The sequence below is a fragment of the Ptychodera flava genome, chromosome 9, assembly GCF_041260155.1.
Source record: "Ptychodera flava strain L36383 chromosome 9, AS_Pfla_20210202, whole genome shotgun sequence".
Classification (NCBI taxonomy): domain Eukaryota; kingdom Metazoa; phylum Hemichordata; class Enteropneusta; family Ptychoderidae; genus Ptychodera; species Ptychodera flava.
This window is the reverse complement of record NC_091936.1, coordinates 29,917,174-30,197,918: the sequence shown is the minus strand read 5'-3', so window position 1 is coordinate 30,197,918 and position 280,745 is coordinate 29,917,174. Positions and strand designations below refer to the sequence as shown.

At 37.5% G+C, this 280,745-nt stretch overlaps 5 protein-coding genes across 13 annotated transcripts; 4 read left to right on the top strand and 1 right to left on the bottom strand.

The window, feature by feature from the left end:
* The first annotated feature begins 40,140 nt into the window (after positions 1–40,140).
* On the top strand, positions 40,141–96,934 carry LOC139140622 (integrin alpha-5-like). Of its 2 annotated transcripts, XM_070709983.1 has the most exons (30): positions 40,141–40,460; positions 43,548–43,669; positions 47,004–47,116; positions 48,215–48,341; positions 51,154–51,215; positions 52,409–52,457; positions 53,167–53,250; positions 56,455–56,543; positions 57,558–57,673; positions 58,885–58,987; positions 61,741–61,843; positions 63,698–63,795; positions 66,097–66,187; positions 68,041–68,086; positions 73,445–73,549; positions 74,692–74,747; positions 80,360–80,508; positions 81,321–81,455; positions 82,420–82,487; positions 85,274–85,424; positions 86,092–86,187; positions 88,730–88,809; positions 89,215–89,304; positions 89,523–89,628; positions 90,014–90,175; positions 90,653–90,757; positions 91,192–91,308; positions 91,751–91,852; positions 92,207–92,332; positions 93,211–96,934. In XM_070709983.1, exons 1-30 carry the CDS (start codon positions 40,300–40,302, stop codon positions 93,343–93,345), a joined length of 3,147 nt encoding a protein of 1,048 aa, XP_070566084.1. In that variant the 5' UTR covers positions 40,141–40,299; the 3' UTR covers positions 93,346–96,934. The 2 variants fall into 2 exon arrangements, with proteins under 2 accessions (XP_070566084.1, XP_070566085.1); XM_070709984.1 differs by lacking the exons at positions 40,141–40,460; positions 43,548–43,669 and adding an exon at positions 46,079–46,208.
* Positions 96,935–101,449: 4,515 nt separating this feature from the next.
* Positions 101,450–238,940, top strand: LOC139140617 (A-kinase anchor protein 9-like). 8 transcript variants are annotated; one of them, XM_070709972.1, is made up of 48 exons: positions 101,450–101,596; positions 118,212–118,436; positions 121,621–121,662; positions 122,378–122,533; positions 125,105–125,191; positions 128,596–128,763; positions 129,636–133,139; positions 162,614–162,886; positions 173,232–173,478; positions 173,968–174,035; positions 175,055–175,181; positions 175,982–178,540; positions 180,374–180,540; positions 181,476–181,627; positions 184,561–184,781; positions 185,608–185,790; positions 186,504–186,571; positions 188,878–189,040; positions 195,709–195,921; positions 201,322–201,557; positions 201,712–201,828; positions 202,667–203,125; positions 205,772–205,945; positions 212,879–213,226; positions 214,142–214,270; positions 214,908–215,069; positions 216,059–216,091; positions 219,124–219,405; positions 219,797–220,088; positions 220,590–220,759; positions 221,426–221,641; positions 222,555–222,725; positions 223,308–223,503; positions 225,663–225,885; positions 226,573–226,593; positions 227,155–227,305; positions 227,690–227,911; positions 228,428–228,712; positions 228,996–229,205; positions 229,963–230,166; positions 230,872–231,035; positions 231,375–231,492; positions 233,700–233,882; positions 234,166–234,375; positions 235,133–235,371; positions 235,619–235,885; positions 236,337–236,476; positions 236,973–238,940. In XM_070709972.1, exons 1-48 carry the CDS (start codon positions 101,549–101,551, stop codon positions 237,017–237,019), a joined length of 14,340 nt encoding a protein of 4,779 aa, XP_070566073.1. In that variant the 5' UTR covers positions 101,450–101,548; the 3' UTR covers positions 237,020–238,940. The 8 variants fall into 8 exon arrangements, with proteins under 8 accessions (XP_070566073.1, XP_070566075.1, XP_070566072.1 ...); XM_070709974.1 differs by lacking the exon at positions 101,450–101,596 and adding an exon at positions 115,382–115,584; XM_070709971.1 differs by lacking the exon at positions 101,450–101,596 and adding an exon at positions 115,430–115,584 and having other exon boundaries at positions 212,885–213,226.
* Positions 238,941–241,532: 2,592 nt separating this feature from the next.
* Positions 241,533–264,121, bottom strand: LOC139140618 (lanosterol synthase-like). Its single transcript, XM_070709980.1, has 20 exons — positions 263,914–264,121; positions 261,537–261,699; positions 260,250–260,388; positions 259,060–259,168; positions 252,352–252,473; positions 251,843–251,939; positions 251,253–251,388; positions 250,308–250,416; positions 249,675–249,793; positions 248,855–248,952; positions 248,542–248,569; positions 248,005–248,184; positions 247,444–247,593; positions 246,889–246,985; positions 245,698–245,803; positions 245,156–245,221; positions 244,774–244,854; positions 244,043–244,213; positions 243,433–243,511; positions 241,533–242,309 (listed from the first exon to the last, which is right to left on the bottom strand). The coding sequence occupies exons 1-20, from the start codon at positions 263,928–263,930 to the stop codon at positions 242,166–242,168; spliced, it is 2,211 nt and encodes a 736-aa protein (XP_070566081.1). The 5' UTR covers positions 263,931–264,121; the 3' UTR covers positions 241,533–242,165.
* On the top strand, positions 253,971–259,243 carry LOC139140620 (microfibril-associated glycoprotein 4-like). The gene is made up of 2 exons (XM_070709982.1): positions 253,971–254,489; positions 257,851–259,243. The coding sequence occupies exons 1-2, from the start codon at positions 254,234–254,236 to the stop codon at positions 258,516–258,518; spliced, it is 924 nt and encodes a 307-aa protein (XP_070566083.1). The 5' UTR covers positions 253,971–254,233; the 3' UTR covers positions 258,519–259,243.
* Positions 264,122–264,393: 272 nt separating the features above from the next.
* Positions 264,394–278,155, top strand: LOC139140619 (lanosterol 14-alpha demethylase-like). Its single transcript, XM_070709981.1, has 13 exons — positions 264,394–264,704; positions 264,974–265,072; positions 265,715–265,891; positions 266,727–266,853; positions 268,016–268,072; positions 269,986–270,149; positions 271,996–272,069; positions 272,971–273,100; positions 273,850–273,915; positions 274,378–274,473; positions 274,625–274,737; positions 275,621–275,679; positions 275,823–278,155. The coding sequence occupies exons 1-13, from the start codon at positions 264,537–264,539 to the stop codon at positions 276,005–276,007; spliced, it is 1,515 nt and encodes a 504-aa protein (XP_070566082.1). The 5' UTR covers positions 264,394–264,536; the 3' UTR covers positions 276,008–278,155.
* Positions 278,156–280,745: the final 2,590 nt, after the last annotated feature.

Here is a 280,745-nt window from a genome sequence, read left to right as displayed (position 1 = left end):
GAAAAAAGTAATTTACAACACTTTCTGATTTTACGCAATTATCGAGTTTTGTGGCGAACGGAAGGCACCACCAGTGACGGTAACGCTATATCCACAAAATGCAAATAACGATGAATAATAACCCGCCTAAGGGTTTGTTCAATGAGTGGGTCTATCTACCGAGATGCAATTTTGATGAAAAATTGAAATACATCTTATTTTCAAATAAACTCTTGATCTCAAAACAATTGAACACGGCGTCATCGGTTATTTGAAAATCACATTTGACAATAAATTCTGTCAAATTTAGAGAGAAGTAAAATATATTATTTGACAATAAATAATATAGCAATGTAATTTGATATACTTGAATTAATCTTATACAATAGTATATGATCAGTGAAAAGCAACTTGTCAGAAAAAGTTAAATGTAAACTCAATCCTTTTAACCTAATTACTTGAAACTATAACAAAGAATGGTTGTCTGTCTGTCTTTTATTCTTTGTGTGTGTTTTCTTGTTTTGGTTTTTTGGGTTTTTTATCACTTGTAACTACTTAACTGAAATTTACGAGTAGTATTAAGAGCCTTGGTTTGGGCCATTTGCCTCTTGTTTGATGAATATCGATTGTATAATATTCTATGGCACATGGATCGAATAGTCAGATTCAGCACACTTGTGTTTGCGTGAAAAACTTGCAGAGTCTCTCGCGTGGAGAATACCTCGCGTATATCGCGTGTGATGAACGTACATCACGTGGGACGAATGAACCTCGCTTGGGATGAACGTACCTCACGTGACTAGGCCATGTGCAAAGACAAAAAACATTTATTGTAAATTGAGAAATATGGGATACTTTTGTAAAAAATTCGACGCATTGCTGTACACTGGATACGGACCTCGAGCTACGACTTAAGATCTGAAGTAGTGATCTCAAAACACTGGCACCTTCCTGCGTATACGCCTCAGTTACTGAAAGTGTTTTGATACTTCAACCCTTTGGTCCTGAAATAGCGAGCATGATATTAGTTATTATTACAACCCAAGCTTTTCACAGTGAGAAAGAGAAGTTCTACGGGAACACTACCTTTACAGCGCTGTAATTTCTTTGATAATATTGTTTATGTTTTATAAAACGAGGGCGTTTCCTTCTTGTTGTTCTGTAATGTATTGAAATGCAAAGCGACAGTCATGCAAACACGGCGCACTGTGTACAAAATGCTATGTTGTTGTTGTTGTTCATAAATGAGCTCCAGTTCGGATTACGTTTACGGTGATAAAATTAGGCATTACATGCACAAGAAAGGAGTGTTTTCACAAGTTGAAAATCAGGCATTTCAATGTCGGTTTTGGCGTGGAACAAGAAATTGTTTTTACAAACTGAATAAACACAAGCGCAAATAATGCATCAAACGTTTCAGCTGGTAAAGATTTAAGTATAAACCTACACCATAGATACCACTGCTACAGCTCTGCTACGGCCACACGAATAAGACTTACTAAATATGTTTCGACGACATTCGAAAACGAAAATGCTCATCACTAACGAGGGAACGGAACATAACTGATATTTATTTATTAATCGGCACGATATTCTTTGCGCTTTGAATGCTCTAGGCCGAAACCTAGTTAAACAATTTCGGACATCTATTCGGGGCTAACCGAAATTGGCGTTCTAGCAACTGTACAAACAGCACTAAAATCTTATTGTGTATGTATGACTGATAAAATACTAGTTGAAAACCTTTACGTAGCCGATTCTAAAACTTTTATTGGTACTCACACAAATTATGCGCTCTGCATGATGTAGATTAGTGTAAATTAAAATGAATTATAAAGGACATTTCCGGGCATTCTGAGTCACGTGACCGTTAGTTCTTATAGTTGCGAATATTACAGGTAGGCAAGCAGAATCGAAGGGTTGGTCAGGAGTGATTTAACAGGTTTTGCTTTGTACTATTCTGAAATATTCCAAAAGGACGTTTTATTTCAGTATTAGCACAACTACTACTCACAGCTACAGTTGCCTCCGAGAAAGAACCCTACATCGACATCGTCTCCCATAGTGCATGTTCTACTCCTTTGTTTTTATAAAAACACTTCCAGCAGAATTTACTGCCATGCAGAACAGACGCCACTAAAAATTCTCTTCTAGTCTCTTTGTCGTTTCTGTATTTATCGACCTAGAATTACAAATATTTTTCAACCGACTCATCCTTGACAAAGCAATTCTGACGAAGAGAGAGACACAGAATATGTGAAGCTCTAACGCGACATTGTTTATCCTTCAGGTGAGATTATTAAAGAAAAAATGTGGTCGTCTCTTGTATCCGTTTATTTCTCCTCGAATAATCAACCAACAATATTACATAGTGACTTACCATGAAGTATAGCCTTCCAGTAATGCCAGTATTGTCAAGTAGTATTTACATATTATTAACCAGGGATATCATCGAATATGTTTTAAACACATCGTTGTTCATATGGGGCGAACAAATTGTTGATGAGCATGCATCTCACATGGTGCGCTTTTGATATTATTGCGTGGTCATCATATCATAAAACTAGGTGATTTTGGATGTTTTTCGGCGTGGACAAGCGGAGGCTGTCGATGGATGTCTCGGCAACTTTAAGTTACCGTGGCTGGATTATAAGAACTTTGAAAGAAACCTAACAAATTCTTATGATTCGTTATCTTGTTAGTCTGGTAATGCCGGGAGAGGGAGAGAGAGAGAGAGAGAGAGAGAGAGAGAGAGAGAGAGAGAGAGAGAGAGAGAGAGAGAGAGAGAGAGAGAGAGAGAGAGAGAGAGAGAGAGAGAGAGAGAGAGAGAGAGAGACAGACAGACAGACAGACAGACAGACAGACAGACAGACAGACAGACAGACAGACAGACAGACAGACAGACAGACAGACAGACAGACAGACAGAGACAAAGATAGTGACAGACAGACAGCAGACAGACATACAGGAGAGAGGTGGAGAGACAGACATACAGAGAGACAAAGATGGAGATACAGAGCAAGAGACAGCTATAGACACAGACAGACATGGCAGACAGACAGACAGACAGACAGACAGACAGACAGACCTAAAAACAAACAAACATGCAGACAATCAAACAGACAGACATACAGACAGACAAAGCTCATCACACACGAAGACATACTGATTGTAGGAAAGACGTTACCGAGAAGATGTTTAAACTCTTCTTCGACGGTTCGCTTGTGATTCATTTGTCTAGACAGTGCGTTATTAACTTCCAGGGGTTTTTCGGCAAGCAATATGCGAGCATTTTATCGTACATTTTCCAATAATTCAGTCTATCATAACAGCATAATTGTACGAATAATCATTGTAATCTTGTTAGCCTAAACACGGACAGTCCGTCGTCAAGCAGCGTGTATGTCGTGTTTAATGTTCTTTCATCCAAGCCGTCTATGAAGTGTGTACCCATGAGATCGAATCTTGGAAACGTTATTAGCGTCGTTGGCGCTGACGCCAGCGCATCCATCGCCGTGGCGTTCGGTAGAGATCTCAGTCTTGATGAAACACGGGGAGGTGTGTCATTAACTAGCAAAGCGTGATGCCTGAACTACGTCAAGCAACAACTTTGCCATTCAGTGTCATGGCGAGTAGTGCGCAAATCGTTACACGCATTGAACTGCCGTTACCATAGTATTCTATTTCGTTATCGCTGGTATTACACGCACATAATTTACTTTAAAGTCTGAATACACGATCTTAATAAATAACCCTGAGGTCAAAGAATTTTCAGAAGCGTCAGCATTTGGAGAAAGGAAGAGAATGTGATAAAAAAGGGTTTTCGGAATAAGATGAAAAACTCTTCGATTTGGCATTTTCCTGAAGTTGTTCAGACCACGTAACGGGCGACATTGCAAATTTTCGCTGGCGATAAGATTTGTCTTCGCCGTGTTTGTGACACAAACGCAATCGGATATTGATGCTCGAATGTATAGCCTCGCAATATTGGGAAGCAAATTGTTTGCATACTCTATTTGTGAAGGCACCGGCTTCTATAACACGAGGAAAGATTAGACCCTAATGAGACTCTGAACCTGAATAGGAAATTGAGAGAATAGTGTCACTTTGTTTATGAGGCTGATTCCAACAGTCTTTTTCATTCTGTTCTCGTGTTTTCCCGTGAATATATTGTTTGCAAAATTAGTTTATGGTATATAATATCTCGAGAATGCAATAACTTCTCGTAAAAATCCAGCTTCATTGGTACTATTTCTTTCAAATTATGAAAAGTCGTTTCATTTGTAGCTGCGCGCGTGAGGTAGTTTTAAATCATTTAACGTTTAATATGACATAGGAAAGTAATTTACTATATGCTCTTTACGGAAAACACCACACTGAATTATCCGTCATCGGAGCCGCGATTTCAATCTCCTTTCTGGTCCAACATATGAATAATATGATAAATTCAATTTCCTGAATTTGGAACTCGTGTAACTGGATTATGTCCGTGTTATGACCCGAAGCAGGCCCGCTGAAAAGTCGATCAGTTCAGCCGGTACGAGAAGACCGACCTACCGAACGACCACAAGAAGCTTACAGAAGAAAACTCCGTGACAATTATATGAATATACGGCGAATTTTGAAGCTCGATTATATTTGTTGTCATGGTGAAGATGGTTGTATGCATTTGCCATGCATTCATTCCATTCATTTCCATTTTATTCCAAGTAAAAGGAATCATGTGACTCGGAAATCAAAGTTTTAAAACTTTTGATTTATTGTGCTCAAGAAAACTTTACACTGTTGTCTTTCATTTTATATAAAAGCAACCAGAATATCCATTTTAAATCCACAGGGGAAAGCAAATACTATAGGCGGTGAGAAATGTAACTTTCCGTACAAGTTTCAAAATGACTCCACAAGAACTACACACCGAAAAAATTTTGACCCCAAACTATGTATATCCTTCTATGTGCATTTTACCTTAATCTTAAACTGAATGAGTTTGTTCCGGCTTCCATATCTCAATTAAATTAAAAATTACCACTGCATGGCTACCGTTTAATTTAATCGAATGGGATTGCCATAAACAAATTATTGTCATTCATTATCCAAGATCTCATGGTACATGTACGTCACGCCACAACTCTTTGTCGTCAACATATATACTTTCTCAGGGGGTTGAAGGTCTTGATTGGTCGTGTATTATTTTAAAATTTGTCCTTTAACACGTGTTGAGTTTACTCAAACGATCCAGCGAAACTTGTGCACGCTGTACTGTGTTTAATTGTCTCTTTGTTTGTTTTGCATCTGAGTCTACACTTATGAACTACATGTTTACTAAGTTGGGCAGCATGGAATCCCTGCCTTTTTTTCGAAGCAGCTTCTGCAAGAGGGTAATTTGCGAGTTATTCTGTTTCGGAGCCCGCTTTACAATGAACAACACACTTCCTGCATCAACGTCGTTGTGCATCCTCGTGCGAACTGTTGAAAAATCCGGGATAGTAGCATAATAACGCTCAATTTAGGGTGCACTAGGCGGGGGTCGTCAAAGCTGAGAATCAGACGTGACAGATACAGGTTGACCCACAGTCCTTGTCAACAACGGAAACCATCGAAGGATTTCTCAGGGCCTTTACATCGCATCCTGCTTACGTCATCACTAAAATACTAATTATGTGTCTACAGAGAATTGATGAAATAGAATTTTTTTCTGCTAAATTGGTCTTCCGCGGATGTAGTCGAGTTTTTCGAATCAATATATAATGCAAAAATGAAAACAAATCATGACAAAAATAATATCTCATCTCATTATTCTCTGTATAGGCCTATAGAATCTGTTGATATGCCTGGATAATAATTGTGATATTGAAACCATTCGAGTGGGTTGTCAAAGGGAACATTGTAATGATATCAGGCGACGTCAACCGCTGTATATTATTTATCATCGTAACAGAACCCAACCACAGCAATTATTATTCCAACTTTTCATATCGCATTCCGGTATTCCATTCCAATTCTCAAAAATCCGAGGCGAATACGAGAAGTATCTTGTTCTCGTTTCCGCGAACTGGGAGAAAATTGACAAAAACTACGCTTTCTTGTAGCTTCAAAATTTGTGTTGAGAAACCGTTCGCACGCTTAATCACAGTAATTTTCCAATTTAACACTTATTGTGCCAGCATGGTAACTTGGGTCAATTAAACACTTTGTTCTGGGATACCCAATTACAATAATTAATTAGTCAATCAGGTATTTTATTCTTCCTTGATAAGCAGATTCTGCAGTAAATTAGCGAGTAATTAATTCATTAATTGATTAATGCGGTCGCATAGCGGCCAAATCCATTACGCTGGTTAGTTTTAGCTTATTAATTCATTGTCAATTACGTCGGCATGTCACATTTCGCGCGTCACAGGCTGTCTTCTCAGATGCAATTTGGTCAGTCCCAATCGATGTAATGAGATTTATCAAAATATCCTGGAGGGCAAGTTCAGCGCCACCTACATTCTTCCGTACTTCGAAGACGAAAACGGTTTGACCGTCATTGTCTAGGGGTTCACTCTTAGGGATATAAACTTGTTCCGGCGCGATGAAATATCTGATTGAGGCTGTATTCGGCACGCTTTTTTGTACAGGCACTTTCTTAACCCAATATTCGGCATGGAAGAGCTTATAAATTCGAGGCGAGCAAACCAAATGAAATCAAAGGGATGCCGAGAGGTGGCAAATACCCGGGTCAAATTGTTTCTATAAATAGATGGAACTGAATAAGGAAAAAACTCTTCTTGGAAATTGAAATTTGACTATTCTTTTGGGCGAGTCGCTTTGTGCATGCAAAGGAAGATGAGGGGATAATGTGAGTGAGTGGAGATGGTTAGATTACTCTTGTACATGGCCGAGTTTTAAATTGACAGCAGTTATAAGTTATGACACAGTCCCTCTATTGACGTTGGTTATGATGATTTTTTCACTGTTTTTCTTTTTTTAAACACTCCATTTCTTCTTCTACTCCCCTAAAGCATGTTTGGATACTCACTACTCAGCTTGTCAACTCCGCCTATATGTGTAAATTGCATTGTTATTGTTGACAAGAGAATTCTGGTCCGCACTAGAATCATAATGACAGCGTGTTTTACATTGCGTAGACCCTGTGTTGACAAGCTAAATGACAGATGTCTGCACATTCCTCGGGAGTTGGACAAGAACTTGCAAATGACATACAAAACAAAAATCGTGAAAACCTATCAAAAGTTACAGCTACTGTCCCTTTAAATTAGTACTGTATACAAAGTAACTTTTCACCTTATGTAATGACGAATTCATTTCATTGCGAGATAGATAAAGAAAGAAAGACAACGCGGGAAAATTTGACACTCACATACATTTGAATCCGTATCGAGACCATGAACAATACGTTTCGGAGTTGGCCAATTGGCCTACCAGGATACTCCATTAAAGGTATACTGTCACCTGTTTTAATTTTGCCACAGTTACCATGGAAAGAGAAAATCTAACCAATCACCGATTTTAGGCGGGTGGCCGCTTTTTAAAACAGCGCCCTCGCATGGACATTTTGAATACCAAGGAACGCCCTTTGACCATATATGGGCATATTTAGATTACAGGTGACTGTATACCTTTAAGAAGACATGTTCGAAGGTAGCAGTCGGTTACGAGATAATAATATCATACATTGCACGATAAAGATAGAATGTGCCTCGAGTTATAGGATATTCGGGCCCTTAGATTTTTACAATTCCCTTTTGGTCTACTACTCGTAGGGGCTCATTTTAAAGCTATTGGAGTAAGAAAAAGTCTCACCGCCTTAGTTTTTCGATAATCGAAAATGTTATTTCCCCATAGAGTTAACACAAGGATGACGGCTATTTTGAATTTAAAATATCTTTCAGTAAATGATAACTTACATTGCATTTGTTTCTCCACTGCAAAATTTTGCGCGGTGATCCCTGTTTTTATTTTTGATTTAGTAAGAGTGTGGTTGAAACTTTCATTGAGGAAAGTTTGAGCAAAACTTTCACTTTCAAGGCGCATACTACCTTAAGGTAATAACCAGCACTCGTCTACATTCGTGTGTGATTTCAAAAACACGTATACGACCACCTAAGTCTGTATGAGGCCACGGATATCGATGTTATAAGGCAGGTTACTGTCCTCAAATAGGCCATGTGACTTACAAGAAGGGTTACGAGTGCGGCTTGTTCGAAATTTGAAAGCTCCCTGTGTGTGTCGAGCGAATCGATTAGTTGTGTGAACAATCGATTCCAAAGTAATTATGTCAGCGATATTTTTGGTTCCTATTTATTAACTCTTTTCGTGAGAATAAATTGAAAGTTAAAGTTTAAAGCAATATGGAGAGAGAGAGCTTCACAGAATTGAATGCAGGTTTCAAATTTATAAGTAAAATGACCCTCGCTGACATTTTAAAGTACCTGGATCACACAGAAAACGTCCAACGAGAGTCTTGTTCCCGTCAACGTAAGATGTCAATATGGTTAAATATTAATTGTTGCATTAGTATTACGTAGGTACTATCATAAAAGAATTCAATGTATTTTTATTAGAGAATTTCGTCATTTGTAAATTCATTTTGTTTGTGTGACTGCTAAGGGAAACATAGTGAACAATCAAACGACGCCGAAATTTATGAAGAAATTTAATATCGCCGTGGTGACGTCACTGACTATTTCTTCTAGCCATTATGGTTTAGGATATTTATTTCCGCAATATTGGCGGCTATAGGCCCGCTTTGATACGGGCGCCGGACGAAAATTATCGTTTTATTAAAAGTTACATTTATTTATAGGCGGGTTATGAAGTTAATCTTGTCCGCTGTACGCCGGGGATAGGGGTCACTAAAGCTTACTTTTTCCTGGGAAGGAGCGTGTGGCGATGTGACTGTGAGCGAGAGAACGACATTGAATCAGCGTTCCTTCATATTCTCAGGAACCGTTCCGTCCCTCAATCAGCATCACCAGAAGGGATTTTGTGTTATCTGGAACACATTCCGACGAACAACTACCTTTAACGGAGAGGCTGGGGTCGAGACTGGGTGTTACAATTTTGACGAGGAGGTATATTAAGGTAGCATGTGCCTCGAAAGTGAAATACTTAAACTTTTGCTATAAGTTTTTGTATCCTTCAAAAATTCTTATTCAAAATCAAGAATACAAAGCAGGGGTTATAGTGCAAATTGTAGTACGAGAGCAATAAATTACCTTAAATTAACCGATATGGTGAATTCAATTTGGGGACAATCTCTGTCTTAACTTTAGGGGGAAAATAAACTTTCGAGTTTTACAAAAACGAGACGGTGAAAAATTTGTTTTTCCAGGAGCTTAAAAATTAGCCCAGGCAAGTGGTAGATCAGAAAAGTATTGTAAAAGTTTAAGAGTCCGAATGTCTGTCCCCGGGCGCTTGCGTCCTCAATGAGGATGAGTGACGTGCGATTCACACCGATAATGAACAGTTATCAATAAATTTGCAGACTTTCACATCGCTAAGTAACCCTTTGCATAAACGAACCTGGGAATGCGGTTCTTCAAGCATTGAGATGAGTCCTGTAGGTTGGAATCTCACTTTTAACTTTAATTGTTACAGACTCGTGAGATGAAGGCAGAGTAGCGCCCCTTCCTTGCGTCCGTAGACGATTTGTCAGCCAAGCAGTTTTGTTATGCGTCATTTATAACAATACGAAGTTATGAAGATCCTAATTCTTTCATTATTCTCACATTATCAAGTGATACACACGACGGGCAGAAAGAGTGGATTTATAATGGCTGTAGTGCCTAATGAAACTCAAGCGACAGTGAACGCCTATAGCCATAACTGTGCACTAACGATCTGATGAAATGCTGTGAAACGTTAAATGTTGCTAAAATGGGCGTGTACGATTAATCTGGTTAAGTCACAGGGCCGATTTTTTAAAAAAGATATGTTTACTATGGAGTCAAATCTGTCTGCATTTACTCTTCATCACACCAGATTGTCTGGCGTTAGTATTGCTCCATACACAACCAATCTGTGACTATGAGTGTTTCACCTTTTTGAAAACAGTGATGGTAGTAGCGAACGAGACGTGGTAATCACTTTTAGGGCAGAACGCGCCTCGTGGACAAATATTCGCACTCTCAATTTTTTCAATACTTCTCTGACATACAACTTGTGGGGGCTCGTTTTGAAACTCATGAAGTAAGAAAGGTTTTCACTGTCTTAGTTTTTTGAAGATCGAAAATTTTATTTTTCCCCATAAAGGGATGGCAGCCATTTTGAATTTCAAAAATCCATAAGTGTCAGGTAATTTGTTTCTCTAGTACCCAACTTTTCACGGTGGCCCGTGATTTTTATTTTTGTTGATTTTTGAAAGAGAATGGTTGAAAGGTTCATTGAGGAAAGTCTGTGTAAAAGGTTAAGTCTTTCACTTTCGAGGTGCAAACTAACTATGAAGCTAAATAACCCTTTGCATAAACAAATCCAGGAACGCGGTTCTTCGAGCATTCTTTCGTATGGTATTGCTCCATACACAATCAATCAGTGACTAGGAGTGTTTCAGCTTTTTGAAGAGAGTGATAGCAGCAAAAGGAAGCGTGGTGTTCACTTTTAAAGAGGCTGTTGATGATTGTTTGGGTGGTGGATTGATGATGATGATGATGATGATGATGATGATGATGATGATGATGATGATGATGATGATGATTACAACAGCGACGATACGGATGATTATATCGTTTGGGGTTTATCTCAAAGTGTATCCTCCATACACCATTGTCATACTTATATGCAGACTTTGTTAAATTCAATATCAAACAAGATATTTTTTCAGAAAGATACGATATTTTCCAGACATTTAAGACCTATTCCTGGCAGCCTGCGCAGCTGACATTTACACGATATCCTTTTGCGCAAGTAACCCTATTCCAAATGATCGACAGTCTCCAATAGAAAATACGCCGACTTCAAACGGATTACTCGAATTCGAACATGCAGTTTCTATTCTGTCCCGAAGCTCAACAAGTCCTATACACTTCCGTCAGCATGAATCGTAACAAGCCCTGGTAATTATTTCTATAGAAACTCGATATATCCCCGGATCGGAATTGATGGAAATGCATCGCGATTGTAAATTGGAAAATTAGACGCCCGATTTGTAAAGGTAATCTGCGACGGGCTATTATAGATGGAATTATGTACGCGATCGTCGGGGTTAAACGGACCAAAATGATCGAAAGATTGCTTTTCTTTGTCGAAAATGCGGAGGAAGATTCTTCTGGCTGTTCTCTCTGGCCCTCGGGGTTAAATGCGACTCCGAAATGCCCGTCCACTGGGACTGTATAGGGAGCCTTATAGCATTTAAAACGTTAATTAGAAGAGATATGAACGGGGGAAGTCGGGCCGTGCCCCCAGGCAGATGCTGGTTACATAATGCTAAGATGTTCCTCATCAGCAGACAGAATATCGAACGGATACGAGGCGTCTCGAAAATTTCACGAGATGGAGGCATGTATACAAGATTTATGATCTCAGAAAACGCCGAACGAGCTCTGTGAATATCGAATTTTCTGTGGAAGACAGGTCACGTTTTTTTCCTTCATCGATATAAATTTTGGAGCAGCTGTCTGAAACTTCATCCTCCACGCATTGAGTCGATATGCTGTCTTACTATAAGTCAGCCGCACCTGGATAGTATTTACCTGTATTCAATCTGTGCTTCGAAGCAGTACACGCCTCGGGGCGCGATAGATTTTCGGGCTCTCAAAATATTACTGTTCATTTCGGGTCTGCAATTTGTTTAGACTAGTCGTGAAATTTGAAGTGGAAATGAAAGTTTTACAATCCTCTCATTGTAAAATCGAAACTTTATTTTCACGTTGAATAAACTTAAAAGTAGGCCTATACTGTCACCTGTTCCAATTTTGCTACAATTACCATGGAAAGAGAAAATCTAACCAATCACAGATTTTAAGCGGGTGGCCGCTTTTTAAAAACAGTGCCCTCACATGGGTATTTTGAATACCAAGGAACACCCCTTTGACCATATATGGGCATATTTAGATTACAGGTGACTGTATACCTTTAAAGAAAGGCGGCCATTTTGAATTTCAAATACCGGTAAATTTGCGGTTATTTTTCTCAAATACAAAGATTGGCATGGTTATGTCTAATTCTTCTTATTCGTTGTGGAAGGGCATATATGTATGTGTGTGTGTATATATATATATATATATATATATATATATATATATATATATATATATATATATATATATATATATATATACATATATATACACACATACATACATACATACATACATACATACATACATACATACATACATACATACATACATACATACATACATACATACATACATACATACATATACAGCAAGGAGTGAATTCGCTTTGTGTTGGTGTGTTCCAAAAACCGCTAATTTCAGGGTGCCAGGACAAGTAACTGTTACTTGACTCACAAATAGCTATATTCCAAGAAAAAAATGTGTCATTCATTCGCTGTACTTCAAATACAATATTTTAGGTACGATTATTGCGGATTTTTTCATTCATATTTGCTTACTAGGTGATTGTCTTACCATTAATGTATTAGGAAAAAGGTACATTATATTTTTCGCTCTTTTGTTTCCAATCGGCATTATCCTGTGAAACTAAATGTTTAGGGATTAGTGAATTGAACGCGTTTTCATATTTCAATGTTAACAGACACTTTGGGATACGGCAATTGGATATGATCTGCTGCGAAAGTTATGTTTCACTTGAAATACGAAACAAAGTAGGAGTTCGCTGAAATAAATTCGGATTCACATTCGGACGGATTACTAGGCTCTGTAACAAATCCCGCGCGTGCGTACTTTATATGTTAAAGGTTGTAGTTCTGAGACGCTGCAGCGGCTCTCATTTCGCGTCAGTAATTACAGTATAAGACCTTTTCTATTTAAATTTTACCACGAATTCATAATAATACGAGTCATTGGCTGCCCTTACGATGTGTTCTGCAATTTTTTACGGCCAACGGCAGGTGTTTCCGACGGCTTTGCGGGCAACCCCGCACATTCTGGGCTTTTTTCTGTATTTGCCGACTTAGCGGGAGCGCCGAAGCGTGGTGAAATCATAAACTATATTATTCAGTTTCGCTAATGGGCATGGGTTCAAAGTTTCTGTGTTGACTGAAAATATAAAGATTATAGAAACGACGTGATTAAACATATCCGTTCAGTGTAAATACCGAACATTTCACCCATTACTTTAATTAACATAAACAACAGCCCTGCAAACTAAACGTAAAGAAAACCAGCACAATAAAACACTGTTTATCGAGTAAAGAGAACTTGATACAGACAGTGAGCTGCGAATAATCAAAGTCGTTGGAAGACAATCTATTTCATATTTAAATATCGATAAGTTTATTGTGTACCTCACCACTTACGGTTTGCACAATGCCTGAACGTGGTATAACGCTTAAAACTGCGTCTTAGACTTGTGTGTATACAGATGTGTTGAAGTTGGTGTCTATTTTATCATTTTCCACATGTAGAAAATGCCATTGCCCTGCGACCTTGAAACATCATCGTCCATATGCTTGTTATACACAACCAGTTTTCTATTATCAAAAAACTGTTTTAACGCGTAAAAATGCCTTGTCACGCTCATGCAAGATCCTTACCCTGAGACGGCGCCTTCTGAACAAAACATGGACGTGCAAGGAGACTACAGCAAGCACAATATTCCAGCTTAACAACAGACCGTTAATTCTAAATTTCGATTGTAAAACCGCTCTTTTTGTCAGGATTAAAAAGACATTCTAAACTTTGTGTATTGAAAAAAAATGTAATTATCTCATAAACGATCCATACTAAGCATAATGCTCGGATCAATTACCTTACTGTGTGGTAACTTAGAAACATATGTTATCTCTTTATTACTAAAATATCCATAGAAATGTGATTTGAAATGTAAATCCCAAATCAATGGACACGGAAAATATACTATGTCACCCAATTCAGAGGGAAGTTTAAATATTAAAATCGATCTCTAGATAAATATGTCCATTATAGATAACGCTGTTTCACGATGAATGAGACGCCAGTGATTTTAAAAGTGCTGATATTGGTACATGTAATACAGCATGATGACGTGGGGAAAACCATGGAGCAAGGTTTAGCATCGCCTGAAATTGTATCTGTCGGCTTGGCCTGAATAGAGACTGTCAACCGAGTTTGTTTTCACGTGACCCAATTTTCCTGCTCGAAATAATATATATATATATATATATATATATATATATATATATATATATATATATATATATATATATATATATTTTCAAAGAATTAATGTCTACACTTAGAAACAAAAAAAAACATATCAAAAAGTCACAAGAAGAGCGCACGATGTTCTCCATATCCAACAACCCCTCGTAATGTATACGCACATATATAATTTCCCGCAGCCTCTGTTTGCATTCGAGGAAAGATTTTTCACACGACGAACAAACACGCTGCGTGCAAGTCGATCTGACAGCACAGGAATTAACGGTTTACATTTACAGCATTGTCACTTTTGCTCGCTGTCTCTGAACTTTGTATTTTACCAGTAAAATTGAAAGACTGTTTATTTTGGAAAGACTGCATATTTTGGCTGAAACTTATGCTCATAAATTGTTTTACTTTTTTATGTTTAAAATAAAACTTATGATTTTACTGAGCTCGTGTGGTTTGTTTTCAATCAAATACATGTCGTGTATGTCATGTCAACTTTCTTCCTCTTCAAGCAGCAATAATATTCGACCGAAGGTGTGTGGGTGATTTTTGCGGTGTACATTCACTCTAAACACAAAAGCATACATGCAGCTCCTGATGGTAGGAATAGGACAAAGTGATTTTCTGCGAGAGGTGATGTGACGTATGCACGGATAATTAAGTAGTATGCGCCTCGAAAGTGAAAAACTTAAACTTTTGCTAAAACTTACCTTGATGAAACTTTCAGCCATTCTCTTACTGAATCAAGAATAAAAATCGGGGGTCACCGTGCAAAGTTTGGTACTACAGAAACAAATAAGCCAAGATTTACCGATATTTAAAATTCAAAATGGCCGCCATCCCTGTGTTAACTCTATGGAGAAAAACTAAGCCAGTAAAAAGTTTTCTTACATCAAGAGCTTTAAAATGAACCCCTACAAGTGGTATATCAGAAGAGAATTGTAAAAGTTTGAGAGTCCGAATATCTGGATACGTGGCGTGTTCTACCTTAACACCGAAGAAGAGACAAAACCTGAAATATACCGTTTCTGACGCGTGGCATTTATCTATCACTTCAGCAAAGTCCGGCCAGCTCGCCTTCAAAATGTCCACATGACCAATACATGGAAAGTGAGTCTGACACGAATCAGCTTATGGGAGAATTAGCTCCAATTCCTTTGAATGAATCTCTTCCAACCATTGTTTAAAGTCAACCATGACAACGGTTGGATGAAAAGACCGAAATCTGCAATACTACAGTCCGATTTAACCTCGATTTTGGAAAACGAATTTCGGAGAGAAAAAAAGACCATGTGTCATAAGAACTCACTTGTACTATAGGAACAACTTAGAACATCGCTCATCGATAATTTGTCATTGTTTTCGTCACGAATCCGAAAATCGGGGAATGACTATTACGCTAATGACGTAATACATCTCGATTTAATGATAAGTTGCGAGCACGGAAACGAGCGTGGTCCTCAAATAAATTTCAATACAATTTTTTTCTCGCCGATGCATTGACTTTAAGTAAACATGATGACGTGGGCACAAAAGAAGTATATCTCTCTCGCATCATTTATTCCTTTGAAAGACGGAGCTGAATGAATAAAAAGCAGAGCTAGATATTATGCCAGATTCACAAATGTTTTCCTGGTGACGTCTGCGCACAAAAGAAATCAATTTCCGCGCTATGGCTGGAACAAAGGGGTTGTGGTAACCGAGGGATGTAATCTGACGATGCAAGTAACCATGATACTAATGGCCTATCCGTTTCATAATGCCTCTTGAGTTGCAGGTTATGTCTTCAAAATCCACTGCAGACGTCAGATGATACAATGAGGATCCGACCTTGGAGGGAAAAGCAGCTGCTCCATGATCCATCCTGTTTATATACCTGCATCGCGAGGCTGGGTTTCATTTGCGTGGTGTGGCTGTTGCTAAGAAATGGTTACGTCGCACTCTTCTTTGCGCTGCAGTGGACATCGATTGGCTTTGGAGTTTGTCACGTGATAGCGGTGCTGCAAGTAAGATGCATACTGCAGGCAGCACACCTGGCTTCAGAGAGTCTTTGTAACTCATAAGTATCGCCCGTGTACGAGACTTTGTACTCATTTCAGGGTCGGCTTTGCAATGGTGACCAATGTCTCCGATAATCACAAACAATTGGATGAGAAAAGTAAACAAACAACTAGACAAACAAGTAAATAAAATTATAAATGTGTGTACGCGTCCTCTTGAGAAGGCACTATTACTTTAGCCATAACAAACTCTCTACTTTTGTGTCTGTTCTTCAGACATTGTGGTGGTTGTAAACAAATTCTCCTGGCGGCCAGAGTATATTATCAGACCGCCAAATGAGCCCTGCAGTCTGTAGAAAAAAATCCATGATTTTCGGTAACAGCCTTTGAGACCAAATTTGGCAAAATTCCACCGAATTATTCTACTGTCCCGAGGCATTTCTCGAAGTAAAAACGTCTTTGTGACATTGGCAGATATGTGGTTAGTTAGTAAATAACGATGGTAGTGATATTTCGATGACTGCAATAACAGGAAACCGCCATTTACTATCAATTTTGAAGGGCAACGCGCTAAGTGTGGGTACACTGAAGAAAGCCGCTGGTTTTGTGGCCTGCACCAAAATGCGGCATGCCGACTTGGCAGACAAGTTGAAAGAAACCAATGTACCATTAACCTGAATCCAGATCAATTTACTATTAATCTGAACAGCAGCCCACGACCATAAAGGGTGATTTAGAGCGCTATTTGTCCATTTATTCGATCCGTTTTTCTAAGTCGTTCGCCCCGCCACGGAGGGCAATTTACGCGGAATGCCAAGATTAAGACGGCGTAAATCACGCAATGCTGTCGCTCAGAGCTTGCTAATTGTCGCTCACTTGATGGAATTTTCACGCACTCGGAGTTTTTCAAATTGCGTCTCGGGTTTCGCTTTGAATCTGAGATACGCTTTACGAGAGAAGGAAACCGCGTCAGATTCAGAAACGTCCCATAATGCACCGTGCCTAGCCGGCTAGCCTTGTCACTATCGCCAGGTACGCCTAACAAGAGAAACGATACACTTCAAGAGTCACTACGGCCGCAAGGTGGCGCCCAAGGAGTTTTCAACGGTGAGAAGTCTACGCCTAGGAAGAAACTGCTGTAACATTTTAAGATTTGCTTTTTCGAAAGGTCATTTTCACGTTAAATTAGGACAGGCAAAAGAGATACAAGTACAAGCAGTCTTGCATTCAGTAAATTTTGTCGCCCTTAAATGTCAAGGGTTTACACAGCTGCATTTCGAGTTCGCTCAAATCTGACGAAATTAGGTATTTTCCGGATTAAATCCAAAACCTCCGTGAAAAGCATTATTAGGTCACTAATCCATGTACTATAACGTATCGTCTTCCTCGAAAAGTAAGTCCAGGGTTCTACAAGAAGCCGGTGGTTAAAATACAAGCCATGTAATCCGATTTTAGATTCGTTTTCACTGAAGATATCTTCACCCGTGTTTTCATCACCGGTGTGGCGACTTCTTCAAATCTCACATCTTCAGACCTTGTAGAACGGTCAGAAAGCTGGTAGCTAGGTAACCAATTTGAAAACCGCTCCGAATGGGGTATTACCTTTAACAGTGATGCGCAGAATGTTACAGGAGAAACTTGAGGCATTCTGGAATAGAAAATGCTACACTGCAATCTTATCCTGTTGTGAAATTATTTTGGAAAATGAAAGAGAAAGATGGAAGGAGAAACACATGGACGGATACTAACATTTGGTGAATCGAATAATAATTGAATTGAAAAGATGTAGCCCAGTCTCTCCGTAGTTTTGGTAAATTTTGCGGGTACCGAGACTGTGGAGAGATTCTTGGCTAACGGAGAGGGACATTCGGGAATGGGGAAGGGAGGAAGCAACGGATGGAGAAAAGAGAAGAAAGTTCGGTTCAAGAACAAAACGGAGAAACAGAGATACGCCCTGTTTCTCCGTTTTGTTCTTGAACTGAACTTGAAAAATGAATGTTAAAGATGATACGAACACAGAAAACTAGACAGGAGGTGCAGATGAACGGATCGGCAGACGTGAATGAAAGAAATCGCGGTGTGCGACTCATGGGAGACTGGGAAGACACAGATCCAGAGATATGAACATTAAAAATGTTAAAGACAGACAGACTGGCGGTCTCAGAGCATGGGGAGAAACGTGAATAACAAACGTGAAGTAACAAGTATTGTTTTCTATGATGACAGATCTTGGTCTTTGCGTGCGAAGATTTTCCATCCTGTTTAACAGGCAGACAGTTTCTGTCTCGTAAAAACCATGCGTGCATAACCGTATTTACAGAGTATCCATCCATCAGAATGCGATTTAATGGCAGCTGTATATATCGTGAAAGTACCAACACCTGAGTTATAATCGATGAAATCGCGATGTTATTACGCCGTGAATGCAATTTGCGAAAAGTTTAAAAGGTCCTCACTATAGATTTACCGAAAAAAAGCGCAAACCAGAATCTTGTTTCACTCAGCTTAACAGAACGGTTACATCCCGTGTTAGGTTCGGTTGAAACCGACACCATCCTTCACGTTGGCACGATTGTGGATGTGCTTCGATTGGAAGTCGGAGACGGAACGATGATAAATTGAAGCGCTGCTCTTCGTTGGAAGTCAGACAGAGTGAGAAAATCATGATTTGCAAAGTTATATTCAAAACACGAAGGAAGGCGATTTCTTTACGTGTAACTTGTTTATATAGTTCACGTTGGTTTATCACGTGATTGTCTGTAGACGGTTCACCTAGTTAAAGCTACAGATTTCTGTAAAAGCAAACAGTTATTGAAAATTGTAAAGATAAATCGCACATGGTAGTTTTTGGACATTAGTTAGGCGTTACGCATGTTCACTACACAGCCACGACAATACATGTGTGCACGGATTTGTGAAAGTTTGGTCTCCACAGGAAGATTCTTGTAACTTCATTCACTTTGTATCATCACAGATTGGAGATTCAATAATTCTGTTCGTTGGCTTAATTTAAATTACTGTCAAATGGCAAACAGTCCATCCGATCGGTTGTATCACAAAACCATGGGAAATACCGGTTCTTGGCATACTTTTTTTTTCTAGAAAATGAATCAATTTGTGTGTTGTGTTACGTAAATCCAGTGCAAAAGCAAGGGAGTAATTGAAAAAGATGATGATGATTATTACGATGCTGCTGCTGATAATGGATGATGATAATAATGATGAATATTTGGAACTTCAAAGCATTAAATCTCCATTTAAACATGTAACTAGGTTATGCAGAACATGTATAGAAGTCACAATTTTCCTAAAAGTTCGTAAATTATTCATATACTCCTGACAACAGTGTTTCTGTGGGTATTACCACAATAATTTGATTGCATTCGCATTTGTCAATTTTAAGTCAGAGAAAGAGGTGGTGAAGGGAAAAAGTGAACTTTTTTGGAAGATTTTATTGAAATTTCATATATTCTCAAAAAAGTAAATCCAAGTACCGCACATGTTCCCCAGCGAAACGTTCCTACCCCAGTATCTCAGTGCAAAATGTTTCGGGTTTTTTTTTCGATCCTACATCAAAGTATCGATGAAAAGTGAATTGTATTATCGACATCGTATCTTTAAGCGGTAACATTTGTATGAATTTCGTCATCGTATCCATGTATGTCTATTTGTCTGTCTGGCTAGTTGTCTGCCAATATGTGTCTGTCTGTCTTTCTGTCTTGCTAGCCATAGCTGTCTCTCCGCTTGTCGCCTCATAAAACCATGCCATAATGATTATTCATGCGAAGGGTGTTACTGTAACACTGGGTTTTGTCTGAGTACAATGGACGAGTGAACTTTAGGATTTTATAAGTCAGCGGGGACAAAGCTTACACTTATCATCAAACGAGTTCGGACCAAGATACATGAGCAGCTTCGGACCAAGATACATGAGCAGCTGCATAGGGAATACTGACACATGCACACACGTACTTCATTGTGCACGCGTATCTATAACAATCGGTTCCTTGCTGTCTCCCTCGCCCAACTTCTGCAGTCAGCTGTCCCGGGGCCATCAACTCGTGCTTATCATGTGTATCAGTCTGTTCTTCGCTTGCCACAAAAAAACACCGAAAACCGAAAAGCGGCCGAAAATAAGTATATTCATAAGTGTAATCCGCTGATAATTGGATTACATGCACACTCCATCATTCTTTTTAAAACTGACAAAAGACAAAGCGAATAAACAAAGAGGCACGAGTTTCCCAATTTGCAGTCAATTTGACCCACTATTGTGCACGCGCACGGGTCAATTGAAATCACTCTGCGGTCCATTAACATCTGGCGCGAAGAATGTGAGCAGAAATCTGTCAGTTTTTTTCCCGCCAATAAATTAAAGAGCTTACCTACGCATACTTTTCATGTAGACCTATTCTTTACGGGTGCACTGTTAACGAAAGCAGGAACTCTTTATTTTCAAATTTGACTGATCAAAAAAGCGAAACAGCAGATGCTATTTCCGATGATATACCATGCTACTCGATTCTTTACGTATGGCAAGTACTGAACCATTGTTTGTGGTTTTAAAAATACCAGCAGTTTGGGATATACAGCTGTCATCTCTCGCACCCCGATAACTCAATCATACCCTTTTTTTTGAAAGCTGGGACGGACCCGCTCTTTTCAAATTGTGCTTCTCAATCAATTCCTAATTATTCATGCATGTAAATCTATTAGCCTCACGATTGCGTGGCACCGAAAAATGACGTCGCCTGATTGATTTTTCTGCGCTTTCGCCGTGACGGAGATTTGACAAGCAACATGCTCTGCCGCTCACCCGCGAGCAATTATTTTCAAGTTGGATTTCGCACGGTGGACTGGGTTCGGATAAAGAAAATCTGAAAACACGCGGCACAAATTTCTTTTGTCTGAGTAATGGCGGAAAACAATAGAAAGAACTCAGAGGTACAGACAATGAACAATAAGTACATCTTTAAGATGATTTCAAACACTCAAGTCTTCCGTATTTTGGTGCAAAAATGTATTTATATGTGTTATGCAAATTATGATCAGTATCTTATGCGTCTGTTTCTGTGTTTTGTTCACGTTTATCTCAGACTGCCGGTTCTGTTTATACCAGTCTGTCTCCGGCAGCGCATCGTTTTAGGAAACACATCTTCAGTAATGTGACAGAGTTTTAGCTTGAAATATACATAAACAAAAAACGGATCACATACAAACATTCTCGTCCTCCGCTTATACCCCACCCTCCCCCCGCCCCCGTTCCGTAACTTGCACACTAATGTAAAAAAAAACAATCGCCATATATATAACAAATCTATATTCGTTGCCTTAAATATTGTATAGGCAAAATAAACCTATTATAACGTGTACGATGCAGTAGCATTTCCTTTCTCACTATATCACAAAAGAACTTTTGCCTCCACTGGTACACAAAGGCGCTTGATTTCGGCACGATATACGACCTATCCCAAGTTGCCTTGCTTTCCGTGCTTGCAGCTTCCATCAAATCACAGAAAAATGCAGGAACCGTCGAGAGGACCCACTCGCAACCCGATATCGGTTTCCATTAGGCGAAACAACGGAGAACAATTACCGTACAAATTTCTGCTTTTTGTGTTGAGTAATGAGAACTGAATGGGCATAACAAAAGAGAAACCGGGCCCTGACCCTGGGGCTATCGTAATATGCTTTGCTATCCAGTTCCCCATTACGGATTCATGGCTTGGATCCTCAAAAGACCCAAATTGTTTTACAACGAGTGGATCGTCGCCCGAGGCCACGCTGCAACCCCCTCCCTTCTGGCGGTCTTTTTCAGTCATCCCCGGTACCCCATCAATGAGAGAGAACGATTTGTGGTTCAAGTAGAGAAATTTACTTTCCGGTGTTTTGGTGCTCGGGTTACAGATGATAACATGATTTGACATTTTGAGAAAACGGAAGTTACACAATCTCTCAGAGAGAGAGAGAGAGAGAGAGAGAGAGAGAGAGAGAGAGAGAGAGAGAGAGAGAGAGGAGAGAGAGAGAGAGAGAGAGAGAGAGAGAGAGAGAGAGAGAGAGAGAGAGACAGACAGACAGACAGACAGACAGAGACACAGACAGAGACACAGACAGACAGACAGACAGAGAGGGAGAGAGAGGGGAGGGAAGGGAAGGGAGAGAGGGGAGGGAGGGGGAGAAGGGAGGGAGGGAGAGGGTATGTATGTATGAGTGAGACAGACAGGACAGGCATGATCGAGGTGGACGATATAAGCGATTGTACAGTCTTGAAATGCTGTTTGCAAACATCGATTAAACCAGACATCACTTTACTTTAAACAAATTGAACGAGCTCAAAATCATAACAACAAAACAACTTTTGCAGTTTCCGAGGCACGCATAGACTGAATGCATTAGTGAAATTCAGAAGTTCAAACAGGTCAACAGATCTTCTACCCTCCTTTAAAGTAGGAATGCTGGAGTATCTTCTGTCGTGCGTTCCTGGCGCCATGCGTGCGTCCTTGTGCACCATCCGGGCAAGAACGTGATGATAATATAAGTATATGCGATCAATTTTTTCCAACACAGCGAGTTGCCTTCCTGTTTCACCCTTCTTTGTCTTAACATACCAAACTCTTCATATAAGTTACCCAATTAGATTACCGTATTATAGACAACAATACCAGACTAAAGTCGCTGCCCAATTAAGTTTAACTATATGAGTAAAAATATCGCGGAACAAATGAATGCACACATTTTCAACAAATTACTCTGTTTGTATAATGAGAAACCTTTACTTGGTCTTCCTCATTTTCAACCAGTTTTAATTGCAATACTCGTTACTGTACGTCCCGATAGGATTTCTTTTGCAGTCGCACGCAAATTGGATGTGCTTAAACTTGACGCCGAGTGTATGTGACTTGAATGTCGTCTCTTGCTGTGTTTGACCCCTGGCATCACGGCGATATCCACTATGTGTCTAAAACTTCGTCTGTTTCATCGTCGCGGGAAAAAGGATTTAGGCCTAAGGTAATATGCACCTCGAAAGTGAAAGACTTAAACTTTTGCTCTAACTTTCCTCAGTGAAACTTTCAACCTTTCGCTTACCAAAGCAAGAATAAAAATAGTGACGTGACAACATCACTGTTCGCTCCCATATATTTATCAAAACAAGTCAACAATTGTATGAAACATGGACATACATATACAGACAGACTGACATACACAGACTGGCACAGAGTGATGACATTGACCCCAAGTGTGCCTTGGCCCATGGAGAGTAGCAAAGATATAACAAACAGCTGAAAGTAATGATAAAATAGTCAAGTATAGGCCTATACAGGCACTGAGAGTGAATATGTTACAGCAATTTGATTAGTTTCTTTCCCTTTTCTACTTCTGTGATAATATTTAAGACAATCAATCTGCAAGGCAGTTTATGTATTGACAAATATGTTATCTTTTACAAGCACACAGCAAACTGTTCTTGATTTTTTCATTTACAATATTTGACACAGACTGAAATACATAACATGCAACCAATATTTACACTTTGCCCATACACCAGATACATGGAGAAATTTCAACATACAATCATGAACTCAGAAACCCTACATGGAAAAGTAAACATTGTTTTCTTCCAGAACAGCTGGTGCATCCACATCTGGAACAACTTACAAACTTAACCAATTACACAAGGATGATGACACAAGAGATAAAGTTAAATTGTGGTGAACTTAACTATTCCTTTCGAATCCTTACCTAACTTGACATCTTAAACTAAAATACACTGCATGGTTAATTGCGCACAAAAATACATCAGGGGTGGACCATTTGATAAGGGACGGTGTCTGGAAGATCGATGAGGTACATTATCTTTTTTATCCAGTCCATTGTACATTCTTTTTTCCCGACTCTTCCATCTTTTCTTTTTGTCAAACCTTCTCTGGCTGAATTTTTTATTGGCATTTGTTTGGAATTTTTTCAAAATCTGCCAGGATTTTTTTACCGCATTTCAACACCAAATACAGTTTACCATATCAAATGCTTACTAAATCACCACATTATATACTCTTAGTTCCAGTAGGTATAAAATTACCAAAAATATCTTAAAAATACCAAATGAAAGATATCCCAGTAACACTGTCAGTTTCGCAAAGTTGCTCCAAAAATTCAAAATTCCGGATTTCAACTTAATTTCAATATATCTTATTAACAAAAACCCTAAGAACTGGTTTACTAAATATCAAAGCAATCAGACTGGTAAATTTTGAGAAACAAATTTTTTTACCAAAAATGAAAAAAATTGCCCCCCAAAATACAAAATTGCAGATATCGTCCTAATTCTAAATATATCTAATTAACATAAACCCTAGGAACCTGTACACTAGATATCAAAGCTACCAGATCAGAAGTTTTAGGAGAAAATTTTTTTGACCAAAAAAGGCAAAAATTGCCCCAAAAATAAAATAAAAATTGCCAGTTTCAACATACCTTCAATACATTATATTGAGATTAATCTTAGATACCTGTATACCAAATATCAAAGCTATCACATCAGTAGTTTTTGGATAAAAAAAATTTTTATCAAAAATTGGGAAAATTGCCCCAAAATTACAAATATGACAATATCAATACCAATTTGTACAAGCATGACTGAGGTCATCCTGAGCAACATGAATATTAAGTTTCATAGCAATCAGACGAGCGATTTCAGAGAACAAGATTTTTTTGACAAAAAAAGGAAAAAATACCCTAAAAATACAAACATGCAAATTTCATCCCAATTTTTGCACACACAATTTAGAATACCTAAAGAAATCTGCATACTAAGTTTCAACCAAATCTGACCAATGCTTACTGAGTTTTAGCCATTTGCAGGATTTTTCCTTTTTTCCCCTCATTTGCATATTTTTGGCACTGACATGTTCATTTGAACAAATTCACATCTCCACCCCTAGGTGCACCTGTACACCAAATACTAAGACAGTAGGTGCTACGGTTTAGGAGTTTTTGATGTGGACGGACATACATACATACATACATACATACATACATACATACATACATACATACATACATACATACATACATACATACATACATACAGACGACATTTTTCCACCTTATAAGAATACCTCCCATTTGCATATATACATATGCATATATGGGAGCTAAAAATCAGGGGTCACCGTGCAAACTTTGGTACTAGAGAGACAAATAACTTGTGATTTCTCGATATTTGAAATCCAAAATGGCCGCCATCCCTGTGTTAACTCTATGAGAAAAAATAAAATTTTTGATTTTCGAAAAACTAAGACGGTGAAAACTTTTCTTTCGCCAAGAGCTTCACAATGAGCCCCAACAAGTGGTAGGTAAGAAGAAAAGTGATAAAATTTGAAGGCCTGAATTTCTGTCCCCGAGGTGCGTTCTACCTTAAAGGGAAATAGTCGTCGGAACTGCGCCTGTACGCGCTTCAAAACGAACCCCCATAAATGGTAGGCCAAAAATGTACTGTAAAAGTTTGAGAGTCTGAATATCTGTCCCGCAATCTACTGATGGTTCCGCCTAGCAGGTGGATATGCGGATTTGTTACACCGGTATGTACGTCTGTTGGACTATGTATCTGATGCCGAATAATAAGGCGTAAGTGAGGCTGAGCTCAGTTCAAATAACCATACTGCAAATCTTTGCCCGTTTCAAAAAAAATGACCAAACAATATACTAGTACCTTAGACTTTGTTCTGAAGACGATACAGTACACCTATATCTAGGCGTCATCGTTGTGGAATACAGGCAAAACCTGCAAATAGCAGTGACAAGGGATATGGAAAACAAAGAAATTCCACGATATTAATTCTTATCTGACCCTTTTTGCAACATGCACTTTTCAACTCACCTTGTTTGTTCCAGTAATGGATGTGTCATTTTTACTCCCAAAATAAAAGCTGAAGCCAAACTATATATTTTATGTATGTATGTATGTATGTATGTATGTATGTATGTATGTATGTATGTATGTATGTATAAGCAGAGTTTGGCACAGTCGACGCTCTAATTGTATTTATAAGTGGCTGTTTAAAAGGACAATAGCTGTAATATTTTTATAATATCTTCATTATTATTCTTCTGCAAAACATTCAGTACATCTGCATACACTTCTCTCTTCTCTTCAGTACGTTGAAATTGCCTCCGAGAACGATGCATGCACTGTACACAATATGTCAACTTTAATGTTGATCGTAGAAATGAATCCAGTCTTGGCTAAAATTCACCGATCAACAATAACAGTCGATAATACGCAAATACATTGTTGACAGGTAGAATATTTGGCCTGCCAACATTAGTTGGTGGGTAGAACAAGAAACCGCATTTTACAGACGGAACACCAATACATGAATAAAAGAAATAAAAATTTTAGCCAATGGAGCTTAAAAACACATTATGCTCGCCGGGTTTTAATCATGTGTCCAGATCTACCATGGTCGCAAAAAAACCCCTGCGATACGCTCTCTGGAAGCTATTCGCCAGAATACAACCCTAACGAGCTCCGTTGACAGTGGAGTAATAACATGATGGAGCTAAATCCGATACGCCAAGTAGATCTCTAAAGACGGTACTACAGATTAACGCAAAGAAAGGTTCGCCCATGACGATATTAGATACAAGAAAATAAACGTGATCAGAAAGGAGAAAATACGGCATCGCGGCTATCCAATTACATCTTTCTATTCTTCCTTGCGATCAAGTGTGTGCTTCGTAAGACATTTTGACACTAATAGTTATTTTCTTTTCACAATCTTCTTCTCCGAGTGTAGATGCAGTAATTGACTTGCGCCTGAAAGAAAATGAACCACAAAGCAGACTCGATAATGAGGAGTCTTTTTCGAAGAAAGGGGACAGCGATCCCGATTTTCTCGCGCTCGTGTACAGTAACGTGGGAGCTCTATAATTTACCGCCAGATGGTAGATGTCACGCGGGCAACCAGGTAAACCCAGACCTCGTGTCCTCGCTGAACTCTTGGCTGAACTTGCGCTTCCTCCCGAGGATACTGGAGATAATTAAGCATCCCGCGAGATCTGCTGTGATCATGTCACCGGCGATGCAGTAACTTGGCAGGGGAGCCGTCCCAACTGACAGCTACACGTGGACATGTTGTCTGAGTGTGCGCGTTTCCGAAAAACAAATCTTAAATTTGAATGGTAAATGGCGAGGTTTTCAGGGAAAAGTCGAAAATCAGAGTATTGCGCTGAAACCAGGGGGCGTGCTCGGAGATTATACATACTGACTATGCGGCGTCACTTAGCAAGCTAATTTTGGATACCCTAGATAGAAAATTAATGGGGTGTCCCTTGCTCTCTCTCTCTCTCTCTCTCTCTCTCTCTCTCTGCGCACCCAATGTTAACACAGAGCACGCCGAAACAAAACAACGATATTCACAAATATGCCACTATAATTTGACTTTAGGGCCTTTAAGGTTATAAATAATTATACGGATCTATATCGTGATTTATGTCCCCATCGATCGTACGCTTCGGTATTGTCACAATACACACGGACAATTCGGTACTGTCGCAATATCCACGGACTTATTGTCACAATACCCACGGACAATAGAAATACGAATCGCAAGTTACAGCTGGCGAAGATTAGAGTTGAATAAAGCAATGCAAACGAAATATGCAAGGCGATGTGTGTCTCTTTCAAGGGCATATGCCCAGGTGTGCGTAAACGAGACGGAGACAGACAGTCTGAGAGACGGATAGACAGATAGAGAGCTCGACTAGACAGACAAAGAGACAGATAGAGACAGACTATTACCGAAAGTATTTGTACATTTTCTACCGCCCGGAACATCAGAAATATATCGTTTCTAACGTGACTCAGTCAATTGAAGCGCTCTTCTTACTTCGGGGCATAGTTTGAATGAAACTGTGTTGTCACAGGGATCACCGCGACTCTGATCTGTTTAAATTACCTAACTTGTTCTTTCTAGTATATGTGAAATCAAAAAAGACCCCTGGCTACGAAAGTTCATGCCCTCCGCATGCAACAGCGATAATTCAAAATAACGTAACGATTGAGCGGTCATTAGAAATTTCATCATGGATGAAGAAACCGTGCATTTTCTGAAATCGACTGACGAATGAAGATTTCGATGAAGAAAATATTATCGCTGCTTGTGGTTGTCAATACGTGAATTGCTTCGGCAGGCAAGTGACTGAGGGCGCTCTTGATATATCTTTTACATGGTCTTGCAAATCTGGTCTTTCCGTATGCGGCAATGGTACACGCACACTTATTCTTTTCGAGATTTCTGTTGTTCGGGTTAGTTTTTTTAACTGTCTTTCTAGTTTTCTTTAACAGTGATGAATTTTCTCAGGGACATCTTTAGGCTAACCTAAACTTAAATTGATTTCATAGCGAGGTGCTCGAAATTTGAAAACCATACACAAAGGCATGAAAATGTGCAGTTTTTTCAATTCAAGTCATAGACCCTCGAGAAAACGTTTTTCTCAGGGTCTATGTTCAAGTCTATTACAATTAAGGTATATTCCTTACACATACAGTGGAAAGTGTGTATTCATATCGATTGTGTCCTCAGACCTCCATCGATTCTCGACTGCTGTTAGCTGTTCCGTGATGATCCATTGGCTTCTCTTTCTGTTGTTCCTAAGCCAACGCTGTTGCCATGGAGTTGCTAGGATGACCGCTGGCAGAGTCGATGCGCTTTCAAAACAAGCGCACTCAGAATAATTGCACTGTGTCAGTTACAGTGAGTTAAATTGGATACTTAAAAGGCCATATACTTTTGTAAAATGGAAAAAAGTTGTAACATCGTCAGTAAAGTAACACTGGTTGGCTACAGCTATAAAACAACCCACTCTCCGTACCTGTATCATCTAGAATTGTTGATCGACCGCGTGGCGTTTGGAAGGAGTGTTCAAACTTTATTTAATCCTAAGTTTCAAAAGGAGACCCACAAGTTATATACCAATAAGAATTTTAAAGTTATGAGAGTCCAAATATGTATCCCCGAGGCGTGCGTGCATTCTACCTGAAAAACTGGTGTGAATTTAAAAAGGAAAGTCACGTGCACTGACAAACTAGGGAATAATATGTCGAATCTTAGAAGGTGAACACTAATATATGTTCTCACTCCGACCACCACTGCAAAGATATAGCCTAGTGATCGAGTCCATGAGGAAGTATGCGCCTCGAAAGTGAAAGACTTAAACTTTTGCTCAAACTTTCCTCAATGAAAGTTTCAACTGTTCTCTTACCAAATCACGATAAAAACTGGGGATCACCGGGCAAAGTTTGGAACTAGCGAAAGAAATTGCCCAACATTTTGCCATATTTAAAATTCAAAATGGCCGCCATCCCTGTGTTAACTTTAAGTAGGAAAAATAAAATTTTGGATTTTCGAAAAACTAAGACGGTTAAAGTTTTTCTTTCTCCAAGAGCTTTAAAATGAGCCCCCACAAGTTGTAGATCAGAAAAGAATTGTAGAATTTGAGAGTCCCCGAGGCGCGATCTACCTCAAGTCTATGCTTGGTATTAATTTTTCAAATTCAAGATTTATCTACTTTAAAGTTGTGCCGCATTGCAAATAATTTTAAAACGTGTAATAAGCAAACCACCACTATATGATCTTTTAACAACACACAAGTATCTATAAATTTATATGGCATTAGGAAAATTATTGTTTTAAGCAGGGGTTTTTCGAGATGGCTTTTAAATTTTGATTTTTTGTAGGTGCCGAAAATGCAGGGACTGAATATTTTAGGTCACTGCTAAATGAAATGTTAACACTGTAGCGGGTAATATATAGGATTATTTGGAATGAAACGGAGAGAAAACGCGTGAAACAGAGAATTTAATGTTAATGGAGAGCGCGCCTCGGGGACTCTAAAATTTTTACAGTTCTCCTAAAATTTTTACAGTTCTGTTCTGATCTACCACTTGTGGGGGCTCTTTTTAAATCTATTTCGCCGTCATAGGTTTTGGAGTCGAAAATGATATTTTTAATTCTAGAGTTAGCGTAGGGGTGGCGGCCATTTTGCATTTCAAATATCGGTAAATATTTAGTAATTTGTTTCCTTAGTACCAAACTTCGCACGATGACCCATCATTTTTATCCTTGTATAGCCTTTAGTGTGCCGTACTACTTTTATTGATTGTCAAAGAAAACCTGTACAAAGTACATTTCATTCGAGATGCCCTTTTCCGAAATAGGGTTTTATAAAACGAATAAGAGTTTTTATCATTTCGTTTGTCTGGACAACATTTATTTGCAAGCAGACTTAGAATAGGTAAATGCTGCTGTGCTACGTTTAAAATGTGGATAATTTTTGGGTTTTTTTTGTAATCACGGGATTTCGAAAACTCTGTTTTCAGCAATTACATTGGATATAACATACACAAAAGCTGTGTTAAAAAGTCAAGGGTTGAGCATTCTGAAGTAATTTTTAGGTAAAAGAAGAATCTATATTTCAAAACAAAAGCAAACATACAAGGAATTTTGCGGTTTTCCTCGTTCACGTTCTCAGGCGCACGGTGACGCTATGTATGTAAGCACCTTCTACAGAACTGGGCAATGCTTATGATCTGTTGCAAATACGGTGTTTGGAGATTGTGGCTAACATATTTCCACATTTATCCTTAAAGACGTTCAGTTGTTTGTTAAAACTTCAAAAACGTGTGCTTGACTTCAAAAGTGTTCTCGTGCTAAAACGTAGTGGACGCTTTAATAGGTGTCCTAGAGCAAAATGGGGGACACACAAATTATATCACTTTGTGACGCGTACTGACTAAACGTTAGTGACTGATGCGTTGGAAGATTGACAACGTGAAAGATATAAAGCCATGTCAATGAATTGGCTCGATGGAGGGATTCAGGACAAACGCTCTCCTGATTGATCATCAACAAATGTTGGAAAACGGCAGTCAAAATACATAATTGCTTCTCCTCAAACACTTCAGAACGAGTGTGCTAATCGAGAGATACGTTAACGAAGCAAAATGATAATATTTTACCCGAGTTTATGACAGTATGGAGCAGCCAGTATTAAAGAGGCAAGTTAAAGTAGAGATCCACGTCATGAGTCTCGAAAGTGCAAGACTTAAACATCTACTCAACTTTCCTCAATGGAGAGTACACTGCCTTAAACAGATTCTTCTTTTACCCTTTTACGTAGAAGAAGAAAATGTTCTCGGATTCATCATACTCTTACCAAATCAAGAGTCAAAATCAGGGGTCAAAGTGCAAGGTTTGCTTCTAGAGAACAAATGACTTGACATTTACCGGTATTAGAAAATCAAAATGGTCGCCATATGGAGAACAACAAAATTTTCGAATTTTGAAACACTAAGACAATGAAATTTTTTCTTACTCCAACAGCTTTCAAATGAGCCCTCATAAGTGGTATATCAGGAAAGTATTGAAAACATATTTAGAGCCCCAATATCTGTCCCCGAGGCGGATTATACCTAATTGGAATATTTACAATTAGCAGATCGACTGAATGCTCAACCGTGTGGCTGTGTTCCCCCCGGTACAATATTCTGAACAGTCAGATCTTTGGTGGACTATGCCCATGTATAGTAGAGTAACAATCATACGCTAGGATATTTTAATCTAAACGGCAGCGCTGTAATCTGCAATTACTGGTTTCATGTTCCCCGAACAGCGGATATGCACGAACAAAAATATCGCGAATGCTGTTAAGTGTGCTGATCTCCACAACGTCATCTAGGAAACGAATGACTGTGAACGTGCAGGAGAATAATTACGCAAGTTACTTCAAGCCCCGCTACCTGAAAACTCTTAGTTTATTAGCATGTATATTTGCTCTGTTTAAAGATGGTTCCTTGGTTTACCCATAGACCCGCGAGAAAAAAACGTTTTTCTCGAGGGTCTACGGTTTATCCTAAAAACCATATCAAAGCGCATAATGTTTGGCTTGTCAGCAACTTGATGTCTGTTACGTCCAGTATTATTGCTGACAACAGAATTTAGGTCCGGTCAAGAATTCATTTATCGATAACATCATTGAGTAATATACACAATGCGCCGTGTTGACAAGAATAATACTCGGTATTTGAACATACTTACGTAAAAGAAGAAAGTGTACTTGTAAACTACTTGCTTTTTTATCTTTTGAAACAAATTAAAGAAAAAAATGAACTATTTTTCCTTTAAAAGATAAATCTGACCCCAACCTTTGATACACAGTGCACGAAAAAAATTCACATATGAATGGCTCATACGGCGCGTGAGAATATTTGTTGTAAATAAAGAGACTAATGTTTTGAAGAGAAAGTCGGTCGCTCGCAAAAGGGCGGTGCTGATAAAGCAGGTCACGTGAGTAAACCAGATCGCTGTCTCCTAGGAACAGAGATGACGAATTAAACCCTGTCTTAAGAATTGCGCTCTCAAGTGGCGAACTAAGAAACTCCTGAGTCAGTTGCTTCGATAAGATGGAAGAATGTAAGAATGGGAACTATTTGCAGTGGACGATATTTCTCGGTGCACTCTCAAGAAGACGTTATGTCACACAAGTATATTATACAATTTAAAAATGCGTTGAAATGCGCGTCTGATTGAAATGAAAAGTAGGTCATGAGATTTGTCATATATTCAATCTGATGTTTAAAAGAAATGCAGTATTTTTCTTTAAAGATACTATGGTCTTTTTGTCGCACGATGAACACATAACAGTTACTTATTTCAAACTCACTGCTTTGTATATGGTCATCACACGCAGTGACGGTCGCTTTAGTCATTTTTAAAAACTAAAAAAAATAATTTCTTTTGTTTGGTGGCATATATATTGCACAATGCAATAAAAAGAAAGACAGAAAGAAAGTAAGATTAAACAGCAATCACTGACATAATTATGATAAGATTTACGCCTATAGCATACACGTATGGGGAATCTTCAACGGTTGGAATATAAGTGAAGCCTGATCTTTGAAAAACGTCCTGTCAATCATCGTCCTTCAATCATCGTCTGGCTACTTCTATTTGAACTCAACAAACTCTTGCTGTTGGATCCCATCAATTTTCCAATTCATATAATTTTCTGATAAAGAGTACTGACTGTGAAAGTTTTTTTAAAGTTTATTTTGATTTTATCTTCTTGGCAGTCTACGTGGTCCGAGCCATTTTGTGGTAATAGGTTTCTCCAGGAACAACTCCGTCACGGTAGTGAGTTTATGTCAAGTATACCAAAAACTCCACTTTTATGATGTAGACATGGATTTAAGGAGTCAAATGAATGTTTAGTCTATCTATATCTTTAAATGATTCCTTCGGTTCAATTTATGTTCACAGTTACGTTACCGGTAAGCTCCTACCTGCTATTACGTAACTTGAAAATGTTGTCAGATGTACCCCGGGGGATGTACCATGGCTGTGTTTTTTTTTTCACTTACTTTTCAGAGTCCATGTCACTTCAAATCTACCGCAATAATTATTGAATAGGCTGAGGGAAAGAATGCAACGAGGAAAACGGCCACACGTGTTTAACAATTGACAAATATACCAATGACGTAATGATAACGTGACGTAAGAGAGTAGTGGCTATGGACATGCGCTTTGTTTGCGAACTTCCGTAGGATACATAAATATAGAAGAGTGTTTACTGGAGGTACTTTGTATTCAATTGCAAGTGCTGAAAACGGGAGCGGTTACATCTAAAACTTTAGTAAACTTTAGGACAGGAAATGATACCGTATTGGATATAATATGGCTGTGGATAGTACCATGGGAGTGACAGTGTTTAATAAGACTCACCGATAAAATTTCCGGCGACTAAACACCACAGGGGTATCAAGAGATATAACTTATATGCACATGGCATTATTAACATCGCACGCCAGTGTTCCCGTGTTGTCATGCGGGACGTTGGCATCTCGCCTGAAGTGTTTGCAAATATGGTGGACTGTCACTCAGTGAGTCCTGGTCATTGAACCCCGCGAATATCCACACAAGCGCGATTTTCTGAAACATTTTCATGGTAAAAAAAACCAACAAAACAAAACAAAACAAAACAAAACAAAACAAAAAACGGTTTAAAATGATCTGTTACGTTCAATTATAATTTGCCCACAACCCCCTCCCTGCTGCTAGAGCATGTATGGTTAGAGTGGTTTGGTCGGGAACAGCAAGTTCATCCATCCTGTTTGTTTTCTTCCGGGAGATACAGACCTTCTCGGTAGAATGTAATCATTGCTGTTGGGCATTGAACGTTACTTATTTCCTGTCTCCATCTTAATCCCTACGTCATCTGACAAGATTAGAAAAAGAATCACGTACGCTAATTACTTGGTCATTGGTCTCCCATCCTCTCACCATATCTGGAACTCGTGTATGTCAACTAACTGTTTAATTTGTCGAGTTTAAAACTTTCTCCGACTATCGATAATATTGGATGCATGTTCCCAAAAGTTCAAAATACTCTTTCGCTGCTTTTTGGTGGCATCGAAAAAGTCATGCAAGTATTTTTTTTTAAATTTTCATTCAATGCCTGCTGTGAATCAGTCATAATAATTATTTTCATACAAGGACCAGGTGTTAAAAACGTAGATGTTAACGTATAACTCCCACGCTGCAGGCTCCATGCCGTGCGTATACATTTCTTATACTATATCGAACTGTGCGCAGGTGAAGAAGGCTTGTGTGGAGATTGTGAACAATATATTAAACAAAATGTTAGTCAGACGAAAGAGAAAGGGTCATCCTCATCGAAAGTATACCTCTTTTATAGAGGTTAAACTGTCGTTTTTTTGATATTTGACACCAAAGTCTAATGGGATCTAATTTGGACTGTCCGTCCCGTCCCGGATGTTCTAGCTCACACCACACGTCAAAACTCGATTTATTTATTTTTGTGATATGGTCCCAAACCCTCTCTGTAAGACCACGGTCTCTCCACAGGAGGGACCGTGGTAAGACTATGCATGATAGCATGAGTGGAAAGGCTTGTTCGTTCACCTTACGTGAAGTACATTCATGATGCTCCGGCTACACGCTGTAGATCCACTGAGATGCGACGTCATCTGTTTCAAAGGATGGTGTTGAAAGAAATTTGGAATCGGGGTCAAGGTGTCCGGAACCGTACATTCAGAGTCACAATTAAAAGGAAATGCGATCTTTAAATTGCCGGTGTTTGTAGCTGACCACTACTGGGAAGATCATGGGACCCCAATCTTTGACTCTGCAAACATCCGGCGGGTTGGAAACAGTGTTCAAACGCTCAAAAACAGTTCATGTTTGTACGTTTCGTTTCAGAAGCAATAAGGCGGCCAAAGTTGAAAGGGAAAGGGCGGCTATAAATATAAAGCTTTGTCCTGCCATGGGGGTACATGGTCCTGCTTTCAGGAAATGAAGGCGTACGCACGGTTGTAAATGACCCTATCTCACTATTAATCAATATGTCACATGTGCAACAGTGCCTATCATTATGAGTTTGTGTTCAACAAGTGGTTCCAAGTAATATTGACTTGTGTATAGTGTTACGTGATACCCTAGTGCGGAAAAGTACTGAATTGATCCAGGCAGATTTGATTTCAGTGCAAACAATAGCAATTTTTCTCCTTTATTCAGGTGCCGCCAACTGGTGAATTTCATCAATTTCGCAAAATCATCCGAAAACATGTTTTGAAGGCTGATATACCGATTTTTCTTATTTTTGACCCTGACCTAAAATTTGGAGGGGAAAGTGAGAGCTGTTCGTAACTGCCCTCCCACTGGTATACGCTGAAAATATGCCCTCCAACTGAATTTTGATGCCCACTGTCCTCCGGTATCTACAGTCTGCCCGCTCCCCACTCCCCACAACAATTTAGGCTCCCCGCTGCCCTCTCCCCACTACTGAAATTTCCTATTCGCAGCTAGATGCCCACTAGGCACCCCAGAACATTGCAAAACCGTGCGAGCAGTTAGCAGTATACTTGGAACATTGCTCCCCTCTAAGTTAGGCGCTTAATTTCTCCTCAAGTTCTATCATGCACGCCGCTTTCCCTCCCTCTACGTATTTTCCGGTGCCCACTGTCAAAATTTTTTTCCCCGCCCGCTGAAAGTATTGAAATTTCTTCCCCGCCCACAGTAAATATCGATATTTTCTCCCCGCCCGCTGATTAGTTTAGAAATTTGCCCGCCCGCTGAAAAACTTCGCACGAACACCTTTTTGCACGAACAGCTTAGTTGGCGGCACTTGTTTATTTGGTATTACTGCGCACGCAGTTTAGCTAGAATTGACGCAGTTTAGCTAGAATTGACCAATGTACACACTGTTGCAGGTGTCCCTGATGACCAACCAAGCGATTCATAGTATGTGTACTTTTCAGACCGACGGTACTAAATAGTTATCGCCCCTTTGCCCTTTTTTGGCACACTGTTCTTATGACGTCAATAGCTTCCGTCTCTAGCGTGTCGCGTCACAGAAATCTCCCACTCCCCGCTGGCGCGAATACACAATGCGCTCAGAAACGGACTGGTCATCTCATAACAGCGTGTGTCGCAACTGAAACAAAAGACTGTTTTGTTTGGTGGACCAAGTTGACCCAGAATTAAAGGAGTGGGCAGGTCTTTCATTCTTTTTTTTCTGTATTCATTGCCTGGCCACAAATATTGAACAGCGCCCGAGCGGTCCAATTTTGCCGTTTGACCTGCATTCATATAGAGAACAGTGACCCGCTACCCAGACGAGGTTTTACATTGCTGTATAAACACGTCATGACATAATCTAAAAATTAGTCCCAAGTTAAGACAAAACACGGTACCCTAATCGAAATTGTTTTGTATTGCTCCACCGAATTCTCTTTTTGCACCCGGTATTTCTTTTGCGTTAATTCCATTTGCATAACGAGATTTTACAACTCTTTTTAGTCGATACGATGATCTTGAAGTATAATATATGTGATAAGTATAACACCTGTATGGCGTGTCTCACTATAGTAACAATGACTTTACTGTAATAATTATTAATATATGTTAATTTTATTTACACATCACAGCGTACAAGGGTCGAAACGAGTCAGCTGGGTGTAGGAGCGGGTCATAAACTGAGGGTCAAGAGCCGCACGTCACCTGTCTGGTCGCTCACACGCAGTCGCGGTAGTACCGGACATTTTTTTCTCTTTTTTCTCACCTGCAATTACCAAAGGCCCGGTTGTGATTGAGGTGCTACCACAGTACATTTTACGTATGAAAACAGAGAGTGCGCAGTGCACGTTAATAGTTTGTGATGATCTTGGGCATTTTTTCACGTTGGGGGTCTCCCAAACTATAATATGACCGGAGCCTTTCAAAACCCAAATAAACCGTGAATAAGGCTTCAAATGTCATTCGACCAATAAGAAGCTCACAGTACCCCGACAGAAACTTCGCGTGACATCAGGAAATGTTTATGCCTGCCATTGATTTACCGTCAATCATAACTTGATGTTTATATATATGCGAGAGTCACGCTGGCAGTTAAACACCATGCCCCCTTCAATTAAGAGTTTCACTTTGCAGCGATGACCAGGCCAAAACAACTTTGCCCAGGGATCATGTACGATACAAAGCGTCTAGGTTGTAGTATTCACATGTAGGCCTAGATGCCCGCCTGCGCGATTTCTTGTTTGCCTCGTACCGTTTCGTTGCAACCTTTTTTTGACGAGATGACACCAACTTGCTCATTTCCTCAGGGATGAAGTTACATGATGGGGCGTGGATGCGATTTATTTTTATTAGCTGGTGATAATAAATGAAAATTGCAAGTTGTTTATTGCTTCAGTCATCCTCTTTTTATGTATCGTACTAGCACTATAATTATATAAGTATATTATTATATAAGTAGCGGGGGTTCACATTATTCCATGCTGGGTCGCCCAGAAAAACTTTGAGCGTTGGAGTTTCATTATACTTGTTCTAACACAATTTTCGTGACTTTTTAATTGCATGTTTGTAAAATACAGTTTGTCGAATGTGTTAGTGTCTGTATGTGATGTCCAATGTTGTTGTTTACAAATAACTTTTGTTACATTATTTGTCAAAAATGAAATTGCGAATCGTACACAGTGTGTTGTGGTTTCATGGCTTATACATTGTTCAGAAACATACTTTATTATACTTAGTCCGCCATTCTAAAGGCATGAGAAAAAAACACGATTTGAGCTATTTTGTGACAATTGGATAGTAAAGTAATACCTGTTTAATCTGCAAATTTAAGCTCGTCTGCTTTTCTTTTTAAGTTATACACTTGTTTTATGAGCAATTTGTAATGTTGCCAACACCCCACAACATTCAGCTAAAAGGGCACTAAACATTTTTGAGAAATTTGAAGATATGAAGATCCAAATTATCCCAAATTTGTTGCAAACTGTCAAAATTAAAAACACCGCAAGTTATAACTGTTACCAATAACATGGAAAGAGGTGCATTTGAAATTTTAAAATTACTTTTTTCGACGCGGCAGTAAGAGGAATCGGTGCAGTATGACAGCTCTTTTGAAAATTAGGCACTACTTGTCGAAGAAACTTATCACAAGATCGGTCAGTAAGATTCATCGACCCGGTGACCAGACCTGGGATATCATGCAAAGGGCCTCACAATTTTTTTAGTAAATTAACAACACAATAACACATCCTCAGGACAGGGATAACTTCCTTTGCAAAACCATATATGCACAAACGATCACAAAATATGAGACGTTCTGTTTAAGGAGAAACTAATACAAGTAATGTATAGCACACGTAATATCATCACCATGGTATGTATCGTCATGGATTTGGTGATGCGGTTTCACGGCCGTTGAAAACTATCACATTACGCTAGTCGAAAGGGCAATGGAACGAGTTGGGGGTCATTGGGCCTGAGTCAGTAGCCTTGTCACTCATGATGTTACTAGTAAACTATCTGTTGCTCGCTGTTGCGGACTGTTGAACAAGTGCAAGGGTATACTCAACATCAAACTATTCAAACGATGATGTTAATCATATTTGCATTCATGTGCGGTTAACACATACATACATACATACATACATACATACATACATACATACATACATACATACATACATACATACATAGATGACGATACAAACTATATCTATCCATCTATCTATCTTCGCCCCAGGTTAGTTTCTTCCGTACATTAGCCTGTTACCGTACCTTGAATACCGTATACCTTGAAATTTAAATTCCACACGAGTGAGGGTCAGCAAAGAAGGTTTAGTACAGGAAAGCAGTACATGACATGAAGCCTTCCTCTCTCCGTAGAACGCCGTGCCTTTCTCAGTTGAATGACGAAGTGGGGCGCTTGTGTGAAGTCAGAAGAAAAGAGGTGTTTCACTGTTTTTCTCGAGAGTCTATGGTCAAAGCCGTACTTAATCTGGTTCATACCCACGCCACAAATCTTATCATATATCTTAAAGTGGCTGAAGAAATCTACATGTACTTTGATAAATGTTTACGGGCAGTTTTTAGACTCTCAGCAATGACAAAGGGGCATGTTCGAGGGAGCCGGAAGAGGTTACTTATTATGATATCACTGAAGAAGGCCAGGTCTCTTCCGCGCAACACTCCCTGATGTGTCACGGTGATGTCGCTGCCCTTGTTTACCACTTCCACTGTTCGGCCGCTTGTGAATTTTGGTCGATGTAAAACAGCAGCGAAACGCTAACCTATGTGCATGATATTAGAAAAAGAAACTAAAATCAAAGAATAGTCGTGCATTGTAGTGTAGAAGTTTGAAGGATTTCGGAAATACCCTTTTTAGGTGGCTGATTTGGATGTCTGGTGTCCAAGCAGCGTTCCAGGAAGTCAGAGAGTTCCTTAGTCTGTGCACTTGTTTGCCCCGCCCACATCCCTGAATCAAACTCTACGTTCCATTCAGCGCACCCCCTGCGTCACAGATAACTTGGTATCGCTCAGTACAGTTGACATACACACAGCATTGCGAGCGCTCCAGTACAGTTCATACACGCGCATAAGGCGGACACAACAAGTTGGCCTCAAGTATCTATCGGAATCTTCAAGCATCTATAGGAATCTTTACCACTGGCTAACATGACGAACAGGGATTTAACTCTGTTTTGGATTATCTCACTTTTATGTGCAATCGTACGGGGATTTAATATTGACACGGAGTCGCCCGTGGTCCGGGCCGGGCCCGAAGGTAGCATGTTCGGCTTCGACGTATCTGTCCATCGGTTAGGAGACGTCGGCTGGTAAGTATAAATGGAGCATGCGTGTGATGGAATGCTTCGCCTTCCATGCTACAGACGATCACATACCTGTGGAATGTTGTTTGGGAAAACAGAAGTCTTCTATTCGATCACCCTTACACACTTTATTAACTTTACCTAGGTGTTTCCTACATTTATTTACATGCAAGTATTCCTAAGCACTTGGGGCAGAATTCCAGGCTTTCATTCCCAGCCCTGGACATTGTCACACGCCCTTGTCTCGATCGCCGAGGCAAATGTTAACGAGTTGCAGATCTTGGGCTCCCACGTCCAATGAGCACACCCCATTATAGTGGATAACAATGTGTAAATACGAAGCGAAACATGTTTTGTAATGGCCGGGTCTTCAGATAACGCAATCTGCTTGAAGAAATGTGAGACAACACAGAATATCGTCTAGGCTTTTGACCTGTGAGAGAAATGCTCGGAACAAACTATGTCTACACGTCTCGTCCAGATTTCTGTATACATCTTAGATTGAAAGTTCACACTGATTCTGTGTATGGAATTGCCGCCAAAATTCCGCAATATTCCTTGTAAATGAGGCCATTGAATTGCACCCGCTAGTCACGCCATCTGTGTCTTGGGCACGCATAGATGTTGCTATGACGATGGGGAGTTCTGAATCATGCAGCGGAAATTGCGTCCCCCCTCTCCGGTCTGTGTATTTGAGCAAATACGCCGCTGTTTCTGTTTTAAAGTAGGTTCGATTTTCATTGTTAAAAGAGTTTTAGAATGAAGATAGTGGAAATCACAACTGTATATTTGTCTGAACTCAGGGACGGATACGTTTGTTTTTTAGATGCACAGTCCTTACACAAGTGATGTGGCCCATGGGATCCGTTGTCGCTCAAACTTGCGACGATAAAATTTGTTCGTCTCTGAGTTAACGCTGCCTGCAATGACGATGACACTGTAGTACAGCTGTATATGCCATGCGTAATATGTATATGTGTAATGAACACAGCCATGTAACCACTATAGGAAGTCGACGCTCAGCTATGCCTGGAACCCCCTTCTTTTGTCATTAAAACAACTTCCTGCGGTCTGCATAAAGTTCTTTGTGATGCGTGTCCCCTTCGGATCGTTCACACTGTTGACTCACACAGTTCCTCCCTACGGAAAACAAACCGCGACTGACCGGTATTATGTAACAATTACCGTAGGACCAGGCCTTTTACACCGCAATAAAGAAGAACCCTTGGCCCTCCAGCGGATCTTTAACATCAGGGAACAAAACTAAGACCATTGAGCTAGAAACATGAGAAAGCGAGCATCATTGTGTAACCGTAGTATCCGCAATGTGTGTAACAGGTTCTATGTCCAAGGTATCCAACTATTTGCATTCATGCGATTCAAACCAGAGAAAAAATTCTATTGACATTCACAGCGGAGCCCTCTCCTGGATACTCCGCCAGGAAAATAATATTTCCATGAAAATCGGAAGTCGACAATTGTAGGTGTGCCCTTCGGAAAAGTACAGTTACAGTAACGACATGTGTATAGCAGATTGAAGCAAAGATTCATTCTATGGTGATTGGTCGAACCATGGATGTAAAAAATAGAAAATCAATTTTTTACATCCATGGTGATTGGTCGAACACGGCTCAGTTCACGTTAACAATGTATTTCCTTACCTAAAATCACACAATTGAATGCGAACAGAGTATTTAGATATCATATAAGTTTGACATGTGTACTATAGATGAGCATGAAAACCTAAGCGTATCCATCTGCACTCAGTGCACTAGACGCAATGGAAGCGGGAACTCTAGCAACATTTAGCGATGTGTCTCAAAAATGTACATGCTCTGATCATGGACGTAAAAATTGCTTTCCTCAGCCATGATCCCCGATAATATGTCTGTTACTCACAGTAAGAGCATATCAAGGTATGCGATGCAGCAAAACAACTCTTGCTGCGATCTGCATACCAACAGTTAACCCCGTCCGATGAATCAACTCGCCTCGTTCGCATGCGGCGAGTACGCTGTGCTATGTTTAGTGTATTGTACAACGTGTGGGACTTGTTGTAAGTCTCACTCTGGAATGTCCCCTCGATGAACGAGGAGAGTCGTCGAGACATCATGCCTCAACGGCATCGCATCTCAGCATCGAGTAACGGCAAGTCGAAGGTCAAGGCCAACTGTGACAAATACGATGCCCTCTTTTAGAGGTCACAGCCCTCTTAATCCCCCGGAGCCCACATTTTTTTGGCTGTGTTTACTATAGTCCCTTTTACAGCTGTTAAAATCTAAACAAATCCTTCACCTCTCAATATATTTTATATGGATGTATATTTTTGGTTGATATTCCCCCTGGACCCATTGCGACCCGATACACCATTGGGGGTCATAGCTTTTATTGGAATCATTCGAAACCGATTTAGTTTATGATAAAAAAAATACGCTAGACTTGCCAGTCACTTAGAAAGTTGACTATCAATTATTAAGCCTGCCTCACGATCTAACGATGGAACTTGTAACCGGGAGACATTTCATTTTCAACGCATCGTCCGCACAGTATACTTGTAATAATGAAATCTTCATAAATACCTCTTACCAAAACGCGAACTGTGTATCAATTATATGACACACGTGTCAAACATACACTGGGGGTTGAATGAATACACACAAAGTTCTCGATCGCGGACTCTGGCAACGTAGGACAGCTGGAACACCAATGTCGTGTTTTACATGTAGTATCACCATGCATCTAGAAAGACGCAGTCATTTTTCAAGCGAACCTTTGTCCAGACGACGTGTCGTGGTGGTGGTTATTGGAAATTAATTGGAATTTATGTTGTCATCGTCATCAGTTATTCGGCGGCTGTGTACAAATTCATTCCGTACAAAGTATACTGAGAACTTCATATTGACAGGAGCTATATCTTGAGATGCCGATTGGGAAACCCTAGCGCGTGATCAAACATGGTTTCCTCGGCAACGTGATTCACATACATGTACAACGTAAAGTGACGGTATATCAACTTGAGACAGGTACGCGCTTTCATTGGACAGGAGGTGAATTTCATGATAGGCTTATATCGTTTCGTTTTTTCTTTCACAGGATGTTGGTTGGGGCGCCGAAGGCGGAGACTGCTCAGGTGAACATCGAGCAAGGAGGGGCAGTTTTTCGGTGCAGAGTGGACGGTGATGACGATTGCATAGAGGTACAATTTGATTCCCTTGGTACGTATGACGTAATACACGTGTTGTAACTTCAACTTTCGCCAGAGAATGAAAAAACCCTAAAGTGTAATTTTTCTTGTTTGTCTTCGTGTGTATACTTGCAATAGTGTAAGATGAAACACCAAACGAAGTTTTACTTTTCACGGGTTTATATGAAACAACACTTCCATCCCGCTGTATTTCTAGTGCACGGACTGGAGTTCCTGTGAGCTAATTAATATCGTAATCATTAACATCTGCTATATTATCTACAAAACTTGGATGCAATGTACGAAAAAGCCAACGTAACATATTATGCAACCGTCCAGGCTCGCTGAGCGTTGTTGTATTTGCGATGATGATGGAAAGCGACAATTTGCAAAGAATCTGAATTAATCAGCCGAATACACCAATGCAGAGAGCAAGCAAAGCGAGTACTTTTAGAGGTAAAATATATGCTTGTAGCCAATGGACGATTGAGTGGGAATATGATTCTTAAAACGTTTTAATTTCACTCAAGGGAGATAATACGTTAATGTATGTCCCAAATAATCCTTTAGGTGATTTTAATCCCCAAATGGCCATTCCCTCAAAACGGTGCGATCAGAACTTGGCAACGTTTTAGAGTTGACCTCTTGGCCACTTGATGTTTCTTTGCATGAGATGTTGGTGGGCTACAGTCTCTCGGGTCTGAAGCCGTGGGATTCGGTTTTCTGAAAGAAACTCTATCCCTGATATAGAGCTGTTGGTATATTAAAGAGCGAGCTGTCGAAATGCGTTATTTTAAGCGTGAAATTTCAAAGTATTTACTGTACATAGCTGAGGGGGGAATTATTGCACCAGGCCGCTGACGTATTCCAACGGAGCGTGGCCAGAGTCGTGTTGATATGGCGAGAGGTGCAGAAACTTGTGACTCTGCTGCACCCGCCCACGTCACGTCTTGGTTTGCCTATACCGCAAATAGTATGCATGCCACCATTGCGGTAGCAAAATTATGCTAAATTTAGCTCACTTATAGACGCGAACAGACTTCGCTTTTGTTTACGATAAACTTCAAGATAGTTTCAAAGGGAAAATTGGAAATGTGTCAAGAAAAGTTTAGCATTGACCCCATGCGAGAAACGACAGGCCTTTCGTGTCCCCCAGCGCGGAAGTTCTGATTTATCTACTAATGTATACTCAGTACTTTTCTGGTTTTAATCAAGACGAAATACAAGATAGGTACACATAAAACGCTTAGTACACATAAACGATTGGAGTACCGCCGTCTGTCTGCAGCTGTCATCCGATCGCCGCTGGACCAAGTGGGCCAGAGGTCAGGTCCAGTATTGAGCTTCAGGAAAATGTGGAATGAATGGAAAGTGGGAATAATACCAAATATTTCGGATGAATGTGCCTTTCCGCAGGCACCAAAATTATTCGAAAGGTAGTTCATCTATACTAGACCGAAACTGCTACTAAGTGAACCCGAATCTGTCAGCCACTGGAGGCTGGAGCTAGAGCTCTCTCAGGGTCGTTTAACTTTTGAATCTTGCATAACACCACTCTCCCAAATGTCGTAGTCAGTCGCGGTGTTTGTTTTGCTTGGAATGGAAGCAACCAAGTGTGAAGAGACGTTTGTAGCCTACACGTGTTGTAATTGCAAATTTACGCATTCCGTGTCATTAGCAGGGACCACTCTACACTGCAGTATAGGCCTATACGTGTACATGTAATATGTAGGCCCAGGAAATCTTGGTCTGACGACGTTCGATTTATTGGAATCGGTGCTTTTTGATCTTCGGGTGTGATCAAGTACTTCGTTTAAATTTCAAAGAAAACTCACGAGCCTGCAATATATTTTGTGTAGAAATTTTCGTGCCATCAGCATTTCGTCACTATTATGTCAGGAAGTTTTCTGGTCAGTGTGTTTCCGCTGCGTACACGCACACGCTCTTTGCAGGTGCTATGTGTTCGGCACGGATGTGTCTTTCAGACACGTGGGCGAACCACATAAACGTTTTGACGGTCCCTTCCTGCTGCAACCACGACGATGGTTCCGCCTAGGGTGATGTAGGCGCAAGCTTAAAATTTAAATCACAGACCCTCCATCCAAGATCTACGTCCTTTCAAGCAATAAAACGATATCAGTACTTTGAGTGAAAAAAAAACTCATTTCAACAAAAATGATAAAAAAAAGGTTTGGTTGGATTTCCACTAAATTGACAAGTTAAGTACAGCTTGGATCACACCTATCATAGAAGTGATTTGGGATTTCCTTCCTCTGACGTCATATATACATGAAAACAGCAATACAAATATATGAGCATGACAAACGCAACCCCATTACGTCGTATGGCTTCTCCGCATCATACGTCATGACGCGTCATAAATCTACAACGTAAACTTTGGTCGATTGGACCATAGTGTTGTGACGTCATCCTGCCGCCATGTTTGAAGTTTGTCAAATGCTCCAGACTTACATTTATCGCGCGTGTCACATCATGTCACGCAGTATTCCACTTCCCAGAGATGAATTCAGATAACGTAACGCGTCACTACAGTATATAAATATTTAAAGGTATGCGCAACTCTTACTTCGCCGTCCCTTACAGTGTAATTAGGCATGGTCGGCCGAATGCAATTTGCAAAAACTGTGCAACGCACTGTCTAACGTGTGCCGTAAATGATAATCCATTTTCAGCTTTACATCTCATCATGTGCCATTTGTTCAACCTAATGCATGCCATGTCAGATATAAATGATGTACTGATGTGATGTCTATAGTGAATTACGTTATTGACCATGGCTCTACTAACCCTATGTTAATGCGTAGCCCCTTTAACTTATTGGCAAAGTTTTATTCGCAAGTTAGTTTATCCCTAGCCCTGCGTACGATGCATGTGTTCCGCTACAGCTAATCGCCTCGCTCACCACAGGCGATTAGCTGTAGCGGAACAAACACCATCGTACGCAGGGCTAGTTTATCCCCTGAATTCACGGTGGCCAAGAAGTTGCTTGCTTTATATTGAACATGAAAACCGACTTTTAGAAAGTCTATAGCAGTGGTGCAGAGGTTACCAGTGACATTGCGATCACAGTCATGAGCACTGCCATGATTGTCTACAAGTTGCAATACATATTGTTTACAGTGGTTATGTGCAACCAAATACTGTATACACTTAAAATACTGTGTAAAATAGCTAAAAAGTGCAACTGATACGGGAAGTACTGAAAACATGGCCAATATCAAAGGCATGCTCTCTGATGTACACCCCATTCATCTGATAGAAACCATGGGGAGTCACCAAAGAAATGAAAGGTCCTTCCTATCTTGATATTGATATTGAAATGTAATTGTGATTTCATCTTTCAGGCAATGCCCTCGCTCTGAACCCTTTTACAAACCAATATGAACCAGTGGAAGAGAAGTCACATCAGTGGTTTGGTGCCTCTGTCAAAAGTTCAGGGAGAGATGGCGATATCATAGTGAGTGTTTTTGAAGAGTATCGATAAGTCTGATTATCTTCAATGGTTGAGTCTAGTCATTCATTGATTACCAGTGTTGTAAGTTGTAATTCCGATAATAACTATATGTACAAATGAATCTGGAAAGAGCTAAGAAGGAAGGAGCGAGCGAGCAAGAGAGAGAGAGAGAGGTACAAAATTGAAAAGAGAGTACTCCATTTTGTATACATGTTTAGATTTGACGCTTGAACATGTTTCAGAAGTATGAAGTTTTATAGGCCATCAGATAACTGACAACCTCACTGCAGCATATGTTTAGACTGTCTGTCTATGGCTGCCTGCCACTATTTATAGTTACAACATAGTGAAGCTCTCAACAAAGGCTTGTAATGTGCACTTTCCCCAGGACTGATTCTGAAGATCACATTTTGAGTGCAGTACAAACAAAGATATAATACCAACTATATTAGTATCAATTGTAAAACTGAAAGTCTATACTTGAAGTTTGAAAAAAAAATCAATTCCGTCAGTGTGCGTGAACTTCATAAGGAGTAGACAACATACCTCACAGTGATTTAAGCTTCATTAGGTAATCAGTGAGCAAAATCAAAATGATGGCATTTCTAATTACCCGGAGAGTTGGGAGGGCATTTTATGCATAGCAAACAGTGCGTGTAAGGGCTCTTAGTTGCACAGGTTAATTGATCACTGTCAATGGGAAGGCAGTTGTGTTCACAAAAGGGGCAGGTGGGAGATGAGCAGTATCATCATCTGTCCATTGGATTTCTAGAAAATTACTTAATCGGATTGAATAGCCAAATTTGATCATAGGAATTATGGCCAAGTAGAAATATGAAGTGAAATTTACAAATATGTGTTCGTTTGATGCATGGTGTTTTTGTATAGTCAAACTTTTTCATTAGTGAAAACAAATTTACTGATTTACAACCTTCCATGACCAGCCCATATTTTTTGTGACCCTCTTTCTGATTTCATGAGTGAGGTCTGCTTGACCCCGTCACTATCAGGTCAAAGGTCAATGTATTAAGGTCAACTAAAGTGTCAGATCAATGTTCTCTTCCCTCTCTCATTGGTGTTCAACCTTCTTTCCTGTGACAGGCATGTGCTCCCAGATACGCATATTTTACTGAAAACTTTAATAAAATTGAACCTGTTGGAAACTGCTTCTCATCGCGAAGTGATTTCAGCCGATTTAGCAGGCATTCACCATGTAGGAGATCAGAGGGTAAGTACCTTCATCTGTCAACATGTATTTACACCCTTTGAGTGCTGTAATTTTTACCATCAAATTTATAGTGCTGTATTTTACCAATGGTGATGAATTTTTCTGAAATTTTTTGGATAATGTTGGACCAAACGGACATCATATTTCATTGGCTACAGTTTTTTATAAAAATTTTGGCAAAAACCTGAAAAAAAGCTGACAGGGTATATTTATATGGGGCATATTGACTTAATTGGCGCTCAAAGGGTTTAATCAACATTCAAGAATCATTTTGAAATTTGCTATTTTAATATCCTAACCAGTGGTAAGTGTTCTAGCCTAGATTCCTTTTCCGTCCGCTTGCCTCCGTACCTCCGTCCCCACTACCACTGGGGACGGAGGTACGGAGGCAAGCGGACGGAAAAGGAATCTAGGCTATAAGTGTTCAGGCGGAGTTGAAATTGTTAAGTGGTGACCTCAGGACAATGGCAGCACTTAATTATTCATGCCATTATTTAATAATTGATATGAGTACAATGTTTGCAGTCACAATTATTTGATATTCCGTATCACTTGGGCTTGCAAAGCAGTAATTTAGGAAAATTATATTTGTTTTATTATAAAAGGGGCAATATCTTCTCTTTTTTATAATTTGTTCATTGTTTTCCTAGTTGTAAATAGTTCCTGCAGTATCTTGAAATACAAAGTGTAAGCCTTGCAAACACACCTCAGTGTGGAAAATACACAGTGTTATTGTTGACAGATGAACCTAGTCCAGACTGAAATTCAATTGTCAATAATAGAATTTGCACAGGCTGTGGCAACAAAGTCAACACAGGGCATTTCAACATGATTTTGAAAGAAGAACCAGAGAATTTTAATTATTTTACAAAAGAGGACACAAATAACGGCAAGTTTGTCAAAAGTTACAACTAGTGGAAGTTAAAATCAGTTTCCAAAACAAGTCCTTGACCGTAACTGTGATATGCAAATCATGCCACCGTCTGCCAACGTCTCTGTGACCGGTCAACACCAGCTGGGAAGTTACTTGGGGACCCCAGTAAACCCAAATCTGGTTTTGCAAGGTCAATAACTTTGTCGAAAAGTGTGCAAGCTAAGTGACATCACTAATGCTTAGAAATGTTTCTCCTGTTACACAAGGATAGCGTATGCAAGACTTTACTCACTGATTGTCCCCTCTGTGAAAACGCTCTCTGAGACGGACGATGTCTTATCAATCTTTCATAGTAAAAGCTAGCATACATTTGCCACATTTCCCATGCCCATTTCCTCATCATTTATTCATCTGTGGTTCTCCGATTCTGCAGCGTAATTATTAACTTGCTCCTCAGCAGGAGTTTTAATTCCCTCTTTTCAGCAGAAAAACTCAGTATGGCTTTGTTCGTCTTTGATGATTTGTCCACATTGGAGATGTGCATATGCTCAAATTTGTATGAATGACACATTGTCAATGAACAGTTTATTTCCCTTAGGGATAACTTCACCATTGGAGTCAACCCTCTGAGAAACAAGTCCTTTATATGTCAAAATACTGTCAATATATTTGGGAGAAAAAAGTAGTGACAGCTGTTTTTGTTACAAATCATCTGGTATCCACTTTTGCACTCATCCGTAACCAGATGAATATTTTAGAAATATGAGCTGCAAATATATTTTGTATTGGATTTGTAAATGTTTAAAAAATTGACATTTCCTTGATGTACAGTTTTTTGGAATGGCTATATGCTTTTTATTGCAAAGATAATATTTGAAAACCTGCAGTTGTTGTATTAATAATGTATAGATCCCTTATATAATTATATGTTATTCATATATATATATGAAATGTGTATATGGCATAGTTAATATTCAATTTTCCTCTGAATGCCATCATCAATGGCTTAGAAGGGGAATTTATTGAAAATGAACCACGTTTTTAGTTAATGTTAATGAAACAGGTCGACAGAGCACTTTAGCTGACCTTAAGTAACACCAAGAAAAATACATACCCACGCTGACGTGTGTTTTAATAACAGGACCTTTCACTGCACAACAAAGTGCTGAACTTGGAGTGGTTCCGCATAAATATTTTGACATCAGAACTTCAAAATATGTTGAGTGGAAATACAAGACTCTTCCATTTTCTGTAGTGTGCGGTGCCACATCCTCTGTTTCTAAAAGGTTATTCTGTCTTATCATGATCCCTCCAAAATACCGGAAATTATTTGACTCTTGAAAAAAAATGTTTGTGACATTCAAATTTGTTTTTCCTCTTATACCTATTAAAACTTTGTCGTCCTGTTGAGATTTGTAGCATCACAGGAAAAAGTTACATAGTGTAAAATGTGTTTCCCGCAATAGTATCACCATAAATAAGTTGATGCGTGACAAAAAACCACATACCAAACTGATAAGAAATTTGGACCCTTAGCTTACTGGTTTTTATGCTCTCCCACATCATCCTAGGCATCTTGTTACCAGGCAGAAAGGAAGAACATTCCCATTTACATGTTAATGACTTGTTGCCTATGGAGTACAGAGATACCTCAGGGTCATAACTTAGCTGCTGTAAATCTCTCATTTCATACTGTGAACAGTCTTCATCTAAATTTACCGACAGAATGTGTGCCACAGTAATGGGCATTGAATCATTTTATCAGAATATGTAATATGTAGTTTGCTTAGATCACAGTAATTGCTGATGTATCATACTGATTTATCTGAACTTTACTTTTTAAAAACTTTGTTGTTATAATCTGTGTGTGTTTATAAGGGCGTATTGTCGCGTGAGAAATAACAAATGAAAATGTTTTATTTGAAAATTATTCTGCAGAGGATGTCAAATGGAATAAACTGGGTCGTTGTCAAGCTGGATACAGTGTGGAGATTACAAAAGTGAGTAGGTGATTTCACATTGCAATGAGAGGAAACTGTGTGTTTTGGAATAATAGCTGTTGAATTGTTTTTCTTTTGTGATATGTATGTCTTTAGAGTTCAAATGGGTATATATATCATCAGAGTGTTTATATCTGTTGTTTTATAATATGAAAGTGTCTGCACAATCATAGAATAACAAAGTAATGAATGAAATCAAAGGAGAACTTAATTTATACATTATGAATTTATAAACTTGTCTTTCACGATAGATCCCAGCTTTTCACTCCAGGCTTTTACCATAGATTATAAGATTGAAGACAGGCATGTGAGCAGCCATCCTGAATATAGGAAGTTGTGCTTGCAGGGGGCACCCTTCTGAAAAAACTTTAGAAAAAATCTCTGATATTTCGTTGCCAAATGAGTTAATTCGTGAGCCATATGTCTGGATAGGTTATGGCAGAGTTGTATAGCTATAGGTCAGTGGCCATGGCAAAGCATGATGGGAACTCAACTTTCGCCAGATGTGACCTTGATCTTGCGAGGTCAGCCTGCTTTCATTGAAGAGATTTCTGTTTATTATTTTTAGTAAACCATGAACAGTTGTCAGCTTACCCACAAGGGAATGTCGAATTCTCAGGAAGTGAAATCTAAGAATGTGCAATTGAACTCTGGTGTTTATCACGATTCCACTTAATAATCAATTTCAGCTTTGTAACACATCTCCTAAAAGGTCACATAAAATCCTCTTCTGATTTCATTCCCTCGAGTTTTTCTGCATGTCTGCTTTCCGCCAACCTCAAAAAAACTGTTTTGTCTTACTGTGAGAAGTGTACTGGCTTGCCACACCCACACCAACTTCATTCTGTCTGCTTTCTGTGTATTTCAATTGACCTAGTGATTTTCCAAAGCCTATTGAAGTTTTGCTTATATGAAACTGTTTTCAAGTTTCTTAACCCTCCCTTTCCCTACCATACATTGTACACATTATTTGTTTTCAAAGGGATTGGGGAAGGGGGGGGGGGGGTTTAAAAAGTTTTTCATTTTAAAATTTCATGCTAAATCCATACAAAGTACTTTCAAAGCAAAGTTTCATGCTATTGACCAAAAAAATCATAATCTTGTCATCCTTTTGTGGCAGTTTTGTACTTAGTGGTTCATAAAATTATTGCAAAAGTGGTTTACTGTTTTTGTTTTGTTTTTCCACACTGCAGGACAAGAGATTCATCTTGATTGGTACAGTCGGCAGTTACTATTGGCAAGGTACGTCTCTCACCTATATTGCAATTTTTCACATACTGGAATTAGATTTTTCTAAAGACACATTTGCTGTACTTTTTGTATATATAGTATAATAATTATTCTAGAAAGCAAATTTTATTCTTCTGTGTTCGTCTGGAGAGGAATGTGGAACAAAACATCACTCAGTTCGACAAGCATGACTCTTTTTGTATAATGTGCAATATGGTATTGTTGACAAAGTAACTCCAGTCCAAAGTTACATTCAGTTGTCAACAATCACAGTGACTGTTGTACACATGCAGGTTGTGTTGGCAAGTTTGAGTATTTGGTATTTTGACATTTCAGGCAGTGGGATGAGGGACAGTGTTATACAGACAGGAAAAAAAACCCACTCAAAAATGCACCAAGCGCTTTAGCTACCGGTAATCAAGCTCTGAACAAAATCGTAACGTTGCCTTTCAGTGGCAGTGTAACAGCAGGATACTCTTGTTTCAAGTGATCGTCATTTTCCGACCAATGCTCAGTCTACAATCGTAGACTACATTAACTCAAACACAAATGATAGACATTTTTTTGCTGTTTGTTGACAAGATACATCATTAAAACATCAATTTCACAGTCTGAGGAATGGTAATTTTCCAGATATCAGTAAACTCAGTTGTTAAGTGGGAATTGACAAAACTTAATTTCACTGTGTTTTTTTCTCTCTCCCACTTTCTCATCATTCCAGGTCAGCTGCATGCTGAGGATCTTGTCTATGATGTCATGTCTTTCACTCCAGAACAGGGCGAAGAATATGATAACCGCTACTTAGGTGAGTACACGCCAGAAAAAATGTCGATGACCTAAACGAGATAACTTACATTCTTTAAGAATTCTCTTGCAGTGTCTGGCCTAAGTCTGCAATAAAGGAAATACTTGTGCAGCCGTTGTAGAGGACCTTGCAAACTTTCAGCATATCTGTACAGTTGAAAAATTGTTTGAAAATTTTTATCTGCTAAGTGAGGTTTGTTCTCTGAGGCTATGAGTGTATATAAGATACTGTTGCTTATTTTATCTGGCATATTTTCACCAACAATTGGAGTTATTGTACTATGAGACTACCATGCCAGTGGTGAAGTGTTTTCCGTCTGCATATTTCTCCTTCAATAATGAATTATTGTTATTTGATTTGCATAGTCAAACAATTCTCTTTGTATGAGTGAGTACATTAACGTAGACAATAAAACATTTAGGTACATGCATAACTGTCGTAACGTGCTGCAAACTCTTGACCCCTTGGCATTCACCACAAATTTTGACACGACCCTGTTGTTGTCTACAGCAAAGTAGGAGATCTGCAAATTGAAAGAGGGGTTTTGGGAAGGGTTTGTTATCTGGTGTAATCCTGGTATGAGAAGACAGAGTGGCTCCTCACCGCCTTTCTGATTCTTTACACATGTGGGCACTTGCAACATTCCAGTTCAGTAGCTCACAGTTTGTAGTAACCCTGAATAGCTTGGTATCCTGCATTCAACATAGACGTAGTCATCCTGGAGTCACCAAGTGTGGAGGTCGCTCCCAACCGATGACATTTTCTGTCACCCGCATTATACAGACGAGCTTAGAAAAGCTTGATTTCAGAAATACTTTATCGCCCAGGGGATTTCACAGAGTTTCCTGTCATAGTTACTGCACAGGCATGGTTTGCATTCACTTTGTAGTATCTCTGTGTTGATGAGGTTGGCATGCCCCCTTGCTGAACCCTACATCTGAGCCCAAAATGTTCTGTAAATTCTTCAACATAAGATAACTGGCAGGTCTGCTATAACCATTGCAAATCAAATATTTGATCACTGCCTTCACATATAGGACCACTTACTTTCCAAAACTCTAAATCTAATTTCAAAAAATTAATAGTCTAAGACTTATTTATTTTTATGTATGATGTAACGTTCTCATGGTTACTGTAATTTCAGTTCAAATTCACTGAATGGTTTGAAACTTAAAGATGGCCAAAAAAAATTCTAATGGTAATTGAAGAGAGTATGAATGGTATATTTATTTTGATGGTAACAAAATAACAAGATCACGGAAGATAGTGCTAAATTTGTAATTTTTTTTTGGAAATAATTTGTAGTCTGACAAATTGAAGGTTTTGGGCCTGTAAACTCAAAGCAGTGCAGTACGCACCATGCTATCAATAGAAAACCAATTTCTCAGAGAAAAGAAATTGCAGAAACTAACAAATCTTGTAGGAAAGCCTTCTGTTGCCTTGTATTTTGAAATTTGTGGAGTTTAGAAGTGGGATATATAGACTACAGTGATTGCATTTGAAGGCTAGTTGCTTTTGATATTTTCAAAAACTTCTTTGATAGCTTCATTGGCTTGACCTTGTCGCAGACAGCTGCTCAGCAATGCGGAGCAATGATGGCATAACTATTTTTATCTTGCGTGGCCACATTGCATAAGTTGCATCACAGGCCGCTGCTTCTATCACAGTTGAAAGGTTAAGCATGCGGGTCAGGGGTCACGGCCTGGCTATTATGTTTATCCCTGGGTTCTGGCTGGTACATGATGACCTAATCATGGCTGATGGAATGATCTTAAAACTCTGGTCATAAGATATGTTGATAGGACATCTGTCCACATTCAGGAGGAAAAAGCTTTTGATGATGTTAAGAGTTTGCCTGTGCAGTGGCGCATAGCCGGGCTTTAATGAGGCTTTACATCTATGCTTAGGAATCAATGGTATTTGTTTTCAGATGTGAAAGTTGAGCCATTTACAGGAAAATGGGGGAGTGGAGGGAGATGGGGGTGTTAATAAAAGTTTTGCCATAAAGCAAGTTCAAGACAGGGCACTCTTAAAAAATGATATTGTGTGTGTGTTCAGAAAAGTATAATAAGAAAGGGGTGAAATGGATATACTCTTTCCAGAATATGAAAATTATCTGTTATCTGATTCTCCCATTGTCATTCAATTTGTAGAACCAGTTTTAGAGCAATGTTCTCTTTCGGCACAGTTGGGTATAAAAGTAGCCAATACATTATGTGTATCACCATTTCAAGGTGGTACACACCTCAAAACTGAAAGACAAAATCTTTTTTGAAACTTTCCCTTAAGGAAACCTTCAACCATATTCTTACAAAATCAATAAAATTCAGCAGTGACTTTGCAATTTTTGTCACAAGAGAAATACATTTACTAAGTAAGCATTTACTGATATTTGAAATTCAAAATGGCCGCCGACCCTTGGTTAACTCTATGGGGAAAAGTTAAATTTTCATTTTTCACAAAAGCAAGTGGTTCAAACTTTACTCACTCCAAGAGCTTCAAAATGAGCCCCCACAAGGGCAGATTAAAAAAAGTATTGTAAAAACATTGAGAGTACGAATATCTGTCCCCGAGGCAAATTCTACCTTTAAAGAAAAGAGTCTAGAGTAATCTATTTCTCATTCCTGTACGACATCTACAATTAGTGCACCAGTCAATGCCCCATGTTGACTCCCTTCTGCACTTTGGAATCAAAATCATTCCTCAGCCAAGAATGTTCATTCTCTTTTGCTATAAAAGATGAAAACGCTGATAAAACTTCAATCCATCCATTTCTGTCCTCAAAGTAGAAATACCGTCATATGATTGATGTAACAGATGAGCCAAGGAAGTGCAATTATTCTATGAATTGTCTTTCTCAGTGAAATTGCAGGTTTTAGCTGTCCTTATTTTTGTCTCTGACATTTAAAGAAAGAAACAGATAAGAATGGAATGACGTTTGATGCAAGATTCAGCATCAGATTATCCGATATATAAAAGTAATCCATTAAAAAAAGATCAAATGTACTTGCGTTATCTGAATGACAAGAATAATTGATTTTCATTTAAAAAGAAAGAAAATTGCAAATTTTGAAGCTTTTGCATGAAATTGCTAAATTGACTTTCGTACATATAAAAATGCATTTTCAAATTGGATTATGTATTTTGCTGTGAAAACATGAGCCATGAAACAGTAATATAACATTTTTTTTGTTCAATTTCCAGGTTACTCCATGGCTGTTGGCCAATTCACCCATGATTATTTTGAAGATTATGTCGTTGGTGCACCAAAAGGCAACGATCTTAAGGGCTTGGTAAGAAATAAATTGTAGATACCGGCTACACATTTTGACTCAAGTTGATGTTTCTATAACTGATTTTCAAGCTTTATATGAAAGTTAAGCCTGTAATTGTGTCAGTCATGTCATAATATCACGTCAGTGGTTGTTATATGACAAATATGCACTGGACAGTTCTGAGTGATTAATTTGTAAGTGTGTTTGTCATTACTTTGCCATGCGCCAAATTACATTTCTTACTTTATTGATTTGGTGGATCGTTTTAAAGGTGCTATGTACCTCAAAAGCTAAAGACTTAAACTTTTGCTCAAACTTTCATCATTGAAACTTTCAACCATTTTCTACCAAATCAACAATGAAAATCAAGTAACCCCACAAAGTTTGGAATTAGGGAAGCAAATTACATTACATTTACTGATATTTGAAATTCAAAATGGCTGCCACCTCTGTGTTAACTCTATGGGGAAAAATAGAATTTTCAATTTTAGAGAAACTAAGATGGTGAAAATGTTTTTACTCCTAATTTCAAAATAAGCCCCACACAGTGATAGATCAGAAGAGAATTGTAAGTTTGAAAGTTTGAATAGAAAGAGTCCTACCATAATTTTTAGCCTCAAGTCAAACTGTAGAAGAAATGCTCACAGAAGTGCTGGAGTCTTCTGTGATGTACATGTGCATGGTGGAAAATGCAGCTAAGTGCTTCCTGTAGATGTATACACAAATTAGCAACATTTCAGTGCGGTATTACTTCCTGTAGGATGATAGCATGAATAAATATTTCAGAGAAAATTATAGACTTCCTGCAGGATTGAATTGCATTGTATATGAGTATTCCATGACAAGACATTTTACAATTTTAGAATGAGATTTTTGAATTATGCAAAGTTTTGAAGTTTGTGTGTCAGTTTGAATAACTCTATCCCAAAGTCAAGTAGTACAGTACATTATTTGACCAGTGTGGACCAGTCCACAAGCTTGTTGACTTCTCAGCCATGTAATTATTCTGGTCTTTTTTCATCCATTTTTCAGGTGCACGTTTATGACGGCCGTAGCACTCTCAACAGGCCTTTTCGACAGATTTCCGGTGAACAACTGGGATCATACTTTGGTAGCACAGTGGCTGCAACAGACGTCAATGGTGATGGGTAAGTAGAAATCACAGAAATGTGTGCCTGGCAAATAAGCCAAAGCTCTTAATGCCTTTGATTTGTGCCATTTGAATGTAATTTATTTCACTGAGTATCGTTGCTATGTGACTGTTTATTTTCCATTTTCATGACATCCTACATGTGTAAGTGACAGTACATCCCGGTATTTGATATTCCTGTTTGATTGATCACTCCATAAAAGCCAACCACATGCAATGAATTCTATCCTGAATTGCCAGACATCTTATTTTCAAACAAAAATTTGCCATTTTTTTACGGTAAAAGTGTTGAACTTTGGATTCTTATTACATGTTTCATCAAAACAAAAATGAAAAATTTGTTCACATCATAGCTGCTAGAGTTTACCTGTACTTTAACCCTGTGAGTGCTGTAATTTTTCCCACCAAAATTTCAGTGTAACATTTTACCAATTTTTATTAATTTGCTGTATTTTATTGTGGTATTTTTGGACCAAATGGCCATAAAATTTCAGTTGCTTCAATCTTTGACCAAAATTTTGGGAAAAATCTGAAAAATTCCACATCTGAAAAGTGTTGTTGGCAATAGATTCCATAAAGGCAACAAAAGTTGACTTTGGCACTCAAAATGTTAACTAAAAGATACGATAATCAACATCTTTCCTTGTCTTGAAGATCATATCTGATTCAATGCATGTTCACAAATATATTTTTGAGTAGTCTGTAGAATTTTGCATTTTACTGATGAATATCCACAAGCAATTGTAATTGGTATTTACATGTATTGTATATATTTTATATGTTTTGCAATTCATTTACCCGAGTATCTCTGAATTTTTTCTTGTATTCAAAAATACATACTTCACTGATAATACTTGTTAACACAACCTAAATATGTGTAACTCTAAATGTCCAATGTTGTTATAAATATCTGAATTTGGTCTAGACTAGATTTTATGAATGACACAAGGCATATTGAATGGTATTTTGTTTGGAATGGCTAAACATTTATTTCATCATGCTTCAGGGAAAAGGAGAATAAAATACTAATGATGCTATTAAATTTTATAGCCATTGTTCTTTTCACCCGTTTGTCACCATGGTTTGATCCAAACCACTGAATGTGAACTAGTTCACAGGGAATTTAGGGTGGACAGGGTTAAGGCAGGAATGCCTTGCCGGTGATAAGTGTGGCGCTTGAATTTACCTTTCGTCTCTTCATTTCAACAGACTCGATGACATCATCGTCGGTGCGCCTTACTACTCTGACAGGGAGAGTGCAAATGAGAAGTGGGAAGCCGGCCGGGTCTACGTCTTTTACCAGGATCCAAATGTGAGTCAGATTCATGATAGGGGTGGAAGAGTTAGGGGTGTGGTGAGGGTAGTGGTGGTGGTGGTGGTGGTGGTGGAGGAGGGTAGCTGAAATGGATAAATCTATTACAGTGACACACTGTGTCTGAAAGACGTATCACTATTACAATGGGTGTAGTTATGAAGAAATGTATGTCAGAAACTGGACAATATTGAAGTCTGGCTGTACAGATGGAAAGACAATTTAAACGCAGATGCGTTTAAGTAGTATCCTAGAAAAGCTAATGGCTGAATAATACTTACATCAGTGACTGTCAATATTAAACTCTGACGTCTTAAAAATGTGCAGGTGAACAAGAATCTAAAAACAGATAACTAAAGAGCAAGTTGTAATCCATCATAGGAAAGCTAATAGCTGCATTACTTCAAACCCATCAGAGAAACAGACCTTATTCTCATTTGGAACTGATGTTCAAACGATAACCCTTTTCCCAAAAAACTCAAATGGCTGTGGTGAGTGCTTTTTTCTTTGATGAAATTACTCGCGCTGTTTGCTTTGTCTGTGTATTTGGTGGAGATACAGCATCTAGAGATGCTATCTCCATGTGCAAAGAGCATTCAGTAATTTCTTGGCCATCTCGTGCCAGATTGAGACTCATCTCGTGCCAGATCCGAGTCGTTCATTGATGGAGACTTGATGGAGGTTGGCACTCGTGTCTGTGGCCCGTGTGTCCGTCTCCTTTCATACATTTCACTATAAAGAATGACTTTGACAAATTGGCTGCCGGAGTTTGATGTATTGGTTCACATTGCTGTGGTAGTTTTGTCAAACAAGTGTTGCCGACATGGTTGATGAGTAACAGCACAAAGTACCGAACACAGTAGTGGTTGCCTTTATGTGCAGAAGTTATAGCTTTTTCTGTTCTGGTACTATAAAAAAATCTTACAATTACACGCAAGTAACAATGACTTGGCTTACTGAGGACATGTAATTGTATTTTCTGATGAATGGAACAGCTAAGCCGTACCAAGGCCGCCTACATTTTGTGTAAAGACTGAGAAAAATGTTCCGGTGTGAAGTTCCTTTCTTTCCACCCCTTGTATTGTAGAACTTTACTCAAAAAGTGTTCATAGCCTGACAATGGCATTGATGACCTCTGACCACACACAAAAATAACATTGAATCTGAATGTGAAATGGTTCTGTATAAGAGACGATGACATCCGTTTGATTCATTTATCCTACATTTTTTTTAATCAAAACATCGAAAAAAAGGAAGTTACGAGTTCAAGATTGCATAGCAAACAACCGAAAACAATACTTTTGCCAAGATGTAGGTCTACCGCTTGTATAATGCAACTCTTGACTTTCAAGTTGTCTCTCAGCCAGCATGCTGAGTTGTAATGTGTCACCCGTATTGTTTTCAAGGCCAGTGAGCACTTCGACCCACTTCAGTCCTCCAATGGCAGGCCAGGCCAACAAATCCTGCACGAATGGCTCTGTCTGGTAGAATTGGCTGATTGATATGTCAGCTTACTGAAACTGGCAGGATATAATCCCTGAACTGTTTCCCCCTTATGGCAACATTAGCCGCTATTTAGTTTATGCCGCCCACAGACTGTGTACCAGTTTTAACTTTCAAAAGTGAGGAACTCGCATGCTGTCATGGGTCTTTGCCTTGACTGCAATACAATATTTCAATGCTACAAGCAATCTCCCTTGAACATTCAACAACTGTTTTGGCAGATTAAGTTATACGTGACATTGAACATCAATTCAACAGAGCACCGTGTAAGCTCCTCGATTTAAAAAATCATAGTCAGTACATGGACATGTTATAACACTTATAATGAGATCTGTAATCTTCCAACGAAAGGAGATTGAATTTTCACGCAAATCGAATGATGTCTGTATTTATAGTTGTAATGAGATCACAATTGCCTGCTCTGAGTGACCCGGTTCAGATTACACTGTCTGTGAACTTTCACATTCAGCTAAATTTGGCTGCAAACTTAAAAGTATGCCGGTTTGAAATAACTTTCTTTAAGGTCAGGAGAGTCTAATCGGATTATTGTACTAACTCTGAAATGTGACCATTGAAAAATATTAGAATGTTTCCAGAGCTGAAAGTAAGATTACATCACTTTATAAAAGCCAGTCTTATTGTGTTGCAACTTGGTTTTTTTGTGTAATATATAGAGATAGAAAAGATATGGAACAGAGAAATGCTTTTTGAGGATAGACTCAGGCATTAAATATCTCAGCTTAATAGAACAGTGGTTAATCTTGTGAAAGTTTTCATAGTCTGAGGATGATATAGAGGAGATACGGTACATATACTTCGTTCATTTGTTTTCTAGTCCATTGCAATGTAGTATACCACAAATAACCAACTGTGTATTCATTATTCAGAAACCCAAGTAACAGTAATACTTCGCTAATTTTTAAACTCTTTTTTTAAAAAAATATATTTAGTGTCTGATCTATATGAATAATATATTGTTCAAGCCAAAATGAAATGTAGGATAGATAATGTATCAGTGATTTGTACTGACGGTATCATCTTCTTTCATATGTATTCCTGTCACAGTTGTCATTCAGATATCGTTCCCATAATTAAATTTCAGTCATACAAAGAAGCAGAAAAATGTCAAAAAACATGTGAATTGGAAACGTATTGCTTTGTTTTTGGTCGCCATGGATATAATGATCAAGTCACACCTTCCTCTGTTATTTTAATATGCATATATTTACATAATTTTTTTTGTTCTGCAGTATGATTATGGTGAGCCAACCAGGCTGACCGGCCAGTACAGCAGTGGTAGATTTGGATCAGATGTGGCCGCCATTGGCGACGTGAATCAGGATGGATACAATGGTAAGTGCCCATGCTTGATCAATCCCATGATGCATTTCATCATGCAATGTTTAAGGTCACCAATTTTAGCTTTCTTTGATGTGAACAACAGTAACCTGTGTTGACAAAGTCCAGGGGTTAGGCTTGTACTTATAAGATTAAAATTCAGTTCAATTCAGTATCAAACAGGTTTTCTGCTCATAATCAATAACATAGGATGTGGAGTTGAGAATATAATACAAGTATCACTTACCCAAAAAAACTATGCTTTTCTAATTTCTCTTGAAATCATTCGATTTTTAAGAGGTTCTCTAAGATCTGAGTCATAGAGATGTTGTTTTTGTGAGAATCAATGCCTAATCGTAAAAAAGACAATTTTGATAATATTTCTCAATGGGTGGAAGCATCCAAATGACCATCAAGATTATGAAAAAATCATTTTCTTGTTTCTGCAACTTATAATTACCATATATTATACCATTGTATATAATGTACTTCAGAAATGCTTTTGAAGCAATATGCATGTACCACAATTCTGTAATTGTGCAATTTTCATCTCAATTCCCAAAGTTCAGTTTAGTGTGCATGGCCACATACATATAGGTCCACCGGCACTTATAAAAACAACAGCCCTGTGTTATAAAGCATTGTGATGGTAAAATTAAGAAAACAAGGTAGCTTGCTCCCCATAGACAGGCTCTACCCAAAGGCAATAAAACATAGAAGATGGAATTGATAATTTTCAGTCACTGTGTAATCCTAGATTATCTTTTTTCCTACCACTTGAGATGTATCTGCATTGTAAAAATTCCCAATTACTAAGGAAACGAGCACCAAGCGATTTTGTGACAATAGATATAGCTTCTTCTCTCCCTTGATGGTTTGTCCTCATTTTGAGTTCACTCCTCCTTGGAGAGAACCTCTCCTTTCTGACAGGGCCCGGTAGGCTCGGAAAATCTGCGTCCTCATTGGGTAGCCAAGCAAAAGCACAAAAAGTCCCCCTCTGGCTGATTTCCTCTATGATAAGCGCCTAAGTACCTGCGTTACTGTTCCCCTGCTGTTGCCCATTTACCTGAGATACATGTGTTTATGACTTGTAATTTTGATAAGATAATTAAATTTATCATCCAGAAGCTATTACAGTCAGTGTGTATCGGTTTCTCATATGATCTTGTAAACATTGAAATATTAACATTTACTGCATCCTACATTGTTTGAGTTTTTCTCTTGCTGAACACTCAACAGAGTGCAAAGTTTGTTCACCTTTTAAATCTCAAACAGAAAATTCAGTTAAGGCTAAGTGGAATTTGGTAATTTCTAGTCTATTATCAAGTGATTGAATTTTATATGAAAATTTGAGTAGACAGAGATTTCATGCGGCTAATTTGCAAGGCTATATCACACGTCATTGTACAGGACAAAACTTTCTATTCAGGTGGCTTGATTAAAAACTGTTACATTTCCTTCCTTTGAGTGGCTGTACTGAATTTTCCCCATCAAAATTTCTGTGCATCAGTTTTCAAATTTTGTGAATTTTTCTGTAAATTTTTGGATAATTTTGGATCAAATGGACATAACTTTCCATTGGCTACTGTTTTTGATCAAAATTTTGGGGAAAATCTGAATAAAATTGACCTGGCCTGAAAAAATTGTCTGTGTTACATTTTAGAAATGTGACAAAAATTGACTTTACATGTAACACTCAAAGGGTTAAGCATTCAAGTAAACATCTAGTGCCATTTGGTGAATCAAAGTCTTCAAAACTGAGGCCATATGATATTGTTGTATAGTGACAGTCTATGTTTATATTTGTGCGTGAATGCGTTGGCGTTTTCTCAGGGACTTAAAATGATGATATATGTTTCCTACTTGCAGATATTGCGGTGGGAGGACCATATGATGGTGTCAATGGCAATGGAGCTGTCTACGTCTACCATGGATCAGCAGAGGGAATTAGAACACAGCCTGCTCAGGTAAAAAAATCTATCTTTTATCGCTTTCTTCTCCTGTGAACTCCATATTGCATATAAAGTGTACAAGCAACAACATCTGTCAGATCATTCCTAAGTTTGTCACAGGCTCAAGACGTACTAGGAATGTTATGAGAATGTTAACCTTCCGACTGTGGTACATCCCGATTTTTACTGGGCAGAAGGGGTGTACAGGTTAATGGATCACCACCATAAGGGTCAACCCTATTGTTCGCTTTGCTCTTTGCTGAACTGTGGGTGTGATATGAAGGGCAACTGGGGGAGGGGTGACCAGCCCTAGTAAGGACTAGATAACTTGTTTCCATACATGCAGTTAAGAAAAAGTGCATTGTGGGACATTTGTCTAGTCGTTTTGTCATCACCGGGTTCAGTTGTCTCGGTTTCAGAGAACAGTGTGTACAGGTACTGTTCTAAGTGTTGGCATATCTACTGGTGTGTATATGGAACAGGTCGTCACTGCAACAAAATATTTAATTGTTTATCGTCAGAAATATGTATGCTTTGTCAACAGAAATTCTGCACCTTTACAAAGTGCACAGTACACATTATCCTGAGCTCATAACATTATATAACCTCGCTTGAACTTATGGTCAAGTAATTTAATGACCATGTTGATATCAAATTTGCTCCATAAATTTCATACAATCCTTGATCTGCCTGCTTATGCTGGTATATGAGGGTACTATTCATTTCATCTTGGCTGGTTCTGTTACAAACCTGAATGTAACAATGTAAAGTCGTATACTAAAAGCAAAATCTTGTCAGGTGGAATTGCAGGTCATTTTATGCATGCAAGGAATTTTTTTGGGTGCCGTTAATTGATAACACTGAGTATATTGAAGTGAAAATCGTAAATTTTGCAAAACAAATCATTTCAACACAAGTTTGGCATTTTTCTTATGCTTTTCAATGTCTATGAGCTTGTGATGTAATTTCAAGTGTTTTCATTCTGTTTGTGAAATACTACTCCCTTTTCTACTCCCACAATTGTATTGAAATACCCAGTATTCAACTCGTCCATACAGCCTGTATCTGTGTCTTGTCCAATATTCACATCACGACAACTGAATGTCAGTCTGGACTAGAATTCATTCATCAACAATGAAATTGCATATTGCACAGGATCATGTCTGCAAGGATAATGCATTTCAACATTTTTTTTTGGAGATGGATAAGAAATTACATTTTGTAGAACATAAAGTAATGAAAGCACTAGAGAAAGTTACTTCCAAGACTTGCACAAAGATTTCTACAGAAATATAATAAATCTGAGAATAGTACACTTCTCATATCAATACTCACACTAGGTTTAATGTGCAATATTGTGACATCAACTTTCTTACAGCTTCACTCCTTTTTAGCACCAAACTTTGGTAAACATCTTTAATATTATGTAATACATTATACACATGTCACTGAACTCCCTTTTCTTTCAAGGACATGTTTGGTGACAAAGTCAAACTGTGAATACACCGTGATTTAAAATTAAGGACTGTAATCTGTAAGCGATATAAGTGTCTGTTCAGAATCAACACTGCTCCTAATTCTTCTTCCAAAATGGAAATACCCGGCGATGTACTTGTATCTTATAAGCATCAACATACATGTATGCAACACTCTACTTTTAGGTTCTTTGGCGCGGAATGTCAACTCTAGCATTGTCCAGTTTATTGCAAGACATAATGTGAAACAATTTGAGGTTTTAAAGAGTGACAATTTGTTGAAAACTGACCGTGATTCTCTTCATTGCCGTATTGCAGACAGCTGATAGGCTGTCAGATTAAAACAAGGTGTGTCTTAAAGGTAGTATGTGCCTTGAAAGTGAAAGATTTAAACTTTTGCTCAAATTTTCCTCAAGGAATCTTTCAGCCATTCACTTTCAAAATCAAGAATAAAAATCTGGTTCACCGTTCAAATTTTGGTACTAGAGAAACAAATAAACAATATTTACTGATATTTGAAATTCAAAATGGCCGCCATCCCTGTGGTAACTCTATGCAGAAAAATGAAAATTTTGATTTAAAAAAAAACCAAGACGGTGAAAGTTTTTCTTTCTCCAAGAGCTTCAAAATGAGTCCCCACAAGTGGTAGATCAGAAAAGAATTGGAAAAGTTTAAGAGTCCAAATATCTGTCCCCTGGGCACATTCCACCATAAGTTTGGATGTGATCATTCTTACTAACAGAGCTACTGGAGAACAGATTGCAGATTGTCTTCTTGAAGATCAGACAGATAGATTTAATCACTGATATCTTCTATCTTCTGTGCTTTCTTTATCTGTCAGGTGATCACGCCAGGCGATATCATGCAGAATCTCACGACCTTTGGATCTTCCTTGTCTGGGGGTCTAGACATGGACAACAACCAATATCCAGGTAACCTCAGATTTGCTGCAGAGATTCAGGGTGTCTTAGTAAAAATTATCAAAAAAAGAATACATAGCTGTGGAACATGATATGATGAGTTATTTTTCACCAGCAAAATTTATTTCATATGCCTATCAACCAGGATCATTGCTTATATTGACAGCAATCATACTGCGATTACTTTTTAACAGAAAAATCTCAAATTCAGTATTTTTGATTCCTGCCTTTATTAGTCCCCACGGACACCGTCCGGGGGGACTTATAGGTTTGGTCATGTCCGTGCGTGTGTGCGTGCGTCCGTCTGTGCGTCCGTCCGTCCGTTCACGCAGATATCTCAGAGATGCCTGGAGCGATTTCATTCAAACTTGGTACAAGGATTACTTCATATGTCATACAGATGCACGTTGATTTGTTTTGTGATACGATCCAATATGGCTGCCAGGCGGCCATTTTATTATGATTTTTTCATGTACAGAGCCATAACTCAGGCATGTTTCAACTGATTTTATTCAAAGTTGGTACAAGGACATTGACCAATGTCATAGCTATACACATCAATTTGTTTTGTGATACGATCCAATATGGCCGCTGTGCGGCCATTTTGTTACGATTTTTTCATGTACAGAGCCATAACTCAGGCATAACTCAACCAATTTTATTCAAACTTGGTACAAGGACATTGACCTATGTCATGCACATGCACATTGATTTGTTTTGTGATACGATCCAATATGGCCGCCGTGTGGCCATTTTATTACATTTTTTCATGTCCAGAACCATAACTCAGACATGTATCAAGCGAATTTATTCAAAGTTGGTACAAGGAGATTGACCAATGTCATACATATGCACATTAATTTGTTTTGTGATACGATCCAATATGGCTGCTGTGCGGCCATTTTGTTATGATTTTTTCATGTACAAACCATAACTCAGGCATATCTCAACCAATTTTAATCAAATTTGCTACAAGGACATTGACCTATGTCATACATATGCACATTTATTTGTTTTGTGATACGATCCAATATGGCCACCGTGTGGCCATTTTATTACGATTTTTTCATGTCCTGAACTACAACTCAGACATGTATCAAGCGAATTTATTCAAAAGTATTTTTATCACAGACCTAATGAAATGGACTCTATCCTCTCTGAGGACCTGTAATCAAAGTACCCATTAACAAGTGGGGACTGTGTCATCAACGATGACTTGTTTCATTTGTAATGATTGTAGGCTTTGGGGCTTCCATTTTCAATCATGACAAAAATTTTCATTTATCATTTCTGTGTTTGGTAATACTTTACCCTTTTCCTGCCAGACAGTAATATTATAACTCTATCACTTCCCCATCAGCCAAGTCAGTAAAAACCGGTATTGAGCCAAAACATGATGTATTTTCACCCACTTGGCTTGATCTGTTATAGCATCTTTTGTCCAAAAAATCAAGTTTACAGTATTTATCTTTCCTAAAGGTTTCAAATGTACAGTATTATGTTAAAATACACCGTATGGAATACATTGTGTTTCATTAATTTTAACCATCTTGACCTGGTGGTGAAATATGGACTTGGCAGGAAAAGGGTTAATTTACCGTTGCCCAGCTCTGAAGAAATGATCATTGCATCATTTCATGATATTTACATTGAGAAAAAAACTGACACAAGTGCTTTCAAAATGACATTTTAAGAGTATAGTGTCATTAAACCATCGTGGACTGTGTATGCAATGTGAATATACAATTGCACACCATATGCCTGTTGATCTGCAAAGATAATGTAGCACTTATGCTAAAAGATGGTTGGAACAGTAGATAGAATGAACAATTGAAATTTACAGATATTGTTGGTTTTTTTTCCAGATATCCTTGTAGGTGCTTATGGATCCGACCACGCTGTCCTTTTAAGGTAAGACAATGAGACTTCATTTTCCGAGTGAGAGGATAGCTGTAGCTAGGTCCAATGTACAAGGATTTTATCAAACACATGAGATACAAGTCTACATGTCATAAAGTTTATACTTTGCTGAGTGCTATTCAAGCTGTTTTCCTTGAATGTACGTGCAAATAGAAAGAGTTTGAGTGTATTAAATGTCTCAGATATTGTCCGGCTTGGATTTCTCTTCAGTTTTTGTATGTCTGACAGCTAGGTCAGCGAATCTAATGTAATGTAATATTAAATGTTTGTACAAGTGTGTCCCCTGGGTTTCAGACAGAGTCAGTATTCCTGTCCAGTACAGAAAGTATACCTTCAGTCAAAAATTCCATGAAGTTGAAATGTTGACGACAATAATTCTCAATAATTTGACCTATCGACCCCCAGCCCAGGTCGCTGTGAAAAGGTCACGCACACCGTGCCATTCCGTAGGAGCAGTTTGGTCGGCAAAACTAATTGTGTTTTTAAAGAGGTTTATATGGAGTCGAGTTGTTACAGTAAGGTGATGAGGACAATGGATGTAGACTGCACAGAATGGCTCACGCATTCCTTACGTTATGTATACAGTACGTGTACTTAAAAAGCTGTGTAAAAAAGTATGTGGATTTATCAAACAGTGGGCTGTTGTCCTCTGTTAAGTGTGGGAAAGGGGACAGGGAACTTGAGGTCAACGCATGGAGACACATATCGTGTGCATAGCTGTATACATGCAACAACTGGAAGACATTACAAGTAGATGAGAGCAATAGATAAACACTTCCACATGGATGGACCTGGTAGCAGTTCAACTTCACATCAATTATCCCCCCCAGCTACGTCTTGGAACTTTAATTTGAAAATAAGTACATACAAGTATGCACCCATTGGTTGCAGTTTAGTCATGGCAACTACCGGTATTTGTAAAAAGTGAAGCGCTGCTCACAACCTTGGTTGTTTGATTACTCACAGGAAATGAGTAGAACAGGCAAATGGATTGTAAGAATGCACTAGAATAGGATTGTAATCAATCAATTATTGAACCCATGCAGGAGAAAGAGGCCAAACAATAATGGTTTTTCGTATGTCCCGGTCAGGGGAAATTAAAATGCCCAATTAAAGTTGGACTCAGAAGCAGGCATTTTGTGAAAAAAAATAAACAAAAAACTTTTAGCAATCCTGTTGCAGTTTTTCTTGTGCATAAGCTTGGAATTTTCAGTTTCAGGTTGAAAGCTGTTTTAGATTTGGTTCTAAAAGAAACAAATTTGGTCAAACAGGCAGTCAGTAATTTTTTGACTTTTAATTAGGACACAAGTATATAAAACATAACATCATTGCTATAATGCATGTTTCATCTTCATAAGAACCACCAAGGCAAAACAGCGCCAAAGTGAGCCAAGCTGTTCTGGGTGACTTCACTGCTCGTTGAAGTAAACACTTCAGATATTTTATACTCTACTCACTAAGCTCTGCACTCTGAAAGTTTGAAGAGCTCAGCTGGTCAGTGTTTGTCGCTGTGTTTGCTGCAAACAATGAGAATATTGTACCACCTGTTAAACCAGAGAGTCACAAAACCGATTGCAATTTTACTGACTGTGGTCAGTAAGGTTTTCCGGGGTGTACACAGCCACAATACAGTAATTACAACGCAGGAATCCACAGTGTTGAACTTTAATCTTTTGGTGGGCAAATTGGCGGTGCAAAAACCGGATCTGTCTCAAAAGAGTCAAGTCTACAACTGCATCTTCTGAGGAATTTGTAACCGAATCTCAAGGAACAGGATATTCTGCAAGATGATTGTCTTTTATTTACTTTAATCCTGGCAACTTTCAAAATGGATTTTTTGTGTGATCAGAATGCTTCTCAAAATTGGAGGTTACTTACTCTAGATATATGAGGGAGATATTTGACGGACGACAGAACAGTAGTGTAGCCTGATAATATCGCAACAAACTTTGAAAATCTTGGAAGCCAATGTATACATACCACAGAAGCAAGTGCGATTGTTTCATACGCTTGACTTGTAAATTATCACGAATTTTCCTCTGTTTTGATGTGTGGAAATCCACTCAGGAAGAACTCTGCAAGTCACACACCTGGCGTTCTGTTATGGCTGGATTAGAATCAGATTAGGTTGAGCGACTCCACAGAACACTAATCAGGTACATTTACAGTGAACGGCCAGAAGTGTGTGTGCCATGGTGAATACAATGGCAGTGGTTTGACATACTCAGAATCACTTCAAAGCTTCACCCTGTTTGCCCCAATCATTGCAAATGTAACAACATCACTCAAAACCAGTATTTCAGTGTCAGGTTAAATACATTTTCAGGAGCTAATGTCACACGCAAACACCGTAATTTTCACGACATTACATTGGATGGCCTACGCTTGATGTCATTATGTATTGCAGTATACGGGGTTACCGCTGAATACAAATTCTCCCGGTAATGCATTTATTTGTAGGCAAATTGAACACAAATTGGGTTAACTGCAGCTAATATGAAAGGGCAGATAGCCAAATGCTCAAAACTTTGAATACTGGGATTTCCTTCAAAATTGTACTCTTTAATGTCGGTGTAAATGTGAAAGTCGCCTTCAAGGGATTACAAAATGATTGTCACTGTGCCTTGGTTTCACAAAAATACATCATTGGAAGTTTTTTTGTTTTCCGACATATCAAGCTTTCATGGATCTTGTTCCCAATCACACTGATGCCATAAAGTTGCTCATAAAATCAGGCAGTTTTTCAGGTTCTATCACCAGACAGATTTATGTTCACATCCCTCTGCTGGCTTTCTCATCAAATATTATGGGATGCTAGAAGCCTGTGGTGCATATCAAAAGGCGAAAAATGATACGTTATTATTCTCACTGTCAACAGTAATTTTTATATTAAGTATACGTCTCCCTGCCTAATGTTTCAGCAAGCAAAATGTACCCACTGCACAAGTATTTCTGGATTCAACTTCTATGAACATGTTGGGGATGTTTGTGAAAGTCATTTTCTTCAATCACTGAGATTAATATTTTGTTCTTCAGTGAGAGAAGGTGCTATATCTGACATAATCGCCCTGTGTTTACGAAACGCCTGTAAAATATTTCTCATGTGAAGATTGTATTGCTTGTCATTTTCGCTTGGCAATGAGCCAGATGAAGCTCCCTCTACAGTTTATTGATGGAGTAACCATAGCAACAGCTGAAAAGAATGCTATGAAACTCAGAAGTCTCTTTGGATGTTATTTTAGGGCAACTTCAACTATAAAACATGATCTTATGGCTTTGTACAGATTTTTAGAGAAGTCAAGTTTAACCTTTTGAGTGACAAAGTCAATTTTTGTCTCCTTGTAAAATATAACTCAGCAAATTTGTTTTCAGATCCAGACAATTAGTTTCCCCAAAATTTTGATAAAAAGAACTTCAGCCTATGAAAAGTTTGTGCCACTTTAGCCCAAAATTATCAAAACAATTACAACAAAATTCATAAAAGTTTATATAAAAAAATATTCATATCTCCACTTCTAACATGATAAGTTATTTGATTTCAATACCAGCACTCTGGCAAATATCAATGCTATCATCAAATGACAGGGTGTTGAAAAGATCTGAAACCTCTGGACATTATAGAACAATGACAAATCGAAAAAAAATTTATTTTAGAAAATTATATAAATATATTAAAATTTTAGGAAGATGGAATCGAGGATGAAATTTTGATAAAAAAGGACCCCAAAAATACAGAAAAATGAAAAAAATGACACAAGGCATCAGAATAGATGGACAATGAGTCAGTAGCATTTTAGGGAAGAGTAAAATTGAAATATATCGTGATGTAAGAATAACAATTCCACCCTTGAAATACAAATGAAAAATTTCAAATGACATTTGCATATTTATTGATATTGATGTGATTTCTGAGTGCCACAAATCTGGACTCTTCAAATGAATGCTGCGGCTCCAGAGAGTTCCATTGTGATTATGTTGAGAAGTTACTTTGCAACGTACTTCCTTTTACAATTATTTGCAGCTTCCTCACTCTTCAAGGCTCTTGGTCTCTTACTGTCTTGACACAGAGATACAGAGCCAAACTTTAGAAAAAGATTCTCCCACGGCTGAGTGGGATTTGAAATCCATCCAGGATGGCGTTTGCGTTTACCTTCACTGTCACTCTGATCAACTATAATTTTAGTGGACCAAGGGGACACACAGCATCAGATTACACAATGCAGCTTTAAAGAAGGGGAAAAAAAATATTGCTTTTCTGAATTATGATATCAGCAGAACAAAGTGTTGTTGAGGCTCATAAATCTTTCATTGACCGGGCATATCTGACTGGTATGAATATGAAATAATTGCCTCTTATCTTGATTTAATTTCTATTCATAAAAAGTATTCTCTGAGGAGGTTTCTAGTTAGCATAATGCATAGTATCCACTTTGATATGAAACGATTTAATCCATTCGCGTGATGTCAGCCATCTGTAGTGGAGACGTGTCATCTCTGTCACAAACGCCACGTACTTTCTCCCTTTTGTTTCAAGTGCCATCGTGAGTTGGGACTTGTGTATCGAAACTGGGGAGTGACTGACCAGACTGTATATTTTTTGAAAAGACATGAAAATTCCAGAATCGTGTGCCCTCTTCAAGGCTCAACAACTGCTATGCCTCAGTTTATAAGGATGAAACTCTTTATGACTTGAAAGGCAGCCATAAAGTAGACAAAGTGTCTGGACAGGTCTAGGTTTGACCTTATAGGGTCAGAGGACATAGTACGACTATTTTTCTTGAAGGCGTCCTTTACAGTGGCCATTTGTAGTGTGACTCAACAGTCAATTGAAACCAAAATTACAAATTTGTCACAAATTTTAATTGTTTATATTTGTAAAAGTTCACAAATACATGTACTGTGTAGATTGTTTGAGACGTCTGAACTTGAAAATGTTGATACATGTAATTTCTTTTTATGTGTTACATATGAAAGCTCATCATGTTTCCAAGGTTTGTTTTTATGACGGTGTTTTTTCATGATCATTGAAGAATCTGTACTGTAAAATTGATGTGTGATGTGGTGTCTTCAGACATTCCTAGGTCTTGACTCTTCTATGGTTTGGAACATTCTTAGGTTTTGAGTAACTCATGGAAGTGACTCAGTCTACGGTTTGTGTAAACTTTGTGACACTGGTAATCAGATACTTTTAATATCTCTGCCATGGAATTGACCTGCTGTACTATAACCATGACATCACAGGCATAAACATGATTTACAACTTGGAAAAATATATGCATATGACTATCATAAAAATTTGTTGTTTTAAATAAATAATTAATATATTTAATTATTTGATTGTATATACAGATCTCGGCCTGTGGTCAATGTGGAGCCCACAGTGACCATTAATCCTGAGTTCATCGACCTGGAGAAGAAAACATGCGCTAAGGCTGATGGCACCCCAGTGGCCTGGTGAGTGTAATAGCCGCTAGTTGTAGTTGTGCCTACGTGAAGAGTAGATCACGGAGGCCTGCTAGTGGATGGATGGTTTGCCCCCCTCCAGTGTGGGATTTAATACTATATAGTAACATTGTGATTCATTGAGGGCAGTGTACCTCAGTGGAAACCACAAAACCTCCATTGTTGAATTACATTTAAGGTACAATATGCCTCAGGACAGATATTTGAACTCTCATACTTTTCCAACTCGTTTATGATGTAGTCATGTACCACTTGTTGGGGTTCATTTTAAATCTCTTGGTGTAAGAAAACTTGTCACCGTCTTAGTCTTTAAAAATCGAAAATGTTATTTTTCTTCATAAAGTGCAGACAGGGATGACAGCCATGTGGAATTTCAATATCAGTAATTTGTTCTTTAGTACCATACCAAAATTTGCACTGTGATCGCTGATTTTCAAAAAGAAGAGTTGAAATATTCATTTAGGAAAGTTTGAGCAAAAGTTTAAGTCATTCACTTTCGAGGCACATACTACCTTAAAACAGGGATGGGGCAGTTTGTGACTTTTGAAGTGTAAAGCCCAAACTAGGCGGTGTCCTCCACTTTAGAGTATTAAGGCAAGATAATAAAACCATCATTGTATATACATGTATGTAGATGGTCATATTCCAAATGTAGATCAATATCTGAAATTGATCAACATGCATCAGTGATCAATTGAGTTTCAAAATGAGCACCGAAAATCTTTGTATACCCAAATTATTAAGTCCATATCAATTATCATGATCAATTTTCTTTGCAATGCTCCAATCTCCCTGTGAAACCAGCAAATAAATTTTATAGTTGTTTTATGATGTGCAGTCACGTCAAGATCCCTTGCCATTTTCTCTTGAAAATTGGAACAACACAAGGGAACTTTTAAGGAAAATTACCAACTCAGGTTTACAAAGATTTATACTGCTCAAGGTAATGAATGAAAGTCTCTATACATGTATTTATCTACCATCACTTGGAATATTTATCATATTTTTAATATCATAAACAAAGACTAGATAATTTCTATATTGTATGTCACAGAATAGTAATTCTTCCCCGTTCCAATGACATTTGCAGTTTCGTTCCACATTGTCATGGATTTTTTTTCATTTATTCACAGTTTTGACCTGACAACATGTTTCAAGCACACAGGTGTCAATGTCCCTGTAGCCTTAGGTGGGTATTTTTGCTACCTTATATGTTCTTCACAATTTTTTTCTTAAAATGTATAATTCTGCATTCCCTTTTCCTGTCTGCGACTCCCCCGTCTCTCCATGAGAAAATTTTACATGTGCACTGCTTGAAATTTTATCACTGTTGAAGGTTTGATCAGGCATACTGGCAGATTGTATCAAATTTTGGTTTTGTATGTATCGTATGAAATCAGTTTTTATAATGAGATATTTTCGTATGGTATTCAAGAGCAGATGGCGAAACCTTTATATGAAAACACTCTGAAGAAATGTAGAAATCAAAATCAGATGGCCATGGCAGTCCCACAATTTCAAGTTTTGACCATGATGAATGTTTGGTCATCTTTCCATTGTTTTTGTTCGATAAAACAAACACGATTTCTCATTCTTCTCCTGGGTGTGTTGAAATACTCAGTATTAGCCTTGTCAATGCCGTGGTCCCTCTATCAACAGACGATGCATTTTGTACAGTGTATAACTGTAACAGTATTGTTGACAAGTAAATTCTAGTCTTGAGTTAATAAGTTGTCGTCAACAATGCTATGGGACACCATTCACAGACAGGTTTCATGAACAGGTTGAACAACTGTGGAACGAGAAAATTGTCTTTGACAAATCGAACAAATGTACTGGCAAAAAATCAAAAGTTACATCTAATGTAGTCGTTTCTCAACCAAATAAATGAGAAAGGCAAAACAAACAGGAAAATGTTGAAAAATGGAACAATGATTTTGGTTCAAAGATGAATTGTGAATGAAGACTTCTGCACTAACAGCAGACCAGCTGCATTTTGTTGAGACTTCCTTCAACTGTTCAGAGTCTGTACAGTTCTGTGGCAGACTGTAGATTGACCTTTGAACCTTAAAGTGCACCTGATCAACCCATTTTAGAAACTCTTGATTTTGTGTACACGGCAGATCTAAAAATCTTCAGCACACACTTTTTGCAAGTTTCGCCAGCATCGTATGCCTATTCAAATATTTTACAGTATGGTAGATACAGTATCTCTCGCACAAATCAGACAGCCCACACCCAAGATTAGTGTGATTTATTCCTGATTTTCACACCCAAAATTATGCACAGAATTCAGGCACAATTTTCACCGGTGTCACCGTGTTCCAAATCACCCAATCTATTCATAAACCCTGTGCTCTCTAGATTTTATCGGGGAGTGGAATTTCAAATGGTGAGAAATTTTTACCACATTTACATACATAACTGTGATTTCCGATGATACAGTACTCCCAGTGGATTTGGACCACACCTACCCAGCCTGGTTAGTGTTGATATCAGCCCATATCAAAATTCAATGCTTTTAAACTTTGAGTAACCTATCGGAGGTGCCGGTGGTGTCAGCGTGGGTTTGGAGCCACAGTCCATTTATTCTGATATCTTGTCCCCCAGTGAAATTTGAAACTGTGAAAAGTTTTTTGTCGTATGATCGTTGGCTTGTGGTGCTTTCTATAAGAGGTGTTGTCCCGTATCTGCAGTGGTTTTCTAATTCTACCCAACCTAACCAAGGAGTGTGTGAATTCACACTGAAGTGGAAATAGCATGCTGTGAATCTATTATTCAATTCCAGCACCCACCCTCACCACAACAATCAGAAGTTTTTTATCAAACAAAAAAGCCTCAATCAATCAGTCGATCAATCAGTCAATTAATCATTTGAATCCGGCATTTTATTACTCTAGAAATCAAATTAATCAAGAAAAGTGTGCACATTAAATGAAAGAGTGAAAAAACTCAAGTGTGAAGTCTCGGCGGTCCAGGTGGTTTCTGGCGGAAAGCCCCGTACACAATGGAACACTTTATCAAAGCCGTCAACATTTGCAATGTCTTTTGTTCTCATGTGTGTGATGCACGTTGTTCATCGAAGTTAGTATGTGCTGCAAAGTTTATTGAACGTAGTCAAGTTCTAGATAACACCATAACTGTGATGCCACAGTGTTTTTGTCCATCAAGCTGAATCTGCTTCTGTCATTGGTCGTCAAATTCCAGATAGTGCAAAAAGAATTGTCAAACACAGTCTTTCATTGCTAAGAAATGTATTTCCTCAGATGTCAAATCTTAAAACTAAATTTTGATATTTTTTGCATGTATAACATGATTTAGAAATATGGAATATTTTAAATATTTTGAGTTAAGGTAGCTCAAAGGCATTTTCAACAAAAAATTGATCGGAAAGATCAAGAGAATGTGTTCACTGACCACTGCGGAGCATTGCTGTTTGTGCACTCGTTCATCTGAAGTCACATGACCTTACTACAACGGTCATTGCTACATGCCAAAATTAAACTTGACAGAGGGAAAAAAGCATCAAATTGCCAAGTTTCTATCGTTAAATGAAACACAGTATAGCTCTGTAAAAATCATACATGTTGTATATTACCCAATGTGTACTCCCCACAGAAACTCATACCCCATGTTGAGATGATGGTCAGTTGACCCTCAGGTTTCCATTTCTCATGTTTCATACTGCATCATAAAACGTCAAAATGTGCCATGACAAAACACCGGCTTCCATGGCTTTGAAAATCTCACACAATATTAAAATACCCTATTGAAATATGCCTATGGTTTGCGACTCTCAACCACGTGTACTCGTTGCCTTGACCATCACTCAATGCTGAGCTTTTGTGTCTCCGTCAATGTTCGTCCAGTTTCAATGCATACTCTTCATAATTTGTTATTTGTACATTTCGCCTATTCTTTCCTCTCAGCTTTATTCTAGAATAGGTCTTTTCTCAAAAAACCCTGCGTCATCTATCACACACAGCAATTCAAATGCCAGATCATTATCTGTATCACTATCATTCCTCATTGATCAAACATTGCGTTTCTGCTCGCTCAATTCATTGTTTTAGACGAGTGTTCTCTTCTTTAACATAAAACCACCATCAATCAAAAATGCTTCCCGTGCATTCTTGTGGCATGCTGATAAATATTCATATCTGTGGAATAAAGTCTTTCGGCAAAATTTCAATGGACTCTGCACCACAAAAACATGTGACAAAGGTCAAACTTCTCGATGCAGCAAGATATTGTGTGTGAGATGTTCTGTGTGTGTATGTGTGTGTGTGTGTGTGTGTGTGTGTGTGTGTGTGTGTGTGTGTGTGTGTGTGTGTGTGTGTTTTGGGGGAAGGGGGATTCAAAGACCTACTTGTACATTGAATGTTTGCACTTATTGTTGAAAGCAGGAACACATTGAAAATAGAAACATATGTGAAAGACAATGTACAAGGAGAATAGCAAGTTTGTTTATGCATCGAATTGCAATAATGGCATTTAATTGACATTCTTGTCACAAACAAAAGAATGTTTTTCATTTCATGAGCATTAAATTTTGCCAACAAAATTTACTAGGTTTTTCTTCCAACTAGCAGATTTTTACTTTGAAAAGAAGATCAAAGATTTGAAATGTCACTGTCATCAGTAAAAACTTGATGCAGATCGCATTCAGTTGCTCAGGATACCAGAATGTTCTCTTGTCCTTCCCCTCCAGGGGGCAAAACTTTTCTCATAGTGATATTTATTTATAAGTTAGAAGAGATAACGGAATGAAAGAACATTCAGATTAGGTGGTTACCATCCAAATTTTTTACATGCTAATGGGAAAATTATTCCAAATTCTACCCAAGAGACAGGGGCATACAAAATCGTCAATTTTTAGAGAGAGAGACAGCGTGTATAGGGAGGAAACAATAATCTGTATTCTAAACTCATCATCAATCAGGCGGATTTGAACTGTAATACTGATAATCGTGGAGGGTTTTGAAAATCCAATCAGGCCAGTCTTGTTCGGTTTAGGCCCATTTGTCATTTTGAAGTGATGGGCTTTAACCACTTAGCCGGTTCCTTTTTCGTTTTAATCTGATATTCCTAAATTGAGGTATATTGTTCCCTGTTAAAAGGCATTAGCTGTTGCACAAGGCCTTTTAGCTTTTAAACCGACTAACATTGTCGTTGCTGTATAAAAAGTTCTGTTTGTCCTGATCTAATAATCCATTGAATCAGGACGCAAAACGGTAATGTTGAAATGTTTCCATTAATCAAAGGGAATAAAGGATCGTTTTCACGTTCAGCCATAAGTCAGGTCAACTTCCTGAAACGCGAATTTATACTATGCGCGACGTGGAATTGCTATGACAACCAAGAAGCTGATTACAGTGGAACAAAAGAAAAGGATGCGTGGATTTCTCATCAGATTTTAAATTTACCTGATCATTATTACTTTCTGAATAATTTAAATGCAAGTCTTTGTGGTTTTACAATATAGGATAAAAAATGACTGCAACGAAAATAGGAGCTTACTTTGTTTTTTGAATTATATCTAGTAAATGTAAAAAGTAATAAATAGTTTCTTTACCTGATCATTATTACTTTCTGAATAATTTAAATGCAAGTCTTTGTGGTTTTACAATATAGGATAAAAAATGACTGCAACGAAAATAGGAGCTTACTTTTGTTTTTTGAATTATATCTAGTAAATGTAAAAAGTAATAAATAGTTTCCTCTTAGAACAAAGGGGGCTTTTAAAAATATATTGACAAATTAACAACAATATGTCCTCATTTTGTCCTTTCTGTATTGCAATCTGTGTACAAAAAACTCTGATATATGGAGTGGTCTGGGCTAAACGCTATCTGTCGTGTTTTTTTTATTGTTTGATTGAGCTGATAAAAACAGAGAGAGGGAGACTGTAATAAATTAAAAAAGGTGTCGGGGCATTTCAGGTTGCCGTGTGATATTCATCTGCAAAATCAGACATTTTATGGATTACTTTAAAGTCTCGGCAAATCGCCATCCCTCGTTCCTCTTGGAAATGTACACAAAAGATAAAAACCAAACCACTAATTTGTGCAGGGGAAATTCACGCGCCACCAGCTGCGTTCGTTTTCAGCCACCAACTCCCACAGCACAAATTGGTGATGCGTGCACAATGCGTGGCCACAGAAAAGCAGATGGACGTGGCAATTTGGAGAGCGTTTGGTTTTCTGTGTCACTTTTAGTTAAGGAAACAATTCAAATTAATTAAATTGTAATTGTTTAATGTAACGGAAATGTAGCCAATACATTACTTTGGGTTGGTTTCATTTCTTTGTGGGAGTAACTCTGATTGGAAAATAGAGTCCTTGTCTCGGGAGAGTGTCATTATAGATCACAAATCATGACTATGATATTTCCACAACTCACACTGACCACATTCAGTATACCAATTTGTTATCAGTTCTAATATCAATTCAGTCATATGCTACCTTTTTCGACCCATGTGCTGATATATGGCTTTAACCAGCATACTGAAAACAATAGGGATGTACCAAAGTTTTGTTTTGGTGGGGTGAGTTGTTTTCACCCTGCATCCCTGTAATAGAATTCAGAGTTTGCTGTAGAAAATAATGGGGCTGTAGCAAAGACTTATCAGGAACATACAAATGAAAAAAAAAGGTCACAAATTTTTAAAGATTTTGTTTGCATTTTTCAAGTGCAATGTTCAGGGCTTGCAGTGGATTTTTCCTTTTTTGCCTCAGTACTTCCTCTCACATTGCAAAACATCTCTAGTCAACGTTCTCATTGTTGTTTTTTTTTTTTCAGAGCTTTCATTTACCACTGTTCTGGATACTGCCAAGGAACACCAAAAGAGAGCTTATTTCCAAGCGACGACATCGACTAAACACACAGAGGTGATCAAACTGGAAGCTCCAGACCAAAAATGGTGTGCCTACACGAAGATTTTTCTCAGGGTAAGGTGGCTGTTAAATGTCTCATGGGATAGCATCAGTGGTGCATTGAAAAGTAATGTTGATAAATTGTTTTGTTCCATTAAAGTGGCATTATCGTGGAGTTTATTCATGAAACATGACAATTGTCCAGCGTTCTAGCTACTCTGATTTGAAATTATGGTCAATTTTGAATTCATTATTTCTCAGTGTATGGCGAGTAAGAAATATGCTTTGCTTTGTCAGCATTGAGATTAAGGATTTTCTTTTTTCTAGTTTGAAAATCACTCCATCAATAAGGTGTGTCTATCATGTAAGAAGTTCTACACGCTAGTTGAGATTTGTGCACAGATCGGTGCTGCTGCATGGCATGAATCTAAAAATAACCTGGATGGTACATGTATACCCTAAGGAAGAACTGGCACTGTGGCAGGAATCTGAAAATAGCTTTAGCGACATTCCCATAGCTTGCTCTACTGCTGTCATGGTGATAGCTGTGCCTGATTGTGATGAGTTCTGTTTCACTAAGTGGCTGTTAAATCTTAGACATTAAAACAAAAAAACTTTTTTTAAAAATTTATTTAGGATGGAAATATCAAATTGCATCAAATTACTTGTGACTGCAATGAAAATCAAACACTACTGTTGATGGATTCTCGTAAAAAAATATTACAAAAAATAATTTGCTGCTTTTTTCCAATTCAGTACATTATAGATAGTTTGTACATAGTTGTAAATGATAAATAGTTTTATTGGTATGCTATGAAAAGCTTTTGTTTTTAGCATTTTATATTTTACTGTTTTGTATTCAGCAATGTTGTCATTTTATTTCACAGGATGTGTTCACTGACCAGTATACACCCATTGCTATGGAGATGACCTATGAACTCGTGGAGAATGGTGCAACCATAGGACCCAATGGGCTGACTCCAGTGCTCAACCAGTACGACCCACTGAAAGTCAAAACACAGGTACAGTACTTCATTAACAAGTATTTCTTCGAATACTGTGACAGTTGTTCATGTTGGGCACATGAAGTGTGGAAATTAAAAACTAAAGCAAAGGAGACTAGATTGTCTTTTCTGTCAACCAAACAATCAAAAGTTCTTAACATATTTTTTTATGAAATTCATCAACACATATCAATGACAGACACTGTGTCTGCTTAGCTTTGGAAAGATAGTTAAATGACGTTGGAAACCCTGTACCATTTCTGTTGTCTTCTGATATAATTGTTAGGGATATTTTAAGGAGAATTAGAGTACAATTTACTTGACAAAGCTCGCTACAAATTTTGCAGTTTCTCTTCGAAAGTTCTAGTCAGTATAGGAAAGGTTATGAATTTATCCTCTATAACCGCTCTGCAGTGATTTTGACACACTTTTATGGCTTTGCTAGTCAACGTCTGTGTGAGTTCCACTGAACTCATTACCAATCTGTAGGGTACTCAACTCTACACCTATCCAACAATCAATTTTGAACATTTTTTATTTGAAAACGTAAATGAAATTGGCAGTCGGGGGGGGGGGGGGGGGGGGGGGGGGGGGGGGACTTTAATCAGTGATATTTTTGCCATTAATAGCATCAAATTGCAAAAATTTTTGACATTGCCGTCTGCACCAGGCAAGGGGCAAGAGATAGTAGAAACTCATTAAAAAAGTGATTTTATATCTCGAAAAATCAGTACTGCATATTCTTAATAAGTAGCAGCCCTGGGAAAACGAAGCAGTACATCAAATGTTCTCTTTTTCTATAAAATATTATATTTGTTCTGGGAAATATTAGAGTTAGTAGATTTAAAAGGCAAAATGGAGACCTCAGTTATAATCATCCAATTTACATGATAATGAAAAAACTATTTCTGTTATAATATTTCCGCAAATGAAAAATCCTGTTCTAAATATCTTCCTATTTTGTGTAATTTTTTTTATCCAGGCATATATTCAGAATAATTGTGGAGATGACCGAATTTGTATTCCAGATCTAAAGCTTGACGCTAAAATGTAAGTCTACATATCTTGTTTTTATCATAGCAACCTCCAGATGTCTTACATCATTGACAGTGCAGTGCTTGTAAATCAAAGTGTTTGTGTGACAACCATTTCCTGGCACAGAAAGGTGGATTTTCATACTAAAGTTTGTCTTCTGTCAAATATAATCCGTAAATGAAGATTTTGCATGTGAATTGTATATGTGCATGTATGTATGTATGCATGTATGTATGTATGTTTGTATGTATATATGTATGTATGAAAGTATGTACATACTATATGTACTTGTGTATGTACGCATGTATATGTGTATGTAGGTACGTATGTATGTACATATGTGTACATGTATGTGTGTATTTAGTAAACGTTACTGCATGTGTGTATGTGTTTGTGTACACGTGATAGTCACACATGAATCTGTACATGTATTATGTGTTTGTAGTTCACACAATCATAGCAGTCACCATTTCTGCTTGGGCTACTGTTTACCAATTATCAGTCCATTGGCTTATCAAGCATTTCATTTAGCTTGCAGCCAACAATGGAATGCTATGCAGAATGCATTTACTAAACAGACAAAACCAAACAGACCTCGTGGGGCTCATCAATTTCCCTCCAATCGTGATAAAAATATTGAATTATCCACCTGAGCTCACCAAAAATAAAGTAAATTGTTGCATCGATTAATGAGTAGGTAGATTTTACTACCTCGGGGTAAACGTTCATGTCCCATTTTAACTGCAAAATATGAATCTCAGAAAATATCCTCCAGTACTATGGCTGCTTCTTGTGATGGTGTAAACACAATGATCTGGCTCTGCGTAACGTCACACTTTTTACTCAATAATGCAATGGAGGACATCAGAGTAGCAGTGATTGTGCATGTCAGCTTGTGTGTTTTGTTTTGTGTGCCTTTTACATACATATACAGATATATCAGTGTTCGCGGTGAATTTTTTCTCCTGGCGTACGGCATACGCATTAGTCTGCTAAAATTGCGTAATGGCTGGATTTGAGTGCGTAATTTCACTTTCGCACTCGATTGATGAAAAAACTGACAGTAAAATACAATGTGCCGTTGAATAAACCTACACTACATATTCGGATTGTACGATGTAACATTATTTTAATGAAAACAGTTTAACGAACAACTTGAACAATGTTGAAACATAACAGCGAATTGTATACATGTAACCGTCACAACACTTCGGGCAACCCAAAAGTTAGAGTTATGGCAGCTTATCCAGACGGTTTCTGGACGTTTCGGCACCAAGTCGTATCGGCCCAAGACGTTTCGGCCTTCCAATTTCAGACCCCAAGTCCGAGTCGTTTCGGCACCGCAACCCAAGACGTTTCGACACCGCTGAAGGCTACCTGTGGGAACTAGCGCTGGAGCGTAATGTTACAAATCAAAGTACTAAAAAGTATAGTGTCAACTAACATTCACATACATGCTTAATCTTTGTGAGAACATGGGAAGAGACCGTAAGAAAAAACTTCATATCATTTTCAAATCTGTGACACAAGTTTATCGATATCAATAGCCGCCGACACTGAAAAAGTTTGAAAGCGGTGAGGAAACAGCACGGCAAAATTTACACAAAATGCACATAAAGTAATGGTCAGAACGCAAAGGTCACGCTTACGAATATGACGGATCAGTCAATTACTAAATAGTTTGAAAAAAAATCGAAACACAGATGCCGAAACGTCTTGGGTAGCGGTGCCGAAGTGACTTGGGGCCGGAAATTGAGAGGCCGAAACGACTTGGGCCGAAATGACTTGATGCCTGAACGACCAGTTACCATCCAGACACTTCTGCAGTGTTCAAAATTTATCGGGATTCCGACGAGCTCTACCAATGAATCATTTTTTTCACGGACTCGTAGAGCAAAGTTGAAAGAAATTAAAACAGATTTGTCTGCTTCGACGCCATGCTGCATGTGTGCTTGATCAAAATTTGGGAACAGCGAGACGCGATGATCGTGCACGGTTGGCATTTATATAATTTGTCGCAACATTTCTGTCAATCACTCACTTTCAGAAACTATCACTCGCCTGAAAATTAGCAACATAATTCATAGGCACAGCTTACATGATAACGTGCCTAACGTGATAATGTATGGACTACGATGCCGCTTTTTCAGACAACGCCCAGAGAATCCGAAACTTTCTACACAAAATGAGTGATTGACAGAAATGTGTTGCAACAAATTTCGTCTGGTTGTCGCCTAAGCTCAGTCGTGGGGAGTGCTTTCGGTGTTATCCTTTGCGTATAGAAAACGCATAACGATGAGAAACATGCGTAGAGAGTCAATTTCAATGCGTAAATACGCACGATTTTTGCGTAAACGCAAACTCTGTATATACATACCTACATGCGTAATTAGATACATACGTAGATACATAGATACAAAGATACATACATACATACATACATATATACATACATACACATAAGTACATACATAAACACACACATGCATACATACATACATACATATATACATACATACATACATACATACATACATACATACATACATATACATACATACATACATATATACATACATACACTTAAGCACATACATACATAGATACATACATACATAGATACATACATACATACATACATACAATATTAAATTTAAATATTTCTGCCGTTTGCTTTTTTCTGGTGATCTTTGCGATATGTCTTTGTCACCTACATCACACAAGTGAAACAAGCCACAGATCAATCCAATGCCTATCTGCAGTCCAATAATCATTGTTTCCTTCCAATCTGTTCTCACCAGAGATGCTGATGAAATATACTTAGGCAGTACTGAGCCTGTCAAACTTATCGTCGACCTCACAAACAACGGTGAAGACGCCTTTGAGTGGGAAGTGGTTGTGCAACTGCCTCCCGGCTTTGACTATGATGGAAAAGAAAAGCTGGACAACACGGTATGATATATGAACCATTACCACTGCACTTTATCTCTGTAAACTTGGATGAAAATGTGTAATTTAATGCTTCTCTGATTTTCTCAAGATGGCTAATTCATTATCTATCCTTAGTTGCAAACTCAAAAGATATGTGTCAAAGTTGAATTTTGAAAATGAGGGCTAGATACTAGGCATCAAGATGGCCTTGCATTTCTGTCGTTTTCGTTCAGCCAAGACAGGAAGTGCCTTTCTTTCTTTCTTTCTTCATCAACTTAAAATGTTGTGTTTCCTGTTTCGTTTGTGTCATTTCATTGAATTACTTTCCTCCAATTCCATATCATCAATTCTTCCTACATGTATGTCAGTGAAGCTCGGTGTCAGATATCTATTTTCTACTGACTCTTTCAACCACATTGTACAGTCCTGTCATAGCAAAGAAAAAGCAAACTGTGGCACAGAAAGGGTACTTATTGACACAGTCCTTCCTTTATCAACTGTAGTCATCCTGTCCTACATAGTCAAATCGAAATCTATTATCTGTCGTCAAGTGCGCTCCCTAGGTCCTCCTTTCCCATTCTTCTGTAAAAAATCAAACCAGTGCACTGCCAGCTGTATCATTTATTTTCAAAAAATTATTTAATGTATACAAAAAGCTCAGTACCGCTGTTGTTATTTTTGTCTGCAGGAGTACATTATATCATGTGTGCACGTTCGTGAAGAAACCGGCATGACATTATATTGCAACACTGAGTCTGGTAATCCGCTGCAGACAAATCACAGGGTAAGTCTCCATCTACTGTCACTGGCTAGATTTCTTCACCTGTATTCTGTGTTAGTTTGAATTAAGGTAGAATGCGCCTTAAGGAAGAGATATTTAGACTCAAACTTTTCCAATTATCTCTGATCACCCACTTGTGGGGGCTCATTTTGAAGCCCAAGGAGAAAGAAAAACTTATCATAGTTTTTCGAAAATCGAAAATTTTATTTTTTTCCATAGAGTTAAAACAGGGATGGCGGCCATTTTGAATTTCAAATCTTGGTAAATCTTGTGTAATTTATCTCTCCAGTACCAAAACTTGTACTGTGACCCCCAATTTTTATTATTCTTGATTTTGAAAGATAAAATAGTTGAAACATTCCTTGGGGAAAGTTTGAGCAAAGGTTTCAGTCTTTCACTTTCAAGGCGGATACTACTTTAATAAAATTCAAAAGGAAGCATCTCCTTTTGCTCTTGGGACTTTGGCCAAGTTTGTTGTCTGCTGAAGTTTACAGTCTCAAGACATGAAAAATAGATTGCCGTCTGGTTTCCAGGGTGTCAGCATCACGTCCAGAAAGCAAATTGATTTGTATGGCCGTCAGTAGACTTGTTAACAGTTTACATGCCAATCCAACCTAGGTTACAAACAAAATGTGATCTTCAAAACTTATTCTTGGGGTGTGAAATTACATCTCTCATAAAAATAGTCGTTGTGAAAGTGTCAGCAATGATTCACTGAAGTGAAACTTCTTTTGTCTTTTCTGATGAAATATCGTACCAACAATAGTAGGACAAAATTGAATCAATGGATTACTATAAGGCTATAACGACATTTTGAATTTCAACATTTCATGCCTACGATATGAAGCAGCAGGTCTGTTTTTCGTTCTGCAGTCTTAGGTGATGCACAGAAAGGGAAAAAAATAGATCTTTCAGAATGAATGCGTATCCCTATAAGATGAAGAAAAGAAAATCAGAAATGAGTGCCAATTCTCATTGAATAATTGATTTTTTTAGGGGTGATTTGTGCATGGTAGCTTGTCGACTGAGAAAAAAAAATAATAGCAAATGAGCGTTTTTGAATTATTGATGTGAGAGTGGCCCGATAACGACGCTAACAAGCAGCTTTCAGTGGCAGTTGATACACTCTAATAGGAAAGAGAACTTATGGACTCCTAATGATGCTGTCAAAAGGGATCTGAACTGCGCAATCATCAAAGCATGAAACTGTCTGCGAGTTCACCGGCCAAGGGAGTCCACTGTTCTTTTCACTTACGTCTTCCTTTCCATCTTGACATCCTTTGTAAATAGGCAGAGTGCACCTTAGGGACAGATTTTAAACACTCTTAAAATCTAACAATTTTTTTCCGGTCTACAGCTTTTGTGGACTCAATGCAAAACCTGCTGAGAAAAATAAGTCTTTACAATCCAGGTCTTCATATTAGTATTTTGGTGGAAACTGAAGATTTGATTTTTTCCTCATGGAGTTGTTGTAGGAAATATGGCGGCCATTTTGAATTTCAAATCTTGGTAAATTTGAGGCATAATTGATTTTCAGTGATGAAAATTTTCAAATTGAGCTCTAATTCTCATTCTTTGTGGTAGAAGAGAGAACTTTTAACTTTTCTGTGGCACAATTTTGAAACTTTGAAGTGTTTGTTTAAAAGATTCATACCTTAATCTCCATTACATGTAAAAAACCTCATAAGGAAGTGAACTGCTTTGATGACTCTTGACTGTTTGAAATTTGACCTCGTCAACACTATAAAGTAAATTATCTATTTTCTGTCAGGAAGCTGTTATTCAACGCTATCATACCCCAAATATTTGCAAGCATAGTAATTGCGATGACTGGTAAGCAAGACAAGAGCTGTGAACTGTCTTGTCAGCATAGTGTTCATCTGATATGTCTTTGATATCGCAAGTTTTACTGATTTGCTGTACATAGTAAGAGTGCAGTGTGAATTCAATACATGTATCCTTGTCTGAACACAAATCTTCCTGGAATCCAGGATGTTACTTCACCGTAGTATTTCAATACTGCTGCTTTATGTTCCAGACGAATGCCAGGTTTAATCAGCCCCCCCACCCCCCATTTAGGTGTAGCCAGACTTGATCTAATATGTTTGCTGCGGAAAAAACTGTGCTGTTAAATTTTAAAAACACAGAAACGTGAATTACTCTGAATATTCAGCATCCTGTGTTTTCAGAAGTGTCAACAGGAAGGGAAGGATACGATAAGCACCCACTGTATAATGACATAGAAATACGGTGACGAAACAATTTTGAGCAGTGATCTGAATCAATACAAGATATGCAGACATCAGTTTCATATCGCTTTTTAAATGGCAGAACTTAACATGTTTATAGAAAAATTTTAATTGGGAGTTTTGTGTCTCCATCACATCCTCTGGGGGATGTTTAGTTTTCCTGTGAGAGGAAAAACTGGGTCAGTGATGTAAGGTTAATTCCCTTTAATGTCATGCCTACCATCTGATGTGTTACACAAGTTAGTTCTTTTGCAAAGTTTTTAATAATTTTTTTTCAAAATTTCTCTCAATTTCAGGTGCTTTTTGCCCTCACCTTGTCAACTGCACGTATGAAGGAAGCCGACAAAGTGATTGATGTCGTCATCACCACAAACAGGTACAAAATCTCTCCCGACTTCACTTAACTTTGAGCGTCAGCATTTTCATAAAGATGGTGTGTGGTTTCATTACATGATACTGAAAATGGAAGCAGAAAGTAGGAATATATGAATTTGAGAAAAACAAAATGGGTGAAAGCAGCAAATGGTAGATAACAGATAGTATTTATTCAGTTGAAAGAGGTCCCATGATTTGATACGACCTATCTCTTCAGAGCAGACTGTTTTAACTTTGTAGGGGGGGGGGACATCTTAATTTTACAAATATATGGACACACATGTCTCTTTCACGACACCCATAAGTATTTCTTTATGTAAAGTACATCTTTACTGATCTCTCACTGTGAGGAAAAACTACATCTCGAAAATGTTGCAAATAATTTTTTCCTTTTCCATGTACATAGTACAAACCCAGAGGAACCTAACACGATGCAAGATAATGTTGTGTATCAGTCTTTGCCAGTCAAGGTGGCAGCTGACGTCTCATTCACAGGGTGAGTATTGTGATTCAAACAAAAAAACAAAAGAATTAGCGTGCAATTTGTACGGTGGCGCTGTTGTCAATGCTCTGTGAATCTTTATGACACTCTGAGCTCAGCAACTGGAATGCCAGTGTCGCTTTTCATTTTATCATTAAACTCTGGTATCTTTGAATTTTAGATTTCACCTTATCGTTACTTGATTTATAATATCCTGTCTTCTTTTGATCCAGTTATTCAGTTCCAGAAAGAATTACCTACAAGCCACGTCCCCTGTCTCCAGACTTCCTTATTGAGCACGAGGATGACATCGGACCAGAAGTCAACCATGTTTATGAGGTGAGAATGAGTTCACATAGTAAGAACATGCCTTTAATTCTATTTCAAAGGATTTTCTTGTTTGTTTGTGCATGCAAGCTATGTTTTGTTGTAATCAAAATACCGTGCACGAGTACTGTACATGAACTTGAACGATTACCAGACTGAGCACATTACTTCCCTGTATCAATCTCATATCTCTGTATGACCACCCAGATAACATTGTAATAATGTTCTTCAATGCTCTTCAAAAATAATCATTTATGAAGTGTTTAGCTTTTGCAGAGGATACGGGGGAAACTTCTTGAGGGAGGGTATTGGGGGAACTCTCAAGGAAAAAACTTTGTAACGTATACAATAACTTTTGCCAATTTTAACTTTAATCTGCAAATTCATCTCTGCCCAGGTTCGTAACTTAGGTCCCAGTGCTATTGACGGTGCTAGGATTGAAATCCACTGGCCAGCCTACACGCCAAATGGTGAGCATCTGCTGTATCTGCTTGATGTCCAGCTGTTAGGTGGATCTGCTTGTGATACACATGGTATCCTAAACCCAGAAAACGTCAAGGTAGGAATTCATGACACAAATAAGTTGTTGAAGTTATTTTCTTTTTTGACAATTACACGAACTTGCAATCGATTTATCGAATGTTTTCATGTCAGTGGACTCTACGTACTGCTAAAACTTTATTAACAATTTCTTTGGCCTCAAAGGAGTTTTTGCTCGTCTACTTTCTAGTTTGTAAATGTTTTCTAGCCAAAACACAATACTAGTATGTTTCATCAATATCCTTATATGAAGTAATTGTTCTGAGGAACAAGATTGAGAATGGAATTGGTCGAATCTCTTTTATTTTTAACATCGTGCTTATCCTATAAAAAAGATTACAAAGCATTTGCTTTATTTAATAACTCCTCTTAATTATAATGCTGTATTTTATGATCACACAATGGGAAAATGGCTACTCTAGTCTTATCATAGAATGATATACTTTCATTCATGGCCTTTTCCTCACATTTTCTTTTGATGAATGCACATTTTCAGACCAACGGTGTAGTTGTGACAACAAACATGACAAAGAGAGCCACAATAATTAGAGCGGAGAGACACAGAAGAGCCGAGAATTTAGAGAAAGCCAAATTTTCAGTGGTGAGTTAGATTTTTCTTACGTACATTTTTGATCAGGAAAACTAAAAGTCACTTTTGTGTTGAAGTTTGTTCAATGTAGGAACAATGGCTGCCTTTGGTCCAGCACAGACATTGTCATGGATGCAACGTTTCAGGGCTGATGTGCAGTGTCTCGGAAGCTGTTATCCAGTTGGGTGGCTGAATCTTACCGTTATAATTGAATAATACAAATAGACTCCCTAAGTTGCTGTGAATAGAGACAATCGCCCAATCAGATATAACCTTCCAAGCACGCTGCACATCACCCACTATCTTGCAAACTCTTTGTATCAATTTTGCAATGTCTGGAAATTTTTTTTGGCAGCAGCCCCATACTATACTAGTACTTACATTACATGGAAATGTTCCTGCCTCCTGCCTCATGAACTAGTTTTGTTGGGTTTTTTTTTTAACAGGATTGTAAATCAGCAAAGTGTGTACCCATTGTATGCAACGTTGACTTCGCTCTCAAGACCGATGAAGTTGCCAACGTTCAAATCAGAGCAAGGCTGTGGAAGGATACGCTGATCAAGGTATGTGATATGTCCAACTGTGACACAGTTTGACCCCATACAGTCCTACAAAGCCTCATTCTGTAGCAGAGACGGCAAAAGCAAGAATTAGTAACAAACAAAACAATTTCTGAGAAACCACGTTCTTTGTTAGATATCGTAAACATCATTGGTCAAGGACTTTTCTTATTTGTGACTGCAGCAGCATCTCCGCAAAAGCCAGAGTTTTTGTCTTTGTTGTCTTCAATAGCGTTCATATCTGAGTGTAAATCTCTGTAATTCATTGATATTTTGTCAGTGGTAGTTGTCAAATTACATGAAATTGTGAATAACACTCAATGGTTTTCATAAAATATGAAAGGTATTAAACATAATTGTATTAACTGATTAGCAACAGATAGGAAGTTTTTTGACACTGAATAATAAAATTTCTCTCTCTCTCTCTCTCTCTGACTTCTTTCAGGCTGGCCATGATGAGACGGACATTAGATCAGTAGCCAACGTTGAAGTTAACAGCATGCCATACAACATTGTACCTGATTATTTTCCATCCGGTGAGGCAGAGGTGAGTTTGAACTTTGAAACTTTGAAGTGGTTCTAAAATACTCCACTCATGACTTGAAACCCTGAGTGCTGCAAACAATTTTGCATCTTGCCCTTTTTCACCCCAAAAGCAAGTTGCAAGATGGTGTGACCAAAGTTTAAATGCAGTCTTTGATGACATTTGGAAAATCAGTGATTGCAGCCATGCCCCCTTTTTTTCACCCCTCCCATTGATAATATAAGAGTCAGGTATATTAATGAAGAACCACAAGAACACAGAAAGTTAAAGTGTGAATAAAAATATCAGAGTTTACATTTTAATCGGCAAATATTATCATTCTGAAACCATTGTCAATCTTTTATTTGTACTTTCCAGATTCTCAGTATAGCTCTGCCAGTCAAACCAAAGCCCCGCACACTACCTGTTCCTATCTGGGTCATCATTGTAGCCATCATCTGTGGACTTCTCATACTGGCCCTCATTATCTTCGTCATGTGGAAGGTAAGTCTGCTGCAATCAGATTTATGTTATTTACATATGATTTGAATACAAGATTGTGTGTAGTGTATTAAATACTGGTAATCATATATGGTTCATAGACCGAAAGATCCGATGCTTGAGGACACACAGAGAGCGCCCTCGAGTGACGGATCTTCCAGTCTCATGTGGTTCATAGGTAGCATACAAAGATGCTTGTGATTATGCAGACTTGTATGTATGACGAATATCTGACAAATGCCTGTTTGAAAGTTGAAATGTTGAGATAGAGGGAAGAGTAGCTTTGAAGCAGTCGCTGCTCTGGTTAAACGCAAATCACATCGGGATTGCAGTCCTTATCGGTAAAGGCTTTGGCGGATGCAATACAGAAAAGATTGTCCAAGGACATCACCTCCTGTATTCAGACAGACAGACCGCCAACCAACAAACATACAATCAGACAGACAAAATACATTGCTGTTTAATGTGTTCTCTGCAATTCCTCTTAAACTGCTCACCCCCAGTTCCCTGTAAACAGGTCCACATTTGCCATTTATGATGATGGATATGGGCTAAGCCATGGTTGTTAGAGGGTTGAACAGTGATAAAAAAGCTTAATTCTATACAGAGTCCAAGCACAGTATTATATCACTTTTGCTGAAATTCTGTAACAGATACTGTAATATGTAAAACTTTAGTTACACCTGGAACACACTGGACCACATCCTGTGCATGGTAGAAATTAGTGCATGTCTGTGGATGCCTGTAATGGTGAAGAAATACAGACATCCCCCTAAGAGAGTGTTAAATTGTACCGAAGCTTCTTTGGGCCTAGTTCTTCAGTCTTACCAAACTTTAATTAAACAGGAACCTGATTTATGTCTTTCTGTATTGTTTCACAGACTGGCTTCTTCAAGAGGAAGCGTGTGCAAGACAACTACAAAGAAGACGCTCAGAACAAGACCAATGATGGTGTAGCAACCAAGACAGAGATTGTCGGCAAAACAGAAAAGAGCCCACCCCCTGTAGCCCTATGAAGAGACCCAGATGTCTGTAGTTTATGACTCTGGTGTTTTTCCACTGTATGTAAAGTTAGGGATGTGAAGACCATGAAAAAAACAAATGTGCAATGTAGAGATCTGCTTTATCTTTTCTGTTTGCGGTCGAGGATCAGCTGTAGTCACATTGAAGGAAAAGTGGCCACTTTTGAGGTACTTTTCTGCTGTGGGATCTCCTGCGAGTTTGGATTGAGAATGCAAAGCGCCCTCAGTGTCAGTAAAATGATCACTTTTGTTTAAGCAAAAAAAAGATTTGGACTCCACCTAACTTTGTGACTGAAAAATACAGTGAAATAAAACTTTGTGCTGCCAAAGATCCAGATACCAAATTTTCTTTCACAGAAACATTGTTTGTAGTATGTTTCATTCACTATTTACAATTTCACACTTGCAATAGTCATTTATATTTAATAACTCGTTTTTGAATCACCATATTTCTAGTTTCAACTCAACGGTGAAATTTTCTTTCATCGATCATTTTCCAAATTTTACTGCCATGTTTTGTTAGAAGTCTTACAAATCACGAAATAATCAAAATTTTTGAAAAAATGGGCCAGTTGTTTGACATTTCTAATTTGCACTATTTTCTGCATGTATGGTTCAGTAGATTCTTTTCACTCCGTAAAGGTCAAGGACAAAATTACCAGTGAAAAATTCAGAGAGAGCAGAGATTGAGGATACATATTTTCTCATGTAAAGAAAAAATAATCTTCTTTGGTGTGCTCTGTGGACAAAAATATTGCTGGCTTTGCCGTGAGACAAATATGAAGCCAGGGCCTCTGCTTTGAATATGAGTCACTTACCTTCAGAGTAGAGATGTTGAGTTTTGTAAAAAATGTCTACAATATTTTTTGTAGACATGTTATCTTTTATCTCTAGTCTTAGCTACATGGGCTTTATAATCACCGAGTAATCAGACACAGCTGTTGAAAATGTTTGTGATTAAACCAATATCGGATAAATCAATTCAAAAATTTCAAATCCGTAAATTTTAAATTTTGTTCATCGAGTCAGAGAGATTTATATATTCAGAGTAACTCTCTTGCCATTACATTGTGTTGAGGCTGAGTTTTTTCTGCTTTCTTGCCTGCCGGTATAATCAGTGTATTTACATTTATGTCAAATGCATTCCTGTTTGTCATGATGGACATATTCGGTGTTCTATGTTTTGAATGAAAGCTTGACTGTATGTGCATCCACATTTCAGCATCTATAAGACCAACTTTACCATTTGCAATGGTAAAGACTGGACCATTTTTTTGTGATGAGAGGGTGAAATGCCCCTCAACTGTTGACTGGGTGTCATGTGGTAATAAGTACTGCATCGTCTTTAGTACTCTCAACCCTTTGAGTGCCAAAGTCAAGTTTTGTCACCTTTATAAAATACAACACAGACAATTTTTTTTCAGATCATGACAATTTCTTTTCAAATTTTTCCCAAACTTTTGATAGAAAACTGTAGCCAATGGAAATTTATTTCCATTTGGTTCAAAATTATCAAAATTGTAGCAGAAATATTCATAAAAATTTGTAAAATGTGATAAAACTTGGGTGGGAAAGATTGCAGCACTCAAAGGGTTACTTAATTTCAATAGGGTCATTTTGTTGGGACAGTTTAATCATTGTTGCTCCCTGTAATGACAGTCCCATGGCGACAACTCCGTACAATACAGTCGTATCACTGATTCAACATTTTGTAACATTTTCCATCAAGCGGTAGCTGTCACGGTTTGCGACATTAGCATCACAACATGGTAGAGTATTTCACTCAGTTTTGTTGAGTGTTGTAATCAATTGAGTTCCTGTGTAGCATTAGTCTAGTCCAATCAAATTCCTGCATTTTATCTTGTCCAATCAGGATCACTCAGGATATATCTGTATACTCCTGTGGAACAACATGAAAGATACAGGATTTCATTTTACATAGGATAATTATGTATACCGGCTTATTGGCAACATCATGATATTTTTTGTACTTTTCGTGTCATTCAATGAAGTTCTATGTGTTTTATTCAGGAATTTCCTACCAAAAAAGGAAGTCACATTTCATGTGAAGAAAAGTATTGACTTTGACCTCTCAAATATGTATTTCTGGTATTGTAAATAAATATCATGTTGACAGGGCCGCTTTTTAAAAAGAACGAAACAGACAATCATGTGTAAAAATAAACTTTTGAAACTTAGCATAATCAAGTAAGTTTGTTTACAAATGCCATGAACTTGTCTTTTAATGAGGTAATCAAAAGTCTATGCCATCTGTAGAGTGAAAGAAAATCTTTTTACTTAAAAGATCAGTGTAATGTAAATGATTTTAATTGTCACTGCACTGACAAAACAGGGAAATCTATCTTTTTATGATCGTCGGATCTTATTAAATTTTCTCTGTTTCATATTTCATATGCAAAATTAAGGCAATAATGAATCTCAACAAGTTTTAGTCATTTTTAAATATTAACTTGACCCTTCCACCTCCCGTATTTCGAATAGGCCTGTCCAACCCACAACACTGGAAATATCAGTGCGGGTGATACCATAGCTATAGTAGGTGGTGAAAGTGTTAAGTGCCATGCAGTCAATGATGATAAAATTTTACAGTTCATGGCAATAATGATTTTTTTTGCAGAAATGTATGTTGTTAAGAAATGCATTAAGAGCAGACGATATAGAGGCAGTTTATTTTTGCTATTCCGGTTCTCACACCTTGAAATACTGCCCGGTGCAAGGGACTGTACATTTAACACAAGTCCAGTGTTTTGTCTCGTTAAATCCACAATCTCAACTGATGGACAAACTTGCATCACTTTTGTAATATAAACTTTACGTCTTCACTGTAAATAAGTGTTCCCTATGCATTTCAATAGGATTTTAAAATATTGTTAGTATTGTACAGTTTTTTTAATTTAATAGCATTTTAACTTTAGATATCTAACTTTTGTAGATCGTAATTTTCTTTATTCAATTTTCTAGGATTTTTTCCCACCTTTTTCACAAACCACAGCTGTTCAGACTTTAAAATTATGCCGTATCTGTACTACAGAAATTTCTCTTTTAACTTTGGGGCATTCAATATCGAAATATGCAACCCTATGTCCAAATGTATTTACCCAGCTTACTGATTTGACCTATCCTTCACTAATGGAAAATTCTGATCGTGGACTGATCCATTAGTGGAGGGGGGTGTACACAGGATAGGCAAAATGCCTTATTTCATTCAGGTTAAAAGCTTTCTTTTCCTTTCTTTAAACAGTTGTGCCATTTTATTGATGCAGGTTAGCTGGAGACAGCCTGTTCTTTCTTCCTGTGTACCATTCACAATTTCACCACATTTGTCCCTTTTATCTCATGGATATTAATTCTCTTATTAATTACACGTTTAATTATAATATCGTCACATTTTATTAAGCCAGGATTTTCTAGATTTACAAGTGCATCTGTAACTTTGATATTAATGTTATGGTTTCATGAAATGATACTTTTGTTGCTTCATTTTCAAGTAAAACAGAAAAGTACTAACAGCTTTTTTTGATAAGGAAGTATTTTTGGAAATAAAACACTTCAAGAATGTAAAGATTGTGTCTCTGTGTAATTACCTTTCACCGTCGGAACTCTATGTTGCAGTTTTGATGAACTGTAAAAAAATGCAAAAAATTCAGTTGTGTAACACTCCTACTAACAACTGCAGAGTTCTCTGCCTTACAAAATTTTGTGTTGTTGGACTGAAAGTTTGGTAAGAGATGAACAATATTACCAAAAAAATTAATGAATGATTGTCCGGCATAAGGCACAAGCAAAAATGATTTTCTCTACAAATCTTTCCAGATTTTCCAAAACTCCTTGTCTGCAGCGTATGGAAACTTTTGTCTGGATGTCATTTATAGTAAAATTCTCTAACTTATCAAGTATCATCCAAATATTCCCAAAATATAGCAAAATAAAAACAATATATTAGATGTATACTGCATACAATTGAGATATACATTAATCTACACAAAGTACCCATAATGATACATGACTGACAAAGGATACATTAATTGACACAAAGTACCCATAATGATACATGACTGACAAAGGATACATTAATTTACACAAAGTACCCATAATGATACATGACTGACAAAGGACGTTCCTATGCTGCGTATGTGTTTTTCACTTGTCAACTTTAACTGAGATAAATATCCTTCTAACTGCATTGGTTCATTCATAATTGATTACCAAACACACTTCCCTGTGGAAAGGTACTTGAAGTGTCCTTCAGTCAGGTGGCTAATTTGCGAAACTAGTACAAATGACTTTTTCATTTTTCTTTGATTTTTCTTTGACAGCTGATACGTCCACAATCAAGATGAAGCGTTGTGTCTACATATCTATAAATAAGTACAGCAAACGACAAAGGACTGGTCTGAAATTAAAAGACAAGAGTGGTGCCATAAAAGAGAAAAGTAATGTAGATTTATATGGAATTTAACTATAAGCATACCCTCGTCTCGTCAGATTTTTTTCATCTCGAGAGGAGAGAGGAAATGAGCGCCCTCTTGCGATGGATCTGCCACTCTAGCTTGTATACTTTTCCTGATATGAGTTTCAAACGGCAAAAAATGATCACTCATGCTCAAAGGACAATATCTTTACATTTTCAAAACGTCTGTTTTTACTTCGTATAAAAAGGATTAGTGCGCGCTTTTCTTTTTTCGAAACAAAGCATCAAAAGTTGGCAACAAAATCATTTAGTTAAAACATAGCAATGAAAAATGGTAGAGAATATAAAAGTTTGCTCGACAAGAGTTCCCGGCTTCAAGAAAATCCTCTTTTATTTTGATACAAACCACATTTTGACGTTGCACAGACTGCTTTATACTTGGAGGTGCACTTTGCGATGTCGTGCCGTGTCAAGATTTAGCTATTATCAACAAAGCACGACCTCACCTTGAAGAAGGCAGTCTTTGTGCAACAGGAACTTTCTAATTGGTTCAATAGGATACAGACTTTATTCAAAACTCGAACTGTTGTTGAGCAAAATTATCCTATACAATGCGTTTTGTCTTGTTTTTGTGAGTTCCATCTTTCACTGCAGGCTTTGATAGTTGTAGCTTGACTTACTCTCCTCTTGACCACGCAATTATAGCATCAATATATAAAAGTTATGGATATGCACTTTTACATCTATAAATCCTGGCTATAATATTAAAATGTGTTGATATAGTAATTAAACGTATAATAATGATAAGGTATAATGATGCGATAAAAGGGACAAATGTGGTGAAATTGTGAATTATGGAGTAAAAGTGGGAGGTCTGCAGGTAATCTATACCAATGCACAACATCACATATGATCATTCATATTATCACTATATTGCCAAATACATCAGAAACACATAGCCCTTGTAGAGAATAATTGTGATGAAACAGATATCTCAGTGATAAGGTCACTTTCACTTAAGGTAGAATGCGCCTCGGGGACAGATATTCGGACTCTCAAACTTTTACAATTCTTTTCTGATCTACCACTTGTGGGGGTTCATTTTAAAGGTCTTGGTGTAAGAAAACTTTTCACCGGCTTAGTTTTCGAAATTCGAAAATTTTATTATTCTCCGTAGAGATCACACAGGGATGGCAGCCATTTTTAATTTCAAATATCTGTAAATCTAGGGTTATTTTTTTATTTATTATATCCTTTATTAATCCAATATAAAAAATGGAAATGTGTTGTGGTGTACACAGTCTAAAAAGAAATATTCCACAATAGATAAAATACAAAGAGATCACACAGATTAAAAAGCACAGTTCCAAATAACAGACAAAGCACTTGTCGATCAACAACAGTACAATTTAAAATAATTCTAACAGTAGCCATTAATGAGTTTGTTTTTTTTTCACCTGTTAGAAAATTGGTTTAGAATTCTCACTGCTGAGGGTACAAAAGTATTTCTAAACCTGTTTGTGCGGCACCTTACTGAATAGTATCTGGTACCAGACCTCATTTTAGTGAAATTACTATTCAGTGGATGCGTTTTGTCAGACAATATAGTTGTAGATTTGTTTTTCACTGATTTCATATACAAGTCGTCAAAACAATACATTTGTACGCCTAGAATATTCTTAGCAGCTTTGATGACACAATTTATCTGAACTTTAGAGGAAATACTACCGCCCCAGCAAGAAATGCAATAACAGATGATTGACTCAATCATTGATCTGTAAAACATATGCAAAATGTTCCCGGATACACCAAATCTATGCAACTTACGCAGAAAATACAATCTTTGCTGACATTTACGGTTTAACATATTCACATGGTCATCCCAAGAAACCATGTTTGTAAGAAGGATCCCAAGATATCTATAACTATTTCCCTTCCAACCTCCTCACCTTTGATTTTTAACGGAGGTGGACTGATTCTGTTTTTCCTGAAATCAATTATCATTTCTTTTGTTTTCTTTACATTCAAAAACAAGTTATTATCATCACACCATGTAACCAATCTGTCCACTTCTTGCTTATAGATTGTGTCCTGATCTGCTGTAATGAGGCCAATTAAAGCCTTGTCGTCAGCAAATTTGTAAAGCTTATCATTACTGTCCGCATGTATGGGGTACAATCAGATGTAAATATGGTAAATAATGACGGTGATATAACCGAGCCTTGAGGCGAGCCGGTATTTGTCAATCGCACATGCGATCGTATTGAATTTACCTTGACAAACTGTGGTCTCCTAACCAAAAAATCTGCAACCCAATAAATTAACTGCCTGTTTACTGACATATTTTTCAATTTTCTGATTAATAAGTTTGGTGAAATAGTATTAAATGCACTTGAGAAGTCCACAAATAAAATTCGAACAGATGCAAGGTGTTGTGTGAGGGTATGTAGAAGACAGAGAACTGCGTCTTCCGTACTCCTGTGTTGGCGGTAAGCAAATTGCAGTGGGTCTTGGTACGGTAATGTTTGAGAAACCAAATATTTTAGGAGGATTCTTTCAAGACATTTCATTGGGATTGACGTGAGTGCGACAGGTCGAAAGTCATTATGTTTATCTGGCCTTGATACTTTTGGAACGGGAATGATACAGCTTGTTTTCCAGTAGCGAGGGACCGTATGGGTGTCAAGAGACAGTTGGAAGAGTTTGGTAAAAATTGGCGCCAACTGGATACAACATTCTTTAAGAAGTTTCCCTGTGATATTGTCGGGACCGGCGGCTTTACGAACTTTAACATTTCTGAACTGTCTACACACCTCCTCTAAACTTATCACAATATTTGCATTGTTATCCACACCTTGGTCACCCAAGGTAATGAGTTCATCAGTTAACTTGTGTTCATTGTCATCCTTATCAAATCGCGCATAAAATTCATTAAGTTCGTCCGCGAAATCTCTTTCCTTTGAAACTCTCAACTTATTCGTCAATGGTTTATATCCTGTTATTGTTTGTACTCCACGCCAGGTGTCATGCGCATTATTTGTGTCGAAGTAATTTTCTATTCTGCATTTATATTCATATTTTTTCTTTCTTATTTCTTTTTTCAGCAATTTTTGAACTTCTCTTTGACGTTGTTTATCTCCGTTCCTGAATGCCTCCTGTTTAAGCTGTATTATATGTTTTAGACTACTTGTAAACCATGGTTTATTGTTTGAATAACAACCAACCAACGATTTCTATTTTCAGAATCCATTGCTGGTATTTGTATCTCTAGTACTAAAATTTGCATGGTGACCCCTATTTTTATTCTTGAATTTGAAATAGAATTTGAAATAGAATGGTTGAAAGATTTCTTGAGGAAAGTTTGAGCAAAAGTTTAAGTCTTTCACTTTGGAGGCGCGAACTACCTTAAACTACCAGAGGTAGTCTTTAGGACGTGAAAGTCACCAAAAACAGATAACCTTAATTTCGTTTCAAACCTTTTTCAAACAGAAGTCTGTCTTCAAATGTATATATCCTTTTTAAACGATCGGAGACAGTAAAAACGTCGTGCAAAATATTACATTAAAAAGACAAAGGCATCACGAACATTTGTTGCGAGGGCGCTCAACACAGCTAAAAATATTGCACTGCCAAGGTGGCAATAGAAATTTGATCCTCGTCCAGTGGATGTATTGAAAACGAGGCACAATTTGTAAGGATGCGGTGACCGCCATATTACACGTAATCCCCACAATTTTTTAGAAAAAATATCATTAATTGAAAACCATGAACGAAGAAGAGAGGCAGAGGAAGTTGCAAGCCGGCAGGGAACGGGTAAGATGCATTTTCGTGAACGTTTAGCGTATGTCAACGTCTTATTCGTGATATGATTGCGCGTGCCTACGATGTCAATCTTCGATACCCCTTCGGAAAAGTGACCCTGTCCCGGCGGAGGAAACGCCAGGAAACAAAGTTATATCGTGGCGAATTTATCGGAATTGTCGTCCAAAGAAACAGTCCTAACACATGGAGTTAGGAAGTATGCAGAATTTGGTAGACGAGTGCGAAGTAGTCGTTCAGTGTCAGTTTTGACACGTGTCTATGTTTGTTTGACGCACAGTACTGTATTTAAAACCGGAAGACAATACCTGACCAGCTGATCGCAATCGTGTCAATGAGCCGTTTGAAATATTATGAGAATTGCAATATTTCTTGTAATGCAGAATTGTTACGTTTTGATACCTCAGTATATAGTCTCCGTCTCGTCATTGTACGCTTTTCGTGAAATGAACTTCCAGATGTCGGCCAGTTTAAAAGGATGGGTGTGTGTGCAGTCTGACCTACAGATAAGGCCGTGTGTTTACAATTTTGTGTCTCAAAATCTACCAAAGTTTATCTGATTTTTGTGTGCAGTCAGCGAAGACCGCTGTATAAGCACACCAGCATATCACAATTGAATGATTTCTGTGTTAAGTTCGATGAATTTTGATTTGAAATATTCCAGAGATCTCCAAATTTGACACAACCTCTCAGTGTCGAACACAGATGGCAGAACAGTCCTGTCAGTTGACATGCTAGCTCTTTAATAGCTTGAATGAAAAATTTGCAGCTTGCCTCAGGCCAGTGACCATAAATAGAGGACTTTGACAGTTGTTTATAATATGTCACCTCTTGACATATAATTATCAAATGTGTGAAGAAAGAATGAGAAAAACATAACCATGCTGAATTTTAAGTGGCAGCAGTACGATACAACATCCATTGCAACAGTTGCAAAAATGTCTGGCTATATAGGGCTGATCGCAAATGACGTAGTTTTTTCTCTCATTAATATGCATAAATAAATATTTGTCTCATTTTCTAAATAAAGACGAAAATAAAACCAGCTTGTGTTGCAAGGGCTACTAAAAGTCATACTAATTCATATGAATTTATGGCTCGGACTACAAACTGCAACAACAACCCCACATACAACAACAAAATTTGAATTGTAAATAGGCAGCATTGTCCAAAGTTGCATGCGTGCAGCTACCTTTAGTAACAAACCTGATATCGCAATCAATGATATTGCATTCACTCCCAAGACATTTCCTATTCAGATGATACTGAATGAATTAATATTTTCATATGAAGCTAGCAACATTCCAATTTCGCTCTGTCGCATATGAAAAATTTCTAGTCATTGTATCATGTTTTGCTTCTTGTGTCCAAATAATATAAAAAACAGCTTTGATGTACTCTTTTTAGACTTGCTCCAAGTCTGTTTGCATGTAATCAGCAAAATATAGTAAATTGAAAGTAAACTCAAAAGCATTATGTTCTGGCGGGCTGTTGCATAGATCAAGGGGTGAACGCAGTACCAGTAACTGCTGACGAGAAAAGCTGAGCAACTGGGGCCAGTCCATTCTCTATTGAATCCTTGGAGTAGTCACTAGCTTTCAACATTAATCCTTTTGCTTCCAGGTCTTCCACCTGCCAACTGCCAAGGCAGTAAAAAGGGACATTGAACTAAACCTAGTAACTACATGTACATATATATTTTCACCTGCTTTATATGTCTCAGCGTGTCAAGATAGTGAAAATCACATTTGTAGTATCTACCCACGTTTTCAGGGGCCTTTGACTGTTCAAGCCTTTGTTTAATGATACATATGGGAAATGCTTTGCCTCACCTATTCTAACCAACTTGACATAATAGTGATGGATGAATTTGGTTGGAAAAGGGTTAATAATTATTAATATCACTGATTTTGGTGAAGTGCATGTCAAACTCTTCCATAAAAACCTGCCAGGCAAAATTTTTCTGAAACCACACAAAGGTACAAAACACATACGGTATATACCCTCATGATGTACAAAGTTTTACGAAATCAATATCAGCTACCAAGATGGTTCTGTTGTCAACGTTAGCGTAAGCGTGAAGTAACCTAATATTTTGTAAACCAATTTACATGTAAAGGATCTCATAACCAGTGATAAGAACATATACACTTGTTTACATGTAATGTTCCTGATATTATTCTTCATCTTAATCCAAACATATTTCTAAAAAAAGATAAATTAAAATTATTCTAGTAAACATGATGATGATGTGCAAATTTCAACCCCCTCGGTTATGAGCAAACACACTGTGAGAGACGGCAAATTGATAATTTAAAATAAGAAAACCGGATATTGCCTATTAGATCTATTTAGAGAATTCCAATTTTATTTACTATTCCTAATATAGATTGTTTCATGATCTATACTGTCTTCAGTACCGTATGTGAACAGTTTGATTATTGCAGAATTTTATTCCGTAGGAAGTTATTTCAGTTTGAAAACTTGTATATCCTTTGTTACAATCAGGAAGAATATGCATAAAGTATATTACACACCTACATGTATATGTACATCAGTGTAACATTACAGTTTGTTTTAATATCTCATAATTTTTCAAATGTAGTATATTTTTCATTTTGTGAAGTTGGTACTGCAGTGTCTAGTTAATTGTGGATTTCATTTCAAAAATTTGTATGTGTACTTTTCAGTCTAAGCAATAGTCAGATTTCCGTAAATGGTCATATGAATGCAAGTAGAGCCTTTAACATATCCTGTAAAATGTGTACTTTTGATTTTCAAACTACCAGCTGCATCTTCTCAAATTCTTGCATCCGGAAAGCAAATTTGTCTCAGGCAAGGGAGAGATTGAAAAATACGGTGAGGTCACTGTGGAAATTTTTCAGTGGGAGTTTCCAGGGTTAATAGCTTTATTCTCAAGAATTCACAGGTTTGGTCAGGCTGTGTTGATATCTGTTTTGTTGTACTTCTCTTCTTCCCTTCCATTATTTGTGTAAAAATATATATTGGATATTAGTAACAGCAGTAGTGAACAAGATACTTTCCTGATACTTGTATTCTTAAAATATGAAGGGGAAGGGGTGTAGACTGGCCATCAGGTTAAAATGCAGTTTACACAAGTGAGCATGCCAAGACATGTACAAAAACTTATACTCTTGAATTTCTGTATCTCACACCGGACATGAAGGAGTTGAACACTTCAAGTACCTTTCCATAGGGGAGTGTGTTTGATGATCAATTATGAATGAACCAAAGCATTTACGAGGAAATAAATCTTGATATTGGTGACAAGGAAGAACTTCAGAGACTGTTTTCCACTAACCTGTGGCAAATGACATGTCTATGTGTGTTGAAATTTATAATTACCATTATGTTGCTTTTACTGTTGTTCACAGTATGTATCTCAACATAGCAATCCAAAATATTCTGTTTGCTGTATGTTAATTGTAAGTGTACATGTAGTTTGAGAATTTTCTTGAAGTTTAAATGCTGATTGATAAATCAGTGAAAGAATTTTGAACAGAGCTACATCTAAGCAATGGTTTCCATATCTTGCAGACGAGTTTTGTTCAGTGTATGCAGCATTTGCCTGGCTAGCGTTTATTGTATTTATAATACTGCTAATGTCATGACAAGTTTTCACTTTCAATGTTGTAAAATTTTGTGAGACAGAGGTCTCTGTTTACGAGTGCGTGAACAATGTTGATATCGTTTTATGAATCGGCCATGAATGAAAATTTGCATAGAATCCTGTAGGTTTTTTTTGAAAAGCAAAGTTGAATTTATTCGCAAACAGTCCTTTGATAGCTCACATGTCTGCCATCAACATGAAGGGTTATGTCTACATAAATGTAAATATGTGAAGAAAATGAAAAATGTACAAAGCAACGCTCTGGAAAACAGTGTGAAATTAACATAATGTCAATAGTGCAATCTGACCTAAATGACTTCAATTCACATGCTTTGCGGTCAAGTCTTACCAGACCTGAAAATTTACCCTTAAAATCAACTTTGTTAATCATCTAACAATAAATATATAAAATTTTAACCTGTGAAGACAAGTTTCATTTCAGTTGAATCATGGTTTTTAATCGCCTGTACTCTCAGAATCTTGCTGTCAATAGGCTAATCAAATGAAGGGCGCCCTCTAACATCCAGCTTTTCATGTATTAAATACGGATAGTTTTCAATCGGATTCGAACCCACAACATACGGCATCAGTCGCCTAGCTGAGAGGCCTGAGACAGAACCAGTCGGCTAAATCTCCACTCCCAAAAAAGAGTGGTTCAATAGCCGGCCTAGTTGTTACATTTTTCTGACTGAGACCTTTCAACACGTTGTAGAGTTCGTGAAGCACTCACGCACGCATGCTCACTATCATACATCGCACATACACACTTTATCGAAGCGAAGAAACGAATTTCATCGCTTTAACTGGGCGAACGATAACCTCGGGGACAATTCTGTCCACCAGCAGTGTTACCGACCCAGGATAGAAAATACGGATAGTTTTCAATCGGATTCGAACCCACAACATACGGCATCAGTCGCCTAGCTGAGAGGCCTGATTTATGAACAGGCAAGGAATAGACCAGTGTTAGTGTGTATACCTGTACTTGTGAACTACACAGTCTGTTGAAATAAACTAACCACTCAACACTGTTTACTGTGCTGTTCATAATTGCCACGTCTTATCATGGAACATAGATGTAGATAAGAAAGGTCATCTTGAAAATTGACCTTTAGTCATTATTAAATGCTAACTTAGTATAGTGTGTGTTCACTCGTTGACATTTTTTTAGAATAGCTGTTTGATTTTTCAAATGAAATGTAATTTTAAATATACTCCTCTACATCAGTGCCAAAGTTTGACAATTAAAGTATTGGGTTCAGATTTTTGTCTTTCTTTTGTAAGATGTAAAATTTGACTGTTTCTTTATTACGCCTGTACTCTCATACATTTTGATCAAAATTTCTGCACCAGTCAGTTTGGTAGTTTTTACCATATGCATTCAGTGTGTAAGCATTTCCCGTACAGATCAGACAAATTCAGTCAGAAAATCAGCAAATTTTGATGTGACAGCAATTATGCTATCCCAGACATAACTTCAGTATAAAAGCACATGATGTGAAAAGGACAATCTATGATAGCACTCATGAAGAAAATTATTTTTCCATATTATGGTGAACACTCTTACATTACATAATTTTTTGCAGTTGTGTGTTTCCACATGGCAACTTTTGATGAAAATTATGTCTACGAGTACAAGATTATGTCCTGCTGTGTAGATTTCATATCATATTTGTCATTTGGATGTGTTTGTGAATAAATGTTCCATATCAAATAGGCCTACCATTTTTGGAGAATTCCCAATTCTGTGTTTGTACCCGGGTTAAATTTGCACTGATGTCTATAGAGTTGAACAGTTCAGTGGCCTTGATATGCCAATGTTGAAAGACATGTATTTTAGATTTATTGTACAATTCCTATTTGTCTGTATAGACAGTTTGTTCCCACATCCATTCACTTGAATTCCAGGTTATTACTAACATTTTTTCAAACAAAATATCATGCAGCTTGTAATAAATAGCTCAATCAGCACTTGTGTGGATCACAGTCCCTGCACCAAAAGAGAATGTACATGGATATGCATTGTGTGTACACGTACGTATGAGGGCAACAGTTCTGTAGCTGTCAGAACATCTTCAATGAGTTGTATCAACCCAATGATTGTAATTTTTCAAGAGAAATTCTATACCATTGACTACAACTTTTTTGTCTCTTTATTTAAATGATATAAACTATCTAGTGTTTCAATAATTATGGGGTCTGTAGGAAGAACTACACAAATGATAATATTTTTGGTATATACATGTAGGATATTGAGAAAAAATGGCAATTATTATTTTTCCCTCCAGAGTTTCATCATATTGAAGGCCCAGAGTGTAGACAGTTTTCTCTTTGTAATACCAGTAGTCCAACTTCATCGTGAAATGAGAGCGATTAGAAATAAACTATGACAAGTCAAATATCAACATAAATCATGAATACACATAACAAGATACGTGTAGATGTAATTTTACACTGTAGAAAGTGCAATGAGAATGGTGTTTGTGTCTGAAACTGGTAATACTACCATCCTTCGTTTAATAACCATTGGATTTATTTTATAAGTTTGAATGAAGATGATGTTTGTGTGACTTTTTGATTTTGCACCAATACATGTAGAGACATGAATTGTTCTTAATTTTATTGACCCTAACACTTTTTGGAAATGTTGCCCTCTATGGTCAGATTTGGCATGACCCAGTGATTGCCATGTACACTCAAGCACACCATATTGATACTACATGCACAGCCAGTCGTTCACAGCAGGAAGGGGTCTAGTTACGGCATAGCATTCACATGTACGAAACCAATATTCTAGCGCACATCAATAATGCTACAAAAGTTCATGAGTCAGTGATCACAAAATTTGAAATATATGTATGTTCTTTTTTATTTATTGCACTACAATCAACCAAACCCTTTGTTGCTGTCCAAAATATGTACATGTAACTGTAAGGTGGGAAACTGAAAAGGGTTTTGACCCTGTTATTAGGTATTTCCATGTAACTGCCTCAACATTTTTTCTTGAATAATTCACATACCAAACAGATAGTAATCTATACTATTGCATTTTATAATAGTAACACCTCACAAGTTTGCACTAAACATGTTACAAAAATATTACGATAAGGTATGTTGATTATTCTGAATATCAATCTGTACAAATGTGTCGCTCGCAGGCAGGCAGGGCAGGACAGGAGCAGTGCCATGTAGCCGATACAGCAATGTTATATAAATATTATTACACCTCACTCATTCAGCGTGCACTGCCATTGGTTAAACATGACTCACGTGACATGTAAAAGAACGTGATGATGCCCTCTGCAAACGTGATAATGCCCTCTGCGAACTTGATGATGCCCTCTGCATTTGATATTTCATGGATGACGTCATTTTACCTACTGCGCGTCCTTTCTGCGCATAACAAATTGTCGTTCGCTTGTAAGCAGTCAGCAACTATGGCTGCGAAACGTCATGCACAGCTGTCACCGGCACAGTTAGACGATATTTTGATGCGAGTAAACAGCAAACGAACGAAAATGGCAACAAGGAATGAAATTTCTGTGTTCAGCGACTATGCAAGCAACAAATGTGGATACGCCACCGAGGAGATCGGCAAACTTTCAGCGGCAACCCTAGCACTGACAACGTTTTACGCTGAGGTCGGGACTCAGAAAGGCGAACTGTACTCGACGAAGTCTTTGCATGTTTGCTTGTTCGGTGTAATAAAATTAATAACACACGCCAGCACGGGCAAGATCACGATTTGTTGCCTGCCCTCGGGCTGGTGCTCATGACGGTAATATTGATGATACCCTCGCCTTCGGCTCGGGCATCATCAATATTACCGTCATGAGCACCATCCCTTGGGCGGGCAACAAATCGTGATCTTGCCCTTGCTGGCGTGTGTTATTAAATAAACGTACTACACACCAAAATTGATGTACCGCTATGATTTAAATGTATGAAAATGAGAAAACCTGTTATTTGAAAGTGAAGGCAATAAGTTAAATTTTTTCAGAAGGCTTTGTCTGTTAAGGAAAATTTAAATACTTTCTCAAAGAGACCTGAATTTCTTGAGTAGTACCCTTATTGTTCTATATGTGTGTACTCACAGAGAATCTAATTAGTACTTTAAAAATCGTCATTTCTATGAAATTTAATATATTTTTAGGCCATTTGCTTTCTGTTGAGTCTCAGCGGAAATATAGCTTTTTAATCAACCATGAACTTGAACATCGCTAGATGTGAACATAGTGAAATATAACTTGATTGTACTAAGCCACTCTGCATTCTGATGTTTTGAGTGTAAGTGCCAGAGCAGCTGTCAATTCATTAACATATGCCATATGTCTGGTTGCCACATCTTTTTCTGTTTTTCTGTTTTATCAGTGTAAAGCATGGTTTTAGATGTGTTTTGTGGAGCTCTCTACTTTGTAATTGTATTCAAATATGCCAAACAATATAGGTGACCTCTCAAATACTGCAATGTCTACAGGAAAAGAATACCAAGATGGCAACTTTCATCTCATTACACATACTATGCACTTTTACTCGATTTAATGTGATGAATAATTAGCAAATAATTCCGTTATCAGACACATGTTATTAATAAGCCGTCATAACCGTAATTTCACATTCATGAAATGTACCCAAATATGTATCAGAGCCTGAGGCCTTATTACCACTCTCAAAAAAAACCCAACTAATATTCAGGCAAATACAGTGTGCTGTCATTAAAAAGTTGATAGTCCATCAGAAAATGCAGTTGAGTCTGACACGTATGTCAGATATATGTAACCTGGTGATAAGATTTTTAATGCCTTCTTTACAACAATCCATACTTTAAGCAGGGTGTATATATTTTGGTGCTTATAGGAGCTATGATATCATATAAATTTTTAGTTCTGCAAGTATATTTATAGATTATATCACGTTGGAAGGCAGGTTATTCGTTCAGTGCATTTCATGCATACAGTATGTTGCAATGTGTTGCTTTTGACGCTTTGTAAACTGTCTGAGGATGAGGAAATTCATTGCCCTACAAAGGGTGAATATAAACGGGATAGGGACTGCCATGGTTCAGTAATGGTATGTAATTTAGAAAAAAAATTATGGAAAATGAAAGGCAAAAATGTTGGATGATATGTCTTTCAACAGAGCAGTAAATTTTTACTTTTATTAAATCATTTATGTATACTGATTATACTCAAAATTTTATTACCTAATATTATCAGTCCCAGGCAAACATATGCTAGCAATTCTGAAGAGGGGAGATATCAGCCAGACATTGATGAATATAATAGCGCCCTCTATAGACAGGTTTGTTGCAGAGTTATGTGAACTTCCTCCTCCCAGTACTGTATGTGCGAAACATGCTTTAGTTGCTGTAAACAATTTGGGAAGTTGCAAAATTTGGCAGGTTGATGTTAATGTTCTTTCTGGTCTGTGACTAACATTACAGATCCATAAATGTTCAAAATTATAGCTTTAACATAAATAAAAGTGAACATAGATATCAGGGTTCGAAATTAATTTTTTTGTTTGGTGGTCAAGTTTGACCACCAGATTCAAATTTTGGTGGTCAATTGCAAAATATGGTGGTCCAAAAAATTAGTAATATCAGAGTGTAATTCTTGTGGAGGTTGGGGTCCATGGGGGTGAATAGTGGGCTGTACATGCTGTTTTGGAACCATTTCACCATGCTGCTACACATGTTAAGTTGGTTTACATGTATACATGTGGATGCCCAGTAAATCCACTGGAAATTTTTCAGTCATTTACAGATCAACTTGACTACTACATGAGTGACTGACTGACTGGTTATATGCAAAGGACTTGAGTTATAGATTTTAAGTTTTGACAGAATTACTGTGTAATAAAGAAATGACAATTACTGCTTGTATAACATGACAATGATTGCATTTTTTTGGACTATTATGAAGTTTTGTATGTGTCATTTTAATGACTATAGACGAAATTTGCTAGGAGATGTTATTCAACGTTTGCAGATTTTATCACAATAATCATAGCAGTAAACAGTAAAACAAAGAGAGACATTATCTATTTAAAGGAACACTCAGTTGAGTAGTGGAGTGGGGTTGAAGGACTGACATTGAACCACAGTGGAGGGACTGTGATTGAACAGACAAGACGTGTACTAGTTAACTGCTAAAATATCTATCTCTGAGGACAATATATTGTTTCTGGATACTCCTAGCAATAAACTGTGAGAGGCATGTAAGATTTACAGCTCTGCAGTGCACTATTGTGACCTCCAACAGTGTTTCATCTAGGATGCTACACCGGGGGGGGGGGGGGGGGGGGGGGGACTGGTCCCCCTCTGCAGGAATTTTGAGGGGGATTTTAATTTTTTTTTTTTTTTTTGGGGGGGGGATTTAACTAAAACATATAACCACGGCTTTACAGGTAACTTTTAATGTTGCAATGATGTCACTTGTGATACACATACTACAAACCATAAATCACTTGCTTACACAATCCAAGCTGCTGGCTGCAAACACCATCCTATATAAGATGTTTTCAAAAGTCAACAAATTGAGTATCTCTGTTGTGAATGTATGTAGAGCTAAGAAGAGTGGCGGATGGCTCATTAATATTCGTAAGCATTAATATTCCTGGAAAACGTAGCGTAATTTGTATGCTACAATATTCTGTATGTTTGTTAACAGCTAGCCATTTCCACTGTACATGAACCTTCAAGGGATTTTTTTCATTTTTAACTGAACTGTGTGTACTTACACAAAGCAAGAAAAATCTTTAGTAGTTATAAAGGAATGCTTTCCTATCTTCTGAAAAAATAATATATATTTGTTTGTCACGTTTTTACTGTGCTTATATCATCCCTAACCACAGCAGAGTTTGGATCAAGATTGCCCTATACAAACCTGTTAGCTGTATTTTTCTAGTGACCTAGCTGGTCTTGTAGTCTTGTGCGCAGACTCAGTAAAGTTAAAACGAACAACTTAGGAGGTCTCTGTCTACCGTGTTTTGAATGTGGAGTTTCTCGATGTCAGATTCGCTCCAGTTGCTTTTTGTCAGTCATTTTACAGTGGGAAAATAACAAACAGAAATGTTGGTTGTCATCAACAGTTAACTTTAGGGTTTATTTGCCCGAAAAATAAGTCAATGTTTGTTCACTGAATTCAAAAACCGGGCCCATTGACACTACAGCTTGCTTGTGACTCTCATGAGTCATTGCATGCAATCCCGTCACGTCACAGTGCCAATGCCATTCACTGAACTGAAAACGTTTCTGTAACAGTAGAGTCAAATTTCCGAGTCAATTTTTGCTACCAGAATTATTTTCATAGTGTTACGGACATTCATACTATGCACAAAAACTTCAGTTTGTCTCCTGTTCTCGATCGTACAGAGATAATGAGACAAGGGCAATGAACTTTTGTGAACGTAACTCTCAATGGGCTGACATGCTTTCATATGCAAAATCAGCTACGGAAAGTACAAAAAGTATCAAAATCGAACTAAAATTAGTTCCTTTCATGTAAATGTTCTTGCTACACTATACAATGCCTGTTGCCAAAGTATTAACAGGTGCCGATAATGGGTCAAAAGCATCGAAGTGTGACACCCATGATACTGCTGAAATCACTGATGTGTTCAAAAACGTCAAAACAAAGGCCCAGCCGCCAGCGCGTCTTACCGCAAGATATTCCCAGCTGTCACTCAACTTGTCAAGTGAAAACATCGACCCGCCAAACTCAAAAGATCGTGGCGCGAAATAGAAAAGTTCTACCCGCCAGAGCAAATCTGTTAAACCACGCCTCCAATTTTGACCTCAAATTTCACGATCAACATCTTTCTCAGACGTTGTTCAGACATCGTGGTCCTGTCGACTGGCGCGGCCGGCGGACATTCTGTCGTTCATCTTTGGAAAATTGAAAAAATTGTGAGATGATGAACAGGATTTACCCGAACAGAACATCGACACGCCGCGGAGAGAAAAACAACTAGAAGCATGGCTCGTAACCATGGACTATAGGACTTTGTGAAATATGCAAGAACTTGAAATCAAAGAACTGGATTTTGTTTGAGTGTTGTTCAGAAAAAAATTCACATATTCATCACAGTTAGCAATATTCTCATCGGTGAATTTCTCATAGGCTACTGGCGTCAGTTTTTAAAAGTCCATTCCCAAACTGACCATCGGCTTCTCACACATCGTGCGACGGCACTGGTTGAGACATCTTCTGCACTATTGCCATATTCGTCATTTTCTTTTGCTTTGTTTTTCTTTGAGAGATATCTAACACTTGACACGATACAAAGCGTTGCCATTAATTTCGTAACCCACGATCGCTGAAACGGAACTTTTCACCACCTCTCTGCATGACGAGAAAATCGCCAGTAACTTTATCCCCACCACGCAGTAAGATTTCCATTACAATCCTGCAACTTGGGCAAGATTGCCTTTCCTCTCCTATATATCCGTTTGAGCCATTAGGGTGTCATAGGACGAAGGTAAATTAACCGGCAGAGAATTGGTTCAATTCGGTGAATTTTCGAAAAATAAAATGATCTGTAAAAGTTCATCGTGTAAAATTTGGCAGCCCAGGTCAGGTTTACGTAGCGGTCAAACGCGTTTTTATTTAGTCTGTGCAGCTACAGTGAGTGCCGGGTGAAACTTCCCTGTATCGCGTTCACCCACTCAATGCGTTCATAATCATATCCTACTCACACGTTTCACTTGAAAACAGAACACAAATCATTGCATTCCAAGCGATCACCCAACTCACACGATCACAAATCATGAACTTGAACCAAGTCTAGTAAACCAGTAAGCAAATCAAGAGAAAAGCTGTGCACAAACACGCTTCAAACACAGCGTAAGTGTGCGGTGGTCGGCGTTTGGAAGGTGGGCGTGGTTTTATGTTTTTGGTCTGGGCAGTCAAACTTTTCTGTTTCGCGCGTCGATGTTTTGAATGTGGCGGGTTCATGTTTTCGGTTGACATGTCTCTCTGACAGCCGGAAAAAGTTGCGGTCAGACGTGCTGGCGGCAGTGTCTTTGTTTTACGTTTTGAACACATTAGTGATTTCAGCAGTATTTGGATATGCCATTCCAGCCAGCTCAGTGCAGTGCGCGATGGGTCGCCCCTCTACGTACACTTGGCGGCGCGCAGCACACCAAAGAGGGGGAATCGCGCAATCGCGTAGCCTAGATGAGACACTGCTCTAAAAACTTGGTGGTCAAGATTGACCACCAAAAATAGAATCTGGTGGTCCAAATTAGATAATTGGTGGTCTTTTGACGCATGACCACCGGGTATTTCGAACCCTAGATATACTGTATCTGTCTGACAACAGAGTTGGTATGTCACTTAAGGCAGGCAGTCTCCAGGCTATAGTATGAGTTTATAAATGTCTTTTCATATCAGATTGTGGTTTGGTTGACAACACACTGATAACAATTTTTATCAGCAGGTTTTCCATGAGTGAGACCAGTCATCAATTCTAAAAAAAATTGCAATGTGAAGACTGTTACATTACCCTTGTTGTAATAATTTTGTTCTTTATATTTCTGGTCATATCATGCACTGTATACTGAATAATTATAACAGCGAATCTTCAGAAATTGCCCAAAATTATATGCATTGTATGCAGTTTAGTCATTTTCTTGTGTTGGGTATTTTTTTTGATAAATGATAAATATCTGAAATGTGTAATATATGTGTATAATAATTTCAATATTTTTTATGTTAGCATTGCTGATGAATCATCTGTATGATTCTGAACACAGAAAAAATTCCAAAACAAAATCTGCGTCATTATTATTATCTTGAAAAATGTATGGCAGGAAGTTTGATGAATTTGAATACAAGCAGGTAATATTACTAGATGAAGGAAAATTATTTCAGTACAGGAAACTCAGAACAAAGCGACAAAACATAATTGTTGTAATTACTGTCTAAAATGTCAAAAAGCTTGTGTGTGCACAACTTTAATACCCCAAAGCCAGACAGATCACTGCATTGTTTGATTTCTAAATGACCCTTGACCTATGGCTGTCACTGCTCTAACGTCATGTCAGCCTGTTGCACAAAGTTTGCCACAGCTGTTGGAACCAAAATAAGCAAATTTTTTTTTATTCTTCTCATTTTACATATAATCTGCTTAATACTTGAATATGCTTTTTCCCAAATGTCCACGTAAGCTGCCTGTGTTGGCGGCATATACTCAGTGACGTTTTTTCTATCAATCAAAGCGGTTGTGGTGTTTTGTGGTTATTTTTAAGATATTTGGAACGGTATTTTTTTTTGTCCGACTTGTTATGGAATCCTGGACCATCATGTCTCTCCTCGGAATATTTGGATCTGCTTCAGCGGTTGGAGGGGTAGGTAGAGAAAAAAAAAATTACATGGCGCATCTCGAGGTCAGCTCTTGAACTACATGTACCTGCTTTTGGCATTGTTTTCTAACCTTCCATTTGGGAGCGTTTTTCTCCCACTGTGTGATAGGCATAGGGAATCTTTTGACTCAATCTGATTTGCTAATGGTGCAAAGAAAATATTCATATTTCCATTTCAAAAACTGTTGAGATTTTGTATTTTTGAACTCTTTCTATTCTTAGATCATAAAAATGATCAACCATGTGATGTTTAGCCCTTGGTAACAGATGGATAAATAGTACAAATAGAAATTTCCCTTCACATGAGACTGAATTTAAGATGTGAAAATTTTCCAAATTCAAGGAAATGTGCACATAATTTACTCATCTTGTTGCATAGTAGTGCACAAAAATTGTTTTTATGGAATGAGTTGATATGTTGTACTATTTGTAGATAATGTAGTCTTAATTGGAGTCTTTTTAACCTTGATTTGAACCGTTTGCCATGTGATCATGCCAACTGTACTCTGTGTGTGTGTGTGTGTGTGTGTGTGTGTGTGTGTGTGTGTGTGTGTGTGTGTGTATTGTACTGAAACACATTCCTCAAAAAACCTATTCAACCTAGAGAAATGTAACTTGCTTGCACGTCTTCAAAGTTGTCAAATATTTGTCAATGTTTGGTCACATGTACATGAAATTGAAAGTGGCTGCCCCTGTATAGTAACCTGCACTGTCTCTTGTACTAATATAGCTACAATGGTGCATACATCTGGTATGGACTGTGAAATTTGACTCAAAATATAGGTGGAAAATTTGCAAGTTGTACTGTCAGCCCCTGAAGTCAATTGAGCATTTACACCACTTACAATGAATATGCATGTGTACTTGACCCTGACAACTGCAGACTGAGATAATCGTTGTCCTGATTTGAACATGGATACTCAACAGTGGATAGTTTCCCTGCCAGTACATCCATTGTCCGTGAACTCTACCTGTCAGATTGTCATGAAGCATACAAATACATCATTGTCCCTTGCTTGTCTTTTCATGTGCACAGTCAAGACTGGCTGTAGGCTGATTGATTGTGATACACGCCGACTTTTTATTTGTGTAAATTGACATGAATCTATTTTCCAACTGAAAAATGTCAAATTGCTGATCACATGTAAAAATTTATGAAAGACTTGGAAAACTTTAACAAAGAAAGGTAATTGAAAAATTTAATTGTAATTACATGTATACAGATTCTGACTGCCGGCAAATTTAAAATTGTTGAGATATGTTTGTAAAATGCAAGAAAATTCCCCTGTAACTTTGAGGCAATGGCTGAACAAAATCAGGATCCAAAAACACTCACAGGGTTTCATCCCAGGAAAAAAATTCTACCTTTGTTATTGCCACACATCATAACCATCTTGCTATTCAATAGAAACGTTTTAAGAAGGTTTACTTTAGCTGTTTCAGTTTTATAGGAACTGTGGATCAAGGAAGTATGTGTAGTTTGGCACTTTTTAACGCACACCCAGTCTGGTTTGTAAAGGCAGTTGTAAGATTGTTAGGAACCCATTGCCAACAAGTCATTAGAGCCCACAGTAGACACAGATCAATAAAAGTTATCGATCTCTCTAAGGAGTGAATTGATTAATCTTGTTTAGGATTACTTTGTGTGAATGTGTTAGAAATGCATTCCATTCTACTCCTACGAAAGCCGTGGACCAATTGAGTCGTCGGAGCAACTGAGAAGTACGCAAGTACCTGTACCTGGTTTAATTATTACAGTCTCTGTCTGTTCTGTGCTATAACTTTAGGCTCTCAAGTGGTCAGTTACTTTTCAAGGATTTTAATACTGTTATTGAAATTTCAAAATTGGATATATGCAGTCACAGGATGAGAGTTGTTTTCCAAAGCCTTCATGTGTACTCAAACAAAATTAGCAAAACGGATATTGAATCTTGTAGTAAGCCCCTCAAGTCATTGATCTAATCTGTAGACATGTCAATAAGAAGAACACGTAATATCTACTTTTGATGGGCTTAAATTGAAATTAGAAATACCTGGTATATCCAGACTGCTATTTCCATGGTATATGTGTTGCGTTCGCGAGGGTTTTAAAAGTCTTTTAAAAGTTTTGGATTACCTGCGAAGCCTCCAAAACCTGTTGTTGACATCAAGGTCGGCAGAATTACGTCCAATATGTTCTCAGTGGCTGCCGCTATGGTAATACTGCCAAAACATTGATATGTGATATCTGTGTGTGTTTTGCAGGATTTATTTGATGAGTGGATGGTTTCTTACAGGTATGGGTCATTCTGAAACCATGATTAGGTAATCTTGTGGCCGCCTGACAATCAGAATCTTGAGGTTACCTGATCTCTGAGATGATCAAATAGTAGAGGCTTTCTTTGAAATTTTATGAAGATGTGTAAGCTTTTATGCGGTAAGAATTGTCCAACTTGTAATGGGTAGCAACATTGTAACAGGCTGTAACTGATGCCCACGGATTCTGAATTCGAGGGGGGTGTGTGTAGCACACCTTGAAATCCCTGGGATAATACCTGTAGCAACCAGCGTCCTTTGATCACCCGTTTGTTTGATCTAATGTCTTTCTCCACCTCACACGCTACTTTTCACAGTTGGCCAAGTTCCAAAAGCAGAGGTCCGCCACCGCTGCTGGAACGAGTCCAGACAAGAAGAAAAGGAAAAAGAAGTCGTCACGCAAGAGCAGTGAGAACGGCCGGGAGAGGTGTATAGAGAGGCCTGCCTCTAGCCTCAGCCAGGATTCAGAGCTCTATGAAGGCAGCACCGCCAGTGAATTTTCAGGAACCCACTCCAATTTAACTTCACCAATAACTATAGATGTAAGTACTCTTGAAATGATAATGGCTTCGTGTGTGGATATATATGCGTATGTCTGTGTGTGTATATGTGTGTTTAGTATGCCTTTATGCTAGTACTAGCTGTAGTAGTACATGTGTGTAACAGCATACACAGTTAGTGCCCTCACTATTCTACTGACACTACTAAGACGCGAGTCCTTCTATATTGTTGTATGGTCAAAAAGTAGAGCACTTTTGTACACTTTCTAGAATGCCGAGTCTTGGATCTTCTGTCTACTGCTGCAGGCTTCGCCTTTTGTTTGCATGCCTGGGTGATTCTGGCTTGGTGTTTGTAGTAGCTTGTTGGGACCAGTGGTCAAGTGTGTTTGCATAGAATATTTGAAGTACTGCTTGATCTCAGAGAGCAAGTCACAACTGAAATTTTAAATCTTTAAGAAAAGCTACGGCACTGATTTTCCTATCATTACTGCATTCACTTGTGATCAATTTTGAAAAAACAAAGTTAAACTTTCTTGAGCATAAACTTTCTTGAGCATAGTGTTTGTAACTATTGCATATAATCTGTCAATCTAAATAACAACCTACAAGATTTGAATCTGTTCACATTCACAGACGTAGCGAGTTTCCAGATTGTATTGTTTTGGCAAGCATTATGGAGATAATTGAGTTTAACCAGCAAGAATAGCCACGCCCTGGGGACAAGCTAATGTTTTCACCCAATTTACCGCGTCCCTGACTGTCACTGATCCTCCGAGTTAGTCATTTTGAGAGATTCAAACATTCTCACAGGTGTCTATAATTATATTATGAAACTCCTCTTCTATGAAATCAAGTGCCCTTTAAAGGTAAATTATTGAAGAATTCTTTTCAGTGCAAACCCATAAAAGATTGGATTTCTCCACGGTGTACCATTACCCACTTTAAACACGACCATCTTGTCTACATTACATTTCCCAAGTCAGGTGAAATAGTAACTCTGGTATTTTGAAATGGTTTCAATGCGACGCATGGCCCATTTGATGGCCTGTACAAACATGCTAGCCTGTACACATGAATGGTGTTTAGGTGATCAATAAATCTTATTGTGTCGGCCATTCATAGTCAATTTCCTAGCAATACCCTAGGAGGTCAAGATGTCAGTCTGTGATTTCTTTGCATAGCGCCCTCTGTAGCTCAGTTCTGTTCTGTAGAACAGGTTAAAAAACTTTTTTTCATGGCAATGCAAAATTGCTCCATTAAATCTCAATTTCAGTTCAAGTGTTCTCATCCACAGGGACCATGTTTTGGTTGGTGCAAATTGAACCATTTGATGTTGCCGATGAACAGAATATTTTAAAAGAAAATTTTGTGCTTTGAAATATTTGTTCCTCCCATAGTAATTGCCAGCACAATTTATTGATGTCTTTAATGTTGTGCTGTTTTAGCAGAAAAATGAATTCTCAATAAACTTATCTATATGTGAGTTTTACATATTTTACAAATTTAATTTGTCAACTTCAGTGAGTGTTTTATGGAAATTTCTAAATTTCTACATGCATCACCAGGTGATACAGCTTTAACTTGTTCACCCCCAATTCCCTGTGAACAGGTCCACAAATGCCATCGATAGCAATAGGTTTGGGCCAAACCATGGTTGTGAAAGGGTTAAACCAACAATTCTACTCTATTGATCCAAGTTTGCCTGAGTATATGAAAACAAAAAATCAGATTCAATGAAAAATTCCAAAACAAGTGTACTACTTCAAGGAACATTTTATTTGATCAGAGAGCTTCTTTGACAAAATATCTTGTTTGAGACATGTCCACTTAATATAAAATGAAACCCTAGTCAAAAAATATTAAATATTATTAGGACCATTTCGTACATGATGTAAAAAGAAGTTAACCCTCAAAAATAAAAGAAAAACTTATAAAGTAAAATTTCAAATATTGTGTGTAATTTAAACAGAAATACTCACATGACAAAGAGGGGAATGATATGAAATAGATAGTCTTCACATGCGCATTTTGATATAGTATTATTTCACATACCTAGGGTGAAATGTTTTCAACTGCAAAAATTCATTTCCGAGCTGAGATCCTGTCTTCTCAATTTCCGCTCTGTCCACAGCTGACTCCAGATACTTTCTTCCCAATTTCCGCCCTATCCACCGCAACCCCTTGGCTTTACGTACCTGAGCTCACAGAATAAAGTTAAACATTTCAAATTTTCATTTACATCCGCCCATTACTTCAGTAAGAGGCTTTGTTTTACTTGAAAACTAAGTTTCTTCTCATCAAGATTGGCAAACCCTGTGGAGACATACTGCATCTACAATGTATGTTGTTTTGTCTGGAAAAAAATTGTAAATGATATTGTTAAAGTTAATCCCAAAGAATAAATTGCCTTGTAAGTTGCGTCCAGGAATATAAGACTTGTCATCTATATGCCTTCACAAATCATTTAGTTTTGAATAGACAAATCATTGTAAATAGTAAAAATAACTGAAGATACACAGGTACCCCTGAAGCACATAGCTTGCATTAGGAATTTTTGCGATTCCCTTCAATTTCACATCTCCTCATTGATTAATTATCAACAGTAAGAAAGTAATTTAACATGTAACATGAGTTTGTCGCCAATACTGCCCCCTCTAGGCAGCTCTCAAGCTATGTAATGAGATACAGGGTACCATTGGCATGCATTTTCAATATAAAGTACACCAAATTTAAAAACAATTTAAAATTGTGCGAGTAGCTTTATCCATTCCTGTTTTCTTGATGAAGGAAAATTGTAGAAAGGATTAAAATAATAACTTGGTATTTGTTTGAATGAGTTGTACCATGATGAGAAGTCATACTTGGATGTAGCTAAACCCCATTCTAGCCTACAAGCCTGAAGTGTCAGGCAATCGTTATGTGCATATTTGTGTTGGTGTACATATCGGGAGATTTCTGCGGCAACACACGGCATCAAACATTGTATTAGCTCACCTGTAAACAAAAAAGGGGCAATTATTTACAGCGTAGTCACACTTTGCTGCAGAGTCATTCCTACGGGGACAGCAACACCACGGCATTTCAGTACGTCGTTTCAACTTCGACGTTGCACCCTTTGAGTCTCAATGTTACCAGTCAAAGTTCTTATCAATATTTATAGCCAAACTCACCCCCTCCCCAATCTATATGACGTCTTTACAATTATTTTTTTGCCTTTCTTCCTCAGAGTGATCAAAGGTCTACCAGTGCAGATGAATACTCAGCTGAGGTAAGCATGTAGTTATAAGAATCTTTCACATCTATTCTGTACGGGCGATATTTGCTAAAATGTTGACCCTGCTCATGCATGTACTTTTTCTCTGTGTGCCCCACCATTCCAACTCACAAGTTATAACCTGTTGGAACAATATCATTTGATCGTCCATATATTAATTTGGCTGTCGGTTTATCAGTGAGTGATTTAATAGTTCAATGCGTGTGACCTTAAATTGTTTGAACAAGCAGATATACAGGCATTGGTGAACTGCCTTGTTCAATATTCTGCACAAAAACAGATGTAAACAATCGTGATTTTAACTTCTTGGAGGTGAGGGGTTACATGTGAATAATTAATCAAGCGCTCCTTGGTTCATTTTTCCATCATTCTCAGGTTACATACAACTTTTGAGATGTCTGAGATTGTAGTGTTTTGAATTTGGAATGAGCTAGTAATTTTGAGTACCTTCTGATCAGATAAAATGAATTCCGAAAGTGGAACATCAGAAATATCTTAAACAGCTTCCTGCATTTTACTAAATGACCTCGCACTCAGGAAATACTCCACTTAACTGAGAAATTGAAACCAGATCCCTATCTTAGTCCCAGACAGGTGTTTTGTTTGTGCGGCCACAGAGGAAAAAGACTCAAAGATTGACTCTAAGAAACGTTTCAACAGTGTTTGTTGTCTTTTCCTTACGCTTTTATTCGGTGATTGTATTCCACAGGAAACCAATAGTCTCTCGGCAGAACTACAAAGGATTAATTTAAGGGATTCGAAAGCCCGCATCACTCAGCTAGAGGAGACGCTGTACGGAAAACAAGTTGCTTTGCAGCAGATGCAAGAAGAGTATGACAAACTGCGACAACTTCTAGCAAATCAGGTGAGATACAGAAAGCTGTCTGGTGACATTTAATCATTATTTTTTGTATTGAAGTCAGAGTCGTGATGTTAATTATTCATATCTCGTTGTTTGGAACTCTGACCCACAGGTCATCAGCTTTTATTAGTAGATACAAACACTTACGTCAGTTGTCCCAGTGGTGTGTATGATCTGAAGATAGATACTCTCAATGCCTTGGTTAGCCCACAGTCCCTCCATGGAGGCACTATGGTTAGCCCAATATATACCATCTTAAACCCTTTGAGTGCCACAGTCAATTTGTGTCACCTTTAGAAAATATACTCCAGTCAATTTTTTTCAGATTTTTGTCAAAATTTTGATAACAAACTATAGCCAATGAAATGTGATGTCCGTTTGGTCCAAAATTGTCAAAAAATTTCAGAAAAATTCATAAAAATTGCAAAATGTGGCAGTAAAATTTTGGTGGGAAAAATAACAGCACGTAAAGGGTTACATATGCAATTAGTTGATGCTTTTGGAGGAGAACTCCTGCTAGATCATACCCTGTGTGCCCTGTCTCCAGAACAGCACTTAGGTATTTTATTCAAATACTGCAAACACCGTGTGTTTAACAAGGCTCACCCAGGGTAAGAAATTGGGTCATGTGAAAAGTTTATCTTGTCCTTGAATCTTGTAAGAAGGTGTCCTTTACCTTTATTCTGTGTAAATTATGTTTGAAGTCAGAACAGTGGACAAGAGGGGAACAGCTTGATCTGCCAGAAATTATAAATTCACCAAATTTCTCAAGGATTTTGAATTTGTTTGTTTTGATCGTAGATCTGACCTTTGCACTTTGTATTTCAATAGTTGAATCCCATTGCCAAGGAAATTGAAATGACCAAAAGCCCAATGATTGATGGAGGCTAAATGTAGTTGAAAACTAGAAACTTAGCTGTAACTTCCTTTGTGACTATAGAAAGAAATATTGGGCTGTGCACCAAGACTATAATGAAATAAACCAGACTTTAAATTTGTAAATGGATTTGGGATTGTAATTGATGACCTCGTTAATGTCAATACTGTTTGTGAACATGACAGAAATTTATTGACTAGTTGTATTGGCAAGAATAGCAAGAAGTAAAAAAGTATTGATGGAGTGATTTTAAATTCAGATGAACAGGGGTTTTTTTTTACGGCCTAATTAAAGCAATCCACACAACTTCAAGTGCAGACATGTTTTGGTATGTTCCTTCCATTGTCAGAGTCAGAAAGTTCACGACCCGTTGTATTGCAGCACTGGGATTGAGGATTGAAGCAATGAAAACAAGTCAACAAAAGGGGTTAAGAAGGGTAAACTTTAATCATGTGCTTAAACATTACAAGTGACTGCCGTCAGCGGTCAGACATTCTGAATAACTGCAGTGTTTTCTCAAGACAGGAGTTGAGGCCCTCTCAAACTAATGTTCCGTTTTCGGTGCATCTGAATATTTGTCCAAAACAATTGTAAATGAATGTCAGTCGGTGGGTTTGCACAAGTGTCTCCACAATAGTCCCTGATTTAGATTTAGAATTATATATATATATATATACTAGTATATATATATATATATATATATATATATATATATATATATATATATATATATATATATATATATATATATATATATATATATATAATGGAGAAAAGCTGAAATCAGCAACATGCAATATATACCATGTACCAGTACCAGTATATGTACATGTACATGTACCAGTATATGTCTGTTGCTTTGTGAGCTTTTCTCCGCATTGATTCGACAACCTCCAAATAATTGAATACACCCGTTTGTGTTTGAAAACTGTACAGATTACAGAATAAAGTATATAATTAGGTCTCACCTAGTTTCACATATAGCTCATGCAATGACAATCCCAACATCAGTTGACAAAAATCATATTCATTGTGATTTGACAGTTTCTGTAAATTTCCAAGACCATGTATCTAGTCGTTAAGTGTAACAGCAGATATTTTCCTGACAGGAGAGACAATTAAAGTAATTTCAAATTATGATTACTCACCAAAGAAATTGAGTGAAACACCTGTGCAGGTGTATGCACTTTATTGTAAAATATGTCAGTTTTGCAAATTTTGCGTGATGGATATCAAACATATCACTTGATATGAAATAACAAAGATATGATTAGTAATATTAAAGCAGTACTGATCTAGCTATCTAGATATACAGTATCTGCAAAAGAAAAATACCAAAGACTTACTACTAGGTGATTTTGAACCTGTAGACTTTGTCACAGCTCATTCTTCATAAAATTATTTGTAGAAAAAAGTATGTTTTACATGCTATGGATCAGTGAGGCTTACAGCTGTAAAGTGGATGCAAAAAATGTTTATACACAGTATGGAAGGCCTGGAAGTGGGAAGTCTTAATATGAAAATCTCTGTTTATCTAGTAAACTTTGCCAGTGTGGCTTGCCCCTCCATTGATAAATTGAGATTTTCTCTCCTCTGACCCATTCACCTACTGCACACCTCCCCCCCATACACTGTACTAAGGGATTCCTGTCCATATCATGTTTTAACCATATCTCTTGTTTTTCACCTTTTTCCAGCAATCTCAGGGTATAAACAACTCAGACACCTTATCCAGCCCGCGAGAAGCTGAGTACAAGTCCGTTATCGAGCAATATAATTTAAAAGTAAGTCATATCAGGGCAGAGGGATAGCCCCAGTGGCAAACGGATGTGATTGTTGTGAGGAAGGAGATATACATGTTGTGTGGGTGTCTTCTTTTCTAACAATTCTTCTTTATTTACTGTCTCCTAAAAATGTTTTTGTCAATTATTTATTGATTTCAAACTTGATAGTGTCGCCTGTACAGTGTCTGCAAGGTAGTTTTGCGTTGTCAGTAAAATTGATGACTTCAGGTAGTTTCCTGTTTGAAATGTCAATTACACTGTTCATACCTCAGGTCACAGAAGGCCATCAAGCCAGACTATATTTAGTATTAGTTATTGCCAGAGTCTGCGGATATTTCCATGTTTTGCCTATTTGAATTTTAAGTTTGTTTGTGGTAATTCTTGCCGGGGTGAATTTGTTGAGAGAGCAATTAAATGGATCACAGTAATACTGCCTTTATGATTGGTTGTACCCCAGGGACTTATTTTTTGAAGTCTCATAAAAATGTTCTATTTTTTGCTGTATTGAAGCTGTCATTGCTGTAGAAATTAAGTAGAACAGGCTAATCATTTTGAGTTCAAGAAAATGATATATTCAGTTTTTCCTATAATAGTGGGGAATTAACACAGACAGTGGCCACCGTTTTGAATGTCAGATATTTCAGGTAATTTGGTTCTAGCCCCACTATGAGCAACAATTTTCATTTTTGATGTGAAAAATATAAGCTTACAGTGTTAGTATGCAAAACATAAAAAAAACTTTAATAACGTAAACCATTTATGTAAGTAGCAGGTAAAAGAAACAAAAAGTATCACTGTATTTTCCAGAAAAAAAGGATGACACATGATCAGATTGAAGACTTCCACATGAAAATCACCGAAACATCTACCAAATTTTACAGATGTTAGAAATGTGAAAAGCGGCATCTTATAAATTTCTCCTTCAACGTTACCAATGCAGACAGACTCAATTTAGGGTAGCTAATTACTAGTCAGGCCAGAACCAACAAATGGAATTTGTTATTTCTACAAAACAAAAGCAGATTTATTTTCTTCAGATTTGAGAATTCTTATATCTGAATAATGGATTTTATTGCGTGTTTACGCACACAGCAGATTACGCACTTGCATGTTCGAACTGGTATTAACAGGGTAAAATTAAACATATTTGACAGTTAGCATGTAAGTGTAGTCGTGTAATTGCTGGCCTTTGCTCCCCTGTTCATCTGTTTGATTGGCTGCCTTTTCAGCAATAAATCACTCAACTCACATGCAGACACAAATACCACGCTTGTCAAAGACCCTTTTTGTGTTGGATATGCTTGGCTAATTAATAAATGGGCAGGCGTCCATGTCAATTTATCACAAGGGTTGGCCTGTTTGTTGTGTCTGAAAGCTTGGATTCCATTCCTAGCTCTGCCGGTTAATGATACAGTGCTGGTTTTTTTTGTTTGCAACATGTTCCAGGGAAGCAGTATCAGATCTAACAAATCATGAAATTGAACTTGTACATTTATAAAAAAACAAGCCGTCAGAGGAACATTCAAATTTATTGCTTTCTGTAATGCTTTGTTAATTTATGTGTAAAATTGTGCAAGAACATCTTTTTGTATTCCAATAAAGAACATATCTAGACAAAATTTCAGACTTTTTATTAAATTCATATGCAACATAGCACAAATTACAGTCGAAACCTATGTTCTTATTAATCTTCAAAAGACAGTATATGTGTGTTGATAAATATCACTTATTCTATTCTGTTGACAGCATTGACAGAACTTTGGCTTATAGCTCAAAACAAACAGCATCTTTTATCTTGCACAAAATGAGTGCAGACCCTATGTAGATTTGACCATGCCCAGGAATATGATTTATTGTTGTGCTTGATATTCTTATAAATAGTCATAAACAAAGTGTCATACTTTTCAAACTCTGACAATGTCTACCATTGTTTTAGAATTTCTCTATTTAGTATCGAAATAAAAATGAAAAAAATTCTAAATCTTAATCATTACTGTCATTCCTTAAGTTCCATTCAGGCCATAATTTTTATGAAGAAATGTGTGTACATAGCTAGCATTTTGAACTGAAGCACCTGAACTTAAATATCATTACTTAAATCAAGCTGATCTTTTAACCTTTGAACCTTTGATCTGTTATTTTCCTAGAGGGCCTCCCAGAGTCCGTGATTAATCACCAGTCTAAAACTAGTTACCATGGTTGCAGTAAATAGTCCGTGAGAAATTTACAAAACAGGAAGGACTGTATTTCGCCACTGTTTCTGAAGCAAGATATCTTTTTAAAAGAAAGGCATTGAAATTAGTATCATTTTATTATGCAAATATTAATTTCCCATGAACTGTTTTTGCTCATTTGTTTGGTGTTTAGTTGTTCATTTGTGTGTGATGTTGATATACTGCAGCAGACGTATTGTTGTGTTAAATAGGGATACATGCAGTTATCAATATGATTACAGTAATCCCTCGCTCTAGCTCTAACGTCCACCAGTAGTACAAATTATCAGTTATAATCGTAGGTACAATGTGTCCCCCAGCCCAGGCTAGTCCGGATTCAAATTCCCTCATTTGAACGAACACCTCTGTTTAACAAACATTTTCTCTGTCCCCAAGCATGGTCATTAGAGCGAGGGTTTAATCAAATGAGAACCGAGTAAAAAAATTATGTCCTTGAGGAAATCTTCACCTCGTCACTTGCAGTCAAGTACGTTCTCAAGAAATCTCTTCAAAAATATAGAAGAAATTGCACATCAAGGAAACCATTGAAGATGGCATCAACACATCCTTTGATAGTGAATGAATTTTTTGCCTTGTCGTTGAATTGTCTGAGAATGAGTCTTCAGTGAGGTGGGCTTTGGCATTTTTGTGTGTGTGTGTTTTTGGTCACAGCTTAATTGGGACAAGGTTTATTAAAGTGAGAAACAATTGTCTGTTGCTGTCAGTCAGATTTTATTATTACTGAATATCAAAGCACCGACATTGTACGTTTTTACAATGCGGCATAAAACTAAATGTATTGGTATGGTGTGTTAGGTTCTTCTTACGTGAAATATAAATGTTGAACTCGCAGCTATGTGTAATGACCTCAACTGTGACAAATGAAATATTTTTGAAGGCAGGAGTTGGTCTATTTGTTCAGACATGTACCCCAGGCCGTTGTTATACTGATAAGACAACTGCCTCTAACAATACAAAGATTATGATTATTTGACAAATCAGAAACTATTGATTTCCTAACCAAGAATGCATTGCTGCATCACTTGACATGTAACTCCTAACACCTTTGAAGATGAATGCTATGTTATGTGGCATGAATGGGTCTGTTTCACCAAGTATCTGAATCAATATTTGCATGGCACAAATACCTAACCGGCTGTTTTCTCCACTAATTGTTCTTTTAAAACCCAGATCCAAGAATTTCAACAAGCGCTGTTACAAAGAGACGAAGTTATCAGGCAGCTGTCGGTTAATCTACAGAGTACGCTTCAAAGCCGAGAGTCGCTTCATGCCGAGGCAACAAGCCAGGCTCAGCAGCTGACACAACAAATACAAATTCTCCAACAGCAGCTCAGACAGGTGCTGTTAGTTTTCTGACTTTCTCAACTTATGTATCATTAATACTGCTTCAAACAGCTATAACAACCAGCTGATGATTGGTCTATTGTGATTCTAACCTAGACAAATAATGGCTTTATCACTAATCAAATTTTTCGTCTTTGTTCAAAGTTCAGTTTATATTTGCATGATGTATAGGAATGCCATCAACATTTATGTTTGCAATAAGCATATTGATCATTTAATTTTTTGGGTCAAATTGTTTTGGTCAACAAGTGAACTTTCAGAAATTTATTTAATTCTAGATATGAGTGTATGTCATGGGAAAACAGAATTAAAAATAGTCAGTTTTTGTTCATGTAACATTAAATAAGGAAAATGAGGCCAAGGGACAAATAGTATTATGTGCCTAATATTCACATATGTGGCAGACAATGTTGGAAGGCATTAGATTATCATCACTTTCTTAAGCAGGATATGTCACTACTCCAGTACGGAATATAAGACAATTCATAATATGGGGATTTTCTTTATTGTGTGACTGCAAAACATGTTGAAAAATGTCACCTTTCTAATTCCAGTACCAACTGATGTTTGTTAAAGAGTGAGATTTTTCCAAAAATTGAAAAGTTTTGTAACTACTTACCGCATTTTTTCCATGCTTTAAAAGCAGAAGATCATTGGTATGAAAAAGACAAATAATGATTTTGTAAAGTGCCATGATTATAATTGGACTTCTAGATTTTCTATGGATCACTTACTAATGTCATTGATTGATGTAAAATACTTACAGACTGTCACTTGTAGAGGTATGCGTAACAAATTTTTGTTCAAGAATTGTACTTATTGTTTAACATAAATAAAATTTATTTCCTGCTTTTTGTTTCCCGTAGGCTCAAGGAGCAGTCATGAGTCAAAGTGACGAGCACTCAGCCACTGCCCAGCTTCTTGCTGAGGCTCAAGAACAGGTTGAAGCATTGACAAAGGCAGTCGCTGAGAAGGACATTGCCCTCCTTGATCTCAACGATCAGTTTGCTTCCAAGTCCAGGGAGGTGAACGAATTGAAAAAGGAGAGGGAAGAAATGAAGAAGAAGTCGTCAGAGGAAATCAGGGGGCTGATGGGAAATGTTGAGGAATTGCAGAAACAGGTTCATCAGAAGAAGCTAAGTGGGGAGGACCACAAAACACAGCAGATGCTGGCCCAGCTCAGGGGCGAGTTGGATGAGATGTACGGACAGCAGATAAACCTCATGAAGGAACAGCTGAGAGCACAGCAACAAGAGGAACTGGATGCCTGGCAAAAGAAATACGACACTCTTCAGAGCCAGGTCAACAGCTCCTCCGAGGCTAATGATAATCGTCTCCAGGAATTACAGAGTGAAATTGAAGATCTGCTCGCTCAGATTGACGATAGAGATGCAACTATCAGCAGGTATAAAGGTGATATGGCCCTCCTCAATGAGCAGTTTGTTGAATCTGTGAATGCCTATCAAAAACAGATTGATGAACTCAAGGCATCTCAAGGAGACGAAGTGTCTGAAGACCACGAGGAGGATAAATCGAAAAAGAAGATGAAACTGCTACAGAAACAGTTGATCCAAGCCAATGATGAGATGGTGAAACTCAAGGCATCCCACAGCGAAGAAATTGCTGCCCTCCAGGCTCAGCTGAACACAACAGAAACAGATTCAAGCGAGTTTGCCAAACTCCGAAATGAATATCATGAACAAATTGAGAAAATGAAGATTGAAAACGATGAAGTTGTTGCCCAACTGATGAATAAACTTGAAAATACATCTGAAGAGAAGGAATCGATGAGGACAAAGTATGAACAGGAGCTTGCCAACCTGAGAACCAAATATGAAGATTTGCTGAATGCTGCCGAGGAAACTCCTGATGACAGAGTTGATCCCAATGAATTAAGGAAAACAATTCAAGCAGAACTCAGGCAGACAATTGAAGAAGAATTTGAGAAAAAGATGGAAGATATGCAAGACCACCTGTCGAATCTCCATGAAATTGACCTAAAACGACTGAAGAGTTCCTTGGCGGTCGATTACGAGGAAGACCTGAAAACTTACAAACAGCAGCTTGAAGAGTACTTTGAGCAGCAGGTGAAGTCTGTGAAAGCCGAAAAAGATAGAGAGTTCATCCAAGAGCTGCAGAAAGTTAGAAAGGAATTGTCTGACAAGCATGAGAAGGAGATGGAACAGTACAGGAGAGAAGTTGAAGGAAAGATGGAACAAGCTCAAGAGCCGGTAGTTGAGGGTGAAATGATAAGAGAAGAGGACTGTATGGCTTTGATTGAGCCAGAGTTGCTGCAACACAGAGCGCCTCCACTCGAGACGCAGCTGCACCAGATGAGCATAGAATCTCTGTCCACGGAACCGAGCAGTGATCCTGACCTGGTCAAGCTGAGAGGGGAGAACCAGGATCTGAGTGAGGCACGGGACGCCCTGCTCCAACAGATAGATGAGTGCCACCACCAGCAGGAGAAGATGCAGGAAGAACTGCTGACCATCCTGAACGAGAAAGACGCCCTGAAAGATGAGAAGGACTCTGCGGAGGCCACGGCCTCAACGTTGCGCAGGGAGCTGGCAAGTAGACCTGACAAGGCGGCAATGGATGAGTATGAGGCCGTGAAGACACAGAGTGAGATACTGAAGAGCCAGCTCGCTGAAGTGACCGAGAAACTGCAGCAACAGGAGGCAGACAATGCTAGTCTGCACGAATCAAACACAGAGCTTGCCCAAGGGAAGACCTCTCTGGAGGAAGAGGTCAAACAGCTGAAAATGCAGCTTGAAGAAACAGGACAGGACACAAATGAGCTGCTCCAAGAGAAATTGCTTAGTCAGGCAACCTTCTTTGAGCAGGAGAGACGAGAGTATGAGAAAGAAATCGAAGAAGTCAGTAATCAGTTGGAAACCACCACCATTGAAAAAGAAGAGATGCTGCATGAAATTTCAAGTCTGAGAGAGAGATTGGGTGATGACAACTTTGATGACGGAGGTGACAGCTCACTGATTGAGAAGCTGAACTATGCGCAGGAGGAGAGGAACAACCTGGCCTCCAAACTGATGAAACTTGAACAGGAATATGACATGTTGAAAACCAGTCTGGACATTAAGGAGAATGAGCTTGCCGCAGTCAGCGACAAGGTGACGAGAATGGAGAAACTGAAAGAGAGGGCTGAAAGAGATCTTGAAGCCAAGACAGAGATGGAAGAGGAGCTCCTGCAGGAGAATGAGAGATTGATGGACATGGTCAGCTGTCAGGCCTCAGCCACAGAGTCTGTGGACGATGTGGCCAGCACTGCATCTGACCAGAGGTTGGCCGACATGCAGAACGAGATATCCAGGCTGAAGAAAGACCTGAAAGAAACGCAGGAAATCTTCACCAAGGAAAACACGCTGTTGAAGGAGGCGTTAGACTACGAGAAGACCACAGCAGCCCAACTCATGCAGAAGATGGAGCTGTCTCCTGAAGTTCTGAAAAGCCTGAACCCGACTGAGAGAGAGGTGCTTGAGCTGAAGCAGCAGCTAACCAAGAAAGAACAGCGAGAGCATGAGATTCTGACGGAGAAGAACAAGCAGATTAGTATACTGCAGGAGAGCAACGGACAGCTAGAAGATGACAAAAGAACACTGCAGAAACTGCTGACAGACATGGAGAAACAGGTGCAGGACTTGCAGGAGAGGATGCAGACCTCTGATTCCGTCTCCGAAGAAGTACAGGAGGTCTTTGGACGACAGCTGACAGCTATCCAGGCACACCGAGATGCCCTCTTGAAACAACTGGAAGATGATGCTGGAATCCGTGGAAAGATTTCGGAAATTGTCGGAGAAAAAGCAGTCCTGGAGGAGAGCCTTCGGCAAGAGAAAGAGGTGTTGTCCCAGAAACTCTCTGAGAAGGAGGAACTTGAGAATGAGTTGATGAAGCAAAGGCTGATATTGGATAAAAATATCGGTGAGCAGAGGAAACTTGAAGAAATGCTTCTGGAAAGAGACAAACTAGAACAAGAGATGTCCAAGCAGAAGAACATGCTTGAAGGTGAACTCAAGGACATAGAGCAGAGACTCAACGAGAAAGAAACTCGCCTGTTGCACGAGAAATCCATTCTAGAGAAGGAGCTGCAAGTCAAGGACCAGAAACTTCTGATCATTGAGGACATGCATCAGAAGGACCTCCTGAATGAGGTCAACATGGTGAAGAGCCAGTCGGAGAAGGATCAACTCACCAAGCTCCAGCGGCAGAAAGCGGAGATCGAGAGAGCACACGCCGAGGCCATCGCACGGCTGAAGGTTGAGCTGCAGCAGTCGTACAGTGTGGAACAGGCCAAGATGGAAGAGCGCCACCTGTCAGACATCTCTGTGCTGAAGACAAAACATCAAAATCAGGTGCATTGGTATACCTTTTAAAGCATTCACTGGGTATTTTAAGGAGAAGTAGCAAGTGTAAAAATGCAGCCTAAATTTCAATAACATCAAAAAATGAAAGATTTATCTTATTCTGGTGGTCTGTATGATAATTTTCCATGTTCTTACAGACGACCACGATGCCACATTCAAACATTCACAATTCGTATGGATGTACAGACCATGATGTTTGAACTTGCTACTTTTTTCTTGTGTTCCATTTTGTAATGTAATGGAAAATGATGTTTGTTATCCCTCTGTTGAAAACAATGAGAGAAAACAATAGGTTCCTGAAAATTCATATCTCAGAAAAGTCCCCTTCCAAAAAAAAAAAAGAAAAAAAAGAAAAGAAAAAACAAGTCAAGTAACCAAGCTTATCCAAGACAACTACCTCACAGAAGAAGCATTGGCGGTCTGTTTCTTCTGTGAAGACAAAATGCCTTCAAAGAGCTCTGAATCCTGCAAATTATGTTCACAAAAAAAACTGCAAAAAAATTGAAGTGTTCGGAGAAGAAGTGAAAGATAAGGCTGATAGTGCCTTTTTTTTTATCTATATATGTATCTATATACTCTACTGATTAGTACTACTCATAATATGTATAATTTATGTATATACTTCTCAATATGTGCCTTATTTATTCATGTGTGTACGGGAACAGCCATAATGGTGTGATAAGGATCAATGATCAGCTTATTTTAATTTGGATTGACATGTTTAGTCGACGGTATGATCGATGTAGTACTATTATAATTTTTAAAATTTTTATTTCAATGAATTCTGAAGCAACATTCAGTATGCTCTACTTACCGCTGGCCTTCTGTATTGGCCTTGTGTAATTGAATACTTAATTTGGTGTTTCGTAATCTTTTTATCTGTTACTCCGCTTATGATTAATATGCTTTCATCGTTCAGCATGTCAGATCCAGTTCTAATCTATCATATTTTTCACAGCAGTGATAATCATTGAAACAAAATCTTGGGCTTAAAAAGTCAAGTTTCCTGTATATTATTTTGAAAGTGTGTCAAACTCCCATGAATTTGGATGGTATCGGATTTTTGACAGCAGAGAATCAAGCTTATGTTTTATGGTCTTAAAGCGTTTTTGGGCTTCCAATGATACAGAAAATGCAATATTTATTCTAAATTATGCATGAATTCTAATTTGCAGAAAAAGTTTATATTTGTAATAGCTAAGTATGCTAAATGCACATTATATTTACCTCCTGTCCAAATAGTGGCATAATTTTGGTTGGTTTAGGTGAGACAGATATTACTATGAAATGTTTGCGTATTGGACATCAGTATAGGTGAAAGAACTTCATTGGACTCCTTCATGAAAGTGTCAAGTAGAAGGATTAATATTCCTCGGATATTTGACTTCAGAAATCTGCATCTCAACCCAACGGTGCAGGTGTCTGGCTGTCCTGTTTTGTGAATTTTGAAATTGGTAACATTTTACTTGTTCAAAATTTGCCAGATGCGGAAATTATTCTGTGCGGATGACTCCCAAAGAAAGACTATTAGTCCAAAAGTAGTCGTTATATAGCTTCCCAATGTCAACATAAGCCATGTCTTTTAAAAGGGGAAAAACAGCTCTTGAAAATAAGTCAAAAATCATAGCATTAATACTTATTCCTAATAATTATTAATTATTAATACTTATTCATTACTTTTCAACCCAACATTTCCAAAATCATTCAACCTCATACAAAATCCTGAAAACTTTGTGTAAAGTTTCTTTGTTTTTGATTATTTAAATTTAATCACAATCTTGAACTTCTTATAGTTCAAAGGTTATATAATGATCTCAAAATCTCTCAAGGAGCAGTAGCTGTAACTTACAATAGCTTGCTTTCCTGGTATGTGTTCACTAAATTGTGTAATTTTATTGAAGCAACATTTTTAGTACCAGTTGTGGTTCAACATACTAGTCTATTCAAAAGCATATTTTGAAGTTACGGTGTAACTGTAAATTCATTGTTTCAAGTTGATAGAATTTAAATTGACCTGTTAACTGTGAGAGTTTCTAAAAGGCTGCGTTTGAAAACTATGAACAGTGAAGAGGAGAATCGTGTACTTGAAAACTTAATATTTAATGTGTCAGCATGCTTTAGGGAACAGTATAAGACAATGTTGGAGACACACACTTGAGAAATATTCAAAAGCTGCCAAATATTACAGCTGCTGCCCCTGTACTGTAGTTGTCCTTGACTTCTATGACCATTTAGTCCAGGGTTAGTGTTAGGGTCAAAGGTAAACACTGCAGTCCATAGCGTGGAAGGTGTTTCAAAAATCGCCGGTGGTTCAAAGCAAAATGTGCAGTTCAGATCAAATCTAGTAGTCCACAGTGATCTGGTAATACAGTGACGCAGCCCAAATCATCTGGTGGTCATTTTAAAATCTAAACCCCATGGTTCAAAGTGAAATTTGCCTTTGAAAACAAACCTAGTTGTCCTCAGAGATTTAATATCCCAAAGTTAAGTCAGTGTTTCAAGATTGTGTGATGACACAAAGGAAAACCTGTGGTTCAATGTAAACTCAACAGTCCATGTTCAAGTTCCTTGTTGAAAATTGACTTGGGGTCCAAAGATCAACATGGTTATCCCAGTATTTTACATGGCTTTCCAGAGTACAGTCAGGACTCAGAAGAGAATCATATGATGTAGCAATCACATGACAGTCCAAAATAGATTTTGTGGGTTAGATTAGTTGTACATGACTGTCAGAGTACGGAGGAGAGAAATCTGGTTGTCTGAAATGGGTGTGGTAGTCCGTCCTTAGCAGTCAAAGCTGGTTATCCAATGTGCCTAGCATGGTAGTTTGAAGTACATGTAGATCCGATTGCCCAAACTTGTCAAACTTTCTATAAACTAAAAGTTAGAAGTTTACAGTGTACCAAAGATAAAAATGTTAACCCTTTTGACCCCTTCTAACATTCAGTTTGCCACCTTTCATCCCCATGGTATGGTATAACCCTATCGTTTTCTATGGCAAGGTTTGACCTCTATTGAAGAAAGAGGTGTGAAAGGGACAAACAAGGTGGAATGAATACCTCCATAACATAACCATGACAGCATCCCTTGAAATATTGATTTTAAGTACCTCATCATAACCACAATAGCATTCTTTAAAAAACATTACAGATAAAATCTCATCTTTATATTCAGCAAATATGTCATGTGATAGTAAACGAGTGAACGCTCTGCTTCACTGGTATTTCAAGAACTGTATGTTTCGACAAAACACTTTGACAATGCAAATAAGTGCTTGCAAAATTTTATTGAAGAAAAAAAAAACATCTGTCGTAGCAGTAGATATAGTCTTTGTTGTAGAAGAGAAATGTGCAGGAGTGTTTGGAAATAGGATGTTCTATTTAAGAAACATGCATGCTGCAGTTAGAGTGTACCTGTGTTAAGTTTATGACAGTCTCTGTCAACTTGGAAAGTTGATCGTTCAGCAATATGTACAGGTGTATAGAATAAGTCAGTTCGTTCAAGGGTGACCCAACACATCATGGCTTTCATGAAATGCTATGTTGGGGACATATCTGATGCATGAGTCACTTTGGCAGAGTTGGAAACTCGTTGACCTCGTTCAGTTAGTTTTCGAAAGGAGAATAAGGAGATTTTTGCACAATACAGAAATGCCAGAGTGTAAAATGTGGGTTTGTCAACCTAGAGAAAGTGTTTACATTGATGTGTAACGTTCCTCCAGGTATCATACCAGTGTACAACTCCATAAAAGCACACATTTACCAGTGACAAATACTTCAAATGTATTATTGCCGATATCTTTTATTTAATCAATAGTTTTGTTTTTTGTTTGTTTTGCTTTGTTGTTTTCATTTTGTTTATTTTTTTTGTTTCTTTGTTTGTTGATAACAAGCATTGTAAAGGTCTGGGTCAAAACAGGGCTGCACGGAATCTTGTCTGAAAAGCTGATTCAGTAATTTAACAATTCGTTGAAATGGCATGACTTTATCTTTTTTTTCTCCATTGCTGTCTGTGCTGTAATGTAATACATGTAATTGTGTCACTGTACATCTTCACTGTTAATTTTTTTTTTCTCACCACAACCAAGTGTTTGTGGAAAATATCTTTCTGTGTTTTATCTTTTCATGGCCTTGCTACAGTCATATCATTGTCTGTAAAATGAACTAATGATTTGCCAAGCATTAACCCAGACTTATCATATCATTCATGTAATGCTATTTTATGGTGTCTCCATAATCCCATCTACTTCTCTCACATCTTCCCTGTTTAATATGCCAACAGCGTTCACTGGATGTCTCTCTTTAAACAATAGCCTCTGCTGTGACTGCCATCCAATAGAAATAACTGACACATTAACAACATGGCAGTATGCAAATTAGATTTTTTTTCTTTTTTCCAAATTGACCAATAATCATCAAGATTCAAATTTTTTTCCTGTGAAATAGCCATCATCTATTGGAGCTACTATTTTGACCCAGGCTTGTTTTCATAGATTGCTCGATGTCACATTTGTCAGCGTCATTACCGATTAATAATTGCATTCTTGTCAAACAAATTATATTTCATTGGAATATGGATATACATTACTTGTAAATAGGTGAGGAAGAAATGGTATTAAAAATTCAAATCTATTTTGAAAAATCAAATATGAATCGTGTGTCTTTTGCCAAAATATTTTACCTTTGAAATGACTTGTTTTTATTGGCCCACTGACCCAGACTTTTGCACTTCATGCACGTTTAAAGCTAATGCACACTGCTTGTTTCGCCACCGCTAACATGCATGCATGCTATCGATAGAGCACATACAGTTTTATTATTTCTCTGAAATTTTTTGTGAGAACTGTAGTTTCACCGTAGACAGTAGTTTCTCTACTGTCTATAGTTTCACTCACTGTAAGGTACGATGGGTGTGAAACTGCATTGACTTGATGTGGTATACTCTGTATGTGGTGATGGGTTGTATTTCACTTTACTTGTGAAAGCTAATGTGTTGGATCATGTGAAGGGATTCTATGGGATATCTGTTCCATATTGGTGAACTTGTCTGGAGTAAGCGGTATTGTGGGTAATCTTGTTGAACTTTTGTGATTGTAATGTGTGAAATGTTGTCACAGAGTGTTACCCTATGGGACTTTGCATGGTGGATGTGTGTTGGACATAGATAAATTTGAGAAGCTTTTGACGGGAGTCAGCTATGCAGATATGGTGTGATTATGGTTTTCCAGCCTGTAAATGGTCAAATGATTTACAAAACTTGAAAAGAGGCTAATTGTGGGTATATGCTGAAAATTGGCCATCCTGATATTCCTGCATGGTATGTTAAAAGTGGCTTGTATAAGTCCATGGTTTTCATATTGATATCTTTGACTTCAGAGTAGGCTTGGGTGAGCCACTGCATGTGTTGTGTCTTCCCTTGCGCTATTGGAACTGAACGGGAAAATTTCACTTTCATATAAAACATTGAATAGTTGAAATTCATATATTTCATATCAAATAAAAAACATCAAAACAAGTGTTTAGACATCCATATTTTGCAAGTCACTGTCCTCACTACAGGAAATCTGATCACATCAGGTGATGGGCAGACTAGAATCTTACACCATCGATACCTGGTAGGATGTGAAGATGATAATTTATGATCAGATTTGCGACATAAAAAAGACCTGTTTGTCATCAACTGTCAGATATTTCCAAGGCTGATCAGATGATCTCAAGGGAATATGTATAATTCATTGATGCAATGATATAAAGCCGTGATAATTCAACAGCATCTTTATGATTGTTAGGTTTTTATAGTAGAACAATCAAGGAAATGTACTGAAAGCTTTTTTACTGAAATTGTCAGATTTCAACTGATCACAAAAACTGCCAAATTTCACCACAGATCACAAAATTTGTATAACCAGAATGTTACTTTTTGGTGCCAATGTTGCATAAAAAAATTTGGACTTTCAACATCATATAATTATTACCTGCAAGTATTTGGCACTTCAGCACTTTTAGCAAGACAAATTTTATGTTGAAAATCCTGTCAAATGACCTTGCAGATTTGTGCTGTGATTTGAGTACTTCCTTGCGAAATAATATGGGTAGCCTGTGAATTGACAATGATTAGAGTGAGACTAGTTCAGACGTTTTTTATTACAACTTCAAAGCATCAGCATTTTGCTATTTTCTGTTTTCTCTTGCAACTATATTGCATGCTTGCATGGTGTTATAGTGCATGGAACAGTCTGGGAAATCTCTTGGAGTTGTACAGGTCTCGTGGATGATCACGAAGAAACAATTCTTGGTTGGTACCCTGGAGTCATCTCTAGCCACAGGTTGGATAGTGAACTTGCTGCTTCTACTTTCCTAATTCATATTTTACTTTCAAGGTTACAAAAGCACACAAAAATACAAACTGTCACTTTCCGAGTCAGTGTGACCTTTAAAATCTGATGATTTTTTCCTTTTATCAAATTTGTGGACAGGTGTTTTGGAGTATGATTCATTTCACTATAACAGTGTAGCCCTAGGGTGAAGCGTTTCCTGAGAAAGCTGGTTTTTATCTAACAGCTGTGTCCACAGATTCATCTTTCAGTGTACCATTGGTAAAGAGCATCACATTGGATCTGTTACTGCTAATGCTTCACAACACTGTTTAGCCAACAACATGAAATAACAGAAGTGTTTGGTAGATTGTGTAGAACAGCTCTGCAGTTTTGGTGTGATTCTCGAAACTAACATCTAGCGTCTTGCACTGCTTGTTTTTCAAAGCCATATAAACACTGCTCTTTTGACTGTGAAAGCTAGGACTCCAGCCTAGAAAAATTACTTAAGTGGCATCCCTACTTGACTCATTGAGCTGGAGCTAAATGGTATTACATAAAACCAGCGTCCAGGATACTGTGCTGTGTACAATAATTGAGCATAGCAGATAAGAATGCAGTAACTCCCATGGCATTCATAGTCAATTACTAGAGGAAAAAATTTAGTGATTAACTTCAAGGGGACTCCAGTAATGTTTATTACAGTTGATAAAAAGAGTCATGGTGTGATTGCATACAGACACTTTATTTCATTGATGATACAGGAAGCTGATTCAAGTCTCTTCTGTTTCTGATTTTAAAATTTGCCCGAAGGAATTAATTTGTCAAGACAATTTTCAGTCCTTCCTTATTGGCGCTATTATCTTCCAACATCCTGATCACATTAATCATACTTGTGTCCCATCAATTTAAACCCTTTTCACCCCCATATACCAGAATAGAGTCCCTTTTCCACCATTGAAAACAAAAGGATTAGACCAAACTATGGTGGTGAAAGGGTTGAGTGGCTTGTTCTCCCATTGCATCATGGGAGAGGAGATAACTTTGTCTCTGTGTGGCATCATTTTACTGTTATTCATTTTCACCAATGCATCCCAATATTAGCATGCCAAAGAAAAGTTGCACATCAAGTCACTGACCGCTTTGCTTCCGTAACTGTTCTATAGACATTGAATGCCTTCCATCAACTTTCCTGGGTCCAGATAGTCTTTATCACAATTTAAAAACAAAATATGTAATGACTAAAAGTGATCGGTGTTGGTGATGATTAAAGCACACCAGCAGAAAATATGAACATCAGAAGATTTCTAGGACTAGGTAAAGCAAAAAATTGACAAGAAAATCCTTTTTACAGGCAGCTTCTAGAAACTGCCTTATTCACAAATACAACAACAAATTAAACCAGAAAATCATTTTTTTCCCATCTCACCCCTGACCTGTACAGAAAAAGTCACGGTATATGCTTGTTTGCCAACAAAACTCCCACTGCTTTTGAGGTGAGAACTATTTGAGTCAACAGTTTCTGAGAAATTAGCTTCTGAGCTGGCAGACACAACAGCATGTATTGCAACATATTGATTTCTTTATAGACTGTGGATGGCTGGATTGCCATTCATTAATATCCTGAAATTGAGACTGAAAAGAGCCCAAATATTGATCATATGATGGCTGTTATATAACCCATCTGCAGGGTTAAATGAAAGTCACTTAACTCTTTGAATGCCAAAGTCAATTTTTGTCTCCTTCATGAAATAAAACCCAGGCAATTTATTTAAAGCTTCAGACAATTTTGTTTTAGATTTCCCCCATAATTTTGATTGAAAACTGTAGCGCATGAAAAGTGATGTCATTGTGGTCCAAAATTATCAAAATATGCCAGAAAAAAGTCATATAAGATGGTGAAATTTTGTACTAAAATTTTGGTGGGAAAAATTAGAGCTCTCAAAGGTAAATGACAAATCACAAGAAGTAATTCCTCAAAGAGCAAACTTCATTGTGCTAAATATTTGATTTAATTTCAGTTTCAGAAGATTTCTCTACAAGCAAAGATAATATAATGAATGAAATAAATGCAATATATTGGCAAACTTCCTTTTTGGACAACTTTACAATTCAATACATATTTAGAATGTTTCTTTTTGAAAAGACCAACTTATGTGAGGGACAAAATGATGTAAAAGAACTAGTCTACATTGATTGTCAGACAAGAGTCATATCAGTAACATTATTGCAAATCATTCCGTGGAAATTTACCAAAGTTCAACGAATGGCATCTAAGTAAAGAAAACTACAGCTACCGCTAATCACTGCATAGTCTCATATAGCACACTGGAGTAAATAAACACCAAATTGACGGCTAATTGAAAAGCCACATCTCTGGAGAGTCTTTCAGCAAGTGAGATTTGTAAAGCCCGTTGCCATGGTGATTGTTTCATTATGATATCTCAACACAACCAGATGGTAATTATACATGGCATTTGTTACATGCTTTGGTTGGACTTTGCCATAACTTGGTTCAATGAATAAGATCAGCCAGAACAGCATTTCTTCAGAAAATGTGAATCTTGAAGTTGAATATATTCTTCTTTTTTTTTCATGTTATTTCTAAGACCAGTTTCCTGGCCTCCACTTTAAGAAATGCCGGGACAATTTTTTTTCCCAACTTAGTTGTATTATTTGACAGTTTGATGTCTGACTCGTACAAATGACTGAGAACAATACTTATTGATGCTGTTTGAAATAGTGCCAAGTTTTCAGCAAAAGAATTCCGTATTTCAGTGTGCTTTAATTAACATATCGGCCTAATAAGGCAAGCTGTACGTTCCCCAGTCTGGAAGCACTGACAGGAGACCAAGTGCATGTTATCTCGCAACCAGCCATGCATGGTTTATGATACTGATCAAGAATTGCCTTCAAGATAAGTGATTGCGGTGAAAGTATGACAAGTTCGGTGCTCATGTCTTACGGAGAATAGCAAGCAAGTGATTTCTATTTCTCAAACTTTTCTCTTGATATAATCTTCTTCAAATCGCCAATCCGGTCAAATTTCATGGAGGCTTGACAATTATACTAAGTTTTGTTCATCAAAGCAAAAGATTCTATGCTTATGATTCTAGAATTTCTCATGGAAGTGTCATCGATGCAAATTTATGAAGCTCAGAGACAATCCCCATTTCCCTCCCCTTCAGCTCCATTAACGATGAAAGCACCAAACAAACAGATGTATGCTGTTGAACGCCTTGAACGTAATGCAGTATTGCACAATTGAAGACTTGAGGAATCTTTGACAAGACAAAAACCTGTCACTGACTTTGCTCCAGGCTATGCCTGTTGTTTATTATGGTCGTCTCAGAACAGTGTACCAAGCATTTAGGATGGATAAAAAAATACTCTGTGAGAGAACATGGTTTCTGTCAGCTTTGGAGCGTTGATAGTGACAACAAAAACTCTACAAAACCTAAATGTCTCATGATCTGGGTGAAGACGAATGTTTAATTGCTTCACATTGATATTGTCGGGATTTAAAATCAATACGGTCTTCAGTCCAGGAGATTATTTTTATAGCCTCTTAAAAAAAAATCTTTTTAAACGCTGTCAACATTATCCACTTGTGTAATAGATTTAGTGTATTGCTTACTTTTAAGCCCTCGGGTACTTCCTGTTTGATTATCATCAAATTGTTTTAATGAGTGCAATTCCAAATTTCTGCTGAAAAAAAAATGGCGAAGTGAGAAGATAGCATTTCCAGACTGATTGTCAATTCTGGCAGAATAAATTAATAAGACTTTGCAGACTAAAATAAACCGCAAGCTAATAATCAGAGTTATAGACCCTGGTTTTCTGGAGGGTCTATGGTTTGGTCTGAACTTACAATCAGATAGCGGGAACATTTCTGTGTATTTTTCTGTCTCAACAGTAACAAGGAATACACAATGCTGAAACCTTGATTTTTTTATTTCTGTTCAGCCTCAGGCCAACTCTGCAAAGTAAAGAAAAAAAACAACAACAAAAACTAAAGCCAATTTTTTCTGATATAGTTTTGAAATCCCAGTTGACTCATTAAAAAAACTAATCTACCACGACTGTGGATATACAGAAGCGTGCATCACTTGTGGAGGCGTTAGTGCGTAAGTTGAAATGATCATTTTTAGCTTTCTTGAAGATATTGTTTGTTCCTGTTACAAAGTTGGAGAAAATTTCCTCGGAGCGTAAATTCAGGAATTGTTCAAAATTACTCTGTAAGAATTCTTGAAGGCATATTGTCTGTTCATGTTGTAAAGGTACAGACAGTTTCCTCAGAAGCATAAAGACATTGACTTATGAAATATTACAGTAATTTTCTTTATTAAAATTGAGTGATCCATTCCGGTCAACAGTTCAAATTACACATCTTTGGGTGCTTAATGAGTATCGTTTTGTTATAATCCTATGATTCAAAAATCAGTTTCCCAACACTCCCCTCGAGAATCATAGATGCAGCGCATTTATAATATTAAGTTAAATCGGAGGATACAGTTGACAGGTCCTTACAATTCCAGCTATCTTGTATTTTGCATAGAATGAATATTTCATAAATTTTGCTTTTGATTTTGCATTGACTCAAACGTATTATGAGGATTTCTTGAATAGCTTCCTTCTCTGTATTAAAGGATCATGTCAACAATATTGCACGAAGCTAATTGAATATATATATATATATTTCATTTCCTGTTCCGTAAATTATCTTCCATCGCTACAGTCCCTATATACAGCCATAATAACTTTTATTCATGAATCCTCTTTCATAATTATGTATTGATAGACTCGAGGTGAAATTTTCATTCATCTTTTGCAGTTTATAAAATCTGGTAAGCTAATTTCTTTTCGCTTGCTTGGCTGTATAGGGAATGTGAATCTGCCATAGATGAGACAATCTGCACCTTGATTCAAATTTGTAGTAAAAATCATCAAATACTCCTAAATTTTTCATTTTTTCCAAGATTGATGTGAATTTTGTTCTCTTAGACCAAATGTCCAGCAGACCGGTTACCAATATCTCTTCCCTGTGATGTACAGTTCTCTATTCTGTAATTTGAACTTTGAACTTGAAACTTAGGGGTGACTCAGGGCCTTTCAAAGCAGCAAAAAACCCATATTAAATGATAATTTAAACAATCACATACATAATAAATGTATTAGTATGCGATCTCTTACAATGTGAGATATTGAAAATGAAACAAAATTTTTTACATTTCATTTCAATAAATTTGTAGACGCTTTTGAAATGTTTATGTAATTGTTCCAAGTAAACACGACATGTCTTTGTCTTAAGGTAGTATGCACCTCGAAAGTGAAAGACTTAAACTTTTGCTCAAACTTTCCTTCATGAAATTTTCAGCCATTCTTTTACTAAATCAAGAATACAAACTGTGGGTCACTGTGCAAAGAGAAACAAATAACCCAAGATTTACCAATATTTAAAATTCAAAATGGCTACCATCCCTGTGTTGACTCTATGGAGAAAAATTAAAATTTTCGAAGTTTTCTTACACCAAGAGCTTTAGAATGAACCCCCACAAGTGATATATAAGAAAAGAATTGTAAAAGTTTGAGAGTCCAAATAGCTGTTGTCAAGACACGTTCTACCTTTAATATGAGAGTCCAACTTCAAGATGATTTGAGAATTGGAAATGCAAGATGTGCAGACTAGGGTTTGAAGAACAGTAACTGGGAGGTTATTTCCTGACAGTGTGTGATTTAGATGTATTGACATTGATTTGGTCATCACAGATAATATCAATGAAGATTATGAAATGTTAGGGTGGTTTTATAAAGGGGAATTATGAAAGATTGAAAAGCTTGCAATAATTAATAGCCATTGAGGTTCGTTTGTACAGCTTTATTTTGTACAGCTTTATTAGATCTGAACGCTGGGTGCTTGTCATTGATAATGGCAACAAATTACATGATTGGTCAAATTACATGATTGGTATTAAAATGTGCTGAAAAAGGAGTCATATTGTAACCAATTTTTATTGTTATACATGTATAATTTGAACAAATATAAGAATTGCTTGTCATTGCCTGGGCAATGGTCAATGTATTAATTAAATCAAGGGATGATTTAATATCCTTCAACTTTTCAACTGGAATCAAATTGCTTTTTCTCTCAAAGGAAATCTTTTGTCTTTTGATATCAGTGCAGAGATGAAAGTCATATATTTTTTTGTTTTATATGACATTTATAAGTGAGGCATTATATATATGGTATATACATATGATGAAAAGTGTATACTTGCCACTGGTGGTACCATGGATTTCACGTAATTTTACTGAATCAATAATAAGTAAAATATTTGCTTTTGTTTGCCATCATCAATTCCAGAAGCAAGGGTATGTTTTAGCGAAATAGCTGAATTCTAATCCAGTTTTGTCTAAATAGGTGAAACTTTTGCTTTTATTTGCCAACCATACACTTATTGTCTCAAGTAGCTTTTTACATGTCAACATGAAAGTAATGATATCCCCTTGTAAGCTAGATGTAAATTTGAAACAATTTTTTTGAAATATCGCTTGTTTATAAACACTAGAAAACCCTTCGTGTGTTATGAGATACCAAAAGAAGATAAGTCGTGATTAAAATCACCTGTAGGGGGTCTGTTGTTGCAATGCCAAACTGACTGTATAGGCTTCTGTTATGGCTTCTTGATTCTTGGTTCTATTTCTCAGTGGGGGTTAAAAATTATTTTCCAGCACAATGCATATCCACGGTCCCTCCACAAACCGTGGCATATCCAACAGAGTCCAGGTTACTTGTGTTTTAGGTGACAACACAGTCCCCAGTGATGACAATTAAACCCAGCTGTCAGGTCAAAAAACACCTTTGTTCTCACTAATGGGGGCCATCTCTTGTTATCTATTGTAATGTTAATGAGATTGGTGTAACCCTGTGTGGCAATGGTGTTGAATGGTTCTGCCCCTCCATTTGTTTTAGGCGGGAAATTGATCACCATGCTGCTCACCCCTCCGGTCAAAATGGTGCTTTCCTATTGAGTTTCAGCTGGCTAAGTGCATAATTTTGAATGGGTGTTGATATCTAACGTCACTACTGCTGACACACGGCCTGTGTTCAATATTATGTGGAGGACAATTTTTTTTTTAGTATGAGTGCATACGTGTTTTCTCTGTGATGCTGGCCACTGTAAGCGTGGACTTACTCCTTCTGTGTTGAGCCAGGTCCAGGACCTTTTCTGGAATGTGAAGTTCAATGCCAAGTCAACTGGAAAACCCTTATTTACAATTACAGCATGCTTTTGCCTGTCTATACTTGTCTGTCTGTATAAAGCATACCAGCTTTACACTGAGACTCTACCTATGTACGCACAAGTGTGTGTGTATGGAGACTCTGCCGTGAATTCTACACTAAGCCTTGCTGTGGCTGGGCCTTCTGGAATTATAAAAACACAGACGGAAGAGAAATTTCCTGCTGAACGTAGTGCTGCTTTCCCCCCAGTCAGACACCGGTAGTGTCCTGTGTGGCCTGCATATATGTTCTTGCAGCCCATGGTCACCATCAATCAACTCTGTGTTGTTACGTTTACGAGGTAAGCATTTCCTGGCTCCAGTATCCCTTGAATATTTCATCAAAACATATCCGCTCCTTTGCAGTGAGCAAGCAAATTCGCAGTCAGCGTTCTTTCATTTCTCATTTTGAAGTGTATCTGGATATCTATTATGCTGCACTGATGGTCACAGAGAGGTGCTGTACAAGGTGGAATTGTGTGAGCTGTGCGTGCGTGTGTGTGTGAGAGAGAGAGATGTGTGGATCTGTCCTGCAGAAACTGGTTGTGTATATAGCTTTGGATGTACATATATCCTGCACCAAGTGATGACGCTGGGCATTCTTGCTTTTTTCGCTTTTCACGTTGGTTGTCCACTCGACGGCTGAGTTTCATCACGGTAACTAATCTGTCCAAATGTAGGTTATCTCGTGGATGATCTGGGGCATTGGATGATATTGCGAGTGACCCATTACTGTCTGTGAAGGTTAGATCGATGTGATGTCTTGTGTAAATTGGACATTTACTGCCGCAAGTTAAGTTTATACCTGTGTGTGTATACTATCACTACATGTCTTGGAAAGTGGATGAATTGGTGTCTTTTGTTCATGTTTTTTTTTAATTTGCATACTGTCCTTTAGTTTTGTCACTGCACACACATACTGGTGATAATTCTATTTCTATTCTTTATTTTAATGTCCTACTGGGATTCAATTACAATTGTAACTCAACGTGACATTTCTTCATTATCTTCGCACGGGAAATTTCGTCTCCCCTCCAGCCTTTTCATCTGCCCAAAGTTTAAGAGTAAATACCACAGCAACGTGGCATTTAGAACTGCCCTCTACTATTTCATTGTATTATATTATAACGCATCATAGAGTGTTGCCATGGCAACCTGTGTGCAGTTTGACCTTTGACCTTGATATGAGAAATAATTGCATTGATGATATGTCTTTCATGTTATTTCAGTTAGTGTGTAATATGTAGCCACTAGTTGGGATGGCCTCAGTTTTCCATTCAGTTTGCCATCATTGAAGATTCAATCAAGATTTTAAAATCACCATGGAAAGCATACATAATATATATATATATATATATATATATATATATATATATATATATATATATATATATATATATATATATATATATATATATATATATATATATATATATATATATATATATATATTATATAAATTGCTCATTTCTAAATAATTTCTAATAGTTCTTGATATTTTTAATTGTGTATGATTATTTTTATATCAATTGTATGTAAAGATTTTCAAATTACAGGACAAATTTATGCTTCAAATTATAAACTGATGCAACAGTCTATGAGATATTTTAAAATTATTATCCAAATATCAAAATGATATAGGCTATAATTTTTCAGTTTTTCTGCATGGTATTTGAATATGTCATGGCAAGTGGGAATAGTTCAAAGCATGGTAAAAAATATTATTGGACTGTGCATGTCAGCTTTTATTCTAAACATTTCCCAATTATGTAAAAATCACTGAGATGTTGATGGCATGACATTCAATCTAAACATTTCCCAATTATGTAAAAATCACTGAGATGTCGATGGCATGACATTCAATCTTTATCCATGTGTTCTTCCATAACTTGATACAATGTTGCAGTCGAAGCACAGGTAGTTGACCTCTATTGGTGTTCGCGGCAAGTTCGCTTGTATGTTGTGAGAAATCTGATAGCCTTGTCACATATGTACTGACAAGGGAGACCAAGTTTTCTCAGTATGGTTTGACTGCCACTGGAAGTATAATATTGCAATCTCCATTATACTCAGTTTTAGACGTTTTCAAATAGCTACTGTAGTTTAGACTTCTGAAGAATGGCTTTTATATAATAGAACATCTGTCTGTACGGATGTCGCCATAATAATTTTGTAACAGAATTTTTGTCTCACATGTATGCATTGAGGAATCATCCGCTTTTGGCACATTGAATTGGTCTGAACTTGATGTGTCAACAATAATCATCATAGTACGATGTGAAGGTTTTATTTTGAAAGGATGATATGATCTGGAATGGGCCCAGGGTTCTGTAGTTTTATCCATGTTCCAACTACGGGCTATCAATCTATCACATTTGACATGTAATAGGCGAGTAAACTTGTACACGGTTCATTAATATTGTTGTATTACTGGTATACGATATTGTACAGGTTTCCCCACTGTCATGATACTGAAATGAAAATCATAAAAATACCAAGAATCTTCCGACCATTGGATGACGTACTGTATAATTGCCTTCTTTGCTTGTAGAGTACAATCATGAAATAAAAACCATTTCCTTGGGGTGGCTTTGGAAGGACAATCAGCTACTCAGGTTAACACAATGCAGATATTATAAAACTTGTGATAATTATCCTCTGATCAGCAGTCTAACCCACAAGCTTCAGTTGTTTTATGATACAGTCCTGTCAAATGAAATTCACTGTGGAAGTTGACTGTGATAAATCACCATTTATATTCTGCCCATGATCTTTTCAAATTTTAAATTACAGCCAGTGCATCTTAATCATTATTTTTTGATGTGGATCTTCTCAAAGTTATGACTCTATTGTGAATTGTATTAATAACCATCTTCTTTCAAGTTGCTTTTTAAATTGAATTTGTTTTGAATATTCTTTGTTAGTTGTCACTGCAGGTAATTAAAGTTTTGATGTCGTGCTATGTTATAAATTGGTCTCAGGAAAATTATTCCCCGTAGAAATGGACAGATTAGAATGCATGATGTGTTTGCAATTTCATCATAGGCAGTGTGAACAGGCCACAGAGCAATCCATCTTATATGGAGTCTGATTTCTTTTGTCATAACCATTTCCTTGGATGTGGGTCCACCCACAATATTGTGTCCTATGATGAAAGGTGCTGGCAGCCTTCCCACTCTGCCAATGTTACCTGTATGATCCTGATATTGTCAGTGTTTGGCTGTGAGTGAGGGTACAACCCCTCGTCCATTTTCCTGTTTTCATTCTGTGGAAGTCCAATTTTGATTAGGAAAGGACAAGGCCCTACCAGAAGTTGGTATTTGAAGGTAATGACCCTATTATATTCAATTGTTTAATTTGACTCATATATAAATTTGAACAACAACTAACAGAAAGTGAAATGAGTCATGTGATACTGCTTACATGGCTATCATCAAGTTTTGGACTCAACTCTGTTTTCTGTGGTAAAATTGGATTCTCGGTAAAAGAAATCTAGGTGGAATAAGTTGTTCAAAATTTGATAATAGCTCTGGTCTGCTCATGATATGTTTACTGCCATAATTTCATTTCTGTACAGTTCCTCTGTCAATGGAGGCACTCCAGTCATATCACACTTGTAAAGTCCCTGTCAATACACTGTAGTTATTTGCCTTTACTGGCCATACACTGCACATATGATGTTAGGCTGCCTTCAATACAGTAAGAGTCATAAAACCATTGTGGAGGTAAATATGCCATCTCTCTCCCTGTTTGTATCAAGCTTGCGGACCTCACCAGTGCACACAGAAAAACATGAAATACTGCATTGAATTCTATTTTATCATGACAATTATTATAAACACCAAAGACGTGAAAACAGTATTTTTCCTTACCTTCATCTTTCTTGCAAGAAGTTCTTCCCATACATGCTGCTTGATATCAATATTTCATTTAACCCTAGGTCCCTTTGAGCGCCAAAGTCAATATTTGTTACCTTTATAAAATAAAACCCAGTCAATTTTTCTCTGATTTTTGCCAAAATTTTGATAAAAAACTTCACCCAATGAAAAGTGATGTTCATTTGTTCCTAAATTATCGAAAAAATTCCAAAAAAATTCATAAAACTTAGTAAAATGTTACACAAAATTTGGTGGGAGAAATTGCAGCGCTCAAGGGTTAAATAGTCGACTATCACTTTCACTAAAACAAAATGTCCATTTTTGTGCCAACAGCCAACTTTTTAAATGGAATTCACATACTCAACCGAGAACCCTGTCGCATGAAAATTGCCCTAGAGTCATTATCCCTATGATTGTCCGATGCGACAGATGTCAGAGTGGCATTATCAAGTTAATAATCCAGTCATGATCCACACTGCAAAGATACAGAGTTAGGCGAAAATTTTACAAACAAAAGTAAAAATGTGATGCAATGAAAGAGGCACCTGGATTTTTTCTTTGCAGAGCTATGTAATAACTGTCATGTCTGAGCAAAGCACAATTTTTCAGACTTTTTAACAACAACTTCAGTGGTTTTGTCCAGATTACATAGTCAATTTTACTCATCTTCAATATTGGCAAAGTGGTTTAAATAATTTCTCTCTCCTCAATACCATTCTTATTCTTCTATAGCTGGTTTCATTACTCTGTTTTTCAGGGGGGATATCATTCCTCATCAAAATGGCATTTTTTGATTTGATATTACCCAGATGAGCAAAACTTAAGATCAGTCAGCTGCGGTAGGAAAGCAGAACATAATAATAATAATAATAATAATAATAATAATAATAATAATTTATTGCTTGCTTTTAAATATAGAATTTACATCACATTTGTGGCAACAAAAGTGTAATATAAAAAAAGTTCAACCTTTTCTCCGATAAAGATAAGGCAAAACAGTATAATAATAGATGTTAATAATAAATATAACTAGGTATATTGTGTACATATGATATTTGACACAAGGTATAATCCAGTACCGTTGACTGAAGACTGGATATATCCGAAGCCCATTCATTCTCATTGATGGCCTATTGAATCTTTGACCGACCCACTGTGTGCCAGATTTGAGCTTAGTTGAAATCTGTGTGTCATACATGGGAATTAAATCACTCCGATTGTGCAGCATGTTAGTGTTGTGTGAGTGCGACAGCTGGTGTTAGGTCAAAGGTCAGAGGTGAAACATGCAACCTTTCTGCGGAGCTGGAAGTCGAGAATGCATCATGTACAACATGTGCAAGAGTGGCGTTTCACACCACCTCAAATGCCATTAGAGGAGCGTTATAACTGTGTGGGTGTGATGTGAATCGGACCGTACTGTGATTTGTGGAGTTGGTGGTTTTAGCAGGTAATGTAAATGCTTATCCAACATACTGTGTGGAAGAAACCGTCACCCGTTGAGTAGGTTTTACCACAAGTGTGAAAATCAACCAAGCTATTTGGGAGACGGAAGTTGGAAATCTCAGCCGTCATGGGAATAGCTGGAAAGACGTGTTCCATTGACTGTGAAATTGGAAAATTATTCTGGAGATAAAAGTCACCATTCAAGGCATCTTAGCTGGCAGTTTACTCTTTACACTGTGATTGTGAACGTGCATTCAAGAATGGTTTTGTGTCAAGGGTGCAAGCCAGGGCAATTCACGTCAAGCAGATATAAATTGAGCTCACACAACTGACTGAACCACTCTAAATGGAATGTTATGTTTCCTTCCAAGTCGGCTTCAAAAACTGATAATTGACCTACACGGGTAGGGAAATCCGGTAAAATGTGGTATGCTGATAAAATCAACGTTGGTATTACAATCTAATCAAATTGATTCTGTATCTCCACAGATTGCAGGGACTGTTTGAATCTGTACAAGACAGTGAGTGAATTGTTTGTATTTCCAGATGTAATGTGAAGGGAGAAGTGTCCAATATAAATGCAGATATTGAAGTTTTGTTTCTGCATATACATGTAAATAATTAATTCTATAACTGGCTTGGTGTCCCAGGTCAACTTGTAGGTCCCATAATACACACTCTTGTGAATAATGATACGCAATTTACTTGTTGGAAACAATGTGGTCAAATTTTTTTTATTATTATATTATCATTATATTGTTGGCCATCATATAAACAAATATTCTTGGCCATCATATAAACAAATGGAGAAATCATATATGTGTAACATGTAAAAATGCGTACATTTTCATTTGTAAATGTTCTAAATAATTTTTAACGTTTGGTTGAAGTCAAGGGACAGTTTGTCACATTATATTAGTGTAATAGTTAATTAAACTTGAGCAAATTGAACTGTCCGTGGGAAATAGTTTGCATATAAAATTTGCAATGATCAGTCATCTGACACTAACATCAACGTAAAATGTAAATTGAGATGGATTGTTTTGGTTGCGGAGATCCCCTCTTGTTTATGCTCAAAATTATAAATCCTCTTTGCGCCAGTAGGTTGAAATTACAAGTTGTTGGCTGACTTTGATTCAAGGTATTGAACTTGCAGTACAAACTATCGCCAACAACTTTTAGTTATATTGCCATCATCCCTCACCCAATACTGATTAGTGGTCTGAGTAAGATTACTCATTAAATATAAAAACTTACACGTAAGAGTGTTCTCCACAGCTTGGAAAAGCAGAGGGGTACCCAATTTACATAATAATGCATAATTTGCATGTTCGTTTGTCCTGAAAATGTATTCTTTTGTATAGTTGTGAACATATGAATAGATTACTTCAAAAACAGAAGCCTTCCCTGAAAGACTCCTTTTTGAGAACCCAGCTTAATTTTGTTGTCAGCTGTTTTGAACTTACACTTGTGATAATTTTAGAGATGTCATGAGGAAAATTCAAACAGCCTTTCAGTACAATTCAAAGCATTAAAAACAAATCAGGATTAAGAAAAACAGTTCAACAAGCCTTGGGAAATCCACCGGGGATGTCTGTTCTTTTATCAAGAAAAACAAAATACAGTGTCTGTACCCGCGGGTCCAAATTCTGTGTTTGTTTTCACGAGGCTTTAAGATTGGTGATGTCACAGGACTGCATCAGTAATGATAACCCTAGTTTCGGAGTTCAGACCCATTTATCAAGAATATTGATCACGGATTTGAAAGCTCAGGAGAAATGGATGCGTTCTCTGATAAGAAATGACTCTAATGATCCTAGCATGGCGATACGAGCCTGGATTCATGGCCTTAGTAGCCACTGTCAGCTTTATACTGTAGCTTAGATTGTATCTGTTGTTATAGTGATTTGCTAAGAATTTTTTCTCAGGCAAATGGAATGATGGATGGAAAAATAGATGTTAACGAGGAAAACAAAATCATACTGCAAGTAGAAAGAACATGTGTACATACACTGATACAGTATTATACATGTTCATCCTTACAGACATCCATGTATATACATAATAAGTACACTAGGTGTCTTCACACCTGTTTACATACATTTTACATATATACATACATACATACCGGTACATACATACATACTTACATACATATACATACATACATACATTTTACATATATATATACATACATACATACCGGTACATACATACATACTTACATACATACATACATGCACACATGCACATATACATAAATACATATATACTGTACATACTCTGTTAATGTGGGCAGCAGTGTTTTGATCCAAAGAGGTGCTTGTATGTTAAGGAAGTGTAGATTTTTCTAATAATGTTACGTATGTTTGGATGGTAAGGACTTTTATTAAGCAATGATGAGTAATGCCGGTTGTGGATAATGATGATGATGATGATGATGATGACGATGATGACGCCGATGATGATGATGCTGCTGACAATGGCTTCGCCATGACGATGTTACAAGCAAATTAATTTACTCTGATTTCTATTGACCGTGTGCTGCTGCCCATGTCAATTACTCAATATCAGAGAACAGCTCTTGAGAAATCCTGTATGGTTACAGTATAGATTGTTATGCCATTCAATGGCTTCCTGTCTCCCTCTGTCTCTGTCTTTGAAAGAGTTAGCATGTTAATGGACTTGGGTAATATCTCTTTTATGGCCTGAATTAAGAAATGCAGTCTGGTATTTCTGTCGCTTTCCATTGACATCCAGCAATAAGGCTGAACTCAGCAGTAATGCAGTACCATTGTAGAGATGAATGGTTGAAACACTCTGATAACACGCTTGCCTGGCTAATTTAAAAAACAAAATTATTCACAGACAATAGAATATCAGCAATATGTAGGCAGGTGGCACCAGCATGCATTAATTTTCTGTTTATGTCGTTGGAACATTCTGAATATAACAGAAAACAAGTGTTTGAATTCCTGACGAGTTGAAATTGAACTTCAACGTTATTTCTACTGAATGAAACTTTCCAAATTCATAGATTAATTTCCGTCATTTTTTTTTAATTCTAAAAAATTCCTACAAAGTTCACTTCTTTTTATACTGTTTGCATTTCTTTGTTCTTAGAAAAGGTAAATATATCCAAATATCAGACATACCATCAGCATAAATTAAAGTAGCCATTAATATTTGACCTGAGTCATTCATTGTTCATTATAAGAGAAACAAAAGATTGACAATAGACACAGTGCACACCATTATTAAACTGTCTGTTGCCATAATAAGAAAAAAACAATGTATGTATTCTTCTAAGTGATTCATGCAATTTTCAGTAAAACATAAAACGGTTATGAATTTCAGGTGTTTTAGAAATAAATTGTGTAGAAATTGCAGGTCTGTCAGACTTGATATTACTTCCCAAATATTCACATACCACACCGTTTCTTCCTAACTTAGCTTTCACTTAATTTCCTTCCATTACAAGACGTGATTTGAAATTTCCTGGCCATCCAGATTAATAGCTGTTTTACCGAGGGGCGGTTGACATTTGGGAGAAAATTAACGTCCTTGGAGGCAGTCTTCGATTGGCAGAGAGGTGCAATAATAGTCTTGGTGTTTGTCGGCTGCTGTTCAATTAGTCTGGGCAAGGTAATACGCCAGACCCTGTAGGCTACGTTATCCTCAAGGATTGGCAGAGTAAACGGTGTTAGTTTGCTAGAGGTGGGAAGACGGTTCAAAGGATGTACTTGTAAGTGGCTGTCGGAGTGCTTGCTTAGTGTCAGCGTACATGCATGTTGGAGTTTGAATAATGGATCACTACATGTATTTACGAAAAAGCTGAAGCTCCCTGCTTCTGACTTAACTGACCAAATAGCTAATGGCTGTGATGTCATTCTGAATTCATCTCGGACTTCGTCTTTTATCCTCCTCGGAAACTCGTCTCGGCGGATGTTGTTGTAGATGTTCAAAAGTAAAGTGTTGCAGCTAGTGGGTCTGGAGAGTGTGAGTGAGGGTTTGATTGTCAGTTGGCTGCCGGATGGACTCAAAGTGGAACTGGCTACTGCAAAGGTTTGTGATGATACTGTACAGTATGAACACCAATGTTGTGGATTGCATGTACCCGAATTCTCTACCGAGTCGGTTTAGATTCCTTTGCAAATCAGATTCTGTGTGAATGGTACAGTTAGACCCACAAACCTTTTAAGTTGATTTTTTGTACTTTCTATATTTTTCACCGTTTCCATGAATCCTGTTTGTTTCGTGTGTATCAGTACATTTATTTTTCGCATGTAGAACAGATTATTTACTTGAATGAACCGACACGTTACATTTTGCTTTGCTGCACGGAGTCAGAATGCTTTCAAGCATCATGACAGCATGGTGTTTGTAAGTTTGAGTGCCCATCTAGCCGTCAAATGGGCTTCTAAATCACAGTATATTAATTCTACACAATGTCTCAGTCCCTGGAGGGACTGTGACAATGCTCAACAATGCCACTATGATCAACCCGCGTGTGTCTTTCGTTGGATCCGATTCAAACGGGGCATCTTCACAAGTTGTTCCTTTGCTCATTTGCTGCATAGAACACCTGATGAACTCAATTGTAATTCTGTTTCTTCACTTCTTTTATTCCCTATGGATTTTTTTTGTGTTGGTTCAAAAATAATCAGACAGAGTAGGTTGCCAGGGCAGTGTGAAAAGAGAAAACTATATGGCTGCAAACTCCACACCCAAGGGATTTCCTTTTCTGTTTATTGCTTTATGAATAGAATATGGCAAATATCCCTGATTACATAGACCTGAGAAAATCTGAAATGTTCGGTTTGTTCATATGTTTTGCACATGTTATCACATGTTACTTGTAAATGCCAACTGAAAGATAGGCATTCCCTTCAAGTTTAATCCATTCACTTCCATGGTTTGGCCCAAACCCATTGTTATCAATGGTGAGTGTGGGCCAGTTTACAGAAAATTGGGGGGGTGGGGGTAGGTTGAACAGTTTGAAAATAACAGTTTTGCCAATACCTTTAAAATTTTCTTCAACTGTGTACGCATCAAGTACCTCTATCTGTATCTTTGCTTCAGATTCAAAAACACTTTGACACATAAACCTTAAAACTCCAATACCCATGTCCAAAGTGACATCATAATTTCATTGCAATATCAGTTCAGGTAGAAACCCCTTGTCTATGAAGAATGGGTGCTACCTGTCCAGGTAACAATATGCAGTAGTATTTATTGCATTATAGGCCTCCGGCCCATATGCAAAGGAGTTACAAGTCAAAATTTACATATCAAACAGAAGTTAATAATTTAAAGTGAATTAATTAGATACAATTTGAAATTTCTCACACAGGATTGTTGATATTTAAATTACAAAGAAAATCTTTTCGAATTTGGCAAGCCTTTAAAAGAAAGATGCCCAATTTACGTATAGTTCTCTCATCACGAGAGCGTAATAACTGCTGAAACTTACAAAGGTTTGGATGAATGAAAATATCTTCAGGTATATAAATTGACCTAAACTCATGATACGCAGGGCATTCCAGCAGAAAATGAAATTCGTCTTCAACTTACCAGAATTGCACACTTCGCAAAACCTTTCAGTTGAGATAATCCATCATGTCTGCCCTTTTCTATATTTAAAGGAAGGCAAGAACATCGGAAACAAGCGATTGTTTGGCGAATTTTAAAATTCAAATTTGAAATTAAATATTTTTCTGGTTCAATAGCACTTTTAAACCCTATATACGTACGCATTTTCGGTCTTTTGATAATATTTCCACTCCATTGTTGTTTACAAACGTCTTTTACTCTGAGTTCGAATTCGCTCAAAAATCTTTCCTTGTTTCCAACTTCCTGCGCCAACCAAACAAAACCAAAACCATACGAGTACAAAATATGTTTTAAAGAAGAAACCCAGTTATGTCTACCTAATAAATCAAGTCGATAAAGCATTACATACGCTTGATGTGGTAATCTTGAACGTGGTAACTCAATTAATCTTAACCAAAATTTTACACATCTTTTCAAAGAAGACACAAAAATTGGTAATCTACCACATTCACCAACTATTGCTTCGCTCGTTGTATTTGGTGGTAAACCCAAAAATAACCTGCACCATTTTCTTTGTATTTGTTCGAGCTTATCAAATTTCTGAAACCCCCAAATTTCTGAAGCGTATAACATGACTGGCAGGATCGTTGAATCAAATAACATAAAATGTGTATGAAAGAAAACCCCCCAACTTTTTTACTGGCGGCAGATAAAACAGACAATGCTTTGTTAGCTTGCTCTGCAAGCGTGCAGACCGCTTTGCCCCATCTATTCTTGATGACAATATAAGCCCTAAATATTTATAATAAGTTACAACTTCTAAATATCGACCATTTAAAACCCACTTTTCTGAACGTGCTCTATGACCCCCATTCCGGAATACAATAACTTTTGTCTTATTTATATTTACACTCATCTCCCATTTTCTGCAAAATTCCCCTAAAATATTGATCAACCTCTGTAAATTTACAACAGAGTCGGCAAATATTGTGACATCGTCAGCATACAGCAATGCAAATAAATTATAAATATCCTGTGTTAACTGAATTCCAATTTCGCCAGAATTAATCAACATGACGTTCAACTCTTCAATGAAGAAAGTAAATAATACAGGACTTAACATACAACCCTGTCTCACCCCAACTGGACAATCAAAATAATTTGAAAGCTTGGAACCAGACTTAACACATGACTTTACATTGGAGTACATAGAACTTAAGATGTTAAACATTTTACTAGAAATACCAAGATGAAAGAGTTTGTACAAAAGCAGAGAATGATTCACACGGTCAAATGCTTTTGAAAAATCCACAAAGAGACAATAGAATTTACCTCCCCTCACACTCAAATATTTTTGTATTATGGCATGCAAAACAAAAATGTGATCAACCGTGCTGTGGTCTTTACGGAACCCTGCTTGACAATCAGATCTTAATTCGTTGTGCTCAGCCCATGCAGTCAAACGCTCATTTAGAATTGAAGTGAAAATCTTACCGAAAACATTTAAAAGGGAAATGCCCCTATAGTTGCTTACGTCATTTGTGCTGCCGTTTTTAAATAGAGGGATGATAACTCCGATAGCCCATTCTTCCGGAAAATTACCGGATTCAAAAATAGAATTAAATAAAGTATGTAGAAAGGGGATAATAGTATCTGCAGAAAATTTAAAAAATTCACCAGGAATACCATCGATCCCTGGTGATTTACATGACTTTAACCTTTTCAGACTTAGTGAGATTTCTTCTCTCGAAATACTCTTATTCAAAATATCATCTTCTTGTAAACTAACAGAAGAAGTATCAACACTCTGTAAAAACTCTTCTACGGTTTGTGTAAAATTGTTTTCACCAGCCCTGTTATCAGCACACTGCTCATATAAAGATTTGAAATAATCATACCATTCTTGTAAACTTATATTATTCGTATTGTGGCGTCTACGGTTCATACATGATTTTAAAGTAGACCAAATATCTGATGACCCGTCCCTCAATTCCCTAGAGAGATTTTCTTTAACAGCATTTTGATATTCACGTTTTTTGTTGCGACACGTTTCCTTGAAAATTTTCTTTGCTGAAATGTACTCTCTCAAATCCAAATTTGAATGTGTCTTCCTGAATTCTTTTAACTTATTATACAAACGCCGTTCTGTAAAACGCAAGTATTGTCAAACCAACAAGGTTGATGGCGCTGTCTATCTTTAAATTCTGACGTCACACACTTCATGTCTTTGCCTGCTAATTTCAACGCTTCTATCAAATTATCAATAGATGTATCTATATCAGCAAGACTATCAAAAGAATCTGGTAGGAGATTTCTTACTTGAAATGAAGAAAGATTGTTTAAAAATACATCTCTGAAATTTTCTTTCCATTTAAAACGTACAGTATTTGTTGAATTCTCTTCAGCTGCAGTCTCAACTTGGCTAACATTTGCTGACTCAGCACCCAAAATTTTACATGACAATGGCATGTGGTCTGATTCAATGCGAGAGAGTACTCTGAAATCAGCCAATGCGTCAAATAGGTCAGTGGAAAAAATGACGTAATCAATCACACTTGCACCGGCATATGAAATACTAGTATAATCGCCATCCTTATCCCCACCTGTTCTACCATTCACAATGTGAATACCAGCTCTTTTACACAAATCTATTAACACTTTACCTGCTGGTGTTACAGCTGAGTCCCTAGAATGACGTAACATACAGAATGTGTCTGAAACATAATCTAAATTTTCTAACATAGGAACATGTGTAGTTGAGTCATCAACAATAAAATCGTCAAGATGGCCAACTCTTGCATTAAAATCACCTGTTAGAATAACGGATTTGTCTGCGTTTACAGAGCACACGTTTCCTAAAAATTCATCAAGTTTTTCAATCTCTTCACTAGGATTATCAGGACGAAAATAACAGCAACCCAAAAGAACATTATTAACTGAAGAAAAAGGCCCTTTACGGAATTCGAGAAACACGCAATTTTCCACATCACAATGAACTCTAGTAATATTTTCAATGCATTTTTTGACATAAATAGTCACACCACCACTTGGTCTACCTCTTTGTGAAATTCTTACAGCAGGGAATGAAAAAGAATTGTAGTCAGATAAAAAATTGACATTGTCATCCTTCAAACAAAAAGTTTCAATAAGACAAATTATGTCATAACTTTGACAAAGTGAGATAAACTCTAAATTACAAATATTTCTTTTTAGCCCTCGAATATTCCACACTAACAGTGAAATAGGACTAGAACTTTTGCATGTTTGGCCTTGGCCATCCCCCTATCTAGGAGATAGAGATGTGTTGTACCTTACTGTGCGTTCAGAAATTTGCCCGGTGACTTCGTTCAAAGTGAATACGCGCTTGTCGTCCTTGTCCTTGACAATAAGTTTGTCGTACTGCAAATGGGCTTTCAGTTCGCTATTTTTAGCCAGAAGAGAGCGACGATAATCCCATAATTTCGACCGGATACCTCGAACTCTTCTTGAAAAATCTTCGCTAATAGAGATATTACTGTTCTTTAACTTGAACGCATTGCGGAGAACTTGCTGCCTGTCTTTATAACTTGCGAACTTTGCAACGATAGGTTTGAAACCACGAACAGAAGGCGCGTTTGTGATGCGATGGACACGTTCAAAGTTAATTTTGTCGCTTTGCTGGAGTGATTTTCAAGTACACTGTTTATTTTTTCCTCCGACTCTTCCCAGCTTTCGTTGACACGGTCTTGTGGAACGCCAAAAAACACTAAATTATTCCGTCTGTTCCTATTTTCGAGGTCGTCCTTTTCCTTTTTTATTTCGTTGATAGCCTTTCTCATGTCATCCATTGCCAATTTCAACGAAATATCGTCATTTGTTCCTGGTCCATCTGCATAACCAGTACATTCATGAGTTGCAGATTTGCGTTTTTCTAGTTCTGTTATTCTTTCTGATTCTTCCTGAAGATGCGCCTTTAAATCGGTTATGTCTTCTTCAATATTATCAACTCTAGTTTGCAGGACTCCGAAGTTGTTTTTCATGACTTTTGTGTCCTCTAAAATTGCGTCCAATTTAACGTGCAGCTCAGAAATGTCCTCTTTTGAAATTGTATCCGTGCTTCTGAGTTTAGGTGGACCAGGGTTTCGTTCGACATTTCCCGCTACAACTAAGAGTCCAACTAGACATACCTTGATAGCTAGTGACATGTGGCAGTTGATGAATGGAATGCGGAGGGTGGCCATCTTTGGCAATTTCTGCTGACGCGACGGATCCCCGCCGGAAAAACATCCAATTTTTCGTCTATACGTCACCAAATCCGTTCCCATTTTGCACAGTTCACCTCTCTATATCTTTACCAGTATGTATGAAAACTTTCAAAGCTGTAACGCAACTTTGACAGAGAAAATATCACCTAAATTGCGGAGCGGTAAAAACTTCCACTTCACAGCGTGACTGCTTACGTAACTCCTCTGGTAACAATATGCAGCTAGGAAGTGAAAGTGTGAAAGAAACTCTTTGCACAAGTGAACTTCGTACCATTCTGTATGGAAGAAAGGGACGACAGAACAAATTGTACAAAATATAAATTGAATGATGATGTTTTGACACTACATGAGCGATTGGATTGTGTTGGATTATAGTTGTTGACATTAAACATGTTGTGGATAAGTCCCCCCTCTTTGCGCAAGTGTAGTCAATCAAAAACAATGGTATTGCATAAAAAATATTAAGGCTAAATCACTGAAAGTATAGTCACATATGTGAAAGTACCTTCATCAAGGTTAGAATATTCATGTGCATGATTGTTTGTTTCTGTTCTCATGACTGGCAAGTTATTTTTACATGTCGACCATGAATCCAAGGAATGAATATAAAATCAAAAACAATGTAATATTTCTGACAGATTGTTGGGTTATTACCTTTATAGGACAATTTATGCATTCATTGTTGATGAGGTTGTCTGTCTTCGTGATTACTCACATCTCACCTGCCCTTTTTTTTCCTGCCAATAAAAGCTTGACTCTCTGAGGGACGAGTACGAAGCCAGGATGCAGCGACTCCAGGAACAGCTGGATGAGGAGCGCCAGCACCAGCTGGGCACCGTCAAGTCGGTCAACGAGCGAGAGCGACACAGGGAGCTGCAGGAATTGACAGAGCAGCACTGGAAGGAGATGGAAGAGCTGAAGCAAGCCATGACGGATGAGAGTCAGGCCGTGTTTGATCAGATGAAAGCCAAAATTGAGGAGAATCATCAGGAGGAGATCAGACAGTTACAGAGTGAAGCAGAGGTAAGTGGACTTCAGTCGTTTACACCTGGTGCAGACTTTTTTAACCAATCAGAGTGGCCCACTCCTAAGCGGAGCATTTCAAGTGTCTGTAACGAACATTTGGCAAACCAGAGGAACACAAGACTACATTCTCCCTGTGGTAAAAACCAGTACTAGCCTGAAGGCACTTTTACTAGTAAAGTCAATACTAACATACCCCCTAAGATAATGTAAAATTGTACGACAACTTAGCATGGGTTGAGTATTCTTCAGGTATGCTGAACATTTAGGTATCAGGGGACGATTGCAGATTAGTGGATACACCTTTGGTTGCCAACTAAAAGAAATTTTCTTAATTCAATTCAATTCAATAGAACTTTATTTATCCCAAACACGGGCAATTAAAAAGCGTGGCTCAAATACAACATCAAAAAATATAATACAAATTTACAAAATGGAGGAGACGCAGGACTATACAAAAAACAGTTTAGGAATCATTTAAAAGCCGCACAGCGGTTGGAATGAATGACAACTTGCGCCGGTTTGACCTGCAAGCCGGGTATCTAAAACGCCGACCAGAGGGAAGTGTGTCGAACTCTGCTGATAAAATATGATCACTAGACAAAAGAATTGAGCGGGCTTTCCTGAGTACTTGCTGATTATAAAACGTAGAAAGACTTCTCTGGGGTATACCAATTAGTTTTGAGCTAAGTGAAACAATTCTATCAAGTGAAGTTTTGTTTTTAACAGACAGATCTTGATACCAACAAATGAATGAAAATGAGATAACGCTTTCAATGTAAGATTTATAAAAAAGAGATAAAATTTGTCTATCAACCATGAATGAACGCAGTTTCCTTAAAAAGTACAATCTTTGCTGCCCCTTCTTCAGTATAGCATCGGTGTTATGATCCCATTTCAATTTGTTGTCAAATATTGAACCAAGGTATGTATACTTCGAAACAATCTCGACTTCTTGATCGTGAACAATGGACGTAGGAGGGTTGCGTTCTTGCCTCCTAAAATCAATTATCATTTCCTTAGTTTTCTTAACATTTAAGTTTAGATACGAATTATCACACCACTCAACAAACTCACTAAGAGCGGGACCATGATGACATTCTGATCCCTGTAGAAGTGTAAGCAGAGCACTATCGTCAGCAAACTTAACAAGATGGCTACCTTCATGTGTACTTCTACAATCGTCAGTATAAAGGATGTACAACAGAGGAGACAGAACGCAACCCTGAGGAGAACCTGTATTTGTTTGAATGATACTTGACAAAATACCATTGACAAACACCCTTTGTGATCTATTTGTATACGTTGATTGCTACAATTATTTTAAGAGTTTTCTGAGAGTTTTTCTGCAAGGATGGGGGTTGGATTGTGTTGAAAGCACTGGAGAAATCTGCGAAAAGGATTCTTGCATGAGCACCTGTTTTTTCTAAGTGTTTGTACAGTGTATTGAGAATGAAAAGCTTAGCATCTTCAACACCTTTTCCCGGTCGATATGCAAATTGTAGGGGGTCTAGTTTGTTGCCAACCTTTGTCAGAATAATGGACTTAATTATTTTCTCAAATGTTTTCATTACCAGGGAAGTAAGAGCAACAGGTCGAAAATCATTGGGTTCTTTAGGGTTAGCTTTCTTTGGGACTGGTACTACTATAGAATTTTTCCATATGGCAGGAATACTAACTGTATCAAGAGAAACTTGGAAAAGGTGTTGTAAGACTACACTAAGCTGATCAGCACAGAACTTCAGGGTGCGACCACAAATACAATCAGGACCTGGACTTTTGTACACATTTAATGATTTTAAAGTTTTAGCTACTTTCTCTGTCTCAATAGACATCCCTAACTCAGGAGATAATGACTGTTTTAGATTTGAGATTTGAGATGAAAAATCCTCTGTTTCAAAACGAGTGAAAAATGTGTTCAGGACCTTTGGCAGCGCCGCTGAGTCTAAGTTATTTAGTGTAACTTTTGACTCTGAAGGAGTAACCTTATTTACTGCTGCCATATGCTTGATACCTTGCCAAGTAGATCGAAAGTTACCAGAAAGAAACTTTGATTGAATTTTATTTTATAATCTAACTTTGCCTGCCTAATCGCTCTCTTGACCTCTTTGTTTATCAACTGCTTCTCGCCTGATGTACCCTGAAAAAAGATTCTCTTCTTCTGGTTGAGAATAGACTTTAATTTTTTGGTCACCCATGGTTTGTTATTGGGGAAAATTTTAACAGTTTTCGTAGAATAACAGAATCCGCACAAAATGAAATATAGGAAGAAATGACATCGACAAGTTGATTAAAATCGATACAAGAATGATAAAACATCTCCCAGTCAGTACATTCGAAACACGCCTGTAAGCTAGAAATACTGTCTACTGACCAGTTCTTCACAGCTTTTGTTACTCTACGAATCCGCTTAATGACTGGTTTATAGATAGGGGCAAGCATTACAACATTATGATCTGAAGATCCAAGAGAGGGCAACGCAAAAGATTTGTATGCGTCAGGAACTGTACCATAACATCTATCAAGTATTTTATCAAAACGAGTAGGACACGAAACATATTGGTGGATATTTTTTGCACTCTTGCTAAAGTCACAATGATTGAAGTTGGTGGCGCTGCTAAGGGGCTCTGATGGGGAGTGATGGTATGCTTGGACTCCCTAGTTACTAACAGTTCAAACTACATTTCTTTGTGTCCACTAATCTTCAGCCTTGCCGGTCTCAGTGAGTGAGATGTGTCAATGTTAAAGTGTTAAAGTGCAGTGCATGTTATACAAATTGTAAAAAATGAAAGTTATCATGTAGTCAATCAAGGTCATAGCTAATAAACATACTTGGAGATTCTCTCAATACAAAAACAGTAACTGTCACGACTGACATATTCCCTTGAATCAACTAAGAATAATCTAAACTGCATGGCTTAGGGAAGTTTCACTTGAACTTTGCTTGACTAAATTTCTTTTTATCAGCAGAATTGCATCCATGGCCAGAAGTCGGGATTTTTTCATTTTAGACATTTTTACATTTTAGTAGTGCATGTTTGACATGTTAGGTCGGAACTAACGTGACCAAAAAAGCCAATCGTGCAAACCTATCGTGTATCGTGCACGCCAAACATGGATGCACCTATCGTGTCTAAAGTGTCTAACGTGTATATCATGACTGTACGATTGACATACGGTACCATTCGACTTACCTGGACATACACGTTAGACATTTTAGACACGTTAGGTCCGTACACGTTGGGTCAGCACGTTACACGATAAGTTTGCACGATTGGCATGATAGATTTTGACTCATGTTGAGAACCTAAAATGACATACACGTTAGACATTTTAGACACGATGGGTCCGTACACGTTAGGTTTGCACGATACACGATAGGTTTGCATGATTGGCATGATAGATTTTGACTCATGTGGAGAACCTAACGTGTACGGACCTAACCTGTCTAAAATGTCTAACGTACATGTCATTTTAGGTTTTCATCATGAGTCAAAATCTATCATGCCAATCGTGCAAACTTATCGTGTATCGTGCAAACCTAACGTGTACGGACCTAACGTGTCTAAAATGACTAACGTGTATGTCATTTTAGGTTTTCATCATGAGTCAAAATCTATCATGCCAATCGTGCAAACCTAACGTGTACAGACCTAACGTGTCTAAAATGTCTAACGTGTATGTCATTTTAGGTTTTCATCATGAGTCAAAATCTATCATGACAATCGTGCAAACCTATCGTGTATCGTGCAAACCTAACGTGTACGGACGTAACGTGTCTAAAATGTCTAACGTGTATGTCATTTTAGGTTTTCATTATGAGTCAAAATCTATCATGCCAATCGTGCAAACCTATCTTGTATCGTGCAAACCTAACGTGTACGGACCTAATGTGTCTAAAATTTCTAAAGTGTATGTCATTTTAGGTTCTCAACATGAGTCAAAATCTATCATGCCAATCGTGCAAACCTATCGTGTATCGTGCAAACCTAACGTGTACGGACCTAACGTGTCTAAAATGTCTAACGTGCATGTCATTTTAGGTTTTCATCATGAGTCAAAATCTATCATGCCAATCGTGCAAACCTATCGTGTATGGTGCAAACCTAACGTGTACGGACCTAACGTGTCTAAAATGTCTAACGTGCATGTCATTTTAGGTTTTCATCGTGAGTCAAAATCTATCATGCCAATCGTGCAAACCTATCGTGTATTGTGCAAACCTAACGTGTACGGACCTAACGTGTCTAAAATGTCTAACGTGTATATCATGACTGTACCATTCATCTTATCTTGAGACCCTAAAATGACATACACGTTAGACATTTTAGACACGTTAGATCCGTACTCGTTAGGTATATGTACGATACACGATAAGTTTGCACGATTGGTATGATAGACTTTGACTCGTGGACAACCTAAAATGACATACACGTTAGACATATTGGACACGTAAAATGTCTAACGTGTATGTCATTTTAGGTTCTCAACATGAGTCAAAATCTATCATGCCAATCGTGCAAACCTATCGTGTATCGTGCAAACCTAACGTGTACGGACCTAACGTGTCTAAAATGTCTAACGTGTACGTCATTTTAGGTTCTCCACATGACTCCAATTTCTATCATGACAATCATGCAAACCTATCGTGTATCGTGCAAACCTAACGTGTACGGACCTAATGTGTCTAAAATGTCTAACGTGTACGTCATTTTAGGTTCTCCACATGACTCCAATTTCTATCATGCCAATCATGCAAACCTATCGTGTATCGTGCAAACCTAACGTGTACGGACCTAACGTGTCTAAAATGTCTAACGTGCAGACTTTTTACAGTGTTTAGTCATGCACGTTTGCCTTACACGTTTGGGTTCTATAATGTACAATGGCATACAACTCCCCATAGCACGATAGCTTCAACAATGTGAAACGTGCATTTTTACCAACTACTGGCCATAGCTCCAGAATTGGTAAACTGAAGTTGAAAATTTTCCTGATAAGCTCAATGGAATGTAACTCTGTGACTACCACAGTGGTTTAAAGTTGCTGTACCAAACATTCTATGAACATGTAATGGTTCTTGCCAGAATTTTCCAGTACTTAAGGGTATATTGTAATTCATTATGGCGCAGGAAATTTCAGACATTTAGGCAGTGAAGGGGTTAAAAGTGGTCAGTGTGTCGTGCAAAACAACGTAAAGCATGATGATGCTGACAAATCTACAGTTTGTACTTGGAAAGACATGTTTACATCGTATCAGGTGAATTTGGTAAAAAAGGCAGTAGACTTAAACATGTCCTATGTAACATCATCTTGAAAAAAAATTACCATTTGAAGGTTTCCAGAAGCAAAATATGAACACCATTTCCACTGACTTGTCTTTCTATTAACCCTTTTCCTGCCGAGCGCCCTTGTCCGTTATTCTCCCAAGTCAGTAGAAAACCGCCCCATAATATGTGCCTGCAAAAGATTGGCTCTCCTGCATGTTATCCTGCCAGGCATTTTGGCAGAAATCGCCCATTTTCAGGGTAGTTTTAGCCGTACTTATACGTGTTAGACTTCGATAATTTCTACACGCCCGTAGACAGGGGAAGGAGCTCAAGGGTTGCTGCAGAAAAAAATTGAGGTCACCGGCTTTGTTTGCCCCTGGGAGTGCGTCATTTTATTGCCGTTTCATGTTTATTTTTTCGGAAATAAACTCCTTCAGTATTACGCACGTCCGCTAGGCACAAACATCACCTCACTCGTCTGTTAGTCAGAGACCCTGAGGGTCGTGCTAGGGGTGCAGAAGCACCGGCAAACCTGTCCTGTTTCCCCAGGGTAGGGTCAATTGAATACGTACCTTAAACGACTTGGCAGTGTAGCACAAAAACTACGTTTTTGCCGTTGTATTAACGACATGGCTGAGCCATTGAAGCACAGCTCAACGTAGTTTAGCCAGCTCAGTTGGGAGTTGGCTTACGAGTGTTACCGTTCATTACTGACTTAATCGAGTGGTCCTCAGTCAGGTACGGGTTTGTACCGACATGGCTTGGGCTGCAGCTAACCAGTGATAACCAGTCACTACACCCAAGTCTTCAGTTCACTTTTGCGATGCACGGGTGCAACGCAATATGCTTCCATTGTTCTAGCCATCGACGTGTCCACATGCCTGGCAGCCATATTGTACTGCTAGCTGGTTTGCATAACAAAAGCAGTCCCTGCTAACTGCAGGCGGTATCCCCGTAGCATATTGACCTTATGTCACCTTTTGAATTCTCTGTACGCAAACAGCGTACGTAGTTACTAATGCGTCGGCAAGAGGATACGTTTGCCTGCAAACCAGAGCCAATACTTCGGACGATGGAATAAATAAAAAATCCAAAGCTACGTCCATTGAATGGCACGGCCAAGGTGGTGAAGGACGTTGCCTGGCTTGAACTTGCAGAGCTGAAGCCCAGCTTAGTACGTCGGACACCAGTTTGTAATGGTATTTCCGAGTCGTTCATATCCGTTCCATCGGAGGAACAAGTCGAGCCATCCGTCAAAAATACGTTCTCATTTTCAGTCACGCACAACTGAATAAGTGACTTTCGTCTCGCACCATCGGCATATTTGCCAAGTCGTTTGCAAGAGGTAGCCTTCTAGATTAGCATTGCCGAGTTGGTCAAGTTCGGCAGCAATCTCTATAGTGCCAGGCAGCCAAGTACGTCCAACTCCGCCAGAAAACGTCACCATGCTATCCTGCCAAGTCCGCTAAAAAGCGGTAAAAAAAAACCAGCCCCCTCGGGTGTGGGGGACTGGCGGACAGGTTTCTGCACCTTTCCCTGTCTATCGACTCCCTGCGAACCCATTTCGAGGGGAAAAGGCGTTCCTTGTCAGAAAACCTCTCCTCGGATGACCCCTAAAGGCACAGGGGATAGCAAAACGTAGTGCCGTCGACTTGGCAGGAAAGGGGGTACCCAAAAAGGGCCCGATTTCCACCGCGTTGGGAGAATAACGGTCACCAGTGCTTAGATTCTGGCTACACCGAATTTCAAGCGGATTTTCACCGACTTGGCAGGAAAAGGGTTAAAGACATGTATTTGGATTGTTACAGACTTCACCAGTTAGTGACAGGTATCTGTTACAGTTATGTGTAGCCCAATGATTGATCTTCTGGGTACCGTGATTTTGTCGCTGATTTTGAATTTTTTGATTTGGGTAAGGTAAAAAAAGCTAAAATATTTTTGTTGGTCTTCTGTTTTGGCTGCACCCCTTGCTGCAGAACACTCTGATATGTAATAGAATGTATACTACATTGTACATGCTCATTGATTCAGACAAAGAATTCCAGTTTCAACAAAACTAATTGGATATTTTTTACGCTCAGTAAATCCAAATTAACCTTCCATAGACACCTGCCCTTGAAAATAACACCCTGCTACATGGGGAATAATGAAAATAAATTAGCCATGGACTGAGTATAAAATTGCTCAGTTTACAGACATTTGAACTGTTGGACTATTAGAACCTTCAAAACAACGCATATTCCAAGAAGGCATGGTGTTCTTAACCCTTTGAGCGCCAAAGTCAATTTTTGTCGCCCTTATAAAAAAAACCTCAGTCAATTTTTGTCAGACTTTTGCTAAAATTTTGATAAAAAAACTTGCCAATGAAATGTCATGTTCATGTGGTCCAAAATTATCAAAAAAATTACAGAAAAGTTCATAAAAATTGGTAAAATGTTGCACTAAACTTTTGGCGGGAAAAAATACAGTACTCCAAGGGTTAAAAATCCATCAATAGCCTTTGCACTTGTAGGTTACACTTTGAAAGCAGGATATTTTCTTTGTGAACTCTATTTGACCTTCAACGCATCTTCTGAACCGCTGAACCGCGGAAACTAATAAGGAGAGATGTGTAGTGCTTTCATTTCTGAGAACTGGATTATTGGTGAAGGTGAAAAAGGTTTCCTGGAAGGAAAGATAAATATGAGTTTTTAGTGTGTGCAGTTGTAAATGTCACTTTTTATGGACAACATCAAATCGTTGTACGTGAGATCAATTTTTAGGGAAGTCAGGATGAGGTGTTGTTAGGAAAATTATCAAAAGCACCTTGAGTGTGATTGTGACATGAAATCTTGTCTGAATAACTTAAATGTATTTGATAACAAGAATGTTTGTGTGCAGTGTCACCTAAAATGTGATTTATGCAAGATTCATCTTTGCCAGCCAAGTTTAAGCTCTGCCTAAGTTTATTACCAGCCAATATAATTGACAAATCCATGGATTTTGAATCAAAAGACTGTGAGAGTTAATCTGAAAATACCACTGTGTGTATCAGCTGATTCAGTGCATTGTAAAAACCACCCTGTCAGTTACAGAACCTAGGGCTTTTGGAGTGACTATTAAAAAATGTTCTTTTCCGTTCAATTTCTTTATGAATCGCTTTACGGCAAGCAGTTGTTTATATACCACCTGCCTCGGGCTCTTTTGCAATAAGCAGCCGATTATAATGGTTCTGCCAGTCCAACAAATCAGGGGACAGTGAACAGCGAGACAACACTATCTGTACAAACAATGCAGTTGACGCCAACCACTGCAATATACCGGGCACTAGTAGTGTCTCTGTCTTTTCATGCAGAACTGATGAAACTTGCATCCAGAGAGATCAAATCTCATTCTGAGCCGAGCCTCTTCCTTTGAAAACCTTTTCATGGCAAAATGTTCCACAGGGGCAGTATAGGATACATAGTGTGACATTCATAATTTTATAAAACCCTCGGTCTAGATAGCTGGCAGAGAAAATTGAGTGTTCACATCTTCTTTTTGTGGAAATTGGAAATTTAAGTATTTTCTACACAGTTTAGTACACAGGGTTGCAGCTACATGGATATTGAATGTTAAATATACCTTTGTGGTATGGTTGAGGAAATTAGCTTATCTTGGCCGCAGCTGAAAAAAAACTGAAGAGTAACCCCTGAGATTTAACCAGTTCACCTGGATTCCCTATGAACAGGTCCACAATAGCCATGAGGAACAAGTGGTGTGGGCTAAACCATGATAGGGAAAGGATTCATGTTAATTGTTGAAAAGAAAGACTTTTAAATTTCCTTGGACAAATTATAAGGAACCGTACACGTAGAACTTTCACTGAGAAGTGCCGTCAGCCAGTCAGCTATAACGTTTGATTCACTTTCCAGTTGTTTTTTTTTTCATCTCTAAAATACGGTCTCTTCTGCCGCTTCAAAAACTATATTGAAGTACCTAGTATTCAATTTGTTGATATGGTCTGAATGTGTGAAATGTTCAATGCTACACTGAACATTAATCCTGACTTGAATTAATTTGTCTGCAACATATCGTACAAAATGTGTTTTGCTGGCAAGAATTAATACTTTGTATTTCAACATACTAGTACTCAAGGGAGAAGAAAAATATTTAATGCATGTGCTGCACACAGAAGGAAAGTAGTGAATATTTGATGAAGTCACCGCTATTGTCCCTTTTTAATGACATAGCATTTTAGAGTTTATATCCATGTCAACATTACCTCATCAATTACCTGTACTGTCACATCATCAGCCCAGACAGTCATAAAACTAACAATGAATCATCACTCCCATGGGGGATAATGGAAAACAACTTTCTTTCTGCTTCTGAGCAGGTGACTGGTCTTTTGTTGAGTGAACTTTGTTAGTTTAAACAAGTTCAATTTTCCAATGAAAATACCTGTTATAGAACTTAGGTAATACAGAACATAGAACATATAGCTGAAATGTCGCCAAGCCGATCCAATTTGGTCAAATTACAGTCTACGGATGAACCAGGCAGGAAAATTTGAATGTGAAGCTGATTGGAAAGTGGACGTTGTACAAAGCATGAGTTAGCTCAGACTCACAATGCTTCACGAAGCCTTCATGTGCACACACTCAGTATTGATAACATACATGTATATATTCTTGCCATTCCATACAACTTTGGATTGATCAAGTCCAAATTCAAATTCATATGACGTGGTATTGAGATCGACTGCCTATACATACCAAACACACACTAATGCTGACTCTATATGCGATGTCAATTTTGACTGTTTTACACAAAACTCAATCAAATTCCTTGGAAGCATACCATAGTTGTGCAATGTGCAATTTTCTGCAGAGGAAACGAAATCATGACACCATCACTGATCAGAAATAGAATCACTCTTTCCTGATACATGTAGTCTTATCTCTTATATTTTGAGTCTCTTTGGCAGGAATTTTGATGACATTTCACATATTAGGAATTTCAATCTTAAACCCCAATATATTGGTGTAGCTCTGGTAAATTACCCAAAAGTTAGGCCTGAAAGGGTTAATAACATTGATTTTCCTTTTTTTCAGCATGAACGGAAACTTCAACTTGAGGCTTTGAAAATTACCATGGAGCAAATGAACGCCGGCAGACTGGAAGTGATCAAGGCTGAATTTGAACACATGAAAGCCAAGGCAGTGGCTGATCTCCGTGAGAGTCTGACGGAATCACACAAGAATGACATGGCCCACCTGACAAACCAACTACAGGCAGAGTGGACAGAGAGGCTGGAGGCTGTGGAAGAGAATCATCAGAAAGAGTTAGAAGCCCAGAAAGGTGGGTTCTCAAACCTTCTCACCCCTGTGCACTGTGTTGTTTCAGCTGCCCATTAAAACAGAGTGGCCGTACCAATGCTGTCAGGGGTGGGGTGCATTGTGTGGAAAAGCTACTACCAATCTCTAATTCTACATGTGTAAATCTTTTTCATGTTGTCAGAATTTAAATTCACATTTGTTCAACATTTTATACTCCAAGATAGTTTTCGTCTTGCACTTTCTTTCTGTAATTAGATGTTTCGCCACAAATCTTTCAGGCTGGTCTTCCATGTTGGAATATTATAACACAAATACATGTAGAGGACTGTGTAAACCTTCATTGCCCATTTCACCAAATACCAACCATTGTACCCATATAAAAAAACAGGGCGGTCGGGTGGTGTGGTGTGATGGGTTGCCAAAGACTTTATTACTGAGAGTAACTGCAAAGCCCTGATATAGATTATTATGAATACACTTTTGAAGATTGATAATGACCTTATGTTTACAGTTGAAGTGGAACAAAAATCCCAAAAGGAAATGCAGAACATGATGGAAAAACATCATCAAGCAATAGAGGTAAGTTTATCTTCAGCTCACCTGTACTGATAATATAGAACTGAATCTTTTGGTAAAACAACCTTAACCCTTTTCCTGCCAAGTCCATATTTCACCATCAGGTCAAGATGGTTAAAATTAATGAAACACAACATATTTCATATGGTTTATTTTAACATAATACTGTACATTTGAAGGCTGTTGTAAACATAAATACTGTAAACTTGATTTTTTTAGACTAAAGATGCTATAACATACCAAGCCAAGCGGGTGAAAATGCGTCATGTTTTGGCTCAAAACCGCTTTTTACTGACTTGGCTGATGGGGAAGTAATAGTCTTAATACTGTCTGGCAGGAAAAGAGTAAAGGTGTTGATAAACACAAGGGTTCATACATGTACTGTATGGTCTAAATTCACCAATGCTGACAGCCATAAATACATTTTTTTAGTTATTTTTTAAATTTATTTCAGTAGTCAAACAGGCTATAGGCCCATTTACAGGTACTTTAAAAAGCAACAGTGTAAAAATTAAAGTCATGAGATGTACTCTCGTACCTCATACACTGTTTTCCATGTAGATAATGGAGATATCCATAGTTAGATAATTGTGGGATGAAAACATAATAGCTCGAGTTTTGGAATGTACCCTAATAATGTCCTGTCTGTCAAAAATGATGTTTATTTTTAATCCTCTGTCTCCCAAGTCATAGTTATTTCTGTGGTTTGTCTATGGTGCCTGGTAGAAAGAGGATTAAAATTCTCAGGGATACCGTATACAGCCCTAATCAATATTATTTGCTGACTAAATTCCAAGTTAGGTTTAGAGATTCAAGACTAAAGTTGAGGAATTATATGCTTCATCTCACAATAAAATTTGGATTTTTACCCTCTGCCATCAAAATCAAACACAAATCAAACACAGCAAACACAAAATAGAGAAAGCAAACAAAAAATGAATATATTAATTTTTTCAGCAAAGACTTTTTATAAAAATACTTTCACATTTTTCACTTCGCACTATTGATACCTTTGTATATAGAAACTTACGACAGAGCTGAGTGCCTTAAAATCCCAAGTAGAAGAAAAGGATAAAACTGGTGAAGAACAGAAAGCTGATGTGAATTCCCTTCTTGAAGAACGACAGAGAAGTCTGGAACAAGCTGAAGGTAAAATGATTTATCAGTCGTATTTTGATATCCCAAGAATCTTCCCTGTACATGTACAAATTGAAAGTTTCTTGTGCATGACATGTTTTATACAGACTTTGCAGGACTTAATGACAAACACATTTATAAGAATTGAAACTTGGATTCCTGGCCATGTCCAAGTGGCAGCTTTCCACATGTGATATACTAGTATTTTACTATAAAATTATTAAGAGTAACGATGTGGCCAGTTGTAAAGAAAGCAGTATTTTGGAAATCATTCGGTCTAGTGGTTACCCTGTTATTTCAATAGTCTGAGACCAACAATATTTTCATCATCATTTGTCAGACTTCAACAATTTCAATGAAATTTTTCACCAGTTTACCATACACTCAAATCATATGAAAACAATATTTCAAACATTATATCCCCGTCAGAGCTATTTCATCACAGCACATGCAATTCCCACAATCTCATTGACCTGTTCATATGTGCATATAGTGTGTAGCTATTAATGCTTACAACATGTGTTTTCTTATCACTTTTCTCGGATCGCCTCGTTTCACGATATAGCACGTGGCGTACACAGGAATGTTTTGCAGTCTGTCTGCATGCCAGATGTGTGGCTGTGCTTTCTGCCTGAATATTTATTTGTCTCTTCAATGTTTGAAAAGATTATTCATACTCACATATCTGTCCTGTCACAGTCCTTGTGCCTTTGCAAGTTTCAGACATTCTGGGAGGAAAATAGGGTTATGACGTTCTCTCTTTATAATTCCGAAACGTGCATCTTTGTAATTTGTTGTAAATTGTATCCCAGCCATGAAACAAAACTTAGAGCGCGTTCATGAAGAGCAGCTGTCAGAGTTGGAGACCCACCTGAGGTCGACCAACATCATCCTTGAAACGGAACTGATGGAAGCCAGGCAGGACCTGGAGGAGAAGGAACAAGCCTACGTGGCGGAGATCGAGAGACTGAAGAAACAAGTTGAAGAGGTGGACCGCGAGGAACATGAGGCTCTCTTGGAAGAAGTTGAGGCGCTGAGGCAGGAGATCCCCAAACTGAAGAAGAAAAGCGAGAAGGAACACACTCATGAAATGGAGAAGCTGAGGACCTACTTTGAGCAGAGATTGGAAGACTGTGAGAGGTATTGGTCTGAGGAGGTTGAGAAGTTGAAGGGTCATCACCATGGTGATGTGGAGCACGAAGGAGACAGGACCACAAGTGGCTCTGAAGTAGAGGACAGTTTTGAAATCTCTGCATACGCCAAACCGCAGCACTACACTACGCTCACTCAAATATCGCTCTCTGATGTGGAGAGTACGCCACCACCCTCACCGCCCCCTGAAAATGAGACTGGGGTCGATGAGAACGTGCGGAAGGAGATTGAGGAGAGGCTACGAAACAAGTACCGGGAAGACCTTGAGAAGATGCAGAGGGAGTTTGACAGTGAAAGGATTGCGGAGACTGAGAGGTTGCGATCCCAGATGGAACTGAGGCTGGAGTGGGAGGTGAATGCTGTCAAGGATGAGCTGAATGACAGGCACACTAAACAACTCTCTGCTCTCCAGAACTCACACCTCGATGAACTGGAAGGTGAGAAGCAGCGGCTAATGGACAATCACATGAAGGCAATCACCAGGCTTCGGATGGAGTGTGCTGCGGACGCAGCCCGGCAGATAGACACCGAAGTGGAGAACATCAAAAGCGAGATGGAGTTCTCCAAAAGGGAAGAGATCACGCAAGTCAGGGAAGAGCTGGAACATGAATGCAAGATGGAAAAAGAAGCAATGCAAGCAGATTTTGAAATACAGAGACAGATCGAAGCAAGGAGGGTGCGGGCTGAGTGTGAGAAAGAACAAGAAGTGCAAATTGAGAGTTTGAATGCAACGTTTGACGAGAGGCTTCTGGAAGAGATTTCACATGTCCGGGCTGAGCTGGCCATTGAAAACGCCCAGCAGCTGGAAGTCACCAAGATGCAATTTGAAATGGACAAAGCAAGAGAGATTGAAGCAAAGACAGCGCAGCTCTTGGCTGCAGAGCATGAAAAAAATGCTGCAGAATTAGCAGCAAAATTGCTAGAATTGAGGACAGAGTTAGAAAACAAAGCCAGAGCAGAGGAGCAGAGACTTTGTGATGATTTACAAGAAAAACATGACAAAGAGTTAAAAAATATCCAAAGACAGCTTTCTGAGGAGAGAGAGAAATACAGCGATCTGAAAGAAAGCTTGGAGTCGGGTCAATCACCCGAACTTAAGATCATGAAAGAGGATCTTGAAGAACAGTACGAGAGGAAAGTCGAATTAGTCAAGGCAACGATGACTCAGGAATTTGAAGAACTTTTCAAAACTATGCAACAGGAGAAGTGTAGAGAAGTGGAGGAACAGAAACAGGAGTTCCTTCAGCGGCACCAAGACATGATGGATAGATTCACGGAGGAACAGGAACATGAGAAATCCACCATCAAAGACCTCCATGAGGCAGAAATCGCGCAGGTGAGAGTGTCCCTCAAACAGCAGCACCAGAACGAAATAGAACTTTTGAAAGGTATGCACAGTCGCGAGCTGGAGAACCTGAAAGTTGAGCTGGTGCAGACGCTCAACAGAGAGAAAGACAAAATGGAAGAGGAAAGGAATCGCGAGATTGAAAAATTACGGGGTGTTGTTGACGCAGGTGAGCTGTACAAGCAAGAGATCGAACACCTGAAATCCCAGCATGTGAGAGAACTGGAAGCACACGAGGAGAAGGTTAAAGAGGAGTTAATCGCCGTCCATATGGAGAAATTCCGCGCTATGACAGACGAGCTTGAGGCCGCCCACCAGCAAGACCTGGAACAGGCGAGGACAATCCTTCGAGAGAGCCTGGAAGCAGAACGTGACCAACAGGTCGAGGAATTAGAACAGAGACTTGCTAAACAGGAAGAAGAGATGAAACACACTGTGAAATCCCTGCAGGAGAGGCATGAATTGCTGGTGTGCGAGCTCCGGGAGAGCTATAGTGAGCAAACCAAGAAGGAAATTGATGCTGCGAGGCGGCGGTTTGAGGACCAGCTGCACGCCATGAACATGGACACCCAGAGTGAAGTTGACAACGCCAGGTCAGAGCTTGAGGAAGTTCACAGGCAAGAGATCTTGGACTTGCAAAAGAAAATGGAAGAGGACCACTCACACGACATTGAAACGTTGGAGAGGGGCAAAACAGATGAGACTGAGACAATCAAGAAAAGGCATTCCGCTGAAATCGAGCACTTGAAAGCAGAACTTGAAGAGAAGTTGAAACACACTGTGGAGGACATTGAGGCGGAGTACGAGAAACAGAAACAGGAAGAGTTGGCTGCCCTCAGGAGGATGCTACAAGCAGAGTATGATCAGGTCAAAGGTAAGAATTTGCATGAACACGTGAATGTAGTCATCTTAGTTTGAGATTCTACGTCAGGTCTCATTTTGATCCGGTGATGGAAAGACTGACTGATTGTAGTGTGTATCTTGACAGATGACCTATCGGTAGATATCATACTTGTATTTTGAAAAATTACCGGTACAAGCCAAACGGAAATTCCCTGAAGCATTGGAACCTTAAATTGTTGGGTTTTGCCTGATTTGAATAGTGTGTATAATTTACTGCATGCTGTCTGCATGAAGGGACCTTTAAGTTAGTGATCAACATAAAAAAGACCCTCTATGTTGGTGATCAACACAAAGAGAAGATTCTTTCAAACTTTTCACTCGAACTGCCAGCAGATTATTTCATCAAAAAGATATGGCATTTTCTACTTAAACTACAATCCCATACTGGTGGATTTTAAAATCTTTCAATGACTCAGCGATCAAAACACCCAGGGGAAATTCATATGTGTTTTTGAAAACACCCATGGTTTTTTGAGGAATAAAAAACCAAACAGTTGATCATGAACATGTGCACATGTACTTTGTGTAAAACTTTCATCATAAGTATATTTGTTTAGTTTGTGTCATTGTTCCTGTAGTCTGTTATTTTATTCTGTTTTGTACTGTTGGTGTTTTTTTTATATCACCAAGTTGTTCATATTATATATTTGTCAAAACCCTTGACCAACCCGTCTGCAACTTCCCATGCTTGTGGTGGACAAGGACTGTGATGTATCTTCTGTGTGTATTTATGTAACCCTGCAATTCCCTAAACAAACTGCTTGCTTCAAAAACTCCTGCCATACTGTAGCTTTATGCAATGTCAGTAGTTTTACTAAACCCTGTAATCAGTCTGTGTTCTTTTATGTAAATGTTGACTATGCTATACTGTACTGTTTTAACCTTTCAAAACCCCTCCCTCCTGTGTATTTTGGTTCAACCCCATTGTCTTCAATGGTGTGGGTTGAATCCATGCATAGGGAAATGGGGATAGGCACCCCAAAGAGGTGTATCTTTTCTCTGTATTTCCTGTATTAGGCTTCTCTGTTATAGATCTGTAGCTGTAACATCGCATGTACTGTTGTCACTCTTTTGTTTAATTTCTAAGTATGATTTTTTTCTCATTAAAATGTGTATTATCGAACTTTTATAACTGTACTGTAATGAAGGCGTATTACAGCATATAACAAATTTATGCTGCAACTTTTACAGCTATGACTTTTGACCCTATGTGGAAGGTCAAAGGTCAAGATAAAGGTGTGCCTGCCTTTTACTAATTGCTGACAATTCTTTTGCTGCTGTGACAGTTTATGTATTCTTAATCTGTCTGCAGGCCCATTCATAATAGTTCTAGAAATGACAGATTGAGAATACCGAAATATGTATAAAATATATGTGACATCAATATAACAAATTCTTGAAAAATTGTAAAATTTGTAAAGGTTTGCTCATCTACTTGTCAAAGATGGCAAAAGTGTTAAACATGTAAAATTTAGCAGTCCATGATGTATGTCGGCCTGTTTTCAGTTTGTAACTAAAAGAAGTCAGACCATGTACCTTGTTTAAGGTAATCTTCTTTCACTTTGCCCATGTTTTTCAAACCATGTAAATGAAAAAAAAACATATCTTAATATCATCCTCATATATGCGTGTTATCATTTGTTTTCATTTTCCGCATCATCAGCCTTTGTCACATGAATTTCAACAATATCATTTCTCACTTATGTCCTCTAGTCTTTTTTGAAAAGCAAAAGAACATATCACTCAGGTCTGACATTTGGGTCGGGTTTCTTCAAAGTGAGAAAAAAAAAATTGATTTTTACAGGTGAAATAGACACTTTGAACAGCCAGAGACAACAACAGCTGATGGCCGACTCAGAAGCTGCATTTGAGAGTTTGAGTAAAGAACACGAGACAGATACGCAAAGGCTTCGACAGGAGAATGAAAATCTGAAATTGCAACTTCAGAATGATCAAGAACTTCTTGAAAAGGTGAGACTCTTATTGCCAACTCCTAGATAAAGCCTTAAGATACGCATACTGAAACTTCACTTTTTTAGCGCCAAAGTAAATTTTTGTCACTTTCATAAAAAATACCCCAGTCAATTTTCTTAAGATTTTTGCCAAAATTTTGATAAAAAAAAATGTAGTCAATCAAATGTGACATACATTTGGTCCAAAATAATCAAAATATTACAGAAAGATTCATAAAATTGATGAAATGTTGCACTGAAATTTTGGTGGGAAAAATTACGGCACTCAAAGATTTAATATATTACCTCAGATCCACTGATTGTAGTCTCAGATCCACTGATTGTACATTGTAGTCTTTCCTAAGAACAAATTGTGAACAGAATTTATCACATGCTCATCACTGATATTAAACAAACATCAAGTTCATTGCACTCACAGACCATCAAAAAAACAAGACTTTAATATACTGATGAAAATAAATCGTGCAACTCAAATCATGTCAATTGTTCAGTGGTGCTGTACAAGTTATTCTATTCTGTGTGACAAATTATTGAATTGTGATCAGAAAGTAGAATTATGTAAAAATCAATATATCATATAATATTGCTCTAATTTCTGATACAAATTTATATATACTGCACTGATTTTCCTCTGTGTAATTATAAATGTCATATTCCATGAAGGGTGTATGACGAATGCAAAAAAAAAGCAATAAATATGCAATAAAACCAAAAAATCTGAAAAAAACAAGCAAACAAATAGAATCATACAAAAGTGAAATTTCAAGAGTAAACGAAAAAAACTTCCCACAAAGTAATACAACCTTTTATACTGAAACATGAGACACAAATTAGTGAATGTGGAAAGACTTTTGTTATAGGAACACATAGGTGAGATTATAATGAAGCGTCTAAGTATTCTAAGTATTTATTGTAAAATTTTACTTTCAAAAGCTGAAGGAAGAAGTCAGACAACATGAGGAGAAATTCAAAGAGGAGAAAGAAGCGTACAGTATTGTGATGAACAGACGGGAGAGAGAGATGGAGGAAGGGGCTAACCTTGTTGCCATGTTGAGATCTGATATCGATAGACTTCATATGGACAGGTGAGATTTCATTTCAATCAGATCTGATATCGATAGACTTCATATGGACAGGTGAGATCTCATTTCAATCAGATCTGACTTCATATGGACAGGTGAGATCTCATTTCAATCAGATCTGGTATTTATAGACTACAAATGGACAGGTGAGATTTCATTTCAATCAGATTTGATATCGATAGACTTCATATGGACAGGTGAGATCTCATTTCAATCAGATCTGATATCGATAGACTTCATATGGACAGGTGAGATCTCATTTCAATCAGATCTGATATCGATAGACTTCATCTGGACAGGTGAGATCTCATTTCAATCAGATCTGATATCAATAGACTTCATATGGACAGGTGAGATCTCATTTCAATCAGATCTGGTATTTATAGACTACAAATGGACAGGTGAGATTTCATTTCAATCAGATGTGATATCGATAGACTTCATATGGACAGGTGAGATTTCATTTCAATCAGATCTGATATCGATAGACTTCATATGGACAGGTGAGATCTCATTTCAATCAGATCTGATATCGATAGACTTCATATGGACAGGTGAGATCTCATTTCAATCAGATCTGATATCAATAGACTTCATATGGACAGGTGAGATCTCATTTCAATCAGATCTGGTATTTATAGACTACAAATGGACAGGTGAGATTTCATTTCAATCAGATTTGATATCGATAGACTTCATATGGACAGGTGAGATGTCATTTCAATCAGATCTGATATCGATAGACTTCATATGGACAGGTGAGATCTCATTTCAATCAGATCTGATATCGATAGACTTCATATGGACAGGTGAGATCTCATTTCAATCAGATCTGATATCAATAGACTTCATATGGACAGGTGAGATCTCATTTCAATCAGATCTGGTATTTATAGACTACAAATGGACAGGTGAGATTTCATTTCAATCAGATTTGATATCGATAGACTTCATATGGACAGGTGAGATTTCATTTCAATCAGATCTGATATCGATAGACTTCATATGGACAGGTGAGATCTCATTTCAATCAGATCTGATATCGATAGACTTCATATGGACAGGTGGGATCTCATTTCAATCAGATCTGATATCGATAGACTTCATATGGACAGGTTAGATCTCATTTCAATCAGATCTGATATCGATAGACTTCATATGGGCAGGTGAGATCTCATTTCAATCAGATCTTATATCGATAGACTTCATATGGACAGGTGGGATCTCATTTCAATCAGATCTGATATCGATAGACTTCATATGGACAGGTGAGATCTCATTTCAATCAGATCTGATAGACTTCATATGGACAGGTGAGATCTCATTTCAATCAGATCTGATATCGATAGACTTCATATGGACAGGTGAGATCTCATTTCAATCAGATCTGATATCGATAGACTTCATATGGACAGGTGAGATCTCATTTCAATCAGATCTGATATCGATAGACTTCATATGGACAGGTGAGATTTCATTTCAATCAGATCTGATATCGATAGACTTCATATGGACAGGTGAGATCTCATTTCAATCAGATCTGATATCGATAGACTTCATATGGACAGGTGGGATCTCATTTCAATCAGATCTGATATCGATAGACTTCATATGGACAGGTTAGATCTCATTTCAATCAGATCTGATATCGATAGACTTCATATGGGCAGGTGAGATCTCATTTCAATCAGATCTTATATCGATAGACTTCATATGGACAGGTGGGATCTCATTTCAATCAGATCTGATATCGATAGACTTCATATGGACAGGTGAGATCTCATTTCAATCAGATCTGATAGACTTCATATGGACAGGTGAGATCTCATTTCAATCAGATCTGATATCGATAGACTTCATATGGACAGGTGAGATCTCATTTCAATCAGATCTGATATCGATAGACTTCATATGGACAGGTGAGATCTCATTTCAATCAGATCTGATATCGATAGACTTCATATGGACAGGTGAGATCTCATTTCAATCAGATCTGATATCGATAGACTTCATATGGACAGGTGAGATCTCATTTCAATCAGATCTGATATCGATAGACTTCATATGGACAGGTGAGATCTCATTTCAATCAGATCTGATATCGATAGACTTCATATGGACAGGTGAGATCTCATTTCAATCAGATCTGATATTGATAGACTTCATATGGACAGGTGAGATCTCATTTCAATCAGATCTGATATCGATAGACTTCATATGGACAGGTGAGATCTCATTTCAATCAGATCTGATATCGATAGACTTCATATGGACAGGTGAGATCTCATTTCAATCAGATCTGATATCAATAGACTTCATATGGACAGGTGAGATCTCATTTCAATCAGATCTGATATCGATAGACTTCATATGGACAGGTGAGATCTCATTTCAATCAGATCTGATAGACTTCATATGGACAGGTGAGATCTCATTTCAATCAGATCTGATATCGATAGACTTCATATGGACAGGTGAGATCTCATTGTCTGTTACGAAGTTAGAAAATATTTTATTGTTTTATTGAGGAGTAGGTTTGCATTTTGTCCAAAGTATTTATTATTAAGGTAATCAGTTGCAAAGATTTACACAGCTTCTTCCCTGAAGGCCAATATATTTTGCATGTAAATTGCATATTTATTTTAGGAAAGATGTTACATTATTTGTAATCTCCTATTGTATCTATATACCGAGATATATCAGATTTTCAATTGCTTTCATGACAGAAATTTTTAAGAATCAAAAATTACCTTTTCCCAAACAAAGGAATTCTCTTGTCATGTTTGAGAAGGCATCTGTTCAAAATTTGTCCACCTCTGAATCGTAGTTCAAGACAAACACCACAGTCATGTCAACACAGTAATTTGCCAAGAAGTTTAAAAGTGCCGTATGCTCTTTACATGATCTGTATTCAATGAAGTATTTCTCCTATACAGAGAGAATTCCCAACGCATTAATGACCGCCTACTCAGCATCATGACTGAAACCGTCCGAACCTGCACAGCCACAGAGGAAAAGATCAACAAGAAGCTGGCCGCCATGGTCGGTGAGGGTAGACCTGCCACAGAGGGCGCTGTTGGAGGAGAGAGAGAAAGTGGTGTGGGCTCAGACAGACCTGATGACGACACAACTGATAAAGATGATGACACTCTGAAAGGTAAAAGAAAACATTCTAGAAGTTCCTGTATCTTCTTATTAATAAATTTTCTTGTGGGTTACTGAACTCATTTTGAAAATTGATGTGTCTCATAAAATAGGCAAAATTAATGGTTCTACTCAGGAATAAAAAGGACGCGATGCGTTCTACAGACTCAGTACGCCCAAATAATCACGTGATGCCGGTACAAACAAACCCACATGTGTACGAACGCATATGGAAATACACGTAGGTCTATGCGCGTTTGAGCACATGGCTTTGTTTGTCCCGTGGTCTATTCCAATTCCGGGTTTGGACTATTACAAAAATGCTGGCTCATTTCACAGATAGATCATGCAACTTTACCCTCTGCACACAATTTTCATGTCATTGTATTTGTGTTCACAAGCGAGATAAATTTCACCGTTTAGGTCCTCCCAGAGAATCTGATTAATAAAAATGTATTTTCTCAACAAAAAAAAAAACAACTCTTCTTCAGTAATTTTGTCTCCTATTCACAAAGTTCACTGACCCATTTGTCAATATGAAAGTGGCATCACTATCGTGACACAAACTTCAACAAAGCTTTGCATCTCATTTTGACAACGCTCATTTGAGAACATTCAAGTTTTACACTAGTTCTAATAACTGGTCGCCTGTATTTTCACGTGAAACTTACTGTGTGACAAAAAGTTTGTTTTAACCATATTCAGGAAAATTTTTAAATATTCAGTTTCCATGATATGACCGTAATAATACATATGAGCATAATACTTTCTTCCATAGTTTTCTGCCTACTTGAGTATTCACTTCTGTATTGATTGTTTTTAATGTTTTGATGATATAGGTAGTGCAACTGATGGTACCAGTGGTGGTACAGACTCACATGACAAAGCAGGTTCAGACAGCGATACCATTCATGACACCAGCCTGGCTTCCATCACTGACGAAGGTTTAGAACTGTCACAGCTGACAGAGAGTATGTTCACAGGGCCAGACCTTGACCCAGAAGGGGAGGAACTGGTGCTAGGTGAGTCTTATTTTTAACCCTTTCACCACAGTGGTATAGTCCAAATCTATTGTTATCAATGGTGAGTGTTGACCTGTTTACAGGGAATTAGGGGTGAACAGGTTAACCCTTTGAGTGCCAAAGTCAATTTCTGTTGAATTTGTACCATACAATGCCGACAATTTCTCTCAGATCTAGACAATTTTTTCAGATTTTTCCCAAAATTTTGGTCAAAAAGTGCAGCCCATAAAAATTTTTGTTCATTTGGTCCAAAATCATGAAAAAAATAGAGAAAAATTGATAAAAATTGATAAATTGTTGCCCTGATATTATAGCGGAAAAATTACAGTGTTCAAAGGGTTAAGGCAGAATGCATCTCAGGAACATGTTTTAGACTCAAATTTTTACAGTACTGTGCTGGTCTGTTGTTTATATGGACTCATTTTGAAACTTTAGGTTAAAAAGTAAATAAATGGTGACCCCTTGTATTGTGAAAGTTGGATAAAATGATTATTTTTACACATAAAGTGAACATAGAAATGTCTTAGCCTTGGAAAAAATTTGCCTTGTTTGCGTAGATGGATGGCATATAAAAAGTGCTTGTAACATTTTGGTTGCAAAACTGGGTACAAGATTAAGGAAAATGTTGAGAATAGAGGCATGTTCTTTGTTCTTCCCTGCATGTCACTTTCTTCCACAAAATACACTAATCGTTAAATGTCACTCTCCTTCAGGTGCAGGAACTCGTCTGCAGACAGCTGTGGAGCAGTTATTGGATGTGGTGGCACAAACTACTCAACAGGTATGTCCATACTTTTCATGAAACTTGTTCATGGCTTTATGTTTGGCAGTCAATATGCTTAACTTTTAACCACACACCTATGAGGTATTTTGTCAGAGTTTTTAGGAACATAACATGTAGCTCTCTGCAGCATTTCAACTATGTGGTAACAATCGCCTTTGTGTGACATTCAGAAAGTACTTCGATGTGGCCATTTGTTTTTAATAAATAGCAATAAATGTGTTGAATTTATTTCTTTTTAATGCCAAGGGGGTTAATTAGGGCTATGTTGCACAATGTTTCTCTGACATTGATCATCTATACTGGTAGTATCTTTAATTTACTGTCCCATATCATTTGAAGCTCCACATTGGAAAATCAAAAAAACTAAAATGTCAATATTTGTCATTTCCCTGTCACGTTACAAAGTATTAAAATGACATGCAGTGCAAAATTAAACAAACTTGCAAATTTTCAAGAATGATAACTAACTATTTGGTGAATTTCGTCAGGACTGAAAAATAGGCAAAAATATTCACAGGGAATGTATTTCATTTGAATGCAACATGTTCAATAAATGAATACTATCTTCTCATGGTAGAATACTGGAACGGCAAGCCATCCATTTCACCTCGCGAAAAAATATGTCAGCAACCTAGACTGGTCCAGCTGTAGTATTGATATCACTGTTCAACTTTATCACAAGTTGCTGTGCATGTAACCAGTGCAAATTACCACAGACTAGCGTGTCAGACGAGAATTCTTTAAGATGTTCAGTAGTCATGAAATGCAATGACATCAGGGCTCGTCTGTCAAAAAAAACAACGTCATGACAGTATGTCATCTTTGGTTGACCACAGAGGATTCATAGGTTTACCTTTGTACTATTCTTTCAGTGCATAGTTTAATGCATTTACAGTATTCAGTATGGGTTATATAGTCCACAACAGTGGATGTCGTTTACCGAGTCATACCACCAATGTATTTTACTTTGCTTGCGTATATGTCCCTTCGGAAAAATTGGGGACATTTATGGAGCTAGACCAGGCTGTGGTGTATTGATCCCTCGTTTACTGAGTCATACCACCAGTATTTTACTTTGCTTGCGTATATGTCCCTTCAGAAAAAACAGGGATGTTTATGGAGCTAGACCAGGCTGTGGTGTATTGATCCCACGTTTACTGAGTCATACCACCAGTATTTTACTTTGCTTGCATATATGTCCCTTCGGAAAAATTGGGGACATTTATGGAGCTAGACCAGGCTGTGGTGTATTGATCCCTCGTTTACTGAGTCATACCACCAGTATTTTACTTTGCTTGCGTATATGTCCCTTCAGAAAAAACAGGGATGTTTATGGAGCTAGACTTGGCTGTGGTGAATTGATCATGGCCATAGAACCTCTGAAAACCACAGCCAGGGGCTAGGCTAGATAGATCCATGTTTGTGAATTAACAGCAGTGGGAGTAACCTTGACAGAGACAGTGAGAAACAAACACTCCTCATTTATTCCTGTTCTCATGGGGAAAGATGTTTAGATGTGCCCGATGGACATTGCTGAGTCGTGTGGGTATTTTACAAGCATCAGTAGCGAAGGTTCCCTCAATAGTGGCGGTGTATTATCAATCGGGTACAAGGCCAGCCTTATTACGGTAATCAACTGAGCAACTCTGTGGCATATTGTGGTACCGAAAGATTTTATTCTCCGACAAAGAGTATCCAGCTAGTGCTGCATGCTCATAATTTCCATGGTTATTTCCGTTCTCCATGGAAATTCACCGTGCCTGCGCGATCAAACCAGATTGTACCAAGCAGCAACATTTGAATGTCAGTAATTTCACATAATGATGCAATATACAGGGGTAAAAAATTTTTTTGTTTTGCATGTTGTGCAGAATTGCATAACATGTAATTTCATTCAATCAAAATTTTTTTTCCCATCATACAAGTTTCAAGGGTTCTGGCATAGCAACAGTTGTGCTGGTAAATTTCACCGTCAAAAGTACATGACAGGGGTAAATACACTGGCAGGTTGGCAGGCTTGGCATATATTTGATATCGAAGCCCAGCTTCTGGGAAAGCTGGCCAGTAACAGGAAATGCAGGTCGCTGTGAAAGTAGGTTGTTTCGAGGATATGCTAACAGTAGCTTGCCAGGTAAGGAAAATCAGAATCGCATCAAGAACACAGGATCTTTACTTTTTCCAAAAGTCAAGATACCACACTCCACAGAGACGGAAGCAAATTGTCATGCCCCCGTCCCCCTCCAGGGGTAATCTGCATTCCTCCCCTGATTTTTTCCCCCCATCCTTTCATTTTTGATGCACAGCTACACATAGCTCAGAGCAGTCAGCAGGAGTTACTGGCAGCCGCTTCAGAGAGTCAGGATGAACTCAGCGATCTGAGAGCTGTGCACGAGGAACTTGTCGAAAGACTCCGAGAACAAGTGCGGGATAGAGAAAGACTTGAACTAGAGGCACACCAAGCTGATGGTGAGTATTGATTAATTAATCATTTTTTTTTATTGTTTTAAACCTTTGAGTGCTATAATTTTCCCACCAAAATTTTAGTGCAACATTTTACCAATTTTTATAAATTTTTCTGTAATTACTTTGATAATTTTGGACCAAATGGACATTACATTTCATCTGCTGTAGATTTTTATCAAAATGTTGGCAAAAATCTGAAAAAAATTGACTTGGGTATGTTTTATAAAGGCAACAGGTCATTGGAAAGGTAGCCAAATTTGTTTGCAACAGGTTGCATTGTTAACAGAGGCTGAATTTATATTCGGACTTTTGTTCTATAACATTTTTTAAAAATTGTGTTTTTGACATGATTTATCCTATTTGATTTCTTTATGTTAATGTGTGTTAATGTCCTCTGAATCAATACATGGGATTGGTACTCAATATATCAAATTATTAAAAAACAGGGAAAATTGCAAAAATGCAGGAATACAGCTTAAAAATATCTATTACTGTGATAAAATCCCGATCATACAAATTTAATGTTATTGAACATTTTATGGTGTGTGAGTGAGGCTAAACCAGATGACATGCTGTGCTTTGAATAAAAAGATAAAAATTATGAATCAATAACATGTTTTAAGATACCTCATAGAAACTACTTCAAATTTGAAATCATTTATCCCAGTATAAGTTTATTAGGCTATGAGACAAAAATCAGTTATAATACTGCAATACATGATTATGTAATCCTTGCATTTTTACTCCAGACACGTTTGATAACATCATTATGTCAATATGAACAAGGCCGATCCATATCATTATATGTGATTGATGAATATTTATGCATACAACGCTTTGATTCTTGGAACAAAGATGATGACATCATCAAGTTAAAATGGTGTCAATAGACTCGTACATTGTAAACGGTTCTTGTAGTATCGGTAACTCCAGCATCTGTATATTTTCAATGCAGACAGAGATTCTTGGAACTGCACTGTTAAATGAGCTATAAGGTATCGTCACTGTATGAATGGAACAGTTGATTGCCCTATTGTGATGTCAATAGTATCAATTATTCAGCTTATTTCTGTCGAACTGGTTTCTGAAAACTACACTCTTTATTTCACTTTTTTTATTTCTTGCCTCAAAATAAACATTCTTTGAAAGAAATCTTAGATATGTAGATGATATGAGATGTCTGACGCTGTTTTTTTTTTCTGTGATTGTTTGCGAGCCATTCTGGTAAACAGTGATAAAATTTTGTGTTTCTTGATTTATTGTACCGAGAAAGATTAGACTGTGAGATGAGGTGTATCTCATGGCAGATAAAAACTGTTCAGACTTCCGCGCTCACCAGGGCAAGATGTGTTGCATGTGTTGTAACCATGGCAACACCATGTGTCTACACACTCATGTAAACGTCCCGACTTCAATGCCGTCGTGAGCATCATTTGTTCTCTGAAAAACCTCCTCCCTCATTCATCTTGAAAAATTTCTGCTCCGTCAAGAGTGATGTGAAAGAGATAATTTCAGGATGGGTTTCTATATAATCCCAAGTCTCCGTACCCTTCTTGACTGCTTACAAAGAAATGTAATTTCTCTTGCCTCCGGTGTAGTCTCCAAACTCGCCATTTCATCTTTCAAAACTGCAGTAACCCAGTGGCAGTTTTTGTTTTGAACAATGTCCATGACGAGCACATGTGTAATGCTTTTGTGGCTGAAGATGCATTATTAAAATTCAAAAATTCCAGTCTTTTTTTTCACTTTCGATGCAGAGGGAATATGTTTCATAGGAAAGCCATGGAATAATGGTGTCTCACTCAGGGAATCACCAGTTTTGACTGTGTCCCCACGCGATGATGGACAAGTCAGTGAGAGGCAGATAGCAGATTGCAATATTCCATAGGAAAAAACGTAGGCTCCAGCCGCCCCAATTTGCATATCAATAGCCACGATGATGATTAGAGATGATTGTTGCCCTCTCTTTTCAATGGACTCAACTATTTTACAGCGCGGGGGATTTACAGCTGAATTGTCATCTAATTTCAGTATAATTCTAGACTGATTGTACCCTTCTTGACGAGATATAGTTTCCAGACTTTTTTAATACACCTGTTTCAGCATTACATAGGTCCCCGGAACAGTTAGATTAATATCTATATGTTCACAGCACGCCTGATGTATCCCCATCCTGGAGGTAATACAATATGAGTCTTCACAGCCTCAGCGCTTGAAGTTCCAATCAATATAAAATGCCTACCAAATCATATATTCCCGTTTGAATTAAATTGACGCACAAATTGGATTTCACACTGGATGGAAACAATGCGGGAAATCTGCTTTTTATTTTTTCATTATTTTTGTTGGCTTTCTCGATACTCTGAGAATGAAATGGGGGAAAAAAAAAGCCTGCAAGACCCTGGGAAGAATAAAGCCAGTGCGTCTCTCAGAGCGTACCTTGATGATGTATAGACCCTGATCAACAGGGAGAACCAATTTAGGTCCGTTTTACGTCATCAGTGTTTCTTGTTGAATTGATCTAGTCTAGGATATTACTGTAGCATCCAGTGCATACTAGCTGCACTGCATCTCGCCTCGTACAAGGTTCAGCCAGCACCACCTTGTCTGTTTCAATCTCCCCGACGCTTCCCCGAGCCCAGCCCAGGTAGGTCTCCAAAAATACCTGGAACAAAAAAGATCACAAAAAAATGCTGTTATGGTCTGTCAAGATATCAGGTATATTTTAATGATATAGGAATTATTGTTCTGTGAGCATTATGGCTTTACTTGTACAATGCAGTTACGATTTTGTGCAATTTTGTGGGCAATGTATGGATTAATTTTTTTTTTGCTGGACGTGCAAATTAATTTGCAATCTGACACGACACAAGCGAAATATGTGTTTTTTTTAAATTGACATGCCAGCATGGTGTTGTACAGGTATGTTACGTTGAGTAGTTCTTTGTGTGGGTGGACAGACCATTAGCGTAGCTCTCGGCTGAATGTGTAAAACATGCAGAAACTATTAATTTTGAGTGTGGGGGTGGGAAAAACTGAATATATGCCTTTGATGGCTTGTGTAATATTAATTGTGCATATTGGATTTGGTCATTTTGCTGCATCGCTTGCTGGTGGATTTTAATTTTGGAAATGAAGGCAAATGCTGTTTTTTTGTTTTTACTATGTGTAGATGAAATTTTTTTCAATATTTTATTTGTTTGAGAGGAGTAGTGTTGAGAGTAGTGAAATCACGCTGGAAATCAGTGTATATTATGTGGTATTTTCACATTTGCCAATTTTACAAATGTTGCCTTTTACGTCACAGAGATGGAGTTCAAAGACCTAAACTTACTTGTTTATGACGTGGAGATTGGAAGAATATAGATTCCCTGTTCAAAGAATTTGAAATATCATATGTCAGCTGCAAAACACACAGATGCAAATTTGTCATCTTTTTCTCAGAAACGGCGGATCCCTCCAGCAAAGCTTTGCTTTGCTAAAAATAAGTAGAATATACTGGAGTTTTTGTCCGTTGAAGAAAAAAGATTGAAAAGGAAAATATGGATTTGTTTAGATTTTTAATAGTTATTATTAAAGTGCATTGATAAACTTGCATTGTATAAACATGGAGACAATATTGCAAGGATATACAAGCTACAGATGTATATTTGACAATATTCTATTTGAATTTATATGAATATCATATGGGCAGTTTGTTTCTTAGTCATTCTTGTATATTTGCGTGTGCAATGCCAAAATTCCCTGTGTATGCAACATTTTTTTTCCAAAATTTTAAATTGTTTGGGAAAAACAAGAATATTTAATGTCTCTTTTATGCAAATATTTCTGAGTGGGTTTTGTTATTCCCCAGAGCGATGAGAAAATCACCATGGTGGATTTGAGCTTCTGTAGAAATGTTTAATAATTCGCTGCCCGTATTTGATGCGGGTATTAAGCTGTATACGACAGGGGATCATGAGACTTGGCCATTACATGCACCAACACGTTATCACTGTCTCCAAGGTACAACATTTGTGTACAACATATATATCCGGAATTCCAGCAGGCTTATTTTCTTTTGGAGTCTCTGTCTTGTGGGTCTGTGCAGCGTGTAGAAGTTTTTTTCAACAATGTCACGTCCGTCAAAGATTCCCCTTCCTGTCAGGAAGATCCGTCCTGTCAGAGAGACCCGTACTGTCAGAGAGAGTCGTCCTGTTCGAGAGACCCGTCCTGTCAGAGAGAAGAAGAAGAGGAAGAAGTCGGGACAGATCTCTGATCGGCGTGAGTTTCTCTGCTTGACACACTAAAAAAGCAATTTTGAGACAGCAGTTTGCTTGTGTTTATGGCCTTAGTACACACGACAGTCAAAACTTGGCATTGCTTGAAAGTCTTCTTAGGTGAAATTTGCTCAAATACCACAGATAGGTAGATGACATCTGAATTTCACTAGGGTCTGCGATTTTTGTCGCTGTGCTCAGATATACCCACCCATGCCTCCAGTCAGCTCAATGCAACATGTCTTGCTACTTTCTATATATGTATGGTACACTGCAGCTTAACATATGCCAGTTTGCAAATCATGGTTGGATTTTCATACAAGTGTTCTGATGAACAGATGATAATTTTACCCCTTTCCCCACCATTTTCAAAACGAGAAATACCGCAATAATTTATTTTATGGAAACAATAGGGTTTTTACTATGACTGTAGGGTGAAGAGTTTAATGTGTGTAGTAGTTCATACTATGGAGCTTTGCCAGGATTTACCTTTTGTGTATTGTTGATATCAGTGACAGAAGAATATGGTGTTCATTGCAAATTTGATTTTCTATTCATTGATACTTAAGTATTTATATTTGGTCATATCATGGCAGAAGGGTGACTTTCTGTCTTTCATGGCTTGAAACAAGAACGTTTTGCCTTCGAAATCGGGGTACAGCAGAAGAAAAGTATGGACTTTTTGCGAAATGAATACCACAGCAGTCTCAAATAGTTGTCTAGGAATATTTTATAAACCATTGGTGGGGAGGGGGTGGGGGTTGATAGACATGTGAAGTTCAAATGGCTTCTCGCTGGATATTTGGAGAGGGCAGAGATTTATCAATATCTCACATTGTCTGGAAAGTCGATCTGTTGAGTAAACCCTTGAAATATCCCTCTGTCTCTCTTATGGACGTACGATGTAGATATTGAAACTAGCGGACCAGATGGTGTCGGCCATGGGCTGTAATCTGTCAACTATTCAACAGTAATTGGCATAGAGAACACACAATCTGTCCTAATGATTTAAATGATTTGCATTCAGATTTGTGAATACAAGTCAATCTTTTGGTTTGTGTGCGTTTTTTCGATGCAAAGATCAGAATTTTTGTCTGCCAGTGGCTTGACAACCCGGTGAGTAACGGTGATTGTATGGTGGTTGGAAATTATAAACTTTTGAAATCATACTGTGTTGTGAGATTGGTATAGCTCTAATTACCGTCATTTAAAATACCAGCAAAATTCTGACTGTAATGATATCAAGTACTGGTAATGAGAATTTATGTAACAAGGCCAGTGATTGGCTGTATCATTCATGAATGGATCTTGCTAAGCTTTTTTTCCTGTATGTGTATACATTTCGTTATTTGACACACGTAATGGTAAGTGGTCGATTTATTGCAAGTTTCAACAACTAGGGTTTGATTTCATTGTGTCAGCTGATGTATAGATTACAGGACACATCCTGTATATGATTCAGCTATGGTTTCAGATCTCTTCACATCATGTGTCTGTTGTGCCCACACTGGTATGCTTATCTGCCATTATGAAGCGTTCAGCGGTATTTACAGCAACCATCTCCTTTGCATGCTGTGTATCCTTGCTGTGTCATTTTCTGTGATGTGACTCCCAATAATATTTCAATCCGTGTGAGTCGGCTCAGGACAGGCAGGATATTAGAAAAACCCATGAGTAGGCTGGCTCCAGAATAAAATATAAAACTCCGGATACTTCAGTGTTGTGCAGAGAACAGTCACTGCAGAAGTGATGCCATAAGGGTACATTGAAATACATGTGGACAAACACATGCAAAAGGAATACATATTCTTTCATGGTTTGTTTTGTCTGTAGTATGTTCCATTTGAATTTCAGCTTTCACTCGTTGAACATCTGGAGTTTCTTACCTTGGCTGTGGTAGGGCACTGAATGTTTTATACCTATTGCTAAAGCCGCCAAAAGCCATGGTCAAGTCAAAGTTATGCAACGACATTCTAGCTTTTGATTTGAGGGAAAATGCACATTGTGACACCACTAGACTTGTATCTGATGTTGAATCCTTCTTGTATGTATGATAGGATTTTGAAAACTTTTCCGATATTGGATTATCTAATGATAAATCATGGAGAACTGAAAGCCTAACCAGTAAATATCAAATGGAAAACATCATGAAGTTAAATATACCTCTGTTACCTCCATTTTTATCTCAAAAGCAATTACAGCAAAATATATTATATCAAAAAGATCTTACTGACACAACAAATGAAAATTTAGAAATAACCATTTTTATTCTTAGGTTTCATAAAATGCAGCCCTTGGTAGAGCACAGAAAACGAAAGATTTTTTAAGACTATTATTTTTTGCTGCAGGTCTTTTATCATTATTTACATTTTCTCCGTGAATATGAATGATTTTGTGCATTTTATCCCACAGGTTTGATTCAAGGCTACACAGAGGAGAAGAAAATTTTGGAAGAACGTCTCAGGGAGAAAGAGGAAAATGAGCAGGACTTGGTTGAACAGCTCGAGGTGACCTCAACCAGACTCCACCAATTAGAGCAGGCCCAGCAACAACTCAGGGAGGAGCAGGAGCAATTGGAACAGCACAAGATGGCTCTTGCAGAAACCATTGACACCCAAGAATTGGGTAAGTAGCTAGGATTTTGTGTTCTGCAGATCTGTAATAAGTATATTGTTCCATTAAAGAGAGTTTCCTTCTGTATCTATGCATGGTCACTTTCTTTTGCGTAAAGAGAAATGCTGGGAGTAATATATGGATGGAAGAAATTTTGTGGTTTAAGGTAGCGTTGCATATTTTTTAAAGCACTATTTCTAAGCAAAGATGACATAAAAACCTCAAACTATATATATTTTCTAAAAAGAATCTTAAGTTTAGTATGTTAGCAATAGTTTTACTGAAAAAGATGAAGGGGGTTCAGATCTGGGATAAAAAACCTCAATTTTGGTATTAATGATAGAAGTTCATCAAAGTCAAAAACTTGATACTAGTTTTATATAATGAAATGCCTCATTTGAAAATAGACTACATATTGTACATGCAGAAAAAAGATTTTGTTTGCATTATCTATTCTCATTGTTAAATGGCAGGGGTATAAAGACTGACATTCAAATAAGTGATTAAAATTATGATAAGCAAAATTGAAATGACTATTATTCAAAATGTAAGAACTTTATTGCAAAACAATTGAAACAAAGAATGAAAATTGAATGAATCTGCAAAAAAGTGATTTTGAGCAAAATAGGTTGTGTTCATGTGCAACGCCACCTTAAGTTGCATTTATTGCAGAAAAAGAAACAAGTGTGCAATTATGAACGTAGTGTAAATTGTGTCTCGTCAAACTATTTCGCTGTATGTTCGAAAGTCTAACTTTAAACTGAAGTAATTGCAAATAAGTTGCCCTTTGTATTTTTGCAAAAATTCATTCTCAGTGAATTGTTCTCCCATAATGCATGCTTGTTATCATGCATGCAATGCTGCTGCTTGATGCCGGTTCCTCTCTTGTATCATGACCTATTGGTGTAACTTCATTACTGTTCATGAAAACAGGACAAGTATTTTCATTTCACATTTTCAAGCGTCAGAAGTTTTCTTTCTGGAGTGAAGATGATGGATCGTTTGTTGGGTTTCTTTTGTGAAGCCACTTGCATTTTACTTGACACCATATGGTCTCGCACATGTATGTGTCTGTTGGGCTTCCAGGATTTGGGAGAGACCATTTCACAATCAGTCTGCATTGCTCGACCTTGTAAAATTCTCTGTACTGTTATTTTAACGTCACTCCAGGCTGTCGGCCATTCTCTTTGAACCACACAACAACTCAGTAGCCGGGAATTTTTTTGTCCAATTTCCATGGTAACGACATGCCTGTTCTTTGTTTTCTGTCTCAAGGTCTTCCAGGTGATTATGTTTGGTGGATATCATCATTTTCAGATTCATATTTGTATATTTCTTCCGGCCATTTCATTTGTATGAGTGAGTCATGGGTTCATTTTCAATATTCAAATTATGGGAAACCAGTTACCAGGTACCAGTACCTATCAAAAGTTACACACCTAACATTCTCAGAGTGTACAAATCACTGCTTTCATGGTAACTTCTGATCATGCATGTGCGTATGCTTTCATGAATTCTATCATGTTTCTCAAATGGTGGTCAATTCCTGGCATCATAAAATGCTGATAAGTTACTTAGGCATAAAAAGCAAAGCACAAAACAATATATATAAATATTGCCACGAGATTTCCTTTGAATATATTCCAGCAAAGATTATAATGAAACAAAGAAAACTTTTCAGTGCATGGATTTTCAATTCAAAAATTGTAAAATAGTAAATGAATATAAAGTTTTGCTTGACACGAAGCCACATATTTAGTGTGTACCGGCATATTCACGAAGTGCCTCCATTCTAATTCAAGTTCAGTATTTTCAAGTTGATATGTGTGTTGTCCCCCTCTATCATGCTGTCCCATGGCTCGGAATCAATCTAGCTGATGACCTGGCCATGATTGTCCATATCGATGTCAAAGGTCAGTTCAGTTCAAAGTTCAAAGTTTACACCATCATCATAATATATTCATAGTGTAAATCCTTGGTGTATTCTTTGGTGGCCTGTACGCATTCCTATCAGATTTTCTATCATAACTGCACAGGGCAATCTATATGTTTTTTGTCAATAGCAGGCCATGCTGCCTTGCCATTTTAGCTTATTGTGTAAATTATTTTCATGCAAGGATGAAAATAGTATTTTACTCCTAACCCCTAAAGCATAGTATCTCCTTTCAAAGAACTTTGTGATGGCAACAATTTTCTCTCATAATATGCCTGGCATGTTCCTTTGATTCCTTGATAGTTGCTCTGCAAAAATATGCGAAAAGTTGATGAAATAGTTCAGCCCCTCTAATATCCCTACGCACATTGTTCCCTATTAGGTCTCTGTAGTACCAAGATTTTGAAAATCTATCTTAGTCATATTCTAACATTGTCAAATCAAAGCAACAGCTTTATTATCATGATCAGTGTCAGATATGCACTCATGTCTCACATATAGGAATAATTTATGCAGCCCTTTTATCTTGTACCGGTGCTCTGTGTAAACAGCCAACGATAGTTTACAGCCTATGGGGTTATATCCAAGTAAGGTATTCATATGAAGGGTCCGAGTGGAGAGACAGTGCTTAAATATTAAGTAAAGATGACTTATTCAGAAATTCCCCTTACAATATCATCATAGACTTTGCTGTACTTCATAAAAGCAACCGACCGATGTAAATACTGGGATTGATAGCCAATAAAGAATGTTGAAATTCATTTTGACAGCATATTGCAAATGTTTGGAACGTGTGATTAATAAACTTCAACAGGGATAATTCAATATTAACTTTTATGCATATCATGTAGCATTGGACAACACCAGTGAAAAAATGTCAAAACTGACATGCTCAATTCATAATTACATCATACCAATTTATTAATGGAATAATTGAAGCTGTCTAAATGGTCGAGACATGAAAATAACTGTGCTATATTTTGTGATTTAGCATGGTTTTGGGTTGAACACACACACACGTGCACAGCTAGAGAAAAACTCTTGTTTTTGACATTTCACACCAGAATGTCAATATGCTGTTATTATATACTAGTAATAGCAGTAAACGACACCAGAACTGGGTTTTGACCAGTTCACTCCATATCATTGCATTGCTATTGTTTGTGCATATACGTCATGAACTGGTCAAAATCTCATGGTATACCGTCACAGTGCACTGATTGTTGCTCATATTCTGTATTTAGTAAGGCCTACACACCTTTCCAACTCACAAACAACTCAACACCAGCCATGTATTGATCCCCACAGAAATTGATCCTTAAAAAATATAAAACCCCTGATGATGTGTCTGTACCTTAGCTATTAGGAGATGTGTATCTTACCAAATGCTCACAGCAGAATGTTTTTATCACATGTGATTTTGTTTAGGTCGTTTCTCAGATCAATTTTAGAGCAGTCTATAGCATTTTATGAGTAATGGATATCGGTTTCTGAATATCACTCAGTGCTCATCAATGATTGTCGCCTTCCTGTCATCCGTCGATTTCCATGTCTGATTTCAGTGTCTCGGCATTTGTCAATATTCCATTGCAATTAAACTGTGAATATAGCAACTTTTTTATCACAATGTAATGATGAAATTGTGGAAGCGTCATTTAAAAAAATAATCTTTGTCCAAATTATCCATCAGTATTTTGTCTTGTGTAAAAGCAGAGTAATTAAGTTGACATTGGTCTTGTGAAATGTACGGAGGAGTTGATCCCGGTGTTTGGTAATGAGTTCACATTAATACAATTAAACTATGCAATTAGTCAACAGTAATTCTCTTGATGATGAGTGTTTCAGTGCCAGGTCTAATTACAGTAAATATTTACACAGCGAGATTGAAGTGCAGTTGGTGTTATAATAGACAAAAAAATAACAAAAAGAACTTTGTTCTGATGAAATACAAAGAAATATTTTTAAAGATACTTTTATCTTTCCCATTCCATGCACAGTGTAAAAAGACATATTAATGTCAAAACAAAAGTCCTATCATCTGTGCATTAAGAAAATGAACCTATGACACAATAATTTACACAATTCAGTGAAAGTAACCTTTTTTGCTGTTTGCAATATTAAAGTTTTCAGCAAAATGAGAGTGCATATTCTTGTGTGATATACTACATATCAAGATTTGTGTTCTTTTCAATACATTCAAATGAAAATTTAAAATAATGTCATTTGTACTTCATGGCTTATTGCTAAATCAATAAAGGAATATTTTACGCAGGTTTGAAATCCTTGCGACACATCACCCTCTCAAACTCTTGCTTCTGACTGCCCCCAGCCTTACCACCTGCCTACTTAGCCGCTTTGATTGATTAAGCACAGGTATCCCTCTCAGTTTAGTCTGTTTCTGTTGCTTGGCACACTGATTCTGGCTTTCTTCCTGGTTTAATTTGATTTTTCTATGTGGATGTGAGGTTAATATTGGTGCATCTTTTTCACTGTTTTAGGGGTTCTTTGTCTTACAGTAAAGGAAATTCTTGCACTCCAATATATCTCTGTGGACTTATCCACCTATCCTACTTGAAATATCGGGAATAGACTTATTAAAGTCTTGTGGTGAAAGGGTTGAGATAGTCTCTTTCCTGACTCCCTACTTTGCCCAGCATCTTCAACCTATGAATTCTAAAGTTATGCATTAGGATGGCATGGTGTCACCTGGCAGCCTTTAAAAATTAGTTGTGTAATTTTCTTCATCACTGCAGAGTCATAATTTGCAAAACATATTTCTACTCTGGATTACTGTATAGGGTTTAGTTTATTACATATTTACTTGCCCATGTCATTTGTCTTTGAGCATCATTTATTGAGGAACTACTGGGTTTTGCCTTCAGTGGCTTTTATTGGCGTAATTTATTCAAAGATGGCTGTCTCCATGAACAGTTCTCTGCTCTTCAGTGCTTTCTGAAGAACAACCAAAAGGCTACTTGTGGTCGTTGCTATGGCTTTTCACCTATACAGTGTTTGTCTTCTGTCTGAAACACCTAGCATTATTTTGGACAAATAAAAAAAATTGGCAAGTCTGATTAAAGGAAACATGCAGGGCCTTTAAACTATTGATTCGTCATATTTTTCAGCTTTTGAGATGTATTACTGTAAAAACTTGTAATAAAGTCACCAGTATTTGTCTTTGCTGTTATAGCTAACAGATGAATTGGCCTCAACATAAATCCTCTTGAAATTGAAATTGTTTAACAGCAATAGATGCTAATGCTGAACCAGCACCTCCATGAATTTAAATCCCATAGAAGAATGTGTCATATCTGAAAATAGTGACATTCATAAAAATCAGTGAAAATTCACACTCTTACAGGATACTGATGTATGAACTCTCTAGGGTCAGGGAACTGTGACCTCTGTCCAAAATGAGAAACCATCAGAAATTGTGTGTTTTCATGCCGACGTTTTTGCTCTGACTGGTACTTTTGCAGTTGGTCTTCTCCAAGAGAATAGCCGGCTCATCCAGGAGAAGAAGGACCTGGAAAGCCAATTCCAGATGGAGAGGGAAGCCCTGGAATCGCAGCTCAAGTCACTGGATGCCGCCATGGAGGAACAGGGGAAGAGATACGATGAACTTGAGAGACAGAGGAGATATGAGATGGAGGATTATGAGAAGCAATTTGAAGTGATGGAGAAACAACTGAAATCAAACAAGCAATTCTTAGAGGTAGGGGGAATTTCCAATCACTCGTTTACAATATAAATGATCCCGAATTAACAATATTGGCATGTTTCCTTGGCAACCTAGCTAAGAAATACAAAAGTGATATCAGAAAAGGGATGTTTGGAGTCATCTCGGTTTGTTTTCCTTGTCTCCATAGCAACAAGCCAACGAGAGAGAACTGGAGAGAGACGACTTCCAGAAGGAGATCCATCGGTTACAGCAGGAGCTGAAGAATAAGGGTGGTTTGAGAGGTGATGAGAGATTGGTCAAAGAGGTGAGCTCTGATTTTCAGTCAAAGACTTTCAGAGAAAAAAGAGTTGAGATTTTTGTCAGAAACATTTGTGTCAAGTACCCTGGGCACGGTTATCAGGATTGAAAGGCGCTTTTAGTCAAATGACATGCAAACTTTTGATTAAAGCAGAATTTAAAAATGTTACAAAAATATTTCTATGAAATCTGACCTGTTCAAGACTTTGCTAGAATGTACTGCAGAAAAAGAAATACTTTCTTACCACCTGTACTTGCCATGGCAGTCTGGTGAGAATTTTATTGGCCAGTAAACAAGGCGTTGTCATGTTCTTATGTAAGAATGGTGCAAAAGGGGGATACAGTGGTAGTCTATGTGATGGAGACAAGTGACTGTGAAATGTCTGTTTGTATTACCTGTTAATACCTGGGTATTGTCACCATGTGTTATGTATATGCAGGGGGTCTTGGTTATGTAATATGACCAGACTGACAATGGTTTCATCACGATTGTGTGTCAGGGCGACTCTAACCACCAGCTATTGCCCTGGCTGTGATTCCTCTATTCTTATTCATAGTCCCTTCTAATTGCCTTGATTCTTTGCAATTGATTATAAGATATGTCTTGTACCTCTGCTGCATGTTGAATGGGTTGTGACGTGCTGGATGCCTGGAGATGATTTGTAGCATTGCTGTGACTTCTTGAAAGCAGCTGAATTTTGGATAGTTTGGGACTTGTTTCCGTATCTCTTTCCGGCTGACAAATCCTCATTTCCTTCTAGTCATTCCTAATATACCAAACTCTCTGCTTACCTGTGCTAAATAAAAGAGATAATATGTGCATTATTTGTAAATTGCTAACCAAGGTCCAAGACCTGACTCAGGAGCTCAAGGACAAGATCAACGCCCACAACGAGACGGTGGCCGAGCGGGACCAACTGGAGCGAGACCTGCAGCTGAAGGCCGAACTAGAAGCTCACCTCCGGGAGCAGGCCAAAGAGCTGGAAAACCAGCTGGAAGAGAAGATGAAGTCGGAACAGGAGCTGGAGACCAAGAAATCGGACCTGGAAAACGAACTGAAGAAACAGCAGCAGATTAATGAGGAACTGAGCCAGGAGAAGGAAGCAATACAGCAGCAGCTCTACGACAACCTGCTGCAGCTGTCGGCGCTGCAGTCCAGGATGGACACTCGCAAGCACAGTGTGGATGCAGATGCTGATCCAACGACTGCTACAGCTACTGTCAATGGGAATACTAAAGTTGTTCCGTCGCTGGCACAACAATTGGAACAAGAAAAAGACGCCATAGATCGAAAAGACAAAGAGGTAGGCTATGTGCATGTACTCATTTATGATACAGTGTTTGTCATTTTTATTTAAGTGTATGAAACTGTAACTATTGATGTATTTTTCAGTATTTTATGTTCTGCCAGCATTTGTTTTGTAAAGTTTCTTCTTCTACCAAAGTCAAAGTGAAATACCTTGTATTCAACTTATCAATACAACCTGTATATGTATAAATGTACCATCCAATGTCATGGACAACAACTGAACTTAAATCTTGACTAGAATTACGCATAATTGTTTGTCATTAAGTAGCAGGGGTTATACCTAATATTTCAATACTTATAGGGAGACAAACAAAAATGCACAATTGTGTTTCTGAGCAAAAATAGAGGAGACTATAAGAAAGTTGTCAAAAATATGTGAGTGAAATTCTCTTTGTGCTTTGTGGAATTTGGAATTTTTGATAATTCCGCTGTCAGCGACGCGGAGCTTATCAAATAGGTTGATTTTCCGTCGTCGTCCGTCGTCGTCCGTCGTCCGTCGTCCGTCGTCGTCGTCGTCGTCCGTCAACAATTGCCTTCTTCTCTGAAACTGCGAGTCCAATTGCTTTGAAATTTTATATGCAGTTCACTTGGGGTGACCACACTTAAGTTTGTTCAAATCGTGGTGAAATTTGCATATTTGTATTTTTGGGGCAATTTTTGGTGTTTTTGGTAAAAAAATCTTCTTCTCTGAAACCGCTTGTCCGATTGTTTTGAAATTTGATATGCAGTTTACTTAGGGTGACCTCAGTCAGATTTATTCAAATCGTTGTGAAATTTGCATATTTGTATTTTTAAGGCAATTTTTGTCATTTTTGGTAAAAAAATCTTTAAAAATCTTCTTCTTCAAAACTACCAGTCAGATAGCTTTGATATTTGGTACATATGTCCCTAGGGATGATCTATTTCAGATTTGTTCAAATTGTGCAGAAATATGCAAATTTGCATTTTTAAGGCAATTTTTGCAATTTTTGGTCAAAAAATGTATTTCTCAAAAAGAACTGGTCTAATAGTTTTGAAATTTGGTATACACGTTTCTATAGATAAACTGAGTAATATATATTGAATTTCTGATGAAATCTGAAATTTTGTATTTTTGGGGCAATTTTTGCCATTTTTGGTCAAAAAATGTGTATTTCCAAAACTATTTATCTGATAGCTTTGAAATTTGGTATACAGGTTCCTACAGATAAACTACATGATATTTATTGAAATTGTGATGAAATCTGCAATTTTGTATTTTTGGGGCAATTTTTGCCATTTTTGGTCAAAAAATGTGTATTTCCAAAACTACTCATCTGATAGCTTTGCAATTTGGTATACAGGTTTTTACAGATCACCTTAATGATATTTGTTGAAATTATGATGAAATCTGCAATTTTGTAATTTTGGGGCAATTTTTGCCATTTTTGGTCAAAAAATGTGTTTCTCAAAAATTACTGGTCTGATAGCTTTGAAATTTGGTATACAGGTTTCTACAGATGAGTTCAGTGATATATAATGAATTTCTGATGAAATCTGTAATTTTGTATTTTGGGGGCAATTTTTGCCATTTTCGGTCAAAACGTGTATTTCCAAAACTACTCATCCGATAGCTTTGAAATTTGGTATAGAGGTTTCTACAGATGAACTAAATGACATTTATTAAAAAATAATGATGAAATCTGCAATTTTGATTTTTTGGGGCAATTTTTCCCATTTTTGGTCAAAACATTTGTTTCTCAAAAAAGCACTGGTCTAACAGCTTTGAAATTTGGTATACAGGTTTCTATAGATGAAGTTATGAACTAAATTTGATCTCTTGAAAGTATGATGAAATCTGCAATTTCATTTTTTGGGGCAATTGTTGCCATTTTTGGTCATTCTCAAAAAACTACTCATCAGATAGCTTTGGTTGACATGTTCTTAGGTATGATCCGATGTGATATATTCAAAGTATGATGAAATCTTCAATTGTGTATTTTTGCAGCTTATTTTAGCCACTTTTTTCTGGCCTCTGCATTGAGCTTTCAAAGATTTCCACCTTCCTCATCAACATGTGTAAAAAATAGTTATTCTCTACATAAACACAGCGGAGCTATATCGGCCGCTAGGTCGCTTGTTGATAATTCTGTACTGCCCCCTGTAGCCAAAGTTTAGCTATAAAACTATGTATGAATGAGTGGATTGGACTGTCCTGAACTTTGATCTGTGTCTGACCATAGACCCTCTCCTCTAGAAAGGTCTATGGTCTGACATAATGCACGTATTTCTTTTGTCATGAATAAAAAAAGAAAAATTGTTCTTGGCATAAAGTCATATAGCTTTGTAAATCTAGCACTACGTCATTTGTCAAAGCAGTCTGAAGTGTGTGTCTAAACACTGCCTCTGCCTCAGTGTATCTGTCTGTATATCAATTGTCTTCTTATCAAAATTTTCTAATCATACCCTGTGAGAAATTCAAATCGCCAGAACAGCTGAAAAATGTGGGACTTGCTGCAGTATTTTGAAGGCCAAGAAGAAAGCATAAGTGAGGTAGCTCAACCGTTTAGCCAGTGTCTACCATTTTATGATCAACAGATTTGCCATCATGAAAATGCTAATGGAAAACTTTTAAAAACAAATTCTGAAATGTTTTTGCTTGCTTCCCTTTTTCAATCCACAGATTGAAAATTTAGTAGAGCAGTTGGAACAGTTCCGGGAGGAGGTGCTGGACAAGGAGGAGGAAATCCAGGGATTGAACATGCAGATTGAAGTGTACCACAAGGAAAAGGAAGCTCTGAAGGAACAGCTGGAGAGAGACATGCTGGAATCCACCGCGGAAAACCAAAGTCTGAAGGTACGTCACTGAATTCATACGGCAACTCTGAAGGGGTTGACTCCGTCATCCAACCTTCTCTTGTGGTTTGAAATGACTTGTATTCACAGATATTACATCTCATACTGACACAACCAACATTCTTTTGCCATGCTATGTTATAATGATTTACCCCATTTTGTTGAATGACAAATAGTTGATTGTAGTTTGATTAAAATAGAGATTGTGAGTCCTGACACAGTTTACGTGCCACAGTAGTTGGTACTACGGGTTAACCTCTTTGCAGTGCTTTCTGGGTAAAGGTCGGGAGTCAATGGGCATATGGATGTCAAGGGTCAAGGCTCAGCTACATCAGGGATAGATGTACATATCGATGCTGTGCTGTAATATACGTTTCTTATACTTGCAGCATTTTATTGATACTGTCAAAGCCATGGGTCTTTCATTAGCTCCGCTGTCAGCGACGCGGAGCTTATCAAATAGGTTGATTTTCCGTCGTCGTCCGTCGTCGTCCGTCGTCGTCGTCGTCCGTCGTCCGTCGTCCGTCGTCGTCCGTCAACAATTGCCTTCTCCTCTGAAACCGCAAGTCCAATTGCTTTGAAATTTTATATGCAGTTCACTTAAGGTGACCTCACTTCAGTTTGTTCAAATCGTGGTGAAATTTGCATATTTGTATTTTTGGGGCATTTTTTGGTGTTTTTGGTAAAAAAATCTCCTTCTCTGAAACCGCTTGTCCGATTGCTTTGAAATTTGATATGCAGTTTGCTTAGGGTGACTTCAGTCAGATTTCTTCAAATCGTGGCGAAATTTGCATATTTGTATTTTTAAGGCAATTTTTGTCATTTCTGGTAAAAAAATCTTTAAAAATCTTCTTCTTCAAAACTGCCAGTCAGATAGCTTTGATATTTGGTACATAGGTCCCTAGGGATGATCTATATCAGATTTGTTCAAATTGTGCAGAAATATGCAAATTTGCATTTTTAAGGCAATTTTTGCCATTTTTTGTCAAAAAATTTATTTCTCAAAAAGTACTGGTCTGATAGTTTTGAAATTTGGTATACAGGTTTCTATTGATGAACTAAGTAATATGTATTGAATTTCTGATGAAATCTGTAATTTTGTATTTTTGGGCAATTTTTGCCATTTTTGGTCAAAAAATGTGTATTTCCAAAACTACTCATCCGATAGCTTTGAAATTTGGTATACAGGTTCCTACAGATCAACTAAATGATAGTTATTGAAATTATGATGAAATCTACAATTTTGTAATTTTGGGCAATTTTTACCAGTTTTGGTCAAAAAATGTGTATTTCCAAAACTACTCATCCGATAGCTTTGAAATTTGGTGTACAGGTTCCTACAGATGAACTAAATGATAATTATTGAAATTATGATGAAATCTGCAATTTTGTAATTTTGGGGCAATTTTTGCCATTTTTGGTCAAAACATGTATTTCTCAAAAAGTACTGGTCTGATAGCTTTGAAATTTGGTATACAGGTTTCTACAGATGAGCTAAGTAATATATATTGAATTTCTGATGAAATCTGTAATTTTGTATTTTTGGGGCAATTTTTGCCATTTTTGGTCAAAAAATGTGTATATTCAAAACTACTCATCTGATAGCTTTGAAATTTGGTATACAGGTTTCCATAGATGAACTTAATGATATTTATTGAAATAATGATGAAATCTGCAATTTTGAATTTTTGGGGCAATTCTTCCTATTTTTGGTCAAAAAATGCGTTTCAAAAAAAGTACTAATGAACTAAATTTGATCTTTTGAAATTATGATGAAATCTGCAATTTTTACTTTTGGGGGCAATTGTTGCCATTTTTGGTCAAAAAATTTATTCTCAAAAACTACTCATCAGATAGCTTTGGTTGACATGCTCTTTGGGATGATCCTATGTGATACATTCAAAGTATGATGAAATCTTCAATTGCGTATTTTTGCAGCTTATTTTAGCCACTTTTTTCTGGCCACTGCATCGAGCTATCAAAGATTTCCACCCTTCTTCATCAACATGTGTCAAAAATAGTTATTCTCTACATAAACACAGCGGAGCTATATCGGCCGCTAGGTCGCTTGTTTTTTGAGATGAGAGATTAATTTCTTAAATCTAGTTTCATTCTCAGCTCATACAGAAATTCTTTAATAAATAAAAGAGAGGAAAATTGGGCAGTAGAAAATTGCATCTTGTTACATGTAGGATATTGAAATAATTTAATCATTATTTGATGACTAAGAGGGTTTGTTCACGGTAAACCTGAAGAATTTCATGTGATAAACTGACGCTCTGTTTTCTACGCTCAAATTTGAAATCTGTCTGAGGTGACCTGTGTTTAATAGTATCCTAATGGAATGTAGTGTATGGTAGTTAGATGTTCTCGTCATGGTAACTCTGTCAAACAAATGTTTGATATTAACAGTGGTTATGCAAAGTGCTAGGCAACACTGGTATGTGTGAACCACATAAGAACTTTAGGATGACTGCAAATTTGAAAAATGACCTCTTTTGCAGCTGCGTATTAAACCATGATAGGCATACCAGTTTCTGATGGTGTACACGTCAACACATTGAGGGTTGAATATTTTCTCAGCCAAGCAATCTCCCTTGTACTGGGTCACCACTACAGTATGAAATACAGGGCCAAATTTGAAGAAAATAAAAACCATTTTAACTTTGTCTCTCACAAATTTGTTTCAAGTCACTTGCTATCAACAGAAAGGATGGGGCTTCATACAGGAAATATAGGAAGAAAAGATGCTGGTTGGAGTCTAAATATGAAGTTATATTTCCATAATTTTCATCATATACTGTTGATCTTTCTGGGAAAGGCAATTTCATTACAACTGTTACCAATTTGTGCTACCTGAGTATCACGTCTAAGGATATACAGTGGTTATCAAAATCCTGTGAAGAGAACACAACATAAAGTCATAATTCTAGGAATATTGATCTGGTCCCCCTTTTACAGAATATTTGATTGATTTTCCCTTTCATAGGAATCCAAAATATCAAGTGAGAGTAAAGTGTTAAGTTAATTCTAAAAACAGAAATAGTCTCAACACAACATAGTATAACAACATGATGTATGTCACATTTTTGTGCATACATATTATTGTATATATATTGACACAGTGCATATATATTGACACAGTTTTCAGTTCAGTTCAAAGGCACAATTAATGATTTAACATTTTTCCATTTGATGAAAATTTTGTACAATATTTCATCAAAAGAAATAATCAGGGTAGGTGTAAATTATGTGTACCTTACCTGTTTGGGAGCAAAGTTGGTAGGCAAACAAACCTTGGTTCACACGTTCAACCTTGAAAAATTGTGATATGAAATTTTATCTGAATGACATTCTTTGTTCACAAGTAACCAGTAAAATTGATACATTCTTTCCTGAAGGCTTCGCCGAAAGCATCCTATACCACATTCTACAAATTTTTCTTCCAACAAAGCACTTTTGAATGACTCACTTCTGAAACAGTTTCAAAATGAAATGAAAAATACAAATTTGCTGTGACTCACATCTTTGTCCTTGGCTATTATTTGAGATATGCTGCTGTAATTTATTCAAATTGAAAGATCAGAAAAAATGCAATCATATTTGTGAAGTTTACAGATATATATCAGATGGCCTCTGAGAGTCCCTAGGCTGGCGAGAGTTTCTCTCCATGACCTTTGACCTCATGTTGGTTGGTATACATATATACAGTGCACTCGGTGGTAGGGTCATGTATTTATATCATAGAATTGAAGGAAGCCACAGAAATAAATATCAGTGAGCTTGATAGTGAAATTTTCAAACAGGAAGTGTGTATCTCTGTCTATGAGGTAGGTTCATCAAATGTTAGAATTTTTTAGTATTTGTGGGTTTTGGTGAAATTGAAGAGACTGTTTAGGAAAATGTTTAATATCAGATAATTTCAAAATGGTTGTACCATCCTACCTCTTAGCATATCTATAAATCCATTCAGTGTCCTCAGGCAACTTTCAAAGATCTTGAATAATTTTTTCAAGTGTGTTTGCCATCTGTTGACAGCTATAAATAGGAAAATGTATTAAATATACCAGTGCTCCCTTGAACTCGTTATTTTTCATGTTGTTTAGTTTTTAAATAATGATGAGAATGTGATTGGTCAGTGTTTTATGTCTGTTTCACTTCTCGTTGTGTGAATCATTTAGTGGAAATTCTAGTACTCTTGCTTTCAGATAGTGTGTCAGTGCTTTCTGTCAATATCATAAAACATTTATCATGCCGAACCTGGGTCGTCCATTCACAGTTATCTGTGACTGGAGATTAGTGGCACACTTAGGTTTGTAATAGGTAACCTGGATGGCTAGGGCTGTGAAACTTTAATCTGATTTCAAATGTATACAGGAACATAATTTGGCAAAATTATGTACAGTTCCAAGACGAGGAGAGCCAACTGTGTAAGTGATTGGGTAGCAAGAAATTTCATTTTGGTTTGCAATTTTGTGATATTTTCTTTATTTAGTTCCTGAGTGGAGTCACAGTGTTAATTTGTCGTGATATTGTCAGTGTCTGACAGTTTCATTTTCAAGCATGATTATGTTGAAGGAAGCGTGGTACATCTGTTGAATTGAAGCAGGGACAACATCTGTCTGTGCCAGTTGAGTTTGCAAACGCTAGATCATTTCAGAACAACATTTCGTACATATGAAAGAGTATCATTCGTCTGTGCAATAATGGCCCCTGCTGGGAACACCGTGTCCTCTATTGAATGTATAATTGGCAACTGTCAGCAATATGTTTACTGACACTGCTAGTAATCCATAAAAAGGGTCAACTTCACCTCTGAGATGAGAGGGGTGGCCACTGGATTACTGTGTTTTCATACAAAGAAATAACTCTGCCATCTGCCATTGTCAATTGACAGACACAATAGCCTTCCGATCAATGAGCTCTAATAACGGTTCTCTGTTTAGTAAAAGCACTTAGCTGAGAGGTAGCTCTTTGTGACATTGCTAATTATACTTGACAGTCTGTGGACAGCCACACACTTGTGTCTTTATTTGCAAGAGCAGAAGTCATTTGTACATTTGTCCTTATATATAACCCGTTCCTCACCATACTTTTGATCAAGTATTTTTTTCTTTACTTTGGTGGCTCATACAGTAAGGTTGCCTTCAATATTACCTACTAGTACATGTGTGCTCTGAATTCTTGAGTAGGTCAATTAAATGTGAGATTTACCCATTGTAATTTGTATAATTTTAGCAAGCTTCTAAAAGGAAAGTGGCATGAATATATGGCTGCACTGAGATATATTATGAGTTTTTTGAAACGTGCAAATTTTACATCAAAGTTGGAAAGGAAGTGCATTGACCTGTAGACTGGACTTTACTAAATCGAAGCTAAAATACCCCATCATAAATTATTCTGCTGAAAGCAAGGTTATTTTGTAACCCTTTCATACCCATTTCCCTGTAAAGCAGGCTCACCTGTCCCCAAGGAAAACAATGGGATAGAACCAAGTCTTGGAGTGTAAGGGGTAAACTGCAGAAAAATGAAAATAGTGGAAATCACTTGCTTTTACATGTACCGGTAATATTACTAGTGTCCTGGGCATTGAAGTGATACACCAAATTTTTAAAATATCAGAACATATTTACAGTGTGCCATTGCAGCTATTGAAAATAAGTATGAGGCTTCTTTGAATGTAAGCTGTGTGTTTTCAGATATTTTTGCAAAATAATTAATCCATTAATCACCCTGAGGATAATGGGTGGTTATAATTTAACAACTAGCAACTGTTCATTGAAAGAGACTCAAAATGAGTACATATAATTTATTTTCATTTTTCATTACAAGTGTGAATATTGTTATGAATTTAGTAATTTTCCTAAAATTATGCAAGTCATTTAGATGTAATTGATATTGTTGGTATAAAATATGATTTATATTTGTGATTTCTGTATGTTAAAATCCAATGTTTGCATTGACAAAGCTGACGCTGTATTGTTATACCTCACATGATCTACACTGTAACAGTTGATATATGTATGTGTGTATTGACACTTATGTACAGTAACTGTTGTACATGTATATAGACATAGTAAAATTCTGTAATTTATGGATGGAAAAGCTGACCCATGCACAATACAGTGTGTGGTGGCTGTGATGATGGAGAAGGCATAGGATTATACAGACATTATAGGGATATTGCATCCTTTTAAATGTACACCAGATTCCGTTTTGTTGTATTTTGTGAATTGAATTTTCACAGTTGGTGAGCGTCTGATAAATGGGTACATGGTGTGTACTCTTAGGATTGTAAAATGCAATGGCACATTAGGTGTGTACTCAAGCCTGCGTGGCTCCAGTTGCCATGGCTACTGCTAGATGACATGTTGTTTGAATTGTAAATTATCTGACTCATCTATGATCCTTAACCCTTGCAGGTACATATAGAAATATGTGATTGTGAACACACACATACATGTATGCATACACACATTTTATACACATGTGTACATACATACACACACTCAAATTTGTCCAGTTATGTCAGAGTTGACAGCTGAAATTTGGTATCAAGTAATTGGCACACCTTAAAACATGGGACACAGTCTTGATTGTGAAAGCTGTCGGATTTAGGGGGCCTCCCTTGAAGCTAATTGACCCCTTAGATTTATGTTAATTTGTATGATTGTCCACTGTTGGCCCAGTCTTCTCCAGTCTTGCTGAGTGTTTGTTGAACAGAAATACAAGTAGTTGTTAAAAATGTAAATTTTTACAGAAAAGTCCTCGTGTTTGCACGGGTGTCTTGACAGGCTATCCGGGACTGCAATATGCAAGTGGTAATTTACTCCCATATTTGATATGATCGAAGCAGATCACATTTATGATCTTTGAGTTTTGCTGTGAAGCGTGGTGCAACCGTATGGTAATGTTGTCATTGAATTCTCGCTAGGAGCAGCTGTCGTCACTCAGGGAGGGTCAGCTCAGCGACGAGGACACCATATCCAGATTTGCCCAGAACCTGCTGGAGGAGAAAAACCTGGAGATCGATCATCTGAACGACCAGCTGGGCAAGAGCCAGGAAGAAATCGAAAGTCTCCGAGCCCAGGTGGAAGAGGCCGAGCAGGAACTGAAGGCAAATGAGTCGCAGTACAAAGCTGCTGAGAGTAAGGATATCGAGATTGAACAGTTGAAATCACAGCTTGGTCAAGCACACAATGAAATAGATCGTCTTCACCAAGACTATGAAGATAAGGAAACTGAAGCAAGTATTGATGTACAGACATTGGCTGAGGAGTTGGTAAGTACCTACCCTAATCGTGGTCCCTCAATGGCACTTCTTGACCATTTGTGGAGGGAAATTACCCTCATGTAAAACTGTGAGAGTATTTTACCTGGTTTCTATCCCTTCAAAAGTGCCTGCAAACTTTATACAGTAGTTTTGTCTTCTACAGTTCTGTGATTAACTCGATTATAAGTTGACCTTTTACCTATCATTTTGATGATAAATCATGTTCTTACAGAGAGGACAATTAAATGTGATTGCTGTGTGATTTAATCTTTGAAGTAGCAAAACAAAAGTGAAAATTTGAAAGTAATAGTGGTTGTTAATTCTTCAAAAAGCAATCCAGTAGAAAAACTTCAGAAAAAAAGAGCCCCTTTCCAATGAGGCATATATGAATAAACAAACTACAAGTAGATGTCAAATACATTTCATTTGAATTCCATCTTAAGCCCTGAGATTACTACACTCACATTTTGATGAACAATATGTCATCAGGGTTTTACTGTGTAAGCAACAGGTTAAATAGCTATCGACTTCTGCCAAGTACATGAAGTACCAGAATACAAGTGGATCCCAATACACGTAGTATCCCTGTTCTTAGTTTTCTGAACTCCTTGTAAAAATCCTATTTACTGTAAAGTATGTGTCGTGGAAATCATCCAAATGCATGTTGGTGGGGAATCATCCAAATAATAAATCATCAGAATAAAATTGCCATGCTATAGGAGATTTGATGATCAATATGCATAATATACCTTTGAAAGCTTGATATGAAGCTCCTTTAAATTGGAGGAGAATGCTTTGACTGAACTGTTTATACAGCAAAATAACATATTGAGCCTTGCCAGTTTACTTGTATAGAAGTGTATCATCCATTCTATAAAAGTCAAACCAAAATTAGTGATCAAAGGAGTAATATTGTCTTTTCAGAACCAACTGAGGTCAGAGCATGAGGGTATGCTTGAAGACAGACAGGAAGAAGTGTCCAATCTCAAACTGCAGCTGGAAAATGAGAAAAATAAAGATCCGTTGATTCACCCAGTGGTACAGGAAATCAAGGTATGATTGTAATACAGCAATATAGAAACATAAGTCTGTATATATTAGAATGGTGGGTTTTGGTACATTTTCATCCTTGCTTCAAAAGTCTTCCTGTCACGATTTTGTTGTATTTTCAATCTTTTGTATGGTTTGTCACGTGGAACTCACCTTCTCTGTGTGCCTGTATCCTTGTCTTTACCTGACCATTTGTTAATGTTTATGTATTGCCAGATTACATTTCTGTGTGTGCATATACCTGCATTTGATGCTTTGAAAGTTTTGCAATGATGAGAAAGTATCAATGTGTTAATTTACATTTGTGTATATGTTTTTTTTATTTTTCATGGACTTTGAAACCCTGAATAGTATTTGAGAGCTCTGTTTTAAAAAAATATTGCTCTTGCAAAAGAAGCAGTAACTGTACAGAATATTTATTCTGAGTATCAATCACACTTTTCTGGTCCATTCCCCGCAACATTCACCGAGTATTTAGTTTGTCAGTTACAGCTCTTTAGTTAACTTTTCCTGATCAATATAATCTGATTTTTTAAGTAATTTGGCATATATTCCCTTGAGTGTCTTCACTTTCCGTATTGAATACCTTGTTCCTATTTCATCTTTGAGACTCTTTATCTTTGCAATGATTCTTGACCAGGAACAACTTGAAACAGAGGTTGAGTCTCTGAGACAGCTGCTGACAGAGCGTGAGAGGGAGGTGGAGCAGTTGGAAGACGAGCTGACCACACTGAGGACCAGATCTGACAGCACTGACGATGACAAGAACATCCAGATAGACCAACTTGAAGCAGCTTTACAGGTAGATGAATCTTGCTTTCAGTGTCACTGAAATAGAGATAATGACATGTTTTTGATCTTTTCACAATGATGCATAAATGAAGATCTTTGATGATCGAGGACATTTTTTCAATGGAAGTTGATTGTATTTGATGGGATAAAGTTGCTTTCTGATTATATTTGTGAATTTTTAGAAGTCGGTTGCTTGGATAAGCCAGAATCTCACAACATACTGAGAGGCCATCAACAAAACATTCCTTGATTCCTTGTTACAGAAAAAGTAGATAAAGAAAATGATGACATTTTGCGTGGTATATACCAGAAATGTGTGTTACAGTGGTTTGTGTTGAACCGTTGGCAATATGGGAAGTAGACATACTGTCTAACCTGAGGAGTTGCCAACAGTCAGGTGTAACTATTATCCAGCAGTAATATAAGTCGATCACAAATAAACCAACTCTGCAAAAGTTGAAACATTGTCTGCAAGGAGGTCAGACATAGTCAAAACCACACAACCAGATCTGCATAAACAACGATTGCAAATGATGCATTCTGAACAGTTAGCAGTATAGTATGTCTGTTGTCGTTATGACTGTGTGTGACCTCCTTCCTGACAATACTTCAACTTTCGTAGAGTCGATTTCTGTGTCATTGACACATATGACTGCCTGGAGGATAATTACACCTGACAGCATTGGTAACTCCTCAATTAAGACAGTATGTCTACTTCCAGTCTTGCCAACGGTTCAGCACAAACCACTGTAATGAGTACGGCAGTTCCAATGATACAAATCATGCACAGTTGATACTATTGTGGCGTTTTTGTTGATTTTATGAAGATGTGTTTTGCCAAAAATACTCCCCATCCACAATAAAGCAATGGCAACTTTGTCCCTCTCAATTCAGAAGGCAATTGGATAATATTGAGATTACACTGATCAACAGACCTGTTTTACTCAGGAACATAGAAGATGACATCTGTCCTTTGAATTTGATTTTTAAATGTTACAGGAGTCAAAAGAGAAAGCAGTGTCGGAGATAAAGGTATTTTTACATTGATGTCAGACTTGGGTACTGTGTACAATCTTCTAAGTGGCCACAGTTCTAGAGTCAGTGGTACAGGGATCTTGAGCCTTAAACAATTTTAACCAACATTGAAGGAAAAAACCCAGTTTCCTGACCTTATGACCTTTGGCAGAGTCATGACCTTTGATCTTATTGTCACATATCATTTTACATAATAAATATTATTGATGAGTATTGAAAGATTTTGTTTCTGCAGTTTAAGACGTTTATAAATGTCAAAGGTCATGACAGGCAGTATTAAGGAAGGAAACTGGCTTTTTTGGAACCAAAATCAAGGACATGTGAATTAAAAAATAACTTTATTAATAACTTTCATGAGCATTAACAAAATGATTATATTATGGCAACAGTATCTTTCTTGATCTCATTATGGTGACAGACCATCATGAAACACGTTGAATGTCACTGAATTTCTATAATAATACAATTTATGATCAAGAACGATATTGGATGCTTTGCTGCCATACCTCAAGGCCATCTGGTTTTATTAGCTACTATAGACTATAGTCTATAGAAGCTATTGGGATGGGTATCCATCCGGCGTCCGGCGTCAGTCTGTATGTATGTATGTATGTATGTATGTATGTATGTATGTATGTATGTATGTCCGTTTGTGAGGCGTCCGTCCACTCAAATATCTTGAGAACCGCAATACTTACTGATTTGATATTTGTTGTGTAGATGAAAAATATGATTTTGAGAAACTATTTTTTTTGATTTTTTGATATTGTTGAAAATAGGCAAATTAATGCCAAAAAAGGTGTTTTTGGTAAAAAATCTTCTTCTTCACAACCGCTGGTCAGACAGCTTTGTTATTTGGTATACAGGTCCCTAAGGATAACCCAACTTAGATTTGTTCAAATTGTGATGAAATATGCAAATGTGTATTTTTAAGGAATTTTTTTGTCATTTTTGGTTAAAGTTTGACTTACATTGTATGTAATTCTTGTACTGTATAAACCCTATCAATTCACCCAGAAAAAAATAATTAATATGATTTTAAATAATTGAATTAATTAGGAAATCATCAAAGCCAAAATAATTTTAGTGTGGAATTATCAGAAAGTTCATTTTTTTTTGACAGTTCATAGTGAATTGAGGATTAAAACATGTAAAGGCAACTTTCCTGAATCCCAACTTTGATATATTCTGAACCACCATTTATGTTATCTAAAAGAAATTGTTCATAATAGTTTGTCATGATAGGGTGGTCAAATAAATAGAGATAGAGAAAGTTCTAATTTCCATTTATGGTTGACTTGGTAAGGATAAAATAAGATTACTTTTTGAGGAAAAAATAGAGTGGTCAATTAAAAGAGTGGTCAAAGTGATAGGGTTTTTATGGTAAAGCTGGGCTGTAAGATTCCTAATGTGCTATTTATAGCAATTATGCATCTGTGTAAACAGTGCAATGAAAGTGTAACATGATTCCTTATGATGCTTTTGATGACCTTGAACTTCTTAAGTTTCAAACATTTGTCTCTTCAGTGTGCTTTCTCTGAGTACGTACAGTCTCAACTTATTCAACAGAACTTACTTACAATGTTAATTTGAAAGTTAAAATGTGCTTGGTTAATAGAATGAAAATACTGATATTAAAAGATAACCAGCTCAAGATTCTTTATAACCTGACAGATATGCTGTTTTTTTATGACGTAAATCTTGATTTAAGCAAGTCTTGTTTACTTTAATTAGAATGTAATTAACTCTCATTTATTTGCTATTATAGACTAATATACCGGTAGTCTGTTGAAATATGCAAATCTGTATTTTTACGGAATTTTTTTCCATTTTTGGTCAGGTCATCCTGAAATGAGCTATCAAAGATATCCACCTTCTTCATCAATACATGTGTCACAAAAGGTTATTCTCTACATAACACAGCAGAGCTCTGTCAACTGTTGAGTCGCTTGTTTTTTCAAAACCGCTGGTCAGACAGCTTTAATATTTGGTTTACATGTCCCTAGGATGACCTTAGTGAGATAATTTCATAGAGTCAGGAAATACTTAATTTTGTGTCCATGTCTATAGTAGCTTCAGGGACTTTGGCCCTATGTTTATTGTATTTCTAGTATTTTTTTCAACTAATTTTGACATCTTCTAACTGGTGGTATTTGTGACGGGCGAATGGTTCTACTGCAACAACGGTTATCGTCTTTTCTCTGACAACTGGTCCTTTGTTTAATTATTGATATTATATTGTGAAGCTTTATCACTAACATGTTGTTTCCATTCAGTGAAATTTAATTCTGAATTCAGTCATTAATTTTGCATCAGTTTTAAAACATTTGTATGCATTACTATGCTCAGAATCATTGTATTTCAGATTCTAATAACTGTGAAATTCTTAAAAATATTTACTTTACTCCTCAACGTTTATTTGTTACATATACTACCCTGTATTTTGTTCAACATTATAGTTACTGCGGCAGGCTTTGCTTTGCCTTTTCTCTTTCTATATACTGGAATTTATTTAGGGCGTTCAAGCCAAATACAAGTCACCATCTTTTGTCTATATCTTAGTCACTTTTGTTTCATGTGATGAATCATTTTGTAAGTCTTCCAACTACAAAATAATATGACTATCTGATCATCAATGCAATGTTGAAAATAAGTGATATCAAAAACAATTATTTTGGTCAATGTGTATAATATTAACAAGTATACATACGCAGAACAATTCCATTGAAGTAATTGTGTTGTTCTTCAACAAGCATGGTTGATTACATATTTGATGATCCAAAGACTATGTAGCATATTGTCAATCAATAGAATGAAAGAACAGACTTATTACATGAAATAAATGTGACAAAAGTAATGTGTTCAAGAATGAAATGAGCAGAGATAGATTGTTTGCATGGAAATAGTGTTGAGAATCTTTCCTTAATTATTGGTATATTTCAAACTTGCCTACTAAGTGTATCCATGGCTTATATTTCTAATGACCTTTGCCCCATGATGACCTGTCACACTTTTTTACGTCTTCTCAGGACAAAGACATGTGCATAGCCAGGCTCCAAGTTCAGGTGGACAACATGCAGGACACCATATTCAAGAAACAACAGGAGCTGAACAACGCGCAGAGGTCGACGTCAGACTTCAATGAGAACATAGAGAGGGTTAAAGTCAGCCATGCTGAGGAGATAGCCGTCCTTCAGAAAACTCAGGAAGAAGAGTTGAAGAGAGTGCGAGCTGACTTGGAGCATCAGTACTTACAGAAACTGTCATCAGTGAAATCGGTATCACCAACATCAGCCAGAGACCTGGAACAGGTAAAATGCTCTCTCTGTGCTGTTGTGTGGTCCTGTTGTCCCCGTTTCAGAGTGGTCAAGTCCAATTGCCCAATAAGAAACAACAGGACTGCACAAATTTCTGACACTGAAAGGGTAAACTGTGCAGCTACGTTTAAAGTTCAAGCTGGCCTGATAATTTCTTCATCAAAGTTACAAAGGCAAGGATCAAGATATCCAATCAGTAAATAGCATTTTTTTTCCCAGTTTATTTTATCGTCAGAAATATAATTTGATGATGCTAAAAATCCAAGATTGCCCTCAAGAAAAGCTCCAACTAGTTTCCAGAAGCATGCAAGCTCTTGTAGTCTTGGAAATCATCCATAAGATGCCAATTGATCCCTTTCTTTATTGACCTTCTGTTGCTGTATAGGCATTGTTTGAAGTGAGGGCCAAGCTGACTGAACAGCACCAGCAACACATCAGGGAGATGTCGGACAAATTGGAAAGGGACTACGAGATAGAGCTGGAGTCCCTCAAGATCAAACACGAACATGAACTGCGGGAGCAGCGTGACAGCCACAAGAGAGATCTTGAGTTGGCTCTGAGTAAGACCAGGAGAGAGTTGATACAACAACACAGAGAGGAGATACAACGATTACAAGATGACTACCACAGACAGATTGAACACATGTCAGCTGCCAGTCCAACTCCTAGTGTTAGAGGTATAAATATCAACTGTCTAAATTTCACAACCATATTATGAGATTGAGTGCATAAAAATGCTCAAGATGTTATAATTGTGTGAACAACTAGAAGGGCACTACAACATTGTTTTCATGAAAACAGGATGTTTGTGCATGGAACAGACACATAATATGTGTTGTAGATGCCATATAACCAGATATGCAAGAAACCTTGATCGCAGAACTGGAGAATAGCTGCTTTTCCATTATCCTTATTGTGAAATAGTAATTGAAACATTTAACGCGGTGTCTTTCACATGTGGATTTATGTAAAAATACAGTTAGCAGCTTGACTTGCAGTAAGCACCTGATAAAGTTGATTGCATTTCAGTGAGTCAGTAATTGGAAAAACATCACAGTACTGATGGTATAAGACAATGATAAAATTTCTAAATTGTTTTGCTCTTAGAAATTAGACATTTGAACAAACATAATGCACTTCAAACCATTCAACTTTCTTCCTTTGTTTGCGTGTTCCAGAACTCGGAAGACGGCTGCAGCAAGAATTGGAGACGACGGAGAGATTAGATTCTGAACTGCTGAGTCATCTCAGAACTAGACAGGATGGAGTCGGACAGGAAGGTTCCCCAGTTACTGGTGCAGCTGATACCACCACAGCGTCTGACAGTGATATCGCCAACAGACTTCAGGTAAAGATTTTTCACCCCACCCTCCTAACCACACACCCCCTGAGCAACACATGACTTGGTATCATCCGTTAGTGAGTAGGTCTGTGATTGGTCGTCAAATGTAACCTCAAAAGGAAATATCACCTGTTGATTTTTATATTGAATGACAACTTTTTTAGCAGGTGTGGTGTTTGTGTACTCACATGCAGCCACTGTTGTTGTGAAATAACATTAAAACAAGATAACATATTGAAATTGGTAACGTGATACTGATTGCTCAATACCAGAATACAACCTCTTCTTTGACATGCTTATCCAATAAATTGTATCATACATATTTCAAAACAGTTCAACTCAGCTAATACACACCTCAAAACAAAAAGATTGAAACTTTTGATCAATATTTTCTTACGGAAACTTATATCATTTACTTTCACATCAGAATTAAATCAGAGAAATATATTTCTAAAACTTTCAAAATGGCTACTATACCTGTAGAGTTACCATGGGAAAATAGAAATTTAAATTTTCACAAAAAAGTGACAGTCAAAATTTCATTTGCTTTAAATGCTTCACATTAGCAGCAGACCCAAAAACTAAAGCAAAATGTTAAAGCCCCCAAAACTGTCCCCAAGGTGCAAAAGGTGGATTTCTGACAGTGGATTTGTTTCGAATTGGTCGTAACAGGTACTGATGAACCGTGTGTACAATGAAGGTCTCCAGGTACTCTCACTGTCAGACCTAGTCTACCTGAGACGGCACAGCTCACCCAGACCTAAGGCACCAGACAGTACTGATGTGGATACACTACAGCAAGCGTGGGAGAGTGAAAAACACACACTACTAGCTGCAATCCAAGCACTCAAAGACCTCATCACACAGACCACAGCTTCTGGAGTTTGGGTCAGTATTCCAGAGCTTTCCACTGAGATTTGTATGCATCTCACTTGTGTGCATGTATCTCAGTGTTTTGAAATAAATACAGTTCACCAGCTACACATAACAAAATCAAATTTTCTGACACATGATTTGTCAGTGTTATCTTTTACATCACAATAGTAAAAATTTCAGAAGGCTTCAAGATAGGATGTACACTTTCTCATACCAGTCAGTGAGTTACTTTTATACGAAGTTGTCATTGTACCCTAGTGTTTGTACCTCAGAAGTTTTATGTGTGCCCTCATTTAACTGTTTGTGATTGGCTGTGTCAGGGAAACTGAGCATCAACATGTGTCACATTGGCTGTCGCCATAGCAACCAAGGACCTTATAACAGTTTCATGGTACCGCTTACTTTCCTCACAGTCTGATTGGCTGTTGTCAAGGAAAGTCTGAATTTACATATATGACATTGGCTATTGTCATAGCAATCAAAGACTGTGAAGAGTTTCATGTTAGCCCATACTTGTATCGATACCTGATTGACTGTTGTCATTGAAATTATAAAAAAACATTGTAATTCCATGCTATCCAGAAAAATGCCTTCCTAAAAGCACAGCATTCATTTTGCTGTGTAGCATGCTAGCAGGGCACACTTCCCATACCGGACACCTGGTAATACCACTAAATAGTATTTCCAGATGATCCTTTTGATATTGCCATTTTCTATTTGTTCATTTTATAGACCTGGTAAATTATTTATATACATTGAATGATACTGATTATTTGACCTGTTTTGATTTTGAAGTCTCATGCACACACGAGAACATTTTCATATTTTTGTAACAAATAATATCTTTCAAATGAATTGAGATGTCTGTGCTCTCAAAACGGAGATGTCAAACTGATGTATGTTCCTCACATACCTGACTTCACAGGTAGCGGAGGGCAGAGACAATGACTGGAGGGCAGAGCTGCTGAAAGCCATCAAGTACGTCTTTGACAGGGAGAGGGAAACTCTACTGGCCGAGTTACGTACCCATGTGGTGGCCCACGGTGAACAGAATCTCACAGAATTACAGGTTCTTGAGAGGAGGATAAAAGAACAGGCAAGTTATCAGCTTGTAGTTTCGAACTGTCCTGGACAAGGCAGTCAATATTCACCTTTGAATGATCAAGGTACCCACAAGATTGCCTGTCAGACTCCCTATCACATGGAGTGAGTCACATTCATGGTGTTTGTGTAAGTCTTAGTAAAACAGTATACGGTAAAAGTACTCTTTTCTGTACAAATTAGGAGGCTATCAAGATCTCAGGTCTGCCAGATACATTATAAGGGACATGTCTAGTTTGTCAAAATATGTTGTATTGGGCAAGTAAGGTTTTACTGGTTTTAACCAACTTGCCCTCATACTCATAGCGACTGATGGATCTGGCAGAAACAGGGTTAAACTGAAAAAAGAGTTTCCATGAATCAACTGCCCCTATGTCATATACCATCCTTACTATTTCTTATTATTTTATACATGCTTTGTGCAAAGTAGTTCTGTCAAAATACAAAAGTTGGCATGTTACCATGTTCTTTTGAAGTTTGTCAAATATTGCTTTCAAGCCTGGATGAAAGTTACTTAGATATACTTGCTGTAACCAGCAACACTAAATTGTGGTGAACGCTGTTTTCTATTCCACAGGAGGCACACCAAAAATCGGCCCTGGAACAAGTCCTGGCAGCCGACAGGGCCTCCATGCTGGCGGAGATCCGCGATCTACGGGCGCATCTCAGCGTGGCGAGGGGAGAGAAACAGGAACAGACAGAGAAGCTGGGCAAGCAGCTGAGGACTCTAGAAGACCAGGACACTCAGAGACAGAGACAGATGCACAGACAAGGTGAGTTAAGTAGTATGATGGGATGTGGTACATTGGATAGTTTGGTCAAGTGTGACCATTGTCTGAATCTCAAGCTATACAGAGCTGTAGGGGCTGATGTGTAGAAGAAAATTATCTGTTGAGAAATTGAAATGTAGCTGTTTATATTTTAAAGGAAGCATAGGTTAGAATTTCTCCCATGGGGAAAGTTCCTATCAACATTCATTTTCTGTGATGCTCAGTGACTAAAAATGCTGGCCATAATGGTACATTTCTTGATTGTGGTATGTTTCCCTTGAAAAATTTGAAAAGTGCTCAAGGAATGTACACCCAGCCACTGTGCTCACAGAACTGTGAATTCAATGAGCATATCATGAATCATATCAGCTACAGTTGTATATTGGTCAGTGTATTTGTATTCTTCTTGCTTTGATTTTACCCATGCAATTATGAATAACTGAGAATCATGTAACAAACCCATCTGACTCAATATGTACCTATTGAACAACTATGGCACATTCAGGCTACGCTATATGTTGCTTACTCCATCCAAGAATTCCTGAAATATTCATTTGGTAGTTTTTAAGTTCACCTGAATGTTCTGTCTGTCTGATAATGCAATTCATCCAGTGCCTGCCATGCCTTGTACACGACTTTGATTTCGTACTTACCACCAAAATTTCTATTTTTTTGTGCTTTTTTCTTGTTCTTTTTTGTTACTTTTATTTTCCAAGCTGTCCCAACTAACATACTAGGAGTCCACGGTGCAGGATCCTATGATTCTGTCCGACGACTTGTTGTTCAAATCCAAAATTTTACTAAAACCATATGTAAGTGTTTCAATTCTACCTGCACACTGTGAACGCACTTTTTTGGATGTATATCTGCATAGTTTCTTCATTTTCTCCATCCCTGCAGATACTTTTCTGTTGCATGCATATATTTTGTCAATATGTTGACGGTACTGCACTGGTTCCCCAGTGTCTCCCAGTCCCCGATGCTTGTAGTAACCCTTGTAGGAACTGCAAGTTTAGGTGTTCTCTCCCTGTTACTGAATATGGAATGTTCCACTGCACTGGTGTCACAAATGTAACTGAGAGGTAGCTCCCATTCAGTGTTGGGCATGGGTACTCACTTGATGGAATAAGGTTATTCAAAATGCCCGCTGTACTTGTGGTCGCATGTGAAGCATTCACTGGTGCCAGCTTTCTTGTAAGATCAAAGAAACAAAACATAAATGAATTATTGTATTCTATTACACCTGAGTGGGTAAGCGATTTGGATGGCATATCAAGATGTTGTAGCCGAAGTCATTAGATGAACTGTAGTGTGGTTTTCCGCTGTAGTGCATACAGTTCTTAGTTCCAGTGTTAAGGTGATGGAGGGTGGATTTTGCATGATGATCTTTGATTGAAGGTCGTTGATGATGTATAACGTACATGTACAGACTCTTTCATGCTTTTGTATCTCAAGATTGATGTGTAAAAAACTGAAAAAATGTACAAATGTGAAAAAGACAAAATAGTTTGGTAGCTAATGAGAAAGAAGTCCATGTTCATGATTCTTTATAAGCTGAATGTCAAGAGCATGAGTGTATATGGGTTAATTCCTTGACCCCTCTATACTTTGTAATAATAAATTCTTCAAGCCTTTGAACACAATGAGGGTTATAGGAAAATATATTGGTGTGAAAGGGTTGGAATTAATGTGGAATTAGCAAGGATGGCCACTCATCACTTTCAAGCCATATGAGAATGCGTAGAGTGAGACATTTCCAGTGTTGTGCTATTTTTCTGTCACCAATTTCTGATACAATGACTCAATCCTAATTTACTGTAACTTATTGTAGCACTTCACCAGCAGACTAGAATAAGGTACATTTCAAGAAAAATCAGTTTTTATTTTGAACTCAGTCTATCAAATGTGTGTAAATCTGACCCCTATAACGTTTTGGAACAAACACAGTCTGTCAATGTGCCAAATTTGTAGCTAATAACTGTGTTTTTGTTGTTACAAGTTATGGGTTCATTGTACCATTGTTTTCAATGGTCAATGCAGTGTGTGCATTGAAAAAAGAGATTCTTGACTCATAAAAAACATTAGTGTCATTTGGAAAATAACATAAAACTAACTTCAAAACAGATCTCGATGATGACAACAATGCTCTATTCATTTTATAGTGGAAATGCTGGAATACAAATACCAGCAGGAGAAGGCGCTAGCGGAGGACATCCGAGGGTCGTTGGATCTGGAGAAGGCCAAGACAGCAGAGCTTTCTGATGATTTGCTGAGAGAGAAGGCGCACGTCGTGGAGCTGAAGAATGAGATATCACAGCTGCAGACCAAGTTAGACAGAGTCAAGAGTGGCTTGGACAGGGAACAGGCTAGGCTTGAAGCTGTCTCGTAAGTTTTATACCTGAAAGTGACAGTGTATGTTTGTGTGTGTGTGTGTATGTGTGTGTGTGTGGTTATTCTTGGTCATGTTTTTCAAGCATGGTGTCATCGCATTTCAAAAACCATTGTCAGACATTTGTTGTACTTATATGATTCTGTTCTAGCTTCTGGTACAAGCTGATACAAGTTCACTTACGGTCAGCAGAAATCTCGTCATATTGGATCATATGCAACTCACCACAGTGGCATAACTGGCAATGACATTTGGAAAGATTTTGTCAAACTCTTTTTGTCCATACAATTGCTTAATGTACATGTACTGTGTGTGTACATGACTAATTTTGTTGTTTACATGTACATGTATGTGTTTGGTGATAAGGTGTACTGTCTATATATTCCCATTCCTGGATGTGTTGGCCATACTGTGGTGATAGGCTCCATCATACAAACGTTAACTGAATGCCATCGCTGGCTGAAAATATTGTACCAAACTAAATTTTTGTCCGTGTATCATTTACCATTTCACTGCTTAGTATGTGAATGCTTCATTTAGGCTCCATGTTGGAAAAAATTCTCCCTAGTGAAAAATTCCTGACTCACAGTTTTCCCAGTTTTTCTGTTCATTGGTTTAGCCTTTCGCTGATGCTTTCATATATTCATGTTTGTGTTTCGTTTTTGTCGTTTTTCCCCCAACAGGAGGGTGGCGGAAAATTTCCTGTAAGTCTGTTTTGGGAAAAAATCGTCCTCTCATAGATAAGGATTGCTCTATTTGTGTCTCAGGCATGTCTGTTCTGTTTGCATGAGCATGTGAAATCACCCTGTGCCTTGTGCCCTTCCCTGATAGTTACATGTCCATGATGCAGTATTCCTCAACCCTTTTCACCACCATGGTTTGGCCCAGTCTCACTGTTTTCAATGGTGAGGCTGGACCTTTGTACATGGAAACGGGGGTGATGGAAGGGTAAAGATAGTCAAATCCACGCATGCATGTACTGTGGTTTCCTCTATCGGCGTTGGTTCGTACTGTCATTTGTATGAAGTACTTGTAACAAAACGTAACTGTAAATGTCAGTGTCCTACAAGATGAATGCAGAGTTATCACAGAAATAGTGGAAATCAAGCTGAATAAGTTGTCCAAATTTTGAAATTGAAAGTATATTTTTTGATGCCTCTGAGAAAGAAAAAAAAGCAATTCCATCATCCTTTTATGTAGAGTATGAATTGGCCAAATTTTGTTGTTTTTTTTCACCATTGTGCGTGTAATAATTTCAAAATCAGATCGGCGCTGGAGGTTGAGAAGTTGATGAACTCCAAGCTGAAGGAAGAGCTTGAGATGGAGAGACAGACTTCAGAGCATTTGAAGTCTACCATTGAAAATGAGAGTGAACGCAGCCTGCACGCTTCAAACAGGGATCAAGATATGATCAAGGTAATCTATAAGGAATAGACAATAAATTTCAAAAGTTATTCCACTGCTGGTCAGTTTTTCCAGGCCATTCTGTACGTACTGTCAAGTTACTACATTGGGAATGGCCGGAAATTTCAAAGGAATGTAATCCCACTGCTCGTCAATTTTTCCCACAGCAAGAGGCATTTCCGGATGAACAGAAATGATAAGGGTAATGAAAAATTTTCCACACTCACCAAGACTTGGAAATACTGCAAAAAAAGTGTGAATTTTGAATATTTTTGATCCATTTAAATTGGGATGTGCACATATCAATCAAGTTGCGAGACTTTTCATCTGTATAGATGTGAAATGATGAGCGTTGGTGAACAGACAGCTGAACTTCCGTTATCAATTTTTTTCCAGGAACTGAGAGGCAGCCTTGAGAGGGAAAAGACCAAGAGAACCGAGATGACCAACCTGTTAGAGAGAGAACGTCTTAACTCTGAGGCCCTAGAGCGAGAGCTCCACTCGGAGAAAACACAGAGCAAAACCATGGTAACGGGTGAACGAACCAAGGCAGCTGAGATGAAAGCAGCGCTGGAAGTTGAGAAAACTAGATCAGAGGAACTAACATCAGCCTTGCAGGTAACATCGTTGTTTCCAAGTCGCTGTTGATCACCACGACAACTGGTTACCATGACATTGGGTTACCATGATAAGATATCAATTTTCAAATGAAGAAGTTTGCCAGTGTCGGCTAACCTTTATCATTTTAAGTATCGATTGTAAATTTTCAATCAATGAACAGAGCTCTACCTGCAACCTTCTCAACCTTTTTTCATTGAAGATTATCGAGATACGAGAACGAGATTTCATCATTGAAGCAGGTAGCTGATAACTTTACTGTCCCATAAAAGTGGAGCATTATTTTAAGAATTTTTGACCAATCCTAAGAAAGCTGTTATCTCTGCCACAGATGCGATTTCTCATTAGAAAAATTGATTCCTATCAAAAATGAAGAAAAAGTTTAGTTGTCACAATTTTTTCGTGATCTTACACTTAATTACATTAGAAAATCACTCGCCAATATTTGTCAAAATTTGATGGATAGAATTCATCACCAAAATACCGGTACAATTATTACGTCTGTTTTCTTTGCAGCGAGAACGCAATCTGAACACCAAGCTACAAGACTCCCTGGAGAGGGAGAGGACAACCTTGCAAGAGACATCCCAGCGAGACCACTCCACCATGTCAGAACTCAAGGGGCAAGTGGACTCGGAAAGGAAAAAGTGCATTGACCTCCACACTGCCGCTGAACAAGCCAAGCACACCATCAGCACTCTCACTTCCCTGCTGGAATCGGAGAAGGCCAAGGCCAAGGAAGATCTTGACAGGGAAAGGGCAGTAGCTCACCAACTGAAATCTTCTATGGATACACTCCAGGTAATTCACAGAAAGTGCACGATTAAATTTTTGTGGTGGTGGTAGAGATAATGAAAATATGACTTCATTGAAACACTCTTTCAAGTATTCTTCCACTGTGCTAAATTTTGAAATCACCTCTGCTGACTGGTTGATGACCTTTGACCTCTTCTCACATCCTGGTATACCAATCACCAGTTGACCTTTGACCTCTGTACACGTACATCGTTCACTAACAACCTTCATTACCCATAACCATGGCACTGCTCTTTTATTTCACATCCCCTGTCCCACTGTTACACAGACACAGAAACAAGAGCTGAACAGGCAGCTTGATGTGGAGCGGGAACGGAGCAACCGACTCCACAACGACAGGGACAGAATCCAGGCTCAGCTGATGGCGCTCAAGGACAAGGAGAGGGAGCAAGAATCCCTGAGGGAGAAAGAGAGACACACGGAGAGACAGAGACAGAGGGAGAGAGAAAGGGATAAAGAGCTGGCCAAACAGAAAGAGGTAGATTACCCGGAAGGATTGTTGCCTCGTACAAGTATGAGATCTGATAGAACAGAAAGATGCAGCTCTTCAAAGACTCATAAATTAAAACTATAAAAAAAAAATTAAACATAACTCCAGCTTTCCTTTCAGCACATTTTCATAATCAGAGTATTCTAGTTTTGATGATTAATACATTTCAAAATATATTCTAATATTTCGTCACCAAGAATTTCATCTACTCTCACATTTTACATCCACTCTGGTTTATCTAGTGTTCACTGACTCAACATGTTTGTATCCAGAACTCTGAAAATATTAACTTTTGATGATTATTCACATTTCATGACGCTTGATTTTTCACACCTGTGTAATTTCCTTTTCAAAGAAAAATCTGAAATGTTGTCACTTTGAGCAAAAATGGTACTTGTACTTGAGATACAGGAATCTATAAAGTCAAACTAAGGATACGTGGATTACCTGCATATCCATGGAGCAGAATAAAGGCTTTTTTTCCAGCAAAACTATTCATAGTTCTGTACTAGCACCTAAAATCCATTGATTTGATCATATTCAAGATCAAGAGAGTTCAGGTTTGCTGGAGGTTCAAGCTTTTCAGCGCCAGACATATGTACATCCCAACTGTGTTCAATAGGGCGGGTGAATCCATTTCTGACACATAGGGGTGAAAGAGTTACAGCAACCTGAACATTTAGACCTCAAGCATTTCTCTTTTATTTGCTTACTACAAAACATCAATGCATGTTTCATTATACAGAGAGACAGAGAGTTGGAGAAGCAGCTTAGCAGACAGAAGATTGAGACGCTAGAGATTGAGAAAAAGGAACTGAAACAGAAGATAGCGCTGATTGAGCAGCAAAGAGAGCTGGACAAAGTCAAAGAGATTAGTAGGCGTTCTTTCAATGTGAATGGTTCAACAACGGAAGCAGATGCTGAAGAGATCCAACAAGCATTTGAAACTGTAAGTGTAAGTCAGTTGTCGTGTAGAAATACAGGAAGGTCATGTAACTTGTAGCCTATGAAACATATCCGCACAGGTTTAACCCTTTCACCCCCAGTTCCCTGTATACAGGTCCAACTTTACCATAGAAAACAATGGATTTGGGACAAACTATGGTGGTGAAAGGGTTAAGGGACAGTCACTACCCAGACATTTCCCAATGGACACTACCATAGCCCATTACGTAACCCTCAACCCCAACATGGCAGCTTGGAAATGTGTGTGTTGGGAAATGACCACCCTCATACCCTTTAAAGTAAATGGCTTGTGTATGTGAAATGGTCTCATTGCATGCAATTCTGTACAACAAGGATGATTTGTGGCAAATTTGGCATTTGGTATCCAATAGTCCTCGTATAAACTTGGCAATCCATATAATATGAAAAGCAATCATGTTGTATGTTTTAGAATGTTATTATAAATGTCACAAATTACAATGTTGCCAAGGCTCTTGAACTATTAGAAGTAAACCTGTATTGTCACCAGGACAGTAAATCTCTTGAAAGCAATTCCAATGAAATTGGGATTTAGGTACAAGTCAGTCATTTGTAGATCTCAATATTACCTGAGTTTGAACACTGTTCAGGACCACTGTACAACCACATTAAATTTTGTTTGCTTTTACTACAGTTAAATTCCATGGGCTGTTTGTTTCTTTTATTTTAGGAGATCACTAAGGGAGCTCAGAGACCAGGTTTTGAGAGTATGTCAAAACCGAGTCCAAGCCACGCAAGCATCTCCAACTACAGGCACCAGTTAGAAAACATCCGTCAGAAACTACAACTCTTAGCAATAAGACACCAAGAGGAACTCAGCAAGAGATCAGTCAGGTGGGTTTGTAACGTAGTAGGGATTTGTGGTAACAAATAGGATGAAAACTGTATAACGGTAATACTGTATTTTATAATTATCAAAAAATGTAGCATTTTGTTTCAGAATTGACAGTCTGCAGGCAGATCCCCACAGTGTGAACATACAACAGACTCTATAATTACAAGAGCTGTGAATACATGATCTCTTAATTAACTTTAAAGTTACTGGGTAACTTCCTTTGTCACCATAGTATTTATTATCACTGGACTTTTGCATCCACTTTAATTATTACTACATTGCAAAACCCTAGAATTCCTGTGAATAACTTATTGTAACGCAATACTTTATTACAACAGGTCTGGGGATGGTGACACTCAGGAACCGTACACGGAAGAAGAAATACAAAACCTCCAGAGGGCGCTAAACGAAATTACCAAAGAACTGAATCAAGTGCAGACATCATTGACAGCTGAGGCAAGTCTCTTTTCAAAAACACTTGTAGTCATCACCATAAATGATATATTGGTTTTAGTTTCGAGCTATGGCCAGTAGTTGGTAAAAATGCATGTTTCACATTGTTGAAGCTATCGTGCTATGGGGAGTTGTATGCCATTGTACATTATAGAACCCAAACGTGTAAGGCAAACGTGCATGACTAAACACTGTAAAAGTCTGCACATTAGACATTTTAGACACGTTAGGTCCGTACACGTTGGGTTTGCACGATTCACGATAGGTTTGCACGATTGGCATGATAGATTTTGACTCATGTGGAGAACCTAAAATGACATACACGTTAGACATTTTAGACACGTTAGGTGCGTACACGTCAGGTTTGCACGATACACGATAGGTTTGCACGATTGGCATGATAGATTTTGACTCATGATGAAAACCTAAAATGACATGCACGTTAGACATTTTAGACACGTTAGGTCCGTACACGTTAGGTCTGCACGATACAAGATAGGTTTGCACGATTGGCATGATAGAGTTAGACCTTACCGTGTTTGTAGGCCATCACGTGAATCTTGAGACATATCGTATAACGTGCCGACCTAAGATTTACGGAGCTAACGTGTCTAAAATGTTTAACGTGTATGTCATTTTAGGTTGTCCACGAGTCAAAGTCTATCATGCCAATCGTGCAAACTTATCGTGTATCGTACATATACCTAACGAGTACGTATCTAGCGTGTCTAAAATGTCTAACGTGTATGTCATTTTAGGGTCTCCAGATAAGTTGAATGGTACAGTCATGATATACACGTTAGACATTTTAGACACGTTAGGTGCGTACACGTTAGGTGTGCACGATACACGATAGGTTTGCACGATTGGCATGATAGATTTTGACTCATGATGAAAACCTAAAATGACATGCACGTTAGACATTTTAGACACGTTAGGTCCGTACACGTTAGGTTTGCACGACACACGATAGGTTTGCACGATTGGCATGATAGATTTTGACTCATGATGAAAACCTAAAATGACATAGGCCTGCACGTTAGACATTTTAGACACGTTAGGTCCGTACACGTTAGGTGTGCACGATACACGATAGGTTTGCACGATTGGCATGATAGATTTTGACTCATGATAAAAACCTAAAATGACATACACGTTAGACATTTTAGACACGTTAGGTCCGTACACGTTAGGTCTGCACGATACAAGATAGGTTTGCACGATTGGCATGATAGAGTTAGAGACATATCGTATAACGTGCCGACCTAAGATTTACGGAGCTAACGTGTCTAAAATGTCTAACGTGTATGTCATTTTAGGTTGTCCACGAGTCAAGTCTATCATGCCAATCGTGCAAACTTATCGTGTATCGTACATATACCTAACGAGTACGGATCTAATGTGTCTAAAATGTCTAACGTGTATGTCATTTTAGGGTCTCCAGATAAGTTGAATGGTACAGTCATGATATACACGTTAGACATTTTAGACACGTTAGGTCCGTACACGTTAGGTTTGCACCATACACGATAGGTTTGCACGATTGGCATGATAGATTTTGACTCATGATGAAAACCTAAAATGACATGCACGTTAGACATTTTAGACACGTTTAATAGGTCCGTACACGTTAGGCGTGCACGATACACGATAGGTTTGCACGATTGGCTTTTTTGGTCACGTTAGTTCCGACCTAACATGTCAAACATGCACTACTAAAATGTAAAAATGTCTAAAATGAAAAAATCCCGACTTCTGGCCATGGATGTTAGTTTCTATCAGTCAGTTTATTACATTGTATTGGTTTAATTAATGCATATGCTCCTTGTGAGATCATCCTCACATATTTATTTTGAATTACCCAGTAAGTGTTATGTTTGGTATGTATGAATCTATGATAACATTTGGAGGTTGAGTTCATTTAACTTGTCATTACGATGCTCTGGCCAAAAAAAATAATAGGTTTGTTTCTGGTTATTGACATGTGGCAAAATGATGCGGTTACGCGATTTTTTTTAATTTTTTTAATTTTTGGTGGAATTTGATACATTTTCCCTTCTTTCCATAAGGAAAATGAGTTGACGCGCACACTGATGCGAGCAGTGACCAGAAACAGATCAATTTTTTTTGGCGTCTGATTATTTTTATTCATATTCTTATTTGTTGTTTTACATTTATCTCTGACTTTATTTGTGGTTCTCTCTTCATAGGAGGGACAAACAATCCGTTCTCTTCCAATGGCGGCACTCAATGAGAGAATCCTCAAGCAGAATGCTGAACTGACAAGCTTTGTCTCAAAACTCAGTGAAGAGAAGACGGAACTCAGGGCAGCTCTGGCTAAGTTAGAAGAGGAAGTCTGGAAGTACAGACAGAAAGAATCTGAGCGAGAGAAGGTACGTCACAATGGATTACAAGAGAATGCTAAACTTTTGTTTTCTTTGCGACCAAGACAGTGATATTTTCATAGCTGCCACTGAATACAAGTGTGTTTAATTTGATTTCAGTATACGTTACATTGCAAAATTCTCAAGGAATGTAGGTTTCCATAAGAGATAAGCAATTGTTGGGTGCACAACAATGACTGTCAAATGTTATATGTGTGTATGTATTCAGTTTATTAAAAATTTCAATTCAAATATTTCTCATCTTATTTTGTGTTCCTTGTTTACCATGCAGACAACACGAAGGTCCTTAGACAGTGCAGAGACCGTCTTAGCAACAGAAAGAGCTGCCTGGGCCAGGGAACGACTTGCAAACCAGAGGGCATTACAGGAAGCAGAGTCTGAAATCGTCCGACTGAAATCTGAACTGAGGCACGAGTCTGCAAAACGAGAGACTCTGTCACAGCAGGCTATGACAGCGCCCTCAGAGTCCATACAGTTGAAGGTAGGGCTTTTTAAAATAGTCAGAGTTTGGAATAGCACTGAGGATTACAGGAGGGAGTGTTCATTAAGACCTCTCTCTGCAGAAAATTTGAAAATCTGATTCTTAACTACCAGAGGGATGCTCTCAAGTGTTCAATAATCACTTTTCAGATTGCCTTGAGACAACTGATACACATCTTAACTCTGACAATTTAAGCCAATGGGATTGTGCAAATTTCATAGAATTTTAAGGTTTTATTTATTTTTCAGTGATCAACAATATCAAAATTGGCATCCTTAATTTTAGGCATTACCATATCCTAAATGCTGCAAATACCTAAGTGCTTGAGATTTTGCTGCAGTGCCTTCTTATAGAGTGCACAGTATGAAAATATGTGTAACATATGAATATTCATATTTTGTGATGTCATTATCATTACGTTTGCATGCTTAATCAGACACTGTTCATTAAAACACATTTTATATGAATGAATACTATTATGTGACACACTACCAGGCAAAAGAAGGCCCCGGATCACAAATTTCTCCTAAACTGAGTATTTCAGAAATGTATGAAATTACATGTCACATTTGTCAATCCATAAAACCTGGAGGGAATGCTGATTCTTTTGATTAATAATGTATCGAAACAGCAGGTCTCTAACTTTGCCCTAGATTCTTTCAGGACATTCAATATATAAATCAAAGCACAGCTACTAATCAAACATCCGGTACTTTTCATCCAGAGCCTTTCATATTGCTCTTTATTTAAACTACAGATGCAGAGACTGTACGGGAAGTATTTGAGAGCAGAGAGTTTCAGAAAAGCCCTGGTTTATCAGAAGAAATACCTCTTGCTGCTCCTAGGTGGTTTCCATGACTGCGAGCAAGCCACGCTATCACTGATATCCAAGATGGGTGCCTACCCATCGCCTGAAGACTTACAGAGGAGATCCAGGCATCCCAGGGCTTTCACCAGATTCCGTAGTGCAGTCCGAGTTGTTATTGCCCTCTCCAGGTGGGTATTATGAATGGTAAAAACAAAAGAAATACAGTGTATATGTTCATTGTACTGAGGGGCGCTATTATTTTCCAATGTCATAGTTTCTGAAATTTACATCAGGTCAGTTAAAATGCATGTTGTGCCAAAGCATCACTGTTTTGCCTGAATGCTTTTACCAAATGTCAAAGCAAATTAGAGGCAGAAACTTTGAAATAGTATCATTTGTCCAGGTTATCACTAAACTGTTGACTTATTCTTGTAGATTGAAGTTCTTGGTTCGTAAATGGAAGAGAGCATCGAGGATAGGTTCTTCGGCAGTGGGAGGCACACCACCACCTCCACCGCCAGCATTAGCTGAGTCACTGCACACATCCACCCTGAGTACAAGTCCCGTCCATGGCAGTCCGTACAGAAGTAGGGACACACACATGTCAGCGTACACTGGTCTAACACCCCCCAGCAGAGATGGACATGCACGTGACAGAGAAACAACCAGGGCAAGGTCACTAAGTCCATACACATCACCAAGGTATGATGATCACTTTTGTGTTACTGACATTGGTATTTGACCTTTTCTCCATCAAATTTTAGTATATGACCCTTTGTTTTTCAATAGACCAGTTGTGGATGTATCCACATACCAGGAAATTGGTTTGAAGGGGTTAAAAAGTGATGAACTAACGTGCCTTAGCAAATCAGTTAGTCCAAGAGTAAGACATGTTGTGGAATGTTATTTGACCTTTAACTTCTAACCTTTGACACAAAGGAATGATTCCCCATCTGATTAAAAGTGAAGTTAATGTCTTCCTCTACTGCATGTGGCAGATTTCAAAATTACAATGTTTTTCTGTTTGTAAAAATGTGAACAGGTTGTGAAAAAGTTATCAAATGAATATTTGGTTCAGATACTGTTTTGTCACATACTCCTATCATCAAACATGAAACCGCTGGCACTCTAACACAGTTTTTTTTTGACACAGGGCATATGGAGGAGTTAGTAGTCCGCCAGCATCATCCATGTCAGTAGCTTCATCACTGCCAGCAGATGATGCATTTGCTGATGATAGCTACATCCAAAGACTAGCCAACCTACAGAATAGGTTGGAACAAGCACAAAGAGGTGAGCAGAAAAACCTTCCAAGCCACAAATGCGCAAAATTCTAGGCACATGATTGTGCGTGTGCAATATTGCATTTCTCAATCTGAGTACAGTGACAGTACCTCTGAAAGCGTAATGAACAATTTGAATTTACGGTAATACCTTCCTAGTGCCCAACTGTTCCAGTTAGCGCTTGTTTCTCATTTTGGTTGATAAGAAGGCATTCAAAATCATTTACAAATTTTTGTGACTCTTTGTATAGATCAGGCACTCCATATGCCTGACAGAAAAAGTGTCATGTATGCCAAAAATTGCATTCATTATCCCATGCTTTTAATTGTCATGTACATTCTGTGTTCAGTTCCTGACTGTCAACATTTCCCTGCAGTGTATACTTGTGTCACAATATGGATATATATTGCAATCAGAGGAAGTGACACGGATTATGACATAATTTTTGCTTTTTCCCTCTGTATTGAAACAACTACTAATTTTCTTTTTTATCTTACATTTTCAGGCAGCTCAATAAGCCAGGGTCGTCTAGGAGTATACTCCAAAAGATAGCTGTTAGCGTTCTTCCATTCAATTCCAATGAACATAGAAGACATTGTACAGTAATTTATTTCCCACATTATCCTTTATAATGCCCTATTTTTTGAGAAAAAAATAATAATATTGAAAAAATTATAAATAATATGAAACGTTTTGAGAGACGAGAAATATTATCGTTTCATTCAGTACACTGCAAAAAGTGTATATATAGTACTACTGTTTGATTTTAAATGACATAACTTGCTGCAATCGGCGGAAATTTTCTCCAAAAAATGAAGTTGAATTTTAGAGAGTGATTGGTGCTAATGTAATTCTGAAAGATAAAATCAAATATGCTTATTATATAAATATATTCTATGTTCAAATGTTTCTTTTTTAGGCTTTAGTTCAAATTTAATGCAAGTGCCTTTATTTCAAATATTTTTGTTGCAAAAAAAAAGACAACAAACGACAAAACTGAGTCTTTCAAATTACAGTACCTAGAGTATGCCTTAAGTTAAGTGAAATAAAATTGCTGTCATTTGATGTTTCTTGTACTGTCACATATCAAAGGAGAGCATTAATATTCCCCCTGTTTGTTTTACTGTGAGGTTGTTTTGTGGTTGTCCCTTCCCCGTCCTTTTTTCACCAAAATACGCTTTTCCAATAGGAATGAATTTTTGAGTGTTCACCATCATCACAAAAGAAACAAAAATACCAGAAGCTGACTATCTCCAGTTTAAGTCATTATGATTTCAAATTCATTTTGGCTGTTACATTTCATTGCAAAACTTATCAATTGTCAGTATTTCACATTGTCTATCATCCAGGCCGTGACACATCATACTCATATATTTTGGAATTCATCTGAAATAATGTTCCCTCTGCTGGAAAGTAAACAGGGTCAGAGACACAGAAAATAAATAAACTGTGACCTCTTTTTGTAATCAAACTTTGAGGTGAATGAGAGTTGGCTGTTTCCATAAGGGCAGTTGTGTTTTAATGCTGCAGATACATGTAGCACAGTGAAATATCAGTTGTTGAGATACATTCTACTATTAGAGAGCGCCCTCATGCGATGGATCTTTCAGTCTTATTCTGTGGATGTTTGTAAAGAATGGCAAACACAACATTTCAGTGTTTACTGAATGCCAGTAATTGTGAGCATAATTGCAAGTTCCATTACTCTGTGTACATTCAGTGTAAAATTTCACAGGCTGGTAGATATTTTTCTTTTTTCACAACTGATTCATATTGACTGGCAACAGTGTGTGGGTGTTAATTCTGCACATCTGTGCAACATTTAATCCCTTTAACCAAAATGGTTTGGCCCAAACCCATTGTTATCTGTAGTAATTGTGGGTCTTGTTAAAGGGACATGGGGTGAGCAGGTAAACCTTTTTAGTCATCAGACTTTGGTGAATGCCCATTGTTTTCAATATCACGGTTGGACCTATACATTTTGAAACAGGGAGGACAGGGGTCATGTAAGCTTTGTTTGTGTTACATTGATATTTTTTGTATAAAACGGCACCAAATTGACAGATCATAATCTAAAATCTTAGAAACCCGCTGCATGTCTGCCAGTCAGTTAGCCTCAGTTTTGAAATCATGATCTGTAGTATTACAGTTGTACATTTTGCTATGTATATAACTTTTGTGAAGTAATCGTCAGCCCTCCAAGAGCATTATATCATCAGCATTTCTCAATACAGGCACACTTCTGAATGTGAATAGCCAACAGTGATTTTTTTAAATTTAACATGAAATGTAACAGAACCATCAACTTGGCATTGGCAATTAAGCCAAGATTTGTGAATGCTTTCTATGTGTTGAACATTGTGTAAAGAATCTCCATTCTATATTTTGTGGTCAGTTGGTCATGTTTTTTTCTTCTCTTTGACCAAATTTCTACCCGCAATAAATAAAGTCAACAGAAAAATAAAAAACACAACTGTCGTCTCTCATTGTATTTATTTTAACCGGTTTTCAAAATATAAAAGTACATTTTAATAACATCAAAGAGTTAAACAATAATGGTGAAATTACACTCTTTGTAATATTGAATATTCAACCAGGGAAAGCAAAGCATATGGTCCTGGTTCTCCATTTACTGAGTTTTTGACCACGCATCCATGAATTTACCACAGTCCATACAGCAGACAGATTCAACTCTATCATTTGCAATGCTTGAAAAAGTGAAACAAAACTATACTAGGTTGGAAGAACACAGAAAGTACCTCCATGCTGGTCACTGGGCCGCTTTGAATTTACTCACACCTTGTGCATTAAATAGAGTCGTCCTTGTGCATTCTTTGCATATGTGAGATACACATTTAATGATATGCTTATTTCTCAGAATCATGTCTGATTTTTTCATGATTACACCTCGATTAAGTTTCAAGAACTGGTTGTCTTTCATTCATGTGAAAATTTAGTGTACACTCAACACACATCTCAAATTTTCATTCTTGGAAGCAATTTTAAGTCAGACTTTTTGTATTACAATACAAACATTTCAAGAGATGCCTTTTTTATATACCCTTTTGATTGTCTATTACAAACTGGATAGCTTAAAGTGTCATTAAGAAGTGCAGATATACAGTACACAGCAAACAGTATTGCAGAAACTGATAGATAAGTCCATATTTTGAAGGCCTGACCAATGTGATTCTGTCGGAAATGAATACCAATTCCAACCAAAAAAGTGAAAAATTCATATTGTTCATAAAAAGTTTTGAGATATTTTGTTCTTTTGTAAGGGATATTTTCATTGAAACCACAACTCTAGATGATATAAAGGCAAAGTGTGCATTGCTAGTGCACTGAATCCATCATAACAGATTATGGTAGATTATACCTATTCTATAAAATATCATCAAGGGTGACACACGACAAAGTGCTCCATGACCAATGATTACAAGCTCTGTCATTTGTTTCAATTCACTGGTGTTACTCTACATTTCTGTCTTTTCCTGAACATTCCAGAGATGCACTGAAAAACAGAACTTGATTTGTTCCAATTGGACACGCTTGAAAACAAGTCTGATGTCTGTGCATCTGTTATTGTTGAAAATACAGCACACAAATGAATACAGGGTCAGTGAATTTCTCTCAAATCGCACCTGTTCAGTGCTCTCTGTAACGACAAGTTATGCAAATATATGCATGGACTGCTGATATTGGCACAGTAAAGTTGATCTGATGTATCAAAATCATTTGACAGCTTTGAAAAGTACTCAGCCATAGACGAAGCACAGTAGTCCATAATGGCATCACTCACTGTCAGTACCACTTCTGTAACATTGCCCCGTCTGAACGTGGTGTTTTGTCTACTTTCCAAGATTTGATCACAAATTTGGACACAATCAAGAGAAAGCTGAGAGAAGCTGATTCATCTTAGTGATAAAATTATGAAACAGAAAGTATATCAATCATGATTCACTGACCAGCAGTGAATCAAACAAGAATTACAGCAACCAATCACCAGAGATTGGTTAACTGAATTTGGAAGTAGTCTGGTTCCCTGACCCATTTCCCCGGTAGAGGGCGTGGGGAAATATAGGGTCAGGTACCGGCTAATGTAAACATGGACGCTATTGGGTTAAAATAAAACAAGCTGTGATTGGATGAAAGTAACACTTGTAACTTTTTCTCATCTTTCTTGGGTTTCGCACTTTCAGGCTCACTTCACACCAACTTCTTGTTTGTTCCACAAAGCCGTGGAGGTAGAAAGAAAGACTTTCTACCTCCATGATTTAGCCACTGTGACTTAGCACACCTCTTCTTTTAGAACGTCGACATGATGCCTGGCATTTTTCACAAAATTTGGACACCATTCTATCCATCGAAATCAATCGTCGTTCACAGTTCCAACAAAGTTTGCTTTCAATTAGCTGTGATATTGCAGCAGTACTTGTGGCGCGTATCGAACGTGCTCGGGTCATTGGGGTCACGCCACAGTCGGCGATGACCTCAATGACCCTAGCGCGTTCGATACACGCAACAAGTACTGCTGCGATATCACAGCCAGCCTTCAATCACCTCTATTTCCCCGTACTTCTGGATTAATCCTTTCAGTTTATGTTTCCCGTCTTGTGTGCCAATGTTTTTGGTTCGGATACCAGTGTTCGAACATAATTCTGATCCAGTCGAATTTTGACCGGCGTTTTCATGGTAGCAGCCATATTTGTTGTAGCATGTTCTGTCAGGTGACTAACCTCCGCCATCTTGAACAAAATTCTGTTCAAGATGGCTACCCGGTACCTGACCCCATATTTCCCCACGCCCTCTACCGGGGAAATGGGTCAGGGAACCAGACTAAATTTGGAAGCTCAAAATTGTGCACATCTAGTATATTTCAGTCAGCAGCCATCATTTAAATGTTATTGGCCAGGCGCGTATCATTTCCATCCAATCAGGATGCTGGACTGAAACAAGCGTTAACATATTAACATTTCTTCTTGCCATGGATTGGACAACCGATGCTTTGTAATTCAGGCACACATCATCTGTGGAGCCTCTCTATTTGAGTATTGTGTTCTGCAAAAAAGTTCTCAAATAAAAATCACTATACCATAGGCTGCATCTGACTCAGAAGCCAAAGTAAATCTAAAACTATATTCTGCATAAACATGTTGCAGATTTGAAATCACTTGGCAGATTGCCAAGTATGGAAAATGACATCTTGAAAGGGAAGCTGGATGTATCACATAAATCCAAGCTATGCAGAAAAACTTTCCTTTGTGAGTTGTAGTACATAAATCTTCCAGTTCATTTAAAATTTGACAATCAAGCAGTTAATATTGCACAAATATTCTTTTTTTGCAAAAAACCCCAAAATACAACTCAAAATGTTTACTTTCTATTGAGTTAAGTACTATGACTATGTTGTATAACCAATCAGAAACCTTCATGAAATGACTGGTCACGAGGAAATGTTCATAATGTTTCTGCTAACATCACGACTGCAGTCACACATTTTGTGACTACGATACCTGCATGGTGCAGAATAATTTGTCCAAATCATATGACTCATTTTGTCTATACCCCTTTATAAAATAGACTGGTCCATACCTTGCTAAGTAAATATAACAGATCAGTCTATTTTTATGAGAAGTGGGAGGGGAGGGCTGGGATGGGGATGGGAATGTTCCCATTGCTGATGGACAATAATGGATTAGAAGCCATTGACGGTTGGTTTGGCAAGACTACTGGTTGGATAACAGTTGGCAAATCTTCCAAGGGTCCAGACTGGGAAGACGTTCCTGTAACTGGTGTAGCTGATAGCGCAGGATTTATTGAAGACACCGCTGATGTTCTCCTGTGAAATGATGCAGAAGATAATCATACAGTTGTTTTTTTCGATGCTGAATGAGGGAATGACAGTTTTCACACTGACTGAGTTGGGTCTGTAGACACCTTTCAAGGTGTGGACAATACGATATTTGAAATCATGTTTCATGCATGGTTCATACATCAGTAAATCATATTTCAAATGCATAGTGGAACAGTGATTTGAGTTCACAAAATACTTTACAGGTATTATTAATATTAAACCACATGGAGCAGTTTGATCTGCACTGTCACTTTGTAGTAGTGAAGAGCAGCCAAGCATAAATCCCATCACGCCTGGGTATGAAAGAGCAGGGCTGTAATTCCTGCAGCCCCAGTTTCTCCTGTATTGGTCCAACTTTATTGGAATAAAGACCATAGATTTATAAGGGGCCGGGGATAATGAAAACACGCGCATGGTAAATGCAACTTCTGTGTTTAGGGGGAGGGGGTTTGGCTATATTTTGATTACCGTGCGCCAAAATGGCACTACAAGTTTTCCTATTGCAACATCTCGCTACATGTTTTTTTTGTATCGCAAAATATTGCTCTACATTGTTCGGCATGTACCAGGCCAGTATGCAGTACGGCATTGGCGCTACACCAGCATTCTTTTGACATACATGTGAATCGGTGCACGAGTAAAATAACGTAAGAATCATTTTGGATACACTGTTTCATTTCATTCTATTGCTTACATCATTGTTGAGTTGGCACTGAACAGAGACTGATTTTAGAGGGGGTATGGGGGCGGTCGGTAGCGTATGCGTGATTTCACAATGACGTAATCAGCGATTGTTGGATGCAGATACAGAATGAGGCTTGGTTGGATTTTCGCACTTCCAAACTTCCGTTTAGGGGAGGGGGGTTGAGAACAAACGCACTTAGTTTTGTTTACTGTGCGCATGTTTTAATTATCCAAGGCCCTAAAGTTTAGGGTCATTCAATGTGACAAGGTTTAGCCTGTTTACCATCATAATTTGGTAATGCCCCATTTGTTTTCTGTAGCAAAGTTGGCCCTCCTATGTTTTCTGTAACAAAGTTGGCCCTCTAGTACAGTGAGAAATGAGAAAGCAACGCAGAATACAGGGTAGTGTGAAATGTATAGTTACCTGTGGCCAGTCCCCGTTTGGCAGCTGTCTTGATATCAACAGTTGGATTCCTCTCTCCAGAACTGATAGATCAGGATATCTGGAAAACAGACAAACAAAAAAGATCAGAAACATCAAATGTCTGTCAATGAAAACAGGTAGAATCAATACCACACTGGCTGATGTGTTATTAACAACATTTGTATGAAACAGTTTGCAAGAGAAATAAGTTGAAGTGTGATGTGTACACCCATCACGTGCAACTTGCATTCAAATGTGATACTGACGAAATCAACGATTTGACTCAATTATATTATGTTTGCACTGCAGAAGATTGGATAATCCAAATGAATTTAATTAAATCTTTCCTTTCAATGTTGTTCCTTTCCTTTTTGCATGTGGGTGAAACTTGCATGTGGTGAAACTTGCACACAGTTGAAACTTGCATGTACCTTACACATTAAAAGGCTTCTTCTTGTGGAATAATACAGAGTAAAAATTTCCTCAGCAGATACCATAGGGGAGATCAATATTTTAGCATAAATTACATAAATATTTTAGCATAAATTAGGAACAACAGGACATCAAAGGTAATTCTTCTAGAATTTGAGTTTCAACTTCATACACTTACCTGACAGCCATTAATCCCAGCAAAGCCCAGGCTGTATTGACAATCTGTGAGGTCTCTGACTGTACGTAACGTCTTTCCTCACAAGATTCAAAATTTTCTCCCCAGCCACCGTCTGGCATCTGATTCTTGCACAGAAACTCACACGCCTTCTTCACTTCCTTTGTTGCAGTTCTGAATCAACCAATGAAAAGCAAATAAATATTTTAAAATCGTCCCATCAGTCACAGATCTGCCATATGTTTACACACATACAATAATTCTTCTTGTCTACGATCTGGACTCCCTTTTTTGGCAGTTGTCCTTTGAGTATGGATGAATGCCAAAAGATGAAGTCCAGATCCTAGACTGCAATTCTTCCAAAGTAAAGCAAGAGTTAGAAAGTTTAAATTGATATCTATCAAGCCATTTCAAAGTATTGCCTTGAGAGCAACTATGACATAATTGCCAGTTAAGTAGTTTTAAAAAATGGAGTTTTTCTCTTTATAAGATTAATAACACTTATAAGATACCCTTTGTTATTGAATGAATGAATGCATGAATTAATTAATTAATTAATCAATCAGTGCTATCTCTCAGGATTCCTGCTAATCTATGGAGTTATATGCCAGAGATTTCCTAGTTGTGTGAAATTTTAATGTGCAAAGTCACCAGTGAGGGCGCTGTTGAAGATCAAATACACTGTAGATTGTTCTGCCGGTGGCCATGGTAGGTTTGATAATGATGTATCTTACCCCAAGTCATATCTGTAGCCCTCAGATGCAAAGGCTTCCAATCCAAACCATGTACCATAGGTGAAACACACACCCCATGAACTGTGAATAAAACACATACAGCCTGATGTTACTTTCTGTCATATAATTTTATTATATATAATTATATTATATATAATTATATGCATTAATCAATCTTGATGCAAATAAGTTTTCATCGGCTTATTTTCATGAAATCAAAAATTTGATTGTTTTGGTTCCCTTCAGATTTAACATTGTGAGTAAATTATGCGATCAAAAATAGACATTTTTGATTTTGACATGTGCATGTTATGAAAGTTCCATAGCTAACTGATGAAGAAAATGCAATAATGACAGTTTTGAAAAAAGTAGGACCACATACCCTTCCCATGAGCCATCACCTCGCTGTTTCCTCTTTATGTATGCTAGGCCATCGTCAAGTGTCTTTCTGCAAATCAGTTTTGAAAAACGAAAAGCAATTTCTGTCAGAGGAATTTCAAACACAACAGTGATTTTACAAAGCATATAACTTTTCATCCAAATAAATATGGCACATATATTAGTTTATTTAAGGTAGCATGCGTCTTGGGTACAGATATTCAGACTCAAATATTCACAGTACATTTCTTGTGCAAGCTCATTTTGAAGCCCTTGGCGTAAATAAGTTTTCACTGGCTTATTTTCATGAAAATCAAAAATTTTATTGTTTCTGTAAGCGTTAACACAGGGATAGCAGCCATCTAGAAATTCAAATATTGCTTACTTTGTTCCTCTGGCACCAAACTTGTGCCACTAAAATCAAATTATGTTTTGCCACGTGGGCAAGCGGTAGTTTAATTGTCTGCTGAAGATGAAGCAGGGAATGAAATGCACTTGAGTGCATTGATGGCACTTGGAAACAATAGGACATGATAGCATGCATACCTGATATCTCTCTTCCTGTATTCAGGGTGAGAATCTTGGAAGTGTTTCAACGCCTGCATCACAGCAGACGTACACTCTACGTAGGTATAGTCAATCATGATATCACCTGATGTGAAAAAAAAAACATCATCTGAGTTATCACCATCGGAATTGCAGCAAAGAACATTGACTTTTGCATTGGCTGCTTTTCATCATTTGTTGTCTTGACTAGAAATCTTTAAAGGTTTAATGTATGATACGTGTAGAATTTACCACTCATTACTGTAATTGTTACTGTATCGTGTATGTATCCTTTGATGTTTGCTTTAATGTTCGCTTTATTTAATAATGTTAGCTCTATCTTACAAAATTAGCTCACTTGCGTGTATATTACGAGGTTATTACGAAAATACCGCAAAGGATGCACGAGGACATTGGCGGTGTGTATCGCCCTCCGCTTCGCGTCGGGCGATGCGCGGCGCAAATGTCCGAGTGCATCCTTTGCGGTATTTTCGTAATAGCCTTATTATTATACATCTTATATTCGTGACTGAGGCATCAAATTGTCAGATTAATGACCGTTTTCATGCAATGTCAACAATTTTTCTTCCGATTTATGGCGCAAGTGTGGAACGCTATCTCGGACACGCTTCTGCAAGTTCAGGATAGTGTGTGTGTGTGCACTACACACGTACGTACAGAGCGCGCGAGATATGTTCTGACACTCGTCCAATGAGTCCCTTGAAACCGTTCAATAGTGAACGCGCACATTCAGCCGCAGGGGCTCCTTGAAACCGTACGTGTTACGGAACAGGTGTTCCGTACGGCTTTTTTAGCGCACGCAAAATTCTACATAATTGTTCTCGATGGTAGATGTATAATAATCTATAATATACACTATTGTTTTCAAAGCATATGCAGTAGTGGACAACAAGCTGTTGATACATCTCGGTCTTTGCCCAATCAAAAAATCTCAGATGGTTGTAAAATTGAACAAATGAAGTGTATTTTACATTCCATTCAATTTGCTCAATACTGGAGAGGAAATACAATTTAGTTGATTATATTTCAATATGTATACTACGTCAACAGGTCCGTAAGTAAAAACTATGCACACAGTAAATGATTTGAATTTCTTCACTTCAAAACTGGTTTGGCCTAACATAAGATAAAGCTAAAATTACCCAAAACAGAGATATAAAATTCATTTACCGAATACTTCCGATGGATTCAGAAGCTCTAACAGATGACCGCCTCTCTTGGTCTCATAAGTTGCAAACCCACCATCTGAATTACGCATGCTGAGAAGCTGTGAAATACAACCATAAAATATGATATGATATTGGACACAGATTATTATACATCATGGTTTTGAGATATTTTGATTCAATATATTACAAAATGCGTAGTGATTTTGAGATAAAATCCTTGATTAAGATTAAAAGTTATATATATATTTACAAAGTTATAAGGAGTGTTCTGTACCACAGACAACACCTAGTGTAGCATATCTTCAAACCAGATTTTCAATAAATATATGGTGTTTTCATTTTATCGCATTGTTTTGTAATGTCCTATACAAGTATTGTGGTCACAGAAATGAAAAACCTTTCAAGTCAGAACCAAAACTATTGAAATACTTACAATAATTTATCAACGTGTCCAACTCATGTGAAATTTTGCTGTTTGCCGTGGAGGATAAACAAAAGACAGCGAAACTACTGACTTCCTTGACAGAAAGTGGACATGACAGAAAACTCTACTCACCACATTGACGGCATCATAACATTTGGTATCAGGTATGCGATTTCTGATGTAAGAACACTTCTCTTGTAAAATCATGACAGATTTCAAACCCTCGGCAGTACAGTCTCCGACAATCCAACCACAGTCACGAGTGCTGAACGGAAAACCACCCTAGGGTGAAACAAGAAGTCAATAATGCAATGTATCTTTATTTCTGTCTGTAGGAGCAATATTATCATACAATCATGCTAGAGGTTTTTTTCTAAATGAGTCAGGGCCTCAGAGGATAACCCCTCAATGCTGAGTTATCAAGGACAGTATTGTGTAATACATTCTACTAGACTTCGTAGAACATACATAATAAAGAGCTCATACTGATTATTCAACACTTTTAATGCTGTATGTACCTTCAGAACACTATTATATCTACACAACTGGTGTGTGCTGCACAAAAAAGCAAACATAACATATAGGCAACTGTCCAGCGTGGATGATTTTTCTTCCATTAAGTTTCTTTTAAAAACAGTTAGTACTAACACACTGTTACCATTGCAAAAGACAAAGAATTCAGATTTCATCTACCTTGTTCATCTGTCTGTAGTATTTCTGGTAATCTGGAGGGTTGTCTGGGATCTGGGTGAGCTTCATGAAACTATGGGCATGTTGTAGACAGTCGTTGAACTCTGGGTTCTTGTGGGCGTTGGCCTCCATGAATGCCTGGATTGCAAAAGCAGTGTCCCATAGCTGAGATCCATTGGTGCCCTGTAGAGATAAAGGCTGCAATGGTTAGAACTAATGCAAATCTATACAGGCAGTTATATGTGATAGAAAAAATCACTGATTTGGAGAGTGATTTTCAATCATACAACCATTTGATTGCTCTTATTCACATGTTATCCACAAATCACCTGGTGATGTTTTCATCCAAAACCACCACTGTTCACGGACACAGGTTCTGGATTCACAAGTCCATCATGCACTGAGGCCCTTTGCACATCAGGCTAGGTTAATTTAGTGTCCCTGCTTCTTCTGTCTACCTGCAAAATTTCTTCCTCACACAATCCTTTCACACACTATAAAAATGACTAGAGCCGTAACAGAATGTGGAAGAGTACTTACGTTCATCTTCATTCCATCAAGTCCAAGCCTACAGAATTTGGAAAAATAGAAAAAGTCAAAAGCTAAGTGTCTGATCAACTCAGAGTAAAAGTGTGCAAAAGTCAAATTAACTCTAATTTTACACAGCCTATTTCAACAATCATATTTAATCTAAAATACTTGTAAAACTTAGTATCAAAAGTTGCCACAGCTGATGAACGATGACCTCAATTTTGTTTACCTAAACAAAATTATCAACATCATCTGTTGGGGATTAAAGGCAGGGCAATGATTTTAAAACTATTTCAACACATTGAAAGAATATTTCATTTACCATAGATAGTCTGAAATTCTATCCACGTGCTGTTTGAAGATGATTGAGTTTGGACCGTCCACGTGCCATCTCACCAACATGTTGATTACTTTAGAGATCTGAGGATATGAAACAGACAAGTAACAGTCACATGACACAGCTGACAAATAGTCAAGGTAGGAATTTGATATCATTTCATTGTCTTTACTGTAAGGTAGAATGCCCCTAAGGGGTTGATATTCAGACTCTAAAACTTTTACAATTCTTTTCTGATCTACCATTTGTGGGGCTCCTTTTAAAGGTCTTGGTGTTAGAAACATTTTCACCGTCTTTGTCTTTGGAAAATTGAAAATTGTATTTTCTCCTTAGAGTTCAAACAGCCACAATGGCCACTTTGAATTTTAAATATTGATAAATCTTGGGTAATTTGTTTCTCTAGTACCAAAATTTACACAGTGACCCCTGATTTTTATTCTTGATTTTGACAAAGAATGGTTGAAAGATTCCTTGAGGAAAGTTTGCGAAAAGTTGAAGTCTTTTGCTTTTGAGATGCATACTACCTGATCAGTGTGTGTGTGTCAGATGTGGGTACAAGTACATACACATGTAGACAATGACTAGATTAAAAGATATATGTAAATAGAAAAATAGAATATAGATACATGAAGATTCTTGACAGATAGAAAACAATATTGGCAACCTGGATTTATCATATACAAAGAAGAATGACATTGGAATAATATTACGCTCATATTATACCTGTCATTAAGTAAAGAAAAATTTAACTGAAAGAGGGTAAACTTTCAGCTTGCAGAAGTTTTGACAAAGTTGCAAAACTTACTGGACCAATGCTGATGCACTTGGTGAACCTATCATCTGCCTGGATATGTTCAAAACATTCCTGTATGGCTTTCTGTCTGAGACGCTTGCTGTGCCAAGCTTCGTAGACATTAAGTACACCTAGAAAACGGATGAACGCATGTAACGCATATATAATGTAAATGCATAATAGTTGACATTTTTTTCAAGTTTTCTTAAACTCATTTTTGCTCAGTGTGTTAAATGCCTGGATTAAAGATTGTTTCCCGGGCAGGATGAACATTTAACTCACCTAACCAGTGAAAAAATTCAACCATGAGCATAAAATTCCAAAGTGTGGATGGAAATCCATTGATAACAACTTCAGTTGGTTTTGTGATGGTTTGACTGATAACATTGAGCTGATAATTACAGTGACAAGAAAAACTGTGTGTTTGTATGGTTTTAAATACCCGCCTGAAATTCAACCTAGAAATCAGATTTTTCTTATTTGGAATCGCAATGACTTTCATTTCATTAAATTATCAAGACTCTAAATTCAGCAATGTCTTTATTCAAGAATCTTTCTTCCTCAATTTTCATTGAGCCGTCAAAAATGCTTAGTTTCACTTATTGTAATTTTGATCCTCATCCCCATGGCCCCTCTGTAGCTTACCATAAGCCAAGTTCAGTAACCAGCTGTGTGGGGTGTAAAGGTCAGGTTCACGGACATTGTTCCTCTGTGCTGGCCAGTTGATACTGTCATAGTCTTCCACATACAACTCCTAAAACAATTCATTCATGATTCATATGATTCATATATTTAAAGATTAAATGCATCTCACCAAAAAGAGTTGTCAAAATAATAATGACAAATGCTTCAAATTTCCATTCTTACATTTCTGTTTTTGTCTTTTATGTTTCTGAAAATTATGTCAGAATCAAGGATTCGGTAAATCTTTTTGTAGATGCTGGTAACCTATATTAATTACCTGTAGATCATATTTTTCGCATCAAAATTTTAGTGCAACATTTTGTAATTTTTATGAAATTTTCAGTTAATTTTTTGATAATTTTAGACTAAATGGACATGATTTCTTATTGGCTAAAGTTTGTGATGAAAAATTAGAAAATATCAGAAAATTATTGTCTGGACGATATTTTATAAAGATGACAAAAACGGACACGGCATTCAAGGGGTTAAATGATGAAAAAAGTCCACTGTATTAGTAATAATTACTTTTAAATTAAAAAGACAATGCAAATTCAAAGTGTCTGTTATGGTTTTCTTGTGCTTGTATTTTCAGTTGTGAAATAAATCAAATACATGTTCATTATACTGTATTATGTATATTTTTATACCATTTTGAATTTTCTGTATCTATGCATTTGAATCTTTTATCCAAAAGTATGAATTTTAGTTCCTGTAATGTGTGTTATTCCATTGCCTGAGAGTGATTTAATGTGTCAGGATAAGACAGGAAATTGTCAAACCAGCTGAAGGACACTCTCTCAGCACAAAAAAGAAAATTATGTTTCTTCATCCATTTGGTTTCAGAACTACCCGGCAGGATTGACACTCTGTTGTGAAATTTCACTGAAAACAAGAAATTGTATTTACTTTTCTAAGAGATCTGATGAGATCATCTTCAGTTGCAGTGATCCTAGCTGCATAGCAGTATGACATGGGTAGATACACCTGTCTGCAGTGACACCACAGGGTGGATGGGTGAGCTGGCGTCCATTTTGGAAACAACCTGCCAAAGACAAGTTCTGTATTAGGAGTTTTGTTACAATCAGTAACACAAGTCCTTATTGACCAATGAGAGGCCTTTGTACTGCTGTCTTCAAAAATCATTGAAAACATCTTGAGTATTTATCTCTTGAAATGTTTGAAAACTAAAATGTTCACGTTTGCACCTGACGATTTGTTTTTACCACCAGTTTAAATGAATTTGCTTGTCTGAGAATGTCCCTAATGTAATGTGGATCTTTAACAAAACACTAAATACTGTGAAAATACTGCAGTATGTAACTTACTGACCACTTCTGTACTTAGTCAATTATCATCATACATAGATACTCTATATTCCGCGATAATGACTTACCGCTAACAGTTATTTTATTCAGCAATGTGTGTCATTAAGATACTTTAAATTTCATGTTATTTATACTTCTGATCTTTCTTTTTCTATATTTACATCAGCTTACCACATTTCAGGTAGGAGGGTGTTCATTCCCTCCCAGCTGTAGAGATTGAAGACTGCCAGCCAAAACTTGCCCCATGATGGAATGTACCTGGCACCACCTGGAAAATGCAATACAGTAAAAATTTGTTTAATTATCTTCCTTTCCACTTGAGAACAAACATTAGGATCGCCATGGTACAAAAGTTTGGTCAAGAAAAGCAAATAACTCCAATCATAGACCCTGGAGGGAGAGCCTCTCGCTCCAGGGTCTATGCTTCAATTTTACCAATGTTTGAAATTCAAAATGGCTGCAGTTGAGTTTCTCTACTTTCTTATAAATTAACTTTCTGTACCACTTTCTGCTGTAGATAAGAAAAGTGACATAACGGTAACATTTTGAGAGTTTAAAAATCTGTCCCTGAGGGACAAGCTAACTTTTACTTCAATTGTACCGGTAAGTTTTATGTCCCTAAGGTTAAATGCTTTTGTAAGACAGCGGTACTGTATCAGCAATCAATAATTTCACATTACCTAATCCATGGAGTATGTTTCTAGCTTTGACCATGTCTGGATCGTCAGGTCCAACTCCAAGTATTCTCATGGCTGTGTAGTTCAATGCCGTTCCAAAGACCGTGGCTGGACCTTCAACATGCCTTTGTACAGAACAGGAAGGAAAATACTTACTGAAGTGAATCAACATGGCATGCCAAAATTTACAACATGTTTGTGACAGAACCATTTTTTTTTCAAATACAGGACTTTTTTAGATAAGCTATGATCAAAAAGATTCACTGTTTTCTGTAAAAAGAATCTCTTTCTGTTTTATTTGTGAGTGCCAATCTCAGTAGTACTGATCCTGATATTGTTTTATCAATCTTCATACAGACGGTGCCTTCACATAAATATACCTTCATTATTTTAATGGATGAATGTGATACCTGTGCAATGAAAATACATACATCACTAAAAATCAAAGCTTGAAAGAAATCAAATATTGTGATATCAATAACCGCAAAATTATTGATCTGTGCCATGTATAACAACTTAGAATTACTTTTTTAAGTACCCTGCTTTAGGAGGAGACTTCTCGGATAAGATCATGAGAAATTGAAATGATATAAGCTCTTTCAACATAGACTATTTTCAGTGGTATGATTGCTGAATGTCCTTGCAACAGTCAGGAAAATTATTACTGGCTAATCAACAAAATCATGCTAAAGACAGAGGTACAAACATTTCATACACCGATGTCAATATTTAACCACACTTCCAAGTAGGACCATGATGCTCTGTCAAACACCAGATTTCACAGTAAAAGTCGAGATTGATGAATGAACAGTTCAAGCTTTGCCAAATGAGTTGCTTACTTTGTTAGAACAAAAAGACATACCGCACCACTATACATGAGAATGAACTGATCAGACAGGAGGTGTGTGGTAAATGTCATGGGTTTGTTCTATTAATTTGTTTCATTAAGTCAGCTTCGTTTGGAAGTACATTTGTAAATTAATAGTTCACTACATTCAAGAAAGTACTAGTACAAGAATACCATTTTTCAGTACATTCCAGAGTTAGACTGACCACAGACATACAGAAAACAGACGCCATAATGTGCATATTGCCTTTTTTCATTTTTTAATACTTTTATGAACTTACGAAAAAAATAGTGCTGATGATTGAAAAGTAATATAATTGTAAGAAATAACAGAACAAACAGTGACAAAGATGGTGAAACTTAGTTTGAAGACCTAGGGACATCTTAAAGCTGTGGGTAAAGATGGCTGCAAGATCTGATGAAAACGATACAGAAACTTGGTCTGTTGCCAGAACAGCATTTCTCACATCAGACAAAAATTAACGAGGAGAATAAAATCATAGCACCGGAATTTAAGAATCAAACTTCCAAATTAACTTTAAGCACCAGGAAGAAGTCCCATTTGAAGGCACACTAGAGTAGGGAGATCAGATTGAGAGTGATGGGTACTTCAAGAGTCTTTTCACAGCACTCTAAAGTGTCATTGCTGAAGGACTCGTGTCACCTATAAGCAGGCCTGTAAATCATTCAATGTCTGAATGACCAATAAAAAATGATTTAGCGATGATGACAAAAGGATTTAGTTTGGGGCCCCTGGGTGAGTGCTCATTATTGCGCAGTATAGTGGTGTCAGCTTCACTGGTGAGAACATTTCCTACTCAATGCACTGTTGTACACTGGAAAAGTATCAGTGTTTTGTGTAGATTTGAAAAGGCTTTTCTCAACTGGTGGATGGTCTGACCTCTCCTTTTCTTGTCGTCCGGCGACCTTGCAGTTAATTTTTAACTCTCTAATGAATGAGGTAATTTATCGGTGATCGGAGTTTTGTTACCGTGTCAAAGGTCGCAGAATGGATCGGTAAGAGTTAAGCGCGACAAGATGAAGGCCCTGTCGTTGATGTCTCTTGGGATGATAATATTCTCCTTCAGTGTATCTGGACAGGACCACAGCTCGGAAGAGACATGTAAGGCATACACGTTTGTGGTTCCACAAGGCCAATCTTGCAACTGTGAGTCACTGCAAACAACAGTGGAGGGGCTCCAGGCACGAGTTAGGAGTCTTGAAACTGTCATCGAAAATTCTGCATCTGTGAACGGCCAAGCTTCCACATTCAGCTATGTACCAATCTATAAAGGTAAATATCTACCATGGGCACAGTATGACCGAGTATCTACAAGTCACTCCGGCCACTGAAAAACAATTTTATAATATTCCTTGATGTGATAGTGAGAATATTAGACATACTTGCAAATTCTTCATGCCTCTGCACTGATTATCTGTTAGTTACACCACGTCACTCTGTGAGTGCGGCAATTCAATTGCATAAGAGTCCCACTGGATCTCATCAATGTTTGAATTGATTTTCAAAGTGACCACAACTTCCTGAGCTTTGGAGTGTTTTCTGTCAATATATGTTTGTTCACTTACGTAGTATAGCCAAGTTATGCCACAGTATTCTGACAGCGATGGCCTACACATGTGTACCTGCTAGTATGAAAAACACTGTATTTGATGTCCCAAAACTTTCAAACCTACCTGTTGATTTCTGATAAAGGATAAATATTAAAATTTCAAATTCATTTAGCTGACATTTCCATGAGAAGTAGCTTTGAAACCGCACTGATTTTTCCAATACAAGAAACATGACTTGGACAATGTCACGATTACCAGCAACCCAATAATAGGACAATGGTATTGTAATCTGGACCGATATAATCATATTTTCATACACAGCTCTGTTGTGTTAACACATGCTAAAAGTATTGTATACTGCCAGTGTGGTCAGAGGTCACAGCAGTTTCTACACATAAAAAACATCCCATATATTCATAAATAATCAATCATACAGTTGGTATGATTCACTGAAATCACTTGACACCTACATCGTATCAATGCATCACAACCATGGCCACAGAATGCTGAAACTTGATGTTTTGAAAATTATCCTAACATGAGTGCTTCACTGGTATATCTCTTTATTTACAGAGGGATTGATAAGATAAGGGTGAAGGTTTTCTTTCTCTATCTGATTTATTTGACTAAAATCAATTTTTCATGTGACTTGATTGTTCACAAAAAATGTAATGTAAACAAGCTTCATCTGTAGTAAAAATAGTGTACCAATTTACATTGGTAGAGTTCATTGTTTCATAGTTTTTTTAATCAAATTGATTGTTTCAGTTTTTCTCTTAATCTTACAAAACCAAGTAGTAATCCGCATGTAATCGGCATCTAATGCAATTACACATAATTGCACACTCAAGAGTCTTAAATCCTCTTTGTCAATTTCAAAAAAATTTCACCAAAAAAATTTGAATTTTTCACATACAGCTGTTCAAAGGAATAGGAGTGTAGGTACGTAAGGAAAACAACGCATTGACTTTGACCTCATTATATCCGTCAAATGGCAAAATTTATTTTGTTTACTCAGAAATATAAATATTGAAAATAGCAAGCATTGTTTCTTAACCAACACCCAATCGTTCCAGTTCACGATCGTTCCAGTTTATGACAGTGTAAACTAAAGGTGATATCAAGTCACCATAGTCAAACCAGTATTCCCAACTTTGAAGGCAGTAGGAAAGTTCTTCCGCACTAAAGAAACTTTGACACAACGATTCTCCATTATCCTTAAAGTTGAGAGTCTTTGTAAAGGACTCTATATTACCAAGAAAAATTTGATCAAATTATATCAAATCCACAATTTGTATACCATGGTTTGAATATATAACATGTCAGCTATTGCCTCCGTAATATTAACATTAATATTTAACTGATGTTTCAAAATGTTAATGGAAAAGTCATAGATGAAAAGAAAATTGTGAGAAAATTGAATCACTATCATTGTCCTCTTCATTGAATTCAAATTTCAGGTGTGATTGAACTGGATATGTACAGCATCAATATAATGTATATGTCAGTTGATAACTTTTGTATGCGTCATGACTCTCATGGTAACAGTTGTACATTGCGGTATTTGAGTTGAAAACAGAACAAATATTGCACAGATACTGTATTGGTACAGACCTCCGGTGTGCATTTCAGCAATTTATTGCAGTACTAGCTTGCATACGGAAAATGAAATATTATAAATAAGCTCTCTTTGTTTCAATTGGAGTTTTTACTCGTGGAAATCTTTTTACAAATAAAATATCCAAAACGTAAAATTTATTTTTCTCTGACATTTTAGTAATGTCTGTTGGGAGACAAGTGCATGCTTTTCTTTGAAATAGATACATTCATATAATGACTAACACCATATCAAATTACTTAACAGCTGATAACTGGGCCATACGACCTAAAATCTAAACAATTTTTGATTAGAAATTTACATCGTTTAATCAACATATCAGAATATGTAGACTGCTTATGGATTTGCAAACAATTTTGTGTCATTTGTACATGCTGAACAAACAGACATGCAAAAAAGTTTCCTAAATTGAGAATTGGCTTGTAAATAGAATTTTTTAATTTTACAACTTTACTATTGTTTACACTGGACCAATTCTTGGGATGCACTAACTAATGATGCACATTGAAGCAATATCTCATTATCTGTAAGTATCGTAGAATAATGAATGTTTTGATCAAAATTAAAACATTAGTCTGACATCGTCACTCTGAAAATCATGAACACAAATCTGCTGAATGACACGATGACTCTGAAATAGTTACATAAAAAATAAAAAAACTGTAAATCTGTCTTTATATGAGTGTCCTGGCAATTTTTTTACACTGAGAACACTTTGTTCCTCTTTGGGCCGTAATTGTGGGTCAAAAGTGCATTGCCAAGCTATGAACCAGTGTGCTAGAGCAGATAAAACTGAGTCTGTGACCCTGCCTGCCACTTATCAAAATTGACACGGCAATGTTGGAATTCAAATGCCGATTACACAGCACTGATGGAGACATTAATGAAGGTTTTTATCACAGGGAGATAATGGGAACCAACACGATTAATCATTATTGTGTGCTAGGTTTCATCCGGTCAAATATCGAATGTTTCATGACATGTTTTGCAAAACACCAATCACAGTTAACAAGAGTAATTAGTAACGAACTTTGTGCAGAGTGATTAACTTTTCCACCGTTGATTGAATCCATTGTGCTGATGGGATGGCTACAGACAGACCTGTGTGGAGGGGGCTGAACTGATCGGGGAGAGGGGTACGGTCAAAGGGCAACAAGTCAGTCAAACACACAGAAGGGTTGCACTACAGTTCCAAGAACTAAACTGAGATGCAAGAATTCACTAGAACAGTAAAACTTCATGGTAAATCAGAAAATGTGATAAACAACATAAAATGATTAAAAGGACTCAACGTTGCATTATTAGTGCTCTTAACCCTTTTGAGCGTCAAAGTCTATTTTTGTCACAATTATAAAATATACCTGAGTTAATTTTTTCGGAGTTTTGCCAAAATCTTTGTACATTTTGAGCTCAACCAAATTTACTAATATTGCTCTTAATGTTTCGACATTTTCCATTTCTGTAGATTGTCAAGAATTGATGACAGACCGTAGCAGGAAACATGAAAGCGGGATTTATTTGGTTCAACCACAGAATGCCCCGAAGCCATTTCACGTTTGGTGTGAAATTGACATCCATGGTGCAACTACAGTCATCCAACGGAGAAAGGATGGAAGTGTCTCATTTTTCCGGGATTGGGACGAGTACAAAAGAGGATTTGGGACTCTAGACGGAGAGTTCTGGCTGGGTAACGAACAAATCTATTACTTGACGAATCAGGGTGACTATCAGTTGTACATTGAGATGCAAGACTGGGAAGGTAATGCTGCTTATGCAAAGTATGACAATTTTGAGATCAGTGACGAGAGCGACAACTATCGGCTTGAAGTTGACGGATTCCAAGGAGATGCTGGTGACTCCTTAACTTATCACGACGGTCAACAGTTCAGCACTAAGGGGAAAGACAACGACATGTCGCTGCATGAGGACTGTGCAGCCGTCCACAGGGCTGCTTGGTGGTACAACACCTGCCACTGGTCAAACCTAAATGGAGTTTACGTCACTGGAGGGCGCTATTCATACAGCACCTATGCCTTTGGAATTGAGTGGCGCACTTTCAAGAATGGTTACGGTTACTCCATGAAGAGAACGACCATGAAGATCAAACCAAAGTTTGAAGTAATTCCAGAATGAGCAAACAACAGAGAATACTTGACATTGACTATAATTTGAAAACACTGTATACATAAAGTACATGGGCAGTTTCATAAAACACAATTTACCTCAATATGATTCCATTATTTCTATTATGACTTAATTTCTTCCAAATGCCAGAACATGGTACATCACTTTCTATAATATTACAAGACAATTACAGTGTTTCTAGGTTCTATTGGACAAACTTACATGGAGTTTGTTGTTCATGTTTTCCATCTTATTGGGCTCTTGCTCTTTTCAGACATTTCAGTATAACAGAATACTGTCCTTTTTTTTAACTTTTATACAAATGCAGCAATCTGATGTTTGTTAGAAATTCACTTCAACGACTGATTTAAATAATGTGCTATATGTTCAAAACAAGAAAAGGCAATTCAAGGCAATAAGGTATTAGAACACGCATAATTTCTCATGTGAGATGTTAAAAGATGTTCTGAAATCTTCAAAATGTTGTCTTTTTAAATTTTGATACCAGGAGACGGACATATATTACTAGGAAATTTATTTTTCAACTTACAGTCCCCAACCTCCATCAGGCGCCTGCACTGATCTCAAATAGCGAATCATCTCGGCTACCTGAGCATCTGCTAGCTTCACCTTGGTCATGTGACATACAATTAACAGACCTGGAGAAACAAAACCAGTTCACACGATCTTAGTAACATTGCAAAATAAAAGAAGATATGCATTACAATATGGTACTTGTGAGTTGTCATTTATCTGGTGGTGGTGTTAGGAGATGTGACATGATTTTTAAGTTTTTACTAAGAGATACAACAAGTGTTTTCATATTTGCACAATGTCTTAAAAATAGAAATTCAGATTTTTTTATACTGTACATTTTGGTCTCTGCTGCAATGCATATGTTGGATTGAATATGTAGCTATGGTATCCAATGCTGAAAGTCCATTAATTGCAAACTTTTTAAACAATTTTGATTAAATGAAAAATTTTCTCTGAATTGGAAGTGTTTTATTTTTGTATATTCTCATCAGTGTAAAAGTTTGAGATCACCCCATGTACATTGATCTGGTCTTTACTGTGTGGTTCACAGGAGTCTATTTTTCAAAACCACTCAGCGACTCATGAAAAGTCAACTTTACAGTCTGTCTTGAAAGCTCCATCAAAATTCGAAACAAGATGACAAAATCTATTGATATTTTAACAAGGAAAATATCGTACTACAAAGCTACATGAAGTTGAAACTATGGTAAATATCGCTCAGAGAATAAATGTACCACAGATGGTACTTCAGCAGGTCATTGCCAATCTCACTCTCAGTGCCATTGCCAAAAACATCCTGGAAGGCCACAATCAAAAAATTTTGACATGAACTGCACAACTGGTTGCTTAATTTTTTGTGGGTGAAGAAACCAGTGAAATACCAACTTGCCCAAAAGAAGAATAATGGCCTAAACTGTAAACGGCCTTTTCTATGTCTTGTAGAATGTCTAGGATATTATCTTTCACAAGTAAAATATCCATAGGCTTTGTAAATATTGATCCTATGGTATTCTATTCTCGTTCTTAAGAAAGCAAGAATAATTTTAATGGTAAACTTGCGGGAGGATATCAGACACACTTGTATTTAGTCTGAAGTCACACAGATTCATACGCCACTGAATGAGATGAATGAATTATGACACATTTGGTTTTATGCACCAAAAATTCGGAGGGGGGGGCAAATGGGAGGAAGTTGGAACTCACCGGGCATTAGAAACAATGGTCCACCATAATCTCCAGCCCAGTGGCCGTCTTCAGCCTGCAGCTTTGAATAGAATCTCATGCCATTGGTGGCAGATTCCTGGGCTGATTTAGCCTTGGGTAGAGTTGGGGCAAATTTGCTCTGAAACATTAAAAATAAATCACATGAGTCATGCTGTAGCATCTTCCTCAAATATATAGTAATAAAGTGAATCATTATCCTAACTGAGTGACTTTAGGACAGGCTTGAAAAAAGTCAACAAATAAATGAACAGTCAAATTTGACAAAATGAAAAGAATACATATACATGCAACGTAAAATAATTATCCTAGCTTCTTTCATTGCTTGCATTAAAAGACAATTATTTTGCATCATGCTTTGATCATAAACATTCTCTTTTCAAGATGTAATTTGATCCTTTTCATTGTCAAAATATTCAGAAAATCAATTGTTTGTTATTTGTAAAGGACCCAATGGTCAAGATACTTCTCTGTACTTTGAAACGTATGTTTTGATGAGAGATTCCTCTGCCGTTGCATCTTTTGGACTTTGTACTTGAACCAAAGGAATTAAACTCAAACTGAGTTTTTCAAAATAGATCATGACATCAGGTTCTGAAAATATATGGATGACTGATACAGTTTCAAATACAAAAAGCGATTATATGGATGACTTACATGTATAAAGAACAAGTAGTAATTTGATGTATCCTAACATGGCTCTCATCAACAGATACCCCATTCACCCAAAGTTGCATAGCCACTATACGTAGCTGTTCTATCAGTGTTATATTAGTGATCTGAACACTTGGCATTGAACTAGCGTCAGATAAATTTTGTCCCGATTGGAAAGGGGGGGGGGGTCTAGGGCTGACATTTTATTAAAGCCTATGTACTAATAACAAGTAGCCAGAATTCGGAAGTGGAATTGAACGTTGAAAACTAGATGACTGCTCCTTTCAACTATGACTTATACTTAACAGAAATTTAATTAAATCTGCACCAGTTTTGCTAAAATCCTTATAAAAAATCTGTGGTCTTTAAATGTGTTGATTACATTGTAAAATTCATAACAATAGATTACAGGTGATATGTAATACTTGGGTAGGAATACAATTGACTGCAAAATTTGCATTTGAAAATAGGTTATCACGAACCTAGTCGGCCACAAGGTACCTTAAAAAAGTTTTCACACACAATATATTAATTTATTAAAGTCATTTTGAAAATGCCTTGTAACCTCTTCAGTCTCCAGTGTAATTTTAACATTCAACATTGAATTCAACCTACCGTGTCAAGCCCAAGTGAGTGTAATTCTAACATGGTTTGTTCCCTGTCTGGCTTTTTTGAGTTCTCTATGTACTGCCATGTTTGCCTGCCTTCCACATTTTTCAATCTCCATCTGGTCAAATCTGTGGCTGCTTTGGTCTTGTATGGACCTCCTCTTCTTCGTCTGTTGGTTACAACATAGACAAGGCATACACCGATGCATAAATATGACACAAATTTAAGTCACATCCTCTTGCTTCACAGTGACAATAGGTTCAAAAAATAATTTTCCTATGGATAACTAACAGGCGTAAGAGTAATTTTAAACAGTTGTGAACACAGCATTATACATATCACATATTTTCAAAAGATTTTGCCAAATACTGACTGCTAAATAGAGTTACAAGAAAATGAGAAAATTATCCTTCTTCACAATGACACATGATTTTTTTCATGATTCTGATTTTAATAAGTTGAGAGATGTTAATTTTTGATTTCTAAAATATTATTAGGTATTGTATCCTCTTTGATCAGTAGACAGTTCTTTAATTTCTGAAGTCTCTGAGTTCTACAAGACTTTACTATGTGTTACTGGGTATGGCAAGTAAGGTTGTAGATGCTGCTTAAGTTTGGCGGCCTAAAATCAATGGCTTCAATTGTGGAATGATCCAGCAGTACACTGCCAGAAGACTTAGCATATCAGGTATTTTCTATCCATTAGGGGTCACTCTTCTCCAAGTCTTGGGGAATCTAATAAAACAGTTTCCTTGATAAACCTTCTAGTTAGCAGTTGTAAATAAGACATATTCGTTCTGCGAGCCCTGCTTCGGACCGTGGAAACTAGGTCACTGACAAAAAAGAAGACTGGTGCAAGATATTTTGTGATAATTTCTTCGAAAGAAGTTCTCACTAATTAACCCCTTTATAAAATATACCCCAGTCAATTTTTTCAGATTTTTGCAAAAATGTTGAAAAAGCTGTAGCCCATGAAATACGATGTCAATTTTGTCCAACACTATCAAAAAAATACAAAAAAATAAAAATTGGTAAAATTGCTGCACTAAAATTTTGGTTGGAAAAATTGCAGCATTCAAAGGATTAATGTGTCTTCAGAAATTGTTTTGAAACCGAATTATTTTCTTAATAACTTCAGGTAATAATAATAATAATAATAATAATAACTTTATTTCGAGAGCCAGCTCAGAGAAGGAAAGTATAAAAAATAACAACAACAAAAGTTACAATCGATTGAAACAAAAAAAAGTCACAGCAAACCAAGTAAAATGCCAAAATAGCAATACGACAAAAATGGGAAACCAAAGTAAATGATTAAAATACTGTGGACATCACCCTTTTCCACCATTTACTCTCTCTTCTAATATAATCAGACATGACTGCACTTATCAAGGTATTAATACTCCTGTTAAGTCTAATGTAAAAACGAGCCCTCATAGCCCGCTGCTTACTGTCAAATGTCGAAATGCAGTTCTGCACAAAAGTATCACTAATGCTTATTCGGTTTCTGATATTTAACAAAATTCTGAAAGAATTATTATACGCAACACGAACATCACTCATATTCTGTTTGGTGTAAGAACTCCATAAATGTGAACAATACATTGAAGAACAATAACTTTGAAAGAGGGTAAACTTAACTTTAGTGGTACGGATCAATAAGTTCGCTTTAGAGTACAAAGACCTCAATTGTCGCCTGATATCATCATTGTCATCACCCGATGAATTCAGAATTACACCCAAATAACAGTGTTTGTCGACAAATTTCAGAATGGTGTCATTTAGGTAGACATTGGGAAAACGTGAGATTTTACAACGTAGTGGTTTAACCAACAAACATTTCGATTTTTTAGCATTAAAGACAATGTCATTATTAGCTGCAAAGCTACAACAATGTTTGATGAGTACATTTAGTCCTTTAATATGTAATGTGAATGTTATCACGAAGGTATAGACGAGATGTAATTCTCGAAGATGTAATACTGAAGCTTTGCAATCTTGCATGCAGGGATTTGTGTTTGAACACGACAGTGCATGCAGTGCAAGGAATAGACGGGCCGCTCCTACCTCATTGGTCGGTGACGGAGCGAACTATCAAGTATCATCATGTTTGTCAGCTCATATAACGCACAATTTCATTTTTCCGTTTATTTGTATTGTTTACCCCTGCCTTGTTGCAACCAGAGCATAATTTTTTACATCCATGGTTATGCCTTTGCTATCGTATGTTCTCCATACGACCATAATTTATTGGTGACCATTCCACACCATGACAGAAATATTTCGAATGTCGCGCCGCCTCTGCACAAGTTGAAGAAGGGGCCAGACGTGCTAAGTAGTCTTACATTGTATGTAAAATAATTATGATATGTGAACGTCTTACTTGTAGGTCTTCGACATCTCTCTGAATTTTCTGCGAAGATTGGGCGAACGATACAAGCTTGAATCGGTCACCTGTCTCTATTGGAAACAAAGAGATCGGATGTAAGTGCGTACGTGTCGGACTTTGAGATTTGCAGATTGGCAGAACAGGGTGCTGGACAGTGATCATTCACATTGTAAATGTTGTCATCGTGCGAGGGGTGATTCCTAAAATTGCGTCACATGAGCTGACTGGCTTCCACCAATCAAAATGCCGTATAACCGGCAGATAAACCCAGGTCACCGGGGTGCGGTCTGCGGAATAATATCTTCTTAAAATTAATTTTTATATTGTTGAAGCATATGGATCATTACACACTAGAGCGTATTTTTCACACTAAATTACGGGCAAAAATCCGAGTGAGCTTTTTTATAATTCAATTTTGATGATAACGTGCAAAACCGCAGACGATCTTATTTGATAACCTTTGACCTCGCGTCGACAGATAACATTTGCCAAGCGGTTGCAAGGCACCGTCTGCTACACATTCCCAGCTATAACATTAACAATTACAGTCTCGCCATTTCTGTCAAAAAATTTTCCATTGACAGGGAAAATATTGTTAGCTGAAGTTTACCGACAAAATGCTTCTCGGACAAGCTGGAAGCACGCTCGTCGAAGGAGCCGTCGGGAAATGGAAAGAAACCAGCACCACGACGATGGTGTTGTACACAGCAACGTTCTTGATAATTGTCACGTACGTGATCAAAAGATTAATGGGATATTTCGAAATTAGGACAAAAAGTGAAGAGGTAAGTGGAACCATTTGTAAATTTTCGATTAATGTAAAATGTGCAGTTAATTAGTGCTATTTGTGCCTTTTTTATCTTCGTTCAACACCAGTACAGTGATTGCTTAATGTTACTGAAATATTAATTTTTGCAGTTGCCCAGAACAACATCACAGTTTCGAAATATATTCCTACAATACCGTGCTGCATACATTTAATAAACTTGAATTTCAAGTTCCGCTAAATTATATGCTGTTAGCTTTGAACTAACATGAAACGTTCTTTTTTCAGAAATATCCACCCTATATTTCATCAAAAATCCCATTTTTGGGTCAGGCAATAGCATTCAATAAGAGCCCATTGGACTTCCTTGAAAATGCATATATTAAGGTAAGTACAAATTATTACAAAAAAGGTTTATCATGCATTTCTAAAACAGAGCTCATGTTCTGTGCTCACGAATTCATTATGTAGCTAAAAAGTGTAAAATGTACTGCACATCAGAAAATTAACCATCATTATGGTTTAGAGTGATAAAGAAATAATTTGCAATTTTGATGGTACCTAACCAACTAAAGAAGTTTCACAAATAAATGTATAAAAGCAACATAATGTATGACCATGTTGTATTCATCATCTGTGCCGCTTTCTGTGTAAATTCACAGCACCAGAAATTTTGGGTGGATTTTGAAATGGAACAATGATGTACACAAGCTTCAGTAGGGCACAATGCCATGGTTTCGTTTCATCATGAAAAAACTTTCAATTCTAGTTTTAATTTTCAAATACAAACTCAAAGCCGTGTTAGTGAAGTGGTCGAGTCACAACCGGTCTTTTGAATAAATCTGTATAAAGCTGTAGGATTTAAATGTAGATGCATTTATGTTTGAATTGTAGTCTAAGTTAAATTTTATTTTCTGATCATGGCATGATTTTGTAAACACTGCCAGCAGACTATGTACAAGATTCATATTTATGATGATTTACTTCAGGTGATGTTTGAATTTTTATCCCTGTTATTTTTTCCCCAAGTATGGTCCAGTGTTCAGTTTCACCATGGCTGGCAAGACCTTTACTTACCTAGTTGGTCCAGAATCCAGCAGTATCTTCTTCAACAGTAAGAATGAGGACCTGAATGCTGAAGAAGTGTATTCCAGACTTGTGACACCTGTCTTTGGTAAAGGTGTCGCATATGATGTTCCAAATCCAGTAAGTGTGTTTGTTTGAAGGGAAGATTTCCAGTGTAGTAAATGGAGAAAGCAGATCATTTTGTGGTTATGTATCAAAAGTTATGAATGCAGGCAAGGTAATCGATAGAACAAACATTTGTTATTTGTTTATTAATCTAATGTATCAAGAAGAATTTGAAACCAAATTTCTGCCATGATATTGAATTTTCAATAACAAAATTGATCAATGGTTTTAGAAAGAGAACTTTCAGCCAGCCAGGATTTAAAACCCTTATTCTGAAAAGTTCATATTTGAACCATCAGGTCAAGTTGGTTGAAAGTTGTAAAGTACAACATGTCGCATATGATGCATTTTAATAAAAAATTGAACATTGGAATGTCCCTGAAAACGTAGATACTGTAAATATGATTTTCACAAACTAAAGTTTCTACAACAGACCAAGCCAAATGAGTGAAAATACATTTTGGTTTTGGCTCAATACTGCTTTTTACTGACTTGGCTGATGGGATAGTGATACTATCTGGCAGCCAAAGGGTTAAAAGAGAACAGAAGTGTTCTTTCAAATTGTGTGAGAAATGTTGCTGTGTTGATGGATGCTTGATGGTTTTATTGTTATCATTGCATAAAAATAATTATAATGATGATCAAAACAAAATGAAATTTATAAGAGTCAAATCATTTCTCAGGTTGTATTGGTAATATTTCTTCCATAGCGGATTACATAGTACAGGTTGTACCATATAATCTGTGGTCTCATTTCTCATATATGGCGGCATGAAAGTATGAAAACTGATTGAATTTATTCATACCTTTGGGTTCACATCGTACACACTCTCTGTGCTTTTTTTCACAGATTTTCTTGGAACAGAAGAAGATGTTTAAAACTGGGCTGAACATAGCGAGATTCAGAAAGCATGTACCACTGATAGAGCAAGAGACTGAAGAGTATTTTGAACGATGGGGAGATAGTGGGGAAAGGAGTAAGTGTGACTTCATCTCATTACTATTCATGAAGTTTTTGTAAATATATATATGATGTACAACTGTTTGTTTTACAAAGTATAGAAGATATGTGTACAAATCACATGCATCGTATGTTGCAGATTTTTATTGACTAAATTACTTTGGTCAGTAGTACTGTCCACATCATTATCTTAAAATACTGTCAGTGTTTTCTTAGAAATGTTTCACTATTACAAATACTGCGTAATTTGCGTTTGTTAATGTGCAAATAATCAGACTGATATATCGCAAATATGTACGCATGCACAAATATTTAACAAAAAGACATTTGAGGATCAAAAGCTTTGAAAATGACATTCTGACAAGAATATCCTACATCTTATTGTCATAGAAAATGCACATTTTGTCAGAAACAGATGAGAATGTATCATTATTATCACATGCACATATGTTTGTGTATGCATCGGATGGTCTGTCTAACTTGGAGAGCCTTTCCATGAGGATTAAGATGATTCTTAAACCATCATGCTCAAATGCAATATGAAGAACAGACATATTTGTAAAGGAAGTGTTCTGATACATGTTTGTATTGCAAACATTGTGGCATGGCAAAGCTGTCATTTCAGTAACTGTCAATTGTAGTGATGTCAGCCGTTGCAGTACATGTACGTCACATTAATAATAAGTTAGCCAGTGTCATATGAAATTTGAGTATGTGCCAATATGCCAGTCAGCTATTTGGCTTTCATTTGACCCTAGTTACAGTGGGTGTCACGTACTGCTCATTGCAAATAAATTTGAATATTTAAATTAGACAGAGTGCAAAATTTTCCACTAAACGCCCTGTCCTACTAACAGTATTGGTCTGCACATTGTCTCTCTTAACAGACATGCAGGTGTAAAATGCAAATGAGGGTCACATTCACTGTGATAATGAAAGTTGAAACTATTGCCATAGTAAAACTGTATTTTGTATGGTTTTCAATTCATACACACCTTTAATTTTTCATGCAGTTTGTGTATAAATGGAAGTTTAAAGTAAGCTATGATTAGATGCATGTTTCCGTGCAGTCCTTAAACCAGAGTTAATTTGGGTTTGTAATTATCCCAAGGAATTCCTTGACTCTTTCAGTAAATCAGTAACGTAAAAATTTATTAACCTTTGCTTTATTTCACTAGATCTGTTCGTTGCCTTATCAGAACTTATAATTTTGACTGCAAGTCGATGTCTACACGGTAAGTACATTTGTACAATTTTTATTGACGTTTTCCTTTATCTAGGTGGTTTTTGCAATCAGTATGGCATCAAAGCTACTTATATAAATTACGCTCTTTGACTAATAAGATAAATTCACACTATAGATAAATTACTTGTGTATTACTTGTGTTTGGCTGACTCAAGGAAAATTCATGAAATTCCCAAATTGGCTTTCAAGGAGTTCAGAAAAAAGGGTTGGTATTGGGGAGTTAAACTCTGAATTTAGCGCCATGGTGCGACACTTGAGACAGTCTGTACCTCAGCAACCATTGGAAACAGCAACCAAGGAAGCTGACCGTAAGAACTTTGATCTTTATGAAAGGGAATTACATAATAATGCAAGGAGATAACATAATTTCCAAATGTGGAATGATGTAAATGTGCTGAGTTGCAGAATTGGGAAAAAATTTGTACAAATCTTCTGCTCCAAAAGATTTTTTAAATTGGAAAAACTGATGCTACATTTTAGCTTTGGTGCATATCAATTTAACACTATGTGCAAAATACTATATGTCTATTTATTTAATTGTGAGAAGATTCTAAAAACAAGCAAATAAATTACTCCACAGGGATGATCAGACTTACTATTCTTTATGAACTGTCCCATCACACTGTTATTGATTAAAATGTGATGTACTGTGCGCAGCTTCTGTGGAAATAAAGAGTTTTTATAGAGACATATTGAGTGACAATCATGTGGAACTTGAAACATGAGACATGCAGCAGGGACATGTGCAGAATGTAATGTTGACACATATTGTGTGACCTGTTACTTGTAATTCAGGGTTATGAAAATCATTAACCCAGTCACCCGTTTTCTGTCTGGCTAGGTCTGGCTGGTCATAGAGATCATGGAATTTATGGATCAGATATAAATTATAATCCATGGTTCACATAATTTAATCCAAGTCTATTCTGTGCTTCATTTTGCTTAAATCATCTGTCTGTAGTATAAATAGCAGAAATTTAAAACTGACAAAGAGCTGAGAAATAGCTTATTTTGTTTGTGTAATTTAAAAATGATTTTCTTCTTATTTTCTTGAGTAAAACTCAGACCCGCCAGAAAAATGTATGCCTGAATATGATGTTAAAAGATCCCATCCTTCATTGAAAAATGTATAAGGCTTAGACTGTGGCCTACACCTGTGATTTTGAAATCTTTCAACCAAACTCGAGAACATGATGATTATATAAATGTTGTGAAAAACTAGATGTCAGAATTCAAAGGAATTAAATATCACTCACTTCAATTTCTTTCGTACATTATTTATTCAAATCAGTTTGCTCATAGATGTAAGTGACTCGATGTGAGTCACGATTGAGCTTTGATAAGAAGGTACTTTACCTGTCGCTCTTTGGACCTGAACACCATGGTTCAGTCCTTACTAGGTCATGTGCTTACATAAGCCACATGTACTTTATATTGTATCTGTATTAATTGGTAGTGAACTTTGGAGCCATTGTTTCAAGGGTCAAGCACTCTTTGTTAGAGCTGAGAAATACGACATCAATACCATGACATTTCCAGTTTTTATCCTGTTATTTCAACAAAATAGTGCATTTATTTTCATTGCCAGCATATATTTCTGATGTGCTTTTAGTTGTTGCAGTCATATCAAAGCAGCGCCACCTAGTGTTTGGTTGGTTGGATTGAGAGGATCAATCGTCAGCTGGCCACTTATTATTGTACATCATAATTTGGATCGGAATCAAATCAAATCAAAGAATAAGAAATTGGATTCACTTTATGTCATTGATATCAATACTTGATGTATAAATTTTAAAATAACCACCTTGTCAAAAAAATCAGAAATTATTCTGAGTAAACATCAGATGTGCTTATTTCCTCAAAATTGTGTGTTGAAACGAGCCTTCGTTTTGTTCTTCACAGGTAAGGAAATTCGTTCTGTACTGAATGAAAGGGTGGCTCAGCTGTATACAGATCTGGATGGTGGATTCTCATACCTGGCATGGCTCTTTCCAGGGTGGATTCCATTCCCAAGTTTCATCAAGAGGGATAAAGCTCACAGAGAGATGAAACAAATATTCTACAAGGTGATTCTCATATTTCCACACAAAACCTCTCCTTCCACTGCCCACCTGCCATTCATACACACACACAGGTCTTATCTTATCAATGTCGTATTGACCCACACATTTGTTTACACATTACTATAAGCCCTGATTAGTAAATAAATCATAAGTTTACAATTATAAACCTTGAACTATTGACATATTTATTATACAAAATTGATCATTGTGTGAAAATATAATATTTGGTCATTTCAGCATGAAATAAGGAGAAAGGTGTGTGTTTCTGTGAGATAATCAGTTTTGCTTTTGGAACGATAGAATTTTTTTCTTCCTTAACCATTTCATTTCTGAATTATCTTAAATTTGAATACAAAATAACACTGCTCTTCAGTGTTAACTTGAAATATCAACTGGATATCTTCTCATCGTATCTAAAATGATACAAGCTAAAAGATCAGATTGACTTAATTCCTAGCTCTGAGTTAATCGACACATGGCAAATCACAGATGCTGTACACAGGATGTGCTGGTTTACTGTGCAGCCAAGTCCTGTTTGCTGATTTGCATGAAGTGTAATATTATCCATTTTGCTAAATGTGTAACTTGTTCACTACTTGGAGACATTGGAATCCAAGCTGTTCAATTTCATAGCTCCATACCCACTTTGCTAAGAATCCTCTATACCTCCCATGTGTTATCCTCTGGCAGACATCCAAATAAAATTTGATGATACATCGATTCCATAAATAGCATCATAAATGCGTGCTCACATATACCTAGTGTGATTCACAATGTAAGAACAAAGTCCAGGACATCACATGCACTGTATGAGTGATTAATTTTTTACAAAATCCTGCCGCATGCTTCTGTATAGGAGCACCGCAGTTCGAAGTCCAGTGTGCCGACTGATGTCTGATGATTTCTCTCGACCAATCAAAACCCGAACCTTCATCTGCAGACACTGCCCTGATCTCGATGTCTGGGTTCAGGAATCATGGGGACACCGCAATGTTGTACTGGAAACTTTGCGGTTATGCAACATTCATAAGCTTCTAAAGTGTGCCCCCCTCCCCTCTCCAGTCGCATATACAAATCTGTTGGTACATAATTATAATCAATGTGTGTACCAATAGTGCATACTTTAATTATAAAAGCCCATGAAGAAGCCATTTTCCTTTACCAAGTCAAGTCACACTCTCTGATGGCTGCTTCTTGCAAATAACAGTCTGGGATCAGAGTGATGTATTGTTTTTCCTCCAATGTTCTTCTCAATGAAGTTCTTAAACGGACTTTAGTAAATAATTACTTTATTCTTGTGAAAGTTTGACATTTTTTAGGGTAAGAGCAAAAATTAATTCACTTCCCAAGTTAGCAAACTGGTCTCTTTCTCCCCATAAATAATGGCTAAATATTAGTACTGTCTGGCTCTGAATGATATCAGTTAAAATTTCCCTCAGGAAAATTACAGTTTTGTTGCTATACAATCCAATAATCATCAAAAATATTTTAAAGACAATGTTTATCCGCTTTCTTCTTGTGCTTATTCCTGGATAGGCAATGAGCATTAATCAAATTTTGTGATATACAATGAACTGTAAACATACAGTACTGCTTTGCAGCCAACTTTTTTTACACAATTATTTTATTGCCTTTGCCCCAGACAGTAATTTCTAACCACAAGTCCAGCTGGCAGTGCAGCTGTAGATATATCTTATCTAACATCATCTGTTATCTTGTACTGTATGTTACATGAACAAGACATGGGTCTGTATCAGAAAGGCATCATCCTAATAAATCATTTTGGAGTGCCGGCTGCTCAACTGATGTCATACCAATATCATCTCTTGCTCTTTTTGTTTTGTTCCAGGCAATTGGCAAAAGGAGAGAATCGGATGAACCAGATGAGGATATGCTGCAAACATTGCTAGAATCAACCTACAAGTACGTTCAATCCGCAAAATATCACAAACATATTAGCTGTTGGTGTATATGCTACATAGATCCAATCAATTGTATGGATCAGTGTTTTGTCTCAGGTTTGACAATATCAACATTGATTTGGGAACCCCAATAGCAATTTTCCAGGTTGCTATTTGTCTGGATACGCCAGTGGGAATTCCGATATTATACATGATCATTAATTTGAACCTCTGGAACTTGGAACTTTACTATCTCTCAGCTCCCAACAAAAGTACAATGAAAGCGGATTCTTTCATCTTGTATTGAAGTGTCAACAGCCCAAAGGGGGAATTGAGATAAGAAAATTTAAATACAAGATCATCATGTGGATGATTATCATTTACACAGCCATTTTGAATTTTAAATCTTTGGAAAGTTTTAAAGATTCCAATTTTCATTGCCCCTTCCAAAGTTGTAAACCAAACACTGAGGATCTATTTTTACATCGACAGATGAATTATTAGATTTCATTGGACTGTCAGCTTGTTGCGTAGTAAGTTAAGCTATCATTGCCACTGTACATAATCCATTCAAGGTAAAACGAGAAACAGCATTGCAATGGTGATGTAGCGAGAAATGGCAATTGAGCACTGATGAACACACATAAAGCAAACAGTCAACAGTTGAAAAGAAAATGAAGTAGATCACGAATGATTCAAACACTGATTTCATCTCTCATGATGTTTTCCCCTTTTGTCGTGTATTTTATCCACTACCATCGATTCATTCCATTATTACAGTAGTTTAAGAGGGCCTGCAAAAACCCCCTCCAGAACTCTTGGTTTTGCTCAAGTTCTTTCATTCCTTTTGCTGCCTCCATCATAATATTGAATAGATTCAGACAAATAAGCTTGAAATTTTATATTTTTTTGTGACATTACAGGAGTGGTCGGAATTTGAGTGATGATGAGATCTCAGGAATGTTAATTGGATTGTTGATGGCAGGGCAGCACACATCATCCACCACAAGTGCTTGGTTGGGTTTCTTCCTGGCCAAAAACAAACAAATCCAGGTATAAAATTCCAACAATTTCAACATTTTGTATATCTTCAATGGCGGTTTCTACAGTGAATGTATGACAGTGAGTGCCAAAGTCAATTTCTGTCTCCTAATTATAAAATATACCCCAGTAAATTTTTTCAGATTTTTGCCAAAATTTCAATATAAAGCTCTAGCCAATGAAATGTAATGTCCCTTCAGACCAATAATATCAGAAAAATCACAGAAAATTTCATAAACATTGGTAAAATGTTATACTTAAATTTTGGTGGGAAAAATTATAGCACTTGAAGGGTTAAACTCACTTTTATTCATCTTCCGAAAGACATGAACTCATGACATATGTAGACATCTACGAATAAATTTTGTTTTAAAAAACATTTGAGAATCATGTCAAAAGTTGTTATGGTGGCTTGGTATATCATTCCATAATTAAAACAAAGGTATTAACATGATCAGTATCTCTGTGCACATTGTGAATATCATTTTTTTTCATTATATATATATATATATATATATATATATATATATATATATATATATATATATATATATATATATATATATATATATATATATATAATATATATATATATATATATATATATATATATATATATATATATATATTACTCTGAGATCACATCTGTTGTTTGGATATGCATACATATGTATAGGGGTTTGCCCCTAAGTCTGGTAACACTCTCTAGACAATGTTGTTGTGATGTTTGCAGTCATCATTTTGTCTCCATCCTTTGACAGGATTCCTGTTATGAAGAACAAGTGAGAGTGTGTGGAGAAGATCTTCCTCAAATAGACTATGATGAGGTAAAATTTCTCTTCTGTCAGTTTGCAAATAGTTGTCTGTATCAGAAGACATACGTATAATTCAAGTACAATGTTACTCTGTTGAAATACGCCGCAAGGACTTACCATATACTCCCTCACTGATGTCAAAGTACTGAGTTTCCTGGAACACTTAAGTTTTCTGGAATTTTATACCTGCCGTGAAACTATAAGCTTTTCCATATCCTTGCTATACCTTGAACGCTTTGCTGAAAGTTGTAAAGTTGATTGAGATGAGAAAGATTGCGGGGCATTAGTAAAAGTCTGCTATCACCCAGTTACTAAATGATACTATTCCAAGCATTCAGTGTAACTTTTAATCACTTAATGCCAATATTGAGCACCTCTAATAAAACCAGAGAGGATGGAAAAGATACTTACATTGAGAGAACATTACATGCTTCCAGCGATAGCAAGGTAATTTGATATCCTATCTTCTTAAAGCTAAAGAAGATGGATACTCTTGACCGATGTCTCAAGGAGACATTGCGACTTAGGCCACCAATCATGACCATGATGAGAATGTGTAAGACCCCTCAGGTGAGTCAGTTATTGTAGTATAACCCTGAAGAATCAAAATTTTGTTACCATATCAGTAAAGTGATCACTTTTAACATAGAAAATTACAGAAGAATTTGTTGTAGATGAGAAATCTTTTGTTTGACTCTGAATATTTTTATTTACCTTTCAGAGATTCAAAGAGTATACTATTCCGCCAGGTCACCAGATATGTGTGTCACCCCCTGTCAATCAGAGAATAGAAGACAAATGGGGACCTAGATGTAGACATTTCTATCCTGATAGGTGAGATTGCAATTTGTCTGTTTGTGCTGTCTGCTGTACAATGCTATGCGCCTTTAATAAGGAAGAGTGTGCCACGGGACAGATATTCAAGACTCTGTAACTTTTACAATTATATTCTTTGGCCTACCACGTGTTGGGGCTCATCTTGAAGCTTATTGGAGTAAATAAAGTTTTCACCAGGCTTAGTTTTGTGAAAATTGGGAATTTTATCTTCCCCATAGAGAAAGCGGCCAAAATTGTTGAATGTTTGCTTGATTGAAGTTTGAGCAAAAGTTGAAGTTTAGGATCTGTGATTACTTCTCATGTTGCCCTGCTGTCAGATGTCAGTGCACAGGCTTTCTAATTCTGTTCATGAATGTCCATCTGCAAATGAGCGTATTTTATTTGATAACCATCAATGTTTCAGAACTTGCAGGGTTTTCCAATTTCTTGGTTCAATATGTTCCCCCTTTGTCAGGAATGAATCATCAGGCCTTTGTACTTCTATGAATCCTATCACCCTTTATACTGCTAAGAAAAGGCTGCATACAGTACGAGTGCCTTACTCAGGTTATTGTGGACTGAAGTGTCACATGTATGCACCAAAAGTTACATGCTCGGATGAACAGACATTCAACATAATCCTTTCAAGAGAAAATTATGAAAAATTACTTTTTTTGCATAAACCATTAATTTTCAGTCCAAATGATAGCATTGACAAAGATAGCCTAGATTCCTTTTCCGTCCGCTTGCCTCCGTACCTCCGTCCCCACGGGGACGGAGGTACGGAGGCAAGCGGACGGAAAAGGAATCTAGGCTATGACAAAGATATAACACACACACACTTTTTAGAATTTGCTATTCCATAGATTTCTCAATGCCAAAGTTTATTTTCTATTCACAGGTTCTTAGAAGAGTCCGCCTCTAATAGTGAGAAATTCTCCTACATCCCATTTGGTGCCGGTGAGTATTTTTTTTTAGATTGATCAGATTTACTTGAATAATTCTGCTCTCTCTGTGCATATATGCCTTTCTCTGGCACAAATTTTGTCTAATGGAGGCAAAGTTGCAAAACAAATTTAACATATTGCTGCGTCTTATTTCAGGACGTCACCGTTGCATCGGGGAGAACTTCGCCTACGTCCAAATCAAGACCATCTGGTCAGTGCTGCTGAGGAAGTATGAGTTGGAATTAGTCGACGGTCACTTTCCTGAAGTGAACACCACCACCATGATTCACACGCCGGACAATCCCATCATCAGATACAGAAGAAGAGAGACTGATAAATAGATTCTGATGAGACGTCCAAACCTTCAGAATGCTGCTTGATTTTTCCAACTCCACATGAACATAGAGATATGTTTTATTTAACCATTGGCAGCATGCATAATTGTGATACAACAGAGACCTTGGAATGTTCTGTGAAATATGACTTTTGAAGGCTTTATCACAGTGCTAACATTTTCATTGCCAGTTTCTCTAAGTTCAAACTATGCTATCTGTTAATGGTTGGGTGAAACGACTTAAGAGTTCGTCAGTGAGTGCATTAGTTCTGGTAATGCAGTTGCAAAAAAAAAAAACCACAAGATCCTTCGTTGCACACAAGGGTTTGGCATGATTTTTGTTTGAATCCCAAGGCATAAATGAAGATTTAGTTAATGTTCATGCATGGTACTGCGATGTCACTACATGAACACACTGTCATCTGAAATGCCTTTCAAACTGGGATTTTTTTGAAAATCTTGTCTTTGAAACCAAAGAAAGGAAAACATTTTGTTAATTTCATTATAGATATTTTCTAGAATTTTCAGACAGTGTTGGATTTAACATAGAAACAGCTTTCTATGAAAGTTGATTTTTCAGTGGTGATGAACCCTAAAGTTATCATTACCTGAAAGCAATTCAAATCCACAGAACAAAGTCTCCTATACTGTACATATGTACACAGTTGCTGTTTTGTTTCATAATTTGAATCCATCAATCGTAATTACTGTCCTCGCTCTGTCCCATGAGGCTATTTGTGGTTATTGTTAATACCCAAGCTGCTAATTGTACCTTGACCAAATCACTTATTTGTGCCTAATGTCAGTATATTATGTACTGTGCATTTTCAAAAGCAGTCATTGCAAATGGATCCCTGGATCTTGCTGTTGGGCAGACTAAGCTAGTCAGCAGATTCCAGGAAGTACATTAATAGAACGTTTCACAGTTCTTTAGAAACATTAGTAAGCTACCCAACAGCCATGGTATTGTGTATTTGTCGAATATTTATACAAGTTTTGCCTGACGTAGATTACAGTTGGCGTGGATATTTTCATTTATTACACACAGCAAGTCCACATTCCATATTGAGGGTAGTATTTTAATAAATCATGTAAACAGGCATTTAGAAGCATTCCAGTGCTTACAAACAAAACATGCTGGCAGCCAGTCTACATACATCTTTGAAAAATTAGCATTGTTTAGTTCAGTTGAGATATGTTTCCAGGTTTGTTCAGAACACTCTGGTCAGTATAAAGTGGCCAGCCATTTAGTACTCAAGTGAATGCATTATTACACTGAGGCTGTAGTGAAGGACTGAGAGCAGGGTGAAATGATATGAAATGAAATTGCAATGCAATGAACCTACCCACTATGTTTTAGTTGAGGGCAGCGGTACCCGGGTGAAGTTTACTAAGGTTCCCAAATCATGGGGGATTCTCCTTTGTACACTATTGTAATCCTATTAGGAGGCAGCAGAAAGATACCAAGGTTTCCAAACTATTTACCAGTCTTCCTAAATCTAAGCAAAAACACTGACCCAATACAGTGAACTACAAACACACCATCCATACCTGTAAATTATACATTGAATAATTTTTGCCATCAAACTGAAATCTTGAAAGTAAGGGGAACCTCTATATTCCTCTTTTCTTTTAAAGACAAAAAAAATACTATAATTACTATCTATTGCAAAGATGTAATTTATATTGTTCTTTATGTTAAACCAGACAAGATTTCTTCAAAACTTCAAAAATATCTGTAGCTAAATATAATTTGGCATTATTTTGAAATTGCATTATCTTTTTTTACAATGAATATCTACGGTACTTATCTTTATCCTATAAAGTGGTCATTTCCTTTGAGTGGCCTTGTGTTGGACTGCTTGATAACGTGCTGAAAATCGCCGCCAGAATTCAATAACGTGGACATTATGTCGTCCTTGATTGCATATTTACTTTTAGATGTTTACTCCTAGTAGATATACACATACACACAGATGTGTGTCAATTAAGATTTACCATTTGCCTTCGTCATTCCTCTGTAGAGATCACTATTATTACTTAAGTTTGGTTTCACTTTTTCTCAAGTAAAACTATAGTGTACAAGTTTCCATAACTGTTGTCAAAAAAAATTAGGTATGGTATGATTAAAGGAAAGCTCCACACATTACATGTTCATCGTGTGTTATGATTTTACTGGAGAGTGAGCGTTGTTCTGACCTTGGCTGTACGGTAAAAATATAGCAGTATTTTAAGGACTGGAATTTGACCTTTGTTCGCATCCACTTTCAAGGTTTCATGGCTGTAGCCCCATTACAGATCCTTAGTTTGTGTGTTCTGGTCCAGTCAATCCTAAATACAATGATTATTGGATTAAAGCAGAGAGTTGTGCTGGAAGGAGAAATTTAGGTCTTTTTTCATGTAAATTAGTCTTTCCAAATGCTTTTTCTCGGCAAGAGGTCACTTTTGGTTCTTGAAGTACCTTCCCTTGGTCAACAGACCCACTTTTTGTGGTGTTTTCTATCAATGGTTAATTGGCATGTTAGATACATCAGATGTGAGTCAAGTCAACCAATACCTTTTAAATGCCACTGGTACTGACGGTTGAAATTTCAAAGATTATGAAACCAATGTTATAAGTGTTATGTTTTGTTAACAACACAGCAGTGTTGGAAACAATTCAATCCCATGGATGCCGCAAGACAAGCTCTATGAAAATTTTGTCCTTCAGCAGAACTGGAACACCCCAACGTACTGCTCATTGTTCGTTTACTTGGAAACAAAACATCTTAGGAACAAACGAAGAATCAATTCCCAATCTCCCCTCAAATTTCACAAAGAGATCTTGTATTTGTCATCTAGTTTTTTATTCCAAAGAAAGTAACAATACATGATTCAGTTTGGAAATTCATATTATATTGATTGCCGCACTTTGAACCCGAGCAAAGTACTGAGCTGTTGCATTGAATAATAAAGACATAAATCACATTGGTACACTGTACTTTTTCATCTGGGATAAATTATCCTAAACAACTAGCATCTGTACAGAAGCAGCTTGACCTGTATACTATCAGTGCGACCGCTGAGTTCCACTGACTCAACAAAGTTTTCAAGCCAAAAAAAATCATAGGTTTGTTTCTCATCTTAGGTCTCTTGCAAAAAACAATGCAACAGTGCACATTTTTTTAACTGTTTATTTTAAGCTGACAATAATATCTGACTTTTCGACGTATGAACAACAAAACAGAAGGTTTACTTACATCATAAACTAGAAGAGTGGGTCTGTTCTTACATCGCACGTCAGTAATTGTGTCACCACAAAGATAAGCTCACTGTTCATAATTGTACACAGTGAATATGTGCAATCCAACAGAAACATACTATGCACAGCTGCACTAGCCTTTTTTTCTCAGATTTTATACGGCATATGCAGCAAATCTAGATCAATGCATGTGAGGATAAGAAAAAATATTTTCTTTTTCTGGCCTTAGTACTGGTATATGGCTGATGCAGATAAAATTAGAGAGAAAATCCTGAATTTGACTTAATAAGTTCAGAAATGCAGTAAAATGTTGGATACACTTGGTAACTATCATACTACATTCTATTTTTGTAGCATTCTTGAACAGAAATATAGCTCTACTGGCTTGCAGGAATGCCAGCATGGAAACTAATTTATTTTTGCTGGAATATATTATGCCAGGTAATACTATATATTATTGCCTGAATACATGGGTTTAGGTGCCCGAGAGCAGGTGACAATTTGCCCGACGCCAGAAGGGCAAATTGTCTCCTGCTGCGAGGGCACATAAACCCATGTATTCAGGCAATAATATTTTTATTACATGCCTCTTCACAGTTAATGCTATATAACATTTAGTTACATGCAGGGCATTTTCAAACAATTTTACCATTATCGACCAGCATCAAACAGATTTTAACGAAAGTCCAAATAGCAGTGCGCGCATAGATATTTTACACCTTGCGTTAAGCCTCTGCTTTGACGTCCAAAACATCGAAAGGCTTCACTGGCCCAGGTAACCATGGAAACCGGTCAGTACATCGTTCACCAGCCTGCTAACATCCCGGATGTTCCTATTCAAATCAATGCGCTGATTTGCGTTCACCTCGAAGCATGTAATAAAGCTAAAATGAACCAGCCAAGCCTTCAGCATTTTCTTTGATGGAAAAACACTCTGAAGGATGTGATTCACTCTGGAAAAAAAAATCATTATTCATAGCAAGTTCTCCGCTGAATCTGGGTGATTTTCACTGATCCAGATTAAAATCAGGCATTGATGGTGGCTGCATGCATATACACCCTTGCATTATTCATTGCAGTCGCTGTCCTAGGCAGTGATTAGGGCCAATGCAAAAGTGGTCTCATGAAAAAGGTATTAAGGATCTTGTGTGTGGCTCTATAACAAATATCAGGTAAGGGAGATTTTGTATGTACCTAGAGGCAGCAATTCGATCATCACCTGCCATTATTTTCTAGAAACCCTCTCAGACAGACTCCCTATGGGCAGATCAAATACACTGTCACAATATAAAGAGCTCAAAACTTTTCATCCTACACACAAAGGATACATAAGTACTTGAAAGTGGATAGGCCTAATCATTAGCTTGCCTGGAGTCAGTTACCACAACAAACTAGTTAAGGGGATGCTGCACAAAAGACAGTGTATTTTGCTCAAAAATCACACTTTTTAAAATATTCATTAAACTTTAATTAATTTATCAACCAAAGATTAAAACATAGGTTG

Excerpts from the sequence above, each read along its gene's own strand:
- LOC139140618 (XM_070709980.1), bottom strand. Across the intron at positions 251,389-251,842 it reads ACCCTCCTACCTGAAATGTG|GTTGTTTCCAAAATGGACGC; the intron begins GTAAGCTGATGT and ends TGTCTTTGGCAG. Across the intron at positions 248,185-248,541 it reads TTGATGGAATGAAGATGAAC|GGCACCAATGGATCTCAGCT; the intron begins GTAAGTACTCTT and ends TTATCTCTACAG.
- LOC139140617 (XM_070709974.1), top strand. The coding sequence starts at position 115,522 with ATGGAATCCTGGACCATCATGTCTCTCCTCGGAATATTTGGATCTGCT. Across the intron at positions 186,572-188,877 it reads TGGCACAAACTACTCAACAG|CTACACATAGCTCAGAGCAG; the intron begins GTATGTCCATAC and ends TTTGATGCACAG. Across the intron at positions 226,594-227,154 it reads AGGGTGGCGGAAAATTTCCT|ATCGGCGCTGGAGGTTGAGA; the intron begins GTAAGTCTGTTT and ends TTTCAAAATCAG.
- LOC139140620 (XM_070709982.1), top strand. The coding sequence starts at position 254,234 with ATGAAGGCCCTGTCGTTGATGTCTCTTGGGATGATAATATTCTCCTTC. Across the intron at positions 254,490-257,850 it reads CTATGTACCAATCTATAAAG|ATTGTCAAGAATTGATGACA; the intron begins GTAAATATCTAC and ends CCATTTCTGTAG.
- LOC139140622 (XM_070709983.1), top strand. The coding sequence starts at position 40,300 with ATGACGAACAGGGATTTAACTCTGTTTTGGATTATCTCACTTTTATGT. Across the intron at positions 90,758-91,191 it reads AGAAAGCCAAATTTTCAGTG|GATTGTAAATCAGCAAAGTG; the intron begins GTGAGTTAGATT and ends TTTTTTTAACAG. Across the intron at positions 91,309-91,750 it reads GGAAGGATACGCTGATCAAG|GCTGGCCATGATGAGACGGA; the intron begins GTATGTGATATG and ends GACTTCTTTCAG.
- LOC139140619 (XM_070709981.1), top strand. The coding sequence starts at position 264,537 with ATGCTTCTCGGACAAGCTGGAAGCACGCTCGTCGAAGGAGCCGTCGGG. Across the intron at positions 265,892-266,726 it reads CATATGATGTTCCAAATCCA|ATTTTCTTGGAACAGAAGAA; the intron begins GTAAGTGTGTTT and ends TTTTTTTCACAG. Across the intron at positions 266,854-268,015 it reads GGGAGATAGTGGGGAAAGGA|ATCTGTTCGTTGCCTTATCA; the intron begins GTAAGTGTGACT and ends TTATTTCACTAG.